Raw genomic sequence first — 278,021 nt, forward strand, 5'->3', positions numbered from 1 at the left:
CAGCAAAAGAAAAATCTTGCTTTGTTTTTCAAGCAAGTTGGTGACTGGACACTTGATTAGATGGACTGCCTGCTCTGGTCAAGTCAGACTATTTCTACAGTTTTGTCTTCCAGCAGAACATAAATCCAAGCTGAAATGCTACTTACAGAAAAGACAGGACCCTGAGACAGCCCAGGGAAACTAAACTGGAGTTCTGGATATAATGAATTATTTAAAAATCAGACTATATTACAATTTTTCAAGAAATAATCAAGTGAATGTTTTAAGATATTCTGCTATTTATTTTGGCTCAAAAGCTGACTTTCCCATGCTGGGCATAACTGCTTTTTGACCGGCAGCAAGCTCCGAAGCAAGAAGCTCTCTCCCTGGCTTTCCACCGCTCTGCTGAGGCTGCTCTCTCTCCTCTTCCTACCTGCTGCCACCCTCACTTGCTGGCCGGTGTCTCTGAGCAGTCACTCTGCTTCCTCTCTGCTGGGGTGAGAACATCCCTCACCAGGTTCAGGAGCTCCTTTATGGATGACTGCAATGCCAGTTCTCACCAGTGCTCATCCTGCCTCACAAAGGCAATTAGCCAGTCCTTCTCCCAGGCAGAGCAACTGACTGTGCTACCATGTCTCAGCTTCCCTGCGCATACCTCTTAGTAAAGAAGAAATAAAAAATTAAGGCATCAAGTGGTATCTAGAGTTTAAGAGGTCCAGATCCAGCTGAGGGGCATTGGTGGAAAGGGACCGCTACCTAAAACTGAACATGTTTCAAGCTCAGTTCTGAGCTCAGTGCCCTAGAAAGCACTCCTTTTTTTCAAAGATAATGTTGGACCAACTCTTTAGGAAAACAATTTTCGAAGAGTTTATTCTGCAACCCAGAGAACTTCCAGGGGAAGGTGAACAGCAGAGCTCTGAACAGGAACAGTGGTGAATGGGGTTAATTCTTCACACGCAGAAAGGGCTTCCAAGCGCAGCCCCACCCGGCAGAAAGCCAGGGCCTACCCGCAGGCACTGGGCCGGGTTCTTCCCCAAACAGGGTGGACCTAGAGGCTGCTGGCCTGGCTCCTGCTTGCAGTTACGCTGTCCTGCTGCCACCCTTCCGTTCCTGCCATCTGGCACCACCTGCAGCCATCTGAAAGCTCACATGAGACCCTGAGGTATTTGGCACTGCACCTCCACAGCCGGCACCACTCCCCTCCCACACTGAGCTGTGCTGCAGAGGCCTGTGGTATGAGTGGAGACAGACCCGTTATGTTTTGCGGTCCGTTACATGTCCACAAACACCCAACAATTGCATGCTAAGTAACTGTTTTTCAATACATGCTTCTAGGTACTGCTGCTACCTAAAACTTGTACGCATAAATCAACAGAACTAAAGCCTCCGTGCTGCTACCAAGGCAGAGCACAGATTTCCCTGCGGAGAACACACGATTTGAACAGTAAGTATTACCACGGTGAAGGCCAAGTTCTGGGAGACTACATGTGCCTTTCAGCCTGCTCTGCTTAAGGGGCAGGATGTGGCTGTGCCCTAGGAGCCAAGCAAAGACCCAGCACCGCTGTGGCTCTGCACCATGCATAGGCTGCCTACAGGCTGCTGTTCTGTCCCTGAGCGCACAGAAAGCCTCACCCTGCCCGACATGGGTGACTGGGTGCTCCAGGAAGCAGCTCCCACGTGCCTGGTTTCCACCTCACATGTTCAGAGGACAGCAGGCCTTCTCCTTTTCACATTCCTCTGCAGAGCCAGGCTTCACACAGCCACATGCTCACCCACAGGGGCCCAGGGGCCTTCTGCTGCCTGGGCGCCTGTGCCCACAGCACTGCTGGGTCAAGCACCGCAGGATTGTCAGGCCTCCCCACCGCTGCTCCTTCCTGGAACGCACCAACTTAGGAGATCCTGGACAACACTTGGCTCCTTTACCTAGGCTTGATCCAGGCATAGAATACCCATTATATCCCCTTAGAAAGGAAGTAGGCATGCTGTATGTCTCAACAGCAAATGATCCTGTCTTTCTGCCAAGGCTGTTTGGGATTTTATTCCTCTTCCATATTATTCCTTCTTCCTTTTATTACTCTTCCATATTACTCTTGCACTATGGAGCAGATATTTTTCACTCTAAACAAAACAAAACAAAAAATTCCTTTGAAGACTAACCACTGTTAAAAACAAAAGCACATCCTGGAAGCAACACTGCAAATTCCCATTCGAACCCTGAAACTTTCCTGGGTTTCTCCCCAAAATCCACAAGTTGTTTTCTAACAAGACAACCTGCTAAACTCCACAAAAAACTACCTGCCTGAGGGCAGAGAAGCACCCCTGAAACCCCCCCCAAGCTTTAACTGACAGGTTTCCCCCTGTGCCATATCCCCACTAGCGAGCTCAGCTCCCAGGCAGACAACTGCAACCACCTACACCTTAATTCATGGTGTACATACAGAAGTCAAAAATGACATACTGGAGCGTCTAAGTTTAGTAATTAACATCCATACCTTATTTAGCTATCTTTTAATTAAGTTGAACTTACAAAATTAAACTACCCATTCCAGAATGATTTCTGATTTCTTTATTCAGCTGTTACAAAGGAAGTTATGGTTTATAGGTTTGTTTAGATGTGTCTCTCTAAAACGCAGTAATTTCAGGAGTAGGTGACCTATATGACTAATCAGCTTCATAAAACTTAATATTTCGTATACCTTGCTGCACATATACAGGCAAATGCTGGACCATTGCTGGACCAAATGCTCCACCACTAAACAGTTTCAACTTGTATGTACTTTAATAAAGGCTATGTGGTTTCATTTTTTCTAGTGTTGATTTGGCTTTGCAGACCCATCTCCCAACACTGTGGCAGTACTCATTTCCTGCAAGACCCCTCTTTTGAAAGCTGCCACAGTGGTACATATGGGAGTCTATTAGAAGAAGAAAGGCTGTTTAACAGGACAAGGTCACCATCAGCAGCATTGTCCCCACCTCAAGTAGGAAGCAGTTTTATGGCTTCCAACTCAGAGTTCCTGCAAAATGACAAAGTGACTGCCAGCATTTGACATCCTTGGCAATGACCAATGTGGCTGATTCCACTGTGTTCAGACACTTTTATAAACCAAAGTGAGGATATTTGGCCAAATGAAAGCTTGCATCCAATACGATTGCTTTGGACTCCATTTCCAATTGGGTTTGACACACCGTCCCCAAGGTCTGAACCTGCCAGTCTTGCACAGGCGTGCAGGAGATGACAATCCCACTGAATGAGTTTTAACATCATCATCTTCCCTGTACTGTGTTTAGTGCAGTGCTGCAAGTGTGTGACAGAGGGGAGAAAAGACCTGGTGAGCACATCACCCTGGTAGTCATGTGGCTTTGGGCCAATGTCACCTGGGACAAGAAGCACAGAAGATGAAGTGGAAGGAAGATGGGGTAAGGTTGTCTACAAATACTGACATTGAACTGCACCCCTTTTCTGAATACTACCCACAGTTCTCAGAGGAGAGCATAAAGCTGTGCTTTCACTGCTAATAAATGGCAGCCAAATGCGACAGTCATCTCAGCATTTTTCTATGCAGAAAGGGCCATGCCTTCTGAGCAAAGCAGCATGCTGCCCTCAACAGAAAACCCTGTTTATCACTTGGAGATGCAATAAAAATAACGAATGCCCAGGGTAAACCTAATTCACTGTGCTACTTAGTATTTGAAATACATAAATATGTCAAGCAAAAGACCTCTAATAGACCCTTTTATCCTGGTAATAGGGTACATATAATTTTCCTCTCATTAGTACAAAAACTACCTAGGGAACTATCGGCCCATCCTTCATCCATTTAATCTGCATTAGTTTACTTTTACCTTGTGTTTAATCTGCTTTCCCTCAAGGTATTTTGAATAAATCAATAGGAATACATGATTGTTTAATGATTTTTAGAAGAGCTCCCTTCGACCACAGCTGCATGATTTAGAATGACTAATTCCACTTTTTACAATTGATCCCGCCACACACGGCCCATCCATTCTTGCCACGCCAGGCTGGGGGGACCAGCAGCTCTGCTCAGGGATGCCTCAAAGGGTCTTGGGCCACCAATGCACCCATCTGGCTGCAGGGGGCTGCTGGTGGAGCTGCACCACGCCACCCACGCACAGACAAGCACATGCCCATGGGCACTGCTCATCCCAGTGTGGCTTCTTTGCCCCTTCTCATCTGTTCCTCGTACCGGGGTTTTATAAGGAAGATGACACCCCTTAGAGGAATAACAAATGAGACTGACAGCTTTTGGTAGCTCCCTAATGCAGCCCAGCCCTTTACCCAACCACCCCTCATGTACTCATGGACTTGGGGCACACGGCAGTGCCTTGCTCTTTGAAGCACTCCAAGGTGGCAGCAGGTTTCACACGAGGCACTGTCTGGGTGCTGCAGGAGCGACTCCCAACACCAGGATCCTGGCTGCGGGTATGAGTGCATGTACTGAGCCTTGGTGTGCAACAAGAACTTGCCTGATGACAGACACAAAGCCCTCCTGTTTTCAGGTGCAAAGGTCCAGTCACTTCTCATTTCCATCTCTCGTTTACCTCAAAGTCATTTGCAGCAGTGTGAATAGACTGGTGAAGAAGAACTATCACTGCAAAGTGTTGTTAGAACCTATGTCACACAGCTGCTCAATGGCAGAAACGTGCAGAGCTGTCACCTCTCCGGTCCCCAGCGCTAGCTTTATACATGCAAGACCACACCTCCTTCGGAGAACTCACAGGATGCTCAAGCCCCCAGAGCCTCTCTATCTTGACCCTCTCTTTTACAATACCGGTGGGTTCCAGATCAGGCTGTACATAAAATTTATCTGTCCTCCTAACACTAAGTTCATCTTATTTCAATGTTAGTAAGCTGCATGAGATATGAACACATTGGCAAGCAGAGTAGCACTATATCAACACTCCAGACTGACAGTGCTACACTACTCGAGGAAAAAATATTGGCAGTTAGCTTCAATAAGTCAGAAATCTTCTTTGATCGGGATGCTGACAGTGATTGAGACAGGCTGTGTAAGACTCTTTACAAAGAGCCAAGGTACAGAAGACATTACATTTTATGGTGAATAATCTATTTCTCAAGGGTTTTTAAGTTGACTGCAGTCCAACAAAGACTGTCAAAGCTTGCTGCTGAGCACTGGCTAAGCATTTATTATTTATTCTATGCTCTGCTTGCTTAATCCATTCCCAAAGCTCTTTTCAAGACAATGAGGACTTTTGGAGACACAAAGAATTCTCATGTAAAGATCAGAAAGGGATAATGCTGGGGAAGCTGGCAATGCCCAGGGGTTCATGAAGAGCCACCAACAGTCTGCACGGAACGAGCCTGCTGCATGCACCCGAGGAGCATCCTTGGGGTATGGACACAGCAGGAGCACAAGTGCCTGCGCCTGGAACCCTGGGGCTGAGGCTGCCCAGAGCTGCTCGGTACAGTGGCCCCTGGGGTCAGCCACCCCTGTGCAAGATAACATGGATATTCTGAGCTGCCAGTATGTGCACTGAGCATCACGCCGCTGCTCTCGTGCACGCCCCACCATCCCGTCAGAAACAGCAGCTGCTGGGAAGGACAGAGGTATCGTAGGCCCCAAGACACACACTGCAAGTCATGAGCCTATGCAGGTGTCATTCACCATGAACTCGATGTCCACATGGCTCTGTTCAGCACACCCTTGCAATACAGCCGGGCCACCAGCAAGCTGTCGCCCTCTGGGCAGGCTGCTGAGCCTCAGGCTCCTCCCAGTTTTAGCAGGCCTCAAACCTCCACCAGACAAAGTCTGACCAACTTACATTCAGAAAGTTCATCTGATCAAGTCTGCAGTAAAATGCACGCCATATAAATGATTTCCCTGCTTCCCTCATCTAATGTTCACTGCCACTTCACCAGACTGTTTCCATGTTTCTTGTCTGCATTGTGAGATGACAGTTTCACAGGTTGCCTCATTACCACCGCAATTAATTAAACCTTTTTAATCCACATAAAATACCAGCCACTGTTTGCCAGCCAAGGAGGTCCTGCTTCCTTAGGAAGGACAGAAACACCAGACCAGAGCAGCGTGCACTGCCTTCAGAGCAGCAGGCTCTCCCCAGACACCTGACATGCACAGCACCGACACCTGCTTGCCATCAGCCATGAGCTCCCAGCATGGGTCACAGCTGTGCAGCCTCACACCTCCGAAGCTGCTCTTCAGCACTTTGTGGATCTGTCCCCAACACCGGTCCCTAAACAGAAGCTGCAAAGTTCTCCTGCAGATCTAGGCATTTAATCATACCTAGCAGGTGGATCCATCAAGCTTTTAGCGCAATACGCTTACATCCCTGAGTCAATAGCATGTCAGAGGGACTTTGACTCTGTCTCCAGGATTGCAAATGGTCACTAGTGGGGTCCCTCAAGGCTCCATTTTAGGGCCAGTCCTCTTCAATGTTTTTATAAATGATTTGGATGTAGGACCAATGATATAAATGATATAAATGATTTTGGATGTAGGATGTAGGTGTTCTGAGCAAATTTGCCAATGACACCAAACTTGGAGGAGTTGTGGGCTCGGATGAGGGTGGAAAGGCCTTGCAGAGAGATCTGGGCAGATTGGAGAGCTGGGCGATCACCAACCACATGAAGTTTAACAAAAGCAAGTGCCGGGTCCTGCACCTGGGACAGGGCAACCCTAACTATACATACAGACTGGGCTACAAGACACTGGAGAGCAGCCCTGCATAGAGGGATCTGGGGGTTGTGGTTGACAGCAAGTTGAATATGAGCCAGCCGTGTGCCCTGGCAGCCAGGAGGGCCAACAATATCCTGGGGTGCATCAAGCACAGCATTGCTAGTCGGTCGAGGGAAGTGATTGTCCCGCTCTACTCTGCACTGGTGCGGCCTCACCTCGAGTACTGTGTGCAGTTCTGGGCACCACAGTACAAAAAGGACATTAAACTGTTGGAGAGTGTCCAGAGGAGGGCGACGAAGATGGTGAAGGGCCTAGAGGGGAAGACGTATGAGGAGCGGCTGAGGTCACTGGGCCTGTTCAGCCTGGAGAAGAGGAGGCTGAGGGGGGACCTCATCGCAGTCTACAACTTCCTCGCAAGAGGGAGTGGAGAGGCAGATGACCTATTCTCTGTTATCACCAGTGACAGGACCCATGGGAATGGTGTGAAGCTGAGGCAGGGGAAGTTTAGGCTGGACATCAGGAAGAGGTTCTTCACCGAGAGGGTGGCTGCACACTGGAACAGGCTCCCCAGTGAAGTAGTCACTGCACCAAGCCTGTCTGAATTTAAGAAGAGATTGGACTGTGCACTTAGTCACATGGTCTAAACTTTTGGGCAGACCTGTGCGGTGCCAGGAGTTGGACTTGATGATCCTTATGGGTCCCTTCCAACTCGGGATATTCTATGATTCTGTGAAATCCCTAGGCTATATGTTTTCTCTTACTCTGCCAGCTCTTAGGAGCAGGGCTTATCATGGCTACGTGTGTGGGCAGTGAAGGCAGTACTGATGGCACAAAGACGCAAGCAAATATTAATACCTCCACAGATCAAGTCTGCATTCCCACAGGAGGGGCTCGAGATGTTTGTGCTGGAATTAACATGACTGATGCAGCATTCATGTCTTCCACTTAACATAACCTTGTGGCAAGCCCTAAGGAGCAGATCAATTAGTTTCTGTGCTCATTTACTGCATCATTGGTCACTTTTACTACTGAGTACAAGTGCCCCAAATATTGCCAGTTTAAAAGGCTCATGGTTAAGTCCTATAGTTTTTGAAGTGGTAAAGTGTGCCAGAAAACCGAGAAACAGAAGCCTGCACTTGTTATTTGCATTTGTGAGTGGTGAAACTAGCCTACAAGCATCACAATGGGTAGATGCAAGATCTCTTAGCTGACTTTAGAAATGATCCAACACAGATCAGGACCATTATTTATCTCCATGTATTTCTTTAATAGAGAAAACCTGGTGCAGAAATGCCTATGCTTGCACTGAGATGCTGTTTTGGGATGCCTAGCTGTATGGGCTAAACACCTCAGCCTGGCTAATCTGCCTTAGAGCAAGCTCAGCCCCTGATTAAGTATAAAGTTTAATGCTTTTACTAATATACCCTAATGCCTACACATCTACTGTCTACCAGAAGCATGCTTCCACCAGCAAACTTCTAAAAAATTTTGGGAACCTAGTTCTTGTCAAGTCTTCTACGATTTGCAAACATATGTTTTCAAAAAAATCCCACTGTGTTCTTACACATTTCTTTCTACATGGCTTTTGCAGAAGCTGGGCTGTGTGCAGGATGAGGCCCTCCTAGACCACTGTCACCTCCTGGCCTCTAGAACACTCAAGCCTCCACGAAGCTAGGATTATGTTTGACTGTGGCTCCCAAGTCTCCTGTGAGTAATTTCTGAACATGCAAAGACTGGAAAACAGCATTCATAAACAATTGCTTTAGAGCCCTTTTCAACTATGGGAACAGATTTTTTCCTACTCATCCTAAGAAACACAGGTAACCTTGTTCTTCACAGGATACCAGAAGCAACCCTTCTGACCTGACAGTAGGACAAAAGGAGTTATTCAGCTGTGATCTGGGCCAGCAAGACATTTCATGATATTCCAAACTGTTGCAAAAAAATACTAAGGGAGCCAGCACCCCAAGTCAATACCTTGCTTCAGGGTGACATGTCAATGGCATGCAAAATAAGGTGCTATACTCCTGGGCACTGCCTTCCCCATCCCAGGAACCATTATCCTATTAATTGCATATAAAAAGTCTGGTAGCAATCCTACAAATGAGTAAACACAGAGATAAAAGTGTAATCGTACTAGCACAGCAAATTGGATTCAGGTCCTCATTGAACAATCCTGTTTCATTTCAGCAATTTTATTATCACTGTTACTGGAACAAATTACTTTATTAAACAGAAAGGGCTTTTGTAAAAGAGTTTCTTCTTGTGGGCAATATCATGAAGCTCTGTAACACAAAACCTGCAATTACACTTGTCAGGGAATTTCTTTAAGCAGTTCAGCTAATGGCTTATGAACATTTTAAGTCTTACCCAGCATTCAGGCCTTCTCTCTGCTACATAGATACATTTTGTCAGCACACAAACGTGCTTCAAGTGAAATGAAAGCTTTGTGCAGCAGCTTGGTTGAAATTCTGCAAAAGGCAGGAAGACTTGGGGCAGGTTTACAGGTGGGATGAGGAGATGAGGCAGGACTCACTATTTGCATCAGGAACGTGTAAGGACACTTACACAGCAACAGAGACATATCTGGAGCAACCAAGACAAGCCCCACTGCAAGGGGGAGTGGCATAGGCAAGGTCACTGCTGCTGCACCCATCAAGCATTGAGCCAAGCAAGTCTCCAGCTCCTGATGGTTTCAGATCAAGATGGAAGGACAAGCCAGAGCTAGAAGATGTTTCAATCAAAGACAAGCTATCAGGCTCACTGCAGAAGCTGCTGGATGACACTCCATGGCCAGGTACTCTGAGAAGGCTTGTTTGGATGCAATTCTGTAAGCTACACCATTTATTACATGTAGTAGTTGGAAGTCTGTTGTCCTAACCAAGCATGCTTGGACAAAGGGCTGCAGGACCAATCAAAGAGAAGCATCCTATAAATCAAAATATCAAAATGCTATTTTAATAAAAGATGGAAAAAGAGCTTCAAGGACAGAGACAAGTTTCCAAGGAACACTGAAACTCAGAGGTGCTGCGGTCTACCTTTGCACAAGCTATGAGGAGGCTGCCACCTCTAAGAATTAAGGCTGGGGTGCCTCATTTGCACCGTGGCTTTGACAAGGTCAGGCAATCATGCTGTCAATTGTTTGTGGTGAGATATCGGGTGACATTTTCGATCTGTTCTGCAGTTACCCTCCTCCTCTCAGGTTCTTCCCCATGGTTCCGTGAAAGAGTTGGCCATGACTTAACTACTGCTATGCAGAACAGGTAAAGAACAGAAAAATTTAAATTCCAAGCTTAATATGACATCAAAAGTAACAAAACTAAGCCCAGCTTCAAGAGTCTCTTCTACCTGAGAGTTAAAGCAATGACATCAGTTCCCAGGTGGCTGGGACCAAGCGAGTGTGAAGCTATGTCAGACACCTATCCTTCATTGTGCTTGCATCTGGGTTTGTCTTTTGTGCACACTATGGAGTAAGAAGTTCAGGAGAGTTGATGTAAATCCTCACATTCTCATTCTCCACATACATAGGCTACTAGGAGTCAATAGCAGGGCCCGCCCAGACTCACAGGAACTTCAGCGTGGAGATCTGTGCACAGCTCCATTCAGGCCTGGCATCCCCTGCCTATTCTTAAGCTGTTTAATTCCCAAGGCAAACTGTTTTGGAGTCATCTCGGCCCCCACCTCCCTCCCTTACACACAAACAGCTTCAAAAAGGGAGGCCTGTGCTGGCCCTGTTTACTTAGAGCACAAACATATTCAAGGCAGCGATGTCAGATTAAAGGAAGAAAGGAGAGAGAAATCAAAGCCTCTAAACTGCACATAAAAGACAATCGCTGGCAACCAATCTGTTCTACTTCCAACTCTTTGCACTTCATGAATAAAGGTCAAGCTGGTACTGGCACCCAAATGTTAATGTTCTTATAAGGGATTCAGCTGTTAAAGCAGCTTAAAAAGCGAGAGCAATGCACAGGGCCACACCTTGTCATCCCCGCAGACAGAGCACTGCAGCGAGACCTGACCGCAGAGCGTTGCTTACCCACTGCACTAAGAACACTTGTGGATCAAGCACCCCTTATCCTTGTTTTCCATCAGCTCTGCCTGCTGACTGCTGTTACATGTTCATCCTTTTTGCTGTGCAGGGCTTGCCAGGCTCCTTTCGGGTTCTGTGGCCGTGGTCTGTAGGACATGAGCTGACACATCTGCTATTACACCCCAGCCTGGCAAGGACTCCTTTCACCTTTCCTCTTTTAAGAAAGATGCGCTTGTTTTTGATCACTTTTTTTGTCCTGCCATTTAAGGATAACATGGCACAACTACCTATTCCCCTGTTCTACAGCAAAAAGTTATGGGCTGAACAGAAGCCAGACCTTATCCCCGTTTTCTTTCACAGCCCAGGATCCAGCCCTCTGTAAACATACAAGTTAACCCAGCTCTCGCTTTTGTAGGCTTTCCCTAACTGTACTCCAAGTACCACCTCCCAAAAGGAGCTAGCTATTCAATTACCTCGCCTAACTCTCCAGGAGGCAGCAAAGACCCAACAATAGCCACATTTTCAAACAGCCAACACACTCAAAAAGCCCCAGACCGACTCAGAATACCAGCCGCCTGCACCAGGCACTGCACAAAAAAAAAAAGTTTTGCGTAAAAAAGGAAAAAAAGATTCAATATTTGGGACAGGTTTTCATAAAGTCAGGACAAGTGCACTGCACAATTAATTCATATCTGGCATTTACAAACAGTAACTTGATCTTTTAGCTGGTGCCCTTGCCAAGTTGAGCAGTTTTTAAAAATTAAATTTCTGTAAAGGTGAATTTAGTGCTAATGAAATTGAAAGACCAGTCGCAGTAGCTCGAGCAAGACAGTGGCCTGGCAGGCTCTGCAGGGCTCCCCATGGCTGCTGACATGGCCGCCCCGGGGAGCCTCCCAGGGCTATGCCCTGAAGGGTCCCAGAGCTCTGTCAGCCCACAGCCCTGCAGCACACTGACCCACTCAGGTGAGGGCAACATGGGACACGGTGCTGGTGGCACAGGACAGGCCTCTGCTGCCAGAGTGCCCCAGCCAGCACTGCCAATGGGCACCTTCAGTGCAGCCCCCAGCACCTCTTCATGGGGCTCGATTGGGTTCTGAGGCACCAGCCTTCCCTGAACACTTATGTTCCTGTTCTTCTTCCATCTGGATGCTTACAGTAACCCAACCCTCACCAAGGGTTCTCTCCTCCTGCCTCTTCCTTGCACAAACACAGACGAGTCTCCCAGCCACACTTTCTGCCTGTTGAACTTGTTTTCCACATCATTAAGTACAATTACCTACCTAGCAGGGGGATTAAAAAGCAAGCTCCAGTTCAGGCTCTCAGAAGGGCCAAGCGGAGCACAATTTCCATATCCTGGCTGCTTTTTCTCTGCAGACACAGCAGGGCAAACCCGCCAAGGAGCGCAATAAACAAAGAGCCAGCAGGAGCAAGGAGCAGCAGTGAAAAGCACACACATGGTTTGAGCCCAAATTCCTCCACGAACAGCCCGAGTTACCCAGCAGCGCCTGGCGGGCCCGGACCTAGGGCTCTGCTGTGTCCCCTCCCCCCGCCCCCCCCCCCCCCCCCCCCCCCCCGGGAGCAGGGGGAGCCGCATGCCCACCTCCTGCAGCCACACACGCGCCCTTGTCCCCACCCCCCACCCCCGAGCCCTGGCCCTTGAAATGCACATGGGGCCAGTCCCATCTTCTGTCAGCAAGCAAAAGAACGTCGCAATGCACTCTTGTCTTGTGGGGCTGGCTAAGAGCCTCTAGACCCCCAGCATTTACCAAATTAAACTAATTGAAGGAGCCTCCAAAGCCACATCTGTAGGCTGACGTCTGTCCCTGCCTTTCGCTTTAGGCTGGGGGAAATTGTTCTCCATCCCATTGATCCCCGAATAGTCACGCCTGTCAGGAAGCCACATCAACCATTATCATTCTAATTTTACTGCCTTTCTTGGTCCCTAATCTAATTTGCAATGATGCTTAAGCATTTCGCAAGGCCATAGCACTTTCTTCAGAATTTCAACAAGAGCATTAAACCCCCAATTTACATTAATGAAGTCCACATTTAATTAGGGGAGAGGGTAAATGGAGGGCTCTTCAAGAGCAGTTTACGTGATGCGACAGGCACTCGGAGAACAGAGATGTACCTGATAAAAGACTCTCTCTCCCAGGCCTGCCTCCCACCACTACCCCCTGTGCCCCAGCGCGGTGCTCACTGCCCCAGGACACCCGCAGGGCTGTAGGGAGCAGGGTGTGCCAGCAGGAGCACCCCAGTACCAGGGCAGGGGGCACCACCTCCTGTGTGCACCAGCTCTGGCATCAGGGAGGGAAGGGGAAATGAGCACTGCCTGATCCTGCACATACCTGGTACGGCAGCAAGTGAGATCCGCGCTCGGCAAACTCCGTGCTTTTATGCACAACCGTGTTCACAGCCATGGCCCCACACACCCACAAGGTTTGTGCAGAGCCCTCTGCTGGGGCTTTACCCTTGAGGGGCACCCAGGCACTCTCAGACCTCGGCTCCATTGGGCAGGGACTCTCTCTCTCCCAACATTTTCCCTATAACTGAAGCCAACCAGGCTCCACACCCAACATCAATACACACGTTACAAGGCTGTGTAGAAGAAACCACTCATGATGCAATACACTGCTACAAAACACTGCTGTGGGCAGCTTGAGCATGCCACCCCTCTGCATGCTCAGGACCCCTGTGAGCGGCACAGCATCCTAGCTCCCCTGTACAGTGAGGGCCATGCTACAGAGAGATAGAGGATGTGCCCTCTTCCCTTCCAGATGAAGGGGAGTCTCCTTTTCCACCCAGTTATGCTCATTGCAAAAAGTGCAGCTGGCAAAAGACGGAATGCTAAGATGCTGAAGTGCCAAGACTTACTCCTGTTACCTTCGCCTGCCATACAGCCCTACTGGTGGGAGTTACTCATGGGTTATACGGGTCCATTTAATGCACTTCTCGTTCCAATACCACTCCTAAGAGGAAATGGAAGGCACATTCCACTATTAGAGGGGACTTGGGTGAAAACATGCTTTGAAACAAGCAATGTTCTCTGAACAATTTATCAGGACTGCAAAACGTGACGAAGGGGAAGAAGAGCAAAGACAATGTTTAGACAACATAAAAGCACCATGCAAAACCTGCTACAAGAGATAACACAGAGGAGATCATGAAAAAATCCCCAAACTTCTGACAGAAATATTGTCAGGTGAACAGCAGGAGGAAAAAGGTAACACAAGAACACACAGAGAGAGATATGTTGCTTTACAAGGGGAAGAATCTGAGAAGTAAAATAAAGGAAGTGATTTAGCAATAAGTAACTGACAGAGTGGGAGCTGAGTGATTTCTAACAGCAGAGCAGCAGGAGGCAAGCCTTAAGAAGGCAAGGATGAGGGCGAGGGTGAAGAGATTAAGCAGCAGAGAATGAAGACATGAGAGAAATGTGAGAGCAATGCATTGCAATTATATGTGGGCTGTTATGTCAGCTGAGACACTTGGGGGAACTCAATGCTCACAGCCATCCCGACATAAACAAGTCTATCAGTGCTACAGACCACCATGTGGCATGAAGACCCTGGTCCCAGGGCTCACCTGGGGACAGTGGGGCAAAGCGGCACAGAGCTCTGTGCCCTCACCCCTGAGCTTGCAGAGGAGTCCATCAACCCCACTCCTCCACCCACAGCCACTCCAGCTCCTGCTCAGACAGCAAAAAGCAGGTTGTGCTGCACACAATAGGCACAAGCCATCAGAAGCTGGGCCAGAACAGCCCACATTCAACCAATTCTCACTCCGTTAGTGGTGCCACCCCCCATGCCCACCCCCACTTACAGTTTGTTATCTTGCTGGGAGAAGAAGAAAGCCGGAGCAGGGCCACCTCTATCAGAGGAGCCCCACCACAGCTGGAGACTCCAGCCCAGGTCCCCTGCAGGCCAGTCAGCCCCCCAAAGCTGGATTCCCAAAAGGAGCACAGGACTTGGAGGCCCTCACACCCTAAGGTCCTCACCATAACACCCAAACCCTGCTGAGGTGGGGAGCACTGCTGAAATAACCTCCTGGAGCAGCCAGGCAGACCAGGTACTCGTGATGAGCAGGTGGGCAGCACCTGCCCCCAGCTGCGGCCCCTTGCTGGTCCATTAGCTCATCACGAGCACCAGCTGGGTGGTTGCTGGCATGGAGGCCACTGCCCCACCTTTGCTTGCCCAAATGTCACCTGCAGGTCAAGTCACTGCTCTTCTGGAAGACAGAAGACAGGGCAGGGCAGGGCAGGGCAGGGCAGGGATGGGGAAGTGTCTGGGAGAACAGAGAAGACTGAATGCTGCAGTGAGCCTGCTGTGGGATGGTGATGCAGCACAGCAGTTTCTGGCTTACGTTGCCAGGGAAAATCTCACTTTTCAGGCCTGGGGGACACAGGTCTTCTGCTACAGGATCTTACGATTTAACACTTGGCCAGCAGATCTGGATTTGGTTCATGGACTACTGCTATTGCTTTTTAAATGTGAAAGCAACAATGGGTTCTCCTTTCCAAGAGTTTATCATAAGCCCAACTGTACAGTGAGGGCCATTTAACCAGGTCTCCTGGTTTGTTGACTTGTGTGTTTTCTGCTGCAAAAGGTAAGCCTTTTCCCAGTTAATAGGATAAAGCAAAATAGTTGCCTAAATTCTGATGCCCCTGTGCATGGAGGTGTTATAAAATCTAGAGGACATGTGACACAGACCAAGTGGATGTGGATAATGTAAATAAAACTGAGACCTCATGCTGCCATTGCCTTCTTTCTTGGAGTTGCTCTGCTTTCTCATCCCCAGCCATCGTCCGCCCCTCTGTGGGTGCTGGACAGAAGGTCTGGGTTTGGGCTGCATGGCCCGACAGCACTGCATGTGAGACCTCCCCAGGCACCCAACAGAATGCTCCTGCCTGACCCCTGGGGCAGCCAGAGCTGCGGGCAGCAGTGGCTGTACTCACCTCACCTCCTTTCTCACAGCTGGGACAAAAAGCAGGGCTAAACATTGCTGCTGCTAAGTATCACTGTCATTGCTGGTCCATGACCCAGAGGCAGACTGCTGTTCACAAGGCATGGCTGAGCACTTGGAGGCTGTCAGCATCCACCAGTGCAGTTCTGTATGGCATCAGCCGCCTCTCCTGGCACTGTATCTGCACCCGAGCAACCCCAAAACGCTGTCTGCTAGTGCCCGACTCTGCCAAGGTCTTTGTCACCTGCATTCCTACTGCTTGCCATTGGAAATCTGCCTCACTGGTGGTGGGATTTTGGTCCAGGAGCTGATGGAGTTTTTGCTTAACAAAGGACCGTGGTATCAGGCCACGCTGCCCTCCATCTGTGCACACACTGTGCTGTCTGGGACAAGGACAGAGTTTTCTCACTGCTGCACAGAAAAGATGCTTAAGTGGCTTTTTTTTCCCCCTTACTTTGATTTCATGGCACACAGATTGCTTTTTTCCAAAACTGCGAGCAAAAGATACAGTAATGTAAAAAATGTGGAACCTTTTTTCACTCCTTTTTTCCCCAAACAGTCTAGAGGGATTTTTTTTCAGTTCACAGGAGAGGAATTTGGCCCAATTTCCTTGTGAATAAAATGCTGGATTGAAGACATATTTGTATCTCCAGTCACAAGTAGCACATGAGCAGCAGGATCACAGGGTTGATGCAGTATGGAATCCCATTTCTAAACAGAAGAGTAGCATCCAGCAGAGTTGTTGAAGACTGGAGAAAAACAAACAAAGCATTAAGGTGGAATCAAGCAAGTTAACACAGAGCAAGAATACAAGAGCAATAACAAAAATAGTGAATTGCTTTATAAATGTCCAAACTTGGGAAACTGCTTAAACATCATTATTTCTTTTTAGTCGATCATTCACAGAAAGTGTTAACTGTTCTTTTTTGATGTCCATGTCAACTAGATCACATCTTAGAAGATAGCTGTGCTAATTCATCTGTGCCAGGAGCCTGTCTGCTGAGTTGATAGCAAGCTTCTTTCAAAATTTCTACAGCTAGTCTGTGTTAGTCTGCACAGGAACCTCACCAGAAGTCCTCCAAAAGGGAGAAGGAACTACCAGAGTTTTGTAGCCTTAAAAAAAGCCAACTGAAATCCCTACCAACTAACTTCAAACACTTAAGAATTCATGGAGTTATTTTCCACAATACGTTTACAAAGTCTCTGGATGTTATACTCACGTGAGTGTGCCCTCCCAGCACACCAGGACACTTTCTGAAGGCTTAAGATCCTTTTATAATTCTAATTGTCTCCAAAACACAATATCCACTTCATATAGGTTTGACCTTATTTTTTGACCACAGCATGTTTATTTAGTAGAGGACCACACACAATACATTTCAGATGGCTTTGCCTCCTTTTGGCAAATTAGTAGAAGGAGGAAGCATGCAAGTTATCCATAAGCTGCCAATTACAGAAAATTACCTGAAAACTACTGGGCTTTTAGAAATGCCTGCTTCCCACTGTCGGTAGGAGTGCAGGAGCTGCTGGCCTCTGGTAGTGTCTTTATAAACCTTGCAGATCTGAAACCCCTCCTATAAATTTACCTTGTGACCTGAGGTTAACCACACGCTTGAGACACCGTTTCAGGAATCTGATGGTCCTGTTTCAGTGGCCTCCAGAACAAGGTGGATTTCTGCAGATTAACGGAAGGCTGCTCAGGCTCTGCAGGGTGCCAAAATCAAAGTAATAATGAAATGGAGCATTTGCAGACTTCGTATTGCCGGGCATAATTCAAGTGCTAACCAGTCAGGGGGTAAATGAAAAGCACACTGATAGCATTTATGTTTTACTGCCAACTGAACCAGCGCCAAAAATAACTGCAGCCTAAAGACTGGAAGCGAAATAGCTGCAAGGCCCACAGTTGGGTACATGCGAAGTGACCCATCTTCTTAGCATCTTAATACTGTATACTGGGGAGCAAAAGTTGATATCTGAATTGTCTAGCTCTCATTTGCCCCTGCTAAGTCCCCCATTTCTCCCCACTGAATTTGCACTGATGTTGCTGAATCAGCCAACTGAGGATGAAGACCTCCCTGGGAGGGCAGACCAATGCTCTGCCCTGTGTGTCCACCAGCACTCCAGGCAGTGACGGTGACTTGGGCTGTGTCTGCCATGCTCACAAAGAGGCATCTGAATTTTTAGTGTGTTTTCCCAGTGGTGTGATATTGGGCCATGTTCTCTTTTGTGTATGTTGCACTGATGAAGAATCTCAGTTCTGTTGTATGGCCATCTCCCTTTCCACTTCTATAAAAGATAGCAGGACTAACACCTTTAAATGCTGTCCAGCATTAAAAATGTAGGCTATGAAAGGGAAAAGGAAGGATTGGTTTAGGTCTGGAAGCTTTGACGAGCCTTGAAGCAGATGCTTTTTCTATCTTCTGTCTCTAATACTGCTCCAAAACAACTGCATAGGAGAAAGCAGGTGCTAGTGAGAGCGGGACCATCCCATCTGTAGGAAATCTCAGTCTGTTTTATATCCAAACTGCAGATATTCATCAGATTTCCCATCGCTGCGTTGCCATTTACTTGCCCAGTGCTACGGAGGAGTGAACTCTAACGTGAATCTTTGCCTTGTAACACGGTGTAGGTGAATACAGCACCGTGTAGCTGTTAATGAGAGCACATGTGATACTGCCTGTCAGTGGGCTGCCTGTGGAAATGAGATGTGTGTAATCACCAGAGAGGCATTCTACACATTCAGTCATAAATAATTAAGACTAACCTGCCTTCTTCAGCCCACTGAAAGAAGATAATGTCATTTGGCTCAGGTTTGGGGAGGTTTCATTTCCCTTTGGTACAGCTTCAACAAGCCTTATAAATACACGGCACTGAAACAATCACCTGAGGATAACTGCAGCAAACAAACGGGTTCTTACTACCTGAGCCTCCCAGGCAGGGACTGCAATTAGTATCATGATCTGTGTGACAAAATATTATATACTAATTAATAGTGATTGCTCTCTGGGAAGGATGTGGATCAGAAGACAAAAGGAAAAGATGAATGAACTGAAATCTTTAACCGTTCAGAGAGGCAGTGGGAAGATAAGCACAGAAACACATTTAGGATGCACTCCTCCAGGGAGGGTGTAATGGGTTTGTTAGCAGGAATGCACTCCCCTACAGCGTGCTCCTGAAACCATACAAAACTGGGTGCAACAGCATCTTTCAGTGCACAATTGTCTCCTGCAGCCACAGCCTCCTGATACACAATTCACAGTTCTAGCATGTCAGGAAAACATTTCTGAGCACACACCAGCATTTTTGAGCACGCATCTGTTACACGCTCCTGAAGCGCTGGTATTCTTCTAACATAACACAAGCATTTGTGAACATTTTTCCACAGCACAAGTGGGAAACGTGACCTTTTTGGGTACACACACTCCACCGTGCTGCACCCAGTCACGAAATTCTAGCTATCCCAAGATATTACTGTAACAGTTTGAACTGTAGTATTTTGGTAGATAACTATTTTCCTTTGCTTTCTTGTCCATGCTTATTTGCATATGGTCAACTCTCAACAAATTTACTTTTTTTTTTTGCTTTTTCGAATCATCTGTTCACAGACATTTCTTGACTACAGTTTGTACAGCTTTATATGCATACAAGGCTATAAAGCATTCACCGTTAACCTTATGATGAAAGGCAATACTGAATATTTTATTGAAGATATTAATATAAAATTATTTGATTTTTGCCTTTTGGTAAACTACAAAACTTTGTCCTTGTGCAGGTGCTTGCCCAGACTAACATATAAAAGACAGATATGTGGATGTGTGGCCTTATCAATAGTTCACTACTGTGACTTGGAAGACTGGAGTGGAGCAAATGAAATGGCTGATGTTTACCTGGATTCCTGAGATGAAGACAACGCCTGGTTTGGCTGCACAGCTGCAGTTCACATGTTTATTTCTGCTTGTTTCCTCCTGCTTCCGCTTTTTGTTTTCCTTTCCTTCTCCTATTTTCTGTGTCTCTATGCTTCTCGTTTCAAGTCTTGTTTTGGGCAGGTGCTATATGTGAAGGAGAGACAGCTTAATAACAGGACTACATATTTGTCAATCACACACTCTTTCACTGAGCAGAACAACTGAAATATTAGAAACAAATTAATGATAACACTCACTGTTATATCTCAAAGCTGGGGCTGTAACTATTGTTTCGTTGACTGAAAACCTAAAAAGCAGTAAAGGACGGAGTGATTTGACATACACTTTATGCAGAGGATCAGTGGTAGAAATTTGAGTGCAGCGCTCAATGCATTGACAATTTTAGCTACCCTACAGCACCCTCTGACCCAAGACTGCTATTTAAAATTTAAATACTGTTTAAAACGTCTCCCAGAAGTGTCAGTTTTGATGTCGTCAGTTCTTTTCAGGTGCTAAGAATACACTCCCACAAAGATAACTTTTCCTTGCTATCTTGGTGACGGAAATTCAGCCTTGAGCTGCACCCATCAGCTACACTTCCTCTCAGTTATTCCTGCTTCCTCCTAACTCCACACACTGCCTTGCATGTGCTCTTTCAGGAGCTCATCTCTGGCACTTTCCTACTTTCCCTCGCCCCCTAGTATGTACAAATCTTGCTTATCCAAATATTCTTGTGTCTGCTTGTCCTGGTATTTTTGGTCTCTGCTAGCACAACCCCTTCCCTAGGGCTGATTTTTTCACAATCAAGCTGAGCCCCATTCTGTGCTGCGCAAATTGCAGCTACTTAAAGGATGAGAATGAAAAACACTTGTGCATGTGTTTTGAGGCTAAATTGCTGCAAAGTCCTCCAATAGCACTGTAGCAGCTGAGAATCCCCAGAAGAGATGGTACAGTCTAAAACCATGTGAAGTATTTACTCTTGAGGGGAGATCCACCACATACTAAGCAAATTTGGAAACAGTTTTCCTTTCTCTCTTTCTGGTTTCATCTTTTCTTTCCTTTACAGTTGTCTAACACCAGGATGCTGTTTCTTCATTAACAATGCAGAGCAAAATATATATATATATTAAATAAAAGGAAGAGAGTCTATGCTGAGTTTTCAAGCTTCTTCACCTCCTTGTCTGTTTGAAATGCCGGTCCTGGTGTGGGATAAGCTGCCTCCCAGAGCACCTGCTTGCTATCATTTACTGTTTCAGACTGGGCACTCCATCTGCAGGGAGCTCCACCACATCAACCCAAAGCAGATGAAATCCTAGCAAAGATTCAAATTGGACTCTTCTTGCAGCTTTTGTCAGTAACTAGCAGGACTCAAATCAAACAAAATCTGTTTTAATCCTTGCAAGGTATGACTTTTAACCAGACACCTCACTAGCAACAAGGGAAATACTTTTTTTCGTGAAATCTACACACACCCCCGCTTCCACAGCTTAGCGTAATCTGAAGCCAGTTCATTCATTCGCTTTTGTCCTCACAGCCTTAGTGTAAAAAGAAAATCAGTGCTCTATATGAAGATGAAGGAGGGTGTTAAGGGGAAAATGAAGCTCATGTGCTTTGTTCTGAAATAAAGAATTAGGAGTTTTCTGAAAACCCACTTATGAGAACAGTAGTAGCCTGAGAGCCAAGGGAGAGATCCTTTAAAGGGTGTCAGTCCACAGCCTAGAAATAATTTGTGATACAAAAATAATTTGCTATGAGATTATTTTAATTTTGCTAAGTGTTCATTATTGGATTAGCATATTTATCCACTTTTTATACACAGAAAAAGTGCCTGAAGGAGTTGTGGAGCTGCTGTTACAAGACCCCCCCCCCAAACAATCCAGAAACACTCTCCAAAACGAACCCTTTCTCCCCCTGTTCAGCCAAACACTGCTTAGTTTTAGGCTTCTCTATTCACTTTTTTTTTAATACCTAGGCTTTCATTGGAGATCACAGACTTGAATTTCAAATCTTGGATGCATCTGGGGAAGAGAAGAGAAAAAAAACGGCAAACACAGAGGGGCTGGCAGTTTGGGTGGTATTAAAAAAAAAAAAGTATTCAGGCAGAGTGTAGTGAGAATAGTGGTTTGAAAATACAGCCCTAAAGGAAGAGTCTCCAGAGAAACAATGGCAAAGGAATAAATAAAAAGAAAGTTATAAATTCATCTATTTGCTCTTCCCTGACCCTTGCTTTTACTCCTCTTCACAGCAACTACCCTGGGAAAGGCACAATGCCTTCCCCTGTCACAATATTGAGAAAAATTGAAATGGGGAAGAAAGACCACCAGATGCTTTATTGTCTTAGGCATTTCCACATAATTAGCTGGGAATAAAGGTCCTCTGCATGGTTTCATTGCGCTGAATGAACTTGGATATTGCTACACAGTAGTGTGTTTTATGATTCATGCTCTGTTATCCAGTGCCTTTTGAAAACTGCCAGCTACTTTATCACTGAAGGCCAAGCCCGGGCCTACAACTTAAAATGCAGCAATGCAAAGTTAACTGTGCATGACAGATGTCCATGAAATTGTTTAACACATGCACGCATGCACATACCACACACACACAAACACACACACACAAAGCTGTCTCTCACCCCCTGCTCTCTCTGCGGCTCTCGCTGCGGGGTCAATGTCGCTCCTAAATGCAAGTACAAGCGGTTACCGCAGAATAAACGATGGGTGCCCAGCGGAGAGGGCAGGCTCCCTTGCACTAGGCCTGTGCCACCCAGCCCCGGCAGCTTCGCTGGGCTTCCCTCCCTCCCATGGCATTCTTGCTGACAAAAAATGTGAGGGGAGGGCCCAGGATTTTGAAGTTGTCCTCAAATTTTCAGAGCCCGCACGGCTTTACCTTAGCAGCACTACTTCCACAGAAGAAATGCAAAGGGAATAAACTTCTCACTTAACACCTTACACCCATTTCCCACTGATTTCCTTGGCAGAGGTTCAGGCTGTGTTCCTCCTCCGAGGCCAGCCCTGGACCATGTCGGCATGGTTGTGCCGTGTATGAAGTGGCCCAGGAGAAGCAGGCCGAGGCAGGAGCAAGCTTTTGGCTGGGGGGAGCGTAGTGCTGCGGGTACAGGGTATTCCTCGTGGGAAGCACAGGTTTACCCCAGCTCCCCAACCCACTTGTCAAACACCGCGGCGCAAAGCAAGAGACGGGCAGGCATATCCCTCTCCTTTCTTGGCCTTCCATGAACAGCTCTATTGATTGCGATTGGGTTATTAGCATGGGAAGGTGGTACCCAATGTGAATGGAAGTGACAGCAGTGAGCCAAAAGAAAGGGAACGGTGAATTGGGTCCCCCCAGAAAGAGAGGGGAGAAGTCCCCTGACCCTGCTTGGACTTACTTTGTATTCTGGAACGGACAAGCCCCTTCCCCAAAGTCTCCTGGCTGCTCCAGCAGGCGGGCCGGAAACCCTGAGAAACCCTGCAAGTGCTCAGCAAATGGAGGGGAGACAACACAGAATCAATCTGTCAGATCACAAAAACCACCCATGACAAATGAAATGTGCAAAGAGAAATCCAGACCCAGGCACAAAACAGAGAGCCTTTTGCTGCCCATTTCCTTACACTGAGACAAACACAAAATTCACTTCTGTTAACTTCACGGTATTTTGCAAGGGAAGTAATAACACCTCTATGGGGGATACCAGGCCAACTTCTCAGCCTTTGAGCAGGTATGCTTCTGTTTTCACAGAGCTGGCCCAACTTATCCTTCTTAGAGATTTGGGTTTGTGCCTAACACTCGGTCTGCAGCAAACTAAATCCAAGCCCAAACTGAAGAGGATAGTCACAATTCCTAACAGACCTCAGGGTAACTTCTAGAAGACATTTCAGGGTGGAAATGAGGCTGCAGACAGGTGTCATTGATACAAATTTGCCCATGAGATTTATTTATTTTTTAACAGGTATTTTTCTCCCTTCTGACACCCACTCATATCTCAGATCTGTTTTTAATTCCATCTTGCATGCCTGGGGCCGAGCAGAGCTGCTGTGACACAAGAGCATAGAGGTGCCCCAGAGATGTCGAGAGAGTGCTGCGCTCTCGTGCTGTACCGGGGACCAAGCTGCACGACTCCTCACTGCGGCTCCCACTCCTTGGGGCAAGCAGCCGCAGCTCGGCGGAATGCCAAGTAAGTGCTGCGGGATGCTGTGTGTGTTGCCGTACGGCGGTGTGCCTGCCTGCCTGTGTGTGCATGTGGCCGGTGGGTGGCCTGCTCAACATTTCGGTGGATGTTTCATTCCCACCCCTTTTACTACGACCCTGGTCAGGCCACTTTTATGCCAGTGACAGCTTCATGAAGCACAAAACATGGAGCAATACATGGCATGAAATTGGCAACAAAGCCGAGCAAAAGAAGGAACAATTCTCTGGCAGGATGTGATCACAATATCGCTGATTGGATCTGGAAGCAGATGCCAGCAGTGGGTATTGTCCTGGTGACTGAAAAGACATGACCCCCGCGATACAGAAGACAACGAGGCCCTCCTTATGAACCACAGGGGGAGGGGAGAGGAGGTGAAACCAATGAATAAATCAGGCAATGGAATCAGGGGTGAAAAGAAAATGCTAAAGAGGACTTTTATGGGGAGCAGGGCAGCTCAATGCACTATAGCCCTACCTCCCCAGCTAGCTGAACACTTTCTCAGACAATGGCTTTTTAACAGATGGGAGTCCTGCTGAAAGGGGCCAAGTTTTGTGTGGTTGAGAATCCCTGTTTGTTTAGTCTGCTGCTCGCGCAGGTGTCTGCAGAAAGGCAATCCAGCAGGTTAAGTGTCTCAGTGGCCATTTAATACAGGCAAGCCAGCGTATCGAGGAGGACTGGTTTCACTGGCAAGGGATGGACCTCGCTAGACTGGTGCGTGAAGCCCTGGGGATAGAGAGGAAAAAAAAAAGACCTCTTTTTCCTTTTCTTTTAAGGACAGATTTTCTTGTGCTGAGGCAATTGGGCCCCAGCAATAAACCCTGATGGTAAGGCTGCTTCATTTCACAGACACCAACAGGGCATGAAACAGCACAGTTTGCCAGGTCACAACTCTGTGCTCCTACAGGCGTTCAGTCTTTCCCTCCTCTCCAACAACACATTTGAAAATCCAGCTGCTCACGCTGCAGTTTCCTGAATGGGCTTCCTTATCTATTTCTGAATTTACCAGAGGTCCTTGAAATTTGTCTCACATAGCTCCAGACCTCAGCAATGGGGAATTCTCCTCTGCCACAGAGATGCTGCTGTTCCAGTCAATTACAGACGACACCTCGCTGAAAGAGCTGGGGGTCTCACCAGCAGGGTTGATTTTTACTGGGGAGGTGTGTGGTGTGTGCATGGTGCCAAGAGAGACCACACTGCACGAGGCAGCCCGCAGCAGCAGGCGCGGCTTTTTCCTGCACGCTGAGAGGTGGAACTGGTGGCACAACACAGAGTTGTGCCCGCCACAGGCAGCAAGATAGCTCTCCTGGCCCACTGTCAGCCTCTGGTGATGCCAGCCCCCGAGACTTCCATGGAGGAAACTGCCCTCTTTGTGGAACCCCCATGTGTTCACTCAATGGCAGCCACAATGAGGCAATTTGCTTGCGTGATCCTACCCAGAACGGCCAGGTAATAACAAGATGGCCTGTTCGAGGAACATGAAGCAAGGGGAGTGGGAAAGGGAAGAAAAATGCAGGCAGCATCACTCTTTTCGCTCACATCGCTCATAAGACATTGCTCCCTTTCTAGCAGGGCAGCTCTCTGGAGGATAAACAGGTGTCACTAGTTTTAACGGCTGGATATAGCATCATGGAAGCATTGCTAACCCAGTGCCCTTCCACCCCAGGACCCCCTCTCCTACACCTCCAGGTCTGTTTTGAAAATGGTGGTGAAAGCTTCTTTCCTATACAGACTGCTTTGCTGCATGGCTACTGAGCCCACCCACAAGAGATGTGCCAGAACATTTCAAAGCAATACTCACTGTATGGAGAGCTTCGTCTCCTCCTTTCTACTTTCTTTTCAAAAAAAATCCAAACCTTTCTCCGTCTGGATTGGCTTAAACACTACAAAATACTAACCTCCGCAGACAGCTACATATGCAATTCAATCTTTGTTACCCATTTTCTGGCATCAAAAACTGGGGTCTTCAACTAGCAGCCTAGGCACAAAGGTCTTTCTAGTTAATTTCCAACCTGTAAAGCCCCTTATTTGAATATTTTTGATACAAAGTTAAACATTTTTCTTCAAAGCACCTAAGGACAATGCTAATGCTTTTTCCAAATTTTCTTCTTCCCATTTAGTTATCTTTGCACTATTCATTTTTAGAGGCTTAGAGTGGAGTTTATATGGCATTAGTATTCATAGGCACATGCTAATTTACTCTCATGTTTGGATATGTAAGTGGTTTTCTTCAGATTGAAACAGAGGGGATTAGATCTAGATCACTTGCTCTGAAGAAAAGTTGTAACACGCCTCAACTTTCTTTTCTTTGCAAGGCAGAATCAATTACTAAAACTAAACTTTGTATTCCCCCTGCCAAAAGGAAAATAAAATTAATCTGCCACAGTCTTGCAAAAAGAAAAACTGATGTATCCCAGCTGGAGAGAGTCATGTAGCCCACAACCTCTCCCTCTGCCTTCCTCCTCACTCTGCACGGAGCAGTGCCACCGCCAGCGGTCCCTTCCTCGGCCCTGTGTACCCACTCTGACCCCAGAGACCAGGGCAAAAGAGAGCCTTTGCCCAGCAGAGGGCAGGGACGTGCCTGCCCCAGGCAGCCCAGGCGGCCACAGCCAGGGTAGCAGAGGGTGCCAGAGGCTGGCACATCCCTTGCCTGGCTTTAGCAGACATAGAAATGTGCTTAAACCTACACACACAGCTGAGAGACACTCGTGCAAAAGCACTTTTGGAGTGTTCAAAAGCGTATTCACCATACGGTTGGAAAGCAGCCGTACTGTGGCTCTGACCCTGTTTTCACTTTATAACTCAGATTTTAAATGTTATTATTCTTAAATGTATTAACATCTCAAAGTCAGCTTGAATTCCCATTGCTTTTTCCTGTATTTTCTTTTTGGAAGCAGACCTACCTCCCCAAAATCCAGTTACAGGGTGAATTAGATTTGGAATATGTAACGCTGTGACACAGTAATGAAGTCAGACAGGGTACGAGCAGCCCTCGGTTGCGCTCTCAGGCCACGGAGACTATGAGCCCACCCCTTGGCAAACTCTGCACGCCTTCCGTCCTGTCCCGTCGCACCACGACAGCCCGCAGGCACGTCCCCACAGCATTAATCTTGTGTTTCTTTTTGATGCCCAGTACTGCTGCCAGCTCTGCTTTGCCGCAGTGGGAAGTGAGTGAAGTGTGCAGCCTGGCACTGCAATGCTACACGGGCAAGGCGCTCAGCCCCCAGGTGCATCTTGAGCACTGCCAGGGATGTGCCCTCCTGCCATCGGGAAAGGCATGGGGAGGAAAAGGCTTCCCTGCAGGCACCCTTTTATCCAGGGCAGTGCGGGCAACTGAGCACCAGTAGCAAAATGTCATTACTTTAAAAATGTAAACAGAAACTACTCACTTGCTTAGGGAATGTATAAAAGACATTCAGTAGTGTTCATTACCTGATGACGTACCTCGGGTCTAGTATGATTTTTAATGCGTATTTTATATTTTTCCCTAACTATGCCACTAACGAGCATTGACAGGAGCCAGACAAGTACACAGAAAGGACCTGGGTGTACTAATTTTGCACAAAATCAACCAAAGAAACTAACAGCTTCACTGAACGTGTGGGACAACCATGTCCCAAGCACCGAGGCCTGGCGCAGTCCGACATTGTGGCCACATCACAACCAGGGCACTAGGCGGAGGAAGGATATGGGCAAGCAGCTGTCCAGCCAAGCAAGCCACCACGGCTTTCCCCCAGCACCCTTCCGGCCCTCGCCGGCCAGCAGTGTCCCAAAAGACGCCCCGGCATGGCTCAGGAGGGTGAGCATACCTATCCTGGGATGGCTCGGAACAAGCCGGGCGCAGGCACCTCCCTGCCCTGCCAGCTGAGCGTATTCACAAGCCAAGCCGCAATCTGTCCCTCGCCACTGGCCTCTGTGCCTGTGAATGCTCCAGGGCATGTTTAATTGTGTCCTCTTGTATAACTCCGAGATTCACCCTCCCTTGGGAGGTGAAATTACAGCTGTTGCTCAGTGTCAAACTTTAAAACATTGCCCTGCTAGAACTTAAATGTTCCACAGCAGCTTGCTGTACAATCTACTGTGTAATCCACACAGAAGGGGATACAAAGTCTGTCGTTCCTGAGAGAGGGCAATGACAACCACCCACTCTTATGGTTTTCATCAGTTTGAAATATCTCTACTTGCTTTTTCCAGGTACTGAAATAGTTCTGATTCAGCCCTGTATACATCTGAAGTACTTTCCTGTTGACTTTGGCTGTAGAAATTACTGCATAGCGATACTATCATAAGCATTCCATTTTAAGAGTCCAGAAAGCAAAGAATAAGTAAGCACCTACCTGCGGTGCTTTTAATTGAGTCTCTGCACCAGGCAGAGGCAGCAGCCCTGTTGGAGGCAGGATGGCAACACAGCTCTCTGTGGCACCACTTCCCTGCACTACCTACAAGAGCACTGTAATGCCTTCTGCAGTCCTGTGCCTGGCCAATCTGTGTTTTTACTGTGTGTTTACCCTGGAGTCCTAATGAAATCTGATTTGTTATGGACTGTGTAAAATGTACTTTTCACTAGATCTGCTTAGGTTGGTGCTTCACACAGTATTTAGGCATCCGACACAGAAAAGCTGCCTTGGGGCAGACAAGAGCAGGTGAGTGCAGACAGGAACCTGGCCACAACGATGGACCTGCTCCTTCCCAGATTCCTCTCCAACAGCTTCATTTTCCTGCAGCCAGCAAAGCCCACTCACAGGAAAAAACTGGCTGACACAGCCACTCTTGTTTAGCTAAAAAAGGTCCTGGTTGGCCTAAAATAAAGCATACAGAAGGTCACACTGTGTAAAAGAAGAAAAAAACAAGTGCCATTTAGCGATAGTGCCATTGGAACCTGCAGTTCTGCCAGCTCTCAACACTTCACCCTGAACCTCACAAAATACGCCCATTTTCTTAAAGCTCTGCTCCTGCAGAGGCTAGATTGCTTGAATGCTTCTGGCTTTCAGTGGAAGAATAAAGCGGAGCATTGCAATCCTTTGTACAGCACAGGGATGCCCAAGATCACCCCAGCACAGTTACTGCTTCAAAACCAAAAAGCTGGGGAGTCCTCCCTCTACACATCCCCATTTGGGATTTCTGAAAAGCTTGCCATTTGCACAGCAGCTTCACACCACCTGGGTCTCCATTCATGCAAGGCTCAAGCTGCACATGTTACATACAGGCTAAAGCAGGGCTGACCTGTCTTGCCCCTCTGCATGGGACTCAGGTGGGCATCTCCACCTATGAAACCTCTCAGGAGCAGGGACCCGTGGGCACAGCATGCGCCTGGGGCTGACCTGCCCGGCTCTGGATGTTCTCCTCAGACACCTGGGGTGTGATGTGGCTGGGGGAGAAATGTTTGCTGAGGGCTGCTGAAAGCATGGAACAGACTGAACATGCTGGCCATTTGTAAACTGGCTTCCACAGGCAGAGCGCTTGACAGATTGGGGCTTCCAACGCTGCTTGTTTAGCAAGGAATGCTCTCTTAATTTCTTATTGTTGTGCATGAGATTTAGTGCAGATCCTTTAATTTAAATGTCAGAATGTGAGCGGTAATTTATTTCCATAAAATGAAAAGCAATAAAGTCAAATATATTAAGCTCTGGCTGTGAGAGCTGAGATTCTACAATTTATAATTGTAAAAATAAATAAATAAAAAAAAACACAAACGGCAAAAAACTACACCACAAAGGATGAGTTATTGTCACTCACTTAAGCATTTGATTCAGAGCTGGTGAAAGCAGCCACAAGAGAAAAAGAATAAAAGAGAAAGAAAAGAAAACAAGAAAAGCCAAAGCATGTGGGACACTGAGAGGTCCTCAGGGCAGCACCACCAGCTGACGTATCTGTGCCTCCCCGAGCACTCCGTTGCTACTCCCTGAGGCTTACTCTCACCTCTCATTTTCACACCCTGGGTCTGATTCTTGGTTACCCCCAGGCCCCTCCTCACAGCCCTGGCTTCTAGGAGCGAAGCCCTACAGGACACTTCGGTACAAAGCAATCCTTGCATAGGTGAGCACTGGTGAAGCACCCCTGCCACCCAGCAAACTGCAGGATTCAGACCTTTTCCATAATTGCTTCTTACCTTTCCAACTGCCACTAGTAATGAAGACCCCAAAAGCTCCTAATTTTGACAGTGCTTTCAAACGGACACTTGCGATGACTCACCTCATGCAGATGAGAGACACAGGTGAAGAAGCACTGTTGGGCCCAGGGCCCTGCAGCCACCGTCCCATGTGGGGAGCTGTGGTGCCCTCTGAACTCTGCATCACACAGCCTTGGGGTGTTAGAAAACAGAGTGACTACATTTAAAATCATGACAAAGGGACACATGCAATTACCTTGATTTCCACTGAGCCTGTAAGAAACAATGGAAAGGAAAACAATGTCCTTGTGCAGAGGTGGCATTATGCTGGGACTTGAGGGGACCAACTTAAGACTCAGCTTGTGTGGAGACACGTTGGATGATGCCTGACAAATTATCTAGACTTTTCCTGCCTTGCCCTTGTGTGAAGAAGAACAATTTCTTTCCTATTAATCCATAAATGCTGCTGGACCGGAGGTCTGCTTCTGTGTAAAGCAGCAGGTTCAAAACAAGACGAGAAGGAAGTTCCTCCCCCGGCACACTGAGTGCCTGCCGTGGGACATGGACGGCGCTATAAGCAGGTTCAACAGCACAGAAGTGTGGCAGGAAGATCCCCCCAGGCCCTTCAGTATGGTGACATCCCTTATATGGTAGGTCTCTGACCAGCAGGTAGCTGGCTGTGGGGCGAATACCACCAGGCACAGCACCAGCATGTAATGGAGTAAGACTGTCTTCTCAGTAGCAGTGACCACCTACAGTACCAGCGCCTGAGACAGCAGACCTGGTCCGCAGCGTACACCAGCAATGAAATAACTCTCCACCATGATGCGATAGAGGAATTCAAATGATGATCACCTGAGACAAATCACAAGGACTACATGTATAAGCACAACCACACCACAGAAACACGTTTCTGAAGGTAGCAGTGGTGCTTCAGCTGCCATCTGCGCCAGAATTCTGGGATTTGGAGCTTTAATCCCTGTTCTGTCAGCCTAAGTCATCCCTAATATGACCATCAAGTAACAGGGAATATCTAAATTATCCCGGCAAAACCTAGAATTTGGAGGAAGCATGTAGACATTGAAGAGCACATTCCAGTCCTGCTACTTGTCCCTTCAAATGCACTTCAAATCCTCACTACCAGCATTTAACTGACAGAGCAGAGCCAGAACTGAGGACAAAACTGCCATTAACACCATTCCAAAATTCTGCCGCATACCGCAGCAGTTTGAGCGATTGCAGACTAACAGCAGCCACTGAAGCTGAACTAAAGCAACAAACATCTGGTGGCAGTGCACCTTCTGCTGAGCCTCCCCAAGTTCGTGGCTGAGCGTCAATGCCCTGTGATGTAGAGAGGCTGAGGAGCAATGTGACCTCTGAGCCTCTTCTGGGGAGCAAAGCCCAGCCCCGCCTGGATCCTCATGGCTGCTAGGTCTGGTTTGTGCTGGTGCACATTATTATTGTTTGGTCCCTGGACACAGCAGAGGCTGCAAAAGCTGCAGTTGCAGCAGTAAGGTCACCTGCTTGCAGGAAGGGCTTCCTCAGCAGAAACCAGCTGCTGCACTGCTGGAGACCAGCAGGGCACGATCTGCTGCAGCCATAGCATGCCCAAGGACTCACAAGGACCAGGAGGACAGAGCGCTGCATTTTGGGACCTACGCGATTTCCCCGCTTTCTCCACCTCGAATAGGCTGGAGAGCCTTCACAGCGGCTCTTCCACCACCGCTTAATGTCATTGCTTGCTGGCTTCAGTGAAGCTTGAGGAAATAGTGATTAACAGTATTCACCCCGAACCAGGGCGTACACACACCCCTCCTTTTAGGTAACCTGTAATGTATTCATTGCCTTATTTTCATACATGCTGATTGAATAGCGATTTATTCCTCCAGTACTAGGCTGGTCCCCCCATACTAAATGTGAAATCTTTATTCGCACCAACGTCTAAATCATTGTTTTCTGGCGGTGTAGATCATGTGGCAGAGATTATTAATAGCTCTGGTCTCTACACCACTTGACACGGCGCTCCAGCTGTCATTCTGCTCCCTGGCTCGTATGATTCTTGCACTGGTGAAGTGCCAGGCCCGGGCCGAGCCCATCAGTCACTGTCACCCAGCACCCAGTGATGAATAGCCCCGCGAGCGCTGTGGCGGGGCCCCGGCTCCTGTTCACACGCGCCTGACTTTTACCAGCTCCAGCCCGCCAGCTGAGGCTGGTCCCAGCTGAGGTGGGCTGCAGCGACCTGGAAAGACCACCCCCCCGTGCCACAGATTAGTTAAAAATGAAACAAATCCTAATGCGATCATGTCACTAATTATGCATTTAATTCAGTTATAAGGAGCTAATGGCTCCCTCAGTGACAGCTTTCACTGCTAAAAGGCAATTCATTCCTGAAACTGAGAAATCTAATTACACAAAATGCTTCGTCCTAATCCTTTCAAAGAATAATCTTATTTGTAGACATTAACATCCCAGATGCTGCTGCTGTTTGTCCATTATGACAGTGTTTGTCCTGAATAATGTATAAATAGCTCTTTCTGGACAGTTGCATGTCACTAAATCAATACAATTTGCTGCCTTCTGTTACATTAAGTCAGCCTGGGCAAGCTGGAGAAAATTAACCTTTTGTTTCCCACTCAAAAGGGCCTTTGAAATTAGAAACAAGAAAGGGCTGGAGAGCCTATAGGAATCATGAGGTCTTTTTTTTTTTTTTTTTGAAACCTACAAAGTGTTCGGCAGAATTGCAGGCTGGTGATGGATATATCTTCAGGAATATTGGCGGCACATTTCCAGGCAGCAGGAGAAGCACAAAAGGAAAAATTGTATTCTCCTTTCTAATCTCCTCCTTAAACTTTTCAAGTTTCCTTTACCGAAGCAGCTTAATTACAGTAAATTCTCACCATAGCGTTTTGTTGTCAAGGGAACAGTGCTGCTGCTGAGATGGTCCTTGACAGTTGTAGCTCCCACCGTGAGTGACAGCAGAAGCATCCCCGCAGTGTTGCCCTCTACACAAAAAGCCCTTCCAGCAGATGGAAAACCCTAGAGAATAGAAAGTCTTTTTCTCATGTTGTGCGCAACTGAGAAGATGAGCTGAAGGCATGCAGCTTCACATAGAAGTACCACCAAGTGTAGAGCTTGGTTTCTCTTGTAGCCTGTTTATTGCATGCAGCAAGTAATAGCTGCCTTCACCTACTGCTGTGCAACAGCTCACACTTAGTTTTAGTAGCGGGGTTCCAAACTTCTGTGTCATGACCTAGCAGTATCCCAAGAGACAATCAGTGGATTTCTCAAAAGCCACTCACCTTTAGGAAAGCCTCCAAGATACTTGTTTCTAAGCCATAAACCCTGGCCCTACCGAAACCTCTGCTTTTGCCAGGCATCAAGAGGGCAGCTGAGCAGTGCTCAGGGTGGAGACCAGGGCTCTGGTTGAACAGGAACTCACAGCTGTTACCAAACTTGTACTTCAACTCACAGTAAGGATGAAGGGTACGTACTTAACGTTCCACCATAAAGTCATTAAGAAGTGAAGTTCCTGGAAAAAAAAAAATGGCACTAAGGAATTATGCCCAAGCTCCTTGCCAAGTAGAAGTGACACCTCCGGCTCTTATTTTTTCCCTGGACTTCTGTGTGTCCATGCAGGGAGCCTCAGAGCAATGTCGCTAATGCACTGCCTTCTGAAACACCACTGAGGGAACTCAGCAGGCAGAAGGACTGGGGGAAATTACTAAGTAATCTGCTACCCAAAGAGTGCAGAGTGCCAAGCAGAAAATGCCAAGGCTCCCAATTGTGATTTCACATTATGTTTGGGTTCCGACTTAGTAGGAAAGCTTTCAAAGGGCCGTCTTCAGGGCACAGAACAGATGAAAAAGGGAAACCAGAACAGAGAGAGCTTCACCAGCACAGATGCACGTGCCTGTTCCTCAGACACAGGCTTGCACAGAAGTGCAAAACCACACCCTTGCCAGCATGCAGCTCTAACAGACGCTAACGGCATAGGAAGAAATCAAAAGCTTGCTCTTGGAAACAAAAATCAAATAACAGTCTATTTACCCGGAGAACTAACAGTACAATAAAGCATTCACGTCTGCCATCCTGTGAAAGGATAAATGAGGGAGCTCCTCAAGGCTGTACATGCACTGCACAGCATTAGAAAGATTCCCTTGCATGGTGACAGCAGCCATTCTGATTCCCTTCCAGACAGATAAACCACATCTGATGGCAGTACCCATTCCATTTTACTGTGATTTTAGAAGGGTCCTCTCCCCATTTCCTTGTTTCACAGATTATTTTTTTCTCTTCCAAGCCCACATGAGTTGCTTCATTTTACATTCAAACACTTCTCAGGGCAAGTTTCTGCTATGAGGACTGCAATTCAGCTCCCCAGGATTTTTTGACATCTGTGGCTTCCCTGGCCAACTGATGGCAGCTGTTTGCTTAACCAAGTTTACCTTTGCTTCCTCATCCTACCAGCAGCACATCTGAAGTGCTACTGACACAGCTCCTTTTGCCGTCTTTCCACAGCTTTCCATGTGGTCGGATTTGCAGGGTCTCAGGCCATATCTCCTTGTGAGAGCAGGGAGTCACCTGCAAAATCGCAGTTTTTTTCTTGAGGTCCTAACTATTGCCTTCTTCCAGAAAAGAAAGGTGCCAAACACCCACCCTTCCTCCCAAACTAGGAGACTGCTATTTAAAATACCCTGGCCGCATGCCCCACCTGGGCTCGCATTAGAGGCAGAAGCGAAACACTACAGCTCTCCCATGGCTGCTGTTCCATGAACTGATGACCTCAGCCAAAGTAGGATGACTCCACAATCTCCATACGAACGCATATCTTTACTCTCTTCAAGTCAGATTCACAAGGCACTTACCAATTATAATGGTTTTGGTTGCCAAGCTGATTTAAGAATTTCTAGCTTTCTCTTATCCTAACTGCTTGGTCTGGCTCTGGCACCGGACTGAAGAAGGGGCCGGGAATGGAGCATGGTGATGTTTTTAAAACTGACTGCACCACCACAGAAAATATGAACCCCCTTCTTCAGACTCCCTGCTGTTACTGCTCTGTGGCTAGGAGGAGGAGATAGATAGGTAGTTATGTCAGGTCAGCACTTTCCACATGTACTAAATGTATTTAAAATATTCACTGTATCCATTTGAATATTTTTAGGGGGATTAATTGTTCAAATCTAAAAAGTTTATGCCACTCTAATGGACTACTAATGGAAGAAGCTTTTAAAAACGTCTCTGCATTGTTCTGAGACCAGACTGTGACCTAGCCACCAGGTATAATATGTACCAATATCTATCTTACCCTGTGAAATTTAGATTGCAAATCTGTTATGATAGAGTCTGTGTCTTTATGTATTGTGCACTGCTGAGCAAGCTCACAGAGCTCAATAAATAATAAGTGGTAGGAACTTGACCTTGAATATTAAATGTGATCTGAACCATTCTTCACCTAGATTTTCGGGTTCCTTTTTCCCCAGAAGCTGTATCGTGGGGACTGAAGGGCAGCTGTGACAGAAAAGAGAAGGGAACACTGCCTTCTTGTGGGGCTGGCTCTGATTTTGAGTCATGGCTGTTTTCCTTACTGATGAAGACAGGGGGACGGCACTGCCCACCTTCCCCACAGGGTTCCTGGCTACACGTGCGGACAGCAGAAGCCTTATGGAGGAGCTTACCTGGGGCAGGAAATGCAGCTTCCCACAGGATGGCTTTCAGGTCCCTATGCCAAACCCAATCCGACAGATTCTGGCAAGAAAACGTAATAAAGCTGTTTGGCAGCGTAAAGCCTGCGTCTCACCAGCTGCAAAAAGAAAAGGCCATGATTTTGTCACGTATTTCAAATAATCTTGGGAAGACCATTTTGCCTTGATCATCCCCAAAATAATTCCTGTACTGGTTAAAGGAAGACAAGGATAAAACACCCAAGCACCATCTACTGACCACAGTGGTTTGAGTGGGTGCCTGGAACCTCGTTTAGTTAACAGGATATCATCAGGTTACTAACTTATTGCTGTTAGTGAAGAGGCCATGTAGAAAGGGCTTTCTTACAGCTCTCATGATAAATAACAGTTCCCTTCTGCTTAGTCAGTAACTATTGCTTACCAGTGGGTTTAGTTTTCATTTAATTAAACAAATCAGACATAGCATCTGGTTACCTGTAAGAAAAGACCACAGAAACTGGCACATGCAGAGTAAGGAGTGTGAGGAAAGCAGTTTTTGATATATTTTTATTTCCAAAGGAGTCATGGTTCTTCAGAAAGTCCTTTTCACCCCACATGGCGTACACTGCCACTGATCTTTGCTGTGGAAAATTGCTGGAGAGAATAAAATACACATGCAAGAGACAAGGGCTGGGGAGCAGAGTGTGATGCAGACGATTTCTACTCCAGTGGAGATGAGAACGGTATAGTACTTTGGTTTGGAGCTTCCCCGTGCAGGGGCTGCCTTCTGCTGCTGAAATACTAAGGACTGCCGTGGCAAAGCTATGAGCTACAACACTGCCTGAAGAGCTGGCCCAGATGAGAAGAGAACCACTTCTGCTACAGGAGTAGGGGAATTAAGAGATCCAGAGCAGAGAGGAAGGCATGGATGTGTGAGTATTACATGGACAAATCTGTCTCCTGATTAAACAGTGCATAACAACCGCATCGATGGGCACAATAAGGGAATCCCTTTGAATCACCAAGTCTTTGGAGTTTCCAGGTGCACTTAGAGAGACCACACAGCCAAGGCAAAGAGCTGAGCCTGTCCTGTGAAAAGGAAAAGCATGGACTTTTATCATACCAGGGCGCACATGTGCCCAGGGATAGCCTCAGGAAAAAAACAGGGGGAAGGAAAGACAGGGAACAGTGAGTTCCTGACCTCTGGCTCAGGCTTGCTGTTCTCTCGTTTCCAAAGTGAGAGAGGGTGTACTCTGGGTTGTATCTAGTGTTATCATCACGCATATGAACCGAAAAATGAGTATTACAAAGCATATCCCAACTAAGTCCTCTCTTCACACTCTGGAATAGCTTCCAAAAGGAAAATCTATCACAATGTGATTAAGGAGGGAAATTATTAATGCATTTATCCCCCTCAAAATACTGCTGGAGAAATTGGCTGGACACTGGCTACAACACTATACTTTCCAACTGTACTTTCATGTTTTCTAGGTTTCTTCACTATTAGACCATTTTAACAGTCAGTGAGAAATAAGAAGGAAATGATCATGAGCATGACGTGCCTTATGAAGACGGAATGAACATCATCAGTTTCAGAACTATCAAAAAGCTATAGATGCATTTTACCTTAATATATATAGATGCAATTACCTTAAAATGTAAAATGAGTGTGATGTTACTGCTTATCCAATGATCAATGCAGCAACACTGTCATTCCAGCTGAAAACAGCAAGGTGATCCACGCACAGCACCAAAAGGCTTTGTCGCTTGGGAATGGCACATCAGGCACACCACTTGCACTGCGCACCCAAAATATTGAGGTCCCTTAGAGGTCATTGGAACAGCATCCAAAGAGTCAGATGCACAGGAAGAGCAGCGTCTGGCAGGCCACTGCTAGCTCTGCTCTGCCACACGGCTCACTGGCAAGTTAGTGTCTGCCTGAGCAGCCTGTGTGGTCAGGCAGAAAACACAGCTGCGCAGCAGGGCTTAGGCACCCCTCCATCACTGTCACTAAGTGAAATGGAGGGCCCTTACATCATTTCATTTACTATTTCAATGATTACATAGATCATTGCCTTCTCATTGTTTCAGTGATAGATTTAATTAACTTCCAATTAATCATGGAGGGTGATATTTAATGCTCAGACCTGCACCAAGCGCAGTGTCACAGACCAAAGAATATATTTTGAAGGCTTCAGTAATCAAGAGGTCATGGAAGATAGATGTTGCTCACCAAAAGAGAGAGAGAAAGAAGATAAATTTGTGTGTCCACTCTGCTCTGGCTAACTGTTTTAAGATAATTGTTTCACATCCAAATTATAAATTTCCAAAAGGCCCATCCATGCACAAAGCTAGATAAGAGGGAAGAAGAGGGGCAGGTTATAGGATCATCTTATAGACACTCCATAGGGCTGTAACTCTCATCTGCAGGCAGCAGCAGCGTTTGCAGCTGCAGTGGTTAAGGCCCTAACAAAAGGGCAGAATGAAAATTTCTGTAAAGATACTTCTGTTTGGATAGAATGACTTAAACAAACAAACCAACTCAAATCAACAACAAAAAGGGGAGCTTCATTACACGAAGGGGGATTACAAAGCACAAACCCCGAATCTCATCTGCCGCCTGTCTGGGGGCCAGGTGTCAATGTCAGGCCATATGCCAGTGGCCTTTCAGGAGGGGCTGAAAAGGCCTCCATTAGAAATAAGAAGCCCCATTATTTTAACTAGAAACATTTCATTAATGGCACTCTCCTCATGTATTCTGACGAAATACTTGATGTGCCTGTATCACTTCCGAGAAAATCAGATAGTAGACATTACAGATCTTTGGGGCATTAAAAGCAATTTACTTCTTTTTACTCTTTTGGCAGCATTCAGGTCAGGCTTGTGCCTAAGAGGATGCCCAAAGGCACTACTGCTTTCCACCTCTGTGCTGTGCTGCCTGTCTCAGTGCCACTCCTTCCGCTCAGAAAGGGTCACGGCAAAGGGGGAATGCTTTCAGACCCTCCTAACAAGCAGAGCACCTAAGCCCATCCTGTGTAGGGCAATTTCTTCTGCAGTATGTAGAGTGAAAGCCAAATCAGTGAGAAAGAAAGGAGCAAGTCTGTGCTTGCTGAGAAATCTTCCTGGAAGGCTTTCTCCCATGCAGGCAGTCCTGGCCAACCTGACACTGCGACAGTAAATTCAGCTATGTGCATGTGTGTGTATATGTGAGTGGGATGGAGGCAGAGCAGGAAACCTTCTAACAAATGCAGAGTATGATTCTTCCCTTTCCTTTCCTATGGCTAATCTCTGAGTGGAAAGTAATTATCTTTCCCATGACTTTAAATCTCTCTCTCTGGTATATTCTTGCCTGTCCAACATGACTTTACAACTCCTTCATCTGGCACACAGCTGGCATGCCTCACGGTAGATTCCTCTAGAGAGTGATTTAAAGTTGCTTTCCATCAGTGTAAAACTAATGAGCAAGAAACATCTTGACACATGGTAACTGTAAGCAACACACTTGGTCAGCTGCATACGAGCAAGACACCCTCACTTAAGGCTTTCCAACTGTTCTTGTACAAGCACTCACAAGGCTCAAAGCCCAGGATGCTTATTTATTGGGATCTTCGCTTACCCAGGTGTCTCTTTTCAGATAGACACTCCACACTTCTAATACAGCTTCCCATCTGGAAGTGCTGCTTCTCTCTCCCGCTGTTTCTAGAGATGCACTCTGGAATTGATCACAGTTTTATATCACAGGATATGCCCACTGCTTTCGATTAAAATAAATAAATAAAAAAATAATCAACCTGAAGCTTTTTTTGTAGCGCTGAGCACCACACTACCTCAGGACCATGTCACAACAGAATGAATATGGTCTGTTACTTTCCTCCATGATGCCAGACTTACCTCAGCTGAACTAAAAGCACTGTGAAATCATTTCAGATTTACAAAGCCACACATGAGAAGAGAGTATGACCCCATCTAATTTATCTTCACTTCTCCCCCGTGAAACAGAGAAGCCTGAACATAAACAACACCTTGGGCCAGCCTTTTCTAACACAAATACCTAAAGCTAGGCTCCAAGCAGATTCAGGCCTCTAAAGGTAAGCATCCTCATTCACTTCACCTTGATCTAAATAACTCTTGAGTGACAGGAGTTTCAGGGATTTGGCTCACTTGAGCGCTAGCTTTTTTATTTAGTACCTGGATGGGATTCTGTGGTCACTTTCAAAACCATGAACACAGCTGAGGTGATACTCACTCAGCATCTAACAGCTGAGCATTTACAACTCCGTGCTTCAGAAGCCACGTTTTTCATAGCCTAAATTTGAAACATGTCAGCCATAACATATCCTTAGCACAAACTCATCTGTGGAGAATGCCTTCTCCTCCCATGTGTGAGAGACCACTTAGTAAGCACTTGGGGAGCACTAAGACTCTCTAAGGCCCCTGGTGCTGTCTTACTTGAACATACATAAGGCGAGGCTTGCATGATCCCAACCAGATGCAGTTGTGGGAAGCAAAACAAACAAAACAGAAGAAAGCCTTTACTCACAACACATGGAAGGACAGATTGAACACACACTTTTGTGCCTGGAAGTCTGTGTGCTTTTTCCAAAACATAACAGTCTTCCAGGAAAGAGGTTCCCAAGCCTGGAAGACTAAACACGCCAAGCAGGCCAACATTACCAAACTAACACCAAATTCACAGGCATTTTCCTTTAAGTACTGTCACTTATAAGTCCTTAGTCTACTGTGTACTTTCTGCCTTCTCAGTGCCTCCTAAGCTGTAATTACCAACAAATGCTTTCTCCTCTGCTCTTTGTGACAAAAGCACTTCGAAAAGCCACCTACTTGTAAAAAAAAGACAATAAAGAAACCTGCAAGCTCTGTGGGCACCACAACTATTCCTCTCTGCATTGAGGCCGAGAAGGCAACACAAACGGGGTGCTGTAATGTGCACCAAAGTAAAATTAAATGGTACAACCAAATGGAAGTGTCAACACAGAGAGCAGCCAGAAGGGAGGTTTGTGCCTCAGAACGCCTTTCTGCTGCCCCACTGAGGAGGCAGGCCTCAGTGATCTGACCAACAGAAAGCCAGGGAAGATGCTACTAGCAACAGGGAAGAGGTTTCCATAGGACTTCTACTCGTGACAAAAATTAACTGGATTTGCCCCAGCTCTGCTGAAAACACTGGATTATGAAGCCTGAGCAGCCTCCCCCTAACACCCCTCTTGCAGATGACAGTACTTGGCGATTGCCTTCATTATACCAATGTGTGAGGAGCTCTGTAGCTAGAGGGGCTTTCTTCTTCCTGCTGCCCGAAGCCTAGTTCCCATTCCCAAATGCAGCTCCCCACCTCCTGGACAGGCACAGACCTCCAGCCAGAGGGGCACCCTCTGTGCTCCCCTTGCACCACGGGAACACGCTGGCTCCACCTCCTGTGAGGGCTGCAGAGCTGGCTGCAGAGCGCAGTGACGCACATTGATCTCCCCATCACATCTCAGTGCACTTGCAACTGTAGCACTCACTACAACACTGCCAAAGAAACACAAAGATCAGTCCCTTGCATATTCTAGCCTTCCTGCCCCATTACATGAGCACAGTATGAGCACTTCTTCAAAAGGAGCTCTGTTGGCACTGAGCAGACATGCAATATGGGGAGAGAGCAAGGACATGCACACGAGCGCGTGCATGGGCATGTACACATGCTGAACGTGCCACCCACAAGTGTGGCCCTGTCACTACATGACTGACAACGGGAGTGAGGTCTTGCAATGAGCCTGGTGTAGGAGTATCCTTCACTTGTATCTTCATTATTTAGCAGCCCCAGGCCACTTGGCCGCACTTGGGAATGCAGTGTGCCAGGGCCCTGGCACCTGTCCCTGCCCCGAGCGGGCCCCCACCTAAGCAAACGCATGCAGGGTAAGTGATGGGAGAGAGGCCCTACAGCAACGTGGCACTGCAAGATCCAGCCAGCTTGTCACCTGGCAAGCCCGTGGCCAGGCTGAACGTGATACCTAGGATATCCTGTGTGAATCCATTGTCCTGGCCACAATCCCTCTGAAACACTGCAGAATGAGAAGGAATTTCAGTTAGGACCCCAGAGTATCTTCTGCAAAGACACATCAAGATACTCTGAAAATGAATCAGCTACAAACCTATTTTCTAGAAAACAATGTCACTGCTTGCTGAAGGACATTACTTGTAGTTTGGATAAAAATAGCAGTACAGTGCTATTCCCCAGAGGCTGTATCCACAGTACCTTGCCACTCCCTTTCCAAACAGCACAGAAAGGAAGATCCTGATGGGTATGAATGTTGAGATGAGTTCCCATTTATTTACCAGGGGCAGACTGAGACCGCTGACTTATCCCAAGTCAATAAAGCAGCCTGCTGCCGGGGTCTTTCCAAGTCCCGTTCCAGAGTTTTCAGTTCCAGACCCTCCTGCTTCTTCTTTCCTTCCAGTGACAAGAACATGGAACAATCATGCAGGATTAACTTTGGATTTATTTTCAAGAGGCAGTACTGGATTTGGGATATGTCTCAGCTTTCAGTGAAGGCATACACAGGGATCTGAATGTAATGTAGTTCAAGAATACCACAGTGGGATCAGTTTTTTACAGGGAACTATCAAGACCTATGCTAAGCCTGAGTTAAATTGTGTTTCTTTGTCACTGCCTAGGATCCTCCTCTGATTCACTTTCATTTTCTCTGGCCAAGAGACCTGCACAGTGCATAGAGATAAATCCAGGTCATGCTCTCTGAAGGCGGATCGATAACTCCATCAAAAGCAGAGAAGATGCGCGTTTAACAGGTCTGTGCTCACTGATGGAGTTTGCAGATCAAGCAGGTATGCTCTCTTCCCCCCTAAGCTTGTGTAAGACGACATTTAGAAAAAAACTGCTGTCTGAATTTGTCGCCTGATGATAGTTCAGAGTCACACAGGTGGCCCTTCTGAAAAGTTAGGAACAGCAGGGGCAAAATCCTACTGCTTGCTGAAGTCGTGCTGCTTCCTTAAAAATATCTGGTGCTGGACACTGCAAATGCTGGAAAAGTTGAATTGCTGGTCTGATTTAAGGCAATTCTAAATCTTTCCAGCCGTCTACCTCTCCATTTACTTTCAGAGGTTATAAAACACCCAGGGACCGAGGAGGATGTTTATAGAGCTGAAGGCTCCTGGACATGCACACAGCGAGGAGACGTGACAGAAGTCCTGGGCAGCTGGATCCTGTTAACCTCAAGAGTTTAGGTTTAAATCTCTTTCTCTGCAGCTACTGGAATTCGCCTGTTCTTTGGGTCAGTGATGTAAAGGCTCAGAAAAGCTGTCAGGAAGAGAAGAAAGAGACAAGAAAAAAGGATTTGATCCTTTATGAAAAGACTAAACAATGCACATCTCCAGTGCTGGAACACTATTTTGGAAACATCCTTAGGCTGCCTAATTGCCTTCAACAAGGTGACTGCCAGACTCACTCCCTTTCTCAGCTCCTCCAAGGTGTTCCTTGTGTCCCTGCCCACGGGAGCCACGCAAAGCTGCTCCGTCACACTGACCCCCAGGCATTTGGTCACTCTAAGACAGATCTCCACTGTGCATGTGGGAGCACTGCGAAACCCACCATTCAGACATGCCCACAACACTGTCGGGTGCTGGTGTTTATCCCTTCTTTTTCTCAGACGGCCAAAACCCCAGCCTAAGATCACATCTCTTGGTACAGCACGTTGCTGTGCTGCATCTCCTTAAGTACTTGTTTATAGTGTGGTGTCCAGCTCTCATCTGGCTTTCACAGCCCAAATCACAGCTTTTCAGGTGCATTGATAGGTGGGAAGGAACCTCGGGCCGTCCGCTGGTCTGGACCTCCCTTGTAGCTCCCAAAAAAGCACTTGGAGTGTTTATTTCTGTATCCATGAGCACGTTATCACAGGCTTCTATGCTTCCAAGACAGAGCTTCTCAACATCTGAATCACCAATCACCTTAGTTTCCCAGTAGTCTTAACAAGGTGCTGTTTCACTTGACTGCACGCTTTAACTCTACTGACCTCTTACCTTGGTGCTCTTATTGTAACAAAAAAGCAAATATAATTCTGTATAACTACATGGCCAACCCCCCTAACAAATAACGAACAAGTTAAGGGGGCATCTGTCGACACACTGTCTTGATGGATTTCAATCTTGCAACCTCTGCGTCTCTTCCTCTGACTGCATCAGCTTATTTGGCCTAATTAATCTGAGTTTTCCTTGCTCGACAGAAATCATCCCCATGAAAAAGATGGAACTTGCAGATTCTGAGAAGGGTTTTTCTGTTTTGAAATATGAATGAGAACATGCTCCAGGCCATCTGGCACTGGCCTTAGTAAATTCCACAATGGATTTATTACAAATTAAAAAGGAATTTTGGAAGTCTATTTTTTTCAGATCATTCTAGCATTTACATATAGCTTGAGACTGCAGAAGTGTGGTGATGTGCAGTCAATACTTGAACAAAGGTTCCCCCCAAAATCATTCTTCACTTCTAGTGATTAACCCTAAGGTCTGGGGTATTGGTCTTTGTGTATAGGAGCAGATATTGCGGCTTCTCAAAGACAGAGTTGTTCTTGCAATAGAACAAATGTCATGGATAATTAATGTCTGGGAAGTGTTTGCCATGTTCCAGTGGGGGACGGGTGTACCCATGGAAGAAGTCAGCAGAACCAATGTGCACAACTCACCAGGCAAACAGGTGAAGTACCAGCATGCTGCCCACTTGCTGCCACTGCCTTTGGCTGAGGTGCTACCAGGCAATGTGCCGCAGAAGACACGGACCTCCTCTGCACTAGCCCAGGCAACTGCCAACCTAGAAGCAGCAAACCAAATGCATGCGATGCCTAAGCTCATGCGGTTGCTGTAAAGGCAGGAATGATTAAACTGAGCATTGCGAACATTAATGCAATTGCGCTGCTAACAAGACCTGAGCAAGAACCTCCATATGGTGCCATGCCAAACTGTTTGGGGAATTCAACAGGGCACATCACATCCCTTGTGTGATGCTCATAGGACATCAGTTTCCTATAGCTGTTTGGTGGAAATGTGCCCATTCCATGCAGGTCGGTGATACTAATCTGCCGGAGCAGCAGCAGGCACTGGGAGCTATCATCCAGCTCAGGAATGAGCGTGGGTTTGTTTCTCTGCTTGCCTGTTGTGAGACAGGAGCAGCATTTAGTCTTTTGAGCACAAAGGAGAGAAATAAAAATGGTGGGAGAGCAACCCTCAGGTACTCTGTTGCTGCAGGAGTAAGAGCTTTAAGCTGGCAATTTTAAAAGCACAGTTCTGTTAAATAAATAATCCAAGAAATTGGGAAAGCTGATTTTCTAGTCAAAGAACAAACTCATTTCTGAGTAGTTTCACTCACTTGGGAATAGTACACATTTAATAGGAAAGAAATACCTACCAAAGCCCAGAAGCAAGATTTACATTCAGCTGAATGAAAAAGGATACCAAAAAGAATTGCTACATTTTGGTGGAAATCTTTAGCTTTTAGCATTTGTGAATTTCGGAATACTTTCATTTAGAAGAGCTTTCACTGAAGCATGGCTATCCCTAAAAAAGAAAAAAGAAAAAGCAAACTTGCTGAAAAAATTAATTTCCAGTGGTTCAGTTATATTCCCCTAGGTCTTTAAAAATCTCAGATTGAAATGGATGAATATGCAAGTGCCACTTATTGACGGCCTCCCACAAGCAGTGAAATCCTTTGAAATCATTGTGGAGGTAATTGTAAAAGAAGTTATATGCATAAAATTACTTCTCTGGTGCAATACGGATCATAAATCAGTTCACAATCAATCCATCTGCAACTATTTCAATCTAGAAGGTTTAAAAATATGTATCTGTACGTAAAAACCCAAAGTGGAACGATCAGTAACAAAGGACCATGTGATTGAAAAATGTATTTCTCTCTTAATGTGATGCTGCACGCAGAAGCTACAGAATATTTTCATATTCATTGGATTTAGCCTGGCAACTTGCTGGCAGATGGGTTTTGTATTACCTAATAACAGTGAAAATGCTGGGACAACCCTGGCCACGGCAGTTACTGCACCAGGTAAAAGAAAACCGTAAGGCAAGTGAGAGACACCAAGATTCCTTGGGTTTTGTGCTCTTCTCTTCCCACCGCTCCGTTAAGGGTGCCCAGACCCAGACTTCTGCCTGCCCTCTGACAGGCATCAATGCCAATCACCACCCCAAACACCGGACTCCAAGCACAGCCCAAGTCCAGTCCAGGCTTTGAGTACTTGGTTTTGCTAATAGGGTTGGGATTACTTTTTTCCCCATCAAATGCTGCTTCTGTGTAAGATCAGAGGTGAATGGTTTGACTATATGTGTAGCATAATTTTATTTTTCCCTTAAACCTCTTGAAAGTTAAGAAGTCACCTGCACAGAAACACAAGGTCTCTCAGTGCTGCTGTACCTGGTCATTCCCTGTAACACTTTAATTGGTTTTAATGAACTGGCTTACAGGTGGGGAAGAAGGCACCAGCTGCAGATCAATCAGACCACTGGTGATGAGGGGAAAGCTGTGTTTTTCCAGAGAACCTGGCAGGCTAAGTATCACTAACAGCATTTGTGTGAGGTTCAAGCCAATTTGCAGCTAATCTTGTAAAAATACAAATCTCTGAAAACAAGGTGCTCTTTTTAACGGATCCTACACTTCAAAACACAACGATTTTTAAAGGTTCACAAGAAAGAATGGCAGGGTGGGCTGAGATGACATAGAGAGCAGGACCTCTAAGGTCCACACCCAAATTTTATTTCCTCCTAAGGAAAAACCTTACAGCAAGCTTGTAGATCAACTGCTTCATTTTGTAACTAGGAAAATATTTTAAAATGCTAAATAAATGCATTCAATGAACCTGGAGCTTTACAGGGGAAAAGACACTGCAAAAGGATATTTCCAAAGGACAACATGAGCAGATTCTGACTGTGTTCACATACTTACAATAACAGTAGGTGAAATACATTATTAGTGACTGTTGATGTTGACTTTTACATTTTCCAAGGGTAAGGTTTACAACTAATGAGTCCCATAGTAGCTCCATGTTACCAGAAATAACACCATTATAATATCAAAGCAGTAACCAGGGCACAGAGCAGACTGCAATACAAAGCTGGAGCGGAACCGTGCTTACGCTGTGAGTTTTGTCCCCTCTGCTTTAAAGAGATGAATTTTTAAATTAAAAAAAAAAAAAAAAAAGATGGTAGCTTTTCACCTCAGAAGTGATTTGGAAAATTACCTCTCACCTTCCTAAAGTTTCCCACCTCATGTGCTGTGGGGGCAGATGTCGCTTCCCTTTGTCTCGGGGCCTGCTGTGCAGCATCCCCTGCACTGTTGGGCAGACCCGTGCCATGCTGAGGGCCCAAGGCATGGAGCTGGGGCTCACGACTCTGCTCCACATCAGTGACAGGACTAAGGTTGCTGGGCTCTACTTGGAGTGCTGGATGCTGTCTTTCTGGGCAAAAGCAGATGGTCCTTGCTTCTGGCTTCTCAACCTATAGGATTTCAGCTTTTTACACAAGTCTGCTGGGAGGCGATGGCCTCTCGAAGCAGGCGTTAAGGAAACCTACCAGGTAGCCATGGGGTTGTGGGAACAGCCACTTGAGGCAAGCACCCGAAATACCTTCAGGAGCATCTCTACCCCAGAGAGATAAGGTTGAACACTGACATGATGTGCCCCCAACACAAACTGCTAGAAAGCAGGTACCCAACTGTCAGAATCATTTTATCATTCTGATCCAGAGTTCTTCGCTATGTATTTTTTTCTGATCTGCAAATTGTTCTTGAACATTTCCTTCTGCTGACTTTGAAGAACCAAGGCTACCCTGGGTCTTTCTCACCATTCATGCACATTTTTTTCTTCTTTTTTCCCCCCTCCCTCTTTAGATTTCTTTCTGTTTGTAAAAAAATTGTCTTGACATTGGAAAAGTTAGTGTGGATAAAAAAAAGAAAAGTAACTTGAATTCTATGGTCATGTTTTAAAAGCTGAAGTGGTTTTGAATGTTACATATGATATAGTCAAATCTGTTTAACAGAACTAGTTGAATGGAGAAGCCTTTTTCCATTCCACTACAATCAATGCTAAAAAGAGAGACAGGAAAAACCAAAGCCTGTTCAGCTGAAAGTTTTCATTGCCAAATTTTTCCCCTTTAAACAGAAAAAGCTTATCTAGTTGTACTGTAAAAAATAAATGTCTCATTTAAAGTAGTCAAAATGACATATTCCTGTGATATATACAACTTTTAAAACACTGTCCGTAAAAACTGAGTGTATAACATCACTGACACTGTGATAAAACACTCGCAGGAATGGTAAGATGCTCCTTTTATAGTTTTCTCACTACTATCAACAGACCTATGATATTCACACTGGAAAGCTGAGAAGGATCGTAATTAATTAGCTTTGAGCTCTGCCTACACATCTTGCTGATTTCACCAGGTCTGCTAGAAGTAAAAATCACGCTCCCAGTAGCTGCAACAGTAAATCACAGTCCCACAAGTGCCATTTAACAAAAATCTGTTCTTGCTGGTGTAACTTACTACCCACTCTTCACACGCCCCGTTGCAGGCATCAGAAGGCTTGCCACTTGCAGCTCTACCCAGTAAGACCAGGGTTGCAAGGAAGCAGCTGAGGCTCGCATGCAGAAGATTCCCATGAGGACAGAAGCACAGGTACCGCATGGTGTGCAAGTAGTGAGCATGAGGTGATGAACAAGGCAGCAGAGGCAGACAATGCTGAATACCAAGCTCAGTGCGACTTACCAACAAACTCCCTTATTTTACAACATGTTACAAACAGCGGTGTTTTCCTTTAGGGAAGCTGAAGTGGGCCATAATGTGCCACATGTTGCTACCTACAGAGAAGAGGATACTTGCCAGATAGGGGTTCAACTGCACTTTGTATCATCCTCTAAAATATTTGAAAAGCTGATCCAAAATATGGTATCATAAGAAAAACAAAAAGTGAGTTTTGAAGCACTGGCTGGAACAACCTGAAAGTTTCTATTCTGTATTCCATGGTCATAGCTTTTTGTTATGTCTTTTAGATAAAAGCAGTCCTGCTGGCTTCAGTGAGTTTAGGATTTAATACTTTTTCCACACACATTCCCATTTAAAAAAAAAAAAAACAACTTCTTGCACAAATATCCATGGTAATAAAATACACACGTACAATCACCTCTAACCCAACTAAATGCTTCCCAACACCTTTGCTCCACCACCTGAGCGATGCTCATTACTTTACATGGGCAGCTCCACAGAATGCAGCCTCCCCCTCCTTAGCTAACTTGACCATTGCTCAGCTGAATAAATAGTTTCAGGTAGCTATTTTTATCTTGGGTCCATATCCACTCCCAGAGACCCACCCACCCCTACTCCCCTGGCTACGATGCTTTCACAATGACTTTTTGCAGCAGGCCATAGGAGCAATGAATATCCTGTCCCATCCTTTCCCAGGGGCTGCCCTTCTTCCTTACTTCTCAGAGCTCTCAGAAACAGAGAAAGTCAAGAAAACACATACAGCTGATATGGGTTGTACTTCTTTTGCCCCATTTTTGCATTTTTTTCTTTTATTATTCCAAGTTTCCAAAATGATCATGACTTTCAGTTTAAAACGCTCCTTGAAGCGCACCAAAACATGACATTACTGCTTTGCATGATTTTCCTTTATTCCAACTCAGGAGCTACCTAATCAAGTCACAACTCTTCAGAAAGAAGCTGTAATTGCTGCTTAAATTGCTAGCATCCACAACAGGATCAGATCAGACATCTGTGACAAAGTCAATCAGTAACTGCTCCTGTGTAGCTTGTCTTCCTCAGAGCATTGTCTCCTTGGTATACGTTAAGAGGCCTTTACATACTCAAAAGCTCCAAAACTACATGATATTTGATTTTAAAATGCTGTAGTCTTAGCTATGAAAGTGATGAGAACAAGGACATCTCACTAGCTTTCTGCTTCTCATCAGCCACCACCTTCCCACACTGTCTCCTTCTTGCACAGAGGCACATGGGGTTTACTTGTGACAGCCCCGTGTGCACTACAAGAAGCATTTACCTGTTCTGGGGGAGGAAGCAGGGCATGGCCAAGCTTGTTTCATTACTGCAAAAAGAGCAGTCACTTCCAACAGCTGCAAATATTGAGAGCAAATTAACAAGACAAATTAACCGAAATACCAGGTGCGATACGCCTGCCATTTCACTTGACTGACATGCATATCTGCCCACTTACTATTACCTTAATGAAGATGCCATGAAATCCCCTAGTTACTTAAAAGGCAGTAATTAGTACAGTTTAAGCGTGCATAAACTGAGGAGTTGTCACACTATCCGCGCGGTTGGGTAGCTATTAGTGAAATGGGAGAGGGAACGCCCAGCATGCAAATCGCAGTCATTACCCTCTTGGGCGCAGCACGGCGGCTGTGCCAGGCGGCCTCCGGCCCCCGCCCGCTGCCGGCTGTTCCTCCCGCACCGTGCTGCACTGCACGGCCCCGTTTCCCGCTGCTGCCGGTGCAGGGCTGCGGGCAGGGGCTCTTCTGCTGCACGGGCCCTTGCACAGCTTGGGCTGCTGAGAGGGTTTGAGGCTTGAGGTTTTTATCGGTGACAATGTGCAAAATTCACCTGTTTTTCTTGACCGCTCACAATATTTGCAGACAAAACTTAGACAGAAGCATCTACCTGTAATCAGTGGGCATGGATCTTGCCAGGAGCACTGGGCTTACCGCAGGAACAGCCTTCGTCTCTCCTGAAGCTTTCAGTGAGAAACTGCATTTTCACCAGAAGAACTTTGGGGAGAGCAACCCCCTTCCAGCATGCCCAAAAAATCCCCAAATTCAAATTGTTCCTGGTCTTTTTCAGTGCAAAATTATTTTTCGCTAGTATAATGGAGACCTGCAAGGTAACCCCCTTGCTATGAACCCTGCCTTGCTGTGCCCTAGTGCAGTAACTGCACCGTGGGGATAGCAGGATGCAGAGGACAGAATCACACATTGTTAAGCTGTGTCGCAGTAGGAGCATCTTATCTCTTGTCTGTTGGGTTGAATTTTAGCTCATTAAACCAGACGGTGTTGTATTCATGTCATTTTAGTGCCACAGTCCTTTACTCCACCAGTTCGGTTTAAAAACCAAACACACACAAGATCTGTGACCACGACAAGCTTGAAATAGCAGATCTATGTGAAAACATCAGCTGATGTGAGTGGCTGCTTTAATGCATAACTTGCTGCAAATTTATATAAAAAATAAAATTTATATAAAAAATAAAATAAAATAATAAATTGCTGCAAATTCCACACAGCTGATCCAAAACAATGGTCAAAATTAAATCTCCGTATCAGAATAGTTCTGAACTTATGAAACACAGCTCATCATCTGAATTATTCAGCTGAGCTCATTCTCTTGGTCTTGTCCATAAAAGCTTCCAAGAATGTACTTTTTAAAACAGGTCAAAATGTAGTTCATTGCCAAGTCAGTGTATTTTTTTTGAGGGTTAGGGGGCTTTTTTTTTTTTTTTTACATGACTGATACAGAACCACAAAGATCTTGCAGAATAAACAAAACAAATGTTAGGTTTTTTTAAATAGAAATTTTCACAGTGATGATTAGTGGGCTGGGGAACTTTTACTTTACAAAGAGACATTAAAAAGGAAGTGGCTGTTTATCCAGTTCCTGGGAAAATAACTAAATGCTGGCTGGTATTTATTCAGCTGAATTATTAGAATAGCATTTGCTTCTATATTTAAAGTTGTGTCAGCATTTCCATTATGAAACTTAGCACTTAAGAAAATCAACCCAGAAGCAAATTGGTTAATAAATAAAAATAACCCCAATAAATCAAATTAGCATTTTATAAAGTTAAATTGCTTTTTAAATTCTGATGATTTAAAAAGATGTTGAAAAGAACAAAGAAAGCTTAGTAGCAAACTGTACCAAAAAGCCTTCAGGAGATGCTTTCATTCTGAGAACTATATAAAATGTCTGTAAGGTGAGATTTGAGAATCACTGAGTTTTTTCTCAGTACATATCAGAATAAAGACAAAATTGGGCATTATCTGCTGGACAATTTTGTCACTTTTAAGTTATTTTTCTATGGAAAGAAATGAACTCTTACTTTGAATTTCAGATAATTTCTGTGATATTTCTTATCATTTTATTAATGGTTTTGTTTATTAGAGGCTGCTTTCCCATTACAGAATTTCAGTGAACTGAATTTCTTAATAAGGATTTTGATTAATATAATTAAAAAGCCTTTTCTCAATAATTACTAAGTACTATTCCATTTGAAAGATATTGACACTCTCCTGAATATTTCAGGAATAATAATTTCCAGTGACTATAACAAATCACCATCTGCTTCTACTCAGGCAGTACGCATGTATCCACACTTGCAGTCCTATTAAATTGAAGCTACTCTGGTGTGCAAAGTTATGCACTTGAACAGGTTTTTGAAAAATCATCTATTCTTTTTTTCCACAAGCAACAGCTACAAATCCCAAGTACTGAAATTGCCAAACATGACTGTACGGAAGGGTCTCTGCCAGAACAACATGGGCGTTTTCCAGGTGCACACAGCCAAGAACGAAGCTAACCCAGACGTGGAAGGCTGCCATTTAGATGCTGTAGAGCTGGGTGCTGAGCAAGGCCCGTAGAGCCCAGCTGCTTCTTGGGACACCAGCTCACCCACCCTGGGACCACTGCCCCACCCCGCACCCTCCCTCCAGTGTCCCACCACCTTTTCCTCCTTAGTATCAGTCTGCGTTTTTGTCTCCAGTACTGGGAGAACCGACACCCCTCAGCAGGTGTCCCTGAGCGATGTTCCCCCTTGTATCTGTGCACACGCTCCCTTCGCTCCCTGTCGCCTGCCTGCCCACAGGACGAGAGGGACGACCATGGGTGTCTCCGCCTCAGCACTCCCCGCCGTTCGCTTGATGTCCAAGCCCTAACACCCTAACGCTTCTCGCTGCCAAAAGGTTCACCTGCAGGACAAACCCAGTGTGCTGGCACAATATGCGCCCTGTTGTTATTGATAACATTATTACAAGCTTAATCCACGGCTCTGCCTCTATTCATGGAACTGTGTTAACACAAACATTCCTAACATCGGTCCTGACATCCTTCAGATTACATTTAATGGGTGTGTGACCGAGGGTAACCCCCCCGATGCACAATCATGATGCTAAATGGTTTATTTATTTATTCTTCCTTATTTCAAATGGTTAAGATGATTAATGCAGCTACCTTTACTGCAGTGACCTCTGCTTTCTGGGGGCTGTCCTTGAAGGACATCCATTTAAAGAAAATGCTGATAAATCTAATCTCTCCTCCTCAGGCTATGCAAATGATGACTCTATTAGACCCTGTGAACACCTACTTCATAAATGTGAAAATCTGGTGGAAGAGACTTAGAAACTTCACTGGATGTGGCAATAATCCATACCAGAAAAAAAAAAAAGCTACTACAGCGAGTAGCGGTGGTGTAAAACATGACACTGCTGGAGAATGAGGCTGCACAGTTCAGATCGGCTGATGGAGAAGTAAAACACAGCCAGGCAACTGGAAATTTCCAGACGTTGTCTTTAAGACAAAGAAGGGATGGAAACTTTTCTGGTTACGCCGGCAAACTCCACAGTTTTACACAGGCGGTGTCTCCATATTTGATAGCTGTTACTACAAGTTCAAGAAGAGTATTTCATATTAACCAAATGAGAGTGATTTCTCCATTTCCTGCCTCCACCCTCTGATTTACAGGCAGATTATGATTTTCTTGGACGGTATTCATCTGTCAGAATGGTTCACCATGCAGTTCCTGCGAACAACCTTTTGCTCTAGAAAGTTTCTCAGGAGCATGGTTAGAGCTTGACTTGAAGACATCTCATTTAATCTCTGCTCTCCAACCCCTGCTCCAACATCTGAACACCCCCTGCAAAATCAACTGCAGATGCAAACGCACACCAATCTTTGCCAAAGATGCATTTGCTAAGTCATAATTTTGCTCTGAGTTAGATCATAGGATTGCTTTTTAAGAAGCTTTTCTAGTGATCTATTTCTTGTTTTCTATGCCTGCCCATACGGATGTGCTTACGGCAAAAGCACAGCAATGGCAGACTGTCACTTCTGGGTTGGAAAGGCTTTTCAAACAACGGAGTTCAGTATCACCTGCAAAGGACAGACAGACTAGGTGAATGTGGCCATATCTGGTAAACAGCAGCATTAGCTGAAGCTTTGGTAGTAGTCACAGTGGTCCAAGCATACAAATGAGGTGAAGTCAGCAAGATGTAGCATCTTTTCCAAGTCTCATTGAAATCTGTCATTTTATCCCCAAAATGTATCCATCAGTCATAGGAAAGAATCAAAAGAGAAGACCTTCTTCCCCCTGCAAGTCACACCTGGCCTACAGATGAGAATGATCCTTATACAGATAGGGCACAAAGTGCCTTTTCTCTTAACTTCTCTCAACAAAGAACAAGGGGAGTGCTGGAAAAGATGGTGGCAGAACCTAATTGCTCCTCGTTGACTTGGTCCTGGTTCCCTCTCATGTGTAATGGAGCTTAATACAGCATACCAGTTAGGATATGATATCTAAGAAGGAGCTAGAACTACCAGCCAAAATTTCTTCCAAACCAAACAAATTTAACGCTGGGTTGCATATTTTGTTGGCTAAATTATGTCTGTATTTAATTTGCACATGCCTGTGTATTTCTGAGTCAGCTGCACTACGAAGTGAGAAATTTTAAGAAAACTTGCTCTTGCGGTATTCCCAGCTGAGTCAGAAGTCAGAAGCATCCAGACCTCACAGAAAAGCCACTGGGCGAGCTTCCCTCCCGCTTTCTGGGCTGAGGAGGCTCCATGTTTGTAGACCCTTAGCTGAACACATCTGAGCCGGAGGGAGACAGCAGAGGTGAGCCCACGCTTCCCAGCCACTTGCCCAGCAGAGGGGAGCCGAGGGGAACCTGCCTGCGGTGCCGCCGGGCCAAGCTTCATCTGCCGGAGGGAGCCAGCTTGGCGGCTATGGTGCCCCCGTCGTGCGGGAGCCCTCTTCTGACCGAAGACGGGCACAGCTCTGGCACAAAAGATCCCTGCACAGGACTGAAGGTCACGCCCCGAGTCTTCTGTTGGGGTGGTGTAGTAGCCTCCAGGACAACTGCTTCGCCTCCCCCCATCTCGCCGATGCAGGTTCTCAGCAGCAGGCTTCATACTTCTGATGTTTTGCCTTGTTATTTCGAAGAATGAAATTACCTGTCAGGGACGTTTGCTGTGTAGTTTCACCATCACAGCAGAACTATTTTAAATACTACTAGATTATTAAAGTTCTCCTTTAGGAATACTTCAGAAATAATTTTGCTGCCCTCTAGCCTACTGCTGAAATCTCTCTAGCATGCCAGCATTATCCTTCATGAGCATTTCTGAAATAGCTTTACTCACTTTACTGTCCTTTTCATTACTATTGAAATCCTTCCAGAATGCTAAAGTTAACCTTCAGCTAGATGCTAGAATAACTTTCACATTCTGGAAGGGTTTCAATACTGATTTAAAGGATATCAAAATGCACTTTTATCTCTTTTTGTTTTAGAGGAGGGATTGTGGTGGTAAGATATGGATGTATGCACTTCACTGTGTCATGTTGTGTGTTTGCATCAACACGTATAACCACTCAGGTAGGAATAATAGTGGTCCTGGAGCCCAGAGGAAGTTATTTAGAAAAGAGCTTCTAAAATTTGCCAAAGCATGAACTGAGGTGGCAACAGGGAATGTAGTTTTCTTTGCTTAATGGACCTGTAAGTGAATTCTGCTGATCCTACTCTGACAATGGAATTTTTGAGAGCATGAGCCAACTTCTTTGATTAAAACGAGAAAGATCACCAACCTTTGCCCCAAACTCTGCCTGACCCCAAATTACATCTATTTTGAGGCGTGAAAAGTTCCTTCTGTTTTCTGTTGCTATGCACGCCTGGGTTCCACAGGGGAAAACACTGAAATATTGCAACAAAGACCACGCTCGTAACGCTCCCAGCTCCACAGAACAAGAAAGTCCCAAAGTCCCGGGATACGCTTCTAACGCACCCATCAACACCTGAGATTATTAGGGAGTCCAGTGTATCTGATGCAGACAGCACTTACTATTCTCATTAATTCCCTCAGTTCAGTCCTTTGTATTAAACCAGACAAAAGTATAAATCAGCCCCAGATTCCCACAGCTGACCTATGCATTCCTGATACTAGCTTGCTGCAAACACCAAAAAGGCTTCTACTTGTGGAGTGTGGAGCAAGCCAAAACCCCACCTCTTCTGTCAGTCGGAGTGCTCAGCAGACAAAGGAAACCCAGAGACCTTCTTTTCCAGCTCAGAGCCACCCTCAGAACTGTGGGGGGCACAAAGGCTCCCTGGCACCTCCTCCCAGCCGTACGCTGGCATCTGCTCAGCCGGCAGACCTTTCCCTGGCTCAGCCCCTTCCCCAGCCATCACAGGCAAGACGCTAGGTGCCTCGTGGAGGGCTGTGGGTACCGAAGGCAAAAGGCACTTCCACGCCCCTCCTGCATCCAGCCTAGTCAGTAGCAGAGCCCTTATTTAGGAAGGAATAATTGTGGTGGTTGCTAGCATTTTCAGGCTCTGGCACGCAATCCTGGCTCTGCTGAAGTCTAAAGCTCTGACCAGAATCAACAGGATAAAAATAAAGCGATGAATGCCTAAGCAGTCACTGACTGTTTCTTTGCCTGCTTCTCTTCAAAGAGGTTTTTGTCCATGAGTGATTTTTCCATTTTACTCTGCAATTGCATCCACAGCTTGTGGAGATCAGCTAGGACCATGGGGTCAACTGAATTTCCCAGAAAGAGCCCAAAGAGTTTTGATTTAAAACAGAATCTTCTGAAAAGACTTCCTATTGTGTCACTAAAAAGTCCTATTAAACTTTCGTAAGGTATCCAATGATGTGTTTAAAATGGTTTGTCATAATGGAAGCCTGTAGCTAAACCAATACACAAACACATTGATGTGATTTTTTGTGAACACCTTATACAAATATTTTTTAACAATAGTGCTATGGAGAAATACGAAGTTTGAAGAACCTGATCATATTTCATCTTTCTGTCTTAGTATAAAACCAAGACTGTGTGTTCTGTACAGGAGAGCTAATATGCTTATCCTGCTGTAAAAACCTATGGGCAACAAGGTTCTTTACCCCAGTACAGTGGTCACTCCATGCACGGGGTTCCCTGTTATACAGACAAGCTACCTTGAAAAAAAACATTGTCTCAAGACTGCTCTGAGGCAGCGAGCTCTTTTTAAGCACATTGCTCTGAGACCACACCTGCATACACACCAGAGAAGCACCTACGTTAGGGTCCACAAGCAGATGTTTCAGCACAGCTAGCGAGGTCCTGCTCCAGCACAACTCTTGAACACAATCTGAATGTTAAGCACATGAGTGAGCCCTGGGGATTAAAGGGATTATAGTCTCATTTTCACACAAGAGCTTTGCAGGATTAAGATCTATTCAAATGATACAAAGCAGTGACAGGTTCTCCTCTCCAGATCATGAAAACGTCACTTGGATTAAAAGAGTACTTGCAATTGTTTGTTTTAATTCATAGCAGCTTCATTTAGTTATTGGAGGCAAAAACATGTAACTTTTCCTGTTCAGTATGGCATCCCTGATTCTTTTACAGTGCTGCTGCTGGAAGAATTAGAGTACAGTGGTAAAAGCAGTCTTGATCATATTCCCTGCCCCATCACATATTTTTACTCTTTTCCAAGTTTCCACTTCTGAATACCAGCTATTCCTCATCACAAGGGGACCTTTACTACAACAAAATATTATTTTAAAGCCATTCTAACAGTAATTAGAGGCAATTGAGTTTTATCAACTAACACAAACTGTGGGATTTCAGACTTGGATTTCAGCTGGTATTTTAATGAAGTGTGCGCTAACAACACAAAATCTTCTGTCACTTCAGCAGCTGAGTTCATATACAGACCTTTGATAGGGAGACCATGTGTTAACACTCAGCTGCTTACAGCACGAGTGTACACACCAGCAGCCCGCAGATGACTTGGGTCAATTTGCTAACCCCCCTCCCCACCCCATCGAAGGATCTGATGTGGTGGGTATGAGCTCTTGTTCAAGCCCCAGGAAAGCCAACTGCAAGGAACAATCTGGCCCCGACGTCTGTGCTCCCAGTGTGGCACCCAGCACTTTCGCCGTGTGTCGGCGCACACTACAAATGCTGTTATGTCCTGCAGACTTTGCAGCTAGGGCTGATCCTCTGTCCACCACAGCAGAAGAACATTTTGCCACCAACTGAAGCAGGTGATGAGACCCTGTCCCCCTGGCACTGCACTGGGGAGGAGACTGAGCGCCAGATTCTTCAGCAGCCTGTGGCATCTTTCAGATCGCAAGCTGACTGGATCAAATCTGTCAACCAACCTGATTTTGGTGTCCTATGTAATGCTTCATAAGCTTTCTACTGGCTAGAAATATTTCACTGTGGGGGCTTCAGTGCAAACCCTTTGCAGCATGTAGCCATCCTGATGGAAAGCAGATACTCAAAGTATCTACAGGAAAGAGTCAGGAATGGACAAATCTCTTATTGGTACTTAGTAAGCTTTCTGCATGCAGATGAAAAGAAAATGTTCTGAGCTTAAGTGAAGGTTGTCTGTAATTTTGCACAAGCATTCGAAGGTATATATGTGATACTTTCTCCTTTCTCTTCAAGTTAACCACCTGATTTCATATCATACTTGACACATTCTCAACAAAATTTGAAGTATCCATGCTTATGTTATCTCTTTCACCTGTTGCTGTAACAACCACCAGGTAATAGATACATCAAGTCTGGAGAGAACAACATGAAAATTCTCTTGCACAAAAGCAAAAAGTTTTGAGTATTTCTTAAAGCCATCAGAAAGCACACAGACTTATTTAGAAGGGTCTGTTTCTTCACAGAGCAGAAACTCCAAAATTCAACTTGAATTTGTGTTAGTTTTTTCCCTCTAAATCTCATCTAGACACAAATCACAAAAACTAACTAGACTACAACTTTGATGAAGATAACACTTTCTTTTTTAAAAAGCTGGCCATAAAAGATCTTACGAACTTGATACTGAAGATGAACTACCAGGCTCATTGGTACAACAATTTGATTAACTTTGAATTCATCATCTGGAGTATTGCTATTTGAATAATTGCAAATTATGCCAGAGAAAAGCAGTATGACTTTGCTCAAGATAAAGCATTATTCTTTACAGATGTGAGACTGGTGCTGAAGATGAGCTACTCAATTGAATTATATTGCAATCTGATTAGTCTAGAACATCTATCTACTGTAGCAGCTTTCTGACTTAGGATAAACGAAGCAAGTGAAAACTCCCATTAATTTGTTCTGATGCCTAGTGACCCAGCCTATTTTCTGCTGAGACATCTTTCTCTTACCTTGACAAAGTTGCAAACATTTTTCCTAACATCCATTGCTGTTGATGCTAAAAATTAACTCCAGTCTTTGAACCCCTCTGCTGACTGGGCTGGCTGCAGAGAAGGTGACAGCCCAGCGATCAAAGAGGAGAATTTTGGAAAGGAGAAAAAAGATGCTCAATTTACATGCCCCAGCAATATGATAGTGGAGAACGGGTACACTTACAGAAGAGATGTTTCAGTTTGAGTCAGCTCTTGGTACAGTCATGCCTGTACGTACACTCAGGGCAGGTCACTGTTTGGGTTGGAAATACCAAAGATGCATGATTCTAGCCTTCAGAAGTCCATGGTTCTGGAGCAACGTTCCTGCAGGCAGAGTGGCAACTAAATTCTTCATTTTACATGTGAGCTTGATGAAGGTGTGACTAGGACTGCTGGGTGTAAAACCTGTGACAGCCAGGGCCCAGATGCAATGACACAGAAAGCACCAGGATGATGCTTCAGTTCTCACTACCGAAGACATATGATGACATGATTAATAACATTTTAAAAAGAGAAAAGTGTGGCCTAGGAGCTCAACAGAGAGAGATGATTTACAAACTACCCCAATAGATGGGCTTGAATTCAGAGGGTGATTCTTAGGTGCACTTTCATGACAGAGACAAGTAACCAAACAGAGACAAACCACTACAGAGTAACATCTAAGTTTGCTTAGGGTTAAAGTTCTCCTGTCCCTGACACAAGAAATCTTGAGAGTATTTCAGATACCAGCTTGTATGAATCGTGATCAAAGGCATTTTGAACCTTCGTTACTACAGTGTCTGTATGGCAGGAAAATATTACTGAAACCCATGTCATTCCACTGCTTTCCTTCCCAAGATACGTAGAAGAAGGAGGTTATTCTCATGCAAATGCAAACACGCGCACATCATGCTGGATGCCTGCTGTCTTACCAGAAGAATTTGGCAGATCAAAGAATTCAGATCCATTTTTCCCAGGAAGAAGGAGATGTTCAAAGTTAAGTGGGTGGACAGAAAAATGTGAGGAAGCCTGAATTTGTGCTTAGAAAGTGTAACAATTGATGGACTGCTGGAGAGATGGACATGCAAGCAGACCGATGAGAACAAGTATTCAGTGCAAACAAGCATTTCTGGCTGCAGGCCAGACGAGATGATCATAATACTCTCTTTCTGCATCCTAATCTGCAAGCCATTTATATACATGCAAAGAGAGGATTGCATGTATAAAGATGGCCATGTGAGTACACAAACCAGACTCTGTAATGGTGCACAGTTTAGCACACCTAATTCTGGTAAGCTGATTTCTAACATTTTTGTTTCCCATGTGGTATTCACAAAAATACCACAAAAATACAACGTGTGCAGCTAATTCTTTCAAATACAGTCAGAGGAAATTGCCTTAGGACTGTATATTATTATTTATATTATCTGCTATCCCACCAACCAGGAACCATTCAGTACCAGTTCTAAATGTCCACATAGGAAAATTAAATATTAATCTAGTACTTCTCAAAACTGCTCATTTACATTTCTCAACAACCTTTTACACTCAAACCACTCTTGCCAGATTAAGGAGGACTAACGCAAGTTCTTTGCTGACATGGAAAACACATGTGAACAAGGACACTGAAGGCTTCAGCTCCCACATTCGTGCCCATGCTTAACGTGTCATGCTGGAAGGACGGCCGGGTTGGTGCAGCCAGCCCCTGCGCCCTGCTCTGAAAAGCCAGGAGGCCCGAGGGTGCCAAAGGGAAGCCCCTTGGCAGAGCCTTCGCAGGGGCCAGCAGGAGTCCCGGGTCCCAGCAGCCCATGTCAGCAGCCACCCCACCACCAAGGCCCAGCTGGCGAGCCCCAATTCCCCCCAGCCATGCAGGAAGGCTGTGCTGATCCAAGTTACAGGGCCAGCCTTCCTTCCCTTTCCTTTACCTCAACTGCAGTAATGCTTTGTCTCAACCATTTGTACAGCGCCAGAGATGTCTATCACAACAACTGAACTAGCAAGGATTGCATAATGCAGGCACTTTAAATATTAATTTAAAATGCAATGTGATGAAGAAAAACATACTTAATAGATGCATTAAACGGTGATACCATAAGCTGTATATACTCACAGCCATTTCTCTTTTTCTTTTACCGAGGCAGGTACAACACACAGTAACTGACTTTCTGGACATCAGGACACTGAATGTTCTGCAAGTCTCACCTGTCAAGGACTTGCTAACCTACACTAGCAAGCACTAAAAAGAGCACTGTAGTATATTTTGTTCCCGAGAATTTGATTTCGGTTTGATTTTGGCCTCAATAAGTTATCTAAATGGACACTCTAAGACATTGTGGAAATGAACACAGGAGTAATTAAACTTCTGCTTAAACTTCTCCACCACCAAAGCTCAAAAGGAACTGAAGAGGGAAGCTATTTGCTGCAACCTGTGTGTACCACTGCAGATGAATATAATGCAGCAATATGATTATAACATATGTAAACTAGGATAGACACATTTCAGAGACTCTCCTGCAAGAATTATATGTCAAAATAAGGTGCTAACAAAAACTAATTTTAAATTACAAGCTCCCTGTTTTATTTCACAGGACAGAGCTTTACATTGCACAGCTTTCTACATACCAGCATCAGAAGCATGTGACTGCTGGCAGCTGCATGATGTGCTTGTTGGTGGTCTTCAGGAATGCCTTTCAAATAATGAACAAAGATGCCTCTCTGTGGCTTTGAAAGCTCTCCCTCTCTCTTTTACAAAATCGAGCTATTCACTGATCACTTGGTGGTATTATTTATGGGAGGACCTGAGTACCTGGATACAGGTGACAGATTTCTCAAAGGGACATTTTAAAAGAAGGGCAAGAAGAAATACCACAATGACTAGTGTCTTTCTAACTAACTAGGAAGGTAATATCCCCCTTTCTTTCTAAAATGCATTACGACATGGACTCAGCTCGTCAAACAACTCAGTTGTCCAACAAAAACTTGAAGCAGAGACAGAAAAAAGAAACAGGGAGCAGCGCTGTAAGTATACATGCTCAGCTCTTTCCCATAAGGACTTAGGAACCTTTATGTCAGTGAGAGTATCAAATCTCTATTATCTTACTGGAGGTTAAATGATAATAAAGGTACAATAACAGAAAATATATCCATTTAAAGAATTACAGAACTGAAAGAGTAAAATTCTTTTGTAAAAACAAATAATCTCATGGTAACAGAGGAACTTAAAGAAATTAAAATAAAAAATGGTGCTGAAATAAATGCAAAAGCATCATAGGAGTGAATATATTACAGAACAGCCATGAAATGACTGTGATTGGTAGCCAATATGCTTATGACAAAGTCATTTTTTTCGTTAGCAGAAGAAAATACTCATTAATGAAGAATAATGCCCTGAAAATGTGATCTAAGTGCAGAAAAGTGGTGTTTATCTTTGGCTTGTGATGCTGACATCAACAATAGAGCTCTCTTATTAACCCACTGCCCTTAAAAATAAACAGAAGTGCACTTTAATCTTGGCATTTTTACTTTTAACTGAGATTAGTCCCTCTACTTTGTTGCACTACAATTAAACTGGGAGAAAACATGTGGAAATTAAGCAAAAATCATGAGTACTTTTTAGAGCACAGGAATCTGATTAAATCCTAGTTCAGGCTCTTATGTCAAAACATTTCTAAGATGCATGAAGCTCTGCACCCTTCCAGCTTCATGGCAACAATCATTTGTGTAAAACGTTTTTAAAAGTATTTATGTTCCTTGCGTTAAATATTAGTCCTTGTAAACACAGCCCTCAACGTTTGCCCCTCTGCAGTCCCCGTACCGCTGTGTTCGAAGTTTCCAAGTGGGGGAGCCCCCAGAAGTGTTGACTTCTTCAGGCCCCCATCCAGCACTCCAGAATCTGTTGCAAGTGACGCCTTTGATTTGAACTGGAAACGAATCAAGACCAAAGTTTGGTGATTAAACAAGCACTCAGTTTTCGGAAAGCTCTCCTTCGGAGTGGAATTCCGGCAGGGCACAGGGTGAGAGGAGGCAGTGGTGCAGGTCTGGCATCATCTTTCCCAACAGCAGGTCTGGGGAGGGGTTCCCGCTGCCCCAGCCGAACAGGTTTGCAGTGCCCGTATTCTCCACCTCTCCCTGGTGGTATCGAGCTGTTCCCGACATTGACAGCTAAAGCTCTTTTTTTTCCATGGCTCCCTTTGCCCAGCACCAACCTGCTTCCCTGTTAGAATCAATGTCCCAGTTTCTTTGGCCGTAAAGAACAAGAGGAAGCCAAGGAGAGAGCAGATGGAGACTGAGATGACTCTGAGCAGGGGAATTAATGGAAACAAAAAAGCAGCAATGCATGCAGTGCACCACAACAGCCAAGCAACACAAACTCCTGCACTGTCCTTCTTTCAACTACAGGTCTAGATGGAGTGATTTGCTTGTCTGCTTGTGCTCCTCCTTGGTGCCATGTTTAGTGTCTCCGATGTTCTTGTAATGAAGATTTGCCCTGCCTACCTGACTGGAGTGTGCTTTCCACTCAGCAGCAGCAGGTAAAAATGCGTGCTGAAATGTCGCTGTGAATCTGTTACTTTAGAAAGTTATGATTACTGCACTGAGAAGAAAGTGTTAGGGAACAAAGGCCCATTTTCTGTGCTGAGCTGCTCTAGCATCAAACATGTTACACAAAGTGCTAAAACACAAACAAGCTGGAGTGAGATTGACCTTATTACGCAAGGATCACAATGTAGTGGAAAGTTTGAGCCCAAAATCTCCAGTTAACACATTCTAACATATGAAAATGCTCCACTGGTATCACTACCCCCAGAAATGTGAAAACACAGGAGAACAAAATTAAAGAATGACTTTTTCAGTTTCTCTGAACAAAGAATAAAGCAACAGCCTTTTTGATCCAAATCAAGGAATCCAAGAAACATCTGTTTCAGTTAACAAAACCACTCTTTTATCCGTTTCTAGCTTTCACCACTTTTGGACTACTCTAAGCACAGCCTTTTCAGGCAGCTTGCTCCTCTCTGCATCCAATGCGCATTCAAGTGCGCAAGGTACCCCTCAGTACATCCAGTCTTTTGTGCAAGAGAGAGTTTAAAGAGCAGACCACCCAATTGTATCCTGCCAGATTGGAACTACTGAAAACAGCACCTTACTGTGTATTTTATTTTTAAGTTATTCATGGCCCATAACACTTTTGTCTTTAAATCACTCTTCATTTTACCAACACACAAATGCCAAAACTTGGTGTGACTGCTGTACCTAGGAATTTCAGAGCTGAGAGAACAGTGAGCTAAACACTGGTTTGAAAACACATGCTGATTGTCCTTTAGAGGAGCAGCGTGACAGACAATGCAGAGACAGAAGTTCCAGCCTACAGCACATGTGTGTCCTATGCACAAGCACCTTTCTGGTGCGTTCTGCCTTCACGCTGCTCCATCCACAGCTGAGATGAGAAGAGAGTCAAGGACCAGCTAAGAACAGCGCGCACTCATCACATTAACACTGCTGGTGAGACAGAAATCAGTTCAAATAATAAACAAGATGACAAATGCACACAATCATTTTAAGCCACCTGTTGGAAGGAAGGAAGGCAGAGAAGGAAAATAGAGGAAAAAAAAATCTCCGTTCCCAGGTGCAGAGTGTTTTCTCAAGGGAAAAGCCCAAAGGGAGAGACTTGCTCTGTATCTGACCTTTTTCAGGACAATCAGAGCCAAGTGCTGTGATCCTGTAAATTCAAACAATTTTTTTGAGGATGGCATTAACCCTACACTTGTGATGTTGGCACACACACAGTACCAAGAGCATTTTGGCAAAATCTTCATGTGGGGGCAAGGCTCACTTACAACAAGCCTGGAGGTGGGGATGTACAGCGACAGCAGTGAAGAGCATCCTCCATCCTCTCCTCATCTGCAAGAAGGAGCACTGCAGCATGCCACACTGTGCACATCTGGCGTGGGGCTTTTGCAATGTGTGGCATGCAAGTTGCAACCTCTGCAAGCCTCCCACAGTCTGAGGAGCCGCAAGCTGCCTGTGCTGCAGGAAGCCAGCGGCAGCCCCAGAACCGCTCCAGCCACGGTTCTGACCTACTGTCCGCCCATTGGCCTTCATCGGCAGACACTGGAAAGCAGGGCCTGGCTCTGGCAAGGAGCACATCCCACAACACTCCTCGCTGGATGTGTCAGGAACCTTTCTTCACTGCGGGGCCACCGCCTCCTGCCAGGCCCCAGCGTCACCCCCTTGTGCTTGGTTTACTCACACAGCATCAGCCCACGGGGCCTTCACAAAGACACATTATTCCCCAGATAGCCTGGTTCTCAGTACATGCCGATTTTTTGGTCTTTTCCCATTTGCTCTTCACATTCATCAGGAAACAGGTGAGATGGAGGGCACCCTGACTTTTTCCATAAGCCCCAAAAATTCTTTGAAGATGAAAATATGGCAGACCAAAGATGTTTCATCTCCCATCAGCTACAGCAGGAGGTATACGGCTCACTGGAACTCTTCTTCCTGCATGCGCAAGCGTCTCCTGAGCATTCAGAAAGCTGTGCATGAATATGTAGGTATGCACAAGGCAAGCAAAGCAGATGTTGCAGGGATCTCTGCTGGAGCATCTTAGATCACAGAAGCTAACCTACGACATCTTTCCCAGCTGCCAATTTGTGCATTCCTCCTCCCCTCGAAAACGCAGAGATCTCCCCTGCTGCCAGAATGAGCAGCTTGAGCTAAAGGAGACAGCCATGCTGACAGGGCTGTGACTGTGGCTTGCTGTTTTTCCTTGCAAGGGCCTCAGGACATGTAGCTCTACACTGCCAGCTGGCTGCAGCCACCACCAGAGCACCCGCACCTCCGGGGGTGAGGACACACACACAATCCTGTGTCGTGCACCAGGTCTACATCGACTGCAACACTTAATTCTGCCTACAGAGCACAGGGGAATCACACGCTGACAACACCCTCTAAATTCACGTCTTGGTAGAACTGCAAGACTTGCAATTTCCCACAAGCCCCACCTGTCTCCCCCCACCAAGTTGGTGGGGTTTCATGAAATAGAGCATTTCCCATGCAGTTTTGCTGGTGGGGGCAGCGGGCAGCTTCCCCCCTTGTCCTAGGCAGGGCATGGCCTCAGCAGGCACTAGGAAGGAAAGGAATGGGCTCCTCTCATTGCTCTGCTCTGCTGGCATGCTCTCTACCTTGCTGCCACTGCCAGATGTGGGGCATAGGCATTGGAGTTCCCACAGAGGCAGGTGAAGATGTCCAACAGCAGGAGCTGGAACTGTTTTATGGGCACGCCCTGGCAGCTCAGGAGGATCCCGCTGTGTTGTGCCTGGTACAGAGCTGGGGGAGCGGGTGGGATGAACTGCTTTCAGAAGACTCCGTCAGCTTGTTAGGACCTTTGAAAATGCAGCTTAAGGGAGGAAGAATTAAGGTTGCAGGTTACAGAAGAGTCAGCCTATGTCCCTGTCAGCTCCCACACTTACTACCCATTTACCTATAAAAGTGTCTGCATGACCATCAGAGCCCAGAAACCATCATGGTTTTTGGGAGAACGGTTTCTCACAGCATACAATACATCACTCCAGACCTTTCCTATCTACATACCTGTTAAAAAAAGCAAATGTATTGTTAAACAAACCAAAGTGCATGCCAATGCTTCACATCAGAAAGCAGCAGTGAGCTTGCACTGGGAATGCAATGAGGATGAAGCCTGATGATGTACTCTCACATTAAGGATGTCAGATGAGAAGCACAACTCTGTCACTTTGCTCCACATGATGCACGGACAGACAGCATTTTTGATGGCTCAGTGAAGGAAAAGGATTCATTCTTCTCTAACGGAGACATACGAGAAACGTGACAGCAGATAGCAGCTTGTACAAACGGTTCTCTGGCTGCTGACACTGGCCAATGATAATTGTACAACTTAAGCAAGAAGGATCAAATGACTCAAGATGTAGAAACAAATAAAAACAAAATTGAACTGACGTCAGGAGAGACTTCTGGAGATCTGAACGTTCAGGTAGACTATCTCCACTACACAGCAAGAGCGAGCTCATTAAAGAAAGCATGAGGAGTCAGACCTGGAAGAGGCATGGACCGAAGTGCAATTCCCTCTTGCTCAGAGATGAGTGCTCAGCCCCCATCTGCTCCTCAGAAAATCTCAGTGTCCTTTCAGGCATGTGCTGGGTCATTGTTCCATTTTACCACCATTACTACTGAGATCTGGTTTTAGGTTTAAGCTTCAGTTTTACAAAAAGAAAAAAAAAAAAAAAAGGCTAAATGGAGAATGATACTGTCTCTTTTTAGCAGAGGATACTGAACAAATTCATAGTTTCCTCTGCATGCATGTTCCTTCAGGAGCATTTCTGCAGCAGAGATGACTAACCACACACAGCTATGCCAGCCATTTGGGTTTGTGTTCCCTTCTGTGTCTGGATCACGTACGGGATCTCAAGGCAACAGCTGTTGACAAGCTAAGAGAAGCAACAGGGCAGCTCAAGCTGGGAGACTTCAGTTTCCAGGTTCAGAAGTCCCAGGTCATTTCCAAAGAGTGACCATCCTTATGTCTCCGTGAGATCAGCCGCCATCACAGTACCAGCAGTGACTCCTGATGTTTCCCTCTGCTGTACCTGCACAGCCTTCTCAGCTTCTGCCTGGTGGCATCTTGTGTGTTTCCTCCAGGGTGACTTGGACTGTGAGGCTTGCTAGCTCCATTCTGCACACCTTGATCCTGGGGCTACTTTCCAGGGGAAACCCCATGGCTACCTCCAGCTCCAGCTGGTTCTGTCCTGCAGGCACTGTTGCTGGGATTCGCTCATCAACTCCACCCGCCTCCCACTATGTGTGTGGGGCGGGAAAAGTCCCTCCACTCTATGTTCCGATCATAAAAGTCACTGCCAGTGCAATGAGGAGGGAGCACCCCAATGATTTTAGTGCAGCAAAGGAAAAGAACATAAAAACAATTGCTCAGATGATTTTGTCTCATTTTAAAGAAGAGAGCAAGACCCACAAGGCTGGGCTTCTTCAGACAAAGAAAACCACAAGGGCTATCTCCAAAATGTCTGTTTAAATCTGGAATGTTTCTTTTGTATCCAGAGTGTCCACTGAAAGTAACAAATAGATGATGCTTGTTTTCCCACTCTGGCTAAGTCAGAGAAGCTAATAATTCGAGGAGCTGGCATTCTGTTACTCACTTAGCTCAACTGAGGCAGGCATAAACTGTGTCCTAATGCAGATGTTTGAAGGGGGAAAAAGCTGTATTTTCCCTGGGAAAGAACGAGGAAGTGACAGACGTTGAGATTTAAATGACAGCATGTGACATTAGGATCCACAATTAAAAGTCATTATGGGCTCCGCGGTAACAAATTATCATTGTATGCTACTCCTTCAGGAAAACAGCAACAAATTAATAGATAGACCACTGCCTTCAGTCAGGAGGGAAAAAAGACCAGGAAAAAAACGCCCTTGGAGCTAAACTGACTTGAGAAGAAGGGAAAGAAGAAGCCCAGATGGCTGAGAAGTATTACCTGGGCACTGCCCATGCACCCAGCCCGGGCAAGAGAGCTGCACGCTGAGGAGGGGGCACGTGGATCTGACATGCAGTGTCTGTGTTAAGGCCAACTCACAGTTTATTATGGGAGTGTTTGGAGAAGCTGCCTTTTTGTTCCCTTCCCCATCAGTTCAAAAAAATGTGACTCCTCCTCTGCATCTACTAAAACTTCAGTAAAGCTTCCTCTGCCTGGTCCACAGTTATGGAGAATTCTTCCCCCAAATCTGCTCTGAAAGCATTCACACCACAGAACTGAACAGGTCTGGGAGAGTCTCGAGCTCCTTCACCAGTTTTTGCAGACACAATCTTCATGTAAGGGTTTTCCAGAAAACACTGTATGGCTCTGGCCAGGGTAAGCAGCGAGGGATAGGCTGCAGCCTGTCAGAGATGCAGTTCTGGACATACCAATAGCTGTTTGATAAAGCTTATACAATAATAATATAATTTAGCTAAGTGCTGTTCTTTCCTGTTTTGTTATTTCCAGGTCTGGAAGCATGTCACTTCAAAGATGAAAGTCCCATTCCTTTACATCTGTCCAACTATTTGACACAATATATAAAAATAATAACAACGATCACCAAAACTCTTGATAGTTTACTAATAAGAATCATATTGGCTGCATTTCCTTGGATGGTTCCTAAAGGTGACCATGGGTTGTTTTTACTGTCTGAAATTCACCTTCAGTGAATAAGCATAAAGGTTATTTCCCTGCAATGTTGGAGAGAGAAATTGAGAGCGTATGGATGGCCGACAACAGGCTGTCAATCAATGCTATGTCACTGATCTGAAAGCTTACGCCTGCAAGTTACTTTCGTTGCTGGCTGAGCTGTGTGGGTCCCTAAATCCAGAGGGGAACAGCTTGGCAGCTTGGGTTTGCTGAGTACTCATCTCAGCTCTAAATCTCTGAACTAAACTGAAACGAAAAATAAATACAATTAAATTAAATTAAAATAGAAATAAAATAAAAAGAAATAAAAAGCAATAAAATAAAAAGCAATAAAAAGCAACAAAAAGCAATAAAAAGCAATAAAATAAAATAAAATACAAACTGAGAAGGCCTAGAGGCTGAGTGTCCTGAAGAGCAGGGTCACATCCTCTACATGGCAGAGCAGAGGTCTCCCTCAGATATGGGAACAAACATCTCTTGCCTGCAGAGCCAAGTGCTGTTTCAGTAGGAAATGGCAGAGCAGGACAGCAGATGCAGCTTCTCGCTAGCAGTTGGTACCCAACCTTTTCTGTCAGTTGTCAATGTTTTTTCTCCCTCACTGATCCCTCTGAGTTACAACGCTGATAAAACAAACACTGCTATGGCAGAACCCAACATACTAACTCTTTGTATACTGTAAGCCCGTCCTGCACACAAAGCAAGATCTTTATTTGTAAACAAACACAAGTATGAATTTTTTTATTTCAAAAAATAGAGATGTAATTATTGTTTTATATACCTGATCAGCACCTAGCAGCTCTGTAAGAAACTGGAGCCCTACAGTGACAGGTGAGGTAGGATTCTTTTGCTTAAATCTGAAATTACTACAAGTTAGGTGTACTAATGAGAGCTAATCACTGTAGGTTGCCTTTCTGTTCAGCATAGGAATTTCTAAGCATCAAGTTTATTTCCTCACAGAATAGGATATCTGAGATAGGTCAGATGAAATTTATCTGGGAAAGCCCAATTCCTTCTGTACACTGACTACTAACAGGACCCAGACAGCAACACCAGGTGCAAACACCTGTGCAGCAGGTATGAGAAAGCTGCCCGTCCCTTCAGTCACAGAAGGCAGTCCCACCCAGGAGCTAATCTTCTGCACACACATGCCCACAATGACAAAAAGGAGCATGGTACTTTGTTCTGCTCATAGCAAACATGCCTGATATGACCCTCCAGGCCAGGCACCATGCCTCAGATCATGCCTTTTAACCCATCCACCTGCCATTGGCTTGTCTGCCAGCAGGTCACAGCACTGCAAAACTTCTGTAGGAGGAAAAAAAACCTACTAGTCAAGAAGCTCAGGAGTGGACCACCCTTCAGCTTCGTGGAGAACAAGGGAATTTTCATCGCTTTCTGAATGGATGCTCATAGGGTTTCAAAGAAAAACAAGAACTTAAGCACTCCTCAATCCTTTACAAGCGCACCACCGCAGTCCATTCAAACAGGCACGTGCAAAAATGGCAACATACTGTTATGAGAGGCTCCTAGTTTCTCTTCCACTTTTTCATGGAGTTTGGCTGTGGTATTATTTCTGTTTTTCTAAAAATAATCCTTCTATCACAAATCTCTTCCATAGAGCCAGCAGTTTCACCCTTTACATTCTTTAATTAAAACCGACAAATGCAAGAATAATATATAGGTCTATTACAGTACTTGTATCATATCTGTGATATCCCAGTTGTAACGAAAAAGTTATTAGCATATATTGAAAAGCCTGAAGAAAAACAGTATGACCTTAGAGCCAGATGAGAGCAGCTGATACAACCAGAAACAGTTAGAACCTGATTGTATGATTACAAAAAGATCATAACATCTCCTAAAACCTAACGATGGGTGTTTCAACAGCAAAAGACCCATATTGATGAAAACTCAGTTACATCATCATGAAGTGGAACAGTGAAATGATTAATCAAATTAAAATCTCTAGCTCTGTAAATGAGAACACCTTTGCACATTACAGAGATGCATTTTGTTTCACTTACCTTTTTTTTCCCAATACCGTGACTTTTTCTACCTTGCTGTATTTATTGTGATGCAGAACAGTTCGCTCATTTTCTGAGGGCTGATTTGCTTCTACAGAAGCAGTCATATCTCTGCACTGAAGCACATACGTGTTTATACCAGTGACAGACTCACCTTTAGCTATCTTGCCTTCACTAGTGAAAGATGGCGTGTGAGGAGGCCAACTATAGCCTTGCAAGACACCCAGAAGGCTAAATGAGCAGGGCAAAATGTGCATGAAGCTGGCAAATAATACTTCATGATTTGCTCAGCTCTACTGCTGGATTTGCTATCTGTGGGGACCAGAAAGGCTTCCCCTTGTTAACTCACATTTGGATGCCCGGTTAGCAGAAATTCTCCTGGGCCACCAGAGCACCTGTGCCATTGTTTGCTGGGAGAAGCTCTCTTGCTCTCCTGTCCCAGGCAGCCCACAGAGCACTGCAGTAACGTACAGCTTGCAGACCAGGGGCAATCTTCTGGCACATGAACATCTGTGGGGTGAAAAAAAATACTTCCTCAAAAGTTGATCTGCTCAGAAGACTGAGCATACCAAAAACCTCTCCTTGTCCCCTCCCCGCTCCTCCCCCTAGCTCCCATCACTCACACCCAACGTATTTATTCTTGCATCAGATCAGAGAGCAGCATTTGGATTATTTATAACAGCCAATGTTAACCATACAGACAGAACCTGCAGCTTTTATGACGTGGGTCTGCACTCAGCTGTAAAACACTTCTGCAGGCTCCAGCATGAGCAATAGGCTGAATGAAAGGATGACTATCAAAGCCTGGGCCAGTGTCACAGAGGTGGCTGCTCAGCCTGAGACTCCTACCTCCTCTCCTTTTTATTTTTGTTGCAAACAGAGGTGCAGAGACAGAAACATCTCTTGAGCCATTCAACCCATCTTCAATCACTTGATGGGATGTCAGTAAATACCAAATACATTTTCCTACTATTCACATGAATCATTACACTGTAATATACCAAATACAGTTGTGTAACTATGAGGCTACCTTTTGTGTGCTGCATGTTTGCTGTAAATTGAGAGCTTCAGTAGGGGCATTCCCCTTGTCAGTTCAAGATAGCTTGTCATTACAGAGTTATTCACGTACACCATGCTCCGCTATAGAAACCTCTCTCCCCCTTTCTTGCTTCCCTGTTTCTAAAATAAAGGTTATGTGGAGTGAAAGAACATTTGTTTTCCAAAGGAAAAACATAAAACTTAAACTGAAACCATGCTCCTAGAAACTTCTCCCTAACATGGAGCCATTCATTTGCTCTCTGCAATAGTCATATCACTATATCTCCCTGTCTTTCAAGCTGCTTTTCATTGTGAGTGGCTGTCATTCAGGAGCCAGCTCCAGAGCACCAGGTGGTATAATATAATATTTATGGGTTTCAACCTTTTCACTAGCTACTCCTCTGTATGAAACTATATATAATATATACAAGTTTGTTCAGGAAAGCAAATTGAATCTTTAAACAAATGTGGCCTACATTATGCAGGGGGTCAGAGAAGGTGTGCATAATAGTCCCTTCTGGCCTGAAAATCTAGGAATCCATGAATTTAGAAATAACTGCATAAAATACTGTACTCACACCCTAAATTTTACACTAAATCTTTTCAAATATTAATGAGAAGCTGTGCAGCTGAGAGAGGATGATGCCCTTGGATCCTTGGCTAAGGAATGTTTGCCAAGCCCTCCTGAAAAAACTTTTAGCTTCTGAATGAATGAAAGCAATAGCCTTACAGGCTGGACCAGTGAGTAACGAGCATATCGGCTCATTAAAAAATCATCATCACCATCCACACCACCACCACAAAACAGCCCAAAGACATTACCAGCCAAACTAGCTGCAAAGAAATTAATTAAAAAGCTTAAGTGACACCTCCAGGTCATTGCCAAGGCTCTGCTGCCCCAGTGCCTTTCCAGTGGAGGACTGGCAGCTTGAATTTCTCCAGACTCCCTGTGTAGCATAGGCCCCCCCAAGGCCCGGGCTTTGACAGCAGCCAGCAGGGACAGCAGAAGACCTCTGGCACAGACTGACACAAGTGCAGGCAGGATGATCCCATTAACTCCAGCGCATTCCCCTTGCATGGCCTGGAGGTGGGATGGTGAGCCCATGAGGACTGCAGCAGCACTCACCCCCTCCTCTCTGGCGTGTGCTGCTGGCCAAAGAAGCTACTGCTTCTCCAGGCTGTTATCCCTGCTTCCTGCAGGAGGTTATTGGTCCCAAGAGGTGCCACCCCAACAGCTCTACACCCCGTGCCAGCTACTGTGAAAGGCTTTAAGTAACCGTTGTTTGCTGCCTGGGGTGAAGGCAACCAGCAGACTTTTAGGTGAGGAACAGACACACCTCAGGATGCAGCGGGAGGCGGGCAGGGATTAGATAAGATGATAGCAGAAGCCTCCTCCAGCAGGACAGCTGCAGATGATGTACACAGGTCTTGCACAAGGCCAACTTTGCAGAGGCAGCCAGGCTGCTTTGTTCTGTTCTGGCTCTGAAGTCGCACAGCCCAGAATCCATGGTAACTGTCACCCTGTAAGCAGAAACACGGGTCCCCATATCCTGTGAGTCAGGTAAGGAGACAGCATCCTCTGGTTTTGCTAACACTGCTCTCCTTTCTGTGTGTTCCCAGGTATGCTCTTTACTGCTACAGATGTTTTCCTGTCTCTACCCATGCAGATACATACAGCACAGAGCTTCCATACAGCTGGACACAGGAGCTGCTGTGAGCTGCTCGACAGGTTGGGTTTTGGCATGCAATGTGTTTCAGAGAAATTAAATCATGTCTCTCTGAGAGGCACTGAAATCTATTTCCCTTTTGCCTCCTAATACTGCTTGAACTTGAAATGTGAGGAAAACCTCCCAGGCTTGCATGGGCATATAGCTCAGGCTGTTCCCACTTGTCAGAGGAGATGCGGGATCCTTTTGGAAATTCATTTTCACGTCCAGTCTCAGCGACGAGGCCTTGTTCTATCACAGGGGACAATACAAAGCCCTTCCCTGTCAGTCATCAGGATCATAATGCTGGTGTTGAATCCTGAAGACTATTTGAAGAACTAGCCAGGAAAAACTGTGTGGTCTTAATCCTAGCCTAATTCAGGACACCACGTGGTTTAAAACATCTTTGGGAGCCAAAGAATGCATCAGTGTGTTAGGGGCAGTAGCTACTTGCCTTCTGGCTAGGAGGAGGGGAAGACAGCGAGGGCTGGAAGGAGCTGCTCTTCTTTCCGAGACCACAGGACTCCGTCAGACCACAGGTGAGGATGGGCACGACTCTGAGCAGGTGGACTGACATGCACGCAACTCTTTGAAAGTACTGCTGCAAATCAGAGCTGTTGGCTTTACTGAGCTGTCTGGATCTGGACTAGGCTGTTGTCCAGTTCCATGGCTGAATCAGCATTTCACAGGTGACAGATGCAATCATCTACACGTCCCCTTCGAAATATTCTGGGATGGTTTGTCCTCATACGTCTGGTGTCAGGGCAGATAAAATCTGCTGAGCTGAATTCTGCCTCTGCACTTTCCAGAGAGATGCCATGGAGACCTGACACACAGGGATTTGCCGAGGCTCTTTGTTCTTGGAGGGAAGGATTGCTTTAGAAGTTGAGTATAAACTAACCAAAATTACAACAACAGAAGCTGCAGCCACCTAAAAGTTCCTTAAAGTTTGGCTTGACCACATCTGAGGTAAGACAACACGGAACAAAGTTTTCCAAGACAAACCACCAGAAAAGCAATCCAGCCCAAAGACGTTTACTTGGCGGCTTTTTGGGCAGCTCTGCCAATGGGAGGGGGGGAGGACTCCTAAAGCAGCCCGACCACCTCTGATAATCCCCACCAGTTTATTCAGGGCTGGGCCAGAAAATCCCCTTCCCCCAAGACATAAAGGGAGGGCTCCCAGCCAGGGAACACCCAAGTCCAACAAGCCAAGATCCTCCCTGCCTCCCCTGGACATTTGTGTTACAGCCATATATGTGACAAGGTGAGCTGTCAGATGGCTGGAGTAGGGTTGCTATTACAATGTCTTTAAAAGGGATAGCCAAGAAGCACAGAAATGTTATTTAAATAACGATTACAATAAAGGCCTCCTTCTTCAATTTTGGCTAACACTGCAGCAGGAAAAAATGCACACCACATTTCTTAGCTAACAGTTCTTAGTAACATAAAATCCTTCAGTGAACAATGCCCTCCCCCTTTCCCCAAATAATGGGGCACAATGGTGAGATTTACATTTCTGAAGGCAGCGTGTGAGTGAAAGGAGAGCAGTCCTTTAAAGAACTTTAAAACAAGGGGGGAGTGATATCCCCTCACAGCAAGGATAAAATTGTCTTTCCACCATGAAGAATGAAAACTCTCCTTTCCACAGATGCATCTCCACAGCTTGATTGTTCATCCCCCTGTCTGTCCTGTTTGGGCAGGGTGCCACACACAGACAAACTGCCGTGTCATCCATGACAAAGCTGATAGTGCAGCCCTGCACTGAGGGGAAGTTTGGAAAACTGTGCGGACAGGGATGCAAGCAGATTTGAATATTCCCTGGGATTTTTGAAGAAGTAGACATCTAGGTGAATGTTTGCAATAGCTGCTTTCAAAACTGACCTTCTCAGTGCACCCAGTGCGAAAAAAAGTACGATTAAATGGTGCTGTAGATAGACTACTATCTGCGAATCACACATTCGTGTTCAAGTTGTGAGCAGAAGCAGCAGCAATAAGGCAGGGAAATCAACATTTTACTACAGCTTTAGCAAAAATTGGAGAAAACATTTTTTCCCTCCTACATGAAGAAATCATGTTATTTTTATTGTATTCAACTCATGTGTCTTTTCTTCAGCACCATTTAGAAATATCAAGTGAAGTCCCAGCTAACAACAGTGACAAAGATGTTCCTGCTTTCACTTAACTGAGGATTTTATTTATACTCCTGGCAAACCACCATGACAGCGCTGCCCACGCCATTCTAACTCTGTTGGTGCCCGTGTGTTGCCTCCATTTCTGAAAAGAAAGGAAGCAATAAAAAGGGGAGTATAAGGTGGTATGTTGTGGCCTTAGAAAACAGATAGACAGTACGGAGTATGGCTATTAGTCTCTTCCTCCTCTTTTGGAAATCACTGAAATGACACAAAACTACTACAAGAGCTGGTCCGGACAGGGTGCAAACAAGGAGCATTCACTGCAATAAAGAAGTTTTCTGAAGAAGGGGGCACTGGGCAATACTGACTGTGTCCCCACACAACACCTCGGGCATCCTGTATCAAGTCCAAGCACCCTGTATTAAGTCACACCTCCATCATGCACCTACCTGCAGGGATGGCTCGGTCTAAAATAACCATGCTGTAACTACGCCTTCACAGACTAGCAGCTTGTATACACAAAGTCTGAGGGCTTCCCAGGTCTGTAGGAAATTTACCTGCATGAAATGCCACTAGCACTTCCTTTCTTAAATGCCTCCAAATGTGCTGGGAAAGTCATTATTAGTGCGTTGCTTTTAAAATTGTGCAGGAAATAATTTGGAAACAGGAAGCCTCTAAAGGGATATATGAGATGCACAACCAGGGATGATATGACTGTCACAGACCCTCAGGTACTAGAAAACGTGTGTGCCAAGCCATGGAAAAGCCCACAGTGATTGCTTATGCATTGAGGAACAAAGGATCCTAATCTTAGAACTTCAAAACAAAACAGAGAGAGGGGGATTTGCACCTTTGTTCCCAAATGTATTTAAAAAATCAAACCGATGACTTTTTATGCAGTTGCAGTGCACCTGCACTTATTTCGTGCAGCACCCTAGGACCTAAATCGCCCACCATTCACATGCTTGCTGCAAAAGTAGACTTTATGGATGCAGGGGAAGGAAATCTGTTTGGACTTTGTATGTCTATACGTCTCGCTCTCTCTGACTCTTGTTTTAAACAGATGAACACAAACAGTATGCACATGCATGAAAATACATGCTGATACAATATCTTCCAATTGCACGAGCTGGGGATAACTGCTTTAGCTACAGCAGGGAGTTTTCTCTCCCTCCACCACCCCAAAAAACATTAACATGTCACAGGGAAACAGTGGGGGAGGTGAAAAATGCATGAGAGAAGGAAGAAAGGCTGAAGGTGACAGGAGGTGGGTCACACATTTCCCCACCCTCCACAAAGGACACAGCACTGGCTCTGTGTTACCCAGCAATGTCCCCCTGGATGAAAATAAATAAATAAATAAATAAAAAGAGGCACACGTAGTATACGCAAATTTGAATGTACCCTACAGCCCTGTGCGATGGATTCTCCATAACATGACTAGCTGCACACACCGCTAATTGCAGAGGCTGCTAATCCATCCAAGGAGGTAAATTACATTAGCGTTCAACAGGATTTACATATATCCAGTCTTATTTCTGCATCAGCCAGCAATTACAGCTTAAACTGTTGAACATGCAGCTTGCTGTGGGCCTAAGTAACGTTTAATAGCATTAACGACGCGCTTGCCAGTAAGCCTCCCCATCTCTTTCTGGGCACATCGATGAACACAGGAACACTGCAGCGCAGCACCGCAGCATGGCCTCCCCCGAGGCCTCTGCTCCTGCCAGCTATGGCTGGGTGAGCTGAGGAGCACCCAGGGGCCACGCACATCCCTCAGGGATGCCCCTTGCCTGTGGCTGGCTCCTCGGCACGCGGCACCTCAGCTACTCGCAGAAGCCAACAAGGTGGGGATCAGAGTGCCATCTGCACTGCACGTATTGCACAAACCATACCTGCTCTCAAGAAGACCTGTGGCAAAGCTTTCGTTTTCTTGATGGAGATCCGAAGTTGACGTGACAAATGTAAGTGTAAAATCAAGCAAAAACACAGGTGCTTTTCTGAAGCAGTGCCAAAACCCATGCAAAGTATTTAACAAGTACAAAAGTTTTTTTTTTTTTTTTATGAGTACCTCTGTAAATTGTGTTACTGCAAACTTTCCTGCCTGTAAACCCTTCTGCTAGCATTTTCTTCAAAATGGAGCAAAAAAGGTGATGTGTTTGTTCACAGGGAGGCCGTCCGAGGTAGACAAATCAGATGACTGTGAATGACCATCTGTAAGTCCTTGTGCAGTATGCACTCTGATGTGTCAAATAGTTATTACTATTACCAGAAGGATTTAACACAGTTGCTCCACAGTAATATTGTCATCCATTACTAAATCATTCCCACTTCATTTTGATTGTCTTGGTAGCAGCAAACAGACCTTTAAAACAAAACAACACAAAACAACACAACATATATTTATACTTTCCTGTCTTAGTATTTAAGATATTAAGGGAGACTGAAAAGCCATCTGTAATACAAGGCTGTCAGCAATGCTGTGCCTTGCTCTTCTCCCTCTGTGATGTACTCAATTGACAGCAAGTAAAACAAAGTGAATCCTATTCAAGATGAGTGATCTCTTAGGGAGGCAGATGACTCTGTAAGGCAGATGACTCTGTATATGCACACATCCGGGTAAATATGGAGATATGGAGTAGCGCTTAGAAAATTACAGTACCATTCAGTGTGAAACAACTTTGGCATCCTCTTTCCTTCTGAGCAAAACTGGGCTCCCTTAGTTTTCCTCACTACTACTTTGTGAGTAGAAAGGTACAGAGTGATTTTTGATAGCACTTAAAGTATTTCAGGGAGATCACTCAAAGAGACCAAATGGTGTAACCAGATGAAAATGCAACTGCTATTTCAGTGGTCAGAATAAATGAACTGGGTTTATCTGATCATGACAGCAGATCAGAGTTAGTATGTACCCTTTTAAAAGTATCAGTGGATCTGCAGGAGCCATAAGCAGACAAGACCCAGGACATTTCATAACCAGTCTCACAACTGCTGCCTCTCACCATCCTGCAAAGCAAACTAATTTATTAGTGCCAGCTTAGAGCACCTCGCTGACAGAGCCCCAGCTTCACTCAGTGCAGCAGGGAAGATATGCCCTACCACTCACGATAGGGAAGCCCAACAACAAACATGATCAGTTCCCTGCTACCACTGTAAGACTACAAGGCCTCCATCCCTAACATCTGTCTGATTGTTCTCAGGTCCCATGACCAAGGAAAATAGAACCTGGATGAGAACTTGGTACAGGGCTTGCTGCAGCTTATGGCAGGCAAGGGGCCAGCTCTCTTTTTGCCATATGCACCTGTATAGGAGCAGATGTATGTTTGTTTCAGTGCAGTAAAAGATAGACACGGGATGACCTCAATATTTCAGGAAAATAAAAAGCAGATGAATGGCTTTCCCAGCACTTCTTGGATGCACTTAGTCAGGCCAGCAACAGAAGAAACTTGTCACTTTTATACAAAGATCACTTGAACTGATCTGCACTTTACTGCAGCCTCAAAGTCACTCCACTTTTAGGGATGTCCAAACAGATTAAATACAAAAACAAACTACAAAGGGTAGCCTAGTGAGCAGGGGCTTATGTCAGGTTTCAAGAGAGGGTTTACAGATAGCCTTTGGATTCACCTGAAGACACAACATGGGGAGGGAGTAAGAAAAACAAAACCTCATTAATGTTTTTAGCAAGTATGAGTGATGAGAGACAAATATTCTTCTGCAACAGAAAGACAATGGGCTGTACCTTAACACAAAACATCCCTACAACAGTACCATGTCTTTAAGGAAAGCTGTGTGCATTTAATAGAGGCAAAAATGTCAATAATGAACAGAAGAGGAGAAGGTTGGAAAGCTCTAAGAAAGTGACAGACTTGTAATTTTCAGAGGCAGACATGAAGTCAAGGGTTATAAGATGTGGGTACATAAAATAAAATTATATACATGTGAGTGAATAAGGCAACAAAGGCATCCAATTACACCATCATCTAGCCCTGCAAATCTGTACTGGTGCCAGTAGCTGCATCACTCTGTTTCAGAGGTGGTTTTATCACAGCTGCATTTGCACTTGGAGCTTTTTGCCTCTTCAGGACTTGTACCTTCGGCTCAGGAGACAACCCGAGCACTACCAGTGTAACTGACATGGTCATTACCATACAGCACACATGCACGGTAACTTGCACCAAAGGGCTTGGCATCACAAGGCAGCAGAAGCTCTGGGCCAGACAGTGCTGAAGCAGCACTTATCATTGTGCTTCTCCTCTCCCCTGGGCAGCGAATCCTGCATGCCAGGTCAGCTGCTGCCTGGGCCAGACTCCCTGGTGGCACACACTGCCGCGGCATTGCACACCACCCCCGCGGCTCCCTGGTGTGTGCTGGCTCCCTCTTGGCAAGGGGATCTTGCCTGAGTCCAGCCTGGCTGCTTCCCCGTGCGCGTACGAACAATGAAGGCACCTGAAGATCGCCACCTGCTGTCTCCTACCTGGCCACCAAGGCCACGGCCGATGCAGACGCTCCACCTAACGTGCACCGTATTAAATGCATGTCAGGAACAGGCTGGACCGGGGCAGGTCAACAGAGCTCTGCAGTATAAAGGAGCTATAAATAAGGAAGCAGGGCTCCAAAAATCCCTGAGTGGCTGCTAGCTTCAACAGCAAGAGCTTTTGGTTGCTCAGATTTTTTTATTTTTTTTTAAATAACAGGCACCCCCTGGTGAAATATGTGCTAGGTGTTTAGGAAATCCATCCATTCTATGTTAAGTATCCTGAAATCCAACCAGTAAATCCCCCAAATCTGACCCTGTTCTGATTTAAAATGGTGGGCTTGATGGGAACAGGTTCACTCATTAAAACCTCCCTGGTAGGGAAAGATATGATATGACTGAAGGTATCCATAGCAATCAGTAACTTCTCCAAGCTGTAGTTAAGTCTGCTTTTTATACACTCAGTTAGTAAAATTTAAATGGAAGTCATTTTGTAGCAAACATTCTATATACTCTGAGTGCAGTACCGTGAGAATTTAGAGCTACCTGTCTTTTTCTACAGACGCATCCATTTATATGAACAGAAACCTACCTGGAGAGCTGGTGCTCTGTCTCAGATCGTTTGGGTCAGGCAGAGAAGGCCTCCACGAACTTTCCTAAAAAACATACGCTATTTGAGGTGCTACACTATTAAACATGTATCCTCCGCAGACCATGCAGCTCCAGTCTGGCAAGGCTTTCTTTCTAGTATCATCCCTGTAATATACAGAAGATTCACACAAACTCTGGCATATACTGTGGGGCAGGAGGTCAACACATTTGGCATAGGATGAAAACATTCTCCATCACAGGTCAGAGGAAATCCACCCAGTGATTTTAATGGCTCTGGCTAAGGTCCTGTATAGACTGCCAGATGCACACAGGTCACACTTACTTCGAAGCAGGTCTTCCATCCTGCACAAAACAAATCTTGTGAAAAAAACACCCCGCTTAAAAACCACAGACTGGAAAAGCTGACTCTCATTCATCTGATGGTAATCCTAGCAAATAATTCATACATCAGAAACTAAGACCGATGCTGATTTGCCTTTAAAAGCACGATGTAGAACCCATGCTGAAATAAATACTCTGAATGAAGCTTAGAATTTATGCAGTGAGAGCATGATTGTTTCTAATTAAATGATGAGCACTAAAGCAATCCATGGCAGAACCCACCTGATTTAATGCTGGTGGGATAAAAAAAAAAAAAAAAATGATTCACATTATTCAGCATACCTTCCTCTGGTACTTGCTGCAAAATTTCTCCAATGCTTTGTGCTGAGTTTATGTAACAGGATGTGCTGGAGACTGTACAGCAGATTTGGCTTGGGAAGGAGGAGAGCTGCTTTTCTGAGAAAGCCATCCCGGGTCATCTGCCTTCTGGAGCTGTAAACCTTCCTAACTGTCTGTTGACGTAGATGCTGAACTGCTCCAGCAAGGTGACTGAATTCAGGGCTGCTGTGAGGCTCGTGAAAGCACAGAAACCCATCAAGGGAATCCAGGGCTGCCTTTCACTTGGCAGCAGTTCAGTTACTTTGTCATCATTTGACTGGGCACCTGTCTCATCTGATTCATTTTCTGGTTTTGCACAACACCAACTCTCTATTTTCATCTGTGAAATTTGAAGAAGTTTCCGTGGTGTACACTGCCTGCTGCTCAATGCCTCTGACATCTGCCTGTGACCTCTGGCAAGGCTGCTGTATATGCCACAGCAGCTGACGTGGTGCAAGAGGCTTCCACAAGACGGTGGTGTATTGAAGTCTTTTGCTCCATCTGGACAGAGCTCTCTACAGACTTCGGGGCCACATGCTGCTTTATGCCAAAGCCCAGGAATAATTCACGGCTATGGAAAGGCCACCTCCAGAGAGCTAGAAAACAAAAAAGGACAGGCGGCACGATTTTCTGTTATTTAAATTCAGTCATTCAAGCAAAATTGCATGTCATCTGTCTCACATTTCTCATTGTAATGGTCACTTCATTTTCACCCCTTTCTTTTGGAGCATTGGTGTCAGCGAGCTGAGCTTCGCCCAAAGCCATGTTATATTGGAAGCATGTTTGAGATGATTGGAGCTGCTGTTCCCTCCAGATAACATTGTCAGAGCTGAACATTTTCGGCCCTAAAGATGAATGACAAAGCTTTTGTAATGACGTATTTTTACAACTGTAAATGATCCCAAGTAATTTAGAGAACATGGGCAAATGCCTGCCTTTAAAATCAACGGGGTGAATTGCAAGCAGCTGAACTATGCCAGCTCCTCGCCCAGCATCAGAGTTTTCCTGCAGCTGCACAGCAGACATGCTGAGGGTGGGCCAGCCCAGGGGACCAATTTGCATCTAGCATTTGCAGATTTTGCTCTGTCCTCCTATCATCAATTAATAAAAAAATCCAGAAAGGCCTTGATTGCCACTCCTTTGGGAACTATATCAAAACAAAACAAAACAACAACAGCAAAAAAACCCACCACCTTATATGAATTATTTTTGTATTTTTCAATTTGGATGAAACCATGTATTCAAGATGACCCTGATGAGGAAATGATGCGGGTACGAGAACCTCCTGCCACTTGCTGGGTTTCGGTGCTGATGACAGCTGTCCTGCTCTGAATTTCTTGTTCCCTGAAGAGAGGTAAAACCAGAAAGCTTGCTTTCCTCTGCTATTATTTTCCCTAGAGAAAATGGCTTGCTATGTCCAAGGTCAAAAGGATGTCAACAAGTCCAAAGATGAAACACTTCAACAGCAGTAACAAAAGCAAATGAAAAAAAAAGTCCAAGCTGTTAAATGTTGGGGGACCACAGCAATACTCTCTGATGTCTGTGGACAGCCTAACAGATCACACTGTAACTTCTAACAATCCAATCTTCATTGCTGCTGACGTGCAAGCTGGAAGTAACACAGTTTGACTTTCAGCTTCTGGGGAGACTGTCCACTGCTGACAGTTTGGAAAACCATCAGACTACATGTAGCTAAGCACCTTTGATATCAAATTGCCGGAAAAAGTGCAACAGCTTTTTGTGGCCCTCAGTTTTATAGCTGTTTGTCAGTTAGACCCACACCACCAAATACACTGCATTTGGCTTTTCCTGTCTCCAGAGTTACAGAAATCTAGAGCTTTTGTGTTTTTAGCCTCCAATAAAATGAGCCCCTTTTCTTGCTGTCAGGTGGAGCAGCTAACTGATATACTTGTACTATCACCAGCGAGCTGCAAAAATGTCCTTTTGTAATTACAGTCGGAGAGTTTGCCATATCAAACAACCGTGAAGAGCATAATCAAAGCTCTTACTTCCTACCTGCCTCTCTGTCAGGCCCTTCTCCACTCAAAGGCTTTAGATTGTTTCTGTTACCATCCAACTCTTTCCCTGTATATGCTTGAATTGTTTGGTAGGATGCATGACATAGATATTAAACTCATACCAAGCAGATAGCGTGTACATCCAATTAAGCATAAAATGGACACTTTTCTATATAGGAGCTCATTGCTTATGCTTGTCTGGTATATTGAAACATGCATTTCTGGGAAGCTGATATAAAGTTTCGTAAAACATACTTCATCACAGTGATAAAAATAAAGTTACATCTGCACTGAAATATGATATTAAGTAATAAGGCAGAGATTATTTTGTCTGGTGGAATAACCAAGGAAGCTCAAACAGAATGTTTACTCTGAGTATTTGAATAGCATTTAAGAAAAGACTTAGCTCCAAATTCTTCTTGCAAGACAAGAACCATTTTGGCAGAAATATTTTTACTTTTTCTCTCTTGTGCCCTTCAGCACAGAGAAAAATGCAAACACGCTTGTAGCTGTATAGCCTTTTTGGAGTGAAGCCCATAAGGCCTTGGCCAATTGAAAGGTACATCCTAGTCCATTACTGTATATCATACCTTCAAAAATACATAAAACCAACCTCTTGTAGGCCTTGTCACCTTGTCTCCCATGTCCACAGACACAGGCAGGGACAGATCTTAGCCACAAACACACAATTGCATATTCACCTAGCACAGCGTGAAGTCTGGCTGCCTGGAAAAACTGTTAATCATTGTGGAGCAGTTAGAAAGGGGGCTGAGGACTGGAACAACATGGTCATAACACCAATTACCAGCCACGATGTGAACCTCTGGGAAGATTCAGGTCTGACACTGGTTTTACATCATTCTAACTGTGCTGGAGGTAGGGAAAGCTCTATTCCACACTTCCAGCAGGACTGTGGAATCTGTCTCTGATTCTCCAATGATGTATCTGCCAGCTTCAGTTTCCTGTCATTATTACCTGGTGCTGTATACCACCTGCTGAGCCTTACATCAGATCTGCCTCTCAGGAAGGAAAGACAGGTTTAACTGATACTAGATCCAGTTTATTTCTGTCTGCCCCAGCCTAGAAAAGCTTCTTTCTTCTCTGTGCATCAGCCAGATACTGACTTGGTTCTCTGGGGCGGCTGCTACATGAGGCACACTGAGCCCACTCCTGATGCTACACAAAAGCAGACAGCACAGCTCTCATACAGCTCTTCTACATATATACAGTGGCATTCCCTGCTCCTCTTAGCAGAGGTGTGTCACCTTATGGTACAGCCAGTAAGACTTGCCTCCATTTTGCCTTTCTTAGCTGTTTTCAGTTTTCTTTTCTTTTGAAACCTGGTGCTCTGCAGTGCTCCATCACATTTCAATGCCAGGCTGAGATCTATGCTTCACAGCTGCTTGTTGTTCTTGCAGGTCTCATTTCTGGATACACACACTTTCTGGTAAATGATAAGCACAAATATTCCATCAGGTAGCTAACTCTAGTAAGTATTTAAATTATTTTCCTTAAATCAGCTGACATGGCTGGTAAAAAGGTAAAATACTAGGATGATGAGCAGGATATCAAACTAACTTCATACAGCTTTAGCAATGTTATGATTACTCTGACTGGAGAAATGACAAAACTGTAGCATTACTCTATTAACCTAAGCTTTCCACATTATTGTTTTAAGTCAGAAACATAGTCTTACTACTTGTGTCCACTACCCTGGTAGAGTTGGAGATGTTGAGGAAAAAATTACCTTTTAAAATGAGCTCTTGGATCTAGGTTCTGACTGGGTCACCACAAAGATCTAAGATGAGGTTGAATGAATAGTGAGGTGGAACATTTCTCATTACTTGTCAGATGCTTTAAGTTCTGCATTTTCCTTTGAACGGCAGTCCTCAAACTGCAGGATACAGGCAGTAATAAGGTGATATATTTGAGGCATCAGAATAAGTGTCCATTATAATAATACCGACAAAAGTTACAGCCATGCTTTACCAAGTCTGTTGGAGTTTGATTTGCAGTACCTCAGAGGATTGCAAATTCTTGCTTGGAAGACACTGCCTGTAAATATGCTTTCTTAACTTTAACAGTGCTATTGCAGTTAGCTTTCAAAAAAATATTCAAAGTGGTAAATGCTTATTTGTGTCTTTGTGGTTTATTTACATATGAACATATAAAATCCACAGCTAGGAACCTGAGGAATTACTCCAAATGTTTATAGATGCCAGTAAACTTAAAATTAAAAAAAAATTACTTCTGTCAATAAAAGTTCCCTTTTTGCTATGTTGATAATGATCCTTTTAAAACTCTTTATTACTCTAGAAAGTCAAAATTGTGTCTGCTGACTCCTGAAACCATCGTTTATGCAAAAGCCTACTAAATTAAGAGACCAATATAAAATACCCTTGAAGACAGCTTTAGTAACTTCAAACCAAAACTGTCCTCCAGATCTGACACAGGACGCTTGTAAGAGGCCTTTAAATTACCATGCGAGTAGGATGTCAAGGCACTACACTACAGCCAGATGTAAACTCACCATGCCTGTGTCCCAAGAATATATGTGCTCATTTGACCGGCACTTCAAGGCAACTAAGGCAGAGTGGCCATATACATTATTAGCTGGATGCATTTGCTAAAAATGTGTGTCTGTGTGTGTTTAGATCAATATCAAACTAGGAGGGCCACTTGTGCTGCTTCATGCCCAGCCAGGCTGTGACCCAGAACAGCAAGCTCAGTTCTGCACCCGCTGTACCACACGAGTGCAGCCCTGGGGCAGGACCCCTGTAGAATGAGGAGAGTACCGATAGCCAAATGGCTCCCAGCAGCACACACCTGCAGTTAGCTGTGCACTCTATTTCTCCTGGAAATCAAGTATCTTTTGGGTTCTTTGCGTCTAAAATGGGCAGATTAATGACTTCTGTGGTACCTGCTTGAATCCAGTTCTGGACTTTATTTTTTTTTTTTTTTGATCATTCCAGTGATCCAGAGGAGATGGTTATGAAACGTGTAGTTATTTCCAGAGGCTATCCCTCCTGCTTTCAAAAGCCAGTCTTCATCACAGTTTCTGGAGAGCCTTCTCATCACAGCATCCCCCAGATAAACACACCTGGTTTACAGGTTCATAGCAATTAATGGATCTTTCAAACAGATGCTGTTGGAACACACAATGTGTCAATTCCCAGTCACCCCCTCCTGCAGAAAGATGGCTCTTGGATTTCGATGGAGAGATGGAGACCAAGCAGCCAACTGCAAACACGAGGAACTCCCCCATACAGTTGCCAGGGGATGCCACTGTGACATTTCAGATTAATAGCCACATTTTGTTTTCCTTATCCAAATATTGCAGATTGTGGTTTCTTCTTCCCCTGACACAGAAGTCTCCTTCTCCAAGTAGGAAGACGGGAAGGGAAATATTTTACTACAACTCTACATGGAACAGTTTCCTTCCCAGCACTGCTATCCAGACTGGATGGTTTATTGTATGTATTTCCTCTAGTATTTTCTGGATGTTGTAAATTTGTCTCAGTCTCTATGGTAAGGAAAGTGTAGAAGTGGGTTCTCAACCATTTTGCTTACTTTTTTTTTTTTTCCCTTCAGCAGAGTATTTTTTAGCTCACTTTATTATTTACAGTTAAGCTGGTGCCTTCCTGCCACTGAACAGAAAGAATGAGCACCCGACAGCGTGAATGCCATGCTGCTTATGAGGACTGTTTTCATTGGACAGCAGTTTGGAGCAACAATTTATAATAATTAACACATTAACATTCCAATAAAAGGTAGTCTTCTCTGTACTGTCAGAGTACACCGCAATAACACTATCATCATAATAGTTAAAACATTACCTTAGCCTGCCAGAATCACTTGCTCGCAATCTGCAATGCTGAATTAAGATGCCCCTTCTATTCCCATACACTTTACAGGTTATTTATTCTCAATTTAGCCTTGGATTCAGAAACCATAACCACACCAGTGCTAGGCCCACCTTTCCTCCCTTCTCCTTACAGGTCTGTACTCATCACCCCCACATTACTGGCTCTCCACCTGGACCACAGTTGCCCTTCAAACATCTTCCGTGCTGCCACAGCCACAGGTCAGGGGAGCAGCCATCCCCTGCACCCCCACCCTACTGCAGAGGGTTGCAGACTTCAGCTCTCACCACTCCTAGCAGGCACTTGCTGGTGTAGAAAATATCACAGAAAAGAGACCAAGTCAGGGTATTCTTAGTGTTAAATCTGAAAGATGTTATTCCATTCTTTCATTTACTCATCAAAAAAAATGACAGGCGTAATTACTGCACCTCATTCTGCAGCCTTGGGCAGATGATTTGCACTGCCCCAACACAGCAAGTGAATCTCAACCACAGCGTGCCTTCTGAATCCACACACGAAGTACCAGGGAGGTGCCCCGGCACCAAGAAGAGGCAGGAGAGGGAAAGGGACCACTGGCAGTCAGAGCCCAGCTTCTGACTCTGCTCCATGTCCTACCTATTGCTGGGTGGATGGCGAGGGCCAGCACCCCGCCCTTTGCACACAGAGGCCCGGTTTTCCTGTTTAGACAGAAAGCCTCCAACACTGTCATGGCAATATGTGCGGCCCCTCCTGCAAAAGGGACTTTGATCTTTTGATCCAAACGAGACTCTGATCTTAGCCTGGGGCTCGTAGGTGAAAGTGCTGAAGAAATAATAACAGATGGAATATCACAGTGATATATTAATTACCATACAGAACCATATAAAGCTAACTGGGGAACGTTTCTGGGCAAAGATCTCATAAATAAACTGAATGCGAATGCATAAATAAGTAGAACGCAAAAACATAGGGCCATTATAACAGCGTATGTGTGAAACTTATTTTTGTCTCTATGTTAAGCAGTCCTTGACATCTCTTTTAAAATTTATATATTTATACTGGCAAAAGAACAATCCTGTCCACCTAAACTACAGAGAGAAACCAAAAATATGCTGGATAGCTTTACCAGCAAGATCTATTTTGTCTTTCAAATGTATTCCAATTCCTTCTAATGCCTACCTGCCCATCACATTTCTCAAGAACTACGTACTGCCACCTGAGGAAGGTATTTGAAGTTACATCCATGCTCTAATGGTCAAAATCATAAACTAAGCAATGCCTTCGAGGAAGAAGGCATAGTAAGAACTACCTAGTGAATAATTCAGATCTGGCAAATCTTGGTCCCTAAAAGGTACTGGGCTTTCTAATGCTTGCTCCGAAGAAGCCAACTGCTGCCTGGAGGTGTCCAGCCACGGCCCCCAGCACCGGGCTATCCGTGCTGCTGAGTCCCCTGCACAGCACATCTCAGTCACCTTCTTCCTGCTCCCCCTTCACCTGTGAGCTGGTTTCACGCTCCCTCGCACTCTGCCACGGCTCCACCAGGGAAGTGACAGTACCAATCTGAACATTCAACATTTCTTCTAAAACTGGCCAATACTGATAGCCACACAAACACTGGGTCTAGGGATAGCATTGACTTAACTAATGTGTACTGCACAAGGCAGGATTTTCTCCAATATTCTGGAGCATTAAGCTCCTTTGATGAATTGCAAAGTGTATTTTATGATTTTTCTTAAAAATATTTCCTTTAAACTGTTCAATACAGCAATCAGGATACTAATGTTTTTTTTCAGCCTTGGCAAAGGTTTTCTATTATAATTCCTTGTCCTCTGTTGCTTGTAATTTTCCGTAAGTTTCACCTCTCAGGCTGAGATTTTCCAGCCCTGAGGTCTGCCCAAAACCAGAGTTTTTTGGAAAGCTGAAGAAACTTTCCCTTCAGTTCAGCAGTGCAAGTTTAACAAGGGTCCCTTAGACCAGCGCAGTAAAACTCTCCTCTTTGAAACCAAAACCAACACACTTTCTGGTACCTATTGCTACAATCAGGATGCAGAAACAGGACAAAAGAATTATTCAGGCTAAATAAGACTGTTAGATACACTAGACTAAATTCTTCCATGGTGTCAGCTACGGTGAGCTCCCCACAGCCAATGGGATTACACTGCTTTACACCCAGGCTGAGCCAAGCCTGCTCTCTTCCTGTGAGTGCGCAGCTCAGGCTCTCCCTCGTCGTTCCATACTGTTCCAAGAGCTGGCAGGCTGTCCCTTTGAAGTATTTAATCCACAGCGAGATCCCCCGCTGCAAGTTCAGGACGTTTCAGTGCCACACAGGCTGCTGCTGCTCCAGACAGGGCTCGGTGAACACCCCCCAGCCCTGGCGCTGCATCCCTGCCGAGGCACCCTCGCTCCTCTCTTCCCACTGCCACACAACCCCAAGACAAGTGGCTAGCAGGTGGGATGCAGGAAGGAGAGGTGCTCTCAAAACTGCTGCTAACAGTGGCATTGTTCGTGTGAAACAGACCTGCTGTGCAGAGGCAGGCTGTGCATGGAAGGCACCACTTCCGCTCAGGCTCAGGAGGGTGAGCCCTCCCGACTGGAAAGTCTCCAGATATCTGTGTCTTCCCCCTTCCCTTGCGCGTGCTGGAAGGGAGCCACGTTGCATGAGGAGCAGCCCCTGCACCCTCACACATCTCTGAGGTCTTTGTTTGCGCTGCTGGAGGCAGTCAGGCTCCCGCAGCACCAGGCACCCAGCCCACACAGGTCCTTCTCCAGCTCCAGCAGCCAGTTCTGCTTCCCTCTCCCCAGGGCTACAGGATCACCTTCTGGTGACATCTGGCCACCGCTTCTGCAGGTTCTTTTGCCTCGGGTAAAGAGATCAAGAGCCGCTGGTGCCAGCCGCAAGTCTGCCAAACATGGTGAGCAGGCACCCAGTGCTCACACATCCCCGGCCTGCTCCCACCCTTCTGCTCCCTGCTCCCAGATTGGACCTCTCCCCCATCTCTCCAAAGACATGCACAAAGAGACGGATAAAAGTACCTACAAATGGTAAGAGGAAGAACCCTTTTGGCTCTGAAACAGACTCCAGGCCTTAAATTCCTTAGCAGATTTTTTTTTCTTTTAAAGAGAAGTTCTCCTGTTAGCACTTATTCAAGTGAAAATCACCACCACCTTGCTATGTTTAGAGAAATGGGCTCTTTACAGCTAATTAATTATCTGCCCATTAAACCCAAGCATTCACCCAAACATGTGTTTGCCCTGTGGGAAAAGTGTGCCTTTTTCACACCTCTCATTATAAACCAGGCAGAAACACAGGCTGACAACATATGAAGGTGAAAACCACCTGCTCTTATTCAACAAGATCTATCACCACAGCATCCCCTTCTAACAAACCTGTTGATTAACTAGAAAAAAAGGATCCTATGGAGTTCTTTATTGCAATTAGAGAAAGCACAAAGAACACACGAAACAACAAACAAAAGCTACTGGGAAACATCCCAAGATTCATAAAATGGACTACTTGCTTTCTCAGCATATATGATCCATGCTTCTGAACAAAAATCTTTGTCTTGTCACATGGAGAAAATGGTTCCCTTGCTTATACATACGGTATAATGATCCCACTTGACACCTTGAAAGGAAACTACACAATTGCTGACACTGCTCAGCAATTTGCTTAGCTTTGAATTTTGATCTGAACTCTCCCTGGTTTGGGATGAAGATCAGTTTGAACACTGTTACAAGTACTTACCTTGTTGACTCTGAGCAGTTTAACTTGCTCACAGATCAATTGCAAAGAAGAGGACGTTAATGGCAGCCAGGAAAGTTTCCCACGCTTTAGATCTGATTTGCACTTCAAACTACCAAGAGGAATTATGTGAAAACAGCAGGAGAGATCTCAAAATTTAATTTTTATGCCTGTTCCTTCTCCTTCCCCCTGCAAGTCTCTGGGTATTTGGCCCACAGAAAGATCGCAGTGTCAGCTTTCATAACCAGAACTGGAAAAAGGTAACGAGTGATCAAAGCATCCCGTCCCTGTCCTTAGTGCACATCCCGGGAGACTGCTGCTGAGCTCTCAGGAGCAGGCAATGCTTTGGGCTGGAGAAGGGGTCAGCAGCCACCAGCTGACACAAGAAGGGAACTGCAGCAACAGGAATGCTCACGGAGAAGAGAAGCCAACTCCATCACTCTGGAGGTCTCATTTGTTTTTTCTTAAATAAACGATGGATATATAGGATTGAGTGCATAAACGAAGCTGCTGAGCTATCAGTGCCCTTATGAGAGAGAGCATGTGTGCTGGAGAAACTGGTCCAAACCCCCAAATCCCCTAGGGTGCAATGAAACTGCATTAGTACTAACAGACTGCACAAGTCTGCTCTCTGTTTGTAAATGAGGACCCTGGTGCGGGTCTGTCACCAACAGGTGAGCTGAAAGAAGACACAGCTACGCAGAGCAGCTCCATCTCCCTCTATTAGAAGATCAAACCCCGGTCCCATTGTCAAACTTCTCCAAGTACCATTTGTTCTTGGATTTCTTCCCACCACCAGGGACAACCTTGCCATATTTAAGAACAAATCATTCAGGACTGTTACGATTCCTAGATATGCTTGAAAAAACTTGAGTGCCGTATCTATGCTGCCCTTACATTTCAGCTACTAGCACCAGCAGTCTCTTAGGGCACTCTTCCACATGAGCTGTGCAAGCATGTCGTCCACAAGTCACAGCTCTGGAACAGAGATCAACTATCGACCAAAATGATTCTCCATTTTCCTTTTTATTGGTTTGCCATAATGATTCTCATGCTGCTGTTCGAGGTACCAGTTATGTTCCCAGGGATACTATCTGTGGAGTCAGATGCTGGGCTCAAGGGCCCAGGGCTTGTAAATTTCTGTCTTAACTCTGACTAGACTACAAATCTTCCTTTCTCCCATCCTTTTAAGCATCAGAGTCCATAACAAAGATCGTCCCTTAGAGGACTATACAGAAAAGGGGACACAATATACTTTTTTTTTTTTTAAACCCTAAAGAGTGGAAGAAACAGAGAACCACCAATGATCTCCCCTCTCCCCTTGCCGCCTCAGAAACATGCTGTATGCAACATTAACTTGTGAGTAACATAGACAGATGACTTGCTTAAACAGGATCTCTTGATCCTGAACCCAGGAACATCTGAGTTAATGGGAAGTAGTTAGCACAGAGGCTTGATGAAGTGCTTATGGCAGTTTATGCTGCCAGTATAAAAGAAGTTCATGCCATCTCCAATACAGCTAACGCTGCTATCAGGTGGAATAACACATTTAGGCTCAGACTGTTCACATTGCTTGAATGGAAGCAAAGAAGTTTTCATTACACCCACAGTAAAAACAGCAAAAAGTTTAAACAACTTGTTATTAGCTGCAGCATCTCCCCTTGATTGAAGCTGGTGCTTTGTTTAACCATTCACAGTCAGCTGAAACACCTGTGCACAAGCACGGCGCTTTGGCAGCAGCATGAGGTCTCTTGAGTCAGGTCTGATCTCCTGATCTCCTCCTCCTAAAAACAACACTGACCTGAGTAGCTTTCTGCAAGTCTCGGAGACTTCATGTACCTCATCTGTCAGTCTTTAAGACAAATAACACCAGGCTGAATTCAGGGAATCTCATGGGGCTTGAGAGTAGTTTGTAAAAGAGCAATGGGACAGACCTAAATAAAATTTGCAGCTGCAGAAGAATTTTGGCAATTCATCAAGGCCATCTAGTACACCATAAAATGCAGAAGTGATTGCTACTGTTGTTTTTTCCATTTAAAATGCAGGGCATAAAGTGATATGTCTAAACATGCTAGTGAAGACAGGGTAAAGAAGTGACAATTGAATTCATTTTATGAAGAAAGTGGAAGATGCATTGCCACTGAAAGACTTAAGATCAAATAACTGTATGCCTGCTAAATGGAGTGGCTGAAATTTTGCACCACAGCACAACACAATTGATTTAAAATAATTTGGTCCAAGTGCTGCAAGAACTGCTAAACAGGCAGGGAATATAGCATTGGCTCTGAAAAACACAGTTTCAGCAGAGGAGTTTTCAGAGATGCACTGTTACCTATCAACAATACACAAAAAAAGGAAAAAAGACACAGCCTTTATAGAGTTGATGTGAAAAACAAAGTCCAGAAATTCAGCACAGTATTGAAATTTCAGGAGATTAAAAGCCCCCTGGTAGTCAATAAACGACAACTAGATACATTCCTTCTCAAGGAGTTTCCCTGAACAGAAAATAAAAGCATTTCCAAAGTGAGTGTTCACTGGACACAGTACATTTTCTCCCAGCTGTATGAGCAAGGCAGGACAATTTTGCAAACACTTTGCAACTTGCATGGCAAATAGAGACAATTTGTTTCCAAGGAACTGTGAGGAAAGACAGATGGGCAACTGCCCTTCCTGGTTCTCTTCCCTCAGGAAATGTAAGGCGATTTCTAAGGAGTCTTAAAAAATAAAATAAGGTGCCCACTACATTGTGTACAACAGCTTATATATGTTGCTGGTTTATTCTTTACAAATAATCACTATGGGTTGGTAGGGGACCAAAGGACTATGAATCTCAGTTAGAATTCAGCAGTCACCATCTAGAGGGCCAAAGATCATTTCGTTGGATTCCTGATCCAGGAAGAAAGTAGCCAACGACATGGTTAACAGCATAAAATGAATTCCCTCTCTCCTCTTCCCCTCAATATATGAAGCTCTACCCACCTTTTCGGCTGCTTACAAGTGGCAGCATCTGCCGCTTCACACTGTTCGTTGCATGTCCATTGTTTTCTTTCGATACCTGTTATACAGTGAAAGGAGGCAAAAAGAATGGAAAGGGGATTGAGAAACTCTGTGGCAACCCTGTTGTCTCCCAGTTCCCTTCCAACACAAACCAGCTGCTCTCAGCATGCTAAATGTCAGCTTCCTAGCAAAGCATTAAACCAAATACACCGAACTCAGAAGACTAAATTGCTGCCTGGATTAGGGCTGATAGACTGCAAAAGTTCATGTGGTCCCTCCAGTTTCTGAAAAGAGGCTGGAATATGAAGCAGTCCATACAATGTTCCTTTCTTACACAGAAGACAATGACAACAAAATATGGAAGGCCATTTCCTTGAGCATTAACCTAATCATTTTGCCGATTCTGAGCATACAACATGCTCTGTCACTCCTGTGATTAAAGTCTGTCTGCAGTATAGGTAGTTCATCTTCAGGTAGTTTTATTTTTCCCAACGTTCAGTTTATGATACCACCAAATGCCTTTCTTGCATAAAGTGCTTCTCATGACTTGGAACACAATTGTTTTTTATTGACACAGGAAAGGTCAACGCTTTATATCTGCACCTTGTCATCAGTGGTAGGCATAGAGAATGTCCTTTCTGTAGATAAAGGAATGGTTCAATAGCTATTTACATCCATAAAACCTTCATGAACTTTTCTAGGCTGAAGAATGGGACAATCATGTGGGAAGGGCTGCATCATCATCTCAAAGGAGTCTCCAGAAAGCTGGTCGCCAGCTCAACTTCGGGTGTGAAAGACGATGTCATTCACAAAGTGGCACTTGACCCAAAAGATGTGGGGAAGTCTGCAATACGCACAGTTCATTTAGACTTGTAGCGTGAATTAAGTAACAGCTGACATATCCAGAGGACAGCGGTTAGTATGTGCAACCAGTCCTCACTACCTAATCCAACCTGAAATGTAATTCAATTGATTTCTTCTCCCCCAAAATGACTCACTCCCAAAGTCAGCTCTCAGAAAACTTCACTGATGCAATTTGTTGGCTCTCCCAGGAAGCAAATATGCTTCTGCTGCTTGTCACTAGCACTGATTTTTCTCAGTGACAAAGTACTGTCTTCCAGCTTGGGTGAGTTATAACTTCATCAGGTTCAAGTTAACAGAGAACTCAATTCTTCAGGACCTAGCATCCTATTCCTGATCATCCTTTCCACTTCTCCACTTATTTCCAAGTCTAAAAGGATCAACACTCACTCTCAAGAGCTTGTAAGCACGACCCTCTCCCCATCAGAAACTAATATTCCCCTCCTCCTTGCTTGCAGAGCCCTCATCATGAATGCTCTGCAAACTAGACATTTAAAAATAACCTGTTCAAGGTCCTCCACAAGCAGGAAAAGATACATCCACTGAATTGAATTCACGTAATCTTAACTACCTAAGACAAAACTGGGCAAGACATGCACTGGAATCAAAACCGTAGTATGGGCAGAGAGCTATTTACAGAAAAGAGCAAGCCACAAACACTTTGCAGAAGAGCTGGGTTTAGCAAACAGACTTGAAGAGGTACACCAATGCAAAGAAAGCTCTCCTCCAACTTCCAGTGCAAGTTTTTGTACTCTTTAAAAACTGGAAGGTGCATATATGTGACATGGCTTGACAGCACTATCAGGCCAGTCATTATTCAGCTAGAGCCCCGTAAGCACGCATAGAGACTGGAAGCAGCTAAAAGCAAGAATGGTAAAGAATTGAGACAAAAAATTAAATGAGAGCAGTTGAAGCAGTAAGATTATTCCTGACTTGGAAGATGAAGATCTGGCAGGGGAATACGGCTTTGTTAAGGCTCATGAAGCCAGAAGAAGGATTCAAACAGAAAAAAGTCAATTATCCTGTGCTGTGTGAAAGGAAGTCCATTTTGGCAACCATGTTTTGGCAGATGGCAAGGGACAATGTGACACACAATAGAGGTAGAGAGATGATTTTAGTCTGCTAGTCAAGATCTTGGCATGGACACAAGGTTTAACAGTGAATGATTAGAAGGCCACAGGATGTATTAGCCTTAATTTTTGAGACTGCTCCTGAAGAGACATGTGCCAGCCTATGGCTTGTTCCTGCACTTTAGTTTGTCAGAGCCTAAGGGAAACACAGAAAAGCACTTATCCGTTGCCTTGGGTCTGTGATTCCATGCAACTGCTTTGCGGTACACACCAAGCTGTCACTGTCCATAGCTCTGAACACAACTCTCAGCGGGAGGTCCCCAGAAAAGAGCTTAGACTCACACAGCACAGTATAGATTGTAACAACAGGGCTCGTCTACATCTGCAGTCTGAGGCAAGGCTCATGTGTGCTTCTACTGAAGCACTGTGCCCAGCCAGATTTTCTGTATGAAACAAGGACTATAAGGATGTTGCGAGGCTGTGCAGGGACAAAATTAGAAAGGCCAAAACTCATCTGGAGCTCAATCTGGCTACCGCCGTTAAAGACAACAAAAAGTGTTTTTACAAATACATCAACACCAAAAGGAGGACTAAGGAGAATCTCCATCCTTTACTGGATGCGGGGGGAAACTTAGTTACAAGGGATGAGGAAAAAGCTGAGGTGCTTAATGCCTTCTTTGCCTCAGTCTTTAGCGGCAAAACCAGTTGTTCTCTGGATACCCTGAGCTGTTCTCTGTTCTCAGGATACCCTGAGCTGGTGGAAGGGGATGGGGAGCAGGATGTGGCCCTCACTATCCATGAGGAAATGGTTGGCGACCTGCTACAGCACTTGGATGTACGCAAGTCGATGGGGCCGGATGGGATCCACCTGAGGGTACTGAGAGAACTGGCAGAAGAGCTGGCCAAGCTGCTTTCCATCATTTATCGGCAGTCCTGGCTATCAGGGGAGGTCCCAGTCGACTGGCGGATAGCAAACATGACGCCCATCTACAAGAAGGGCCGGAGGATAGACCCGGGGAACTACAGGCCTGTTAGTTTGACCTCAGTGCCAGGAAAGCTCATGGAGCAGATTATCTTGAGAGTCATCATGCAGCACTTACAGGGCAACCAGGCGATCAGGCCCAGTCAGCATGGGTTTATGAAAGGCAGGTCCTGCTTGACGAACCTGATCTCCTGCTATGACAAAGTGATGTGCTTAGTGGATGAAGGAAACGCTGTGGATGTGGTCTACCTTGACTTCAGTAAGGCTTTTGACACTGTTTCCCACAGCATTCTCCTCAAAAAACTGGCTGCTTGTGGCTTGGACTGGCGTACGCTTCGTTGGGTTAAAAACTGGCTGGATAGCTGGGCCCAAAGAGTTGTGGTGAATGGAGTCAAATCCAGTTGGAGGCCGGTCACTAGTGGAGTCCCCCAGGGCTCAGTACTAGGGCCAGTTCTCTTTAATATCGTTATTGATGATCTGGATGAGGGGATTGAGTGCACCCCCAGTAAGTATGCAGATGACACCAAGTTAGGTGCGTGTGTCGATCTGCTCGAGGGTAGGAAGGCTCTGCAGGAGGATCTGGATAGGCTGGACCCATGGGCTGAGGCCAACTGTATGAAGTTCAACAAGGCCAAGTGCCGGGTCCTGCACCTGGGGCACAACAACCCCAAGCAGAGCTACAGGCTGGGAGATGAGTGGCTCAAAAGCTGCCTGGCAGAGAAGGACCTGGGAGTACTGGTTGATAGTCGGCTGAATATGAGCCAGCAGTGTGCTCAGGTGGCCAAGAAGGCCAGCAGCATCCTGGCTTGTATAAGAAGCAGTGTGGCCAGCAGGGCTGGGGAAGTGATTGTCCCCCTGTACTCGGCTCTGGTGAGGCCGCACCTCGAGTACTGTGTTCAGTTTTGGGCCCCTCGCTACAAGAAGGACAAGGAGGTGCTGTAGAGACTCCAGAGAAGGGCGATGAAGCTGGTGAGGGGTCTGGAGAACAAGTCTTACAAGGAGAGGCTGAGAGAGCTGGGATTGTTCAGCCTGGAGAAGAGGAGGCTCTGGGGCAACCTTATTGCTCTCTACAGGTACCTTAAAGGAGGCTGTAGCGAGGTGGGGGTTGGTCTATTCTCCCACGTGCCTGGTGACAGGACAAGGGGGAATGGGCTAAAGTTGCACCAGGGGAGGTTTAGGTTGGATATTAGGAAGAACTTCTTTACTGAAAGGGTTGTTAGGCATTGGAATGGGCTACCCAGGGAAGTGGTTGAGTCACCATCCCTGGAGGTCTTTAAAAGGCGTTTAGATTTAGAGTTTAGTGATATGGTTTAGTGGAGGACTTGTTAGTGTTAGGTCAGAGGTTGGACTAGGTGATCTTGGAGGTCTCTTCCAACCTAGACGGTTCTGTGATTCTGTAATTCCCAGCACCCATCTGTGACCTTGCTGAGAAGCAGCACAGAAACGGATCCACGGTTCCCAGGGTGTCTGACAAAGAACCTCAGCGAGAGCAGAAGGCCAAACTCACCACACAAAGTATATTCATTGCACAGTTTGGTACCATGCAGATGAGAGGAGGAATATTGCCCAGGAACACTCAAGTTCAGTGAAGGTGTTGAGAATGCCCACTGCTTTCACAGGACATCTTATTTTCACCGAGTTACCAATTTATCACATGCTGTACTTCCAACCACCAAATTAAAGACTTTTCTAATGCAAGGTAGATGGTGGAAGAAGGGAACAGCTAATAAGACATCTTGGGACTGCAGATTCTCTCATCAAACTTTTGTTACCTCCTGCTTCAAGGCAGCATATCAATACCAAAAGCAAATAATTTCTCGGAGCTTAAATTTGGTTCTCCCAGGTTTAACCTAATCTAATCTAATCCCATCCTAATACTAAGGCTCTGTGAGCAGAGGTTATTATAAAGAAGGCTCAATCAAGTATGTAATTCACCCATGGCTTTTGAAACAAATCCAAGAGCTGCCTCTCAGTCGGAAAGTCCGTTTGGCGTGAAGGCTTTCAAAAAGTGCATTTTCTGAACACATGGAAACAAAGATCAGAAGAATACTTTAATGCTGTTACAGGCAGTTGAGCAAGCCAGAAAAACAGAAAATGAAACTAAATCAACAGGGGAGCTGATGCCACACAGGCTATGCTCTGTGCAGGCTGCAAGCCTCCTCACTCACACACACCGAAAAGAAGCCAATTATACCAAGACTTAACAGGCATTAAAAACATCAAGTGTATCAACAGTACTGCTAATCCTGAATTAGAGGTAGCACATCTTACTCTTGTCTACCTCGTGGAAAGAAAGCTTGGAACATCATCACATCTTTCCTCGTAACATTCTTGCCTGAGATGCATGTATGTAGCCCCACTGCTGCCAGCAGCAATTTGTGACTGAACTTTGGACCGCCATCACCCTTCCCTCAGAACAAGGAAAACATCTCCATGCTGCTGCTTGAGCCAGAAACAAGCAGCAAAATACTCTCCTCCCATATTTCCAAGACAGGTGTTATAGATATTTTCTACTCTTAGAAGCCTATCTCTAATACTTCAACAGCACATGCTATGGAAACATACAGGTGCTGCAATAAGTTCATCTCAGCTCCCGGTAGTGACTGGCAAACCCAACCACTGCCAAGTTCCTGATAATACTGAAAGAGGGCGAAGCCTATGAAGGCTGCACAGCAGGAATCAAACCTCTCCTTCGCGCGCATGCTATAAAATGTCCCAGGTCTCTTACAGTCCACACACCAAGCTTCCCTTCTGTGGACACCAGAGGTAGGAGACACAGCATATGTGTGGCCTCTTCCCACATGGCACTTCTCCTTGGTCCAACACTGCAGGCGCAGCCAGAGCCATCTGTCTGAGGTCAAACTGCAAACCTGAGGCCACTTGCAGACCCAGCCTGAGGTCATGCTCTCCTGCTCCAACCACTGGGTAGTGAATCCTCCAGTACTGCCACATAAGCTTGCAGCACACATCTACTTCTACCCAAGTGTGCCAAGTGTAATGCACATTAGAAGCTGTGTGGCTTAAATGTGGTGGTGGTGTTTTTTCTTTTTTTTCCTTTCTTCTGTGCAGAGACTCTGCTTGTTAAACACCTCCTGCACTATTAAAACAGCTGCACACTGTGCAGCTTTGAGCGCAGAGGTCCCTGATTCATTTTTCTGTCACAGCTAAAGCCACGATGGTCATCGCTGGTTTGCAATAGCATGTTTTGAAAAATCACTTGCCATGAAAATACTCAGTTGAGAGCAGCACTTTTTTCCAGTCATCTTTCACCTCTGCTTCTTCCCTCTTTTTTTATACAAGCATCAAAGGAGACTCAACACAGGATTTCCATCAAAAGCACTGTATGTCTAAAAACTGAATCCAAAATACTTTAAAACCTTAATTCAAATACACCGGACATGCATATTGCACTTTTTTTTTCCCCAACAGCAATATCCAGTCATAGAAATTTATCCATAAACATGAGAACACGACATTCTACTGGAAAGCTACACAGACTTTTAGAATTGCCTCAGCTTGGTCTAGTTCACTCATTTAGTTTCTCTGCTTCCTGTTGTATTTACATAACTTCGTTAATATTTTCCCCATGCTATGTTTGTTTAAAAATTAGAAACTGCAAGACAGTTAAGCTCTAATGTATTAGTAAAAAAAAGTGAAGATTATGTAAAATCAAACAGGTTGCATAGTTCTTCTGAGTGTTTTAGGCATACATTCCTCAAGACAAACAGAGGATGCCTCATTCCCCTTCCCTAGAAAGGCGTCTAAAAAAAGTGTTCTTGCTGAATTTTCAAAGCATCTGAACCTACCTGTGGGGTACACTGCATGGTATTTCACAGCCCCTGGGAAGGTTTAAACCCTGTGTATGCCTTTTTGCAGCCCATACCTTTCTGCGTGGCAAGGATCAGGTCTGGAGGCAGTTGCAAGCACCATCTCTGCTCTGGAGTTGCTGCTACAAGAGCTGGTTGACGTGGTGTATTCAAAGGACTCCTCACCCTGGTGCACAGTGCCATCCCGAATCACTTCCAGTGTCAGCACACTTAAGCCACCTTCAGCATCATCACAAACCTAGACATTAAATCCAAAAACACATTAAAGGGTTCAACCTGCCTTTCTACATTGCTTTATGTTCCCTTACATCCTCACCAGCACTCACTTACTGGAAAAGAAAGGTTGGGAGGGAAAGCCTCTAGGAAGGGAAGATAACAGACAGCACCCAAACCAAAATAACCATTTAACAGCAAACCGCAATGTCCTACTGCCACCAGAGTCATGAGTGCTGTAACAAGTCCAGAAGGAAGACCCAGCAAGGACTGAGTCTGCCCTTCAGCAGTGTCCCAAAGGGAACCTTGGCCCTGGTGGTGATGGAGATGCAGCCAGCAACTGTGGTATCATGCTATTGACAACTGGCTGCTCTGAGTGTCTGGGGAGAGCAGATGATGAAAAATGGACATGTTAAAAAAGGGGGGGGGGGGGGGGGGGGGCTGACATCTCCCCCCCACATTTTATCTCTATATTGCACATTAAGATGTCAGACAAAATGTGGGAGAGCAGACTTAGAAGACAACCTGGGAGAAGACAAGGCTTAGAGGCAGGGGGATCTTATCCACGTGTTTAAGTCCCTGAATGGAAGGTGCAGCAGACGGAGCCAGGCCCTTTTCAGTGATGCCCAGGGACAGGGCAAGATGCAAAGGGCACATACAGGAGCACAGGAGGTTCACTCTGACCATCAGGGAATAGTTTTGACTGTGCAGGTGACAGAGAGCTGGCAGAGGCTGCCAGGGAGGTTGCGAGTCCCTCTCCCTTGAGATTTACAAGCACTGCCCAGACGTGGCCCTGTGTGGCCCTGCTGGAGGGGCTGGGACCAGAGGGACCCAGGGGTGCCTCCAGCCTCAGCACGTCTGGGATTGTGCCATGCCAAATGACTTCCCACTGAACATGCTGCTTCTGCACGGACATACCGGGACTTTGCAGCCTGGGTTGTCAAAGTGCAGTGCTTGCAGCATTAATTGCCAGGTAAGATGCACGGGGCAGTTCAAGGCTTGCACTGCAGTTTACAAATTCTCAGTTGTTATAGAAGAAAGGAAAACTAAATCACCCTAGGATCGCTCAAGAGCTAGAGAAAACATGTAAAACAAAAGGAAGCAGTTGAATGTATTTTTAAAAGCCTAAGACGAAGGTAGAGGCAAGGTGAGAATAAGTCTGGCTTTTGGAGATTTCTTAATGGGGCAGCAGGTTATCTGTGATTCCCAGAACACTACAAAGAAAAACAACATTTGTATTTAAGTTTGACTTGTGGGCATGCAGGGGAAAACATCAGCAGAAATGTCTCTGCCCTGCTTGTCAATGGAAAACAAGAGACAGCATAAGTGGCCAGTTCGGTGTCAGCTGCAGGTGCTGCAGTACATTTCGCAGTGAAACAAATACTCGTCCCCCTTCCAATAATTCCTGTCTCAGTAGCATGATAGTAGCACCGCAGGGGCGAGGTGTGGACTGTCAGTAACTGACCCAGAAGGCTTCTGAGCAGGTACAACACCATAAAGCTGCAGCATTAAAGTTCATGTTCTACTGTCAGCCCCGAGGCTGCCAAAAGCACGAGTTCAACAGTGAAATCGTCAGTCGCTGCAGAGGCTAGGGCAGCCAGGCTTTCTGCACAGCCCAAGGTGCCAGCCATGCTCTGTAATGTGATCTAATCTCATCGGGCTTTACAGAGAGTTCAGTTTACAATTCCCCCAGTCTATTCCATTCATCACCGAGTGAATTCACCTAAAAAGAATCCAAAAAAAAACACACCCAGCCTGTATTTTGGTGTAGTTTTCTTCCCTTAATTTTTTCTCTCCTAGAAATTGCCGCCCAAAGTGAATACTTGCACTGTTTCTGTTCCATAAACAGCTTCACGCTTAGCAGCGGGCAGCAGCCAGGTTCAGTTCTCTCTCTGATCTTGTGTTTACACGGAGCTGGAGGTGGACTTAGACCATCTTCCATATTTGGGATCTACTCAGAGCTGAGTGACCTAAGGGCAATCTACCAATGCTCCATCCATCTCCTAGGGCTGCAGAGGGGCCCTCGGAGCAAGCGGAACACAGACAGAATATGCTCCGCTGCCTCTCCCCCTGGCAGGGGCTGCCCAGGCCGGGGGCTCCTGTCCTGCCTGCGCACAGCATCTCTGCCCCACGCCCGCACAGAGCCACAAGCACCATGACTGTAACAGCCCCAGGAAAACAGCAAGTGCAGGGCTGCACAGCCTGGAGCAATGCAAGCCTCCCTGGAGGCCCATGGACTCGAGGCATCTGTGGGGCCATCGGGATGCAGCAGGTCTGGAAGGGGCACCAGCCTGCCAAAGTGTGCACCATGGTGGGTGCGTTGAGCACAGAGGGGCTGTGGGTCAGGCAGCCCCACGGAAACTGGCTGATGTGCCTCATGAGGACAGCACTACTGAAATCATACATCATGAAAATCTGCCTTAGTGAACGCTGAAATGGGAACAACAGGAAGAAAGCAAGAAGAGCCCAATGAGGCACCAAAAGCTGTTAATAAAGACAGAAGGAATTTCTGGTTAATCAACATCGAGGTCACAGTCTTGTGGAATAAATTTCATATACAGTGAATAACTCACACAGGGCGATGGCATGTTTAGCATCAACTCTTGCCAAAGATTTGTTTGCTTAATGACTTTTCTCTTCTTTTTCAGGCCAGCCACCTCTGACAGCAGAGAGCTTGTTAAAAGAGCTAAATGCCATTGAAAATGTGCTGTTAATCCTACTCATCAACAAATGCTAACCACGAAGTGATAATAAAGAGAAGAAAGAAAAGATGTAGCTCCAATCAGGATTATGCCTGGTAAATGCAGAGACCCCCATCACTCTCTGACAAGCAGCTCTCATACTGTTTCTCCAAATATATGTCACCATGCCTGATTTTGCAAAAGTGCTTTGATGTTCGTTTGCAGATGGATATGCTGCACTTTTCCTTTGGCTTGTACAAACAAAGACAGGCATTTTAGTTTTCTCGGCAAATACTGTCAGATGTTTTATGTGCAGCAATGAAAATTAAGTAAATCTTTGATATTACAAGTCTTCCTCACTTGAAACAAGCTTGGCTCAGCTACTGGTGAATGTGAGGAAAAATATATAATTTTGTTCTAGACAAATAAGTTTACACATGTTCATAATGTTTTGAATAACTCAGTGCTCACCGACTTTAATGATCTCTGCAGAATCTGTTGGGAAGCAGTAGTTGTGGAAATAAGCACATCAAACTGGCCTTGAGCTCTTCCCAGATTCTGACCTTTTCTGCACACACACCCTCTCACTCTACATCATCTCATGGATCAATGTAATTCCATCACGTTGCAGGCAACTATTCCACTCTCATTTGAAGCTTGCAGCTTAAAATTCACGTTGAGGGAGCATGCTAGCCTTCAAAAGCTTGCCTGTTCCTCCAAACAGACTGCTTTCAATGAAAAGAACAAAAATTCACGTCTACAAAAAGTCACCGCTCCTCCATCAATGCTCACCTCCCTCTGGGTGTGCCGTTCCATTTTCTTTCCAAGGAAAGCACTTTGCCACCTCCCCTCTACTCCTTTCAAGACCAACCAGTAACACTCTCAGGATGCCTGAGCAAATTCTGACTCGCAGTCAACTTCTCCAAGCAGTTGTGCATTTTGTTAAGTGCCATTTCTGAGCCTTCAAATGAGTCACTTATAAATGGCTAGGCCACTAGTAATATTATAGGGTTCAGCTAAATTTGTTCTTTATTACTACTGCTAGAAGCTACTATAAAGTAAGCCTTAGGGTCAGGGTTTGATCAAAAGCAGCACTGAAAGGCTCTCTATTTCACATGGAGGTAAGTGGAGCTAAAGGAGGAAAATAGCTCCTTCACGGAACATTGCCTGCTTATGTGATATTGTGTCTTAAAACATCTTTGCTGACATATTCAAGTAGTTAAATGGTTATCTGCAACACAGTAATGTCCTTCTCTAAAATATGAGTTTTTCAGTTAATAATGATTTTGCTCTAGAAAAGCAAGTTTAAGATATGCTTTTTATTTCTGCTTATCAGACAATATAGGTGTAAAATAACTTGGCAGTTCTTGGTATAGTACAGATATACCTATATAAAAGATAAGTAGGTATAAAAAAAATCCTTCCCCTGAATGTCTTTAGTATCTGAAAACCATTCAGAGTCCTGCTGTACTTCTGTAACATTTATGTTAGAAGTGCTTCTAAGTGCTTTTTCTTGGCCATTTCGGTTATGTTTTCCTTCAGCATTGAGTAACCCTGTTTCACAGTGTTATGGAATGCGAAGTGAGAGAGTATAGCTACCTATCTATGTCTGCATAAGCATTTCTGTTTTGTCTTTTTCTTTTTTAAATCGGGGCCGAAGTTATTTTTGAGGTATCTTCATATATCCACTAACATTTTGCTTTGCTTTTTTTTTATATATACATAGTTGCTGCTGCTCACTGCTGCAGTTAACAGTGAAGCAAATGCAGCATTTTTATTTTTTTTCCTAGAAGACAGCACTAACATCTCATGTGTTCAAGCTTCCAAATATCAGGAAGAAGCACGTGGAAGCCTTGTGAACCTCAGTGTTAATGCAAGGTATGAAGGTCCAGTTCACTTACACCAGGCTCCCTCTTTCAGAAGCTGTCAGGTCTGCCACTGCTCCTCAGTTTCACAAGCCTACCATATAGCTGATGATTTTACAACCAGCCCACAGATTAACAGGCTCTCTAAACCACAACTCTGAAGATATTACTTTTGATTTCATGAAAGTGTAAACATACTGCTGTTTTTTGTTTTTTTTTAAACATCACATTTGTTGTTCAAATATTTATCAAGCAGGAATTTTATGTGGGTGCCTCTAGGTGTTTGTTTCTGACCACTTCTCACAAGCATCCAGAATAAATATAAGCACAACTAACACTACTTGAAATGAATTACAGCTCGGACTCCAGCACTACAATCCGGAAAGCCTGCAAGTCATGGCATTTACAGAAACAGTACTTGAAATGGATACAAATACAACAGCTAGCAGCTCTGCTCTTTGCACTGGTTCCCACCAAAACACCAGTCCAGCCTGCAGTGCCCTTCGACTTCGCAGCACCAACAGGTGGTGCCGTCTCTCTGAGATGTGTTGCGCCGCCACAATCTGAATGCAGTCACCATGACACTGCCAACGTGAGCTCTGCCAGCACCTTGGGTGCAAACTGAGTGATTCCCTCGGAAACAGGACCTAACTTCTTTCCAAATAATGCAAGTCTGCACCGTTTTCAATAATAAATGCAAAACTTTTCCTGAATGGTGACAACCTTCCATAAATTAGACAGAAATACAAAGTCTTGAGGGAATAAGTTGATCTACTACTCCAGTTGGCCAGGAGGAAATGAAGGCAGAGAGAATTACTGCTACTTGGAAATTCCAAGCAAGTGCTCAGTTGCTCAGGGCAGCAGAAGCAGTGAGCATCATCACAGAAATCCCAACGTCCAAGGTGCACGACAGGAATCAACTGGGTTTCCATTTTTCCATTCCTATAAAGGCTGACTCCAAGGGAAAAGAGAATCCCTATTACGATGAAGTTTAGTTTCACACTATTGATAAAAACAGTTAGGACACCCCTAACTGTTAAAGCCAGGCGTTATCGGCCGCAGTAACTTCTATCTGCAATGAACAAGAAAGAGTAGGAGACCCCCAGCAAAGGGCTATACACATTCCGCTTCAAAAGAACATCACGCCCTTCACATAATTTTCAACAATTCTGTATATTCTAAGGTAGGTCCTTACAATTTCTTCTTCATGCAAAGATTAACAACTACTGAAAGAATAATTCACCATCTCACTTATCACCAGTGTCCTCTATCTTCTCTCATTTAGTTAGAGCTATGTCTATGCATATACCCTCCCTAAACACATTCCCACGTGTGAGCACACACTCAACCATATTGCTTTACATTTAAATAGATATTGCTTTTAAAATTTTAATGTAGATGTGACTGAAAGATCTCTGGTAGCAGAGAAATTAGATTGTGAAGTCGAGTGAGAAAGACAGAAAACACAAAAATATTAAAATACCATTTTCTATGCAAGGGGCCAGAGTTTGATCTCCTCTTTCCCTGTATAATCTCACATCAACTTTTACTGAGGCTGGAGGGGTTTAAAAATGCAAAAAGTAGGACAGCATGCTTACCCTTGCTAGAAAGCAAGAGGAGACAAAATTTGAAAGCACAAGAGTCTCTTTTTCTGCAGTTGTAAGGATCTGAAGTCCTCTCAAATCCAGACAGATGCCCTAAGTCATGAGTATCATGAAAAAGATGTGTAAAGTAGGCTGAAACTTCCTTTCCTAAAGTGGAGATTTCGTAAGTACTCCTGGGTGCTGCAGAAACCTGCATCAGCTGCAGGGCAGTCATCACTTGGCTTCTATATTCAGGCACCTGTTCAGGGTGGTTCCCCACTTCCTGTTCTAACTTCTTATTCTTCCTGACAGACACCAACTAGAAAAACAACGTTCAAAAGGAGGACATCACATTAGTTGCCCTTACAAAAAAGGGCAAAGCCGTTAGATAAAAAGGGCACAGTTGCCTTTCTATGGAAGGAGATAGGATCCACACAGATCTTTCAAGTGTTTTCCACGTGTAGGAAACTGCTGAACCAAAATACCCAGTTGCATTTCTGTATACATCACAAAGAAATGAAAGTGAGGGGAAGATGAAAAACTGCCCTGAGCTCTTTTCATATACAATTAAGGACTCAACCGGACGTTTCAATTCTTGATTTAGAGTCCTCCCCACCTCGGCAAAAGAAGCAGAGGAGCACTGCCCTTCCTAAGCCTGAACTTCTGAATTCACCCCACGTGGACAGAGCATGCTTTACCACCATAAGCTCTTCCGCAGGGATCAAGTAGATCGCTCTCCCTGTTCCCCTCACCAGCTACTGGTTCCAAGACACACTTCTAGGGGGAACAGCTAAGATGCAAACGGGACCTGAGCTCCAAGCATGGAATTATGCAAACTCTGTTTTGTGTTCTACCAGACTGAGTTATTCCTATGGTACAGAAACCTAAATGCCGACAAATCTTAAAGGTATTTTGTTACTCAGGCCTTTCAAGCTGTTGCCAGTGTTAGCAGAACGGCCCCCAAAGCACTGCACAAACTCAAGAGAATTAGTGAGCAAACGAACATTTGATAGAAGGGAGTGGTAGGCATTATTTGGGAAGGCCGGTCACTCCACGTTAGAGCTAGTAAATAGTTCGCACTCTAGGCATCCACTACAACACGAAGACTCAGAGGGCTTTGCTCTCCTGCTCTCACCACCCTTTGTATCATTAAATCAAACATTCACATAAGGTATTTAGGACCTGCTTGCCAGATTGCAAAGGTAGATGTTGCTTTTGACTCTCCCAACAGAGCCAAGCCCTGAAATGAAGCCAAGACCTTCAATCATTTGCCTTGGTTGAAACAAAAATAAACACACACCATACCATATGCACTTCTGAGGTAATTACTGCCATTAGATCACAGCCTGGAAACGAATTTTAAAATATGCAATGAGACTGAGTACAAAAACCTATGTTAAAACCGTGTTAAATGCCTGATTATACCATGCCAAAGTGAGGAGCGTGCCACTGAAAGAAGGAACTAGAACTCCAGCCCACCTCATTGAGCCCAGCCACTGTGACCTACAGGATTAAGCCAACCATCTCTTGGTAGGGGATGACCTGCAGGCTCAGCATGAACAGGCCAGTTACCACAGCTGAGGTAATTCTGCCTCTAGAAAAATAGAGGCTGTGCTCCTACAACCCTGCCTGAAGCACACATTGTGTCTACTGTGTGTTCCCTGCTCCCTGTTCTTCGATTTCAGTTTCTAGCTGTGCATCTCCGCTACTGCAAAAGGGCATACCAGCTGAGCACCACGCAGCCAACACTCATTCTGTCCAGCCAGCTGCCCCCTGAACTCTACAGCCTGACACTAAGACCTCCATCTCCTTGCATGGAGTGCTGGAAAGGGACACAAGACATAGAGAGCACAAGCCAATTTCAAGTTCCGGACCAGCTTCATAGCTCAGCAAAACAGCTTTCTCGTAACATCGTAGTGTGAAACCATTTCAATCCAGTTTTAAGTGATTTACCTGTGTTAAGTCAGATCTTACCTAACAACATCCCCAGTTGCTGCACTCATTATCATCAATGGTTTCAAATGCTGTATTGTATGCTAGAGAGAAGACTGAGGACTGCAACGCATCTACAACTGAGATGAAACACTTTCTGGAAAGTGTAAATGGAAAAAAAAGAAACTAGTCTGTACTGGTACATGGGAGAAACAGCAGAGCACCAGTGAAGTTGTCGACTTGCATCGTGGCTGCCACAAGCATACTCCTTAGCCGTAGGGTGACACTGGTAGCCCTGTCTGCCCTTCCCCTGACCTTGCTATTACTTTCAAGACATCAGAGACTGCTCCTCACTGTGGCTACAAGGTCCTTTGTTAAAATTACTGCTGCTGACCCAGTGACAACACCACCAGATCTTTAGCTTCTGACTCAGAAAACAGTCATTCAAATGAAGGATACACTGACAGCCCATTAACTACAGCAAAGATTGTTGTTGCGGCTACAGTTTGAGAGAGACCTATTTAAAAATAGATTAGGGTTTTGGAAAGCACTCAGCTTATTCTGCCTTTTTCCCTCTTCCCTGTGAGACAAGTTACCAAACCAAATTGGGCATTTGCTTCCCCCTGATCTAGTTACAACTTCATTATGGCAATACTGGCCAGCAGAAAGTAACTTATTAAATAAATGCCATTTAAGTGCTTCTACCTGGGCAGTTGTTTCAGAGAAGGGAGATGGGGCAAAGAGATGGGCTGGACAGCCCTGCCCCCTGCTGCCCTCTCTTGCACAGCTGGGTGGCCCTGCCCAGCAGGAAGCCAGTGCTGCAGTAAGAGGCCAATTGAGACAGCCCATGCCAGGCCTCGCAAGCTGCTTACAAGCACCACAAGAAGATCCTCATTCCCATTACACAATCTCAGACCTGTGCACTTGGACAGCTGTAGCCAGTGCTCCTGCAAGGTGTCTTTGTTGAGGGTTTCTTGTACCTTCTCGAGACCAACAGCCCCCAAGGAGCTGCCATGCCACAGGCCCAGCAGGGACCACGTCGCACCAGCAGGGCAGGCGACTTGTCCCAGGAAGCTCTTCCCCATTGTAGTGGGTTTATGTGGCAAGGTTTTGGTAGCAGGGGGCCATAGCGGTGGCTTCTGTGAGAAGGATCTAGAAGCTGCCCCATGTTTGGTAAGGGCCCCACTGCTGACCAGAGCGGAGCCAATAAGTGATGTTGTTTTGCGCCTCTGTGAGAGCATATTTAAGACAGGGAAAAAAAATGCTGCACCTCACAGCAGCTGGGGGAGTGAGAGGAGTGAGGAACAGCCTTGCAGGTGCCAAGGTCAGTGAAGAAGGAGGGGGAGAGGTGCTCCAGGCGCCGGAGCAGAAGTCCCCTGCGGCCTGTGGTGAGGACCATGGTGAAGCAGGTTGTCCCCCTGCAGCCCATGGAGTACCACAGTGGAGCAGGGTTCCATGCTGCAGCCCATGGAGGAGACCACGGTGGAGCAGGTGGACCTGTACCGACGGAGACTGCGGCCTGTGGAAGACCCCTGCCGGAGCAGATTCCAGGCCGGACCTGTAGCCCGTGGAGAGGAGACCACGCAGGAGCAGGTGACCTGGCAGGAGCTGCTGCCCGTGGGGGATCCAGGTAGGAGCAGTTCGCTCCTGAGGGATGGACCCCGTGGTACAGACCCATATCTGGAGCAGTTCTTGAAGAGCTGCTGCCTGTGGGCAGCCCACGCTGGATCAGTTCAGTAAGGACTGCATCCCGTGGGAGGGACCCCACAGCACAGGGGATGAGAGTGACCGAGAAGGAGTGGCGGAGAAGAAGTGCTATAGACTGACCATAACCCCCATTCCCCCGTTCCCCTGCACCACTTGGGGGGAGGAGGTGGAAGAGGGTGGATGGGGGGGGGAAGGTGCTTTTGGTTTCTTTCCTTTGTTTCTCGCTTCTCTAGCTTGTTAGTAATAAGCAATAAATCTTACTATCTCCCTATGCTGAGTCTGTTTTGCCCATCACGATAATTACTGCGTGATCTCCTCGTACTTATCTCAACCCTTGAGCCCTTTTCATCATATTTTCTCCCCGTTCCTCTTTGACGAAGGGGAGTGAGAGAGCGGTTGTGGTGAAGCTTGGCCGCCCACCTGAGTAAAACCACCACACCCATGTACATGTTGCGCTGCAAAGCCCTAGTGTGCTGTGTTCCACCCTAGAGACAAGCACAGGTATTTCTACCAGCCACTGCCAACAAATTAACTTCTCAAGGACATGTTCGACCTCAGGCATTTACAGCAAGCAAGACCAGCCCAAACCACAATACTGCAGACTTTTGGGGAAGGCCTGCTTAACATCACCTGTTGATGCGCATCCAACACCACATGCAGAGTACCTGAAGATATCATCAATGTGCAAAAGGCTAATTAAGACCTTCATCTGTTCATAGTGTTCATAGCATGTGCTCAGACCATCACTCACAAGTCAAATACTCCCACCACCCCCTGCCACGGCACTCAACCCCAGTTGAAGGACTGGACACAAATAATGGCTACAGAACATGGGGCACTTCTTGGTCATTTCACTGCGGTGGCTGGTCATTTCACTGCGGTGGCCAGAGATGACTGTGCTAGCCTTGATTTATGGTTTAGGTTTTTTTTTGGACATCAAAGGGTAGATAAGCTTTAGGAAGGCATTTGAAAGAAAACAGTAATGGCACCAAGAAAATCCAACCCAGCATCAGTGTACGTATATAAACTAGCCTATTTATGTGTGCGTACACACAATTCCTCCAATATTGTTGGCAATCAACAGATAATTGAAATCTGCCAGATCGGAGCAGAACAAGAAGAATGCTCAAAGTTCATGAAACACATCTTAAGCTACCAACTTTCCGGGACGATAGGGTTCATAAAGTTCACAGGCAAGATCAGTTAGCATGCCAGTCCAGAAGATCCCATCTTGGTTTCGTCTAAGTATTCAATTCTCTGTCCGAGACCACAAGCCTTAACCACACAGAAATGAGGGCACTTACAACCACTGCCACATCTGCCAGACCTGATATTTGTTCAGTGTGATTCATCACCCACACTCCCCTTCTCTTTGCTACACAATTTCAAAAGTACAATTAAACAACTTGAGAATTTTTTTATTTTGAAAGGATCATTTGAGATGGTCTCACATTAGCTTTGATTTATGTCCCCCTTTAATGACATAATCCTCAACATCCATTTCCTGACCATTTTGCAAAGATAGCTGTATTATTAGAAGAATGTTTACTTGCCATCTAACCTCACTTTAAACCAAATGTACAGTGAGTTTTCCCCTCTACAAAGAGAAACTGTTAAACAATCTTTTCCACAGGCCTATAATCAACCCTTTAAATCACACTTGAATAACAGACTTTCATTTATCAATTGATCCACTGTTTCCCCTCACCCCTTACTTCTTTGGGTGCAGCAGATAAAGACCCGGCTGTACCAGTACAACCCATTGCTTTGTAACCAAACTCTGCATGAGAGAAACATTCCCCTCTTTTCTTTTTGTGGTGGGGAGAGAGGGAACAGAGAGAGAATAAGAGTTTTGTTTCCTCATTTCTGCCTTCTCTGAGTAAGCTTTTTTTCCCCTTGTTCTTTTGCTTTGTTTTGAGGCTCTGGGAGGAGGGTAATGGTGGTGGCTTCTGTTCCTCTCAAATCCTCAAAAGCCATTGTGTAGGCAGGTCAAAGAGAAACCAAATTAAAAACTAACAACTTTTGAATTTTGGCAGCCAAAGTTAATGTTGACTAAGAACCAAAAAGAAGGGGGAGGAGGGAGGAAAAAGTGGCCCTACGGAAAGCAAGGGCCGGCGGAGAGATCTGGAGGACGGCAGGTTTAGAAGGGGCAAAGCTGCTCCTTTTGATGTGGGAGGTCTGCAAGTAACCTACTGGGACACTCCCTGGGCTATCTCATTAACCATGTCACCAAAGCCCCCCAAGGTCCAGAGAATCATAACATTATCTCTGACATTACCACACAGATACAAGGTTCCTCAGGCAGTCTATAAACATGCCTGTAGTAACCAATTCATCGTGCCTTGACACCCCTGCAAGGGCTGGATGCCCTTTAGTGAGCCGCATGAATTGCCCCAGTCATTCATCAAAGTTTCTCAGAGTGCATTTCACACAGCATTAAATTTAATTAAAGCAACATTGACTGCATTGTAATCCTCTAGAGGCTCTTCGTCAGAAGAAGCTGGAACACTTTCTACTTAAATATCTATTGTTTAGGTGGGATTTTTTTTCCCTTTCATTGTCTCAACCCAAGTGATTTGCTGCCTCTCCCTGTTTCCTATTTGAAAACTTATATCTCATGAAAAAGTTGTGCAATGACAAGAGGAATCCCAGCCCGGGAAACAATTCAGCTCTGATGCACGTGCCTGTAAATGCTCTAAAGAACGGAAGATGGTTTAAATAAATATGCAAAACAACAAGACACTCGACGCACACAAAAGATGATTAATAGCAGAAAGGAAGCTGGCAGTAAAAGCTGCTTATTTGTCTGTGGGCATCTGTCCATGTCTTCCCACTGAGGTGCCTCAGACATGGGCCAGCATCGCTTCTTGTTGCTGCTGTGATGAGCGTGGCTCCAGATCCACACAGTGCTGCCCAGTCCGGGGAGTCCCTACCAGCACGCACAGTTATAGCTCAGCCCCACATCCATGCAGGGCAACAGCAGCTAGCATTATCCTGGTGGAGGACAGACCACTGAGGTCTCTTGCTAGCTGTTGATCCATGCTGGAATCCCATCGGTTTCCCTTACCTTGTATTTTGTTGTTCCCTCCTAGAGCAGCGCCAGAAGACGAGTTGTCTCAGGGTCCCTTCTAGCAGCTGCCAGCAGTCTACCAACTCTGCTCTTACTTGGTGGGGGGATTTGCCTGGGAGAAGACATGGAAAACAGACCACGTAATTTTCAAAATGAAAAACATTCCAACACTGCATTGCAGTTAACATGGATGGAAACATAGTTTTGCACAAATGGGGACAGCTGCTGTGACCGCTTTTCCTTCTCTTGACCAAGTGGAGGGTTTGAGACCCATCTTTCTGTGCGCAGCAGGCCAGGGAGTGAGACCTCATCTCTTTTCACAAGCTATGCAACACAAAAGCCACAAAGGTCCCTCGCTGTTGTAAAAGTGAACTGCAGAATAGAATAACAAAATTGGCAGTACTACATGATCTAGACTAAGATTTGCTGGTTAAACCACTGAATTTTTATCCTACCATCTCCACCCCCCTAAATAATGGATTTTGTTTCTGTTGTGCCAGTAATGTTTTGTTGTTCCTGTTACCAAATAACTTTAGATGACCTGTTCTCAATCTGTCTTCAACAGCCACAGTAACAGTAGCACCCTCCTTGTTTTATTCCTCCAAGCAACCCTACTGAAAAATTCGACCTCATCATTACTGTTCCGGGAGCCTGACAGTTTCTGTTCTTTCTATTTTAACGTGGTTTAAAAAAGGAGAGTATAATATGAAGAGCACTCATCTTGCCATCATTCATAGTTATCAGTGAATGACAAAGAAAATGTCAAGCAGTTTTGCATTTCTCCAAGTAAAAGCAACTAGGCCATTCTGACCAGAATGGGACCTGCTTAGGAACTGCAGTTTCAAAGGGCCTGACAGAGGGGACTTGGGAGAAATTCTGTGTTATGTTCTGCCAAGATCAATGTTATTGTTTATCTGAGAGGAGAGTTTATTTCAAGTTCTCAGTACTTCTTATAGCTCCTCATGTGAGACCCTCTGCTGCCATGCTGTCATGGAAATGGTTCTGCAAAATCACAGGAGGCCAAACACTTCCTTTACTTCCTTCACCAGATGCACCCGTTACCACCAACACATCAACTACAGTGCAACACAGTGCACACTACTTTGACACCTAGCCTCGTTGCCTAATGTCTGCCAGGTCTAAGATGTAAGAGGAGACTGAAAGAGATCAGCAAAGCTTCCTCCGGGTCCTGAGCCTCATGGCACACCCTTCCCCAGGTAAAAGTCCAGATGCAATCAGGCAGAAGTAATATTAATTCCAACACCAAATTGCTATTTCACAGCTGTGGACTCAAAGCTATCTTTCAGAAGTCTTCAGCTGATGTCAAGTGAAAAATGCTCTACAGAAGGTGTAGAATAGCAGGAACCAGCAGCTGGGGAAGAAATGGCCTCTGCTCCTCATCTCCCAGCAACTTTCTCTGCGTCAGAAGGAATGAGCGCAGCTTGCGTAGACATAGCCCACAGTAATCCTGGCAACACAACTCTACCAGGGTGCAGGCCCCACTTCTCCATTACCCATAAATGCATTCCCCCCAGAAAAATGTTTCTTTAAATAAACATTTCTGCTTTCAAGACACTCAGATGACTCAAGGAATAGCCTCAGTTTTTCTTGCATTGCCATGAGTTCTGCTTTGTGCTGCTGGAGTGTGACTCTGCTCGATATGGAGCTGAAATAAGGCACAAGTCCACTATGTCTTACCCACAAGCCCACCAGACAGCAGAACCAGTGCAGCAGTTGTGGGCTACCTGTAAGTGCTGGATTACTGCTGCACAGCACACAGATCTTACTACTGTAATGGTGCAGTCACACCCCCTCGGACAATCTCAGTACTAAAACTTGAGCACGTTATACTTCACATGACCTCCTGCTGCTTTAGAAAACAAAACTCTAACTTTACTCCATTCTCCCTTGGTATTTACTTCAGTTTCCTTTTCAAGTTTCTCAAACACACAATAAGCTTTTGATTATCAGGATTTTAAGTGCTCCACTAGACACCCAGTGTGTATTTATGAATGGAATTAAGAAAGAAGCAATCTGACTCCATCAAGGGAGCATTTGCAGCTACTCTTAAGTGTTACCCAGTGACATAAGTGGAAATTCAAAAGACCTAAAGGTTTCTGGCCTTCATTTTTTACATTTATTTAGTCACACCCAGTAGAAGCCATAGGAGTTCACGTTTGTCATTTCGTGACTTCTGTACAACCAGTTCATTTACTGAACTGAAAATTATTTGGATTGCTTGTGTATGCACCTTCTAAACTATAAAACTGCTTGCCTTGCAAAGGAATGTTAATAATCCCACTGCTATTTAGGACAAAGTATTTGGGTTGAGGTTTTTTTCCTCCACAGATTTTGAAGTCACATTTTCACCTTCCTGTTGCAATTCTCTGTGAATTCTCATAGAAGTACATGAAACATGGATTGCAGATTCATTATTAACATAGGATGAGCCCAAGTGAGTTGCCCCCAAAAGAAAACAAGAAAGGGGTATCTGTAAGGGGTGGTATATAAGGTCTGCGTGTCTGTTAAGCCCTGCCAGTCCACAACCAGTCCTTAACTTTATGTCCAACCTTAGCATTAAGTATTAAACGCACTTGAGAATTCTTTTTACCATCAATAGGTGTGTTTATAAATGAGCCTACAAGCTAGCAAGTTTCTTTGCAAGACACTGCCTACCCTTCAAACATGAGCAGCCTGCCCTCTACAGAGAATTTTTTTGATGCACCAAGTATCAGGAGAAAGAGAGAAACAAAGGGAGGTGAGTGGCACTTCAGATACAACAGGGATCATAGACCAGTTCCAATATCTCCATAAACTGCCATCAGGAAGCAAGATTTCCAACACACCACGAGGAAGAGTGTGTGAGCCCTCCAAGGACACCCAGACGTGCTGTGCTCTCACCTAAGGTCTTTGTGCAGGCTCACAAGCTTTCCCCAGTGTGCTCAGTCACTGACATTTTTGGTAAGAATCATTTCTCATCACCTCCCTTGATTCCAGAAAAGGTCAAGTCTGAAAGGCTCGTTACAGCACCCTGCACCTGGTGCTCACTACAACCCAGTGATTTCTGGTGCAGCTCGTGCCTTGGCCACTACCTTTAAAACGAAACTACAGATGAAATAGCAGGAAGACAAGAAAGCCATTTCCCTCTCTTATAATACAAAAGGCATCACAGCCTGAAGGGGGGCTTCAATGAGCACCCACAATATCATCCCCAAAAGAGGGAGATGTCTGGCTGCCAAACTGCTGCTACACCAAAATGTGGCAGCTGCCTCCATGTGCCAGTGGCCAGGGCACATGGACCAGGCCAGGGCTGCCAGTGCCATAGCGCCCACCCACACGTAGCAGGACACAAGGCACGGAAGTTTGGCAAAGCTTCAGCTCTCGTTGCCACAAGGCCAGACTTCCACAGGTGGTAGCAAAAGTGCAGTTTTTTTCTCTTAATGAGTCATTGCACATATTGAGGACAATGTCTACAAAAATTAAGAAGTGGATTAAGAAAAGCATCTGTCAGTGTCCAGGCACCCCAATCTCTTCAGGCATCCAGGCGTAGAAGTTCAGTGTTCCTTGGCATTAATTCCAGTCTCCAAGGCAAGGAAATACATTGGAAGTGCGGAGGAACTTCTGCCATACAGGAAGGAAGTCCAGGCTGCCCCCTGACTGTTCCATCTAGGCAGGTCCCACACCCTCTGTTACACCTGCCTCACCCAAACCCATGACGCATATCCAGCAAGCCCATCCTCTGTGCCAGAGCTGCGGTGCAAAATGCTCTCCCCACCAGAGCCCCGAGCTGCGCAGTGCCAGCGATGCTGCTGCCTCCTGACTCGTTGTAAAGGCCCTGACTAGGCAAACAGGAAGACGGATGGTTATTTGGGCAAAGTTGGGCCACCATGATGGGAAAGGTGCAGAGGGAAAACATTATGAGCAGAGCTCCTTTGAAACAACCTGACAGTTGATTGATGAGGATCCATAAAATGACAAAGGCTCCCTCTGTAAAGCCCCTTGCTACCAATGTCTTCTCCCTGGGAAACTAATTACCCTGTACTGTCACTGAAAATATTATTTTTCACGTAATTATTTTCCCTTTTCAGTGAAAAAGTGACCATGCTAAGTCTCCCCAGGTCTTTTTTTTTTTTTCTTATTGTCAAAAACTTGAGCTGAAAACACTACTCAATGCTGTTCGTGTGATTTTAGCTAACGAGAAGGGGGGGGGGTGCATCTTGGTGATGCTGACTTCCCCTGGCTGGCTCACAAATTCCAAAACCTAGTCCTCAGAACATTCTTACATTCCTTAGCAGCAGAAGAAAACAAGCTCTTACTTCCCAGAAGAAAACATGTTGTTTGATCACTCATTATTATTTGCCTAACTGATGTACCACAGCACCTGATGATTTTGAGGTTATCACAAGAAAAATGGGTTGATAGTAATCCAGCAGCTAGATATGAATACAGAGGGTCTAAAGTTTCCTAATCTGCATTCCAAATCCATTACGCATTAGCTCTCCTGACAAAGACACAAAGAAGAGAAATAAGCTGTCCCTCAAAGTGAGGAGCAAGATTACATTCGGCTGCAGAACCACTCACTCACAGCTGTTCTTAGAAATGAAGCTGTCCCAGCTCAGTCAGCACGTCATCGCGAGGAGCCTGATGCTGCTGCCCTTACTTTAGTGAGGCTGCCACCTCCTGGGCCGCCTGGCAGGCCTCCATCCTGCAGCGCTGGGCATGGGTATGGAAGGCTGCGTTCTGAGGAAGAGCTTCTGGAGGGAAGCAGCATCCTTTGTGAGACTTGCTGACACAGTTGCTGTGGCCACAGCAATGCAAGAATGCATCATAAACTGTACTGCTCCAACTAAATAGTGACAATCCTGCTCTGCAAATCCTGCTTTCAGATAAAGCTGCACCAGCACACATGCACACAGAGGACTGTTGGAAGAAGTGTGCTCATTCACCACCGACAACAAAGTTACCAGCATCAGCCAACAGCAAATCCTGGTTAGAAACAGCCAAGGCCAGAGGGAGCCTTCTGATGACTGAACTGCAATTCAGAAGGCCAAGAGCTCTCTCCAGCAACATGACCAAAGCTTCCCTGTTGCCAGCATGTGACAGATCAGGCTCTCCTGCATGCTGCATTTCCTGTGGGAGCTGTTGTCAACTTCCCCCAGCTAACACCACCAACTCCAGTAAATGTTGTCACATAATCTACTAATGACAGAAGCCTCTGGTTAAGTTATTCTATACTGTAGGGCACATTGAAAAATCACCTTTGTTACCACCTCTAATAAAACCTTTATTTCTTACCAAAGCTTTATTCGGAGGTGAACAGATAGAGAGCTTCTCTGTCACCTTTTCAACAGTCAGGACACAAAATAACTGAAATGGTAAATGCCTGACAACTGCATACCACAGTGCCAAACAGGTGAAATAGGCAGCACTGATATTATTTGGACAGACTTATTGTTAGAGGAGGAAATGTCTGCTGTTCAGGCTTCTTACAAAATGTTATTACTGAACTATAAGCATCCAGTCTGTGCTGATCCCGAAAAAGCTAAAAAGGCACCCGCCGGCCTGTTTTCTCTGTCACAAACAACTCCCATGCTTTCCTGCCAGTCATTTTCAGTTTAGGCTTTCAATGAACATGAAAGCCATCTGCAATTCCTCACCCCTACAAGTCAACCTGGAACAAAGACACAGGTTACTTACACAGGTATGCAACATGCTATCTATAAAACGCCTGTCCCTAGAAAGAGAATCTGTCTAAATAGCCAAATAAAAACCATATATTTAAGTCAAATATTATTATTTTTTTCCTTCTTCAGTTACAGGCTCTGCTTAGGAGGAAAGCTAGACATTTCTAATCCTGTGCCACAGTCCTATGTCACAAAGACCTTGTGTCTTGGATGTGCCAATGCATTCTGTTATCTCATCGCTTGTTAAGTCTCCTGGATCTGATGGCACATGCCTTACTTCAGCACAGTTGTACGAGTCAGCTGATGGACACTGCCAGGGGAAAATTTACTAGAAGTGAAATACCCTCTTACCAGCCATGTTCTTCTTTATTTAAGTACCAACCCACTACAGCATGGGTGAGTGGCACAGACTTACTTGCAAGTATTATACTTGCAAGTGCAGTTTTGGTCTTTGATGCCAATGCAAATTAGTAAAAAGAAAGTCCAGTGAACAAAGAAACGTCCTCCTTTAAGGAGCATTGCTTCGAGTTGTTGGTTAATAAGTTTTCCTATCATGCTTCACTGTCATACATAGGAGGATGGATCACTGCACACAGAGACAATGCCATCTATGGAACATATTGTTTATCAGAATTATCAGGGGATGAAAATGTCTCCAAAATACAGATGAGCTGCTCTCACACAATTTTTTTATTTTATTTTTTTTAAATCCTGTCTGCAAACATAGTAGGGAATAGGAGAAAACACTGCACCAATTTCAGCACTGGTCAGTAAATTTCGCCACCACTACTCTGAACTCTTAAAGCCTGGCCCAATGGTCACAGCGAAACAGTCAAAATAATGTCACTAAGCAACATGCAAATTTACCCACTTCTCTATCAATTCCAACAGTACTGGAGGTACCATTTATTACAACAAACTTCTTAAGGAGTAAAAGACAGTCAACGTGAGAGCAACACAAGGTTTAATGCTCTCTTATTTTAATAGTCAAGCAAGACATCACCTACAGGTAAGTTACGAAAAGTCACTGTTTCGTCACCAGAAAGCTTAACTGAGTCAACATACAAGTCCTGTTTGCAGTAAATGTATTTAAAATGTACAGCTATAAAGAATGCAGTGACTGGAAAAAGACCACTACCTTCTTTTTTTTTTTTTCCCCCCATCATGAAAAAAAGAAGCTCACATATCACATTATTCATGAAAATGCAATGGGAAATGTAAATGGACAGATTCATTTACCAGACTGGAAATTGAACAATTGGTCAGTGTAGTTCTATGACAGGCCATGATCTCAAGATAACCAGCAAACTAACTTACTTGGTCAATGGCCAAGGAAAATAACTTTCATCCTTTGGAACTTGATAATCTGATCTACACCAACAAGGTCCAAATTCACATATAAAGTTTCCACAACTCTAGCTACATGGACCATTATCCTAGCACAAGAGGGAACAACAAAGCCCTGACCCACAGCCCAAAGCTCAAGGTTTAAATATGCCTTCGATGCACATCTAGGAGATGGAATCTGTTCCAAGAACAAGCGACCTTCTCTTGGGGAGAAAAAAGGAAAATCAATCTCCAAGCCTGGGCAAAAGTAATGCATGTATTTCTGAAAGGTGCCACAGCAAGGTTTGGAAACTCTTGGAAACATTTTAAATACCATCTGTGACCCAGAAACCTGCCTCTGCAAAGCAGGTGGTTCTCCGTAGTCCTCGTGCAATAAATAACAGGTAAAACTTTATTAGGCTACTCCTTAGATTAAAATTTGCATTCTAAACCAAAAGAAGACAAAGTACAGAAAGTTTGTCAAATGAAATATGAGTCAACCTTCGTTCTTAAATTTAACTAACATCAACAAAATGAATTGGATGAAACTTACAGATTGTAATTTAGAGAGAGCAAGTGACTCCATGTAGCATACCTGAAATGCTTGGGCTGACTCTGCACTGCTAAGCAGTAGCTTGCATGCATAACTACTGGGTATGCAAACTGCCCCAAATACTGGTGAGGGAGAGGGGCTAATCTGACGTGCATGGAACTGAACCCTCATGGAACTCCTGTAGAGAGGGATTTTAACACTCAGCCTCCCCAGACCACCTCTGCTTCACTCCCAAGACCTCATCCAACCTTTGGGTACCCAGGCAACCCTGGTCGCCTGGAACAGGGATGGCAGAAGGCACGTGACTAGACACTCGGCCTGCTGGCCCTTATAGAAGTCACATTTCAGAGAGAACAAACATAAACACACAACATCAGTTGGCAGTGGTCACGAAGAAGCTATTTCCATATGCCTTGCTATTGTAAGCTCAAAAAGCAACCAGTAGAGTTTCCATCATCTGTGAATTGGATACTTCTGCAATCATAGCTGCCATAGTCCCCACAGAGCAACACAAAGATTATATTACAAAGGGCAATGAACTATTGTAGTAATTGCTATTACAAGCTCCACAGAGAAGTCAGAGTGCATAATGTTGCTGAACTACTGCCCTCCTGAAGTCAGGCTCTTAATTCCCATATTATTTAGTAAACGTTAATTATTTCCAAATGGTGGATTTCCAATGGTGCAAATCTCCATTTCAATGCAAATCATTTCATCATAGCAACTACTTAAGACCTCAACTGTATAGTCTCTAGCCTTTCCGCCATAAAACACATTTCCATAGATTTCTAACACTGTTAACAAATCGGTCATCAGCTTCCTCTTCCTTTATGTACATGGCCCACGTTCCATATTTTGCCTCTGATGCAGTGAAAGATATTGCATCTACCCAAAGCAGTGAGGGCTGCCGAGGTCAATGCTCAGGGTATCACTGGCTGTCAGGATACCCACATGGGACCCCTCAAAGCAACTGCTGGCACAGGCAAGGAACTTGATAGACATTTTCAAATACCATCCCTTCAATGGCGCAACAGAAATGTTTTTGGTTACGCACTAAACATGTTTGTCTGTCTTTATTCATTAATGGCACATTCCCCAGAAGTAGCTCAGCGTTTACTGAAGATTTATTCATTCTGTCCCTGCAGTAGCCAGCAGCATATGCCCTGGGAAGGTCCACAGCACGTAATCCACCCTATCAAAACTCTCCAAGCAAAATGTATTCCTGCAGTATATTCTTTTTAGCTTATGTACCTGAGAATCACCACACAGTGTGAGGTGTTTGACACAAACATCAAGAAAAAAAGTACACACAGAGCACAACGGATGGAACAAACAGTGTCTGTCAGTAACGTAAGTAATTTATGAACACCGGTTTCCATTTCCTTCTATGCTCTTCATATACATGTATATTTATACATATTTATGTAGGTAAATGGGACAAAGGCACAGGATCATTTTTCACATAAGCATCTTAAAGACTCTGTGGATCCCCACACCCAACACACATTCTTTTCCCCAGCTTTCTGTGGTGGCATTAGTGGCAAAGGCCCTTTGGTGCACAAGTGAGATGTGCCAGCACAAACACTGACACAAGAGGACTGGGCACACCTTGACTGGAACCCTAAAATTCAACCACTGTGGATTAAACACACTTAAATCTTGTAAGCATCTGACCCTACATCTAGAAAGCCTATTTCAGGTACCTAGGTGCAAGCCGTTTTCATGATCGTAACACCCAATAACCCATCATTTTACAACATCTACACCAGTTCTCATGTGATCTGCAGAATCCTTTACTCTACCACTTGAGCATCTTAATTGTCCATCTTAACCATCAGCAGAAGATGCAAGACAGCATCCTTTAGACTTACTGCTGCCTTGTTTGTAACTGACATTTGAATTTCTTACAAATCAAACTCAGTAAGCAAACATCCCATCACTGCCACTTAACCGATGCCAGAATTGCAGTTTTAACTCAGTTCACTGTCTCTACGCACACATGAACTTCTGCCCAGCTGATTACACGAACGGATATCCTCCACCAGACCCCATGTCTCATTCATTCCAGTTCCCCGCTTCAGTGGCCAACAGCAAAAGGTTAGGAGAAGCATACAGAATTATGGAATCATATCCCTTCTCAACCCCTGCAGACAGCTGTGTCCTAACCATTTCCTAAGCTAGACATTACTATACTGTACTTAAAAGCTACAAGTAGCCTTACAGATATTTTGTCAAAACCCCTTCCTCTTTCAATTCATTCATAGTTTTTACACCAATAGAATTCAATAGACATGACTTCAACGGGATCAGTGTGTACCATATTTCCCCCCCACCCTTTTTTTTTTTTTAAAATCCACTAAAAAGGAACACACAAAATCTTGCTATCAGTTCACTTCCTTGGGTTACTCCATTTCAGCTAACACGAAAAGTGGCAACCAGCCGTTCTCTTCACCTTCTTCATGCTGTCCCTAAGTGTACACCTCTGTCTGTCTGATAAACCCTACTGAATAACTTGGTCAAAAAAGGGTGTTTTTTTATTTACAAGGAGGAAAAAGAAAAACCTGTCCTTGGCCTAACTGATTCGCTCCCTGTACACTATCCTCTGAGGATCATTTTTCTGATCATTTAAACAGATTCAGCTGTGGGGCAAGGATCCGGATCACTGCCACATTGTGGGGTTTTGTTTTGTTTTAGAAATAGGTAAATAGAAACAGAAGAAGGGAGGCAACAATTAAGAGAGCTGAGAAAGAAAATCCTTAGGTATTAAGCAATTTGTCTCAGGTTGTCCGTCATCATTTTCCCTCTCCGAGCCTCACCAGGAAAAAAGAAAAAAAGGCATCTCGCAGTGAAAGAGACACGCTGGTGGATGTCAGACATTTAGAGGAGAAGATCACAGGCTGCAGTGGAGATGGCAGGCCTGTGAGCAGTGCCAAGAGCAAGTGATGCATAAAATCATTAAATGTGAAGGGCTGGGCAACAGTGCCTAGACTTATCTGGAAGTTTAATCAGAGAGAAGAATTGCACAAGAAAAGAATAGAGACGGCTGAAAGCTGCAAAGTTATGTGTTTGACCTTTTTATAACAAACTCCCCCTTCTTCCCCCGGCCAGAAAGAGCGAAAAAAGAAAAAGGAAAGAAAGCCCAGGTAATCGCAGTGCATTATTGTGGCTATTACCAAATGAGTATACACTTATTTCTCTCTCTGGCTGTCTCAGGAATGCAGATGCGGCCCAAGGACCTGACAGTTGTTAAGTCAACACAAGCTCCACTAAAGGAGAGCCTCTTCCCATTCGTAGCTTGCAGAGAACGCAGATGGCTTGCTATAAATGCCTGGTCTGAGTGACGCTGATCTGAAGGCAGCCAGCATCTACAGGCGGGCTTCACATATTTACAAGTTCTGCAGAAAAACTGAATGATTTCACACCAGAGGAGCTCACTAATTCTCTGAAAGGAAGACCCTTTCTGCCCAGTCTGCAGCCACAGGTGACATTCAGCAAATGCTCCATAGGAATACAGAAAACTCTCAACAGCCACAAAGCAGGGAGGAGACAAGACTATCCCTGAGGCCAAAAGGTGTCAACAGCTACTCCTATAGAGAGCTCCCTGTGGATATGATGGGGTAAAAGAGAGAAATGAGCCTGATCATTCTCATAATTGAATGGCACCTTCAAGAGAGCCAGTCCCATTCAAAAAAGAGACCTGGAGGCTCACGGGGGAAAGCAGGACACAGCTTAGCACAAAAACTTACCTGCTTTTCTCCATATGGAGGACCTGGCCCTAAGATCAAGTGCCAAGTGGTTATTTGGCTTAAAATGATTGCTGTTGAAACTTGTAAGAGTACTCTGAGTTACAGCTATAATGCTATTATCCCACCTGCATCGCTGTGATCAGGTTTCTGAGGGAACAGTAAGCTGTGGTCCAGATCAGTGTTTAGCATGTACTTGACAAACCCATTTCTACTTACAGAGAAAGGCAACACCTCACATGATAAATACAAAATACTCTGTAACAGCAGTCATTTAGCCTGGTATTGCATTTGAATTTCAACATCATCTCATAGCCTTTGACAATCTACAAGCAGCAAGGTGCCCCCCGCCAGGTACAGGGCTGCAAGGGGCAGCCTCGGAAGCATTCAGCAGAGCCAAACGTGGCATGGGCACTCCTGACATAGCTGTTCACGCTCGGCCCTAGGTGCTGAAGCGATGGCTGGCTAACAAGCCAGGACTGCCTGTGTAAAACACCTCCCTCCCCAAAGGGAAGCAGTGAATCAGTGACTCTTTACAGCCATACAATAAAGAACGCCAGCTGCTCATATAGCTCTTTAGCAAATCACAAAAAGGGCAGAAGAAATACAAACGTGTGTGCGCAGCAGTCAGTCTCATTTCCTGACTCTGCTCCAAGCAACACAAGGTACTACTAACATGATGGACGATTTTCCCCATATTGGATTTAAGTGGACAGCTTTTCAAGAAAGCTTAGCTCCTGAGAGCTCTCCTTTTTCTCCATGCAAACCACCGGGGAGCCAAGTGCTTTCAAAACTGACTCATGAAGGTGGTTAAGTGTGAACCGACCTACCCAGAAAACCTGTCCTGCTGCCCCTTCTGCACTGCATCAAGCCTTTATTGTTTTAATTCCATTAGACACAGCCAACTCCACAGACATTGGACTTCATCTTGATCTTTTCCTGTTGGCACAAACCAGCTTCATAAATTCGCAAGCAACATGCTTATGCAGCTGTGCTATAAAGTGTTTTTTTTTAAAAAAAGTCTCCTGCAGGTCACCTCATGGTGAACCACAGCCTTCCTGAACATTAACAGTGGTACAAGAGAAGAGCTGACAAGCTGGAATTAAATTCTCCAATGCAGGATGTCTAAATAGCCTTTCACATGCTAGTATCTATCCAGACAGCCCGCTTCCCCTGAACTGTTAGCTATGAGTATTACTGCAAGTGACACTGAAATAGCATGGTGTGTATTTAACTCCCAGCCACAGGAGTGCCACCAATGCAATGAGCCAGAGGAAGGAGAGCAGTGCTCTCTCAGGCTTCATCACCACACTGGGTACCCAAAACCAAGTGCTTGGGAAAGCAAAGACAGCCCTTACCTTGAGGATTCTGTGAAGAGCTTCCACAACTGAATTTAAAGACTCTTCAGACTCTTGCAACAGACAAGTCTGATGCAACAGAAAAAGAAACCATTCTGAATTCCTCCAACACAGAAACATCCAAGTACGACACTACATTAATGAATCACAGTACTAAATTAAGTTGGACAACATGCCCTACTTGTATGGGAGTTTGCAGTAGTAAGTTCCTCCTCATCTTTCACAGAAATGTGTGGGGATACCCAAATTGTGGACAGGCTGAGAATTACATGAGCTCTTTCTTCATCAAGTGGTATTTTCATATCAATGACCTTTGATAGGCCTTCTGCAAAAACGGGGATAAACAGGAGGGACTTAATTTCTCTTCCTGACCCCAGCATTTACACGAGGGGTTGATGATTTGATACACAGCCTCAGTATTTCGAAGAGACTTCATCTTCAGTGACAGAAAAGTTCAAATTCAGAGCCTCACAAAACAGATAATTATCAACTAAGGCTTCTAAGATTAACACCAAGGACCTACCTACACATTTTTGATAATTCCATATTTGTGGATCTTTCACTACTATCACCTTAAGGGTAGTTGTATACAAGTATACAAACATATTTTCTGAACAGCCAGGTAAAAAGCTAGAGTATTGACTCACTGCCATTTTATTTTTTTTGAGCAATGTAATACTATGTGTTGTCTCTTCATGGTAAATGTTTAACCTGCTTATTCTTTTGGGGAGCATGCAGCAAGTCCAGTATGTCAGAGGAACTGCACAGTGCTATGGACAGCACTGGGTTAAAAAGCCTGAAGCACAGGAGAAGAAAAAAAGGAAAAAGCATGAAGGGACTCAAGGCATGCTTCTTTTCTGCCTTTCACCGGCCAACTGCCGAGGTGGCGCACAGCTCCCGGGGGCTGTGGCCATCGTTGCCATCAGCCCGGGCACAAAGGCAACGCGGAAGCAGCCGTAAGCTCTTCTGCAGGTGCTGCCCCCAGGCTCACTTCACGGCCCAGCTCCCAGCACAGCGTGCAGTGGGCTCTTTTTGGCCACTGGCTCTCCCCGCAGCTGTTGCGATTGCTCAGCGGGGAACATGTCTGTTCTCACAAAGAATTTAACAAATTAACTACGAACAAAGTAGCCTGGAAATGACACAGATTAACACACGCTGTGCCATGCCAAGAAGAAGCTTGTCAACTTGTTTTCACTAACCTGAAAGGAAAATTCCCAAGACCCATTAAGTATATGGAGATGTTTCCATGTTTAGATATGTTAGAAAAGAACACAATCATTGCTGAGGGAAAATAGGAAACAGTGTACATAAAAGGCTGCATAACAACCCTCCTAGGAAGCATCTGCAGCACAAATAAGGTGGAATGGAGGTGGGGGGGAGAAGCCATCTTTGTGTAAACTCTACAGCCAAAGGAGATGCTAAGGACAGATTTGGGCAACGTCAACTACGTATTTTCTGTTTACAGGCATTAAAAAAAAAAAAAAAAGCTCAGGGTTCATGGATGTTTAGCCCCCTCTTTGCTCCTATACGTGAGTAACTCGCCAACCATTTGAAGTACCCTCCCAGAGAAAACCTAAGCTGGTTGCCTGCATTAGCTTGCAGTGTGCCTTTAGCCAGTACACATCTTGACAGTTCAGAACAGAATAACCTAAATCTCCTCAAAGGAAAACTAAAAGATCAACTCGGAACCAGCTTGGCATAATCTGAAATATGGTAGTTAACAAGACATAATTTAACAACAGCTAACTTAAAGCATTAATTAAAAAATGTTAGTGAGCACAATAAAACAAAAATAGTATTTAAGTAGGGCAGTGATCAGAAAAACACAAGGTTTACCACTTCCCTCGTACAATACAGGAGCTGTGCGAAGCACTTGCAATGTGATACATGAATATTATAGAGTTGAACAACAAAGACATTTTATAAGTGTTCTGATAAATGTGTAAGAGTTGTTACATTCTGGACATTAGTGAACTTCAGCCTGAAAAGTTTTAAAGCTAACTGGTCAGTCTACTCCTGCTCCCAATCTCAAGCTGAGTATGCCCTTCATTTCACTGCATTTTAAGATAAGCTAACACCCTGGGTTTCTCTCACACGGGACCTGTTTTCCCCTTTTTCTTACCATACATAGGATACTGGACCACACTGTGCAAGTGCTACTGCAGCAGTAATTACAAGACATGAGAACAGCCAGGGCCTCACTGTACATACAGCCCATGGTCCTTGGTCAGGAACCAAGCACTGTGCCAAAACCTTGTGCTCTCCACCAGGGAATGGCAACAGGCCCAGTAAACAGCTCAAGTGACATGATGTCATGTATTGCAACTTCCATGAAGGATGTCACGCATTTCTTTCATTTGACAACTGTATCACCAAATTAGAGAAATAGCATCTCAAGAAAACTGTTGCAAGGTGGAATTGAAGCTAGTTGGTCAGCTATAGCTGTACCATAAAAACCAGGAGCCCACTCCTAACACGGGAGGACCTATATTCCGTGGCTTTGCGAGGGTCTGGTGTTGCTAGATACTAACTATTGAAAAACCCAGACACCCAGCTTCCATTTGCAACTTAGCCTGGAGTGTCTGCAGCAGTAACAGGGAGCACATGTTCCAGGACAGTGCAACATTTCCAAGTAACCCAGGTGACTGGAGAAAGAAGCTGACATTCAAAGAGGATGTTAGTGCAGGGGATACACAAACCCAGACGGGAAGAGCTGGTTAGGCACTGACTGCCTCTTCATATGGGTAAGGAAGCATCAGTAATATGAACATCATGCTGTTGTCAAAGCTGAACTACTGTTGTGAGAAACACTCTGTAGCCAATAACTTAGGCTCAGGCGAGGATCTCAGTGAAGTAGTAATTTATTCGCGATTGCAATGGCGGGCATCCCACAAGCAGGAGCGTACCTACTAGTCACATAGTACAGTGTATATACTTTCTTTCTTGACGACCGGGACCCTCCCCTGTTTCCCCATTGACTGGGTAATCCAGGTTCACAACCTATCTGATGCTTCACAGACAATACATGGCCTTCAGTTGCTGGCCTGTTAAATTTCAAATTTCTTTTGACTTTTTTACTGTTTGAAGTGGTAATGTTTCTTCACTTATCTGACTTGACACCGTGATTTTCACCTAATTGCTCTAAGGAGTCCGGTTGTCTGCATTTTACAAGGTTGTCTGTTAAGCTTTCTTATCATTGCAACCATATCTCAATACCACATTCCGTATCTTTAAACAATGTAACTCTGCAGAAACAACATTTTTATTCCCACACTGTGCAGGGATGTCTTACTGTCCTTTACAGGAGCCCATGAGGGCTGTCCTTATATCCCATATCACACTAACAATACTTCCATAAGAACACAGTGACCCACTTCAGGAACATGAAGAGAAACATGAAAAAAACAACAGAAACATACTAACAGTAACTAGGATGCTGCAGATCTAGAGAACACAACCATTAAGATTAAAGTAATTGGATCATTTTAACCAAATACACTACAGGAAAGGGAGAGACTAACAGAAAAATACTTGTGCAAAGGCAAAAGGAATAACCTGCTCCAGCTGTCATCACTAATGGGATCAGACCCAGGAGGGCTGGGCCACAGGAAGGCTGAATCCCGTGGGCTGTGAGGAAAGACTTTCTGAGAGGAATCAGCGACGGCCACCGCCACACCGCTATCTGAACGCTCCATCCTCAGAAGCAACCCCAGCGTGGGCAGGCCCCTCCTCTCCCTCAGGGCTGCACCGCCACAGCAGGCTGGGGGATGGCAATGCACCACCCTCAGCCAGCACCTCACAGCCACCACAGGACAAGAACAGGCAGAAAGGGCCAGAACGTTCCAGAAACTTTGGGGAGGTGCCAGAAAGGACCTGCCCCCAAGGAAGCCCCGCCCATAGCAGAGACCCCACCTGCTAGCAGAGGCCCCGTCCCACACCCTCCCCTCTTCTCAGAGCCAGCAGGTGCCTGCAGGAGCCCTTTAGGCAAGCAGGAAACCCACGAGTGTTACTTCTCCTTCAGGAATGACAAAGCCAAAACCACCCAGGGGCATGCTTTGTATACATCTCCTCCCTGCCTATTTGCTTTCATTAAGCAAAAGGTGAGGTGCAGGAAACACAACAGCTGCGGGAAGGTGCGATGCTTGCTGCAATAACAACTCCCAGCCCTGCTTTTTGGGGTAGCAATTGTTACAGATTAATCTTTCCTTGTCAAATCCGGACCATATTTTATTTCACAGAATCAGGAGCAATATTTCAGTGCACTTACTGGAGGCCGAGGTCTTCTGCATTTGAAGGCAGTGGGGCAATTTCACAGAACGTTTCAATCCCACCACACATTTGGACTACTCATGTAGAAGTTAATGAAAGCAAGGCCTAAAAAATAGGAAGCAGCAGTGAGTCAGCAGTTTAGGTATTCTTAGGTTGAATAATTTATTGTTTTCATTAGCGTGTTGCCAGAGGAAAACACGCTATGGTACCCTTTAGAGAACAAATACATTTTTCTCAGAAAATGGGCATCTACAGCATTCTGGTGTGGAGAAAACTCAAAGGTAACCATTTGGAAAGGACAAGAGGAAAGTAAATTAAAATTTCATCAATTGGATGCTGAGTTCCATCTGACAGCTGTAGCTGGTATTCATCTGTATTTGAATTCACCTTTTGAGCCAACAGAGAAGGGCACAGGAACTGCCAGTAAAAGCCACTGGAAGCGAGGAACTCTTCTTTGTATACTGTGCATCATCGTCAGCTGATGCACAGTATGCAAAGAAGAGCTCCGTGCTCAGTACTGTGCATACTGAGCGCGGAGCTCTTCTTTGCATACTGTGCATCAGCTGACAGTGCTTTCTAAAAAAAATGTTTCTGTAGCTATCAGTTTGATTATTTGGCCAGTTTTCAGACAGTTTGGAAACACACTGAAAGCTTGAAAATGTAGATATGTGAGGTTTATTTTTTTTACAGCTAGCCAAACCTTTCTGTCTCTCAGTAGGAGCCATTTAAGAAACCATCCGTTAGTGCCCACTGGAGATAAACCTGAATAAGCAGCTCTCATCTTCTCTTGTAGTGCCACACAAAGACACAAGAAGGAAAAGACTACATCACTTCCCACCCTGCCTACACTAAGACTAAATTAACAAGACAAAAAATTAACCAGACCAAAGACAGGGAAAGCCCATGGCAGTAATGGAGCAGGCAAGGGATACATGAAAACAGCAATAAGAATCATAAAGATATACCCTTCTGTCTCCCAATGTCTTGATACTGGTCATAGCACTCAACATAACACCACAGCACCAAACCCATGTCATTCTGTAAAGGGCAGTAACTTTGTGGCAAAGCCACATCTCTTCACCTGCTTGCAGCTTCCCATGCCACCTCTGCAGCGCTCCACCAGCTCCTCTTGACCAGCTCAGGCCTTCCACAGCTCTCATGTGCCACAGGTTCAGCTGGCCTCCCTGAAGAGGTATTGAACCAAGACTCCATTAACCACGAGTATAATGGCTTTTAAAGTGAGGGACCAAGCCTGAAAAATTAATTTCACATAGAATAATGAAATGATTAACAAGGAGAGTGCACTCACCACCATCTTGATTTGGGGAGAACGGTCCACACTGTGACATGAACTGCTATACTGAGTGAGATCAAGGATCTGTGTGCTTCAGCACTGTGTCTTTGTCAGTAGTCTGTGTTAGCCACCTCAGATGATACTGAAACCTAGCCAAGGAAGAAAAATTTCCTAGGAAAAGTTTCCTCTAAAACTCCAACATGTAGTTTAAATCTACAGATTAAACATGCAGATTTTGATCCATGTCCAACAATCTTACTCAGTTTATGACTAGTCTCATCAACAGGACTACAGAACGGCTTTTAATAACTTCCAGTGACATCTGAGAAGAAAGAAACCGTGTTCCTGAAGTAGCTGCTGACTGCACAGCCCACAGTCCAGGGCTTCTCTCAGACCACACACTGCTATTTCAGACAGAACATACCTACCTTCACTTTTTGAAGTGTATTCGGATACAAACTGTGAGAGGCCAGGCTCTCCACTGCCTGTTTGAGAATCACTTTAGGACTGGGACTCATGCTATCTTGATAAACACAGTACTGATTTTTTTTTAATTAACTTGTGCAAATTGGCTTAATTTTTATTAGAAAGAAATATAGCAATTTATCCAAGATGTGCATCTGGCCCTCTTTCTAATCTTGGAGATTTTGCATCTCTGCCATGTCAAAATAAATATCACAGCATGGCGTGCCTTTTTCCTTTTGTTTACTGCATGTCCTAGCAATGCAGGTAGATTTCAAGAGATGCTGAAAGCATGACTAGTAGGTGTCAGTTTTTATTAGCTATACACAAGATAATCTTAGTTTTTGCAAAAAGATAGGTGGCACATGTTCATCTAAGTGTATTTGGAATGGGTTATATTAGAGCCTTTTTCTTCTAGCCCTGGATAGGCTTTGAAATACAAATAACAAAGCAGAAAGAAAAGGAACAAAAGAATGCCTGAAGGAATGATTAAGTGCTTCTGAATTTACACAGTGAAATATGGACAGTTTAAATGTCCCAGCTATTTGCTTCTCTTCAGCTGGTGAGCAGTTCGAACACTGCATGGTGCTGTAAGATTAATCGAGTTCTGCATGCTTTCAGCCTGCTTAGGGTACCAAGGAGAGAGAATTGCCACAGGATCTCTATTTGCCAAAGCAAAGAGAATATCTCAATAATGTATGATTAATAGCCATTTGTGAAGCAATTAATTAGTCATTTTGACCATCAATTTAACCAATACACATGCCTTTGCCAGACACATGCCTTTGCTTTAAAAATAGTAGAAAAGAAAAAAGAAAACGGTTCCCCGTTCTCATATCCGACCCTCCAACAAGGAAGGGAAAAAAAAAAAAAAAAAAAAGGCTTTGCATATTCTGGTCTTGTCTGAATTCATCTGGTGTGTCTTTAAGAACAACATCGCCAGAATGGAAACTCTCTAACATGATTGATGGCTTCTCCTTCTATCTGCAAGTTGAAAATTCAGAAAACGGGTATTTTTTCATTGGCCTCACTGCTTATTGGTATAAGAGTTATTTCCACTTTGCTGCAGAATTGATTTGCAACACCAGCATATGAGTTTGTATATTTTTCTCACCAGCCCATCATGAAGTATCACTCAGCAAGTCTTCAGTGGCATGATGGATTGTGGAAATGAGAGCCTCACGACTCCGTTTGCCGTCGAAGACTGGGATAATTGTCATTAACTTTCGCAAGTAGTGCAGCATCTGCATCCTTGCTCTGGATATCTGCATTTTTGCAAAGCATATTACCCAACAGATGTACACAGCACATACCGCCATGCTAATTTAATTTCTTTCTAACCAGGAGGCTAGACTTCTTCCTTCAGAACAAGCTGTCTTACTCCTAGAGCAAGAGAAATGAAAAGCAGGCTTCTGGGTTGCACACCAAGTTTTTCTTATTCACCAGGCAACCTATGGTCAGCTGCTGACCTTTCCTATACCCTAATTACTCCTCTGTAAAACGGGCACTCATCAGCCCCGCAACAGATTTTTTTTAACAACCCATTATAGAGAATTTAGCAATTTTAGACAGGCATTATTACTGGAACCAGTACAATACTACAAACAATACAAGCTCTCCGTTTTTCATCTGTATTGACAATTTGTTGTTCATCTTACTCAAATGTCTGCAGCATCATCAGCCGTTACAGAAATGAACTTGAACACAAGATTAACTTGGAGCATGGATTTATGCATCAAAAAAGTGAATGGGATGTAACCCATGCCTTAAGTGAAGATGACATCAAGTTTCTTCATTGCACAGGGGGATGGGCTGTTTAATGTGAAAGCTTACTGCTTCAGAACAAGCAATGGTGTTTCTGATGCATCCCAGATGAGTCTGAGTCATTCAAAGTAGGGCATAAAAATGACAATTTGCCCGCTTCAGAGGAACGTTGCATTTGTAAATAAATAAATAAACAAATAAACAAATAAATAAATGAAATCGGGGACAGACTGGGATGCATGCCAATAATCAGAGAAGCTGATGAAGCCTGTGCCCTGTATATAGAGTCAGCGTTTTATTCCTCTTTTGTTTTCTTCTCCTCCCTACCTTGGGATGTGCTTGAATATGTAAAGATAGGTTCCCTTACAAATTTCTCATTCTTGTACTATTTTAAAGCAGTAGCTTCTCTCTGCAGCAAACCTGCCTGATGACTGACTGGACGTAGTTCAAAAGCTCCTACCCTCAAATGAATCTCTAAGAAACCACACAGCATGACAAAAATATTTGAAGTGCTAAAATGATATCCAGTAACATTGATTACAGAGAGCTATCAGGCCTATCACTAATATTTTATAAACTGTCTGTTCTTGAAACAGCACCTCATAAGTCAAGATCTCGTTCAATTCTACTTCCTTCATTCATGCCAACCCTTATCAAAAATATTGATTTCAAAAGGGTTTTTTGATTTTTAAGTGCCAGTATCAGAAAGATGATTTTTCATCTTTTTTTTTTTTTTTTTTTTTTTTAAACTAAGGAAGAGTTCACATGAATATTTATCTGTTGCAGTGGACATGGCTCTCCAGCAGGAATGCTGGCATTTTTTGCAGCGGAGGGAGAAGCCCAGGATTCAGTAGAGGAAAACCACGTGAGCCCATCACCTTTAGTAACAATTCTTTCAGGTTAAGTGTGAAAACATTCAAAGCCCATTTAACGCTTCATGTGCCTTTCCGATGCTTTCAGTGGGATCTGGGCTGTCAAAGAAGAAAGGATTTTTAGGGAGCCTTACTCATACTCACATTTTCATCTTTTCTGTGTGAATAACAGAGATCCTCAGAGCCATGAGACCATTAGCCTGGCACCTTTGACCAGCAGCACATAAATTTTAAGTATGCACATACACACATTAGTTCCATCAGCCCAAGCGATGAGAAACTTTTTCTTCTATCACCAGTACTGGTGCCCTAGGCTAAAAGATTCCTTTCCTCTCACAAACTGACCTAGCAAGTGAAAACAGCCAACCCTCACAACACAAGTGGCAAATGACACTTCTGGGCAGAAAACTGGGGGCAGGAGAGGAAGCCCATTTGCCACCTTGAGCCTTGTTGCAGGGCTTTAGGGGATTTCATAGTAACGGAAGGAGGAGAAGGCTGTAACAGTGAACTGTCAAGGGAGCATGAGAGGTTATCTGTGATCCCAGAGCACACGGAGATGTTTGAGATAGGACTCAAGACCTGGGCTAATATAGAGACATCTGAACCTGAACTCCCGTGAGCTGTCTGATTACTTCTGCAGTAACTCGTTGGTTTTATTTAGGAATCTCTCTAGCTGGGAATGGAGTCTCTTATATCCTTCAAGTGCTAGTACTATATAAATGGAATAACATTATAAAGAACAGACAGATATCTGCACCTTTGCATATTAATGATGTGTTAACATTCTGGAGTGGCCCAGAATTCATAATGAGCATGTTTGCTTGTGCTCAAGCACACGGCAGCATAGCTACATAAATAAATACATTGAAAAGCAACCAGAACCTGCTTACTCATGTCCAGTGTAATGAAGTCAATCCACGAACATGGGGCCAAAATATTTCATTGTTCATTTAATTGTTTGCTATCTGTGAAGTTCCCATTTCTCTGTCTCTCCCCCCCCCCCTTCCCCCAATAACATGCAGCAAAACTGTCTGCAATGACTGCAAATTAACCACTGTGGATAGGGCAGATCAAGAGCTGCATCCTCCATTTGTGTTCATTGCTGTGTCTTTACTCCAGCAAAACTATCCAAATTTGCAGCAGCTGAGAACCTGTCCCAGTATCACTGCTCCCTGTGGTGCACGAGGTCAGCAAATGGACCGAGCTTCCTTGGAGTCCTGCACCTCCTGCACCAGCCCCAGCAGCTAACGAACGCTGTGGCACTGCAGAGAACACATGCCTGGCCTGGCCCTCCCACAGGCAGCAGCCTGGGCACTAGGAACACCGGCAGATTCAGCTCAGATTTCCACCACACTTACCTGTTTCCCTTTCATACCAGATGACACGAGCAGCAGTGCAGCAGCAGGTCCCCTGTGCTCCCCACAAAAAGAGCTACACCCTCCCTGGGTGCTGAGCTTAGCTGCTGCCACTGGAGCCCTTGCAGATTCCTGACCCAGAAATCCCACCTGGTCTATGGAAATGTGTGCTCACGCTGTCTGAAGTAGCAAATGCATTACAGCTCCTCCTGAGCCACTAAAATCAAAGGAGAAAGCTTTCACTGCGGAGCCTCAGCTCAACATGCCTCGAGCACAAAAGGTTGGACATGTCCAGATGGAATTTCGGGAGGGTTGTTTGCATCCTAGGTTACAGGAAAACTTCAGGACAGATAACGCGCTGGTCCTCCTGCTGCCCATCTGGGTTTGACTAGGAAAAACAACCAAGACCAGCTGCTAAGTCAGCAGTGCAGGCATCGAGCAGCTCTGGGAGGCATGGTGCAGTTGGTATATGGTGCTCCCCACTGGACCAGATGAAGACAGGACCCCCAGCTGATCTGAAAAAAGAGAGCACACCAAGGCAGAAGGAGGAAGAAGCTGAGCACCTGTATCAAGGACACAAATCTAAGAACAGGTCCACTTGACGTTTTTAGAAAATACCTCTGACAGGAACAGAGCCCTGCAGACTCCTGTACCCTTCTGTGTGGGCCTGTTCTCATGAATTCCCCATGAAATTTTGAGGGACTTTTTCCCAGCAGCAGCCACTAAATACGGAGAGTGATAAATAACCACAGGCACAGAAACATGGTAGCCTGAGAGAAAATAAACAAGGACAATGAAGAGTACAGAAAGGTTCAGCACTGCCCCTCTCTGTATCAGTCCAATTTTGGGGAGTGATTTCTGTTGACCCTGACCTTGGCACTGACCCTCCTGTTTGAAGTGTGTCAGTACCAAGCCGTAATCGCAGCTACAGATAGGCAGTATCACAGCTCAGCATATTGACTATCATTAAGCAGGTTAAGTAGTCTCCTACTGAAGCTAACCCAGTCACACACACCTATTAGGCCACTGCTGAATCAGGAAACAAGTTGCCACTTAATTACAAGCTTCAGAGGAATCCAGAAAAAATGTTTGCACCTGCATAACATTAGGTATTGGAAAACAGAAACAACTCTTCAACCCTGCTGACTTTGCTTCAAGTTACCCCTTTAGGAGAAGGTTTTCTTACTGGAAAAACAAATCCGGATGCTTGCAACCTTTTGGGTTTCCACATTACCTTAGCTTGGAATATTAACTCATCACGCTTGTTCTTTTCTCTCTCAGACATGGAGACTTCAGGAAGATAGCTGGATGCTCTCTGTAAACGTTATCCCAGAACAACAAAAAAGCATCCAGTATGAAAATGATTGAAGAGAAATGCAGACAGAGTGCACATGTGGCAGGGGGGTGTGAAGAAATAATTGCTACTACTCTGCAAGAAAAGCCTGTGCCACTCCCTTGAAGCTGAAAGCTTGACAGGGCACAAAAAGCAAACATCTTTTGTAGAGATGATCCCTACTATTACATTAGCTAGGGTAGGAGTTCACAGTTCTCTCTGCAGTGATGCATTCCCACTTTCATTGGCACATAACCAATTAGAACACTAATGGAAGCCCTGGAAAACTCAGCTCTGGCTATGCTAACGCATTGGGCTTCACACCATCTCTTCCTCTGAAGTACCTGTACCTGTACTAACAGGTACAGATTTCATGGCCAGCACTGCAATCACTTTCTTCCTACTGCTTCTTTTTCCTCTGCCCCAACACACCCAGGATTCTGCTTTCAGCCCCAAAGCCCTTTTAACATGCGCTGTGACTTCAGGAAACATTGAACTGGCAATAAATACACGTGCACTATAATCTAAAACTAGTTGTGGACTTCACTGTCTATGCAACATGTGAAATCCAACTTTGCACAGTCTTAACATGAAGCTCATACATGACTCAAGCACTCAAAGATCAAAGAGATGTTAAAGTTTGAAGGCATTCCCTCTGTCACCTGATGTGGACAAATTGTTACCAAAAAGCAGATCAGCCAGACAAACAGCTCTGGATATCGCTTGAGATATATTGTAGACAATAACAATACAATATAAGATAAAATATTCTATGAAATATACATTACCTATGAAATAATGTGAAGGTTTTCACCTACATTTAGAGTAACAAGCAGACAGATCAATGCTCTGGATGCAACTGACCTTTTCAGATATTTAAACATGTACTTCTATAAGCATTTGTATACCAATCGTTTGTGTAAAAGGAAAAAATATTTCTTATTTAAGCAAAAACAATCACAGAACTTCTGCATCTTTCTCTAATGCTGTTCCTGTTACCTTCTGCAGAAGTTCAAGTCCTCTTCCAGGCTCATTAGAAGATCATCACCCCTAACCAACACCCTTTGACAAAGCCCAAGCCCCTCTCACAGTGTTGATAGCTGCTCTCCAGTGCAGGAATCCCACCCAGCTGACAAATACTGGGGATGGGGCACTCCTGGGGCACTTTAACCCACACAGAAGCAGAGCTCAGCCTGGGGCACAGGGAGGAGAATGAAGCTGAGCAGAGCCTGCTCATCAGGGAGGCTCAGCACTGAAAGAAAGGTGTGACAAGAACAGGTCATGGGGCAAACTGCAGGCTCTGATACAGAGCCTGTGTTTTCTTCATCAGGACCAAGTGCCATGTAAGCCACCGCAAAAGTCCTGAGGCATCCACCAAAGCTGACAGCTTTCTTTTTGGCTGTAGCCTCTGTACTGTGCAACTTCACAGACTGACACTTTGCTCTTTAAAGAAAGCTTGTTCCCTGCCCACATCAGGACCTTGTTTAGAGCACAGTTAAAGCACTTGCAAGTCCAAGTATAGAAACATCTTACTAACCGTATTTTAGCTGTGTCCTCAGCCCATCGTAAAACTCTGTCTGTGCCCAGTGAACTTCTCAATAGAAGCCAAAGAAAACCCCCATAGACAGGAATAAAAACCTGGCAACCTTAGACTGCAGGCATCATCACAGCACCAGTGACAGCTGCCTCACTCAGATGCCGGACAGTAAATCTTGCAGGGCTGCAGCACTCACATCATAAGCCTGGGAGGAAGCAGGAAGCACAGAGACTGCATGAAAAATGAGATGTTGACCAGCTGAAAGTTACTGTCCACCTAAGAGAGCTTCAGTCATGTAACAACTGCTTTCTTTTTTGAGTAATTTATTAAAGCTTGAGTGACTCAGCCAGCATTAGCCACTCCATTTGTGCTCAGACCTGTCAATGACTGCAACAGCCCCAACCATACAGCATGTTCATTCTCAGTAAGCTTAAGGAACAATTTCTACACCAACAAGAGCAGAAAATGATTAACATATGTCAGACTATGTCAGAAAGTTTTCTGCAGGTGCTTTTATTTGAAAATATTTTAAAGAACATTTTATTTAAGGCGAATTTACATCCTTTTATACCCCAAAATCTGGAACAAGACCATGCTCCGCCTGAGATGATCAACTGAACAGGCTTTGCACAGGGAATTTTCATATTTTATCCTCTCCTGCTGTAGCTGCTTTATAAGGGTTGAGGTCAAACACAGCATCCAGTGGCAGAGCAGGAGCAAACACAGGCAGAGGCACCATTCTGGTATTTCACATGTGACGGATCCATGAGATGGTGTGTATTTCTAGGTGTAAATAATTCTGTATCTAGTGAAATATCAAGTCAAAAAGTTCTCTCTTTTAAGAACTATGACAGCAGCAGTACTGCTGTCTTTCCTGTTGAAGCTGTCCCCAGCAGGCATCGTACCAGCACCCTCACCACTTCCGAAGCGGCCCCCTTCCTGTCCACACACACCATCCCCGGTATGTAGCGCTTTGCCCAGACAGGCTTATGAATGGGGTACGACTGTTACCTGTGATAGGCACAAGGACACCTTGTACTTCTGATAATATTTTGCATATGCATTATATTTCCTTGCAGATTGAGTTATTTCTGCAAATGAGAAATGCAGATAGAGGCATGTTTGGGAACTCTGAGCAGCAGAGAGTGAAGCTAAAGTATAAGACCCAGATGAAGAAGAGCTGGCCAACTGCTCATGGTGTACGTTCACATTTCCAAAGGGCCCTGATGCTAAAGCTGGTCAGAATGCATCATCAGTGGAAAACACAAAATATCAGGAACCCCTAATATCCCTGCATGGTACAGCCTGACACACATTTCTTAACATTTGCATATTTTTGGATAACTAATTAATTGCTTTGGGAGGAACTCCCCAGTCCTTGCAAGGCACACATGTTCAGACCACTGGAGACCAATCCCAAAACAAAACCATGCCAATTATTCCCAGAATAAATCCTACTGACAATCTGAAGCTCTCCAAGTGGCATGTAAACAATGATATGCCATTTTTCCTCCTAAATGCTGGATGTGAGAAGAAAACCTACAGACATCTTCCCCTAGATTAGCAAAAGGCTTGTGTCCTGTAGTTCCACAAAGACAAAACTTCAGTTCTACCATCCTTTCGCATGTTCATGTGCCTATTTGCTGTGCATTATTCCAGTGACATACGTCCTTCCAGATGTTAATGTTTTATCATGCCCTTTCTTGCAGTTTTTATCAGGTCCATTTACACAAAATGTACTATAAATCCTCCCTCACTTCATATACTATATCATGTAAGACACCCTGATAAACATAAAGATACAGATATATGAAGGCTAGTAAACATAACAGGAAATTTAGCATGCTACTTGTACAGATATGCTATTATTCTTAATCGTGTGATTAATATGGACTGGCACTACTGTAGGGATTTATTGTTGACCATATGCTCTTTAATTGTCGTTGCTTCCTCCCGTTTACCCCCTTGCACATCTGCAGCATGTATGGGCTGATGTGCTCTCCTTTTGCCTCAGCAAGATCTGAGAACAAATTCTCAGCTGGACGCCACAACGAAGAGAAAATTCCAGCAACATCTCCAAAGAGCGATTAAATTTTTTTTTTTTTCTTTTTTGGAACTGAGCAAACAGAGGGTAGGGAGGAGGGTAGGGAGAAAACTCACTGTCGTTGATGTTCTTCATCTGCGTGAGCCCAGATTAGCTGGAATATTGTTTAATTGTGAACTGCTAATGTGCTGCCTCAAAAAGACAGCTGTTGCTGGAGCAAATGGACCCAGGGAAAAAAAGACTTTCCAGTCCAAGAGCAGATGAGCTTGCAAGGAATGTGAAAACACTGCCAGAGCGCTCTCTGTGACAGGTCTTACTGATTTAAGATCCTTTTGACTGTAAAACTTGGCCGAGACATAATTCAGCAAAGACTTTGATTCATTTTGAAAAGATTTACACTACAGTTTTAAATGAAGCCCAAGTTAATTAAGTGTCTTCCTACATTACCACCGAACAGGTCCTCTAAGCTATTTTTTCCCTTGTGAACTTTACTACTTCAGTTAAATAATCTTTTTCCTCTGTTCTGAATTATACATAAGCAAACAAAACACACATCAGTGAAAGGATTTGGAAGCAATTGCCAGATTATTGCAATAGGTAGAATTTTTGAAGATTTTTTTCCATCTCAATGCTTTAAAAAAAAAAGTATTGAGTATTGAAAAGTACTGAAAAGTGAAGATATTAAAAAAAAACCCTTATGTATTTTTTTCTTTGCTGTTTAGTTATAATATTTATAAAACCTTCTTTAAATGAGACATCTCAGTGACAATAAGTGCCATAACTTTACATGCAAATCGTATTAAATTAATTAACTAAATAAATTTGCCTGCATATAAATGAGAAACCAGTCAATTTATATGCCTAATAATGGCTTTAAACTTCTTCTGTGTGTAGACTTTGCTAGGAATATTTTTCTTGTGGACAGATTTACCAAAAAAAAAAAAAGTGCGAGTTTAAAAAAAAAAAAAAGCTTTTTATATCTCCTATTAAAGTGTTTATGAACTTAATTTTCAAAGGGCCATCTTTTTATATGGTGCCTAATTGTTACGGGAGGGAAGCCAAGCCCAAGTCAGCGCTGTACATGCCCCTGCACTGCGGTACGGCGCCTACGCGGGATCACATCCCTCAGCCCGCTCGGGGACCAGAAACCAAAAGCTGTCGGGGTGCTGCAGCTACACGGACGCTGCCTGCAGGCGGCATCAGCCAGCCTGCGCCTGGTCGCAGGGCTCACTTTCTCCATCCTAGAGGAGTTCTATACAGCTGTAGGAAAATGTAGATGAAGAGGAGGACACCAACTTCCTTACCTGTGTAAGAAACACTTTACACTGAATAGGACCACGGTTATTTTTATGTCCAGAAATACTTCCAGTATCTGCAACGAGACATAGCTTATTTCTGAATAGCAAACTGATTTCTGATTTTCTGATTTTCTGATTCTGATTTTCTGATTTCTGAAAGCAAACTGTGTTATTCCCTACAAGCACTTGCCATCAAACTATCTATCTGTCCTTTCTCTGCCCTGTGCCACCTTCAAGAAGAATACATCATGCCCCAACACTAACAAACCAAACAACAGAAAAAAGCAAACGAAATAGTTGGAAGGGCAATAGAGCAGCAAGCAGGACCTCTGCCATCCCTGTCTGCTTCCAAGTGCCCATCAAAAGGCACCTGGAACTTGGCCTGCCTGACACTCACCCCTGCAGACAGGGAAGCATGCCCTTGCCATGGGTAGGCGAACACTCACTGGGGTTGCACTGCAGACCTCCACAGGAAGGTAAATCCACACACCGCCACTGAGCCCCTTGCTTCTCTACTACGACTCCCGGGCTGCTCCCACATTGGAGGAACCTTTGAGTAAGCTGTCAGGAGGCAACAGCAAACACTGCAAGCGTTGCCTTCGGGCTGTGCCACGCCACCCGTGCGAGGCAAGAGAAGGCCGTCTGCCCCTTTCTGCACCAACCTGGGAGAAACATCTACAGGCAGAGCCTGTGGGTTGGGGTTCTCCGAGAGCCCCCCCTTCTGGAGTTGGGGGCAGAACCGGCCAGGCTCTGCCTTCTGCCTGGTGAACATCCCCGCTGGAAGGTGTCCAAACTGCAGGAGAACCATTTGGCACATGTCTTTGAAATAGCAGATGAATGGATTAATGGCCTGCCCCCTCCCCTGCCCCTGCCTCATTGCTTTAATATCCTGTCCTTTATGAGTGACTTTCAGAGTCACTTTGTGTTATGTTATCTTCCCAGGCAAGCATTTCTTGTTTTAACATTATTTTTGCACTTAAACAGTAATACACCTTTTTTTTTTTTTTTTTTTTTTTTTTTTTTTTTAACAATGGGTTGTTGCTGTCTAGGAAATGGAAGACTGCATCCATACCCCTCCAGAAGCTAAGACAGGCACCATGCACTGCACAAGGGTCATTCCCCCTCACACTCACATCCTCCCTCACTGCCCTAGGACTTCTGCTTTTCCAGGCACTGCAGATGAGGCGATTCGCCATATGAAGCATGTTGTGCAGAAGCACCCAAAGATTCAAGCACTTACCTGGACATGAGGAAGTCTTTCACCCAAGCAAGTGGCTTTGAAATACATTAGCCCAGGACTTCACATGCTTGGCTGATTTATTTTTTTGTAAAGCAAGGAAATTAAACAAATTTCTAACCATATTTGGCAGGTTCATCAACACCATGTAACACACAAAATAGGAAAGGCAGGTAGGCTGAATTTATTTTTCTACAAATCTTGACTGAAGTCCAGGAAAGCTGACTTAAAAGTATTTAATAGCTATTGTGCATCTGCCTCCAAATTTTCAACAGAATAGAGGACTCTTCACCTCCCTTTACAAAAACCACAGACTTCTGAGGCTCTGTTCCACTCACCCTTATTCTCAGTAAGATGCTACTCAACATGATTACGGGGCAAAATCTGTGCAGGTGCAGTACACTCCCCAGTGCCAGTGACTGGGCTGAGGTTGCTGACCCAGGTCTTAGCTTCAAGGCTCAGTTAGACATCAGTTAACTTCGCACAACTTCCATGTTAGCATCAATGACAGCTCATGAACTCTGCCAGGAAAAACAGAAGCAACACCTGTGCTGGGGGCAGACAATTGGTGCCCCTAGTTCAACCAAGTATCCTGCTGCTTATTTAACAGTGTACGCTGGGATAAATACACAGCAAGCCTAAGTGAGGGGAAAAGCTTGTTGTGCTTTTAAACTTGCATTTTTCTCAGTATCAAGCGGTTACAGTCAGACACAAATGACAGAAGCATCTCTGATGTTTTGATGCTACCGGATTATTTGCTCCTGTCCCTTTGCTGTTTTAAACATTAATAAAAATGAGCTGATGGCAATATTCACAGCATGCAGACAGCCAGGCTGTGTGATAGAAGAAGCACAGATATATCCCCCATTATGGGATAATGAATGATGGAGGGGCATGGACAGTTAGGCACACAGTGGACAGTGACAGAAAGCATACTTGATTATTTTAATTTCCTAAACAATGTGAGATCTGAAAGGTTATTTAAACTTCATACTCTCTAGCATTTGTCTGAAGCTATTATCTTACCCAAAGCTCTCACCTCCGTGCAACCCAAAGAGACTTCAATACCAAAACAGTGAGATCTAATCAGAGTTTATTGCTACTGATATAAGCACTGCCACATTTTTTATCTTTTTTATTAAATTTACCAACTTGAACACCCGTATTTGGGACCAAAGGTGATTCCTGCACCCTGCCTCAGAGAGGTAGGCTATATTTCTCATACAATAAAAAACCTTTTCTTCTAATTTGTTGGAAAAATAGGTGACTTTTCATTACCAAAGCAGGGCAAGACAACTTTTCTTCAGATTATATCCAGAGTTGATAATCTCTTTAGATAGCAGGGGGCGAGTTCCTACACCTGGACCTCTACCAGAGCTTCCCTGCGATTGTACAGAATAATCCCATCACTCGCAGAGGACCACATTAGAATTGCCTATGCAGGAGAAAAACGAGTTTTGGGGAATCTTCCTTGGAAGCACTAAATCAGACCTGCCTCGTACTGCTTGATATGCTTCGAGGCACCCAAATGCCACTGACACTTCACCACTGTGCCACTAGCACCTTGCGTTTCTCTAAAACCACTCATCTTCTGCTGCCTGGTCTGCCTCACCACCGCCCTGTACAAGCCTCTCAGGGGTCCTTCTGGAAGCACAGACTGTAGTCACCACTTGGACATACCTGTTATGGGTGACCCAGTCTTTCTTTGCTTCATTTACCTGACTGCAGACTTCTGGGGTTTGTATGTTACGTTTTAGCCAGGGTATTCTACACCTTGTAGCAAAATAAACTTTTAGTTTTCTGGTTGCTTAGATTTTGTCTTTACATCTTCAGACTTTTTAAAAAAATGACATTTCTAGAGGCTAAAAACTGATTAAAAACCATTCAAGAAATATTACATAAAAATGGAGGGAAAGCAGATGATAAAGGTGTTGAACTCCTCGGGGTCAGAAAACAACAAAAGGAAAGGAAGGGGGATTATATTAAAACCATATCAATGCAATTTATATCTGCACGTAGAAGACATACTTCTGTGAGATGGCTAGATTTGTAGAATGTCTAAGTTTGGTTTTCACAAATGTTGGCTATTTTTACATGCAAGTTTTGTGCTAGGGCTAAGAGAAATACAAATTAATTCTTTTGCAACTGGAGGACACAGGAGTATCCAGCTCTGACATGACGTTAAGGAGCCCCAAGCTCTTCTTAGTGCTTTTTCTGAATGTTTCACCAAATCTTAGCATATTAAATCACACACGGTTCTCACTAAGTCAAAAATAATACAGCTTAGGCAAAGAGCAGTAATTTTGCCTCATTTCTGAGGGTTTAGTCTGACTTCTATCAGCAAATTGTCCCTTTTCAGGCTTTTCGCTTTAATGAGAAAAATCTGTATTGCTGCCCTATTCCTGCATTGTACAGTCAATGCTCATTTACACACACTGAACAAATTATCCACATATCGATGCTAATAGCAACAACAGTCATAAGAATAACTCACACAGCCACCTATTGAACTTGGGGGATTGACCTGCCAGGATGACACCCATGCAAAATATTTTCATAAGCCCTGCATTCCTGAAATCTATTTATTCAAACAAAGGAGTTCGCAACAGCATCAAAACAAAATGGAAACTGAAATCAGATATTTTTTGCAGATAGCAAAGGTTTACAGAAAATCACAAACCCAATGAGTCAGCAGTGATATATGAAGCTGAAATCATGACGGAATATTGTTATGTTGCCACCTGGTGACAGCAATACAGCTTTTTTAAGCAGGCCGATGGCATCACCTTGGCTCCTGCGATACGCACACGGCTCACCCGGCAGGCCAAAGAGAAATCCAAGCTCCTCAGCACAGAGGAGAGGCATGCGTTGAGCTGGGGTGATAACACGGTTCAGGTTTGTCCAATGTGGCTGTCATTCCCTAACACAGCTTTAGACAAGTAGTCAAAGCCCACGTGCATTGTGGGATGATAAAACTCACCTTGGAGGGACTTAATGCTTAATTAAAAGGATGAACAGTGCAGTAAATGCTCTAATGAGATAAAATCTCAGTAATTCCTAAATCTTATGGAGCCAAAGTGTCGGGCTGAGTTTTAATTAATAGAGTTCTCTATGGGTTCCTCAGAAATAATAAGAAAACCTTAAAGGAGTAAATCATGCCCCAGATCCGTCACAAACTTATTCTAAATCCTGCGACCTTTTCTTCAGGATTCCACAGCCTGCTCATCTCCCAAGGGTGTCCCTTTAAAGGCGTGATATTACGTCACCACGATGCTTTGCTTTTAGATTGTCTCCTTGTCTCACTGTTGGTTACCGGCACCCTTTGCAGGCATGCTCCCCAGCACTTCCCTTTCCCCCTCCAGTTCTTTCCGTGGGCTCCGTCAGTGCTCGGCACTTGAGCTCTACTCTACACATGACTGAATCGGAGACATTTCTCCCGCAGGTTTTCCCCATTCATCTTCACCAACTAAGACCCCATCCCCGCTGAACGAGTCTGGCAGCATGATGGGAACCTCAGCACCAGACTGAGACACAAAACCTTCCTCTGGGCGTTTAATGGAAAATCTTGGGGTGAGCACAGGAGGGCAGCCAAGGGCGCCAGCTGAGGAGACCACCTAAACCCTGTGGGCACTCTCCATGCTGGTGGGGCTGGACCCCTTCATCCTCCCTGGAGCAGGCCAAGGGTGCCAGATCCTGATGCTCAGGGCAGTGTGTCACCTCCGATGTCCTAGCGTAAGGCTCTGTCACCCTCTAGTGGGTGATGCACGGTGCTTTGCCATCCCACCTGCCCTGCGCAGCATGCCTGGAGAGCAGGCATGGGCCCAGGCTTCAGTGTCAGGAGGTTACCAGTTTCTCTTCCCAGGGACAGCCCAGACTCTTGGCACTTGCACATCTTCTCCATTTTCCTCTCCTACTTGCTCGACATCCAATTGTTTATCGAGCAGCAATGACAAAACACTAAAAAATCCCACTTGGTGGGAGGTACAAGAATATGCCCACATTAAACTTTTATGTATGTATTTATGTATTACACATGTACAAGTCAGCAAATCTATATTAATTTGCAGAAGACATAAATTAATATTAATATACTCATTGCACATGTTAAGCAGATTATGACCCATTTTTTGCCTATTAGTACACAAAATGTGCAGCACTGCACATTATTTTATGCCCTGAAATACATTACAACAGGGCCAGGACTCTAAGGCAACTTGAAGGGGAATGCAAACAAGACTTTCACTCCTGACAAAGGCACCTGCAGCTTTTTCTCACTTATTTTCCAATTGTTAAAATGCTTTGTAATTCTGACCTACTGTTAGGTTAACACTGTAAATCTTAAAATAGACCAAGTCTGCTTTGGGTGCCAACCCCCTTTTGGAGTGTCTCAGCATGACTAGGAAGCTTTTTGTCTTTCACATCTCTAGCTTGCAAGGCCCGATATTACAAGGACAGGTACTTTGGGTAGGAATATCTTGCTGAAACATCCCCGGCTATCACATGGACAATCTTCTCTGACCATCTTACTTCTGCTGCATGACCTGCAAGGGACAGACCTGGCACGAGGGTTACTGGGTTGCACAGGTCCTTGCAGTACCATTTCCTCAAGCCAGTATTAATGCGAACTGCCAACAGAATGTGCGATAAAAACACTCAGTGTTTTTATCTTGGAAAAGTAAATTTAAGAATAAAATTCTTAATAAAAATAAATAAAAATATTAATAAAAAGAATAAAAAGACAAGGGGTAGGACCTATTAGTGTAATTCCAAAATTAGCATATGAACCAAAGCCAGCAGCCTTTCTCCTTAAAACCTTCTTCCAAGTCCCCAAATCACTGCAGCCGATTTTCCCGTCCTGCTTTGTGTTATCAGGTAATTACATTAATGTGGCAAATGGAAGCACCACATAGGGATCATGTCTACAAGCTGCCAAGACAAAATAACCATCCCTGTCCTGATGATGAAGGCCCTGCAACCCAACTACATGTGATGAGACCTTCGTTACCCACTCCTCTTTCAAGGTGACAGGGGCAGAGAATTACCCCATGAGAGCGGAGGAATTCAGTGTTTTTTCCCTGCTGCCCTGCTCCAGCTGTCATGGCGAGGCAGATGTTCACACTGTTTGACTTTATTACAGCACAGCCAAATCAAATGCACGGCCACTGCTTCCTCAGATGTCTATATTTCATTTAAACTGGGATAAAGCAAAGAAACTGGAATATTGTCTCATCGTGCATTCTAAATCAGCCAGGGTAGAAAATAATGGGGAGTTAATCAGATCACTGAAACTCTAATTCACTTGGTATTGATCGGGCAGATTCCTAATGGGACGGCAGACCAATTTCAAATTACAGTAAGCTGACTTATCCTGGAATACCAATGAGCAGCTCCCACGAGGAGCCTGGGCAGACCATGGGCTCTCCTCTTGTTATGGCACACGCTCGACCGAATGCATGAATGTATAATAGGATGCGGCATTTAGCTAATTAATAGGAGATTGATGAAAGGTGCAGTTTTGAAAGCAGAAATCTCACTTGAATAAACGTGGGATGAAAGCCCCAGCAGGAATTAGGGACGCAGAGCCTTAGAAACAATTATAAGAAAGAGGAGGTGAGCTAATGGAAGGTAATGCAATTAAACTAGGCTTTTCATTATATTAATCAGAGGCTTCATCGCCGAGATCTAATATATGCAGCATTTAATTCTGCACTGCCGTTATTTATTATTTATTTACAAAATGCTTTACATTTTGACCATGATGTCACGGAGCATCTGTACCAAGCAGGATGCCTGGGAGCAGGGGGTGGCAGGGACAGGTGACTTGCACACAGCCACGCTCCCAGGTCAGCGCTCCTTCCTTGGGGAGCCATCCTCCAGCAAATCCCACAGTCCTCAGGCAGCAGTGGTGTTCAGGGGCAGCTGCGGTGGTGTTTTTTTGTTTCCTTTCCTGAGCTACTGGATGGAAATGGTTACCTTGGCTGGTATGCTCTTCAGAGCAGGGGAGGTCTTTGTCCCACTGGGGATGCTACTACAGGAGGCTGACTGCTAGAAGACATTTCTTGCACTTGCTTTCTCTCAAAAAAGTGTTTCCCTCTCAAACAGTGTTTGTATACTGAAGATCATATACCACTCATCTACACCTCTGACTAGTGCTCGCTGCCCGTTTTTCATATTGTAAGTCAAAGCTACATCAGCACTTTCGTTTCGAACACACATGCAAAGACCTTGTTGCTCACTAATGCCTGTGCAGAAGAACAGCAATACCTGCTGAAGGAACTGCTGCAGTAGTGGGCACTGACTTTTGCCCCAAGATGCAGGGTTTAGCATGGCTTGTCTTGCTCAAGGAACTCATTGCAGGTAACAAACGTGCCTTGGCTCTGCGTAGCGTGCTCACTTACGTTCTCACAGCAGTCAATGCTGAGCATGTGCAGCTGACCAGGCAGCTTTCTGAAAAGGGGGCCCGTTCTGAAGGCACACCGACAGTCCCAGGGTGTCATGGGAATGGAAACTAACGGCTGGACTTGCTCTGCTGAACACATACAGCTTTCACTGTCAGGGATACGCAGACGTAGCCCTCCCCATGGAGGTGCATTACAGAAGCTGAGAACAAGCTCATGAAGTGCTACGTGGGCAGGGCTCACCGTTTGGAGGCACTGCTATGTACTGAGAGCCACAGCGCTGCAGGGACAATGCAGACTTGATGATGAGAGCAAATATTTTTGCCTGTAATAATGTAAATTATTATGACAAAGGAATATAGTGTTCATTTTCAATTACTGCCTCATCTGCCTAGAACACTAATCCTGATTCCTGAAAATATCCATTATTCAGATTAATATTTTCAAGTACTTATAAACAACCGATGTTTAAGCTATGAGTACTTCACAAAACGTTCACTTACAAATGCAGTCATCAAGCTGTGTGATGGGTTCCCTGAGTCACGGTGTGATTTCTACTCTCTGATTGAAGGCTTACAAGGATTTTCAGCCAAATGCTGTACCTGGGTAGTGATTTTTCAAGCACATTCACACAAGAATTCATTAAACTGTGTGGAGATGCCTAGCAGCCATCCAAATCTGGCATGTCATAGCCTACCTCCTGTCATGTACTGCACGAGGCCCATGTCACCCCTTGTGTGAACAGCACCGCTTCCCAGAGGGGAACACGTCCCTCCGTCCCCATGCGACAGGACAGTAGATGGGAGCAATACAAAGCTGCAGCTGCACCAGGGCTCCAGCAGAGAGGATGGTCCAGACAGATCATATCCCTTTTGGAAGTGGATTTAGTTTGCTGGTCTCCTCTGGGCCCACAAAAGATACTGTAAATATGAAATAAATATATGCATACGCAGTACTGAAGACATATATCAGCACAACATGCGGTAGTCCTTTGTGGTAAACTTAATGGTCACAATTAATTTCCTGTTTTAATCCTATATTTTCACCTGCTGGGAGTTGCCTGTTGAGCCCAGTCACACCGAACCATTTTATGGTTTGCCCTCAGACTGGTGCATCAAAGTACATCATTCAAGGCTTCTCTAACACTCAGGCCTTTAGCTGAAGCAAAGGAAAAAAACAAAAAAAGCTCCCCATTTTTGGAGGCACTTTTGCACCCTCCTTTGGCATGTTGGGTGGAAGTACTATACCAGGACAAAAGCATTCATTTCAAAAAACAAACAAACAAACAAACAACAACAACAACAACAAAAAAAAAAACAGGAACATCATTGTTGAGCTAACATTCAGCTTAACATGGAGGGTTCCTCAGGGCTTTCCCCAGGCTGGTTTGACTCTGGCCAGCAAGCTTTCATTTAGATTTCAGGGCTGAAAGCAGCCTGCTTTTTAGCAGGTATTAAAGTTGTTAGATTTGGATTATTCTCATTAGTTGAAGAAGGCATTTACTCATTCCCACAGTATTATTCAAGCTTATTTAGTATTTCCTCCTCTCCTTCCACCCTCTTATCATTTGCTGAACATTGCAAGGAGTTTATGAATATACATGAACACATATGCATTTGGTGACAGTTTTTCAATAAAACATTAGAGAACACCATCCCAAACCGCTGGGCAATAGCTAAAGCATTCCTCCTTGGGGTCAAAGCAGCAGGGTGAATGGAGCTAAGCCAATGGTGCCTGTTTTTGAGCTAACTGACCATTAATGGAATAGACGTTTCCAACCAGCTCTGCTCTGCAGCCACCAACACCCTCACTACTGCTGCAAAGCTGCAAAATATCCATGGCTCAACAGAAAGGATTCAGAGATGGAAGAGCAAGAAGCCCGGAACAGCAAGTAGGATTTTTCTCAGGATCCCTTGGCAAGGTTTGCTGTAAAGGAACAGCTCCTGCCAAAACAAACACCCTCCCCCCTGCAGTGCAGGAAAAGAAGAAAATCTTTACTGAGGACAGACTTTTCCTACAGCAAGACTGACCTTTTAGTCTGTAATTGATGGGCTAAGAGAAAGGTTGGAGAGAATGCCACTGCATTTACAGGGTTTCACGGCATCCTCATAAACTTAACTGAGGGTATTGATTGCTCTACTCCAGGAAGCCCTGGTGGAGATGCATTGCTAGGCTTCAGCTGATGCTGTTTTTTGTAAAGCTATATATCAGCTAGAAATTGTTATTGATAGATGTTTTAGAAAGGCAGCCATGTTTTCTGAATTGCGCAACCAGGTACACATAATCTGAGCTATTGCTGATTATTGCTGTTAGGATAAACCTAACTGTTGCTGATGGGCATCTGCTCATACTCATGACTGAAAACCAGCATGGAATAAAGGGAATAAACCTTTCAGCCCAGGAAGTGGCATTCTTTTTTTCCATAACACAAATGTGCAGAAGGGGAGCATTTAATGCTTCATGTTGCCGTCCAATTACGGGGTTTAGGAACAGCTCATCAGGTGGAAGAGCAGGTGCTTCTCTGGGCAAAGCCCAGTGCTGTTTCATACAGCCAATGTATGAAATTTCAATTTCAAACAGTTTCAAATACAGTCCAAGGGGTCACACATCATCCACAGACCATCTTTACTGTTATTGTGATTTGAACCAGCAATATTCAAATTCCTTATTCTACATGTGAGACAAGAGGGGATAAAAGGAGTGATACCATACTTCCAAAGCATGAGCTTGTTTGGGGAAGGGGCACAGTTTTTGGAGAACCGATCTTGCACATTGCTAGGACAGCAGCAGTGGGAGGAGACCCAAGCTCATGCTCTTCTCTTTTTTGGGTGCTTTGGGAGGCCCTCTGATTTGCAATATCTCACATTGCTTCCTCTGGAACAAGAAATGCACCAGAGCCCACCACTTTATCTCTGCCTGAGCAGTCACCAGCTAATTAGTTGATCCTATCTTAAATGTCATCCCCTGTTTACCTGTTACATCTTACCAGAAGGTATTTGAAGCTACTCCAGGAGGTATTCCAGAAGCTATTCCAGAAGTTGGACTCGATGATCCTTATGGGTCCCTTCCAACTTGGGATATTCTATGATTTGGGTAGCCTGATGACCTTGCTTTCAAACTTCTCTAAGGTCTAATGCAAGAGGTATTTTTACTGCAGCATGTGACCTCAATACCCAGATTTAGGTCTTTTTGTTCTGTTTGTTTGTGTTTTTGTTGTTTTTTTTTGTTTTTAAATCCCAGTATTTTTGTGTATTTGTTTTTAGACATGTAGCTCTTTGTGTCTTCCGCTGACATTACAGCTCCCACACTCAAGTGGTTAGCTAAAATGCTCAGCTGAAACTGGGGCATGTTCAAAGTGAACTACAGACCTCCTAAGAGGTGGAAAAAACAGAAGAGAAATAAAAGCCACATTCATTTTCAAACAGTTTCACCTGAATTTCCTCAGCATTTGTGTTGTCCCCTCCCATTTTAAGACATTTTAAGGCATCGCTCATCTTGATACAACTAGTACTTACACTTGCAACTGAATAGTACAGCAGGATTGTTTTTCTGGCTTTGCTACACACATGAATTTACCTATGCTTCTTGGATCCTTGTATGCATCAAAGGACAGATGAAACACAGCTCTGTCCCCTCCTAAGCTGAGTGCTTTCTACTGCCACAACTGAGTTCTGTGCATGCCAGATCTTCATGTCAGAGCAAAGATGCACTGCAACATCAATTGCCACTGCCTCCCACTACCTGCATCCACGCACACTTACATCCAAGTATTGATTTCCAGAATTTCTCCAAGGAATGCCAAAAATAATAAACAAAAAATAAATCAAAAGCAAAAGCCTCTTTCCATTATGTATTAAATATCCTTCCATGAAGTTAGAACAAATAGGAGATGTATATAGAGTACAATGGAGACATAAATCTAGTGTCATAGTAATCGATTTCTGCCTTGTTCTTTTATTTCCAGTAAATAATGATCTTCAGATTTTTCATGGTGGCACTACAGTAAAGTCTGCTAAGGGAACACAGGCAGCGTTTCATCTTTGCTGCAGCCAACAATAATGCCACTCTAAAATCATTACAGTCACTTATTTCCTGTAGCACTCTGGTAACAACATTTAGCAGGATCAAAGGAAATTTACAGAAGGTATCCCCCCTTCACTAACCTTCATACAATCATGTAAATGATCAATAACGCATTTTGTATTGTTCAGCAGCGTTAGGAAAGCACAGTTTTCTGCAGAAAATCATTCAGCCATACATTTTTTCTGGGCCTTCAGCTTTCTAAAGAATCCCCCTGGAAACTATAAGCACTATTCAGGCCTGGTTGAATCAGTCATATTCAGAGATACTTTTTGTATGTTAATTAAAGAAACTTCCGTAAACAACCATATTTCCACAAGAACATTCACACTTATTTATTGCTAGTGCTGTGCAGAGCCTTGGCGTTGTTTTCTGTATTCAGACTCTGAAGTAGGTTTTTCACTTTGTGCATCATCAAATGAGGCTATCAAGCCATAAAATGCCAATAAATTAATTAAATAGCAACCACGGGTTCATATTTACATCCTTCAAAACAACGAAAATCAGGAATCTCAATGTACCAAATAAGTAAATTACTTGCAAGTCATTGGATGATTAATACAGACATTATTTCTCTACTGTGTAACAATGGGTAGCAAAACATCATCCTCACACACCAACAAGTTGACACAACTAAATAAAAGAAAAGCCCTGCACTATTCATGCCCAATGCAACCAAATGCACTCCAGGATAGCTGCTCATCACTTCAGTCACCATAAAGAGCAAGTAGAATTCATCTCATTTAGGTTGGCATGGCAAAACCAGAAACATTTTTAATGTTTCTGGCCTGCTTCCACGTTTAGTGTGGACAACTGGGCAAGAGAAGCTTTTGTGTGGAATAATAATTTTCATTAGACTGATGTATTTTGAAGAAGGCGTATGACTTTACGATACTCTTCCCGACTTCACATTCTGATCTGATCTGAGGAAAAAGCACATTTTCTCTGATTGCTGTGATTTTTCCCACTTATAATTGTTCATTGATTAAAGATAATATTTCCAGTTAGAAGACTCCTTCTTTTGTACCCAGAAATATACTTGGGGGATTACAACGTAGGCATCCAACTCTGGACAGTGAATCTTTAGGTGGACTTATCCCCTAAGCAGGGGAAGCGCACGGCATGTAGCACCTACTCCACCCAGTCTTCTACTGCTGTGGTTTTGCTCTTGTCCTTTTGAGCACACTGTAGTAGTGAAACAATGGAAGCAGTTTAATTTACAAACTACCCAGCCCACACACTATGGAGCGAACAGCTTTGCATACATAGGAGACAAGCTGCACTGAAATGCAGTAGTCTGTTTGGGGGCTATTGATCTCAGAGACAGGATCCACCCTTTAATACAACAAAGGATGCACAGACTACGCACAGAGCCACGCTGAAATGAAGGCACCAGATCAGGGCCGAGCAGCTGATAGCCAAGTTGTCTGCCTGACGTTTTAGCCACGCTCTCACCTGTTTTATTTGATCACTACAACCATTTAGATTCCAGTACAGTTTCTCAAAGCAGACCCATTTCACCCTCTTACAGTGTCCTTTTCTTGAAGGTCTTTGTCCAGGGAACAGCTGTATTAGATCAGATGAATGGGAAGGTGACGGCTGGGTTTGCTCCCCCACCAGTAAGCACAAGTAAGGAACAGCCACCGGTGGCGATGCACGCCTTGGGAGCTCTTAGTGAAGAGACAGAAGCTCTCTGAACAGGTTAGCATTGCAGAAACAGGAACCACTAAACACCTAAGAGTGCCATGTTAGCTCCTCATTGGTTTGACAATAATTGTCACAAACAGAATTTGTTTATAGATGTTGGAGGTTTCTCCTGAAACAAAGGAGAACTCAAGATGCTGAGCAGTCCCAAACTAAAAGGATTTAAACATTTAATCTTAAAGAGATGCTCCTGAGTTTCAGGCTAAAACAGTTTATAAAGGTCATGAAAAATTAACTTATCTTGCTGACTGAAGCTTTTTTAATGCACTCCAAGTTACAAAGGAATCACAGCTGGAGCCTTTAGGCCAATGGTGTACTATATTTTTCTCCCATTAGCAAGGACAGCAAATATCCTCCACATTTGGATTTTACCACTGCATTCATTCCCAATTCATTAGTCTTCGTGTCTGAATAAAAAAAAAAAAAGAAAAGGCATGGAGCTAGCTGGGGAGATGTATTTTGTACCTGTTTCACTGAATACCCTTGCAGTTGTTTGCCACAATAATTTAATATGAAAACTTCTGAGGGAAAAAATGATTCCTTAGCCCAAGGCAAGTTCTTTCTCAGCTCTAGAAACCAGTCTTTGGTTTGGCATGCTAAAGACCACCTCAAAAAAAAGCTAGACAGATGATGCTCTGTCTGCAGTAAGAAGTTTGGTTACGGGGACACAGATCAACCAGCTGCACCAGCACGTGCCCGTACATGCATCGCTGAGATGCTGCATGCGGAAGCTCGGGGGCCTAGGGGCCCACATTGGGATGTTTTCTGTTTTCAAGGTTCCCAGCTTAGAGCCAACTTATTAGAAATGACATCCCTAAACTATATCGTCTTTCATACAGAAAATTCAAAAGCAAGTCAGACCTTCCAAGGATGTTATTAAGGTTGTTCTTTGAAGTAAATTGAATTCTCCCCATTTGTATTAAGAGCGAGAGCCTTTGCTGCTTTATATTACATTAGCAGGTAGTGGATAAAACTGGAGGTTTTTTTTCTATGTTACCTTTTTAAGCTGCATTTTTCCCATACCTTGATTAAAATACATTCCCACCATCGGCATTATTTATTACATATTCAATCAAGACAAGGGTCACCACTCACATCCTCCCTTAACCACGATGATGACAAACAGAAATCTGACACAGTGCTGATCTCTAATTGCATTACAAGATCCTAGATCAAGCTTCCTTTTCCTCTGAACCAGAACTTTTACTCTTGCGGAGGAAGGGTTATTGTGTGGGCCCTTACCAAAGGGTGCTCTTGTCAAAGCCCAGATGCCAAACTCTTACCTTTTAAAACCATAACAAACAAAGAAAAAAAAAAAAAAGGAGAAAAGAGAGGCGAGCTAACAAAGGAACCTGGAAGTGCATAGACATGGCCTGCCTCTCCAACACCTTCAAAATGTTTGACAGGTTGAATTTCAAAACTGACCGTTCCAGAGGCTTTACACACAGCTGTCTCAGACACCTCACCATACAAGCCATGGGTTGTGTGACGCCCCTTGGATAAAAGACTGGAGAATGGGTAGGTGCTGCAATGATCTCTGAAAGCACATTGAAGAGTCAGGGATGTCCAGGTATCCCAGTTATGAACTAGATGGTATATTCAAACTATCCTAAAGCAACATAACTTTTATTTACTCCTAAAAGGCTCTATTAACAATAAAACTTTGGATGTTTGTGAATAATACTTTCTATAAAATACAAAACCACACTTTAAGGTAGGTCTTTCAAGATGACAGCATTATCTTAAAGGGCAGCCAAATGACAATCATAAGGTTTTTAATTAAATTGGGCCATACCCAATTAGACCAGATGTTCATCTAAACCTGTGCCTGACAATGGCCGGCAGAGATATTTATGGGAAAATGGATAAGTCGGGATGAACGTATGCTGTATCAGGACAATGGACTGAGTGCAAATGCACCATTTCCAAATTGTGCATCATCCCCAGTGCAAGAGCAATGAAGTTTTACTGGCAGCAAAAGCCCAAGCCCTGCTTAGAACTAACTCTGCTAATCCACGTTCTCTGTAACAGCCCTCAAAGAATTTGGCAACATGTTCCAAATCTACCTTACTGGGACTTACGGACAGGTAGAAAGTAAAAAATGTTCGAATACTGATTTTCATAAAAATTGGCAGCCTGTTTTTCCACAAATGGTATTATCCATAGTACAAACTGTAAAAATTAAGAGCTCCAATTGATTTCAAGATCTACTCTTTGGTGCATTATAAAGTTGGAAAAGCCTGATGCAAAACACTTTTCTCATTTTATAATGCTGGGTATGTGACATACTCTGGGCTGGATTTTATTTCTTCTTACTCAATTAAGGCTAGTAAAAGTATTTTAAAATTATGCATTTTTTTTTTTACCCATAACTCAGCCCTTATTTCAAAGGAAACAGACCACAAAGTCAGTCCCAGTTGGATGGTGAGGGTGACGATCCTTTTTTACTGGTGACTTAAAATTCCTTTCTCCAGCAGATCTCTTCATTTCTACAATGGACCTCATCAGTCATAATTAGCAACACATTCCAGGCCCCCTAGTGAAATCCAGTGTTATGCTTCCCCTCGACACAGGTGTTGTTACATGTTCTGCTTCACCAGTGCTTTCAAGCAGGCATAGGCCCTCATACAGTGTGCTTTATCCAATGCTCAGTTTTCAGATCAAAAGGCAAGATCTACCTGCAATAAACAAACTGGCTCTTTGTTCTCATGAAGCATCCTTTGAAGAACACACTGATACCAGCAGATTAAAACCTTTAACAATGTAGGCAAAGATTTTGCATCACACTGACAGAAGGAAGGGTGATTCTGGGTATATGGGAGTATCATATGGAATACTTAAGGCTGGGAAGAGTTGCCCAAGGTTTCTAGAGCCCATTGTGGGCACAGAGCACAGCATCCAGACCTCAGCGTGGCTGGTCTGGGACAGGTACGTAATTTCTCTTCCCTGGTACCATTAGCCATTAACAAATGTACCCACAGCTAAGGTGTACAGAGCCCCAAGATTTGATATCAAGTACCAAACACAAAAGGTCAATAGTGCAAGCAATGCTAAGAGCAGAAAGTGTTTTTCAGCAGTCAGAAGGACACTTAATTCACAGGATGCACAGAAAGACCATTTCTGATCCAACATATAGCTGACAGATCCTTGTTTTTATTTTTCCTATCCCATCTGTCCCATAAATTTGTCCATGCCCAGTTAATAGCCCATAATCCAGTCCTCTCCCACAGGTTGTATTTCCCTCCCTGAGCCTGTCCTACAACCCTACCTTGCCAAAGACTAAGGCCAAGGCAGCATCAGACGCCTCAGTCTTTTCCATAGTCTTCTTCACTTGTTGCCCACCTGACTCAGCTGGGAGCCCATGTTTTAGTTTTATCTCTTCACATCCCACACCAGTTTAAAATCCAATAGAGCCTTTGCATTACTAACTTTGCCCTGATAATTTTATTCTAGTTATCCTTTAGTAATTTTATGGGTGATGTCTTCCAGTAGCTCATCCTTATTTGTACCTCCCAAAGGCCTTTTTCTCCTCCCTCCTTTTAGTTTAAACAGGATTGCCCTGTTTAACCCTGCTGGCTGGCTGCCTTCCTCGCCTGCAGATTTTTGTGCACATGTGGATGAAAGGTTACTGTGCTTAGGGAAGACTGTCCTTGAAGATGGTTTCTCCTGGACACATTTACCCTACGGAGCAGCCTCCCATGGGATGCTGCCATGCAGATCCTTGGACAGTCAAAGTTTCCTGCCCCACAGTTGAGGCTTACCCTGCTCTTAGCCTGCCTTGCCCTACTGCGGGTCTTAACTCCACCACTTCTTGTCCCTGAGGCCAGCACTGCCATTGACTGCCACGTTCCCGGCCAGTTCCAGGTTGCTGCTGAGAAGATGGCCTCCTTCAGAAAAGAGAAGTTGGAAAAAATGGAGTTTTGATTTCCTGCTAGTTACTGATTGATCAAAGAAAACTGCGCTCTGCTTCTTGGGAACCAAATGGCAAAATTAAACCATATAATAAGCTGCTGAGAACTGTATGCCTTCTGCTAAAAATAAAAAAAAAATATATTAGGCATCCAGTATTATGTTATAAAATGAGGACAGTGTTTTTTCCAAGGTAATGTTATTGCATAAGTCTGAGTAAATAAAAGGAGGCCTCATTTCTGAAACTAAATGAAAGCAGGTTTACTAAAGTATTACCCATGCAGCCACTTACTGTAAAATCCTGTTTGGAGGAGAGGACATCATTCAATTGTAATCAAGACTGATAATATTAGATTGCTGATCTATTGATCAGTGAACTAATTGTAGATTTTCTTTTGATCTTAAGAGCTATTGCCGTCATGCTCTGTAATGTAACCTTGAGACCGGTAGATCTCAGAGGCAAATCCTCACCAATATACAGATAAAATGAATTCCTGTAGGGTACCACTTTGCAGCACCTACCGAGAAAGACAGATGAGCTCTTACACTTAACTGAGGTGGCAAAGAGGAGGATGCTTGAGAACCTGATGTATTTAGGTGAACAGAGAAGCCCCATCCCAATACAGCAAACACACAAGTACTATAAAAAAACCTTACTGGGTAGACAGAAACTCAGCATCTCAAACATTAGCCTCAAAGGTGATCTGCATTTCAGCTGAGTTTGTGAGGAGCAGTATTTACAGCTCCCTGGAGTAAAACAATAATCGCCACTATTAAGAAATCACGAACATGCATCTGTAATAAATAAATGGCAGTGCAGCACTGAATGGCCTGGCTGCATGAGGAAGTCCAGCAGATGGATCTGCACCGTGTTGAATGCAAATACATTTGCATGTTGAAGCCGAATACATTTGTTGCCTCCGAGTCACTTAACTTTGCTGACCCAGTCCATGCCCCCAAACACGCACATGGAAGGCAGCCTCTTTCCAAACAGGTTAAAAAGCCACCTAATCTTTTTCTTTCCATTTGCATATTTATTCCACGATCATCTTTGCTTTGCCCTGGTTTATTAGCCCTAGATCCTGCTACCCTCACCGCTCATCTAGGAGAAAAGTAAAAACAAAAAGCCTCCAACAATTCCATCTCAGCTCCTCGCAGACAACAGTGTATAAACAGCACTGGTGAATACTGGTTTGCCAAAATACAAGAAGGTCAGAAAAAACATTTTCTTTTGAAATGAAAAAAAGGAAGTAAAAGCTAAGAATTGTAATAACAGCCTTGACATGAGACCAACATAATACCAGCCTGAATTACACTTGGTACCAGACTCTCATTGGAAACCCTAGATTACTTTGTTCCTGTCCCTGACATAATATTCAAGACTGGGTTTATATTTGCACAGAATGGGGCTGTTCAGTAGAGTCCATGCAAATCAAACACTTGATTTATGCATCATTCCACTGGAGGGTGTAACATTAAATTTAATTTTGTAAGAAAAGCCTGAGGTGCCTCTATGCCTGGGGCTGACATTGTGAACTAGGGAGAAAGGTGCACAAGAATTCATTACTGTTTCCAATATGCGAAATGCAGCATTTGAATGAAACATTTGTCTCTTGTCAAAAGGGAGTAATGTCTGCTCTTTGTAAAAAATATTTCTCCCCCCACTTTGATTTTATCGCCAATTCAGCATATTGGGAGCTGAGGTTATAAGCATAGTTCAAACTTGTGATGATGGTGGGATGAATTACACAATGAAATGGAGGAACATTGGTTGAGCTGTAATGTGGCTGCAGAGCATAGATATCAATGGATAAACATTAATGCCTCTTGGTAGCAGCACTCATCAGAACAATTAACAAAACTGCTCTTTTTTTCTGACCTTACACACCAGATCCGTGGAGAAGCCTCCTGTCTGCTTGACAGACTCTTTACAGTTGCCTACACCTACTTTTACACATTAGTTCAAAAAACAAGCTTGGAAATATCAGGAAAAATTTTCCCAGGGAGCTCCACTCTGATGCCTAATCAAGTTAAATTGCCTGAACACTGCTGAAGAATTTTGACTGTCTTTCATCCTAGGCAGCATCTGAGAAGCTCCAGTTACAAGACTTTCCATCTCTTTTAGTTTACCTCTTAAAAGGTTCTCTGAAAAACTTTCCACATTTCAGATCTGGATAAATACAATATAGAGACAAAGATCTAAAAGCAGGGCAGGAACTAAGCATGGTCAGGATGCCAGCTAATCGTACACTGTAGCCTGGTGGTGTTGATACCCATCAATAAGAGGAATAGTAATCCTTCCTCTCAACCCCTTCTGTTTCCTCCCCATGCTTCCCTTGAGCAAGCTTGCACAACCTAGAGAGAGGGCAGGAGTTCTGCTGTTACTCGAGCATACCAGAGAAACTGAATTCAAGTATCCACTGGGCACTAGCAGTACGGTAATAGAAGTAATAGGCCACCCTGTTTTCCTTCCTAAAACACCATGCCAGCTAAACAATTTCTCATCAGACTTCTGGTACAGTCCACATCAAATGGTACTAGACCAAGCAACAGAGCCCTCTATAGCATTGTGCTCCAGACCAGAACCAGAAGTGAAAGGAAAGTTAGACAAGGCTCTTTGCCAGTACTGAAGGATGCTGGAATTTAGTTCTACTTGATTAAAGATGTACAGAGAAATGCAGTTATTTCATTTGCACACCCTGCTAAACCTGACACTCAGAGCAAGCATCTCTTGTTCCCTATTCCTCACCGTACACCACCAGCTATTCTACAGCTGAAGGTCTACACAAGGAAGAGCCAGGCATGATCTGACGAGCTGGATGCTGCTCCTTCACTAGGACATATTCAAGCAATCTAGCTCTCACTCAATTTTCCTGCAGCAAGCTGTAAGCATCTGTGTAGAATTAGAACTGAAAATCCAAATATAAGTCCTCACCAAGTAAAGCACCATATTTGCAAAGCATTTTGATGTGCATCTGGTTTGGGCAGAGATCTTTTTTTCTCCTTCAAAACGATTGGAGCAAAGGCTTTTGAGTGGTTTGCTTTCCAGGCCAAAACAATGCTTTGCTCCACAATCATCAGTATTTAAAGATAACCAAAACAAAATATTTTAGGGTCAACAGCAAGGTTTAGCATTTCCCACAGTTCACTGTAGGTTGGTATTCTGTTTCTGTAAGGACATTCGTATGCTGGGCCAACCCCAGAGAACTGCCCTGCTTTCACTGTCCAGGTGAGGAAGCCACCAAGCCCCTCCACTTCCCCACAGCCCTACTGCCATGACACACCTGCCCACACAGTCCTGCAAAATCACACTTTCAAGGTCACGCCGGAGCACTCCTGTCCCATGAGGCCACGCTTCTGCGTAAGTTGTATAGCTTGCCAAGCCTTGATAGACTCTTGATCTGAAATCTTGAAGCTATTTTCTTTGTTCAGCTAATGAACAGTATGGTGATGAATACACATAAGGCAAAATTGATCCACTTAATTCATCATTTGTAGATATGTATGGATTTAAGCCCTTTTAAATGGATTCTGGGATTAAACACCTATAGCTACATTTGCTAGCCATTCAAAAATACCTAAGGGCATTTTGGCAAGTTTGTCCCTTAATTTCTGAGATTCAAGGACTGGCCCCAGGTTTAGCATCTGCAGCTTTTTAAAGTGAGTTGTTTTGCTGGCTAGTTCAGTAGTGCTCGTTCATGCCAGCTGCGTCACTGTTTCCTGGGTAGCTCCAGCAGGTCCATCCCTGGAGGCTGCACCCAACTTAGAACTGCTCTGCAAACAACTTTGTGGGAGGAGATAAAAAAAATACAGAAAATCAACACCGCAACCCCAAACTTTAGAAGACAGGCAAGACAGTGTTAGCTAAGAACATAAGCCAAAAGACTGAGAACTAAGAAGTAGGACAACAGTCATTGGGGGTACAAATGTCATCACTAGCTTTGGATCCTATTAGCTCCGGTTATCTTTCAGTCCCCAATATCATGCCTTCAAGTGCCTTTCAGGTACCACTGAAACCTTGCTCAAAAACAGCAATGCAAGTCAATCTTACACAAAAGCTTATATCTATCTAGGAAATGTAATTCAAGAGCAAACACCACGCCTGTTATCTTGGGTATCTTGGGTAACTTTCTTTTTTATGTTTAGATGATTTGGTTGCCACCAAATCGCTGGTCCCCTGGTGATCTTCTATTTTCTTTGGTTTTTCACACTTGGAGTGTTTCCCTCTGTCCCTACCCTTTTCGATTTGCAGAAGCCTGCATAAGGAATTTAAACTTACCAACAGACTTAGCTTCCAAGTTGCTTTTTGCTTCTGTAAGTAGCTCTGCGGAGCACAGCTTGGAATCAACTACCTAAGTCCCAGCCAGGCTTCTGTGTGAGATCCATTCTGTCAGGTGCCTCCTTTGACACCAGTAAATGATTTTTGTATTGCCATACAGCACCAGGTCAGGCAAACTTCCTGATTACATTAAAATCAGTCATGATTTTCAACATTTGCTACTCACAAGCTGACATTAATACGTTAGGAATTGCTGTACTTGTCTTTATTAATTCAGTCACTTCAGTAAACTTTTCCCTTGCTAACTACTACCGTTACAAAAAAGGTTTAAAGCCATTTTTCCTCCAAATCTCTAACATTTATTGTCATGCAAGGCAAAAGCTTGTGATGCCTACCCTGCCCCTGGGAAGCCTAACAGCTACTGGGTTAAGAGCAGGTAAACAGCAGCCCTTGAAGTTAGCTTCTCAGACACGGGATATTCAAGCATCTATAGGAGATGCACATGGGAGGCTCAAGCACAGCCCATGTCAGATAAATTCAGATAAATTATTTTTTATATGTTCCACAAAAGCAGCAGACATGACCATCTGAAGCATGCCTAATTGAGGAAAACAGCTTGATTTCTAGCAGCATGCGTAAACAAAATAACCAGCTTGGATACATTGCTACTAGAGTTATTTCCTCTTGTTTGACTTGCTCAGATCCACACAGGGACTTTCTTCCCCTGTGGCCCCGATCCCAGACTCTGCAGCATTATTTGCCATTGCTCTATCCTCCCTGAAACCTTCTGGTTTGTGCTTCCTGCCTAGTCTTGAACAGTGTTAATTACCTTGGAGCCACAGATCCTGCTGGGCACTCACTCACTCCTCAGCAGCCAGCAGCTCCTCAGAAATACCTTCCCAGGCTTCTCCTACCAGTGTTTCAAACCATACCAAGCACTGTGCTGGCTTTGCATCATCCTACTTTCTTCATTCTAAGTCACATGCAAACAGCAAACACCAGTCTCACTGCAGTGTATCTTTCAACAGCGTCATCAAATGGATCTACAGTCAGCCCCCGTGAAGCTCTTGAAAAGAGCATTAGCAAGGCATTTTAAGGGCCCAACCCTTAAAAAGATAGCTGTGAGTTTGTGCTGACAGTAGTCTCTCCTTCAGAGATTTATTCTCCTGATAGAGTCATAAGAAAACAATAATATCACCTCTGAATATTGCTAGGCTAAGCAAGTCACGCTCTTCCAGTCCTCCCTGGGTTGAGAGTCAGATCAGTTCTTTAATCATCCCAAGCTCTCCTTTTTTGCACTTACTGCAAGTTCATCCTTTTTGCACTTCATGGTGAGGACAGCCTTCTGTTCTGTGCGAGCCCTCCCACGTACCTGATGCGACGGGACAGGGAGGGTACGTGCTGGCAAGATCACTGATGGCAACTGAGTGAGAGCCACCGACGAGCAATCCCTGGTGGGGAAAAGCCAGGCTGCCTTTCTCCAGTAGCACCACAACCACTTGCTTGGCCACCATGCACCTCTGCCATCCCATTCTCCTTTCTTCTCTGATTACTTCCCCTGTAGGAAACATGCTGTGCTTTGACAAATCAGTGACCAGCTACTGAGGACAGGTGCTGGGTTAGTTTGTTGATTTGGTTTTAGAACAAGAATATCCCTTTTGATTCCATTCAGCATCTTTCTTCCCATCTTCAGCTAGTTCTAGGTGAACAGCTTAGCCTGATGTAATGGAAACCACCGAAATCAAAGCTACCTGCTCTGAAGCAGCAAATAAAGACATTAAAGCTATGGTTATCCAATCACGCAGTACTTAGGCAAGGCACCAAAACAATCAAGTCCCCTATACCTAATGCACTACTCTCAGTCAGGATACAGTCAGATGTGTCTTTGCACCACCCTGAATGAATTCTGACAACTTTGCACCTATGTATATTTAGGAATAGCTTGAATATTGTTTCACTGCATCGTTATCTCACCGTACAAGGTAACCAATAATGTTATTCCTACTGTAACCTCTCATATAGAACGGGGCTTAATAGGTGCTGCTAATTTTGTTCCTGAGTGCGGTTTTTGGGTATACCAACTACATATATATGGCCTACAGATGGAGATACCTCTATTATCTACCTCCTAATGGAAACCCACGCGTTAGAAGCATGCTGGAATATTTCTGCATTGAACCACTTGGCAGTGAAAATATCCCCAGTTGTGACAAAGGAGGAAGTCAGAGGCACAACACAAGACATGGATCTTCTGATTCCTCACTGATCCTTTCACTTGTTTAACTTAGAAATGCATAATGATAATCACAAAACTATTTAGGAACCATGCTATTCAACCTATACATGGATTTAAGGTTAAGAGCAATCAGCAGCAGCGTAAGACAGGATGAAGGAATAATACCATCACTTAATAAGAGAACAGACAGTTTGCAGGTAGTTTTTTAGTTTTTATCAAAAACAAATATATATATATATATAGTTACCAGAAACTGAAGCTAGATAAACTCATGATACTGATGAACTGTACATTCTTAGTGAGGGGGCCAAACAACCACTAAAACCACTGCCTTTGAGAAGTAGATGGTATTCATGTCATACTCTTAAATGAGAGTTAGATGGTCATAAGCAGACCAGCAGCAGCGGTAGTCACGACCAACCATACCATCCAAGGATTTACTCTGTTTTGTGCCATGCAGAATTTGTAAAATAACTATTGCTTCGATATACTTTATTGCTTATTGCAAAGTGATTGCATAAACAAAGATCCTGTCTCATACCTAGAAATGTCTATGTAATCAAGGTCAAAATTAAGTATACCAAAGCACCCTCTGCCCTACTAGAAGTCTTTCAAGAGCCCGTATTTCATGCAGGTTTAAGATAAATCCCTAAATTTCCATTACCAGAGTGTTCCTTGTCCCCCACAAGATTTCACTGCATTTACATGGGTCAGAAATGCTTCAGACCTCATTATATGAATATTGATTTCAATAAGGAAATCAATAGGCATGAAGTAGCAGCATTTTCAAAACGTTTTTAAAAGGACTATAATTGAAACTTGCTCTTGAATCTTGCACGGGGAGTGCTGATACACAAATTGCTGCATACAAATACCATCACGCATTCTGACGCTTTGTATGGCTTTTTTGGGAGGGCTGGACCTGACTGTGTTCACAACTCAGACACAGATGAGATGCCCAGCATTAGCCTCTTGCATCTTGCAGTGTTTCAATGCAGTGTTTTTTTTTGGTGGAAGAGGGAAATATTTTCTTCATGGAATAGAGCTAGGTGAAAGGGGAAATTTCCCAGAGTAAAAGGAGTTTGACAACTGGAGCCTTCTTGAGGGATTGTGAAGAGTTAATTTTCATTTGCATATGAAATGTTCATATGGCTATTTGAGTCCTTCCTCACTGAAGTGAGGAGATGCTCTCTGCATTAACTTAGGGTTGGTGCAAAGCTTGATATTGGTTTAGAAACACAGCTCATGTAAATTGGATCCTTTTAAAATCAATGAAGCTGCAGATTTAACTCAGCTGCATCTCCAAAGCTTAAACATGTTGTCATCAACATGTCCTGTGGGGAAAAAAATAAAGAGCAGGAGTTTCCTAAAAAGTTCTGCATTATGCTATCATATCCTTATTCTGAGCTAGAAGATATCTATCTGAGACTTAACAGCCACATTCTCATTAAAGGTATTATGATTATGATATGACAAAAGCTAGATCCCCTTTCTATACCTTGACTGCATTAGAGGCACTTGTACTTCACATTTTATCACCACGCACATGTCATTCAACCTGGGGTTAAGCAGAAGGAGGCAGTTAATGTCTGTGCAGAATTAGACTTTGTTAAAAATGCAATTCCCTTATATGTTGGAACTCTGAAACACTGCAATTCCTTAACAAATGAAGGATCTCTGTGCAAAAAAGGAAGCAGTGCACACACTCATTAAAGCTCCTCACAGCCTTTCCCAGGCAATACGATCCAGGCCTTATCTGTGAAAGCACCCAATGAAGAGATCATTGATGACAACAAAAGCTCTTTGCTACACAGAGCCTCCACGCTCTTCCTTCTGAGAAAACTGTATGGGCAACGAGGGCACTATGTATTTTGCTGGATCAAAGCTCTGCTCTTAAAGTACTCAGCTCTTGGGATGCTCGAATAACCTGCAGATGTTCCTTTGAGCAGTAACAAACGGTGGCAAAGGCATTGCCATCAACTTCTTAAGGGGCAGCTCTTGGATTTTTTGTTTACTCCCTTTTGATGAACATGCAGGGCATTTCCCAAGGGCTGTTCAATGTAACAAGGATGTGACATTCGAGGATTACCTGTGTTGGACCAGCACTGCTCCAGTGAGGATGAAACTAGGAGGCATATGTTACAGAATAACTGCTCCACCACTTATTGTATTTACCGTCTGATGACCACTGACAGGATGAGTCCTTGGGAGTTATTCTTTTCGAATTTTCTTATTCAAGATCATTATTCAAACTGATCTAACACAAAGGACTTAAGAGGAAAGGCTGAGAACCCACCTGCTCCTCAGCACACTGAGCTAGATCACTACCTGGTTTCACACCTGGACCAAGGTGGGTTGGGCAAACTAACCTGGAACTGCACTTTTTTTTTCTTTTTTCTTTTAATTACAAGCAATGTTTAAAATGTGCATGTCACAGATGTGCTCAGGAGGACAAGAACGTAGCAGAGACTACTACACAAATCTGACACCGCCTGACGAGCAAAATGACCAAATCCCAACAGAATCCCTGTCACTCACTGGGCTGCACTGTTCTAATATTCCAGCTACTTCATTTCAGCTGTGGACATAGCTTCACTGAGTAAAGCACATTTACAAATGAGATGAGCTTCTTCACTACTGCACAACTGACAAGCAGCCTGAAACTTGTCCAGGAATGGAATCCAGGGCAACATTAACAGCCTCACTGGCTCCTTCCTCTGTAAAAACACTGGAATGTTACTGCAAAAACAGCCATTTCGTCTACTGAACTCTTACCCTCGGACCAAATTATAATGAAAACACAGGCATTATGCCCATGGACTCAGACAGTAAACAATAAGAGCATTAAGCTATTTCTTTCAGATTTATGACAGACCTATCTGCCTTCTACACACATTTTATAAGCATTTGCAATAAATTAACTAGTGGAGGCCAGCTCAGTGGCACAACGATAGCATCACGCATGAACAAGTAGTGGAACCAGGTATTTTGCAAGGCCGGTCATCACTCCCTGAAATAAGGACTGCAGCTTCAACTGCAAAACTTGCAGGAAGCCTCACGTCACACAGCAACAATGGGAGCCATGTGTTCACCAACTGCTCTAATAATGTTATGGGAGATGCTGCATCATTAGCGGCCTTGGGAAATAAAGGTGAGGGGCAGCAGTAAAATCCTTTATGAAGCATTCCTCTAAAGGTAGTTTGGTACAGGTCAGAATCCATGACTCAGTTTAGAGCTGGAATTTTTTGTTCCCGCTGTGTTTATTTCGGGGGGGGGGGGGGGGGGGGGGGGGCAAAGTAATAATCACTTACACTAAGGGATAATAAATAGTCGGTTCAGAAGAAGGAAAGACTGTTGGCTTGAGTCACACTGCAGCATGAGATGGGTTGTCCTTTTGAGCACAATCTGAAAAAAGAGCTCATAGCAAATCCTGAATTGTTACCACAAAAATCCCAACAAAAATAAAAATTTTGGCCAGGTGTCTACAGTGACAGGAATCAATCCACTTCTCTTTTGTGTCTATTTCACCTGTAATCATGTAATTGCTCACAGTTGATGTTATTTCTGTTTTACAAGCACAGCTAAGGTTACTGCCCTTATCCCAAAGATGGACAGCTCTGCCTCAACCTCCTGGGCCAGCAGCAGTCTCAGGGGACGAAGGACTGCTAGGACGGGGTTCAGAAACAGAAGCCATTTCGTGCAGTAGTACTGTTTCCTTCACTGTGTAACAACTGTCCTCAGAACCTGTTTTTACAATGGGCAGTTGCACTTCATGCAAACCTTCTGTTTTCAGTCTTTCTGCTTTCCCTCATTCCTCCAAACCATTTTTTTTTTTAATCCCCTTGCATTGGCCTCCAGAGCCTGTTTGGAGCAATATTGTGAAGCAAATGAGCAGACATAATGACTTTCCAAGGTCCTTGTGATTCGTTATTAACATTCGGTTAGCATAAGTCCTGACTTTATTATTGACTACATTGAATACACAATACACTGACCTCTGCCATCTGCGACTAAATCTCTTCCTGCAGATCTATCACAGTGATTTCATACACAGAGGAAGTGGAAGACAACAAAGAAGTAGCTGCTTAGTTTTTGTTTGTTCGTTTGTTTGTTTTTTTCTTGTCTTGAGCAACTTTAACACTCTGTGGGAAAGGCTGCTTTACCCTTGGGGTGTTTTGCCACCACTGGTATTGCAGCTATTTATTGCTGCTGTCAAAAATACAGTGCACAGAGGAAGTACCATACCAAACCTTCCTTTTTAATCATGAAATCTTGCTAAAATCCAAGTAGAATCATAGAATCATAGTACTGACTGAGAACCCCAATGAGACTTCTTTTTACAGACCTCCCTTAAAAATTGCTGGTGGAAATACAGGATTAAGTTGCTGAAATGTAGCTTCTTCAGGTACTGACGATGTCAGTATGTTGGCCACAGGAAAGGGCGGGAGAACAAGTAACATCTGTGTCACAAAGATACAGGGAAATGATTATCCACTTTTAACGTTCATGAGTTATCTTTGTATTCCTAAAGGCCAGTTGTTGCACACAGAAGAATGGTGCTGTAAGGAGAAGATGGGGTCATCCCTGTGGAAAACTCAGGGGCAAGCTACAGGAGCTGGATTTCACCCATGTTGAGCAACTTGGTAGGAATCGCAGGTAAGCAATTCACAGCCCTAAACACAGAAACACCATCAGCCTGAGCAACTGAGAAGAAGAAGCAGAAGACAACAGCCAAGAACCAGAAGAGCATGCTCAGGAAGCTTGCTAGTGCAGAGCTAGTGAGAGTGCTTTGTTGACACAGTTTCATGCCAGGAGGACACAGATTTAGGCAATATTTGGGGGAAAATATACTTTCCCCTGTCCACTAATCTGAAGGGTTAATCCTCTATTCTGAGCACAGGAGGGAGAACACAACTGCCTCTGCCTGCTCAGTTCAAGAGCATCCCCTTCCAAGAGCCCTAATGTCAGGTACAGTGCATGTCCAGCCCTTGCCACTCCTGTCACAGGTGAACCCACTCTTTGAAGGCTCGTATTCAGGTAAAGCTTTATCTTGCCTCCAGCCTATTTCGGCCTCAGTTCACACTTGCTATGGACTGCTGTCCAACTGCCTCCTATATCATGTGTGCACTCATCACACCACAAATCACAGCAGGAGGAGTGATCAAGGGAGCCATCAAGGTCAGCAGGCTTAAACCCAAGCCTCTGTTCATCGCCTTGGCACACAACCACGGCTCTTGGTCTATTGCCTGTTTGGCTTCGTGTGCACCTGCTGCCTACTGACACAGCCACTTTGCTCAGAGCATGTGACTCACGCTAAGGGCAAGGAGGCTGACAAACAAATTTCAGAGTCTAGGAAACCAAAAAATCATTAGCCTAAATGTCTGTGAAAGATACTGCTTGCTGTCGGACTCCCTAGAACGATGGGGAGGTGACTGAGGCTGGGGCTGAGCCACTAGCGTGGCTGTGGGCTGGGGCACAGACAGTCACCAGGCTGCAAAAGGCACCCTGGAGCTCACAGAGATCTTGGCCTGAGTCACTGCCTTTCCCCAGGCCAGCTCAGGCACTCTCCACACCTCCAAGATGTCCTCTGCTCCTACTGTGGTGACAAATCACCTGCCCAGACCGAGTTGTGGAGCATCCTGGCAAGAACACGGTTGTCTTACACAAGGCTCAGGTTCACTCATAGCACATTAAAGTGTAGAGATTAAACCAGCCATCTGTATCCCAAACTCAACACTAAGAAAAATCCCTTCCTCCTGCTCCTCCTCCCAGCAGTGATCAGCATGTGCTGCTGTGCTCCGTCCCTGCACGCATGTGGACTTCGAGCTCTGTCCCTCTGCAGTCAGATGTCCCGCAAGCAACAGCAGGGATTGTATTTACAAGACACTGGCAAGTAGAAATGAGAAGTTCCAACAAATGCTGTTAGCTTTTGTCTTTCTTATCCTTCCCATACCATAGAATCATAGAATCATAAAATATCCTGAGTTGGAAGGGACCCATAAGGATCATCAAGTCCAACTCCTGGCACCACACAGATCTACCCAAAATTTTAAACCATGTGACTAAGCGCATAGTCTAAACACTTCTTAAATTCTGACCACCATCTTGCTGATGAAGAAATGAGCATGTGAACTCACACATGATTCTCTGGAATTAGCTCCCATTCTCCTCTTGGAAACTTAACAAAATAAAAAATCCGTTACAAATCTCCATTGACTATCCTAGAGGGGGAACTTGTATTTCATTGACTGTAGTTTATGCAAATAGGTTCAGAGGAATTAACATATTGGAAGGAGCTGACATTTGTCCTGATATATTGAATCGTTAGCATGACAGAATCACTTAAGCTGGATCCACTAACATCAGGTTTCCTCTCATTATTGACCCCTGCAGAGTAGGCCTGACAAGTGGAACTGCTGCAAAGTTCATTAATAATGTGAAATAAATCAATTGTTCGGGAAATACTGAAAACGGATGACACTGAACTCAGGCTTTCTGCAAATTCAGCACATATCAGTTTCCATCAAGGACACTGGTTATAACAACGTCCTTTTCTGACCTATATTCAGGAGCTACGCTTCACTCCGAGGCAAGCTCACAGGGATACCGGGAATGCTGCCATCACTGGAATAACACCCTTCACTGTGAAATGAAAAGCAATGTTATGTTGCATACACTGACATATGTACCTACCGACGTTTTAGCCTACTGATTGACACCCTCCGTGTGAATTATGGGCAGGATGTGCTACCAGTAGCCAGGCTTTGTTTTCGTCCCAGAGAAGCAGGACTTCTCATGGACTGGCCAGGCTGCCTTTCCCAACACGGACACATGAAGGCAGAGCTTTACTAGAGGTACACATAACATGCACCGTTCTGACACACTCCAGCAAGTTGCATGTGGACACCTATAGTCACCCCCATGCAAGTACAGCAAAGTACCTGCCGAGCTAGCCTCTGAAAGGCACAACCCTTTTTCAGTTGGAAAACGAGTCATTCAGCAGTAAGCCACTTGCTCAAGGTCACACAAAGAGCTGACAGCAACACAAGCCAGGACAAACCTGTGGTCTGTAATCCCCACGTATAAAAGCCTTCTCCCCCCACACCCTGAAGTTCTTTGGCATATAATCAGTATTTGAAGGAGTCTGCAAACAGAACTAAGATGGCATTACAGATGCTGATTATGTGGGAAACTAAATAGTAGACAGAGCATTTTGTGCAGAACAGTTACTGCTCTTGGCCTCTTCTTTTATAACCTTACACTTTCCAAGGTTTAAATTATTGATCCTATTATTTCTGGGCTAGCACTTTAATTTACCATCTCCAAAAATTATAATTATGATACCGTCATGACTGTTGTGGTCTCCATGGTGGCCTTTCAGTCACATCCTTTTCATTGGTTCATCATTCTTTACTCTATTGATTACTTTTGTCAACATCCTCCCCCCAGCTCGTGCAGACCTGCTGAGGACAGGTAGAGCAAACACTGCAATGCCGAGTCAGCAGTTTGCTTGCTGATTTGAAAGGCAAAGCGTTCCAGGAAGCATGGCGAGCACTCGGCCAAGTGCAGAAGCTTTGTCAGGGTATGATATAGTGAGCATCGAACTAGCTTTCCTCCTTTATGGTGAACATGACAGGAAGGGGTGGCTAAAACTCCTCATTTATTGTCCTCCTGGTATTCTGATATCGTATATTCAGTCATTTAAGGTTTTGTGCCTTCTTGTCACACACTTACTGAACTGGTTAATTTTGGGAAAACTTGGACGACCATTCAGTGTTCCTGGGTCATGATGACCACACTTAATTGGGAAGGTAAGGCACCCAAGAAGGCTGAACCGGCCCCTTTGCACCTCCCTCCTCTGCCACCTTGTGCTGTATAAGCAAGGTCCAGGTCTGTCTCACTTATTTCTTCTCCATTTAGCCACCACGGAGTCATAGGATCCATTAATTCAGGCACTTTTCCTAGGTGCCTGGCTCTCCATCAATGCCCGAGTCCAACTGAACCATACCTACAGTTATGTTATGTTTACAGGGTCACACTGCTGACCTATTACCAAATTATTCCCTCATCTCCAGCTAGGCTGTCCTCGTGCCATACCAAAGGCCAGACTAAATATTCAAGTGTTCTTTAATTAAAGCTCGAAAGTAAGAATTGCAGAAATGATCTACATATGCAGTCTTCAGTATCGTATCCTCTTTTTCTTTTTTTTTTTTAATCCAGCAAAGCATCACTGCCATTAATTCCCTTGGTAATAAATTTAGGAGGTGGCTTTTGTCTTGCACCTGCTGCGAAACACATGCAGGTGAAGCGCTCTCTCCAGCAAATCCATCTTCCTTTACTGCAGAAACACTGCCAGACTGTGCCAGCAACTTGCCCTTCCAGAAGCAGAGGGATTTGCTCCACTGCAATGCCCCAAACACCCGAGTAGCAGGCTGCAGCTGGTACAATGTGCTGCTGCTGGGATCCTGCCTGGCACCAGATGGAGCAAGTGCGCAGTCCCCCTCCCGTCTCCATCAGCCACTGGTTGCCAGTCAAATTTCACATTAGCTTCAAGGTGCTCTCCTTGACCTATAAAGCCCTTCAAAATCTTCAATCGTGTTTTCTGCACTGATGTGATTGTCTTACATCGTTTCCTGCCGGTCTCCTGCATTTCAGAGGTAGATAGCTGTTCAGACACTGCAGAGGTGGGCGTGATATAAACATGTGAATAAAATACAGCTGCACAACAGCTGATGAAAATGTTTACCTTCTGATTAAATGATCTTAAAAGATGATGTGAAAAGCATTTCTTTAAAAAACAAGAAGCAATACAAATGGTTGCAGACCTCAGGAAATACTATTTACCTATGTTAAATAAATAAATAAACTTGCATTGTCAATATTTGTAAAAATGAAGTAAGCTCTGGACTGTAATTTGATTTGATATGGATTATTTCTTTTAAATTGTTGAGGTATTTGCATCAAAAAGTCAAACCACACTGTGCAGCACCACAGAACTACCAAACTACACTTCCACCGTTAGTCCCTGGCTGCACACTTGAGGGATGCTGCTTGACTTGTACCAATGCAGGAGATTTGTCCTTCACTTCCAAATCACCACCCTGAATTTATCACCTGGATCATTAGTGGAGGAGGAGAAAATCCCAGGCATCTCAAAACCAGGCCTTACCTGGAGAACCGTGTCCTCTTCTGGGCTCCCTGGTACAAAAAAGACAGGGATCTCCTGGAAAGAGTCCAGAGGAGAGTGCATCTGGGGTGCATCAAGCACGGCATTGCTAGTTGGTCGAGGGAAGTGATTGTCCTGCTCTACTCTGCGCTGGTGCGGCCTCACCTCGAGTACTGTGTGCAGTTCTGGGCACCACAGTACAAGAAGGACATTAAACTGTTGGAGAGTGTCCAGAGGAGGGCGACGAAGATGGTGAAGGGCCTAGAGGGTAAAACGTATGAGGAGCGGCTGAGGTCACTGGGCCTGTTCAGCCTGGAGAAGAGGAGGCTGAGGGGGGACCTCATCGCAGTCTACAACTTCCTCGCGAGAGGGAGTGGAGAGGCAGATGACCTATTCTCTGTTATCACCAGTGACAGGACCCATGGGAACGGTGTGAAGCTGAGGCAGGGGAAGTTTAGGCTGGACATCAGGAAGAGGTTCTTCACCGAGAGGGTGGTTGCACACTGGAACAGGCTCCCCAGTGAAGTAGTCACTGCACCAAGCCTGTCTGAATTTAAGAAGAGATTGGACTGTGTACTTAGTCACATGGTCTAAACTTTTGGGCAGACCTGTGCGGTGCCAAGAGTTGGACTTGATGATCCTTATGGGTCCCTTCCAACTCGGGATATTCTATGATTCTATGAGAGCCACAAAGATGATACGGGGCCTGGAGCATCTTCCCTATGAGGAAAGGCTGAGAGACCTGGGTCTGTTCAGCCTTGAGAAAAGAAGACTGAGGGGAGATCTTATTAATGTTTACAAATACCTTAAGTGTGGGAGACAGAGGGATTTGGCCAACCTCTTTTCAGTGGTTTGTGGGGACAGGACAGGGGGCAATGGCCTCAAAATGGATCACCGGAAGTCCCACACCAACATGCAAAAGACCTTCTTCACGGTGAGGGTGACGGAGCACTGGAACAGACTGCCCAGGGTGGTTGTGGAGTCTCCTTCTCTGGAGATACTCAAGGCCCGTCTGGACGCCTACCTGGGCAACCTGCTCTAGGGAACCTGCTTTGGCAGGGGGGTTGGACCCGGTGTTCTCTTGAGGTCCCTTCCAACCCCTACAATTCTGTGATTATGTGAGTCTTTGAATCCCTTTCCAGCACGTGTGCAACAGCAGCATCAGGCAAGGAGAAAGCAGAAGACGGGGAATGAATAAGGGAAGCACAAAGCTATTGAGACTTCATTTTGACTGAAAAGCTCTCGTCTTGCCACATCTCCATATTCCTTGCTAAAGTAGCTACCTATTAGCTATTTTGTTAGCTTATTTAGCCCAGTAAATTCCAGGTGTAATCATCCTCCTTCAGGTTTGCAGCCTCAGGCTGCAGACCTGAGGACCAGACAAGGTTGCACAATGGATTAGCAGTACCAGGGCAAACTCAAAGCTTTCAATCTGAAGCTACTGCTTAACTGAGTAGACCGTGTTGGCTTCCTCACCACTTCCAAGTATTTGATGGGCGTGCAATTAAAAGGGGCTAGTGCTGAACCAAAGCTACTTCAGCCAAGAGAGAAGAGGGGCAAGACAGCCAGGCAAAGCTCCTGCTGGCTTCCTGTAACTTACCATGCATTCTTAGAGGCCCGAGTTGGCTTGAGCATGCACAGATGAAGAAGCAGCTCAGTTAAGCAGAGCTGAAGGCAGCCTGATAAAAGGCTTTTCAGGGTTTTTGCAGACTTCCCTACAGCTACAGATTACAAACTGAGCCAGTTTTTTGAAACAATCCCATAAACCCCGCTCCACCTCAGAGGGAATTTGTGCTCAGTTATGAATCTGAGAAATGGGCCTGAGCTGAGTTTGGGTTTGTTGGTTTGTTTCTGATGTACTGAAGCAAGAACGGTGTTATAGCAGTAACGGAAGGTGGCTCAGTGCCACCCAGACCAGTGACCCACGGCTGCTGTCCACTCCTTACACCGCTTTGCTCTCTGCGGTAATTAGCGGCAGCCACTCCTCATCCGCTGACTAACCTGATGCAGCCCTCACCCAGCTCAAACCACCAACCTCATCCTGCATTCACCTATCACTCGCTGAAGGACCCCTTCAAAGCGGGCAAAGTAAATGCTCCTTCTCTCTTATTGTTCATTTCCTTACACAGCTGTTTTTAAACACTGCAGGTCATGGTGCTGCACCCTCCGACAGAGCTGATCCATGCACCAGGCAGTGGAGTTGCTCAGTTTGTTCCCAGTACATTTCTAGGTGACACTTGCCCCTGAAGGATGCTTGCAGTATAGCCAGTCAGGAAAAAAACAAGTTCTGAAATAGCCCCAGAAGCTCAGAGGCAGCATGAGGCAGGGGACAACCCTGACTTTTCAAGGAGCACAGCCACCAGTGCATCATGTTATGTATACACAGGGAGAGCAGGACTTTAGAGGTCAAGCATTCCCCTCAATCATCTGGGGAACATTTCCAAACTATGGAGCAATTATTTCAAATTTATGTCCATGTTAAGGTGTGTTCTAGTAGTCTCAAGGCTACAAACACAGAAATGGAGAAGGTAAGGTTGAGGAATGAATCTCGCAAATCCCATTGGAAATTGTTGCACAAAAATAAGCAGGCTGTGCACTGGAGAGCATAAGGCTGCACACTGAGAAGCAGGCGTCTGAGCCTCCAAGAAAACGGTCTTCACTTTATCCCCAGATAAATGTGTCACCTGTACGTATAGGCAACATCACCCACAAGAGTTGTGCTGAGGATGAGCAGCTTTTTAACATCATGGGGCTAACCAAAGCAACCATGACAGAACGTGCCAGTATGCTTCCCAACCTCTCTGCAGCTGTGAGCCCTTCCACCACCTGCCCACATGCCTCCCTCATCCTCTGCCTTTATTGTGTCTTCACTCTGCTGTTTATGGCAGTGCCGTCGTTTAACCTTCCTTGAGGCAAGTTGGCTGTTCACACACAGGTGGCTCTCTGCCTATCTTTTTCCAGCAGACTTTATTATCAGCAAAACCCAAAAAGACAAATTTATCCTTCGTGCTGATGCAATTGACTTGTCACCCTACTTTTACAGCTAATTAGCTCTTTAGTAGATTATGCTGGATGTCAGAGGTCATCTGATAGCTGATCCTGCTAAACTGACCGTAAATATTTCTTTCCAATCGTATGCAATTGCCTCCTACTGCCACAGTCCTCTCAAATTAACATTGCACATTTAACCTATTTATTCAGAAGGGAAAGTATTAAGTCCGGATTTAAAAAATGACACCTTCATATGGCACAAGCACTCAGAAACAAATCTTTCACCAAAGACCTAACCTAGTAGGTGAAGATGTCAAAGACCTCTAACTAGAGCCTGATAACAGTGCTTTTGGTCCACAATTTCTATTGACATTCACTGCTTTCAATAACAATACCTATAGACTATGTATTGTGTATTACAGATACTGTATACTGAGCTAATTGAAAAATTTAAGTCCTCACCTCCACAAAACATTTTCAAAACAATTACCCAGGCAGAAGTTTAGTGGAAACAACTAACAAGCAGCAGTGGGAAGCCATCACTGCAGGGCAGTTTGTGAAAAAAGGGGCTGAAAACCTTCCTGTTGAATTGAAGGATTTTCTACATTCATTTTGCCCCCACATAAATAAAAGTCGAAGATGCACAAGCTCTGGCCACCAGTCCTCGTTCAGCCCTCTAAAGACTCACTCATCAGAGAAATCAACAGATACACCAGTCATCTCGTATTTGGGGTTTGACTGACAAGGTTTGTCTTCAGATGCATTTTGATGGCAAAAGCCACACACACACTGCCTGAAATCTCAGCAGACAATGCAGTTTAACTCCTTGTAGGACCACTTCTACTGCAATCAGAAAGCATCTTTAGACCTGGAATTACTGAAGGACAAAGTTTAGTTCCCTTTTAAGAAAATAAAAGTTGTTCTCCTGATGAGAACACCTGTGGTTTCACTGATGTGAAGCAAAGGCATGCCTCTGGCTGCTGGGAAAGTGGTGCCCGCCTGCAGCAGGGGAACCAGGGTCCCCCTGAGCACCTCAAGGGGACAAGGCTCTCCAGGAGCCTCCTGAGGGCAAGCCCCATCCCGACTGAAGCCAGAAAGCTATGAGAGACCCTACTGAGTGGGAGCCACCTGCACCAAGAGCCAGCGATGGCACTGCAGCTCCATGGCCTGTGCTGAGCAGCAGCTTTCATTTAATCAGCTGATGTTATCAGCATCTCCAGGAGCCATGACTGCAGCTGAGGACTGTAGGAAACGCAGCTTCTACTGGGAGCACTTTGCCCACGTTCTATGCTTCAGTGAGGAGATCAGTATCTGCCTGGGTCAGGTGCCAACAGCTTGTTGCTGCACCCAAAATCTCGGCCAGCAGCAAGCCTCATGGTGGGGTGGAAGGAGTGGCAGTAGGCAAGACACGCACCTCTCCAAAGTCACCTCACGCTCCTCACCTAAACCTGTCCTGCTCCTGCTATATGAGTAGTTCTGTTCTCGGAACCAAATAGAATAGAGGATGGAAGAAAAGAAAAACCACAGTCTTACAGGCCAAGGATGGAGAAGGGGACACCAATTTGACACACAGCATCAGCTACGGGCTGCTACTGTCTCCACTCTGAGGCCCTGGTTTGAGTCCTTAGATGATACCGACACAGAAAATCCAAAACTGCAACACCCTTTCAAGCCTTTGACATTAAACATTAGTTATATTTCTTGTTTATTATTGATTATCAATCTTGTTTCTATGGCACTTGGTAAGAAGCATCTTATTTTTTACAAATGCAGAATAAAAAAGTTGATGTGTTTTTATATTGTGTAGAACTTCAGAAAATACTCCATCTCTGAACAAAATGTCTGCCAGGACTCCTACAGAAGAGTAAAACAATATCAAAGATTTCTTTACATTTTCAAGAGCTAACAGTTTTCACCCCTTGAAGGTTGTAATCAAAACAAGCTCTTCTTCAGTGAAAGGCGCACTTTACACTGCCAGCACCCTGAGTGGCCTGAGGCAATCCAAAAGCTCCTCCAAGCCGTGCGACTGGGGTACGAGCTGGGGTGCTGACAGCCTGTTTTCACATTCAGCTTCACATTGTGAGTGCTCAAGTCCAAGGACTACTCCTCACAACTGGCCTGGCAAATGGGGTTATGCTACTTAGCCGCCTCATTTTGAGGTGCATTTAAACTGAAGAAACTACTGATTTTTCTCATTTACTGGGGGGGTTACAGCCTGTCTTGTACAAAGCTGCCATATCTGTCAGATGCAGTCGAAGAAGTAGTTAGGCAAAATATTCAATAATCACAGATCAATTTTCCCTTAATTTCATGGGCCAGCTGTGGAGGAATGCACAGATGTGACCAAAAAAAGGATGACTAATTTCTCTAGAACATTTTGCAAACATATTTAGGAAATCACACTAGCAAAGTATTGCTGGTTCACAGATCACAGGCTAAGTGAAACTGCTTGGAAAAAAACAGTGATTATGAAAGAAAGACTGCCAACAAGCATTTAAGAATAGGAGCAGTGCTTCTGTCTCTTTCTAGGAGAACAGTCTTGAGCAAAAGATACCTTTACCTTCAAACATCAGGCAGCCGGAATCCCCAGTGTTTAAGAGAAGCACCTCTTCAATATTCGAAATTCCTGGCATTCAGAACTGCCTTCAGCAGCAATTGCTTGAAATTCATTTTGCTATTCTTTCTGTATTAAGAAATCAATGCCCCTTTTTTTTTTTTTTTTATCATTTATCTACCCAAAACTCCTCCTAATTTATTATCAGTTCATTAATGTACTACCTACTACCTTTCAAGATCATTAAAGAAGTTAAATAATATCTTAAACCTTCTTCCTCAGCATTTTGTCCTTTAGAGCTGTATTGTATATACATGATTAAATTCGCCTTACTGTTTCAAGTCTGATCACCCCTCACTTCTCCTAATTATTATTATTATTTTTTTTTTTTAAGGGGACATGATTCCAGTTTCCATCCTTGTAATTTTAAGGTGTAACGACTCATTTCTGGAGGTAAAACTTCCTCTATCTATCAGGCCGTAGGCCTTCTCCTCCCTTCAAGCAGGAAGAGGCCATAATGTATTTGTAAGGCTCTGGCAGGACACCAGAGCCTCTCCAACCCAAGGCTCCCCAGTTACTTTGGGTTCTGCTTCAGGAGCAATCTGGGTGAACCAAAGCTGGGCCCATCAGTAGGGTCACCTCTTCCCCATCACTGCCCGATCCCATCCAGCTCCATGTGGTATGTGTTCTTCTGTCCCCAGCCCGACGCGCTGCCTCAGTGCTGCTCCTGTGCGCTGCTTCCTCCACCAGCCAAGCAAGGGGATTTTTTTTTTTCTACCTCAGCAGTTCAGCGGGGTGATCTGCATGTGATGGACTGGCCTTGGCTCGCATGTTTTTGTGCTGGTACTGTGTAATTATTGCTTCTAATGCTGAGGGATTTATTTTTATTTTTTTACATCGCTGTGGCACAGCATACTGATCCTCAGCCACGGGGACACCCAAGGCACCTCTGCTTATTTTGCACTCCTGATGCTGCCTTTTGAAGCCATTTGTCATCTACGACCAGGCCTTCTTCTACATGCAACCCTACATCCAGACGGCATCTCACTTCACATCAGTGAGACTTTCATTTGGTAAGGCGTAGAAAACTTTGCCCTAAATTAGTGATGACTTTAATGAGGAGTGATATGCCCATTCAGTCAGCAATAGACAGATAGGGAGTGATATGCCCATTCAGTCAGCATAGACAGCCCATTAATACACTAACAAACTGCAGCAGCATAAACGACTGTCACACCTGATTACAAGGTTTCATCTGACTTCATTTACACACGGTGCCTACCTGCCTCGTTCTCCCTCCATCTTCATCCCCATGGTTGCAACCCTTTCAAGCCCCCTGGGCACAGCCATCCCAGCTCACCCGCAGACTGCCCTGTCACGCAGCAGCCTATTCTTTGCCATGTCCCCAATTAAAGCTGCAGCCTAATGCCAAGCACAAGATTAAATGCTTAGCTCTAAGAATCATGTTTGGTCAGTGTTCAAAGGAGTGTGCTTTAGTGAATGAGATAGAGGGAAGCCAAAGAACACCTTCTGAGGAGCTGGCTGCTGCCAAGACGGTGTGCCAGCTTGCTGAACACCACAGATGCCCCGTTCCCTTTTCCACCTTACAGCACAGTCTGTCTCTACCACTTCTCCCTGTCTGGCAGGCCAGGCAGCAGGAAAAACTACTGAGTTTTGTTCTGAAAAATAATCCCCTGTTCTAACCTGCAGGCTTGTCTGACATGCAGTCTGTAGCGCAGACTCACACCTCTGCTTGTTCCTCACTTCTGAGCAAGGATCAGCTTGCACTATGACTTACCAGTCCCTAGCACTAAGCACCCCCATTTTCCCTAACGTGCGTGTATCCATCATCACCTCTTTGCATGGAGCATAATCCCCAGAACTGCAAAAAAAAATGAACTGGTCAGCTGTTTGCCTGAGCCACTTCTCAGAATGCTGTGTCTCACAGCATTAAGGCCTTTATTAGGCCTTAATAAGCCGAGTGTCAAGCCACACAAGCACGCTGTAAACAGCAGTGGCAGAAGACTCTGGCTTTTCAAGTAGATATTACAAATGTCATTTAGCAGCTAAGAGAAATAGTGTATTTAAGATCAGTTACTGCTGTAATTAAATGAGGTCAAGGATCATGCATTTTCAGTCAAGATGCCAAAATATGTCACTTCCTTTAGTGCTCTCCAACTTAAAAAAATAAAAATAAATACTTGGCTAGACAGGACTGTATCATTAACTAATTGGTATGATGTATTCCCTTACCACTGAAACTTCTGTCCTTGACAGGATATTCATAATATCAAAAAACTGTTATGACAAGAGTAACTTTGATCTAAATATAATTTAGAGATTTGTAACTGGATCAAAGGACTTACCAATGGATTTGTGAGCTGTGCTGTGATTCTGAAGATAGGCAAGCATCATTATTATGTTTCTGTTGCATTCATCATCCACGCAGACTTAAATTGTACCCCTTCACACAAACCAAGGACTCCAGTGGGGGCCTCTCTCCTCATCAGACACTGAAGACCACCAAGCACCTTCTTCTGCGAGGAGTTGTCCATGGAAGAAGCTGCGACTCAGCCATCACAAAGGTCTCACTTGTTCCAGAAGTCACCTGCAGCCCAGCCTCCCAGATGCAAACCCACCTCTCCTCACCTTGCAGAGATGACGGCTGGCTCCAGCAGCCTGTACAGCAGCAGCCCGTGCCCATGCAGTTCACCTTTTCCCTTCAGGGAGTGCAGACTGCTCCTCAGGTTAAGGAGGAGGCACCAACCTTCTGTGCAGTCTTGGACCAGCCATCAGAGGCCTTTTCCAGCACCAGGTGGAGGTTTTCAAGCCAGCCTTGTCCTTTTTCCCATGAACTGCCCAAGAACTGCTCATCCAGGTACATATGGCCCATTCTGTTTCATGGGCAGCAGCTTTGCTCTGGGAAGGCTGCTACAGGCAGATCCACCATCATCTGCAGAAACACTCAGCTCACTGATGCCTGGTGTCAAACTTGAAATCCTGGCCTGCTTGCTCCACATCTGCTGTGCATCTATTTGAAAAGCCAGGGACGGCACAGGCTATAATGGCAGGAGAGCTGCTACCAGCAATAGCTTGTTTTTGCTACTGTGTGTCCAAACACACATGGGAACTAACCCAGTGCAATTTCACTGAAATCCTGGGCAGTGTTGCTGGAACGTTGGTTTATAGAAATAGCAGACAGGACAGCTCACTGTTTTTAATGTTTCCAGACAGTGATGGGTGTAAGGAAAATCCTAGAGCAGTTTGTTTAGTGCTCACCTAGCTGTTTCTCCATAGTATCCTAATAGGTCTATTTTGGCCAGTACCAAACCAGCACCATACAAGCCTCTGCTATTGAGGTGCCGTGCTGCCTAGGTGTTGCTAGTAAGCCTCTTTTATTTGTTTTGCTTTTTGCTGTTTTCCTAAGCGTTGTAGTAGAACGAGTTATGCTTTCTTCATGTCACAGGCCTCCTGGGCTGATTTTGTACACAGAGAAAAAGAAGCTTCTGGCATTTTTCACATTTCAACCAGCAGTGGCTTGGCTGCATTATCAAAGCAGGCCTGGCAGAAACACACAACAGAGCATCCAAGACCCACCACAGACACTGCCTGCACAAATGAACTAATCGCACAGATACCGCTGGGCCACAGCAAGGAGGCCAGGGGAAAAATAAAAGCCCATGGAGACAGGGCTAGGCCATGGCTATAAAGAATCCGCTTTTCTTAGCAGGTGCTTCAAGTTCCAACATCTGCTGGCCATATAAATCAAAGCAGCTTCTACAAGCATTTACGCAAGTGAATGACGTGAATGTATAAATACACTGTAAGGCTTCTTCCCTGTTACTATTCTTGGCATTGAACCCACATAGAAGGTTCACCAATTTTCTTGTCTGAGAAAACAGTAGGCTTACGGTAATAAAAATATCTAAGACTTGTGTAGTGCATTGGATTTTTAAAGGTATCCTTGCACAAAGTATGTAGAGTACACATAGCATTTTAGAGCTGGAAGCCTTCCTACTTTTAGCTGTATTGTATATTCAACTACCACAACTGAGTCCTGATTTTATTTAACTCAAAAGGAATTTCAAAAACTTGATCAAAAAGGGTATTTCCCTTCTATTGATCACATGGCTCCTGAAAGCAAGCAAAGCTGTCAAAACAATCAGAACTCCCAGCTGAACATCAGTGGCTATCCAGGGTGCTATTGTTTGCCACCTAATTATGTGATAAAGTATCCAAACAAAAGTTTATACAGCACAGGACAATGAAATGCAACACAGGAACAAAAACTAGGTGCTGACCAATGGCAGTTACAGGCAAGGCTGGGCCACAGGTATCACATTCATTTCGGTTTGGGCACAGAAAACTGCAACATGAATCATCTACCAGCAAGAACATCTGGCTGGTTGCACCAGATCAAGTACAAGAAAAACGAGAAAACAAAATACTAACTTCAAAATTGAGAGCATCTATCTGGCCTTTGTCCCCACCAAAGCTGGCTTTCCTTCAATTAACTTCCCACTCCCTCCAAGCAGTTTATTTTAAAACTGATTTTCTGTTGTACAGCTACCCACTGATCACCTCTGCTAAGGGGGGCAAGCTCCTCACCCCTTGACCTGCCCCTCTTTGTGCACCCTCACAGAGCACACCCTTCTCATTCAGAAGGTCTCCCACCCTAATCCGGTCCACAGGTATCTGCTGAACTCCTGTGCGCTTCTACAAGGAAAAGCATTTAGATTTCACTTGCAGGGATTTGGTTGTGTGAAACCCATAACGGTGCTAAGAAGGTGTCAGTTTGTTTGTACGCACTGATCAGTGACTACCTTACAGCCTTCTCGTCCTTCTTGCCCAGGTGTTTTGGAGTGGCAGTTGTTGAGGTAGCTGGTGTTCACATGCCCTGAGGCAGAGTGCTTCCAGCCAGCTTTGCAACAGCATGCTGGACCGGCTACCTCGTTCCTGGCACAGGACGTGTCTTCCCCCATCTGATGTTTACAAAGCCGCAGTATGAACTCTCTTTCTCACTGGGCTTGTATCTCTCAAACAGCAGGCTCTGTAGACATTGTGCCCCAAGCTCCACGTGCAGAACCACCAGCTCCACCAGCTCGCAGGAGTGCCTGCTGGTCGCCCACATGTGGCTCCCTCCAGCAGGGCCCTGTCCAAGGCAGAAAGCCCCAGACAGCCGCATCTGCTGCTCCAGCCTTGGAGGATGCTTAGCCAACAGGCAGTCCCAGCTCGGTCCCCGTGACTCCATTGCACTGGGGGGCTCCCACCATTTCAGCAGCCCCACAGTTTAGCCTTACATTTGGTAATTTTCCAAGTGCATCCCCAGTCTAGTACCAGAAATACAGAAGTTGGGTATCTGAAGTCTGAGGACTGTATGTGAAGGCTGCTGTCTTATAGCACTGTCATAAGAACAAGGACCACATGCTTTTTAACTGTGATGCCATAACGCTTTCTGACCCTCAAAGAAGCTTTCTGAAAATGTGGAAAGCTAGCCATTGCAGAGTGTTACTGGTGCCCAGCTTCTGCTGTCTATGGCCATTACCCCCACTTAGAGAAAGGTTCAGCCAGACAGATTCCAGCTACAGCAGCTACATCACCCATCTTCCCATGCAGGTGTTTGCAGTGCACGAGACCTGGTTAACAGTCACCGACTGCCTGCTGTCATCAGATAGGAGGCCAAGATAGATGCCTATGGCTTACCACCAGGTGCCCCTGCCTGAGTGGCAAATAGCACATCTGAGAGGCAGGCTCTGGGGCTCCAGATCCGATGATATTTCCTGGCCTGTTTTCCACAGTGTCACATGCTAAGTGCCATCTTCATGTTTTTAAACTAGTGTGTAATATCTTGGAGCAAAGGGTTAAACTAGAAGTGCTGAATGATTCCTTGCTGTACCTGGTCACTGACAAGATCTCGCTTGTACAGCCACTTGGACTGGGAGAGAAACCTCTGCAGAAAATGCACTCAAATATGCTGTCAAGAACAGGCACTGGCCATTTTTAATATCAAGATTAGTGACTTTTGAACATTCTCAGCTTGGGCCTGTATTTCTCCAGCCCTCAAAAGACACTTGTCACTTTAATAAATCTTAGCAAGTGAGTCTAGAATGCACTCTAGTGATTCATTTGAGCAAAAAGCAGAATAAGAGGAAAGGAGAAAACTGAACCACCTAAAAGCATTAAGGACATGATACAGAAAATACACCATAACAGAAAAACATTATCAGGCTTGATTTGCTTTCCCACCTTGGAGCTCTTCTACACAACATGTTTTCCCTCTTGCCCTATTTACTCATTCTAATACTGCAAGTGATCTGAAAAAAAAAATAATCAATGTGAGCATTCCAAGAATAAGCAAATAATGAAAAAATAATGACGTCCATCCCTAAAAGACAAATTCTTATGTCAGACTGCACTGAAATACCATTGCAGAAAAAGATCGAAGAAAAAAATTATAATAATGATTGATATTGAATCATTGTTGCCCTGGATTTAACATAGACTATTTTGCCATATATCAGAGCAAAAAGTACTGTAAAAAGACTGTAGAACAGCGGTAAGTATTTAAATGGTACGTGATAGCTTTATAAAACAAGCGATGGGTCTGGGAAAAAAAGTAAATCCTTGCAGAAAGTAACAAGCTCCTGTCTGCACAGCGGAGTTCACAAAATGGCAATACTGTGTCATTAGGCTGGCATGACAGCTGAATCTCTAATACACCATTGGCAAAGCATGTGCAGAATGAAAGCCCTGAAGTCACCGACTCCTGCTGTGTGCCTTGGCACACTGGCCTGGTCGCAGCCTTCGCCGCACACTCACTGGGACACACTCCAGCTAACAAAGCACGTGGTGAGACTGGCTCATGCACCAGAAGCAGGTCCAGGTGTGTGCTCCACCTTCCGAGCTTCTCTGCACCTCCACCACAAAGCAGGCAACAGGTGCTGTGCGACTTCAGGAGGGGGATGCCTTCAGGGCAGGGACAAAACCAACCGCCCGTGTACCAAAGAGACGAGCTCCCCTCCACCCAGACACACTGGCGGTGCTCAGATCCTTGACAGGACCCTGTTTGCACAGAGGAGGGGGCGAGAACCTCTGCTGGCACTGGAGCTCCACACCTGGAGCTTCTCTCCAACTACTGCACTACCTTCTTTTACCAGCAGCTGTCTTCAAGCTCTCCCAGCATCTAGTTTTCTGACTGAACTGACTCTCCCTGCCCATTCTGGGACAGGGCAGTGCCTCCTCTAGCTGCTCCTCCAACCACAGCACAAAGTCCACACCAAGTGCTGCATGTCTTTCCAGATCCACCTGTGCCCTGCTGTGCTGCGTGAGCACCACCAGCCAAGACAACTGCTCCTGAACTGCCAAAACAACACATGGTTCTCATGCAGATCTGCCACCTGAGCCAAAGCAACAGCAAGACTATAGCTGTGTGTTGCGTAGGCTGCCGTACAGGAGTAATGTGCTTCAGGCCTTTGTCTGATGTAATCAAAACCCAAATATTACCAAAACAAATACTTGACAAGAGCAAAGTGCCTGTATTGTCAGAGTACTGAGCAAACAACGGTTAATAAAGACACCTCCTCCAAATCAAACAAGGTCAGATTAAATATTGAAAGGTTACAACACAAAGGTACCCTCCAGCAATTTTGAGGGTAAACTGATTAGAAATACCAACATGTAGAAAAGCCTCTAGTCTGGAGGAGGAACTTCTTTGTGAATAAAACAACTGCAACCATAAGTCTGAAGAGAACTATCTGTCTCAGAGCAGAAACAAATGAATAATGATAATAATCGTTCCAAAAATAATTACAGATGGAAATACACATGCCAAGCAACCTTCTGCTAGTATAAAACAGCAGAAGACAAGCTAAAATTAGTACACATTTGTCTAGCTGGAATTGAGTTATACTTTCCCTCCCCTAAACAAGCTAGCTAGCATGGCCAGCTAGGATGTCATTCCTGGCTACAGAAGAAGTCTGCAGCAGATCAGCCAACTGGGACCTCTTCCCAGCAGTTCAGGTTCAGATGCAGAATACATAGTCATCTCCATCCTGCAAGAGTTGATAAAAAATTATGACAAGGCTCTAGAGGCAGATGCAGCCTGTAAGACACATGACTAAAAGTAACTTGAGCCCATTTTCTACTGTGGTTAATACAAAACTTGTTGGCAAAATTAATACCCCATTTTAAACAGACATTTGAAGCATTATAGTTAGTTTGGTAAAGAAAAGGAGAATCCCTCAACTATTAACTATACAGAGCAGGCAACAGTTGTTTCAGATGGTATTCATGGATTTTTGAGCATACACTAAAGCATTGCTGAAAATCTTTCTGTACATACAACCTAGCATCATACTTGGTCTAACATTTCATAACCGGCAGGACTACAACTGCTCAACATTATGTGCTGATTTCTGTAGATCACCTGCTTAAATTTTCAAGTTCCCTCCAATTATATTTACAAACACAAACCATATTTACAGACAGAAAGGTGGGAGGATAAAATACCTTTGAAAAAATTAAAATGGACAGAAAAAAATCAAAATAAGCTGCCTGAGCAGGGTTTGTTTAGTTAAAAGCTACCAAAGCCATGGTATTAGCTACAGCTCTCTACTACAGCCTGAAATCAGGTTGTTTCACCATCAGTTTCCTGTTCCTGCAACTTTCTGCTTGTCTGACCTTGGTCAAGTCACTTAATACCTGTTCACTAGCTTCCTATCCTTAGATTGAGGACATTGGCCTTCTCCCCTAACTACCAGACATTTCAGCATGAATGCAGCGCTTGTAGAGCAGAAAGCACCTCTGAGCAGGTGTGCAATGAGTCCTACGTTTGGCTTGCTTTGCTCATTTTATGTAATTTAATATTGCCTCAGCAACATGACCAAGAACTAATATAGGTCTCTTCGCCACTCACATCCCACTAAAAACATACAGCTCAGCACAGCTGAATTCCAGGATTAAAAAAGGAATTACCCCCATGTTTAAGTTCTGCTTAGAAAGACCAGGCAGAAGAAGGAGATTTGGGTGGCTTAAGAAAGAATCCTGAAATCTAAAAGGATACATAAAAAAAAAAAAAAAAAAAAAACACAGGATAAATTACAAGGTTTCCATTTTCTCAGGTAAAAAGAAGTCTCTGTAGGGGAAAAGTGAATGCATTTCTTTCTCCTCGATTCTTGGATGGATTAAAGGGGCATACAGGGCAATGAAGGGTGGAGACTGGTCTGGCCACTATGAGTATTGTCTACACAATCCTCAGGCTGTGGATCCCAGAGAGATTCTGCCACGTTTATGAAGACCTGGGGTGCCTACTTGACTGCTAGTGCCCTTGGAAAAATTCTACCCATTTCCCAACTTTGAACCCACATCTCTCTCCCCCCACTCTGGGGCCTGCAAGGGAGCACGTCTGGGAGTTCACAGCTACAGTCCTTTGAAGTGCCATTGATATTCAAAGCTTGTGGAGCCTTCTGAATTGTAATGGCACCCTCAAACGCGACTCAGGCCGCACTACAAATAAACTTGCTCTGGTGAACCTGCTAGCCGCTTCACTGTGCTAACGTCAGCCTACCTCTGAGAAAAGGGATCTGCAGCATAAGCATTGCAAAGGAAAATAAAATCCTCAGCATGGAGCCCTGGAGAAGAAAAACAGTGAGATATTTAAACCTAACCATTTCTTTTTAAATACTTGGGTGTTCTTTATAGAGGGAATTTCCCCCTCCTCTGCTCCCCACCAGAAGCGTCCAAAGCATTACTCACTTTATTTACAGAGCTTTGATGTGAGCCTCCAAATTTTTAGTTCAGCTTTTAGGAATGTGAGGGTCAACTGATTTTCTCCTTCTGGGGAAATCAGGCTGAATTTCATACTGCTATTTACTCCAAACATGGAAATACACGGAGGAATCCTACTTTAATTCGCAACAGTCAGAAGTTAAAATCTCCATCACCAGACAGTTTAGGCAGCCTACACTGAAAACACATGCAATTTTACAGTGTGTTTAGCCACTGTGAATTAGCAGCATTGCAAGATCCATTTACTCTCAACAGTCCAAAATAAAGTGATATCCTTCATGGCCACACATTGGGATCATCACTTTCCACCTGTGCAAAAAATGGCAAGTGAAGTAGTAAAGGACTTGGGTCCTTTAGAAAGAGTCAAGCCCGGCTTTCAAGTTGCATCCCCAGAGGCAATGCCTCTTGCAGAGGCTGTTGCTGGACCCACAGGATCCAGGCAGGCTTTCCACCCACAGGTAGGAGTGCTGATCCATTATAGATTCCCCCTTTCTCAGGTAACAGAAAGGGCCCTGAACTTCATGAAGTGCATACTCATAGCCCCTGGCATTTCCATTTTGTCTTCTGACTTCCTTGATTGGTGCACCAGACACTTTTCCCTTTGGTAACAACAACCTCCCAGATATATTGCCTTGTCTGCTGGGATGTGACTGAACCACCATCTCAGATCCCAGAGTCTGACAAGGCACTGAAATATGGCTCCAAATCTAGGAACTGACTCTGCAGAACATTGCGGGTTTCAAATACTCCTTCCTGTAGGAAAGGGTTTGAAATGGTAAGGCTTAGTGGGCTTTGTAGGCAGTGCTCAGGGCATGTCTTCTACAACAGCTATTTATTCCCTTATTTATTTCATGTCCTTGGACCCTTACTTGAAACACATTCCTCTGCAGAGTGTCTGTATTTCTGTAGTGGACCACAGGCAAACACACATGCAGCAACGCTATGTACTGTAAGCGTAGTTATAACATGTATATCTACAATCAACTATTCCTGAATTCAAAAAGGGAAAGAAGAAACTACTCCCTTCTCTGCTGGCTTCATCTGAAAAAAAAGCAGTGCCTTGAAGATGAAGTGGTTTGGGTGTTATCAGCCACGTAATCAGTTATGCAGAGTCCACCTTCCTTTCTATTTTCTGGCTGTTTCCCATCAAACAGCACAGAAAACAGCCATCGGATTAGTTCCAGCTCTATGCTTTGAAGGGGTACACACTGAGCAGGTCACTAGGAGATGCACTATACCTAACAGTCCCTTGTGCCTTACAAGCAGCTTGCTGCATTAAACTAATCACAGATTAAAAACTAAACTAATCTCACCTTCAATATTTGGGTTACCTTTGCATAATAAAGGAGCAATCAGGTAACATCAAAGGATGGCCATGCAGGGGCAAAGCAATTCTTGTTTATAATATTAGAGCATTTTCCTACTTAACTCCCTCGACAGAAAAACAATATTTACTTCAAGCTGTGAAAGAGACATCAAGCTGATCCCTGCCCTAGCAAACGTGTTCTAGCAGTATTAAAATAATCAAATAATACAGTTCTAACTATGTCTTGGTTTCAGTGCCTTTGGTATCCCACTGGTTAAGACTGAAGTTTTAACAACATGAGCTAATATTTTCAGATGTCTTCATCTACACTTCAGTAAAGAATGCAAGTGAGCTCACTCACAAAGGGCCTGAGGTCACTCTGCATTGGTTCTAGATACACAGTAAAATGCATTTAGATGCTCAGATTAAACACAACAGCTTCAAGTCACATCTCTGCCTTTCTTATTCTCACTTGGCAGTGAGGGGATGGAATTCCTTCAACTAGTATATGAATATCCGTCTGGTTCTCAAAGTCCCAACTGTGAAATGCATATGAAGTGCAATATTCTATATCTGATACATTTTGATAATTACATAGTTACTAAAACACGCATATTTTGCACATGCAAAATTCTTCCACATAAAACCACTATGAGGCATTGATAAGTTTTGAAAACTAAGCCCTTGGACTACAGCACTTGACAGTATGCATTTCTAGCAATGCCAGTAGTTATCTCTCTCATCTCTGTTCCCTAAGAAAGGAAATCTGGCATTAAAACCTGCAAAACCCTTGGTGCACGTTTGGCAAGCCACTGAATGGGCTGCACACTCACTAGGGGGGCTTCCTGTGAAGGCGAGTCAAGAGTTATTGACTGCTCATTACTATAGATGGGAACATCTAGAAATACAATATGGTTGATGTGGAGAGGTAAACAGTTCATGTGCTTTGAAGTATATTTGTATTTTATCTTCTTATGCCTAACAAGAAGCATTACCTCCTGTAACAAACCATGGCATTTTCCAGAGCCAGTACAGCACTTGGTACAAGGAAATCTCAATGATCCCTTGGTTTTGGATGCTATTATAACACAAGCCTTCAACTGAATATCTTGACATTCTCTGAAAGTTTGAAAAGACGGTGTATGATGTAAAGTACTTAGCCTTCCCGTGTTTAGATATACTCGCAGACTCTTAGCTTAAACATTTGACTTGGTTCAAAAGCTCAAATAGTCTACTCAAGCTCTACAGATCTATTTCTTCAATTCCTTTGAAGCCCGCCGATGCCAGTGTTTCTGAGTATCTTAAATAGCAAGCTACAGTTTCCTTCAGCTGTTAGACGGGATTTTACATTAACCAAAAAGGCTCAGGATCCCACTACCTTATACAGCTTGAAATGTGCAGGACCTACTCCTTGCGAAATAATTAAGCAAGCTCTAAATAAATTCTGGGAAAGACTGAGTTTATTACAAGGGCTGGGCAAATAATTAACATGATGTTGCTTATGGTGGTAGTTTCTGTAAAAATTGCAAAGACCTTAAAAAAGGTCATCTTGTTTGTTCTCTCTTGAGGCATACATTAAGCTGGGCATTCTATGTAAGATGAGAAAATGAAGTAAACGCATACATTCTTCAGAACTACCAGGGAACTTCTTACCAGGTGACAAAAGGCACAAGGCTTTCCTGCAGGGACCTCGCAGGAGGCAGACAGCTTTCGTCCTTATATCACTGTCCAGGATCTTCCTGGAGACACTGCTGTACATATGGGAGTATTGCCATGGACATCAATAAAACAGGATATCCTTGCTACAAAAGCAAGGCCCTTTGAAGTTACATTTCACGTAAGAGAGCAGACAATCCTAACATAAGCTCTGCATGCTGCAAAAAAGACAGACAAAAACCAACGCAAGCCACAGCTCAACAAGGAATGACAAGCACAGCTCTAGTTACCGATGTGCATGTACAATGTCTGCGCACCTACACATTTTCTCCACGTGCTCTTCGGGACACACTAGTAAACTTCTTAGTACCAGGAAGTCAAACCGATGTTATTTACTGATTATTTTCATTTTTGAATTGCAGCTATTGCAGGAAGGGCATTTGAAGCCCTCATCTGGCAGAGGTTTAAGCAAGTGCTTAAGTGTAAGCACTTGAACATTCTCACTGACTTCTGTGAATTATATTCAATGACGTAAGCATGTTAGTTCGCCGTTTCACAGGAAAGTAATAAAGACAGATTCATTACTATTTGTCTGCAGCAGTGATGGTTGCCACAAAGAATAGCACCAGGAAATTATTAAATGCATATTCATTGCAGAGTTTACACGAGCCCCGACATTGAGCCATCACTGCAGAAAGAAATATTGAGGAGCTGTTTCGCACTTTTGCATGGTTCATGCTGTGTGCTGAAGCCGGTGCTATCTGGAAAAAACAAGCATGCTTTTATATCACTGAAGTCCGTAATAAAATGTGCATGTGCACACACACCAAATACGTGACTTTGAAGGATAGGTTATCTTAAATATGCTATTTTGCAACTTCTGTGAGCTTGACTTTGAACCTTGCAGTATCGTTTTGATTAAAAGACTTTGGGGTTTGATTGCTTTTTCCCCCTCTGCTGTCTAATAGGTTATGCATTTACCACTGTAAAGATAGTGTATATGCAGTAAACCATCTGCAGTTACTGAAGTCTTCAACCTTGCTTCAGCATTAAATCAACCACAAAAGCAATTTATTGCTTCATATATTCCAACACCATGAACAATATCCATTAAATCTCCATCTCACAGAGTGACCACACAGCTTTATGCTTGGATTGCTGTCCTGCATTACAGCCTTGCTGAGATCGTGGATTACCTTCAACTTTGCCACGTGAGAATCATTTCAGCATCCTACTGCACCCAGATTCCTAAGACGTGCTGAGTATTTCCACCTGTGAAAAAGTAGTCCCTAGCATCAGCATTCCTCCATCACAACGCATAAACACCGAGCCCACGTCAGCACCTGTCCTGGGAACAGAGGAACTGCCGAAAATGCTTCTTCAAGAATCACAAGGTAAGAGCCTCGGAAGGTGCAGTAACACCTCCGCGCTAAATCCCGTATGGGACATGAAAGTCTCATAAATGTACCACATAAAATCAATTACAATGTCACAAGCATTTAGCTTGTTTTTTCCCTGAGCCTGTACATCTTGTTGAAATAAGAGCCTTTCAGTCCACTTTTAGCTAAATCTGAGTCTAATGGATATTGCTTTTTAAGACACTAAAATCACTTTTATTTCTTCCTTTGATGGTGTAGAGCAGGCTCTCATTAATGTACCATGATTATTTTTTTAGACTTTCTTCCTCCACAGCCGTTGGAAACACCAATTCAGCAGTTCCAGGCTTTGGTGGCTACATCTCAGAAAGGATTTACAATAAGGAATCACTATTCCATCTCAATGAGATAATTTTTGGCCAGTGTTTAGAAAAAAATCTGTCAAGCAATCCACTACCAGTGGCTTAAAAAGGCTAGTGCAACTAGTTTCTATTTCTGCAGTGGCTTCCAAGAAATTTATTGCACCTTTTTACATAAGAGTCTGAAACTCAGATGCAGACAGGCCAAAGAAACTAGGAAAAGAGCCATCGTGCAACAGGTATCATGAGGACTTTGTTTGCAAATGCAAAAAGTTGTGACAGTGTGTCCCACCCTCCCAAAAAGAGGTGATCAGTCTTAGCTTAGGTGACTACCATGTTGGGCATTTCAGGCAGCTTTTTCAACCTTGGAGGTTTAGGCAACCTGCCAGTAATGAAGATGTATTAATGCTTAATGCAGCTTAACGTAATAGGTGTCATGTTCATAATTTACAGAAGCTCTTTCTAAAGCATTAAATTCATTTATACTCCTTAAAAGCTACTCAATCCTCAGGGCTAAGTTAGTTTGGTTGGTGGGAGGGGGCTTTTTTTTAGGATCAAATGATATATAAATTGTTAACATATCCAAACTCATCCATTAGTGCGTGTGAAAGCAATAAATGTGCCAAAGTAGCAATAACACGATCGAGGAAAGTCATTGTGGTCATTAGGGCTGAAAGGGTTTCATTTATGGCCCCAAAGAGAATGAAGGCTATAAAATAAACCTTAGTAGTTCTGATGACCAGAAGGTTTGCCATACTATGATAAAATAAAAAATAGAACACATTTTTAGTTTCATAAATGGCCACATATCGCACCACCCATTTCACTGCCTCTTCTGTCACCACACCCTCCTCTGGGGTGCCATGTCAGACATAGGAAGGAATACAAAGCATGATACAGACATACTGGTGCACCCAGGGACAACACTCATCACCTGCATCTTGCCACAGTAACTCAGAGGCACCCTGCAAGGTTGGGAGTCACCTGTAAGGGCCAAGAAAGACCAAGAATTTGAGACCTTGCAAGCTCTGGATTGCATCGTCTTGGCAGCAGAGCTTGTGCTGATGTAAGAAAAGGTCTGTGCTGCCTCCTCACCAAGGGGACACAGCATATTTCTGTCCCAGGACCTTCTCTGTTATACTTCATACCTTGCAGTCTCCTTCCTCCAAGGCATGAAACTGTAGCTGTGAAGGGCATGTAGCACCCAAGAGCACAGAGGAGCAAGAAGGCTTTATTTCCTTTTACATCCAGTAACACAAGGCCAGCCCTAGTGGTGGAGATGTCCACGAGCTGCTGACAATGACACAGACTCAATGGTTATCAGAACAAGCCAAATGCCAAAGCCCATAGTTCAGTAAATCTTTCCTTCATGACAGTGGTGGGTTAGTCCAATTCTGAATCAGGCAAAGGCTTTGGGAACCCATGATTTTACACTTTAGATCACTGAAGAGCTGTCAGATCCATACTTGCACAACTGTATTTACAGTCTCCGCATTGTCAGAAATGTCAAAAACTTCCCATATCCTAAAATACAGCACTATCTTTGTCCTGATACAACCATAGGCCATTTTGGAACCCCAGAGTTTAGTTAACATTGTAAATTAAAAGCTTATTTTAGCCTATTCCCATTTTGTTTTCAAAATGTTCTCAGAAACAAAGTACCAAACTCCCTTCCTGGTAGTCTACAAGCGTCCACCAGCTAGGGTCAGTCAAGCAGACCTTCAGCGCTGCTGAGAGCAAAGCCTGACCTGAGGCGCACACGCTGAGAGAAGGACTCTGCAGAAGTCTCTGCTACCTGCTCCTTGTCCACCATGTCCTAAAGGAAAGGCGGGTGTCCCCTAAGGAAGGGCTGAGCACCAGGCAGGTGAGAACTCAAAGATGCCACCAGGTTCCAGAGCACCGGCCTTGCTCCTCTGTTGCCTGCCTGGTTTTTGGTGAGTGTTTTCCCACTGCCACAGAGACCTGCCCGCAGCTGTCAGGCATCCACATCCACCCCCAGGCCAAACCTGTTGGTACAGGGGTGCCTGCGTATGCCCACGCCACAGGTACGGAGCTGAAGCTGCACCTCCGTGTGCACCGCCACGGGATCAGGGAGTAAGTGTGTCTAACAACCCGTAATTAAGTCATGTCATGTAGCCAGATTCAACTTGGAGAAAAATGCCTACAGTAATTGCATTTAGTTCATCTTGTAGCATGGTCCCAGTCATAACTGTTAATTCAATTGTACGTTCATTCTGCCAGCTCACTGCCATTAAGCACACATTTAATTACTTCAATAAAGGATTAATATGCAGCACACAAAAGTAAGGACATCACACTGTGCCAAAGCACACAGCTGCCCCATCATTTAGTGAGGAGATAAAGAAAGAATATCATTGGGTAGTATAATCCTGTTACGAATACATCATTATTAGATGAACATTCGGGACTTTTATTTTCGTGCTTGTTATTCACCACTCAGCATATGTCTATTTCCTTGGCACCAGAAAGAGTCATAATGCGCAAGTGACAGCTCTGCCATTGTTGTCCCAGCACTGGCACCGCTGGCCTCCCTCCCCGCTCCCCCCAGTGCTTGTAAGGTTGCTCTTATCTCGTCACCAGGCGAGGGCTTACAGCAGCTACATTGCAACATCCTGAGATAAGGGGCCCCGCTTGACATTATTCCTGTCTGTGCTGCAAACAACTGACAAGCATGGCAAGTATAAAAAAGGAGCGAGAACAACAAAGACTGCTGCTCCCCCGAGCTTCCCCCTCCACCCTCAGAAGACAGATCATCAATTCTCCAGGATGTACACAATCATTATTGTAGGGGAAACAAAGACCAGTGTCAATTGTGCAGTGTTATAAAGCAGTCCCTCAAATTAAAACCATGTACCTAACTGCATCTGATGGCAGAAGCTATTTAGCAGTGATATTTAACGCAAAGGCAATGAAAAGCAATAACTGCTTTATTTAATGTATCTGTTCAATCCAGCTGCCTTGGATGGGCCTTAATAGAAGCTGTCGATCAACGTCACAGCCTTTGAAATAACTGCAGCAGATTGCAATAAACATGAAGGGAAGATAACTAAAGCTACTGATCAGCTTCTTGTTACCTTCCTGCACCCAGAGATTTGTCATTTGTTTGTGCTGGTTATAATAGCCAGGGTTGATGATTATCACGCGAGCATCAGGCTGGCCAAGTGCAAGGAAGGGGAGGAACGAAGCCAATTGGGGAGCAGTGCCGACGGAAGAAAGTTCACCTGGGACACCAGGAATTCAGAGGCCGAACCTCTGGAAGATAAAGGCCTGCCCTCCTGCTGTTTCAGTTCAGGACAGCTACTTCCTCGCTGCTCTCTGGTCTGCAGAGGAATTTAAAACCAGTGTTTGGGGCAGCCCATCTTACTCACCCTGGCTGCTACTCCTCAGCAGCAACAGCTCTTTTATGTAGAGGATGCCTTGCCATACTGAAAGGGAAGACTGAGTTACCTGTTCACACAGATGCTGAAGGTGGTGATGTAGAAGCTGGTGGTGCACAAGCAGCTGCCCTTTATGGGATAAGCCTATCCCAGTCAAACCAAGCAGCTACCTTTGAGAGAAGCAGCAAAGCCTGCTTGCCCAACTTGTGGGACTCAGGAAAGCAATTCATGATGCACCCCTCTGCTGTGCCAAGCATTTTGTCCTGGGCCTTGCATTGCAGCTGCTCCTGCAAGAAGATCGGACAGCCTGAAACCCACAAATGTTTCCACAAAACAGCTTTTGATGGCAACAGCAGGGAGCCGAGCAGTCCCCAGTGCTCCAAGCACTTAAGAGGCTCACACAACTGGTCACGCAGTTAAGGCACAGCTTTGGAAAGGGCTATACAACTGAATAATTCAACAAAGAAACGGAGAGAGCTATTGGCCTTCAGCTGATCTGGTTGACCCATTCACCACGGGTTTGAATGAATCTTTAAAGCAAGTTTTGATTATCTAGTTTGCTAGGCAATATTTTAAAGCTTCCTGTTGGCAGCTTTCACAGCAACAAAACTTGTGTTCAATTTAGCTCTCGAGTTTCAATAGGCTGCTCTTTATTTGTTTTGCTTCAAGGAGGCCAGGGAAAACTCAGCAGGGATCTATAAAAAACTGCAGGAAAAACCTGAAAGGTCTTCTCACTTTTTGCAGTCCATATATTTTACTGAAAGATTAAAACCTATTTCTTCTTTTTTTTAATCTTACCTAAAACCTGATTTGGCAGAAATTTTTTGAGAAAGGTGTCAGTTATCTCACACCCTCCATGGATATAATAGGTTACAGAAAATAAATTCCTCGTCATTTTACATCATTTTTTTACTCAGGTAGATGACAGTAGCAACTGACTACACAGTTTGCTTCAAGGTGTACCACTTGTCAGATAAGATTTTTGTAAAAGGCTCTGGAAACAAATATTGTGTATTTCAGATTTTTTCCCCTCAGTTTTTAGTTGTTGCTAGCATTATGCAGACTTAAGGTTTATCTCTATGCATGCATAGAATCATAGAATATCCTGAGTTGGAAGGGACCCATAAGGATCATCGAGTCCAACTCCTGGCACCGCACAGGTCTGCCCAAAAGTTTAGACCATGTGACTAAGTGCACAGTCTTCTTGCTTCTTGAACTCCGACAGGCTTGGTGCAGTGACTACTTCCCTGGGGAGCCTGTTCCAGTGTGCAACCACCCTCTCGGTGAAGAACCTATTCCTGATGTCTAGCCTAAACTTCCCCTGCCTCAGCTTTACACCATTCCCACAAGTCCTGTCACTGGTGATTAAGGAGAACAGGTCAGTGCCTGCCCCTCCACTTCCCCTCGCGAGGAAGCTGCGGGCTGCAATGAGGTCTCCCCTCAGCCTCCTCTTTTCCAGGCTGAACAGGCCAAGCGACCTCAGCCAATCCTCATACATCTTCCCCTCTAGTCCCTTCACCATCTTCATTGCCCTCTTCTGGACACTCTCCAACAGTTTTACATCCTTTTTGTACTGTGATGCCCAGAACTGCACACAGTACTTGAGACGAGTCTGCACCAACGCAGAGTAGAGCAGGACAATCACTTCCCTCGAACAACTAGCGATGCTGTGCTTGATGCATCCCAGAATACAGTTGGCCCTCCTGGCTGCCAGGGCACACTGCTGGCTCATATTCAACTTGCTGTCAACCACAACCCCCAGATCCCTCTCTGTAGGGCTGCTCTCCAGTGTCTCGTCACCCAGTCTGTACGTATAGCCAGGGTTGGCCCATCCCAGGTGCAGGACCCGGCACTTGCTTTTGTTAAACCTCATGTGGTTGGTGATCTCCCAGCTCTCCAATCTGCCCAGACCTCTCTGCAAGGCCTTTCCACCTTTAGCCGAGTCCACAACTCCTCCATGTTTGGTGTCGTCGTCAAATTTGCTCAAAACACCTTCTAGTCCTATATCCAAATCATTTATAAAAACTCTGAAGAGGGCTGGCCCTAAAATGGAGCCTTGAGGGACCCCACTAGTGACCATCCGCCAGCCTGATGTGGCCCCATTTACCATAACCCTTTGAGCCCTGCCCATCAGCCAATTGCTCACCCATGGTATGATGTTTTTATTTAGCTGTGTTCTGGACATTTTGTCCAGTAGGATCCTATAGGAAACTGTGTCAAAAGCTTTGCAGAAGTCCAAAAAGATCACATCAGCTGGTTTCCCTTGATTGACTAGATGGGTGTTATCGTAAAAGGAAATCAAATTTGTTAAGCAGGACCTACCCCTCGTGAACCAATGTTGGCTGGGACCAATGACTGCATTGTCCCCCAGGTGCACTTCAATAACTTCAAGGATTATCTTCTCCATAATTTTACCAGGCACTGACATGAGACTGACAGGCCTGTAATTGCTAGGGTCTTTTTTCTTGTCCTTCTTGAAAATTGGTACAACATTTGCCAGCTTCCAGTTTACTGGGACCTCTCCAGATTCCCAAAACAGTTGAAAAATAATTGAGAGGGGTCCTGCGATGACGTCATCCAGCTCTTTAAGCACCCTGTGATGAATCCCATCCGGACCCATGGACTTGTATGGATCCAGGTAGAGCAGCAAATCCCACACACGTTCAGGGTTGGTTGGGAGTTTAGCATTCCCACCATCACGGTCCTCCAGCTCAGGGCACCCTGGGTCCCAAAGCCCATCATCAGCACTGAAGAAGGAGGCAAAGAAGGCATTAAATGTCTCTGCTTTGCCTATGACCTTGTCTGTGAGGTGACCTTCCCCATCAAGTAGCAGACCTATGTTTTCTTTGGTCCTCCTTTTTCTGTTCACATATCTAAAAAAACCCTTTTTATTGCCTCCTACAGACTTGGCCAGCTTCAACTCTAATTGGGCTTTGGCCACACGAATTTTCTCCCTACAAACACGAACAGCATCCCTGTATTCCTTCCATGTTGCCTGACCCTCCTTCCAGCAGCTGTACATTTTCTTTTTTCGCCTAAGCTCCAGTAGAAGATCCCTGGTCAGCCAGGCCAGCCTTCTGCCCCACCTGCTTGACTTCCAATATTTTGGAATTGCCTGATCCTGTGCTTTTAGGAGGCAGTGCTTAAAGACTGACCAGCACTGATGGACGCCAATGCCTTCAAAAGCAGTTTCCCAGGGGACCTTGCTAACTAGTTCCCTGAACAGCCTGAAGTCTGCTTTCCCCGTATCCAGGGCTGAGGTTTAGGTGGCAGTTTTCCTTCTGTCACCAAAAATTTTAAACTCAACCACTTCATGGACACTATGGCTGAGACGGCCGCCAATTGCCATGTCCCCCACAAGACCCTCTCTGTTCTCCAGCAACAGATCTAGGAGGGCACCTTTCCTAGTTGGCTCCCTTAGCACCTGCACCAAGAAGTTATCATCTAGGTGCTTTATGAACCTCCTGGACTTGCTCATGTCAGCTGTGTGGTAATCCCAGTTGACGTCTGGCAAGTTGAAGTCCCCCATAAGGACAATGGGAGTTGATCTCAAGGCATCTCTTAGTTCCACAAAGAATAATTCATTGGCATTGTCGTCCTGGCCGGGTGGTCTATAATAGACTCCCACAATGACATCCCCTTTATTTGTTCGTCCCTTAATCCTTACCCAGAGGCTCTCAACTTTGCCATCACCAACTTGAAGTTCCACACAGGCCAGCCCCTGCTTCACGTTCAGCGCCACCCCGCCACCTCGCCTACCCTGCCTGTCCCTGCTGAAGAGCCTGTAACCATCTATTGCAACACACCAGCCACAGGACTCATCCCACCAGGTTTCGCTTATGCCGATGATGTCGTAGCTGTGGGACTGGGCCAAGACTTCTACCTCATCCATTTTATTCCTCATACTGCGTGCGTTTGTGTAGTAGCACTTCAATTGCGCCTCCCTGCACGCAGCACCTTGTGGAGCAGACCAAAGGACCTCACTAGCACACAGTCCCTCTGATTCTAGCGCACCATTCCTTAGCTTATCACCAGTGTACCTGGTTTTATCCCTTTCCCCCTTCGACTCTAGTTTAAAGCCCTATCTATCAGCCCTGCTAACTCCTAGGCAAAAATCCTTTTCCCCCTCTGAGAGAGGTGCAATCTTAAGCCCTTCAGAGGCAATAGCTAATTTAGACTAAGGTGTCAGTTACCCTGACATAAAAATACACCCTTTAAGGATCTCGACTCCTACTTTGTATGCAATTCCTTCTGGCCTTGGGTTTGTATGGGCTCGCCACAGAGAGCTATTAAAAGGAGGTTTCTCCTTTTCTCTCTGGTGTCCAAATACTATTAGAACAGAGTCTAAACTGAACTGCCATTAATGACAGGTGCAGTTGTAAAGGCTTGCTTTTGGATCAGCATCCAAGCACGAATACACAAATTCTCTTTGGGAGTTTCCTAACTTCCTAGACCATAGATCCATTTTTCATCTCATCCCTTAACCACATGTCCCACACCTATGCAAGTGAGTTCTGGGTGCAGGAAAGCAGGATGAAATACACGCTACCACTTCTGCTCTGCATGTATGGAACATAGCCCAGCAGGTAAGCTGACTCACCCAAGGGCACTGAAGAGCTGCCCAGTCCTTACCTCCCAAGTCTTTTCTCGTCACTGCCCACACCATAATACTGTTCCTCACAGCAGGCAAGGCTCATCTCCTGCATTCAAGCTGATACACCCTGCCCGGGACTGGCCCTTCCAGAAGCACTTACCAACCTGGCGCCCAGCTCACACCCCCGAGCGCTGAATTGCAACAGTCTCTTGGAGAGATTGTGGCCTTCACATGTGGATGGCTTACTGCATGCTGCCGGGAGCGGCACCGGCAGCATTGGACACGGAGCGGCACCTCCACAAAGTTCACGGCTGAACACAATTTGCAGGAGAATACAGCAAGGGCAAAGTTCTGCTGACAAGTTCAGAGACAACATGCATTGAAATGCCTCTTCACTCACTGGTCACATCTGTGACAGACCCTTACTAACTCTCGCAGCTGAATGCCCATTCCTTTCAGCTCAGGGATGTTACTTCCACATCCATATTTTTTCATAGCATAGTCCTCATTTGTAATATAGCACTTCACAACTTTTAAAAGAATATCTTTTCCTTACTCTTGGCTCTACATACATAAAAAAAGAAATAAATGTGTAGTGAGAAGAGAGATGCAGGCTCCTATCTATCCCAGTTGTCTAAATGAAAGCCTGCTTTGAGTTTGAGCACCAAACTGTCCTTAGTAGCCCTGCCCCTCTTCCATGCAAAACCCCCTTTCCTGAAAAAGCCTGAAGGGCCTCAGGACTAGACATGGCAATTCCTGTCCAGCTCAGTTTTAATGTACTAATTCAAGCCACTTCATGCTTCCAACACTTACAATAAAACTATCTGAAAATTGTATTAGAAAAGATTGCAAGAAAAACATACTGTGGGGCTTAAATGAATGCCCTGGACAAGTCCTGGCCATTAAACCACTACAGCTTTAAGCAGAAAGCATCTGACCAGCATCTGCTTTCAAGGTGCAGGGGTTGCATTGCCATGGCTCCCTCAAACGGCTTCGTGTGTGAACAGCACATGTGCTGGGACGGCACAAAGCGCCATGCAGCATCCAGCATGGGTCTGCCCAGCCCACGTCTTGTCTCCTAAGGCAGTCCACAGCAGATGTCTAGGGAATACCGTGACGAGTAACCAAAAGGGGAGTTCTCCTTGGGAAAGTCTCTCAGCTTCTAGTAATATTTGGTTTAGCCATGCCCTGGACTGGGAGTGGTGACTGTGTTTCATAGGACAGACTATCAGGGAGTAAAGTTTGTACCCTTCAAGTAAGCATCTTACATGAACACTTACTGGAAGTCATTTGCCAGCCAACCAGTCTCATGGCCCTCATGAACTAGCATTCAGGAAATTAGTTTCTGTTATTCCAGTATATAGGACAGAAGTCTTGAGAAGTGGTCTTTTCTGCTCAGGATTAGAGATCAGTGCTTTTTATCCTATTTTGGCCACTGAAAATCCGTCAGATATCACCAACAGAAGTTTGTTAGAATTATACCAATCCCTTCCACTCACTGTTTTCTGTTGGATAGTCTCTCCAGCTTAGAGACATGATGCTTCTCATTTGTGCAATGTAATGGATTAAGCTAAGAGAAACTCGAAAACTACTTTTAAGCCCATGCTTACAGATAAGTGTATTGCTTCCTAAGGCCAACAGCAAGATGAGTCAGTGTCAGCTGCCAATACATGGAATGATAGCCTGCGCTTGAATATATCCCAATACCAAAGGGGGGAGGAGAGAAAAGAGGAGCAGAAGGAATCAATGTCCTTCCACACTTTGCCAGCCTAGCAGGGCTTTGAGCATCCAGGAGGAACAGACAGCATGCCCTCGCAGCACAGCAACTGCCCCAGCTCCAAGATCTCCGGCACTTCTCTGAGAGGAGTGGGATGAGTCACAGCTCACATTTCCAGACCCACAATCTGCATACCATCCTCATCAGGATGGAGAAGTATCAACCAACCACATCACACCCTCCAATGAAGCTAATAACCTCAAGTGCTGTCAGGTTGCCAAGCCAGGGCTTGGGATCACTGATCACACAGGTGGCTAGTGCCACAAGAGGAGCAGTGCACACCCGCTGTGGTAACACTCCCCAAATAAGCTGCAGGCACTTAACTGTTTAACAGAGGGGATCCAGTCTTTGCTCTACACTCAGAGCTAATCACTGTTATCAGTCCAAAAGAAAATGGGAGTATTACAGACTTTGAGGGGGAAAAGAAAACTGTTACAAATTAATGGTGTGCAATACACTGCAGGAAAACTACTTTGAGACTAATCTTTACCTCCCACCTACGGCCCAGCCAGCTGCAGGCCAGCTGCGTGTTGCAATTGTGCCCATGGAGACGGCCCTTGGAGAGTTTGCAACGTGACTACAGTGCCCAACTGTGGGCTGAACTGTGGAGCTAAAAATCCCAAGACCATTAGCAGAAAAACATGCACAGCCTCCACATGCTGTCCTACCCTCTCCTGCTGCTGGGCTGCCCACTGTGCTTGCACTTCAATCCTCATTCGGGAGGAATTAAAAGGGCAGGAAGTACGCAATTTAACACAGCGGCAAACACATTTTCAAAGCGCCGTGGCTCTTTAACCTGGGAGGACAACTTGTTTCTAAGGTTTTGCAAAGTAGCTAACAAAGATAAAGGCCCCAGAACAGATGCAGTAGCAGTGGGTGGGTTTTGAGGCAAGGTGCAAGAAACAATTCCTCTAGCTAAATGAATCAATGTGTGAATTTAAAGCTCAGATATGGAGCAGATGACAGCCAGAGACATTTAAACAGCTTTAGCTCTACACAACATTGACCTCCTTATCCCACCTCCCCATTCATTTCCAACTTTGCACTTGTTCACTTTCAAACCAAGAGCAAAAGAGCCAATATTTCCATTACGTTGCCCTAACTTCAAGTTAAGTAAGAAAATAAATATAGGATTTTGAGCCAGTTATTAACACCTAACCTTAACTAAGCTACCTGCTACTTCTAACCTGAATGGGCAGTTGCTAGAATGCAGAAGTACAGTGTTTATTCTCCATCATCAACAACAAGCTCCTTTATTGCCCATAAACTAAAGGCTGTCACCTGGTGATTTTCTGATCTGACCCTTCTCTCTTTTTTTGCAACATTTATACCCCTCGACTTCCTCTCCTTAAAATCAAAGCTATTTTTTGTTCTCTTACCTCTCACTACGGTAGTCTTTTCTTTTGGCTGCCCTTCTCACACTGAAAGAAATCACCATTAAAATAACGTCCCACATCTCCCACAACACTGCATGAAAACTTGATTTTACACCTTAGTTCACCCCTTTTGTGCAGCTCCGCCAGATGTAACATCAGTCTCACTCAGTGTGTTTTGGAGCAACACCTCCACCACAACGAGGTGGCATTGTCCCAACATTACAGCTCCCCCTTGCTGGTACAGTCCGAGTGCTGAGGCAGCCCCAGCTCCCCAGCCGCCCCAAAAACACTGCTGGCGGTCCCCTGCATCACACAAGGACTTTTAATGTAGACAAATGTTCGCTGGAGATTAGCCCGAGCTCAGTAATCTCATTTCCACTTGTGACCCAAACCCAAACTGATCCTACTGTCTCCAGGGGTGAAAGGTTAGTGTACTGCATTAACCCAAAGAAATGGAGGTGTTTTTCCCATTGTCTCTTTGCCTGTTCAAGTCTCTCCACTTAGCATTCAGCCTCTGTCCCACATGTTGGCACAAGCATCACGTAAATCGGTTTTGTTTCCCTGTTTTTCAGAGGTTGGTAGCTCAGACTTTGCCAGGTTCCCCAGCACTGACACTTCTCACATGCCTTGGAGTGCTACAGGACCGTAACTGGAAGACAAGGTCTTTATGCTCAGTCCGTCAAACATTGCATGTTACAACCAATACACAATACCCTGTACCACCTTTTAATTCTCTATGGCCAAAATACAGTGATGAAGAATGGCAAGAACTGTTTCCACACCACAGGTAGAGCAGAACACATGTGCTCTTTGAGGAACTGAGTCCCTGGGTATCCTGCACAGATGCTGTCTCTGTCTCAGCCTTCGTGGACTTTCCTCCCTTTTAAAGGCTGGACAGCCAAGTCACAATGGCCTGCCACTTAATCAGGAACTGGCAAGAATCAAGGCGGTGTGCGCTTCTGCTCTTAGATAAAAAGAACCCGTAAAGAAAATACTCAACTAACTTTGTTAAAGAGTTCTCAAGCACAAATATTCTTCACTGAACTGGACAAGTACAAGAAGAAACAAAGCTGTTACCAGAAAAGGTTACGTGCTGCTCAGTACAGTTTCTAGTTTTCTAAAACTAGAGAGTAAACTGTGGCTCCAGAAAGTATCTATGCACAGACTAACAACAGCCAAAAAAGTTGACAGCACTGACACAGCTTTGTAAGACAAAAATCAAAACACTTCGCTACTCAGGATAAGTCAGGGACATGTGTTCACATATATACCACCTCAGCCTCCCTGTATTACCTTAGTAACAGGCATCCTTAGAATTGTGGTTTTACAAAGATACTGTCCTGGTTTCAGTTAGGACAGAGTTAATTTTCCTCCTAGTAGCTGGTAGGGTGCTATGTTTTGGATTAGGATGAGAAGAGTGCTGATAACATGCTGATGTTTTAACTGTTGCAGAGCAGTGCTTACACCAAGCCAAGGACTTTTCAGCTTCTCGCTCTGTCCTGCCAGTGGGCAGGCTAGGGGTGCAGCAGGATCTGGGAGGGGACAGACCCAGGACAGCTGACCCAAACTGGCCAAAGGGGTATTCCGTACCATCTGACGTCATGCTAAACAATATATAGGGGTGGCTAGCCAGGGGGGGGTGGGCCGGCTGCTTGGGAATAGGCTGGGCTTCAGTCAGTGGGTGGTGAGCAATTGCATTGTGCATCACTTGTTTCATACACATTATTAGTAGTAGTACTATTATTATGACTATTATTATTATTTTCCTGTCTTACTAAACTGTCTTTATCTCAACTCACAGGCTTTACTTTCCCGTTTCTCTCCCCCATCCCAGAGAGGGAGTGGGGAGGGGTGAGCAAACGGCTGTGTGGTGTTTAGCTGCTGACCAGGTAAAACCACAACAGATACTTACAGTATGACTCCCACAAGTAAAGTATCTAAATAGCTACAGAGTTTGTGGGACATTCTAGGACTATGTCGAGCAACCCAGTATACCCCACCGCATTTTTCATTAAAACCAGTCATTTCTGTCAGTTTGAGCACATGGAAACAAAGATGACCACTGTCCATAATAGACAACATTATTAGTGTTGCATTATTGTTATTACAACAAGTATTAGATATGTTAAAGAATACTTCAGCTGGAAGGGAGCTACAAAGATTGTCAAGTCCAACTGCCTGACCACTTCTGGGCTAACCAGGAGTTAAGGCCTATTTTACACAGTCACCTCCACGTTAAGCAGCGTGTAAGGCTTCGGGAGCATTTGCCCTGCAGAGGGCTGGAAAATAAAACACTGCACAGTTCACTGACAGACAGAAGTCCTGGTGCACCTCTGCACATCTGCCAGCCTGTATACAGCTTAGCTGACTTTTCTCTTATGCAAGGGGATACATATCTGCAATTTCATTTTCACTGCTTTTGGGGTTTTCCTCCCAAATCTTATATGTGCCCGATATTACTCTGTGCAAAGAAGCTCTGCATTTAAACTTAACTGTGCATGTGTTAAAGAAAAACCAACAAATCAAGAATATTAGACAAGAAATGATAATATAAATTTACCAGTACCTGTGGAGATGTAAGTAGAGTAGTCCCAAGGGGTGAACTAAGAATAGCATCAAAGAGCTTGGCTAGGGTTATTGTCTTTAATGGACAAAATTGCATTGACCGCATAGTGTCTGTAGTTAATGGCAAAAGTAAATTAATTTACAGCAAATGACACCACAGTATGGTCAAAAATTGGTGTGATCGGTTACTAACAAGTCAAAGACAGGTATCGAGCAAGTCCTGCAGGATAGCAGCAATACAGGGTGGAAGCAGATCCATCTTCAGGGTAAACAGCAATATCCCGAGCTGCCCACCCACCAACTTCAGACATATTTTGCTAGAAGCTTACCTACATAACAAGACATTGTCTTTCAAAAAATATCTTAATTAGAGCTCTGTTCTATTTTTATCGCATTGTACCATGCAGAGTTTTCAGAAACCTTTTTTGTATTTCTTTAAAGGAGAGGTACACAAACCCATCAATAAGCTACATAAGCTTCTGTTCCTCCAATTGAGAAACAGCGCGTGATCAGTTGTAATTCATGTAGGCAGCAAACAGCAGCACGATGGTTGCATTTAAGTTGCCTGGCGAGGTTCATGCAGAGTTTTGAACTCTGAGGGACTCGTTGACACTCTAAGGGGCTGTACGTGAAATCTGCGGTCGGCTGAAATGGCAGAAGCCAGGAGTTACTCTTTTTTGAGTAAAATAACTTCAATGCTGATGGTCTCTTAAAGGTTCAGTGTCTCATCACACATCTCTAAACCTTTTTGTTGAAATACAGTGAACCTAGACTCATCCTGAGACCTGTGCACTCCCATCAGTTTCCTATTGTTTCCATGCTCCAAACCCTTGCCAGACAAAGCCTATAAAACTCTTTCTTTCAAGGAAAGCATGTCCTGTGATGTGCAGCAGCCTGTTCTGCTGCTACAGCCTCTCTGATGGACAGGAGAGCATGACATATAGGCATGGGGAAGCTGAGGTGGTCTCCCTGTTCTACACAAGATTCAAGCTCCACACCTAAAACAGCTGCCAGCTTTTACTAACCTCTATATAAGCTGCCTGCATCTCCAGGCCATGCTACCTGGAACACAGGAGCTGTTATCTCTTGAGATCATGTCAGCAGAGCAAAACAGAATAAAGCCAGAACAGCTGCGAACCTGCAGCCCTTGCTGCATCGTTACTTAGTGGATCACCTTGGAAAGCCACTTAGGGCATCCAGGGAAGTTGAAGCACCGTTCTAGCTGTAATCTCTAATACCGTGTTCCAGCCACTACAACCTCTGAGGAATGCAGCTGGTGTCAAAGATTTAATGCTTTTTCACATTAGTGATGTCAGTGCAAAATGGCCATCTTCTCTGAATAATTTATCTCCCCGCTGCATAATTTTCTTACCTCTTTTATTTTTTTCTTTTCCTTTTGGCTTTTTACTGTAGATGGGAAGGCAATGGGCTCTTAGTCCTCGAAAAAACCTATGGAGCATCCTTCCCATCAATCAATTAAAAAACACTTACCTTACACTCAACATGATTTATTTCTTGTTAATACTATTGTCTCACTATATCCTTCTATTATTATACCCTTAATTCCATTAGCCATTCACTTAATGCTCTCTTTAAAGCTGACCCTAGTCTGGGGAGAAGAGAAAGAAAAGTTCGTCTAATAGTGGCAATGCCAATAAAATTTTGAAGCTCTTCTCTTAAAATCCTGTAGGTCACTGGAAAGACAAGTTCAGAACATATCCTTCTTGCTCTACAGGAGAATATTTATTTTTCATTCGTTTTCAACTAAATGACTTGTTGGCTCCAAGCTATTTTTATTTTCATATTTCACTACCTGTCATACTGTTCTGATGTTTTGGCAGACTTTGGCGGAGAAGGGAACCCTTTACTCGTGTCTGCTGCTCCAGCGAAGGCAGTACCAGCTTGCAGAAAGGTGAGGATGTCCGACCACCTCACTCGCTGCAGCTCTCATGGCAGAGCACCTGCTTGTGTACTTCTCAGTGAGCCAGCACTCCCATTAAAGCCTTCACAGTCTCTAGCTGAGAAGCACCTGGCAATTGGTCAGGCGGGCTAGGAGCTGTCGCCCTCCTTCTCAGCAGGCAGGGGTTATTAAGGCAGCACACGGGCAGCAGGGAGGGTGCTCTGGCACAGCGCCTTGCTGCAGAGCTCCTGGGACATGAAGCCTTCCCCAGCAAGCTGCTCACCGCACTGACAGTGTCCTCTGCTAGACGATGGCCAAAGCGCTCCGAGAGGCACACAGCAATCAGTTCTAGGCTGCAGATGAGTCAGCTGGTGCCTCAGCAATGGAAGAAAACTCCATTGGTGGGAGAATGCTGCTTGCCTTTTCTGACAGCTCCCTGCAGCTGTTTTCTACATATAGGCAGGGGCTCTGCTCAGCCTCCCTGAGCACCAAGAAAGCTCAGCAAAGACAACGGCTCAGCCCTGAAGGCTGCTCGTGCTGCAGCACCGACTTTCCCTACTGAATTTTCTTCCCTTTTGGAGACCAGATATGTTGTTTCCTATTATCCCAGATGTGTTTGAGCTCATGCCATTCATACAGTTATGAAAGCACTTAGCCTAAAAGGCTAACACAGGTAACAACACTGCATAACTAGTGAGACTCACCAACTGATGTGTGTATATGTGCACAATCTGAACTCAATGGTGTGCCACTGCCACAGACATTTACACCAAACAGCTCCATCTAGCTAGTAATGTGGATGCCTCCACCCAGCTTCACTGACAGACAACCAGGCACAGCAATGACATCTGTCACAGCTTTGCATCCCAAGCAACGTGCTCTAGAAGCAGAAGGCAGACTGCTGCTCCTCACTTTGAGTTGTCACCTGAGCTGTGGCCACACGCAGAGTAACGGGCCCCTCCCCAAGCAGCTTGGTGCAACAAAACGTTGTTCTGAGCAGCTTAGAGTTCTTACTGGCAGACTCAAAGCAGAAAACTCACAATTACGGTGTGCTGCCTTCCACCTGAGTGCCAGTGGTAGGCATGACCAAAGGTTGAAGGACCTTTAGGGAAAATTTAAATTTAAGAGAGTAATTCCTGTAGATTGTTTTAGGATCATTATGCTCGCTTAACAGCTTCCAGGCAATTAGTCTTCCCTGGACACTTCCCTCCCTTTTGTTTTCAAATTAGAGTAATACTTTAATTACACTGACTATGAAGTATTTTCTGCCTCCCTCAGTAGACACTCAGAGACATGGATCTGAGCCAGGGGAATGGTGTTTGGATATTACTCTGGAAGAGGTAGAGATCAGGATCTCAGACTTTGGCCCAGTCCCTTCAGGCAGTAGCCCAACAACAGGTTTCGGCCGCTGAATCTTCCCAAAGCCAGTTGAGCACGAGACCTTCCTTCATAGCACTGCTACAACAACCCAAGCAGTTTCCAAGCCGCACATAGTATAGCCTTATTGTCTTTTCCTTTTTTTCTGTATGTAACAAGGGGTGTTATTTCTTATGATTCCCAAGCCCAGCATGCATCCCATGAGCCCAGCTCCACAGGAAGGGATTGTGCTCCCATCTCCAGGGGAGCCACAGTGTCAACTTTGTCTGCCTCATGCAGACACTGTGCAAAACTGAAGGAGCAAAATGAAAAAGAAGTCTCCGTGCTTCCCTGAGGACATCAATATGAATCCCCCAGAAAAAAAGAAAAAAAAATATAATAATTCACGGACTAGCAGAGGACATCACGTGCCCAACCAGAGGTTCAGCTTCTCCATTCAGACACAGACACAGACACAGATTTCTAGGTTGGAAGAGACCTCAAGATCATCGAGTCCAACCTCCGACCTAACACTAAGCACTCCACTAAACCATATCGCTAAGCTCTACATCTAAACGTCTTTTAAAGACCTCCAGGGATGGTGACTCCACCACCTCCCTGGGCAGCCCGTTCCAATGCTTAATAACCGTTTCGGTAAAGAAGTACTTCCTAACATCCAACCTAAAACTCCCCTGTCGCAACTTTCGCCCATTCCCCCTCGTCCTGTCACCAGGCACGTGGGAGAACAGACCAATCCCCACCTCACTACAGCCTCCTTTAAGGTAACTGTAGAGAGCGATAAGGTCGCCCCTGAGCCTCCTCTTCTCCAGGCTGAACAAGCCCAGCTCCCTCAGCCGCTCCTCGTAAGACTTGTTCTCCAGACCCCTCACCAGCTTGGTCGCCCTTCTCTGGACTCGCTCGAGCACGTCCATGTCCTTCCTGTAGCGAGGGGCCCAAAACTGAACACAGTACTCGAGGTGCGGCCTCACCAGAGCCGAGTACAGGGGGACGATCACTTCCCTAGACCTGCTGGCCACACTGCTTCTTATACAGGCCAGGATGCTGTTGGCCTTCTTGGCCACCTGAGCACACTGCTGGCTCATATTCAGCCGACTATCAACCAATACTCCCAGGTCCTTCTCGGCCAGGCAGCTTTCCAACCACTCATCTCCCAGCCTGTAACTCTGCTTGGGGTTGTTATGCCCCAGGTGCAGGACCCGGCACTTGGCCTTGTTGAACTTCATACAGTTGACCTCAGCCCATCGCTCCAGCCTATCCAGATCCTCCTGCAGAGCCTTCCTGCCCTCGAGCAGATCGACACACGCACTTAGCTTGGTGTCATCTGCAAACTTACTGAGGGTGCACTGGACGCCCTCATCCAGATCATCGATAAAGATATTAAAGAGGACCGGCCCCAGTACCGAGCCCTTCAGTTTCAGTTTCTTTGTTCCACCTGTATCACCAGATATTTAGCTGGTGTTTCAAGTAAAAATACATAGGTTTCAGTTACTGGTGTCAGATTTTAGGGTGTGATTTTTATTACTATCATGATCACTGTCAGCAATTCAAGAGTGAAAGGCCCACCTTCTCTTGGTTTGGGGCAGTGCTCCGCATATTTAGCAGTTTTCAAAAAAAAATAAAGCTATGAAAAGTGAAGGTCTTTCCCAACACATGCAAAAGCTTCATAGCATTTACAACAGAACTGCTCAGCAGGCCACATGATACACTGATAGCTTATCCCAGCACTCGCATTACCTTTGGCATCAGTTGGCTGACCTCTACACCCTGCAATGGACTTTCTTTACCTTGCACGTTTCCTCCTCATCCTCCTAAAAATTCCTCACTATAACACATCCTATTTCATGAAAGCTACAACCAGTAGAAATTGAGCGTGCGTTGTACCTGGTACGTGTAACGGTCCTGGAGGTACATGCTGTTGGTATGTTAGGCAGTTAAAGTCGCCACAAATTAAATGGAATTCCAACTTATTACTGATTTTCTTTCAAAACTAGCAAAGGGCCCTAGAGTTGTCAATTACTAAACTTGTGTCCAAATTAAAACCCGATACTTCATAAACATCAAAGCTATATCTACCTGTTCTATTTTCCCTGGTATTTATAAACATGTACCTTTAACACTGAATCTTCTGTTACGAAATGTCATTGCAGTGATACCCAGATGTTTGATTTTAACCATGGGCCTTCCCTGCTCTGACTAACTCAAACAAACATACTTCTTACTGTAGGCCCCACACAAACAACCCTGTACCACACACATTCCTATCAGAACTCGAAGTTAATGAAATGGAAGACCGGGAAAAAATCAATCCCACAGGTAAGCAGATCGGTCTGCTGGCCTCTGGCACAAACGAAGGCTGTGCCAGCCAGAGCAGCACACCTGCAGAGTAAGGGAAATGATTGGCTCCACCACTAAGGAGGCGACTTCCCATCTAAAAGATCATACAGGGGGGTTTTGTTCTAGGTAAGCAACTCGCATCTCCCCTTGTCCTTTTAGACTCATCATTTCTCAAAGTACACGCAGCAGGGCTTCCTCGTCCTAGATGTTTTTAACACATCTTTGTCTATTTAAATGTTCGGCCACATCCCCCTCCATGACCAGTGATGCCTGTAGTTAGCTTTAGCTTGGTTTGAGTCCCAGCTCAAAAGCAGACTTCTTTCTGCTCTTTTGAGTTACCTGAGCAGAAAAGATGAAGGTTTAAGCTTGACATCTCAGTACATCAATTAGAGCACACAGACCCCTGATGGCTGCATGAGAAAGTTGCGTTTGTCCGTGTTTTGCTGGGAGGTAGAGTTCTGCTGGCTCCCCTCCTTCCTCAGCAGGCAGAGACGGTCTTGTGGCCATCGTTACGAGTCTCACAAGCTAATAAACACGGAAGTGGGACTGAGCTTTGCACAGCCTGCCCACGGTGCTTCATTGTTTAGACTGAATTGCTTTAACAGTAGAGTTCAGATGTGTGCTGAAGAGGAAAGGGTATGGAAAAAAATGGTGGTTTCTTTCCACAGACATGAGACTTTCCTGTACTATCAGAGTGAAATGAAAAGGTATTTCTTCTGCCCTGATCAGTCATAACATTTAAACCACAGAGCTAGCCACAAAATCTTACGCATCATTTAGATCTTTGATGTTGAAATGACTACACAGTAAAAATGCGTTGACAGGGCTAAAGCTCCTGCTGTCAAAAGGAAACACCAATTTATTTTTTTGAAGAGTTCTTCTCTTTCACTTTCATGAAGCTGCATTATGATAATCTCCAAGTTATAGCTCTGATGAGTAATTACTCCTGCAGTGTGATTAGAGAACTGCTACTCAAAATCCTCATTAAAACCCTTATGTACTTCTTCCGCATTTCCCTTCCAGCTATTACCAACTACAAAGATGTGCGTATAAATATATACTTTCCTCCTTGATGATTATGGCTATTTCTCCTGCCTGATTCATTCAGTAAGGCCACAGTTCAGTGCTTTCGAGGCCACAAGGGCCACTATGGGAATTAAGGCTGATGTCAGAAATACTGAGTTGTGGCTTCAGTGAATGAGTTAGATGGGAAAATCATGCTGAATACCATTGAGAGACCTCCTACTCACACAGCCAGTGGCAACCTACGTAATATGAAATAAAGACCTCACTTTAAGGAGAATCAGTAAAATTAATTTACCACTGGGGACATGTTCTTCTGCTAAGAAGCAGAAACAGAGCACAGTTGTATAGAGACAATATACATACATATAAATATGTTTATACAGTGGGATCTTCTGTCCAGTGGGAGAAACTATTAGCTTTTGTTCACTTCTCCTGCCGCCTGAGAGGTCAAGGCCAATACACTCCCAGGAGACCCTCTTTTTCTTTCTGAAAGTAAATAAATTCCCAGATGATGCAGCTGGTCATTTTAAAGAAAATTATCGATGAACAACAGGTTCATTTCCAATGGTCTTTAACAAAAAATAAGATTTTTGGAATGAGAGCAGGTCCTAGATTTGTTGCCACAGTTAAAATCTTCTTACCAAGAGAAGGCTGGGAGAAAAACACCAGTGTTACCACCTGCTTTGGAAAGCTATGCCTCTATTAATACATCTTCGAGGGTAGAAACATTAGGAGTAAAGCTCATTCAGGTCTTCTCTACCTGAGGCGGTGGCAATGGAAAAGCATACTGATGAGGGAAGAGAAGGAGAACAATCCAGCACAAACCTTTGGCAACTCTCTGACAAAGTCAAACTCTTAGAAGCAACCTGTCTGTAAATCTAAGCAGCTTGTTCATATGCTAGCTTTAGGTAATGTATACAACATCTGAAGAGCAGCCTTGACCCTCCCACCCTCTCTGGGGCAGAGGTAAGGGCTTGCATTATTAGGTCCTGCTACCTTCTAATTTCCCCTGTGTCCCAGAAGAGAGGATAAGACCTCTTTTCATGACAGAGCATTAGAGGTGTCTGACAGAAGACCTGCACTGTTGGCAATATTTCCTTGCTTCTGTGTAAAAATGAGGACTTGGGTATTTTTAATCATCAACAAACTCAGTGTCTCAGCTGCCCGAGAAAGTTGTCTAAATAGGGCGGCAATTTATAGAACAAAACATGATGGGTTTAAAATGCTCCAGACACTGAGACAACATTTAAAATCCATTCCCAACCCAAATGGGCTGGGAAACCCAGCTTGGAGAACTGCGTTTGGAGACAAAACACCAGCTGGAAAGGTCCTCTCCACTTCCACTAATGCTACAAAGCAGCCCGATAACATACACAATGAAACGATGCCCCTCTGAGGCTTGTAAGAAAACATGTATCTAATGATTCTCTATGTAGTGCATATGTTGTCATCACAAAACAGACTAGAAAAAATCCTCCACTAAGTGATCCTCCTTCGCAATGGCTGTCAGTTTAGGCAACAGCTCTCAGCAGGGGAAATAGCTGCAGGGCTAATGAAACACCACAGAGTAGCAGAATCAGGTGATTTTTCACTTGGAGAACATCAGTCAAATTGTGAGGATAAGACACAAACCTTGAAGTTAAATGGAACTCAGTAAATACAAATTATTCAGTGTCTTCATAATAAATATGGCGCCAGTCAGGGAACCCTGGCTTAGGGCACTACTCTGGTGATGAAGAGTGGAAAGGGTTCAGCTTAGCAGTAATGAATCTTTACTTCACCAATGCTAATCTAGAATCCAGATATGCCATATCCAGGGGACAGAGTTGGAAGGGACAGTTAAGAACAATAAAGCACAAGAGAACACATGTGGCAACAGAGGGCTTCCACAAATCCCTCAGCTTCTGCATCTTCTGTGCTAGAACGGTGTATCTCCCCACAGAGAGTTATCATCCCACCAGTGAGTTAAGTTATTCTCCTGGGAAGGCTTGCTAAATTGCCCCAATATCGTATTGCATGGTCAGCGACAAAGTTCAGTTTGGTACTATTGCCTAAAATGACTCTGCACTAAATATTTAAACTGTCTTAGAAAGTTAGTAAACATTAAAAACACCCTTGGATAGTCAGATACCTTTTCTTATACACTGTAGACTGAGAGCCTTATAGACAGACATTAGAACATCACCTCATTGTCAGGGCAGAGCAGGTTTGATACCCACAGAACAAACCAACACAACTTGCATGAGTGTAAAAACAGCAAAAGATGCAAAATGCTTCATGGCAACAACGTGCTCCTGGCACTGAGTAGCAGGAGGGAAATTTATGACACTCTGCAAATGTAGTTGCTCCCTGTGATAGTTCACGTGTGCACAATCATTTTTATTTTTTGTTAAGAAGCGAGGTAGATGCCACAGCCGTTGTATTTACAAACACAGACAGTCACTTCTGTAACACAGCGTTTGAGAAGTTTCTTTCCTACTTTCTCCAAAAGCTGTACAAGTCTGAGGCTCTTATATACCAATTAAAGGGTCTAAAATGTGCATGCAGAAAGAGCAAAACTAACAGGTCACAGCTCACTCAGTAAATGTGTTTCAGCACCGTAAGTTTATTGACAAACATCGCTACACAAGCAGAAGTTAGCCAAGAAAACAAGCACTGAATGTCAAGGGCAGGTAGGCTGCGCAGTAAAACTAATGCATGAGCCTTTCCACTGGAGATAATCCATTTGACCCCCAGCAAGGCAGTCAAAGATGAGAGATAATAATTCAGCCTGATTGCTCAGTATTACTAAGCTACAACATTCAAAAACCAGACAACTATTCAAAAAGAACCATGGGGGGTTGAAACAGTAAAAAAAAAAAAAAGCAGTTAACTTCCCTCCCCAGAAAAAAATAATAATAATAAAAAAAAAATACATAACTTTATGTCTTTTCCTCAAAAACCACAAGGTTATCACTTTTTAAAAGGTGAAATATGAGTTTAAGACTGCTCTTTAAATCTACACTTTTACTTCAGTGTCACGGAACACAACCACTGCTAGAAAATTTGCAACAAGACACCAACACTTAGCAACACAGGGACTTGAAAAAAATCAAACACATTTTCAAGATCAGATCCAAAGCTGTAACTGACCTATAAATGGACCCTGCCTCAGTACTCTATTAAATTCATCCAAAGCAACCAGCAGCATAAGCACCAAAGCAGCAGACCCAGCTTCTGCATAACACACTTCCTGCCCAAGCAAGGTTCTTCCATGCCTGATGACTTCTGATCTTCCCTAAGCAGGAGAGAAAAGTCACAGCTACAAGGGTAGGAACTCTCTGCATTTTCCTAACATAGAGGTCATGTATTTAATAGTTTGTGTGCTGTAATACTGAAGCTGGCGGGTGTTTCAGTAGCTTCAAGAGCCTTCGTGGCCAAGAAGGCTAACATGCAGGACTAATTGCCTGTGTGCATCACACTGTCTGTATCCCAGTTTTGGGGCAGAAATACAGAAAATATCAAGCCTCATCTACATATATGAAAGCTCTCAAAAGGAGATGAAAAACTGTTGAAAAAACTGTTTCTGCTCACTTGCCTCAAACAAAATGAGCATGCTTATCTTTTTATGCATCTGTAACAAGGCTTTAGGAAAACCCCTTAAGTCCCAGGACACCAGCTCTACTTGCTCTCCCAGTATGTTAAGATGCTCCTTTTTTTCAGCCAGAAACTCTGCCAAAAGAATAACCTCTAGTTACTAACATGTGAGGAAGGCCATATTATTTGCAGCACTGAAACTCAGACAAAGCAACAGACATCTAGAAGTCACAAACTCAACTGAAAATTAAAGGCAGCGAAAACACCCAATCCCAGCATCTCCAGGCTAGCCTTTGGGAGAGCTGGAGCTTCCCGGGAGACGGCACACTGTCTGAGCAAAAAACATCCCTTACAGCTCTTGTGTGGGACCCGAAGGCTATGTGCTTACATCGCAAAATGCGCCGGCTCTAGTGGCTCACACGGAGTTTAGGCAGCAGCACGGCCTTCAGTTACGCCACTCAGCAGCTCTGTGACTTTCATGATAAAGCCATATACAAACTCTTCAAAGGTAGTACATAGACAGAAACATCACTCTACTGATAAACACATGGTGGCTGTATCGCCCTCTGCAGCTCTCTCAGCAGTTCCAACAGAGGAAAAGACAGAATGTAAAGGGTGTTGATAACCCAAAGCAACTTAACAGGAGGATGACTGTCCCAGCACTGCTCTGCAGGACTGAAAAAGCTCACACTCCAGACTGCACAACCACAGCATTACAAAAGGAGAAGAAAAGTAGCATTAATGATTTACAGGTTACCACAGAAATCTCGTTATGAGGACAGGTGAGCCTGCTCTGGGCAGTTAAGGTTCCAGGTGCCCTCAGGGCTTGCTCAGACACAAGCATTAACTCAAGTTCCCACTACCACCCACTGGTGCAGGCAAACTGAAGCCAGCCACTTAAAACACTTCACACTAATCTAGAAGCATCATTTTGTCACCTCTAAAAGGCACCTGCCAGCAGGCAGATGTGTGCACATCTATGGTGCAGGTGTCCAAACGCCACAATGGTGAATCCCTCCCGAAGGTCCACATGCTATAGTGTCCTGCTCTAGGCAGAAGACACAGCTGGAACCTGAACTATCTGTAAACCCATTTGTTCCTTACATTCATGTAAGTTTTTAAAAGCATTTTCCTTCTTAACGAAGTTGCTGTGTCCATAGGCCCTGTACAGTGCCATAACGGAAACCATGCAGTATTGTTTCTGACAATAAACAACACATTTAAATTTTTATCCCAAGACCTTCAATTTCTGCAAACACACAAAATGGCCAGGCTGAGAGCCATTCCTCAGCACAGGGGCTTTTAGCAAGAAATGGCTCCACAATGTATTTTCCTGTTACTATGTCACGACTTCAAATATACCATGCGGTTCATTCATGCCTGGGAAGTGCTTATTTTGGACTGAGGAAAACTGGGGTTGTTTAAGAGCAAGAGATAGCCATAAATTTGGATCACCTAAATGGGAGTATCATTTAATAAAATACTTTTTATGTGGACCCTTTTTCACAATCTGGTTAGGTAAGTTGTTATAGCCACTGTATATTTTCAGCAGTTGTACCTCTAACTTAGAAATAATGGTGCTGAATTGACCACAAGATAACCCTTCTTCATTATGAGTAACATCAGAGGATATATCTTTCATACGTTTTTGCTTTATTCAACAGTTTTTGCTGTGCCTGACCTTATTCTATTAATGTTAAGCAGAATTAATTAAAGCCGAGTTCTTTTTTTTCCTACTGCAACACATTTTGCTTAAAAAAAAAAAAAAAAAAAAAGGATCTCTCCCTGATTAATTTTTCATAACTTAAATTACTACCTTTTTCCATGGTTGTCATTGTTCCATGTTTTTTTTATGAGCCACTATTTTTTTAAAGTATAAATCTAAACCTGCTTTGCTAACGTGAACAGCTGTTACACTTACACGGCCCAGGCAGGGCTCCCAAGCAGCCTGGAGCTGAAAGTTTGGCACCATGACCAAAAGACTGGCTTCATAGCAAGATCATTCTGCAGTTTAATGTGTGTTTGGGGGTGGAGGGGGACGGTTAGAGCCTGCTGGGCCAAGAAACCAGCATTTCGGTGATGTTTGCAGCTCGTCAGGTTCACATATCAAGAAGGAGCTATTTTAAGACACACAGAACAAAATAAGCCATTTATACACAGCAGCTGGTGCTGACACTGGCTGTCCAAGTTTGAAAGCCCTCATCCATTTGAAGCCACAGCTGACAGATCCTTTTTGGCCCTGGTTTTCCTGCCACCAGGGAGAAAAATTGTTACCGCTCTGTGGTATTTTTGTTTATCCCATACACATACCTGTGCTGTACCTACCTCATAGCAGAGTCACTCACAAGCTGGCAGCTCATGTCCTCATGCAAACCAGTGCCTTACACCCCCCTTCTCATACCTGCACAGTACTGGTATTACAACATTATTGTAACCATGCTGGTCTAGGAGAACAAGCGACAGAGGAGTCACAGTTGTTATCCACCCCATATTTAAACAGGGGTAGGGAGATGAGAGTCCAAGCACTCAACGTACTCTTCAGCTCCTCTGGCCCCAAGACTATTCAGGCTGCAAAGCAGCTCAGATTGCACGTGTCTGATCTCATTTCTATATGGACACATCTGCCTCAGGTTGCAACACACCATTTTTTCACATGCCATTTTGTTGTAGGGGATCGATTCAATTTGTGAAACCCAGGTATGCCACAGACTTCTGGGGCAAGTGGAAACCACACATAGATGTTGTGCAAATGGTTTCTGTCTCATTTCATCACTTCCCTAGAAAGGCTTGGTTTGTGCCTGCGTCACACATTTGCACAGTTTAGACAGCTGCAGTGAGGTAGGGAAAGACTTTCCATGACTCTCCTGGTGAGTCTGTGTATGTGAGTACTGGAAAAATGGGATTTGTATCTGTGACTCTGCTTACTATGGTCAAGGAAAATCTGTTGCTTCCTAGCACTCAGAGAATACCTCTCTGAATTCGTGGGTCACATGTGGAATCCCTTCCTTGTAATATAGTACATCAATTCTCTATAGTTTTATGTTCAACAAAGTTTTAGATTCAACAAAGTAAGAAAACTATGTGTCAAGAAATTATGGAGGACAACACCAGTTCCTGGACCACACTACATGAAACTGAGATGGCACTTGTTTCATGAAACCTTAAGGGAAAAGCATTTCCCTGATCCTAAAATCCTTGTGAAGTACCCGCACTGGCTTTAACCTCACACTATTCCCTATTAGCTCTTGGCTATGATGTGGATATGCTTGTTGCATGGCTTCATCCAGAAACTAAATCTTTGCCTGTCAGTAAAACTTGCACCCACTTCTGCAGCGTACTGAACAGGTTTCAGTCTATCCAACCTCCATGGGACAGCCGCATCTTCTGGACACTGTAAGTGTTAAATATATTCGACTAAGATGGAAAAATGCAGTCTTGAGCAATCTGTTCCTGAGGTTATGCTTTACTTCTACTTGACAGCACTACCTTAATTTCTTCACTGTTGACATTTGTTGCCATTCCCCAACAATTCGTGTACAGCAGCAGACAAATTAACAAAGCTAGAAGGCTCATCTGTGCAATACTGGAAAAAGTATTTAAAACCTGCTTGTTTTTTCTCAGGTTTCCTGGCAGGCTTGGACTCCTTGAAGAGTCCTCCATGAGTTCTTCCCCTGATTACTTGCCACATGCCTAATGTGTTTGAAATTAAAATGCAGGGAGAGAAGGAGAGCACGGTGGTTGATTTTTATAAGCAGAAAGGTCTGGAGTCAGAAGTGAAGCAGTTAAAGTAGCAGCAGCATGTTTACTAAGCCATTTGAAGTTGATAGCCCACACGGCCTGGCTTTTTTCTCTATCTTCGTAAACCGCAGTGAATTGATGGAATGACCTGGACTTGATCTTCAGGGCAATATGTCTGATGGCACTGCTGGATTGATAAATTGATTCAAAACTATTACCATGGTGAAAAAGCAATAAGGTCATAAAAATTGCATCAGCTGGCTAAGTAAATCCTGGCATTTCATGACAAGTAATGCAGAAGAATCGCAAGAGGATCTGGGCATGAGGCTGAATGAGTGAGCGAGAAATGACTTTGAAGAGCTCATCATCTCCAATCTATTCTTCCTGCCAGCGATTCATGCCTTCGCATAGTGCCACTTCATTATGGGGAAATAACTGTACACTTCTAGCATATTCCTGGCCGTCCCTGGCGGCCCCTGGAGGACCCTTAGCTGGTTAATACCTCATCATGGGCTTCATTGAACACTTTAATCTGCACTTGTGTGATCAATAGAATCCTGGTGTAAATTAAAAGGACAATTTCATGTAATCAAGCCTGTTAATGCTCATTTTGAAAACCATTATTTGTGGAAGGCATTTAGAGGAAAATTACAAAGCGACAGGCTGATGCACTCGGAGCCAATTCAAAAGGTGGTCTTTTTTGGGACTCTGCACGTGGACAGTGGGGGCCATCAGCAAAGGTATCGCTGTGCTGGGGGAAGGGGGCACGAAGAGACAGAGGGGAGGTAAGAGAAGCAGTCCAGCAGCAATGTGCGCCTGCCCGCTTGCCTTCACGCAGGCAAGAAAATGAAATTTTCCAGTGTTCTATTTCTGTGGCAAATTCAATTACTGTGGGGACTTGTTCAAAGCGGTGCAACTTCCAAGAGGCAGAAATTGAAAACCTGGCAGCTAATGAAATGGCAAATCACTACTAAGTTCAGACAGGGGCTGTCAGTCAGATCAAACACCTAGAGAAAAATAGCCCCTTCCTTCCAGTTTTCAACAGGCAGCCTTCCTCCTCCCCGCGCCCCTTTAAAAAGCAAAACAAAACTTTCTAGGGCACCTCAGATGGTCTTTTGCTGAACCTGAAATAATCCTCAGTGTATCAGATGTATCACATGCTGTTTATTCCAAAGCATGCATAAGCCTGATCCACCCAGGAAGGCACATCCTGCTCTGACCACATATCTGGCTCACCTTTACACTGCTGAGTGAGGATGAGACTTGCCTGAAGCATTAAGTGGGACGTTCAGTGGGGTGGTTCCACCCTGCATGCCTGTGTCTGCAGCACTGCAACCTCCTGTTTCCTGCTGGTCAGACACCAAGAATTTTGAACCTCTGGGAAACAGAGACCGGGAACCCACAGAACGCTTTTCAACTGTTTCAAAACACACTGCGTGACTTCAGCTGACCAGTGCTGCCTAAGGATGGATGTCATTTGTCTGGTCTCTGTTGAATACGTTGGCCTGCAACTTGGCCATCCCTACTGCAAGTGTATGGGCCCACGTGAGACCAATTCACATTTGGAAGATGAAGTTCCACGTAGGGACACAGCATACACCCCATTAAGGTCTAATGCTTCTCATTTGTGTCCCCTGTACACAGGATCGTATCCATTACTAAGATCTATATCCTTCTGTAAAATCTTGTCTCTCTTCATTTTTCTGTCTCTTCTGGTACAGACTAGACTTTGTTGGGTTGTCCTCTTCATCAAGATGAGCTTCCAGGCTGATATCTTACGGACTGCAGCCTAAACTTAATTCCAAAACTGCAACTGGTTCACAAGCACTAGAAAGTAACCAACCTTCCAGGATGTCCTTCTGTGCAGTCCTTTCAGAAACCACTCCTTACTGGTGTACTCAACACAACAAGTATTCATCTCCAGTTATCCACACTCTGCTCTCCATGAATTACCATTCAGTAATCACACAGTCTCTTAAGTAAAACACTGAACCGAATGTGACGCAGTTGACTATTAAGATCAGACAGCCACTCACATACCTATCAAAAGGCAACAGGCAGTCTAAATTCAAGCTAACAAGAACACAGCACATTAAGACTTTCAAGTACAAGGAGCTCAACTTTTTACCTTCAGGGCAGGATTTATACCAGTTTATATGAAAAAAATACTCAACTGAATTTAATTGTAATTGCAGCCACTACTCCCCACACTGCCTCCCTGAAAATTCCATGGGAAAGAAAAACATAGCAGGCCAAGCTCATCTTACAGTAGCTGTTGCCATTTTCAGCCTTATGCAAGTAAGGAGCCGTCATTCTCCATGAGTGCACGCCTGCCCTAAGTCCTTGCATCAGGGCTGTTCCCTCCCTTTCCCATATGGTAAAGGCCATATGCACTCCAGCTTTCTGCTTCTGGTACGGACTGGTCTTAGCACCTAGATAGGACTGAGCACCATCCCAGTCCCTTGTTAGCTGTCGACAGTAAATGACTGGGTCCTTCCACAGCAAAGGTGCTTGTAAGCACAATAGCCACATCTCATATGCAGTTGTTGCATGTCTTTATGCCGCTGTTTCTATTAACGAAGTCATCTAAACTTCAGCTGGCCCCTTCATTGCCATCCAACCTATTTGGTTCAATTGCCCTGACTTCAGTTCTCTTTTGGAAGGGGCCAACATAAACACTAAGAGCTGGATGAAAAACATGTGCGTGTGCATGTGTGTGTGTGTGGAAGGGTTTATTTAAATATAAAGTATGGAAATATATTTATTTCTCTACAGCCAGATTTCTCAGAGGCCTGTAACAGGTTGGTTGCACACAAAAGTAGACAGTGAATGGTGTATAGAAGCCTTACTTTATTCATGTTTTCTTTTTCTTCCTGACCCAGCCTAGACATCCATGGAAAGCAAGGCTAAGTGGTCAAAAAAAAACAACAAAAAACAAACAAACAAAAAACCTCTGAGGGAGAGAAATCCATGAGGAAGGACACTAATAATGTAGTGCTTCTGCTACTTATTTTCATCTCATTGTCTGTTTTGGAATGAAGATTTTTTCACTCTTCCAAAACTAAGAATGAAAGAGGACAAAATGCTGGTTAATGAGGCTAATCACCAGGAGATGTCCTGTGAACCTGACAGAAGTCTTTCATTGTCTCTGAAAATTTGTGCTGGCTGTGCAGACAGGAGTTCAAGTTCAGCATATTTATTTTGAGAAGGACTACAGAAAGCGAAAGGAAGTGAGAACAACATGAGTGAAGAAAGCAGAGCTTGACCTTACATATTTAGAGAAATAAATTCCTCCAAGTGAATTGCAAGTAGCAAATATGTCTTGTCCCTAACGACAATTCAGATTTAATCTTCAGAAGTTTTACCAAGTTTCCCAAGAAAGTAATATAAACCTGATTTTCCATTGTCCTGTATGGCTGTAAAAGCCAATAAAAGAAAAAACAACTAGGTATACAATAGTACCCAGAGAGCATGCATTTGGCTTGAATGGTAATAAGCTCCACATTCCCTACCCCAACAAGTCAATTAACCTTCACAGCAAACTTAATGAGTAAGAACTCATCCTGGGCCTAAGAATGACAGGACTGCATCCTGCTGCTGAGATACAAAATCTTCTGTAGCATTACTAAAGGAGAACTTATCCTGTACTTATGAGTAAGTATATCCAATCTGAAGTCAGTGCACAAATCCCAGAACAGAAAAGGAGACGTGGATGATATTCTTGTTTTACATTCTACTACATTACATTTTTAAATATTACAGTAATTAAAAAGGCTTTTTAAGGGTGACTACCACGAGTAATTTTCAGTGTGATTCTTCCTTATATTAAAGCTTGCGCTAGACATGTTTTTTCACTTTGCTTTTCACTAGCTTTGTTTACAGCTGTCAATTTACTCGGTCTCCCTAAAGAAACAAAACTTGCAGTCATGCTACCCGTCTGTGTTTCTGTCCCTCCAACAGCTTTTCAACCCATGAAAAGATTCTGACCAAGGCTGATGAACAAACAGAGATCTTGAAGACAAAGAATTCCCACCACCTTCTGAAGACGGGTGGCCAAGCAGATGGGACAGGGAGGGAGAAAGCCCCTGTCAGGGCCCCAGGAGAGATCAAAGCTGTGACATACGCTCACCAGCAGGGACGCAAATGCTCTTGGACTCCTTTCAGAGAGTCCACACAGAAGCACATTCCTGAGACAGACACACGCAGAGCCGGACTTTATCGGCTCCCCTGGTAAAGGCACTGCTTGACCCACCCCTGCAGTTCCTATAGCAGTAACCCTAAGTGACTTCCACAGCCGAAGAACGCTAGTAACAGTAACAGGCAAGGAGGAATGGAGCCACTTTCACTTGGGAGATACATATTGCTAGGGCAGTTTCCTCTGCACCAGTGGTGAGCCCATTTGCATTACAAGGTGCTCTCACATTGTGGTTATGTCAAGGAGCTGAAAAGATGAGAACTAGAAAAAGCCAGCATGTGCGTTCTGGCTTTCCTGGCCGTGTTCGAGCAGGTGCAGAAGCAAACAGAGCACATCGATGCCATCACCTTCCACCCACTTCCTCCTCAATGGCAAGCAGAGGGCCACCAGGTTCAGCACACAACTGCTTTGGTCCAAGGTAGCATAGCACAGGCCCATTTCAGTATGCATTACACTGCACAAAACTTACGGTATGCAAACAAATGCTTTCTTCTTTTATCCTACGGGCACAGGCCAGGTTTTGAAACTGGCTCCACCCAGGCAGACAATGCGTCCCCAGCAGAGCTTTGCTGCAATCAGCAGAGCTCTGCAGAAAGATGGCAGCTGGGCTTGGCCTGCAAGACTGGCACTGAGACTCTTGTAAAGGAACAGAGAAAAACGGTGCCTGTTTTAAAACATGATTAAGTCTAAGCATTTACTGGATAATAAATTATTTGCTAAAACTCCAAGACGAACTGGAGCCTTATCATGATTTTACTGTTAATTCAATCATTCTGGAGTTCTTGATGTTAGGTTAATTAATTGTTGTTGGCATAATTATAAAATATATTCAGTTTTATAATGGACATAAAGTTCTGAAATATAAATTGAAGATATCTCACATTTTTAATACTTGTTCCTTAACCTTTAAGGTATTTAGTTTTGTGGGGTCAATGAAGTCAATGTGAGTTTTTTTTCTTTTACATATAGGACATTATCTGAGATATCATTGATCAGGCGAGGGGAGAGTGGTGTTTCCATTCTCCCTTTTCTCTGTTTGTCCCACTGTGATGCTCCCATCCTTCACATACCGCTATCATAGCACTTCCCACTCTGACACCCAGTAGATCTACCAGTTAGGGTCTCGTTTTATTCTGTTTTGCCTGTTTTCACTTTACTTATCAGTCACCCTTGACAAAAGAGCAGGACAGTTGCCATGCAGTGGTCTAGGAGATGTCGTCATCTCATTCCAAGCATGTTCCACAACTTTGTCTGCAAAGGCTATGGCAAACTGACAGAGACGAGATAAACACCTGCACACTTGAGGAATCATGCTAGAACAGAACAGGATAACGATGCTGTTGATCTTTGTGCCTAGACCGTTACAGTAGTGCCTTACTGGATAGCACCCTGATTTGTTTCCCAACGATTACCAGGTTTTGGTGACAGCTCAGTACTGGTTAGACAGCCTTAAATGTGTATCTCTGAGAGCTTGTTTTGCAATACCACTTTTTAGCAACTTGATTCTTGCAGTGGTTGCACAAATACTTGGAGAATATCCTCAAAAACCCACTGTTACAGATGGGTCTCCCAAAAAAACAACTCAAGTCTATAGAGTGCAATGACCATACTGGGGTTCACAGGCTTTCTTCCCACTCTCCTTCCACAAACAATGTTCCAGTAATTAATTCCTTCCAGCTCCACTGAGGGGCACCATACAACTATTTGGGGATCCAACCTTGCTCTGGAAATCACCACCGTGTTGCCCCACATCCCTGAAGGAACTGCTCCTCATGGAGGGTGGGAAGCTGAAAGGTTTCTATGAACCATGAAATGATACAAGGTACTAAAAAACCTGAAGGTAATAGTAGACATAAAGTAATGAGATTGCAAATTCTAAGAAATACAGACTTTTTCAGGGTAAGTAAGACATGATAACAATCAGCGATTCCTGCTTCTCTGCTTCTCTTGTTCCTATCAGTCACCAAAATGTCAGTAAAACTAATTCTCACAGCCCTCCAGAAGTGGAATCCCTTCAAGATGATAAATCCCCATCCTTGGGATCCTTTCCCAAAATGTATACTGTCTAGGGGATAAAATCTCCCCAGTATGGTCCCTAAGAGTTAAATTCAGAGCTTGCCTTCCTCCTCATGGTTCCCTGTAATCCATAAGCTTGCTGCTTAATTGAAAAGTAATGAAGATATTCACACTCAGCATTTCCCCCAAGACTGTTGACTGCTACAGTCAAGCTCTTTCCTAGACATGTAAAGAATGCTTAAAGTGTTCATGTCCCTCAGGTGTTTCCAGGCGGCTTTGTTTACTGGCTGTCTGGGAAATAACTCCATCAGTCAGAGGTGCCTGCAGAATCCGAAGACCAGCGTGGTACTTAACTTGACTATTAAAAAATATTATTTATCCAATCTTCCTTCAGACCAGCAGGGAAGGATTTAGGTCTCAGCTCAGCATATGAGATAAAAAGTCACATTTTATACAATCATATAAAAAAGAGCAATGAACAGAGCTTGTTACTAGTTTTTGACACGGCTCAGTATGTCAGCAACAGAATCAATGCAAGAATTATAACATTTTGGAGTGCAAGACACCCAAACCTGTCAGGATCAGGTTGAAGGGCAGTGTGCTATCAAGGAACACAAAGAATCAACTCCCTCTGAGAAGCTACAAGGTAAAAACCACCTTGTAAATAGGTCCTAGTAGCATCATCTCCAGAGCAGGAAGTGAACTTCAGAGGGACCATGTCCCCACACTTTTTCCCCAGGACTTACTAGCGAAGGATGGCCTTAGACAGGTTTTGGCTATGCACTCCAGGCTGTCTCCTGAAACCATTTTCTTCTCATGCATCAAGAAAACACAGCTTATTTTATAAATCTGATCCCCTCCCACCCCTCGGTACCCATATTCAAGGCAACTGCATTGCACCTATGACTGTCACCAGACATCACACACCCGTACAAAGCACCCCGCTGTTGTTTCTTTGGTTGCTTTGAATAACTTTCAAACAAGTGAGAGCTGCCAGCAGTGGCACCATTCGTAAACTGCAGTTCCTTACATACTGATTTGATTTGAAGTGGACTGCCTTTTTAGGACTGACACTGTTTTCTGTCACTGCCAGGGCAGGAAATAATCCATTGTACGTCAGTAATAAAAGAAAAAAGTACAGATTTCCATGAAATGTTTTTCCTGCAACCACAGAGTATACAATATCACAACTAGTAATAACAGTAAGATCTGAGGCATTTTCCTTTTGCCCATGCACACTCCATCTCCTGTCCAGGAGAACACAGCCACAAGCTTCCATTAGCTGAAGATAGCAGCATCTTGATGAGGCTGTGGGAAGCGCTGTCATTTTTGCAAGTTGGCGAGACTTGCTTTTCTGACTATGGGGAGAGACGTACTCTATCCTCTGCACGCTTAAACATCATTAGAAGTGCATGAAAAATACCATTAAAGCAACTTCATCTTTGCAGAAAGGAGTATCACATGGATGAATCAATATGCCTCAAAATATACATTCGGAGATGATGTAGAGGAAACCATCAGCTGCTCGAATTGATTTTTTTTCAGCTTGAGGAGGTGAAGCTGGATGTGTGACAGAACAGTCGTAAGATACATAAAAAATTTGCTGCAAACAGGAAAGGAACAAATTGTTCTCTGCATTCACAATGGATAAGCCAAGAAGGAAAGGCTGTAAAGTACAGGCAGAGAAAACAAGTTTAAACATCAAAAAAGCTTTCTAATGGGAAGGACAACGAAAGCCCTCCAACAGACTGCCTGGGCAGCAAGGAACATCTTCAACCATGTGTTGGACAGACATCTGTCAGGAAGGACAGAAGTATCACTGAGCCTGCTTGGGGAAGAGAGGTGCCCAAGACAGCTTTGCAACATCCCTTCCAGCCTATTTTTCTACAGATCCTCCAGCCGGATCAGGAATGCAGCTAGGGTAAAAATCACAGCAGTCAGAGGGAGAAATCCTCTGCCTTTGGTAGTGAAGAGTTCTCCGGGTGCACATGTGTCCCAGCACAGTGCTTGTTTATGGGCAGAGGAATGACACTAAGAATAAAGTCTAGCAAGACCTAACAATAGTAATACTAACGCCTTACAGTTGAGCAAGTGAGTTCTTCAAATTCAGATGCCAGGTGCTCCCCTTAGTTTTTATTTCAACTAGTCTACTGGAAACTACACAGCTATTTAGTGCAAAGACAATTTGTGCTTACACCTATGCAGAATAACTCAAATGGGAAACAGATGCCCATAAGAAGGAATGGATATATCTGGGCACAAGGAGAACTAGGTGAAAGCCCAGATTTCAGTTCAGCAGACCACATTCAAAAGAAGTATTTAACCTCTGTTTTACCACCTGTTCTGTGCACGGAGTGTACAGTGAGCACTGTGCAGTGCCTTGTGATGCAGCTTCCTTGCCAGCAGCACTACAGCAGCTTCACTGTTTTCGTTGGGCAGTTTGCTTTGCATTCATCATCCCAAGGCAGTTAGCTCTTGCAAGTGCCAACAGTGCAAAGGTAAGGTTACCTTTGATGTGCTGGCCTTTATAGTTTGTCAGACAATCGTGGCACAGCCATTTGCTCAGGTGTACGCACACTTCCCGGGTTGTAAATAGCTCAGTGAAAGGACTGTCTCTAACTGTCCCTAGCCTTCTATTTTTACGTCACCTAGCACAACACTGCTGACCATTCTGAGACCAAGGTAAACTGCAGCAGAAGTGTTAACTACCACACTAAGTAAAGAGGCAAGCATTTAAAGAAAGCATGTGTGACTGCCAGAAGCATTCACTTGGTAGAGTATACATTTAATGGTCTATACATTTAATTGCATTTAAAAGTCAACATTTCCTGAAGGAAGATACTGGCGGACAACTACTGGGGACCCATATGAAACCCTTTTTAGAGAAACAAGTCAGGCAAAAAAGATCTCCTCTAAAGGAAATGTTTATTAAAACCTCTTTGGGGAGATTGGAGGGCCCAGTTTATGAGGCTCCCAGTCCAAGGTTCAGAAGAGAAGCAAATGTTTAAAACGCTAAGTAGGCAGAGCTGTCCATTTGACTATTTGGTTCAAAAAAGTTCAGAGGTTGCGCTTGTGAGGCACCAGGTTGAGGCTATCATGAAAATCATGATAAATGTGTTTTCCAATGCAGTGACCTGGATGTTAGCACATTTTTTTGCTGAACATTATATGGATACTTTGCCTACTACATAATTGATTTTCCAGTAAAGCTTAGCCTCCTTTCTGATTCCAGCAAGAATCTGCAAAACATTTTCTTTAATTATCCAGCACTGGAGTAGGAAAGGGGACAGATTATGAAAGTGTAGCAGTGTTGTGCAGTACTAGAGAACAGTAGCTCTGAGTACAATCTGTTGAATTGTGAGCATGTGTGTGTGCATGCAGGTGTTCACATAAAGTTCACATAAAGTAGGACTGCAAAGCCCAACAGGTCTTTGAAAACACAGTAATAGTTAAGCAAATGGATGCACCCCCGGAACATATTCAAGTATTCAGAAATGTTGGAATGAAACAGTATTAAAATACATGGCTGATGTGGGGTTTTTTTTTGTTGTTTTTAAGTTTGTGGGTATTTCCCCTCATCCTCGTACTTTCGGTACAAATATATTTTTTTAATTTGCACAGTCCATCTGCACAAAACTTTTATTATTACTATTCCCGGAATTTTCTCTAATTTGAAGAGAAACTACAGAACCTCCTAACAGTGAAGAATCAATAACGTGTAGTATATTTATTTGCTTTTGAAACACATGAAAGATGTTATTTGGAAAAAGACCTCGGGTCACAGGGTAGATGAAGACAGTTTGTGCTGTCCAGTCTGTGTAACAAGCGCTACATAAGAAACAGAGCACATCACCTGCCACAAGGAAAAGATTCCTTTGTAAGATATCCCATAACTTACGTCATATTGACAGCAAACACTATCTCTTCTCCTACTTGATACATTCAGGCTGTAGAATTTGTTTCTGTTTAAGAGTGCTCTGGCCCAAGGCACTAATATACATATTCTTCCTGCTGCCATTTCGCCACACCTGCCTCTTCCAGGCTTAACAGGCATTTAGAGAGAATGAACGTAAAAAGGGAAGGTGCTAGGTGTCATGTCAGCCTGCAAGATGTTGGATTTCTCTGCAAAGCATCAAGAGCCAACTGGCTGCATCCTGTTTTCACATACACATTCCTGTAGTCACATGAGCCCACACTATCATTTGACAGCTTCTAAATATGTAAGACTGCCCCCTTCAGTGAAGAGAGACAGTACTGGAAAAACAAATGTCCGTTAAGTGCTCTGCAGAGGCTTGCTTGGCACTGCCAGCAGTGCGCCGTTGGCAAGTGATGGGAGCATAGCACCAAAATGCAAGTATTTTACATTGTTATTCCTCTGAGAGTGGGTCCAAGTACTACAGCGTTTGAAACACAACTGGCAGGAAGAAAACAACAGCCACTAGCACCAAGACCACTAGAAGGGTACAGGGTAAGAACTCAAGATACCTTACCCTTTTAGTAAAGGTAGAGAGAGCTCTCAAAGCTCTCAGTAGGCTCTGAGAGAGCTCAGCTCTCAGGCTGAGCCACCCATGCTAACCCTTGCTATTCTACAGAATACTCTGAATCAAAACTATCCTCCAATGTAAAAGCCCACAACCATTTTGTTTCCTTCTCCCTCTGAAATAATCTGCTTGGCAATCCTGCTTTCCTCCAAAAGACCACCACAAACAGAGGGAAAAACGAGTGCATGAACAGCAAGAATGTGTGGAGAAGGCAGCAAGAAGGGCCCAAGTGCATCCATGCATCTACATGCTTGCCAGAGCCCTGTTTCAAAAAAGGTTCATCATATTCCAGCAGCGATGGCTTTGACTGCTTTAATTCAGAGGTATGTGTCCAAGGGCTAAGGCCTTCTTGTCATTGATACACTTGACTGGCAGGCATGGATCTTCCCTGTCAAAATATCCAAGTGTTTAAGTAATGACTAGTGCCACTTGAGTGGAAAAAACTAGGAGAGCTGTCAATACAACGGGTGTCAGAAGCACATTGTTACTCATCCTAATCACAATAATTGTACACAGGGAGAGGCAGGGAAGAAAAGGAAATGAATGCCTATCTGTTGGCAACAATGCAACTTCATTTAACCTTAACAGACCAGGCATTGATATCATTTCTTCCTGGCACTCTCTGCGATCCTGATGTCAAAACAGCTTCTCATTTGCAATGTATGACAATTTCCTCACATCTGAAAAGACACTGCTGCAAGTCAATAGACTATAAATTGCACTTGGAAATGGGATCATCTTAACTAAAGCTTGCCTGCTTTCCCCAGGAGGCCCCAGCCTGCTCCCCCTCCTTTTAATAATTTGTATGTTTAGGTGTTCGGTCAATTTACTCTACACTTGTAATGTCTTATAGCCAAGACCATCAATCAGATTCGGTGTGACAAAAATATCCTGCTACAATATTACAGGTTATTAAAGGGATGATGGGAGAAGGCTGCATGCATTTACTGGGCCCCTTTTTTCTCATCTCGGGAAAGCTGTCACAGACCTGAGCTGGTGATTCATCTTTTCTTTGCTACCAACAGGTAGCAGCCAGGAGAGGACTTGGATAAGCTTCTCGCACTGCTCTTGCCTCCCTACTCCCTTTCCCCCTCTAGCTGCACTCCTGCACCCCATTTTTCCCCCTCCTAGGAGAATGCACAGTCCATTTGCCAACGCAGAGGCTAAATGAATTGTTAGCTCATAGCTTTCAAAAAACGCTAGCGAAGAGTCCCCGAAAAGTGTGGTTTCCATTAAATGGCTGTAAGGAAAGGCCCATCACAGCCTGTGGCAATGCACTTTTTGAGGAAGTCAGATTCACCCTGCAAATATTTTGCATAAAGCTCTCAACCAAATGTTGATGAAATGTTCCCATTCAGATATTCTTCTCAAAGGCTTTTAAAGAAATACTCAGTTAGATTATATGTAATATTCATATATGTAAGAAATACACACATATTTTTAATTATTAGGACTTACACCATTTTTCCTGAGTTTCAAATCCTCGGGCAGAGTGGGGAGGAGTGGAAGGACAGCAGCTCACTCCCCAGTTTCACAGGCTATGAACTGCCTGCACTCAGGGTGTCTATTTATGACACTGCACATCACCACCAGAGCCACATGTCAATCCCAAAATTGAAAAAGAAAGGACTGAAATAAAGTAATAAGCACAAAGAACAATGGGAGGCATGCATGCTACCCTGGGACTTCTACAAGTGACAGCCCAGGTCAGGAAAGGTCTGAAAGGATGGAGCAAGCAGCATGCAGACACTGCAAAGGGATAGGTGATCTTCCTTCCTGTGCTTTCTTCAGTGGGAGTGGTCACCCTGACTGCTTGTGATATTCCACCAGTCTTAATATTTTAAACCAATGGTCTGACTCAAAGATTGTAATATTTCCTATCGTCCTTTGCAACACAGGTAATATGTATGCCTGACCCAGAACTGTAGCACATCAACCCCATGCTGGCAGATCAGACACACAGAAAATCTTTGGGACTAACAGGTATTTATTTTCTGGACCCTGTCTGTAGAGTGATCACGAGTGGGGACAGTGTTGCTCCAACAATGAAATATATGACTGCATTGGCGAGCTCTGCTAAAGAAAAAAAAAAAGATAGTCACAGCCCAACTTACCTGCACACCGTGGGCTGAAAAATGATATGTACATGCAGAAATAACCTAAGTGACAGACACAGATCCACCACCTTACCTCATGCTGTGCCATGTTCTGTTCCTCTTTATTACCCACAGGCTCTGATCAGCTGGTGTCAGTGGAAAGCTCCCTGATAGTAAGTTACAACAGGCTGTGTGCAGTGAGTGACCAGCAGTGAATTGTGGAAATCCATGTGTTTGTGGTACTCACCACCAGCCTTGCTCAGGACCAAGTCTTCAGTAGGACACTTCATTTAGAAAGCTTCTGTCATTCACATGATAACTTCTTGCTTCATACCTAGAAAACAGACAGGGGAATCAGAGACTGAAGTTCTTTTGGGCCTTTCCGGACACAGTATTTATGAGGTGGTTGCTGATTTCTGTGAGGGAGTGGACACAGTGATCACTAAAATCCTACATCCCATTTTTGCAAGAGACAGGTGCCTACCAATAGCAGTGAAATGAATGTAAGAAAATCATGGAGCCCATTTCCAGTGTCATTTCACTACTGAATCCTGAGTCTCCAATGACTGTTCTACTACATGCCCATTATTCAGATTCCTCCACAGATGGTTTTGTTTGCATAAGGAACAGGGAACTGGACTAAAACTTGTTGAAGATGCATTTCACATTGCCTGCCCTCCTGCCCACTGTGCAGTGCTGCTCATGCTAGTCACCCTAACTGAATTCAGCTTCCCCCCGTAAAAGCAAAAGAAACATTTTTCCTGGGTGAAGCCCTGCTGGGAGGATTTCCCATGATCTGACAAAGACTAATACAATGATCACATCATTAGACAAAGATGTTAAGAGTTTATATTCAAAGAGATGGGGAATAATCAGTTCCAGAAGGCCATTTAACAATTAATATGAGTGTACAAGCTGCACCTAAAGCTTTCTGTGGAATGAGTGAGGAAGGACGGACTGCGGAAAAAAGCATCCCTTGTGCTGGAAAGACCACAGGGCTCTCCTGATGGCATTCAGAAGGAGGTGGTTGTGCAATCTTACCTTCAAGAAGGTATGTTGGTTGCAGGACACCAGCTGCATCCTATGCTGTGAGCTGGCCCTACAGGCAGCCCCTGCGACATTTCCATGGCTGGTACACAGCACAAAGAACCTCCAAACCACCAGCTCGTGTTTGTTTTGTTGCTTGTTATTGATAACTAATATAAGCAATGTTGTTGGTTTTTTTGTTTGTTTGTTTGTTTGTTTATGTGCAATTTCAAGCTTGGCTGGTTTCCGTATACTGTTTCTTAGCAGAAAAGGTCACAGCCGTTTTGCTTTGTAAGCCATTAAGGAGGATATTCATAAGGCTCAAATCCTCAGCACAAATTAATACAGCCCTCAAAAGCAACCCTGAGCTCCGCAGTTGGCTCCTCTGTAATTCAGGCAGCCCCACAAGGGGGCTGCAGGGCAACAATATTATCTTGAAGGCTGAAAGTGATGGGTACAAAATTAGTGTGTTTTTTTTTTTGTAGTGGCAATTGTGCAGAGCGAAACAGCACTCCCAAAATTACAGGCAGTCTCACTAATTTACTGTTATCTTGTGTAGCAGAATTTTGACAGCAGCAGCCATGGTGCGAGTTACAGCAAGGCGTGCTGTAAGATGCTGTGATCTTTGCACAGCCAGCTCATTTTTTTATATTGAACTTTGAACACACTGTAGCATCTGTGCCTGTGGAGAGATGGCCCAGGAAACAGCTAGAATATTAAGTACCTCGATATATGTCTCCCAAAGGAGGCTGCTGCTAATATTATACATTGCAACAACATTGCCTGAATGGTTTATTAATGGTAGCAAAACAGAGTGAATACAACATACAATGATAATAACAATAAATGTTACTTATATGGTGCCTATCTGCGACAGTGCTCTAGAGGCCTCACAAAAATACACTTAAAATGCTAGTATTGCAGTATTAAAATGTGCCCAAGGCTTCAGCGAATAAAAGGGATTTGATGTTTAAAATGTGATTTACTTATATGCTGTGCCCTTAGCAGCTAATGTATGTTTTAGATGGACAGATACACATTTTTAACAAAAAACTGATGATTTTTTTTTTTTTTTTTTGCCTACACGTTTGGAAGCCACCTTAAAGCAATATGAAAACCTTTTGAGCACAAGCCATTCGTAGTCAGGTTCCTTTTAGGGCTCAGAAGAGATTCCAGGGAAAAAGAAGCTCCTGAAGCAGCCTGTTACTCTGCATCATGTATGTATGCAAGTATAACTGCAAGGTAAATATCAATGAACTGGCAGTCTTTGTTCCTCCTTGTATATTGTTGGAGAAATAGTGGTGCATATTTGACAGTTCTCTATTTTCTGTGTGTTTCCAGCCTGGGCACACCAGTCAGGAACTAGGGGAACTAGACTTTAAGTTAAGCTAGTAAGTTTTAGGTTATTCAGTGACTATAGTTGGGTTAACTGACAACTTCAAACCTGACTCCTTTGTCATAACCACCACATCTGATCAAATAGGCAGACTGCACATGCCAGCATGGTGCCAGATGGATGAATGCCAGGCAATTGCAGAGCCATTTTCGAGTTCTGCTTTGTAAAACCAAGTGTGGCAAAACCCAGGGATGCCTGACCTGTTTGAAAGGTTTATTAAGAAACAGTAACAATACTTTGACCAATGGTGTATTTATATGCTCAGATCCTTTCCACATACACTTCTGATGGCATCACAGCAAAGCTAAGGGGAGCATGAGGTCATCTTTCTGCCTGAAGATTTCTCCCATTGAACACTGTTACTCAGCAAGACACCCCTCGTTCCCTCGTCTCATCTTCCCATACAAAATATGTTTAAATTGGAAAACACTGAGCACACAGGGAGTGTGGGTAGTATAACTGAGACTGTCACTGTGCTCATCATATCCTGTTTTACAACAGTGTGCGTGTGTATATTCATACTAACATTTTCAAAAACAACTATTGTAATACCATAGATGCTTGACTGCAAGGAAAATACACTAGACTGAACTCAATGTCACCTTTGATAAATAAAGATTAATAGCATTTTGTTGTGGATTAACCCGGGTAGGCAGCTAAGCCCTACACAGCTGGTCGCTTTCTCCCCCCAGTGGTATGGAGCAAAGTAAGAAAACCCGTGGGCTGAGTTACACAGCTTTACCGGTATGGAATGCTCCTTGGACCAGCTGGGGGCCGCTGTCCCACCTGTGTCCCCTCCCAGCTCCTTGTGCATCCCCAGCCTCCTCACTGGCGGGGCAGCCCGAGAAGCAGGGAATGTCCAGAGTCTGTGCGAGCACTGCTCAGCACCAGCTAAAACCTTGGGCTCTTATCAATGTTGCTCTGGTCACAAATCCAGAACACAGCACCCTAAGGGCTGCTATGAAAAAAACTGACTCTATCCCAGCCCAAACCAGTACACTTTTATATACTTTCAATGCACTTATGTGAGCTTTTTGACTTTTCTGGAAACAATAAAAATCTGAAGTCACTTGCAAGGAAAAGGTCTCAAGACTCCATTGGAGAGAATCTGGCAAACCGGCATGACCTAAGAGTTGAAAAAATAAAAAAATCAGTAAAGTACCAGGAGCACTGTGAAATTTTGGCCCAATTTCTCTGTAGAAGGTATATAAAATCATTACAGTAAAACCATCTCTAATCCCAGGGATTCTCTGTAACACGTAAAAATCTCCTGCCATTCCTCTCCATGCACTAAGCATGGCATTTTTCTTTGACTGTGAACAATGACAATTTCTCCTTTATCAAAGAGCCCAGGGGAGAAAAATCATCTTGTCTTTGCATAAAACACCACTCGTTTTTATGCTTTATATAAAATAATAATGAATGTGGAAGGATCACTAAGTTCCAAATCAATCACAGTCTTTTGATGTTATTATTAACTGCACATACTCCATTCTTGTGGTTTATGGTATCATCAGAACCCCTCAATTGATTTATACCCTGGTGATCTAGTTGTCTCTATTCATTATCCCATATTTAATTAATATATCCCTCAGAAGGAGTTGTCAAAAGACAAAGTTAATTATAGCAGCAAAAAAATCTAGTTGAAATCGCGTCATATTTTAGTTTAGCGACAGCTCCCACAAAAGAACATTTAAACTACTTTTGTATTTTTTTCCTGCTTCTCCGAATAAATACTATTGTATTTTTCCACCCAAGTAATACAGAAGACTAGTCTCTGCTATTTACAAGGCACTTTAGACTGGAAACATTATTAACATTTTACTATATATTTGCAATCTTTGAGCTACGTTTAAAGACCTGTTCCTGAAGAATGGAGAAGTTGGCAACAAGTAATTAACCTTATTCATCAGGTTCAAGTAGCACCCTTTATGAGGGAAAAGTGAGTATTATACCTGTATATAAAACCATCAGAATTTTATTCAAAATTATTCCAGCTGTACAGGCAACCTTTTCTGAGACACCTTCACCGTGTTCAAACAAATGACTCCTTCTGGAGGAATGTTTGCAGAAACAGTACATTTTAAGTTCACATTGGAAAATATCGATATAAAATGAACATTTTAAGTCTTAAGTATAAATATCACTGTGGGAACAGGATTCAAAGAGTTACACTCACCCAGAGATGTGGGGCTTGCACATCCAAAGAAAGCTGTCTGGCTGATATCTGTCAAAGAACACTGACGAATAATCTGCACTTTATGACATATTTTTCAGAATTTTAGTGAATGATTTTGCATTATGAATATATTGAGCCAATCCTATCTGTTTCCAGGTATAACTTCAGGAAAGAAAAATCGGTCCTTGAACTGCACACAACGAGTAAGCTGGGGATGAATGCCACTACGTATGTAGCACTTGTACTTTTTGTCACATGTTATGTCACACAAGAAATCTATTAAACCAATATTTTTAATACCTTTTGGTTATGGTTCTTTTCTCATATTCCTCTCTTCGTATGGCCACAAACCTTTGCTACTCTAGCTCTAACAGTAAAATCAGTAAAACAGTAAAAGACTGATGTCAAAGTTAAAATATATAAAACATCAAAAAATTATCTAAAAGTGTCCCACTGATGAAAATCCATCTTACATGTACTCAGTTGTACACAGTTTCTTACTGTGCACCCAGATGCCTTCACAGAAACCCCTTCACAAAACTTCACCAGACAACCGGTATCTCATAACTACAAAGATTCCCACATATTTTGGAGTAACAATCACTGCCACCTTCCAAATTTTCTCCACTGCCAGCACTGCTGCTTAGAAAGCAGTGATTACATAGATGTTAGTCCAGTTTATAGGTCTGCAGACCGGCCATAGACCACTTATTCTGACCCCATGAACCACAGGCTATGATTTGGGAACCAGGGCTTTGAGACTCAGCTTCCCTACTGTTCACCAACTGCACAACAGAAACATTCATCCCAGAATGGCATTGCTGCAAAGCCATTGAGGACACCCACATGAAGAGGCAGGACTCTGCTCTTGAGCACACCACCATACATATAAAAGCAGTATGTAAACATGTATTTTATTTCCTGAAATCTTTCTTTTGTTGCCATCAGCAGACTTCTAAATACAAAGGGGGATTTCATGCTTCAATTTTTCCCATCAGATTTGACTGGCTGCCATTGTGCAGCACTGTCACTCCAGGGTAACCCACACCTTCCATTCGAGTCCCAGAATTTACGAAAGCTTTTGAATGCTGTTTCTGATGTGGGACATATAACATTAGCATCCATGACAGCCATACTGTGATGAAATGTGAAACTGAAATATATCTCTATCTGTGGGCAATAATAACAATTAGCCCATCAAAAGGGAAAACATGCTCCAGCACCCTCCTGCAGAAGATTAACACTGCTTCATAAGCTGACCAGACAACAGTAGCTTTTACAGCCCAAGCAGGAACATGGCAAGTATAGTTCCCTTCCGATCTGCTCTAGAAAACAGCATTTTGAACGCCAACCTGCAAGAGCCAGATGTTGATGATTGTTTTCAATGCTTTGATAAATTTCCAAAAGCTGATCTAAGGATGCCACTGCAGAAGGTGCCCAGGCGCATCCCAAAAGGGGATACAATTCCTGGAGGCAATACGAATTTATAATAGAGCTGGTCAGCTTATTCTTTCTATGTTATTCAGACAATTTAGTGATATAATTTCAGTTTATTAAGGATTTCTGAGCAGACTTCAGTTTCTTGCCCATTCATTTACTGTTTGTAATCATCTTACACCCAGCTAACCCAAGCAGGTAGTAGCAAACAGTGAAAACACCTAAGGCCACAGCTTATTTAGGTATCTTCAATGTGTGACCTAAACTATTTAAATTAATGAACATAAATGAACATAAGAACCAAATGAAGAACAAATATGGATAAACATATTATATAAATCAAAATTATAAAATAAACACAAGCATTATACACAAATAATATATTCATTATTATACTTAAATATTATTATACATTAATATAAGCAAAGAACATAGGAGTAAAAAAATAAAGAACATAACAATCAAGCTAGTCTGTCCAAGTGTCCAAAAGGAAGCTCAGCATGAAATAGTCATTCCAAAGGGGAATATACTTTTGTAACATGTGACTAGTTATGATTGCTAAGAGTGAGACTGCGACCACAGACCAGCAGAGTTTATGACCACCCAATTTACATAAATTTACTTGTTGACTTCAAAAATCTCTCTTGAATATTCATCCTCATTCATGAGTTTTTCCCCTTCGTACGCATGCAGTCACAGGTTTGAGATTTTTATAACACAGCTATTTAGCCTGGCTTTTTGGTGTATACCACCGAATAAAGCATGGTCCCCTTTTAATTTCAGCTCGGCTGAGATGGTATAGTGACCAGAATTATGAAGCTTTCTTTTTTTGGGGGGGAGCAAACATCTCCCATGACTCTAACACACTCCCTGCTCCAAGCACTATGTATTTAAGGATAAAGTATGGCTCCTTTGCAGTGCTCCTTTCGAGTAACATGCAGACTCTTGCTGGCACTCCAATACAGTGATAATGGATATAGGCTGAGGAAAAAAGGACAACAAAACTGTATAGGATGGAGAGTATCAATAGTCTTTCATCAATACAAGGACATTAGAAACACATTTAAAAAAACCTTCATCAGACCATCTGTGTGCATCCCTGCCACAAACAACCAATGTTCTCATGAATTTACTGAGAAACCCAGTAAGTAAATACTTCTTCACTCGTATAGCAAAAATGGAAGGGGAAAAAAAGGTTGTGAAGTGTCTGCCAGGGAGTATATACAAACTAAATCAAAGGTATTGTTCAAAATTTACAGCAGGTCATCTCTTCTTTTTTCCTATTTCTTTTCAATATCGAATGAAGGGCTGACCAACAAGGTCAAACTTTCCTTATTAATGAGGCATTGCTAGAGCTTTGTCTCATTAGGGCACTCAGAACTATGCATTTACTGCAATTTGCAGCACTTAATAGAGAAAGGTCAGAGCGGGTTACGTTCAATTTCCACTTGGCAGAGGGAGGAAAAATGGAAGCAATTCATTTGCACAAATTTGAATAATTCTTCTCAGTCTCCTTTTCTTTATGTATGTCTAGATAATTCCTGCATCTTAGCCTACTCACAATCATCCCAAACCTGCCAACAGTCAGCTTTCTATGAAGGCTGTAACGGAGCTGACAGCTTCTATGAATCCAGGTGTCAAAATAAAGCCATTCACTCCCCCCCTCCCCTCACTCACAACAGGGAATAGAGGAGCTGCCTCTAGCGAGCTCTTAAACTTATCATAAATGTATCAAGATTGCTGTGGGCCATGAAACAGCTGTAGACAATTAATCTTTCCACAATTCTTCGGCATAAGAATTGCTTTCCCTGCGAAGTAACATCTGCCATGCTGAGGTGATTATTCATGGGCAATGGGTGCCACCATAGTTTTATGCATAGAGCCATCAGTGGCAATGAAGCAAAATTTATAGTTTTCCCTGGTTCAGTAAAAATAACATTTCGGCTGCATTAAAATGTCATCCATCAGCATTGTCCCAGAACACAGGGCCCCATCTCATCCAGAGAAATTAAAAAGTATTCATTTTAATGCTAACTTGTGAAGCTTGCAGTGACATTGCTTTTTTTTTTTTTTTCCCCTCCTTTTTTTGTAAGCAATATTGAGGAGGAGGAGGAGAACTGAGGGAAAAGGTTACGTGGTGCAGCGAAGCTGAGGATTAAATGTGCTACTAGGGAGTAATGATATACCAATTACTGGGCTGCTGGTTCTTATTTATTCATAACCCCTGAACGCTTAATCAAAAATCCTTGAATCAAATTGAACAACTAAAGAAGGAAAGTTATTTCACAGAGCTAATGTAATTCTTCAGCTTAGAAAAAAAAAGCAAGGGAGTGCCAAATGGATATAAAGGCAAGATATGGCTCTTGCCAGGGTAGTAGGGTTAGTCTTTTAAAACATTAGCTTAAAGGAGTAGGGAAATTTAAGCTGGAAATGTAATGGTTGTAATTTACAAGCGAGTTTCTATTCTAATTCCTAGAGTAAAGCTGATTAATGCCTGCTTTGGCAGCATGCTCGAGGGAGAGAAGTGTGCAAAAACTTATGGTGTGAATTAAAAGTGCTCTGCATTGCTAATGTGTCATGGCTAGATCACAGCTACCATGCTGCCTGCACAGTATCTTGCTCGGGCAAACAGTGACAAGGATAAGATTGCTGTCTTTGGAGATGTCACTGGCGTTAGTAAAGACAACACACCTCAGATTAATTTTGGGGCAAATTAAGCTAAAGTAATTTCTGCAGTTTGTTCAAGAGAGGTAGTAGTCTGCACATGCAACCTCTTTTAGGACGAGAATTTATACTTATCATCCTCATCTTTAAGGACAGGATTGTTTATAAAAGCTCTGCCCTGAGATTGCAGGTGAAGCACAGCACCAAAAGAAGAGCTTCCCCACAAAAGCAGCCTTCACTCTAGGCAGCTTGGAGCAAACACAGGGCAAATTTTGTCTTCACCTACTGGGCTTAACTCAGCATGTCCGCAGACAGGTTTCACCCATCAGTTTTACAGTCTCGTTTTTGCCCCCTAAGCTTTTTCTTTCCACAGTATTTCCATGCAGACAAGCTTTCCCTGAGGGTTCAAACCCTATTTGTTTTGTGTTTCTGTCTTATGATCAACCTCCTTAAAACATGATTACCCAAAAAGAGAAATTCAGGCTTGGACCCAAAATGAGATCTCAAATCCTTCAGAAACTTAAGTGATACCAGAACAGCTGTTGTTTTATTAAAATAATTGTAGCAGGTAGATGTACTACTATTACACTAACTAATCCTCAAAGTACAGCTCGCTCAAACAAAAATACCACCTTCTCTCTTCTGAGAGTCTCAAAACCATGAGAAATGCATGGTAACAGACACTTCCCAGTCCAGCGCTTGTATCTGAGGAGTCAATTAATTATGGCCTGAAAAATAAACTACATGCTCATAAGTGAGAGGCAACAGTCAGGAGCTGAGTGGTGGTGAGCAACTCCAATGAGGAACAGACAGGCTTGTGACAAAATGTTACCTATCTGGTTTGTTAATTAGCTTCTTTCTTCTGCTTCTTGTATGGTAAGAGGACTGGCTCAAGGCCCATGTCTGGAATGAAGGAGGCTGAGCTGGTCTCTAGTGCATTCTCCATTTTTTACTGATTGCTGCAGACAAGAAAAAAAAAGAAAAAGAAACAACAACATGAGATGCAAAAAGACCTATCGGCAGCACAAGAACAAACAAAATCATTGTGATGGTTTGCACAAATTCTTTCAATCACACTGCTGATTCATTGGACAGGACAGGTTCAGCTCTCGGGTCCTGCCTGACCTCACTTGAATTATGAGGTGCCTTGCATAGAAGAAATATTACTGTTGGCAAGATCAGAAAAAAGTAACAGTGCCTGCCAGGCTCTCTTGAGACTCCAGTGTATCAGCCAAAGTGGCACGCTGAAGGACATAAGACCCAAGCGCGAGGGAAATACTGAAGGAGAATCACAAGTAACATTCCGGTATGGATTCAGAGAGAGAATGAAACAGCTAGTGAGAAATTATTTAAGAAATGGATTTGACAAGAGAATATACAGATCAACTCATTAGGGTGGAAGGGGAAACTCATTAGGGTGGAAGGGAAAAGACATTTCATGTTTACTAGACTGTTTTGTTGAGTGGAGAGAACGATGAAGTGCAAGAAGGCAAAAGAAATGGCTATGAGAGGGAGCTAGAGAATGAAAGCAGTGGAAAAAGCACTAGAAAAGTTCGGAATGGAAAATATAAAGTTAGGAAAAAAATCCAGATGAAGGATAATGACAAAAAGAGGAGTAGAAACACAGGCAGCTGATACAGTTAATTTTCAGCCGTCTAAAGGCTCCACCATTTGCAACCTTACACTTAGTTGTGAAATTCCATCTAGGGAACATGGATCAGATCCCTCCTCATTTCCACAGGCCATCTGAACTTTCCTGGATTCAGTCTACATGCAGAAATAAAAACCTTTCAGTCACCCCAGCTGAGAAAGCACAGTAATCCAGAGAAAGTACAGACTTTGCATTTTCATGGAGATTTTTACTTTCACCTGATCTTGGCACACATTCCTTAATCTCAAAAAAATATGTTTTTTTGGCTTAAGAATGCGAAGCTCTTCATGAACAGAAGTAGTCCGCAGGCTGTGGCTAACCAGCTTTTCAAAGAAAAAGAACAAAGAAGAAAAAACACAAACGGTTCCAATTTTCTTTCTTTTTTCAAGTCAGAGAGGCAAGGATAAAACAGAAACTTGAATAAACAAGAAAGTCTGCTAAATTTCATATACCTAACTCTAGGAGTCAAAATAACACAACCTTTACTTCGTGTGCTGTGGAGCTGCCTGGATGCTTGTATTTAGGCTAGACATCAGGAAGAGGTTCTTCACCGAGAGGGTGGTTGCACACTGGAACAGGCTCCCCAGTGAAGTAGTCACTGCACCAAGCCTGTCTGAATTTAAGAAGCGTTTGGACTGTGCACTTAGTCACATGGTTTAAAATTTTGGGTAGACCTGTGTGGTGCCAGGAGTTGGACTTGATGATCCTTATGGGTCCTTTCCAACTTGGGATATTCTATGATTCTATGATTTTATGAAACTGTTTTAGGGACTAGTTAAGAATGGGGTTATCACAAGCACATAAGAATGGATTTGAGATCCATTTGGTACCACACCTATCTCTGACAGCTTCAAGGAGCAGACTCCCAAGCAAACAGCATGAGACCAAGACAGAACATTTTTTCTCCTGGATGTTAATGCCAGTTTCCAGCTATGATGGTTTCAGGGATCTCCTGAGCCAAAGGCTGCCTCTACAGCATCTCTTGTAATATCCAGTCCACCTTAACAGCACTACTGTGCTTTTGATAAAGCAACGGTATCAGGCAGTTCTTAAGACCTGCCCTTAGCTCAGTGCTATCCCCTCCCCACTACCACCTGTCTCTGAAGAAGGGCAGTAGGAGATACACACTTGACGGGACTACTAGCAATGGTGCCTGGCAGAAGAGCGTGGTGTAAATGGCACACAGAGATCAGCTTTCCTTGGCAATAACCAACCCTCTGACAGCAGACATGAGAGCACACGGCCTGAGCTCTCCAGATTTTCCCAGCAGCTCTCAGGATATTTGCCAGCTTGGGGAGCCAGGCTTCTTGTGCGTTCAGCGGAGCAACAGAGCTACACCAGGTGACTCCTTTGTCTCTGTGGAGGGGAAACTGGCTGAGATGATCAAGCAAGTGAACTTTTTTCTGGACATTAGTTATAGAAGCATGTTCTGATTTTCCATCTAAAAATGTTTCAACTCAAATGGTATGCCACAACGCTTTTAAAGTTTGGATCTTTTTTAAGCTGTACAATTACCCTTCCCAAGAAATGTTAGGACAAGACTATTAACCATGTTACTGATTTTCTAAAATAACAGTCTTCCTGTGACTTCATTGGAAAATCTGCTGATGCCAGGCCATAACTACACTCAGTGGTCACACCAAGCCACCCTGTCCGACCAGGAAGGTCTCTCTCACCTTGAAGATGCCTGGCTTTCACCATGGTACATTTCCCCTTTACGAGATTTGCAGAGAGCTTTTAATTATCATTTATAATATGAAGTCTGGAAACCCCACTGCTCACAGTATCTATCTGCACAATGTTTTCCCACATCCCACTGCAAATTTCCTCTAACATAGTACGAAGGTTCAGTGAAGAGCCAGTCTTACAGGCTGCAGCACACTCTAGCAGCCTGGATACATTCCCAGTGTCTCCAGGGAACTTGGAGATGACATTTACAGCCAGCATGCAGCCAAACATCTCTGTCCTCCCAATCCAGGTCTATCATGCATAGGATTTTAGCTCACCTGGCTTCACAAAGCAGTACAACCATACTTGCCCTTTGCTGGGCAAAAGCACCAGCACAACTGGGAACAGCACGACAACTCCAGCCAAAGGAGTTTCCCATAGGCAAAGGAGAAGAGGCCAACCCTGGCAGGGAAGTACTCTGCTAGCCACTGGTCAGGTGAGGGGATGAGGAGATCACAAGTGACCTGCTAAGAGTCATGTGAGACTGCAACCAACCTGGGAACTGTCCACTGATCCTCAATCACACTCTTCCATCAAGCGCTCCTTCATGCTTATCTTTCTTCTTGGTACATAGAGAGACATGCTCCTCTCCAGCAATTTCTCAGCAGCAAGACCTGCGCGTGATGCAAGAAGCCAGTTTTGGAGAGCTGAGTATCTTCTGTTAATTTTAACAAATCACCATTTTTTATTTCCTACGACACTCACAACAAAGAGAGAATTCCCACTGAGAAGAAATGACATGCTTCTGCAACCTCAACTCCCAGCCAACAGCACCCCTTTGTTCACTTTCTACCAGTAACAAAAAATATGTGGTGCTCACATCTGCAGCCAAGCAAAGAGCAAATAACATCCTTTCTCATATTCTTCACATAGGGCTGAACACCTTTTTTTTATATGGTTATTTACTCTAACTTTACTTCATTAGTGTTAAAGACTTTATTTCATGTTAAATGTTGGGGGTCTTTTAAAATAGGAGACACTGGGAAAAAACAGAGGGCTGCTTTATCAAACACATTAAACTCTTATCTCTACTTGATTTTAAAAAATTGTGAAGCACAAATTATCCAGAGCTTAGCACTCAGAGTCTCTTCCTTGGCCTATAAAGTCAACAGTTATGGTGTTAAAGTTTAATCAATCCCATAAAATGTTACTCAGAAAGTGACCCTGGTGTTATGGCTGAAGTACATCTCCTACATTAAAAAGCACTTTTGTGGAAGCCAGAGCAGTGTTACTGAAAGAGCGAGCTAATAGGTATCTAGATGAGGTTAAGAGAGGGAGGTAGAAGGAAAGGAGAGCATTCTGAAAGGCAGTAAAGGGAGGAAAACAGGAGAGGGAGGGGAAATCAGCTTCTTTCAAATGGTTCCCTATGGACCTAAACATGAATAGATGAATGATCATATTGGAAGGATAAAAAGCTCTTTAGACACTTGCCCAGAAGCTAAGTTCTTCATGAATTTCATAGTGAAGATGGATGCAGTTTTCACATTCAGTACAGGAAGATCACAGCAAACACCACCAATGGTTATTCCACTGTAGAGAGACGACAGGGCATGGCCAACTCCTGCAAAAAAATAGGTTTCAGGATACCGTTAAGATGACATTAATCAAGCTACAACTTTATCAGAACATTGTAGCTGTTGGCAAAAGAAAAACTAAAGCCAAAAGATCACTAATTACAGTCTGTGAACATTCTTCTTTAACTCTATCATCATGACTACCTGAGAACCTTCATTTCTCACATCCAGCTACCTTCCACCCAAACACAGGAGCCCGAGGCAAGATGAATATCAGGCCTTACCACATATTCTAATAGATTTCTGTTTTGGATTAAAACACCCAGCATCCTTCAATAGTTTGTAATGGTCAAATATCTTTGGGTCTTATCATCAGTAAAGAACATAAAAGGCCACAAACACTTCTGAGGGAGGCGGTATGGCTTAAAATCAGAATGGTTAAGCCTCCCAAAGAATTCAAACTGCACAGCATGCGACCAGATCTCTGCATTTCACAGAAATTTGGGCTCTCTCACTCACCAACAAGTTATGAAGTCTGCCAGATTTTAGGTCAAGATTATAAACTGTGCTAAACCCTTGGTCCAATATATCATGTCTTTCAGACCCATATCTAAACATATGCAATCCACACAGATCATTATTCGGAAAAAAATAAGGTTAGTATCGTACCAGAAATAGTCCCCTATGTCAGATGCTATGCAATAAGGACTAGAGGCAGAGTCTGTGGTTAACTCAGACTTCAGAAGCAGCTGAACAAAAATTATTTAAAGATTGTAAAAGGAAAAATTCCTCTTTCAAAGGCCTCAGTCTCAGAATTATCTGCTGGTGATTAGCAAGATATTCCAAAATCCTAAATACGCCAAAGAAAAAAAATAATTCATTTGCTTACTACCTATAAGGAAGTTTCTAGCGACTTTTTTCCCTCAGGCCATTCTGTAAAGATGATTCCAAGTTAGTTATACACTGAAGTGGCAATCTCATCTGCAGCATCATAACATAATAAGAAACTAGTTTCTCAGCATATTTTAACTGACAAAGATAACCACAGAATCATAAAATGGTTTAAGTCTTTTATTAAAAGATTATCCTAGCCTGATCCGGGGTGTGTTCCAGTACTGCTGTTCCAGAGAGTCTCTTAATGCAATACGGATTTGTTGCAGCTGTGCAGAGTCGTATCTCTTCCACTTAAAACAAGGAAAGTTCTCAAATTAAGGGAAGAAAAAAAATTGTTCAAGTCAAAGTTGCAAATTTCACCTGGAAAAGAACGCTGGACAGCTCCCTGAGCCCATGGGGCTCTCAGGCTGGCTGCTCAGCAGCGAGCCCTCCTCAGCTCTTCTCAAAAATCTGCCAGCATCTGAAAGGAAACATTCTCGCAGCTAGTTGGAGTTACTTCTCAAATAACTGTATGTTCCCTCTCACATGGATAACACACAATGCAATAGGTACCTGCAATGATTCCAACAGAAGACAGGTATTGACTCTGAGAGCTTTGCAGGTCAGACTGAATGTCAAGAACAAGACAACAACTTGAGGAATAAATTATGGAAAGCTCTTCACATTTCCTACATGTTTGCAGTTTTGCACAAGTTAATCTGCAAATGCTAGAACCCAGATGAAGCAATTTGAATGCACAAAGGCAGCAGAACATATCATCCAGGTTCACACCTAATGATATTAATATGAAGTTCACTTTGAACATCTCAATTCACATCATAATTTGGAATTCCTCCAATTTTTGGTAGTGTTCAGGACTGAGGTTTTGACAAGTAATCTTGTAATGTATGGAAATGCAAGAAATATTTTAATGCATGTAATATTTTAACCAAATGGCAAATCATAGTACAAATTCAATTGTTACCTCTGAGAAGTTTTCACAGCTGAAACACTGCAGCATTCTGTACAGTGTTTATACCTAACTATAGCAACAATTTTCTTTGACTTACCTATGCTGAGTACCGGGCCAAGATACTGAGTAAAATGATGAGAACAACCACCTTATTAACCTGAGGGCCTTAAATTGTTCAGGTGAATTTGCAAACATGCACATGTTGACTTCAGCAGATCAACTTCTAAGGTCTTCAGTACACTAATGGACCCAGGTCTCCAGAATGACCAAGCTGCAAAGCTACAGACTGATTAACTTACTGTATCCATCACCAAGTCCACTGGAGCAGTTGATCTGCTTCCCGCGACCCCCCACCCCGTCCCCAGGCTACCTTTACACAGCTTTAACCACAGGTTTTCATCCCTGCTGAGCGACTACTACAAAGCCATGACTGCCACCTCCAAAGCTTTCCTTCACTATTTAACCTAAACATTTTGCCCTCCTTTTCATCTCACTTTTCAAAGTCTGTATTTCGTATATACAACAAACAATTCCTTCTTTTTTTTTTTTTTTTCTCCCAGAGAAGGAGTATTTGTAGACCATGATTTCTTGCTCAAAACGGTGATGTTTATATGGCAAACAATAAATCACCCGTCTCCCTGCTGTGCCTCAGAATGCCAAAAATCAAAGTGAAGTTCTCTTTAAGTAATCTCACACCAAAACAAGGCCCTTTATCATCATCTTGATTGGGAACATATCGCTAGTGAACACAGACAAGTTCCAATGAGAATAAGGGATAGCATTTAGCAGGGATGCAATTAATTACAAAAATATCTAAGTATGCTTTCAGTATAAAATTTAGATACAGATTAGTGTTCAAACCCACCAGCGCAGAGGGAGGATCGCTATTTCAGTGTTCTTCTGACCAGTCTATTCAAATTATGAGCTAAAAAGGGCTTTTTTGTTGTTGTTGTTGTTGTTCCCTTAAGTAACTTCTTATTTAAAAGGATGTGAATTAACTTAGAATGAATGTTCAATTCATATAGTTGAATTGCCATCATCATTATTACAGGAAGCTCTAATCATTATGCAGCCACTAATATCAGACACTCTGCTAGCTTGCCTTTAATGAACGTGACTCACATTTCACTTTGATGATTCCTACACCCATGTCTCCTCTGTGCCTTCTGCTTCTACCCAACCATGGGGGAAGGGTGGCCTATGTAGCTTTCTAAAGATGAAAGGCCACCTTTTAAGAAAGGAATCACTCCCAATGCCTGTTTTATAGGTGCTCATGCTGCAAAAGCCTTAGAGATATCCGGAGAGTCCAGAAATTACTCACAGCCATCTTATTTCAAGGAGTCCCAAACTGTGACACCTTTGGTGGCATACCAAAGGAGTGCTTTCCTGAAGAGGGCTGAAGTGCCTGTGGCATTTCCTCCAGAAGAGTCACCTTCCCATCCTGCTCACTTTACTCACCACTACAAGAGAATGTAGTAGCTGATGCGGAGCAGGGCTGGCAAGGAAGAGGCTTGCAGAGGTGACAACAGAAAGATGCAAGTGCACTGTACTAAGGACAGGAAACCAAAGGGCCCATGGGAATATTCCTCACAGACCTTACACCCTCCTTTCTCACCCAAATCTAAATTCAGGGCAAAAATCAGCCATTAAGATACTGCAGCTTGAGATAGCTCAAACAGTCTGCATGGTTCACTTAACTCTATTTCCTAGGGTCTTAAATATATTCACAGTACAGACCATTTTTCAAAAAATCCACCTCGATCACATAGCAGTCAGAAAAAAGCCTGTGGCACCCACGAACAACTGCTTGAGAAGCATTACCAATAACAGCTGAGGACAGGCACAAAGTTTGCACTTTACATGTCAGCTACAACAAAACAACACACAACCACAGTCACAGAAATATGGATTAAAAACTGCTACTTTGCACAGGACTTGCATTGAATTTCTTAAACTTTTGTTGCCACTAATTACACCATTGAATTGCAGAATTAATTTCATTACAGACCCTGTCATTTAAACAGAATCTTACTTCTATTAAGCTCACTGCTCGAGCCAATCCAATGCCGTGTGTTAACACTGCCTTCCCAAAGGATAAGACCTTAACAGTTCAAGACTGACAGGTAGTGGTTTTATGGGTGGTGGTTACAGGTGCAAATAATTTACTTCTCTACACAACAAGAAATCCTCTATTGCACTCATCACTTAAATTAGACTAAAATATTTTACAGCATTCCTGCTAAACAGATAAAGGAAAAGCTGAGAAGACTTTCACAGAAGTGCCTCCAAATCCATCCCAGGTGTGATGTCTGACAACCACAAAGCACTTTGCCACCTGAGGCCATGGATGAACAACACTACAGGCCCTTAAAACACTTGCAGTAGTCTAGGGAGGAAGGATGTCATTTCCAAAACTCATTGACAAGTTTAACATTACAGTTGGCTTCCCATTATTTTGTAGTCTTCAGGTTTTTCCTAAGCTTCATTAAGACACACAAATTCCTTTCTTTCCCTTATTAGCATTTGAGAGGCTGGTAAAGTGCCACCACACTTTCTTAAATGAATTCAATTGTTCAGAACCTGTTTGGTGTCCACTCTTGCATGTAGCATTGCATAGGAAGGAGGTTTGGTCTGCTCCTGACTTCAAGTAAGTGCTGGTGGGTATAATAACCCATGTTTATGCAGCACTTAAAAGACAACCAATTCAGCATATATGCCATTATATATATATACATATACACTACCACAGTTTCTATGCTGCAAGCCCTTGACAGGTCTGCCTGAGACATTTACATCTTTAATGGGATGGCTTATGCTATTTCAAGATCAATTTGCATGAGATATCTGTTGAGGGATAAGGAAAACAGCATTTTTTTTTGTCCATTGCTGCTTCACACACAATCTGAGGAGTTCTCACTCGTCTCAATCAGGTCCAGCTAGAGATCATCACCACAAGTTATCTTAGAAACACGTTAGTGATGCACACTGTACAGGGAGAAGGCAGGAAAAATTTGAAAGTTTCCAGACTACCAAACATGTTAAACATGTGAGTTTAACACTCACATATGCTAAAAATAAAGGAACACAGTACCTCTTGTTGCTTGCAGATAGAGGCTGACAATAGATGGGGCTGCATCCTTCCTGCAGTCCTGCCTGTAAACCATGGAATGACGTTTTGGGAGCAAGGCCTCACCCTGCAATCACTCTTCTTTAGCAGGATGGAGCTTTCCTCACTCAGTGTGCCAAGAAAAAGCTTGTTTAAGCATAAGGAAACAGGGATGAGAGTCAAGCTCACTCAGGCAATCCTACGCGCCTTCCCAGTGATTCCATGGGTACAGAGTGCCCACGGCAGGCCTGAGCCCATCACTGCTCTGGAGCAGGCCAGGATGTATTTCTGAGCTCAACACTTTGCACCCCAGAACCTTGGTGTGATAGTTGTGTGGCCGCCACATGGGGAAGGCTGGGGGCAAGTGAGCAAACTGACAGTCAAATTTAAGAGGATGCTCCTGAGAAGGGACAAGGATGGGGCACAGTGTGTACCTCCCCTGCCAAAGAGCTTTACTGCAAGGAGGGGTAACAGAACATCTTAAGAACAGCACAGGGAATAAAAGCGGTCTCTGATCCTGCACTACCTAAAGCAACATGGAGCAGACAGCAAGGGACCCCGTCCTAATTACCAGAGGAAGACAAGAGACTACCCTTTACCTACAATCTTTGGTAACCAGTTATACGTGACATTTACGCCGATGTTTAGCTCCCCAGTTGCATTTACTATTAGTTTACAGTACATGCCCAGTGCTTTTAAGAGACGCAGGACTTCCTTCCATTTTTGTTTGGGGGGACCACAGCTATTATTTTATGCACCCAGTTCCTTCTGCGATTGCTCCCCATTACCTCTGAAACGACACAACAGCCTTTTTTAGTTCTTTGGTCTACAGTACACAAGGATTTGTTGGGTCACAGCTGAACTATTCCTGGAAATGCTAAACATTTCATGCCCAAATTTCATTTGTAGTGCAGCTCAGCAGCTCAACCGGCCATCACTGATGTTAGCCTAACATGTTCAAATAGTTTTGGAACAGGAATGAAAGAACCAAGTCAGCTAAAATAACATCTCTGGTATGAAAGGTTGGTCAAAGCTCTTAGTGATCCCAGAACAAAGTGTTTTCCTTTGTTTTAGATGAAAACAAAATGAATATCCCCAGTACTCACTCACTGCTGTCATCCTGCTTCACATCTATTACAACCAAGAAAAGAAGCAGAACTGCTGACTACCAATGGGAAGACTGTGTTTTTTAGATTGACCTGCAGAAGGAAAGAGCAGCTAACAAAGGAAAAGCTGTATGAGTTCAGAAGCCTGTGAAACCATCCTGAGGCACCCAGGCATCACCCACACAAATTCGTTGCCCAGAGTCCCCCGAGTCTTTGGGGCCAAATTCTGACATTTCAGCTAATGCTGAAAAGCATCTTCCACAAGTAGCTGCACAACAAGTGAGTGTGAGCCACCAAGTTACACTTTAACCCTCACAGGCTCGTTCAAGTTTGCAATTATCCCAAACTATATTCTTGTCAACAACATACAACTTTCAATACATCACTTGCTTTCCAAGTCAAATTAGCACTTCACAGTCAGACTGTGCTTCCTAGACAACTCTGTCCTAATTGAGACTTTCATGATTTTATTTCAAGAGAGCAAGAGCTTTCATTTGTGATTTCAGCTGCAGTGACAGATAGATAATGAACTGTGTAAGTTTCTCCAAACAAAATATCACATCCCCTAGATGCAGCTACCTGACAAAAGACATTAGAGTACAGGAGCCAGGGCTGTGCTTAAGCTCAGACATGTATTGTTAAATGTGACATGCTCAATTTATCATTAGTTATGAAGTGAAAACGGATGAATACACATTCAATTTAGTTCAGCTGCTTTCTTCATTTATCACACTCTTTCATCATCCATCATTCTTCCCTACCACCCTTTTGATTTGAACAAATATCACACTTTCATAAGTTTAATCTAATTAATCATAATTGTAAGGTAATGTTCCCTTAATGAAGCGTATATTGGGCTTTATAAAGTTTGTTGCAATTTTAATAAAATCTGTTCCAGATAGAATCTACAAATGTTTTCAATGGAGCCAGAACCAGCCCTATCTCTCTGTCCCATTCATTACTAAGGTTGATGATGATGTATCAGTACAAAGAGCTGCTCAAGCATATTGCTCTTTTATAGAACAACTGTTTCAATAAATTGAAAGCGTTCATCATTTTATGAGACAAGACATGCAGTTAAAAAAACTTAATTGAAGTAGAAACAAATTAGGAAACCAGCCTTAAAGATTTGTCATACATTATTTCTACGAAATATACAATTCTTGCTATCTTCTGAGGGCATCTTGCATGCCAAAAATGGAGAAAGAAGAAATTGCTCTTTAGCATCATAAGTGGTGGGCAGAGCTAGGAAGTTTTGCTGCAGTTCTCCAGCTGCAGTTAACCCAGAAGGGCCCCACTGCCTAGCAATACCAATGAATCAAAAACTCAGTGCAGAAGACCGAGTCACAACATTTCAGTTCTGCTCAGGGCTACTGGAAAACTTCTGGCCAACACAGTCAAGCCATACCAAATTTCATTCTTCTCTCCACTGTCTGTGGTGGACAACATGCCTTACCTTGTCTTGTTTTGGTTTTCCAAGATTCATAAAGCAATTTGGAGCATCTGGGCAGAAAGTGCTGTAGACAGTCAATATGACTTATGACCATTATTAATGTGCAATTTTATTTGATCATTATTAACACACAGAGACTCTCCATACCAAGATTAACATAGCCTCCATTTGCTAACATCACAGCACACTCATTTGTATCTGTGTCAACTCTTATATTGGCAGTTATTTCAAAGTTGCAAAACCAGAAACAGGACATTATAGAATTGACAGTATTCCCACTGGCAGGCTTTCACATCTGCAGTCCACTAAAGACAGATGCCTGTCCTTTTCAAAATTGGGCTGAATATCTGGTTAAAAGCTGTACTTTACTCCGGGGGGTTCTGCATGTGTCGGCAACCCAGTCGTAAAGATTGCTGCAGAAGTACTGGAAAGTTAATACTCTGCCTATCCAACCATACATCCATGATGTTATTTCCCTATTTTCATTTCTCAAGTGCAGTTCAACTACCTTTACTTGAGCTTTGTTCTGAACTTTTGAGAAATTTCAGCAAAAGGAACAATTTTAACCATTGTGTGCTACTACCACCACCTCCATCTCAGTGAAGATTCACCTGCCAAGGTGACAGATGAACAACCCAAAAACCATCTATTCCAGTATGTGATCCTGACACGAGTCATTATAGGATCCTTTCATTACAGAAAAGAAACGTAGTTCTACAGCTGGTTCTCTGGTTTATATTGCAGAGTTCAAGAGCTTTTCCCTTCCATTTTGTGAAAGAAATGTTTGATGATTTCTGGCAGACCATTAGACCAAATTTGCTTGTGATGTTCTCTTGTTGCATACAGCATTAGAGCTGCACAGCCGCCTGTACTCCCTTCAGACCTAGCAACTTATTTTATATACCTCACCACCAGCAGTGGCAAACAGGGATTTACTTGTTGCGTACAAAGACAGAGCCAACAGCAATTGGAAGTAACTTCATGTCTAATGTGGACTTCCTGAGGCCAATCACCTCCTAACAGCCACTGATTTCTGTAACTCGCCCTTTGAACCACAGAAGTCCAGGGCTTAATCATCTGCCAAGTCCTCAGAACACCTATGCAGCAGTGCCGGGAGAAGGAAATACTGCAACAGCAATAAGAACCCTTGTAGCTGGAACTTGTTGCCATAAGTTCATTTGCAAAGGAGCAATGGCAGAGATGCCCAGGTCAGTCTCTTTACAGAGACTGATGTGGTAGTATTATGCGAAAGACAGACTTCAGACATTTCACCTAGTTCTGCATCCTTCTGAAAAAAAGAAAAAATGAGGGCTCAGCTTGTGAGGGAGAAGGACGCAATGCAAGCTTTTCTCTGCATACAGGGGGCATTTCCACATCATCTCAGCTGTGACCATTCCTGCTGTACCCCCCTTTCCCAGCTCTCTGCTCCACTCCCATTTTACCCACAACAATTACATAGGCCAATGAGGAAGCTTATTGGTGGCGCTTTCTGTTCCTTGTCCTATGCCCCTTGACTTTTTTTTTCTTCCCCTCCTCCCAGAGCACATCTTCTAAGCCTAAGCTGCTACAACAACCAGTGTGGCCAAAGCACTGCTACCAATTAAGGTAAGTACAAAGCATGAGATCAGTTAATCATTCGTTATCTTTACAATGCAGTAGCTGAAGCTCCAGGGTAGGCAGTCCAATAATCTGTACAGCCCCCAAGGTGCTCATCTTCTCCTAAGCTGCTCATTCATTATCCAGAGCATATCAGCATACGAAATTCTTCGTTGTTAAAGGCAACCCATCTCACACAAGTGTCAAGACTTTGAAGCTCTGGTCCATCTCAGACCCATGAAGTTTAAGATGCCTGTAAAACGCATGTTAAATCTTAAGCAGATTTAAGGCCTGATCCTGCTTTCAGTGAAAGCCAAGGGAAACCTCTTCTCGAGTTCTTGGAATTCAGATTTAACTGTTCACAACACTGACCAAAACAGGCAACCTTTACAAATGCACTGTTCTGCCGTAAGCACTACCTCCGTCCCAAGGCAGAAATATGTGAGTACAATCCAAGGGGTACACACATGCAGTAAAAACTGCCTTCCATAAATGGAATGGAGGCAAAAAGTGCCATCAAGTTGCTGGTCAGCCAACGAACGCTATAAAGCATAGATGCAAAATATCCCCGTTCCTATCTTCCTTGCTCTGAAATGACTGTGACCTCTCATGCAGAGAGAATAGTAAGATGGGGATGCAAATGACGCAGAAGACACACAAGTTAACTCTCTACAAAAAAACACTCCAACAGAAAGCAATGCTCACCACCTCTTGTCAAGGTTTTTGAGTAGTTACCACCACCATGATCTTGAGGAAAACTTGATTTTGAAAAAAACTTGATTTTTTTTCATCTTGATTTTGAAAAAACTTGGACGTACAGCCATCAGACCACACAGCTGGCTCCTGACGCCCTTTCCCCCCAGAAACCTCCCTTCTTTCAGGCCACAGCCTCCCACATCACCTTGTATCCCACTCGAAGCACGGTTCCCAGCAGATAAGTTGCTGCACTACCACCAAACCATGCACTGGAACCCTTCATGCTGGAGCATGAAGACATTATGGGGCAGACAGTCAATTTTCCACACAAGGAGTGAAAAGAAATCACTTCTCCATGGGCAGGGACAGGTCTGGCTGCTGGGTGACAGCACAGGCCCGGGACACTCAGCCAAAGCACAGACCTGCAGGCATTAACAATGCAGGCACGTTTGTCGTGTCGGCCATTAGCATCAACCGCACTCAAGGACGAGTTATCTGAAAAAGGGTTTGCCATCAAGGAAAGGAGGGCGTTTTCATTGCTGGGGCACACAGACAGCTCATGAAGCTGCTGGGGTGTGGACATGTTGGAGTTGCACACAACTAAGCAAAGCTGGCTGTCTCCCCATGCAGCGATTACCGAGTTGTGAGTTTGTCATGATGGTGTGCCACGTCCACTCAGATATCAATTGTAAGATCTTGTGTTCAGTCCTTTCCCTCCCTCTGTTGGAGCTCCTTCCATACAATAGGGTTAAAAAAGTTTGCTCACAACTGAGCGATATGAATTCCCCACTTAAATGCTAAAGAAATCTGATCCAACTTTTTAAAGTAAGGGAATACTCCTGAAAAGAAAGCTTTTCATTTTTCCAGAATTAAATAATGATAATAATAATAATAATAATAATAATAATAATAATAATAATAATAATAATAATAAAATAAATCTCACAACCAAACTTCAAAATCTACTTCCCTTCTATCTTTTCAGATTTTTTTCCACAGAAACTGGTGAGGGGGAAGAAATTTTTTTTTTTTTTTTATACTGAAATGTTTTGCTGCCTGCTTTTTCTTGGAAATGCAAGGGAAAGAAAGGAGTAACTTTAATGTGGTAGATTTCTAGTATGGCCATTCTGGTAAGATGCTTCCAAGTTAAATTCTGTCATTTCTGAGAAGCACAGAAGAACAGCAAGTTTGCAGTTTTTTGTCCCAGTTTCTACAAGATTTCCACCACCACAATGCATTCCTGGCACAAACTGCAGCCCTCTGAACACATCCAGTGCTGCACCCCTTCCAGTACAGCGGGTGGAGAAGGGGCATGAGTTAGCCCAGGGCACTTCAACTTCACCTCCCCAGCAAAAGCCAGAGCTGCTGGACAGATGCACAGAGGGAGGCGATCTCCCTCAGAGCTATACAGGGCCCTTTACTGACAGCCAGCAGCCAAGAGCATCTGAACCACTATTATTTTTCCAGTAGTCTTTTCTTTTGTTTTTCCTGCCCCTACAACATACACGTGTGAAGGACTTGAGGCCCCTCCAGGGTTGCATCCTACTCACTATTGGCAACCGTGTCTGCTTCAGAGTGCTCACTGAGGCTTCGTCCATTGAAGACACTGGATAAGCCTTTTATTTAAGAACTAATTTGTTACAAAGAATGATCTCTTACATTTGGTTGTTGTTTGTCCAGGGAGTTCCTTTGTCATTTACTTGCTTGGTGCAAGGTATTTACTGAGCTCTGCTTTCCTGGCAGCAGAACAGAAAGTGCTTGGACTCAATTCATCAGCGTTTAATGTCACACGCGTAGTAAGATCCACCACTTTACAAGAACTAACAAATGTTGTCACCATACCATGCTGCAAGCAAAAGATAAGAAGAAGAGGAAAATGTACTAATTATCATCTTTGTTAGATACCTGCCAATGCTAATTTCGCTGTATATGGCCATTATAACCTTCCTTTCAACTCTACTAGCACAGCTCATAAAATCTGCCTCTGCCATACTTCACTGTCTGCTCAGAGGCACATCCCGAAGGTTTAAAAAGATGGATTCTTCCTAAGAACAGCACAAGGTAAGAAACAACTACCCCTCCAGCTTCAGCAAAACCGCAACAGCACACACCCACTGTTTCATCTTCACAAGCATGTAACAGCACATAATCAACACCCCCCACTCCTGATCTAAGCAGGTGTATTTGTTGCACACCCATGCCCAACACAAGACAGCATTTCATCTGGGCAAGAGTTTGCATTAGTATCAGAAAAATCTTAAGCGCATATTACTATTCAATTTTTCCAAAGAAAACAACTATCTTCCAATGTTTTACAGCTTCTGGTTAAGAAGGTGTTTTCTTGGAACAGTTTTAAAAATGAATTGCCAGGAATGGAGCTATCAATTAACATCAGGAAAGAACTGCATGCATTTGGGTAAGTGTGGAGGAAGTGAAGGGAAAAAAAGAAGTGGTAATAAAGGGGTAGACAAGATAATGAGCGTTGTTTCCTGTGAACTGCCTTATGTATGTTGGCACCTTTTCCCAGCTTTTAAAAGGAGAGACAGTCTAGAGACAAAATTCAGCAGTACAGACTTGAATGGTAAGAGCAAACTTAGACCCTGGCAATTACTAAATAAGAACATAATTAATTATTTCTTCAACTGAATAGTCCTGAATCCTACCACAAATCAATCAGCTCTTCTTGCCTAAGAAGCTGTGACTCTATTTTAGCTCAATAAAAACAAAATCAATGAAGGCCAATTATAGCCCATCTCCTTAGAGTACGCAAATAGTGCGCCATATAGATGGGCCGCTATTGCTTAGGGCACTGCCGAGAAAGATGCTCGGCAGGGAAAACGCAAACCTGAGCTAGTGCTGACCCCTAGCTGTGTGTGCTGTAAAACGCCAGCTTTTCTCCCACTTAATGAAGGGTATGCAAAAACAGCAGACAGTATGTGCCCCCCAGCAGTTGTTCATCAGCTTACCACTCAGTATTTTAAGATGCAGAAAGCCCACAAATGCGTCTCAGATCACAGATTCCCGGTTAGTTACAAGAAACGATGCATGAGTGAATTACAGAAATGTGACTGGGCGTACTTTCTTTCCATCATCTGAGACTATGAGGAAAAGGTGCTTTAAGAATACATAAATGTATCACAACAAAAGGATTTCATCACACTGCCACGTAAATCAATTAAACATCTCACCCTCTCAAATGGGAATGGAGAACTCTGTGTGCCCGGAACAGATTTCTGGCTACAAACACAGGCAGTTGTAGAACTCTACCACACTACCATGCTAATCTGAGCCTGCTTTCCCTCCCACAACACACCAGGTGACAAACTAACCAAACCTAAATCCATGGCCCTTCAGAAAGATTTCTCCTCTTCCCTCTGAAAATTGTGAAGGAAAAGTTTATCAAAATTTTCACACGTGTACCATACGACTCTACAGCTGTCTGGAGACAAGAGGCTACTGCAAGATGAACTGAGGAGCTGAAGCCTTTTTCCTGCCAGTGCTCCACTGCTGTGCACAGCCCCTCCACCTGGGAGAACTGACTGCAACCACACAAACGTCCGTGCGGTATGCACGTAGTGGACAAATGTCTGCCATTCCCCAGGATCCAAATTCCCCAAAAATCTGGTCTGCCTGGCTCACTGTGCAATAGTTTCCTCACAACAGACAATTATTCCAGCTCAGAAATCACCTGCAGGGCCTGAGTCTGCTTCCCCATTCTCTGGCTGCTGTCCAAGCACACTTTTGGCCAAAAGCCTGCTGCATGCTGGCTTTCTGCCCCTGTAGTGAGACTCTGAGCTTAGCTTTATGGACTATTTTGATTGGCAGCTTAGCATGTCTTGATTGCTTATCTAAAAATGAGCATTTTTGCACTGTGGCCCATATAAAACAAAATTTTATCTTCCTATTTAAATGCTGTGACATCTCTAACTTCAAGAACCATAAAAGTCTGAAACTCTGAAAGTAAAAGAAGTAAAACATTAATTTATAAGCCACTATACACAATATAAAGCACCCTCTTCACACAGCTTTGAAAGTAACATGATGCTCAATAGCATAATAATCTTCTTGAAATAGTATCCTGAGCAGTTTATTTTACCTCTCTGCTAAGTGTGGAATAACCACTCTCATTTCAGAACATGCACGCACGTATTTGGCTTAAGTGGCAAGGGTTTTGTGATGGCGGGCTGCAGGGGTGGCCGCTGTGAGAAGAGCCCAAAAGCGGCCCCATGTTGGACAAGAGCCAGCTCCAGCTGCTCCAAAAAGGAGCTGCTGCTGGGCAGAGCTGAGCCAGTGAGCAGCGCTGGTAAAGCCTCTGTGAGAGCAGATTAAAGAAAGGGGGGAAAAATTGACCCATGTTGGAGCAGTTCTTGAAGAGCTGCTGCCTGGGGGCAGCCCCCGCTAGACCAGTTTGGGAAAGACAGCATCCCGTGGGAGGGACCTCACATGGAGCAGGGACAGAGAGAGAGCAACATGGAGCAGCAGAAGGTGAAGTCCTCTGGACTGACTGCAGCCCCCTTGCACCGCTCGGGCAGATGAGATGGGAGAGGATGGACAGAGAAGAAGGTGTTATCTGCTTTCAGTTTCTCAGTGTTCTAGTCTGCTAGTAATGATCGTACTAACCTTCCTATGGTAAGTCTGTTTTGTCCCTGATGGCAGTTTGTGAGCCCTGCTCCTGTCCTACTCTCAACCCATGAGCCGTTTTCTATTCCATTTTCCCTTACTGTTCTTTTGAGGATGGAGTGAGAGTGGCATGGTGGAGCTCAGCTGCCCATCAGGGTGAAACCACAGCATGCACACCATGAGAAAGCTGTTTGAGATGCTGGAGTAAGGGAATTGTGTAAGCCGTAATGAGGTGTGCTGGAATCGTCATCACATGCCCATGAAAAAATTTTCAGGGCTATCACAGGCATTCTCAAGACAGCACTTGTGCTGTCACATCCTGGGATGTATTTCCTCTGTTTTCTCTCTCGGTTACAACCAATTCAAATAGCAATTTTCTTAGTGGCTGAGAGTTTTACACACTACAGAGTCCATCTTCTTGAGGAACCACAGAGACGTATCTAAGCAACGTTATTCTTTATCTAGTTACTCAGATAGCTCCCTGCCCCCAAACCCTACAGGAAAAGAGGCTCCACAACAGAGAGCTACAAGCCTGGCAGGAGTAACAGAACTTGCTATGAGTGCAGCAACCTGTAAATCGGGCTAAAACGTAATACAGTGTAAGCACCAACAGCAACCCCATTTGTACAGTTTCAATGCTTGCTCAACTTTATTTCAGCAGGTGATGTGGCAAGATGTGCTAGCTGAAAGATGAACGCAGCTTAAGGTCCCAAACTGTTAAGCCACCTCAACTTTGCAAAGTTAGCCAGTAGGGATTCAAATAAGTAATTTTATCTTTTTGACAATAAGCTTGCACTTGGCTGGCTTCTATTATTTCTATAATCAAGTTTACTATGATTTAACCAGCTCAAGCTCAAACTGTTTGCTAAATTGGTGCATGTTTCCACCAGGAGGAGGTAAAGCATCTTATTTGCTCCTATATAATAAAGCAAGAGCAGCAGTACTCCTGCAGCAGCGCAGCTGCCAGCCCCTGGTGCTACCGGCAAGGAGGGCTGGGAAACACCTACCCCAGACCTCTATGAAGAGGAGCCTGTCAGAGGAGCATTAACCTTAGAGAAATCATGAAAATCCCCATCTCCCTACTATGCTGAGCCACGAAGTTTTTAAGGTATCCGTGCACACAATGGTGCTTTTTTCAATTCATTTATTTATTTTTAACTGTAAAGCTTCCAGAGGTTCAAGCACAAGCTAAGAACATGTGTTTTGGTATAAACCTGCAGCCACCTGCATCTGTATTTATTAAGTAACATAACCACATTTTTATTCTTTTTCAGAAATAATTATAGCTTATCCTGGCTGCAAAACTTCTGTTTATCCAAAGACCTTGAAGAAGGGGTAACGGACACCAATGTGACTTGGAAATAGTCGTCATCTAGAAGTATCCATCATCTAGGGAGTGCTCTGAGAATAGAAGATAACCCCACTTTCAAAGAGTTTTTTGCGAAGCAGTGAGAGATGCGAAAAACGAGGCCGGTCATTTCATACCAGGAACATGACAGTAGCGTATACCTAAGGCTTATTTGTTTTTCATTAACCACAAAGGAATTTCAAAGCAGTGAAAATGATCTTTTACTTTGCTGGCGAAGATTTTGCCAATGAATTCTACAGTGTTTTGGGTTCTCAAGCATTCTAGGCTGTGTCAAAGACACCAATAAGCTGCATCTGAAAACAAAACTGTCTGCGTATTTTTATTATTTTGCTCAGTAGTCGAGGCCGGCCGTCTCGGAGCCGCCGCAGCCGCAGCCGCAGCGCCCGACCACGCGTTACGACGGCACCTCGGGCCCTTGCTCCGCCAGGGGCCGCGCGTGCCAGCAGCGCGACCAGGCCGTACCCGCCGGCTCTCGCGAGAGGCTGACAGGGTGCGGGCGTTGCCAGGGCAACGGCGGCTGCGCCCCCGCCCTCTGCCTAGAAAAAGCTCTTTCTAGGGCTCCCCAGGAGGGCGGCGCCGCGCGGTGCCCGCCAGGCACGGGGAGGGGCGCCCAGCGCGTTATAACCGCCTGCAGCGTGCTGCAGGGGTGGGTGTGGGAGTCTGTGCGGCGGGACACAGGGGTTCTGCCCCTCCGGCCTTTCGAGTCAACCCTATCTGCTGGTAGTGTCTGTGACCGCAGTTTTTGCCATGGTCTCCACCAGGCAGAGAGCTTGGCCCAGAAAAGCTGTGGCGACCCAAAGGGAGGGCTTGTCCAGTATCACAGAGTCACAGAATCATCTAGGTTGGAAGAGACCTCCAAGATCACCTAGTCCAACCTCTGACCTAACACTAACAAGTCCTCCACTAAACCATATCACTAAACTCTAAATCTAAACGTCTTTTAAAGACCTCCAGGGATGGTGACTCAACCACTTCCCTGGGCAGCCCATTCAACAGCAGCCTAACAACCCTTTCAGTAAAGAAGTTCTTCCTAATATCCAACCTAAACCTCCCCTGGCACAACTTTAGCCCATTCCCCCTTGTCCTGTCACCAGGAACGTGGGAGAATAGACCAACTCCCACCTCGCTACAGCCTCCTTTAAGGTACCTGTAGAGAGCGATAAAGTCGCCCCTGAGCCTCCTCTTCTCCAGGCTGAACAATCCCAGCTCCTTCAGCCGCTCCTTGTAAGACTTGTTCTCCAGACCACTCACCAGCCTTGTCGCCCTTCTCTGGACTCTCTCAAGCACCTCGATGTCCTTCTTGTAGCAAGGGGCCCAAAACTTAACACAGTACTTGAGGTGCGGCCTCACCAGAGCCGAGTACAGGGGGACAATCACTTCCCCAGCCCTGCTGGCCACACTGCTTCTTATACAAGCCAGGATGCTGTTGGCCTTCTTGGCCACCTGAGCACACTGCTGGCTCATATTCAGCCGACTATCAACCAGTACTCCCAGGTCCTTCTCTGCCAGGCAGCTTTCCAACCACTCATCTCCCAGCCTGTAGCGCTGCTTGGGGTTGTTATGCCCCAGGTGCAGGACCCGGCACTTGGCCTTGTTGAACTTCATACAGTTGACCTCAGCCCATCGCTCCAGCCTATCCAGATCCTCCTGCAGAGCCTTCCTACCCTCGAGCAGATCGACACACGCACCTAACTTGGTGTCTTCTGCAAACTTACTGAGGGTGCACTCAATCCCCTCATCCAGATCATCGATAAAGATATTGAAGAGAACTGGCTCCAGTACTGAGCCCTGGGGGACTCCACTAGTGACCGGCCTCCAACTGGATTTGACTCCATTCACCACAACTCTTTGGGCCCGGCTATCCAGCCAGGTTTTAACCCAACGAAGCATACGCCAGTCTAAGACACGAGCAGCCAGTTTTTTGAGGAGAATGTTGTGGGAAATGGTGTCAAAAGCTTTACTGAAGTCAAGGTAGACCACATCCACAGCCTTTCCCTCATCCACTAAGCGTGTCACTTTGTCATAGGAGATCAGGTTCGTCAAGCAGGACCTGCCCTTTATAAACCCATGCTGACTGGGCCTGATCGCCTGGTTGCCCTGTAAGTGTCGCGTGATGACACTCAAGATAATCTGCTCCATGAGCTTTCCTGGCACTGAGGTCAAACTAACAGGCCTATAGTTCCCCGGGTCTACCCTCCGACCCTTCTTGTAGATGGGCGTCACATTTGCTATCCGCCAGTCGACTGGGACCTCCCCTGATAGCCAGGACTGCCGATAAATGATGGAAAGCAGCTTGGCCAGCTCTTCTGCCAGTTCTCTCAGTACCCTCAGGTGGATCCCATCCGGCCCCATCGACTTGCGTACATCCAAGTGCTGTAGCAGGTCGCCAACCATTTCCTCGTGGATAGTGAGGGCCACATTCTGCTCCCCATCCCCTTCCACCAGCTCAGGGTACTGGGTATCCAGAGAACAACTGGTTTTGCCGCTAAAGACTGAGGCAAAGAAGGCATTAAGCACCTCAGCTTTTTCCTCATCCCTTGTAACTAAGTTTCCCCCCGCATCCGCTAAAGGATGGAGATTCTCCTTAGTCCTCCTTTTGGTGTTGATGTATTTGTAAAAACATTTTTTGTTATCTTTAACAGCAGTAGCCAGATTGAGCTCCAGATGAGCTTTGGCCCTTCTAATTTTGTCCCTGCACAGCCTCGCAACAGCCTTATAGTCCTCGTGACTGGCCCGCCCTCTTTTCCAAAGATTATAAACCCTCTTTTTTCTCCTAAGCTCGAACCACAACTCTTTGTTCAGCCAGGCCGGTCTTCTTCCACTCCAGCGTGTCTTTGGGCACGTGGGAACAGACCGCTCCTGAGCCTTTAAGATTTCCTTCTTGAAGAGTGCCCAGCCTTCCTGGACTCCTCTGCCCTTCAGAACCACCTCCCAAGGGACTCTGCCAACCAGCGTCCTGAACAGCTCAAAGTCAGCCCTCCGGAAGTCTAAGACAGCGGTTTTACTGGTCCCCTTCCTGGCTTCGCCAAGAATAGAGAATTCTACCATTTCGTGGTCACTCTGCCCAAGACAGTCTCCAGCTTTCACATCTCCCACCAGTCCGTCACTGTTTGTGAAAAGAAGGTCTAGTGGGGCACCTCCCCTGGTAGGCTCTCTAACCAGCTGCGTCAGGAAGCTATCTTCCACGCTCTCCAGAAACCTCCTAGACTGCTTTCTCTGGGCTGTGTTGTGCTTCCAGGATATGTCTGGGAAGTTGAAGTCCACCACGAGAACTGTGGCCGTACCAGTCTCTGGCTGCAGGGAGTGCCAGAGCCTACTGCTGCCGGGGGAGGGCGGCAGATATTGCACCTGTGTGAGGTGCGAGCAGGTGGAAGGTCTGCTCAGCATGGTGGCAGAGCTGAGAGACCAGGTTGAGAGACTGAGGGCCATCAGGGACTGTGAGCAGATCAGCTGGTGGAGTAGCTCCCTGGCTTGCCAGAGGGAAAGGTGCCATGGAGATACCCCACAATTGGCGGTGGATGCCCTGCCTGTCCCTGTAGAATGGGGGGGGGGGGGGTGACCTGAGGGATGGGGAGGGTTGGGAGAGGGTCCCTGCTCAGTACAGCGGGCAAACCCCCCTTCTGCTTCCCTTGCGTCCCCAGGTCCCCCTAAGCAATTGGTTTCTAGCACTGGACATTGAAGGGGAGGTAAGTGAGGAGGCATGGGAAGGTTCCCCTAAGAGGTTACCAAGGACGAGGCAGTTTACTCCACGCATTCACACTGCCTCTGCCAGGAAAGAAAGGGCAGTTGTAGTAGGCGACTCCCTTCTCAGAGGAACGGAGGGCCCCATTTGCAGACCAGACCTGAGCCGTAGGGAAGTGTGCTGCCTACCTGGGACCAGGGTCAGGGACATAACTAGAAAACTCCCGGAGCTAGTTCACCCCACTGATTACTACACATTACTCACAGTTCAGGTGGGCAGTGATGAAATCGCTCATAGAAGCCTTAAAACTATGAAAAGAGATTTTAGGTGTTTAGGGCGAATAGTTCAAGGAACAGGAGTGCAAGTCTTGTTTTGTTCTATTCCTTCTAGGGAGGTGAAGTACATGGAGCAGGCTAGAAAAACACAGGTAATGAGTAAAAGGCTGAGAGGCTGGTGTCGAGACAGGACTTTGGGTTCTTTGACCATGGAGCAGTTTACTCGACCTGTTGTCAACGGATGGAACTCACCTGTCTCAAAGGGGGAAACGAATCCTAGCACAGGAGCTAGCAGGACTTGCGGAGAGAGCTTTAAACTAGCTATGGTTGGGGAAGGGGGTAAAACAGGGCTCACCAGAGAAGTGCCTCGGGGAACAATGCTGAAGCTAGGGGTGAGGTAGATGTCTCATCTGAACTGCATCTACACCAGTGCATGCACCATGGGCAACAAACAGGAGGAGCCAGAAGCAATTGTGCGACAGGCTAACTACAACCTAGTTGCAATAACTTAAATATGGTGACTGGAGTACTGTGATGGGTGGCTACAAGCTCTTCAGAAGGGATAGACAAGATAGGAAGGGTGGTGGTGTGGCTCTTTATATGAAAGTGTTTTGATGTTGAAGAGCTTGCAGTTGGGAATGATAAAGTTGAGTGTCTATGGATAAGGATCAGGGGAAGGCCTGTAGGGATGACATCTTGGTGGGGGTCTGTTATAGACCACCTAATCAGGATGAAGAGTTGGATGAGGCATTCAATGAGCAGCTTGTAAAAGTTAAACGATCACCAGCACTCGTTCTCATGGGAGACTTCAACTTCCCTGATATATGCTGAAAGTATAATACTGCGCAGAGGAAGCAGTCCAGGAGGTTTCTAGAGTGTGTGGAAGATGGCTTCTTGACACAGCTGGTTCAAGAGCCTACCAGGGGAGGTGCCCCGCTAGACCTACTCTTCACTAACAGAGAAGGACTGGTGGGAGATGTGAAATCTGGAGACTGTCTTGGGCAGAGTGACCATGAAATTGTAGAGTTTTCTATCCTTGGTGATGTCAGAAGGGTAACTAGCAAAACTGCTGTCTTGAACTTCCAGAGGGCAGACTTGACCTATTCAGGACACTTGTTGCAGGGGTCCCTTGGGAGTCACTCCTGAAGGACAAAGGGGTCCAGGAAGCCTGGACGCTCTTCAAGACGGAAATGTTAAGGACACAGGAGCAGGCTGTTCCTGTGTCCTGTAAGGTGAGCCGGAGGAGAAGACCACTGGCATAGATGAACTGGGAACTTTTATTGAGACTCTGGGAGAAAAAGAGAGTCTACCTCTGCTGGAAGAAAGGACAGGCTACTTGGGGTGACTACAAGGAAGTTGCTAAGATATGCAACAAGAGGAAGTTAGAAAGGCAAAAGCCCGGCTTGAATTCAGATTGGCCACTGCAGTAAAAGAGAACAAGAAATCCTTTTACAAATATATTAACAACAAGAGAAGAATCAAGGAAAATTTCCATCCTTTATTTGATGCAGCAGGGAATGTGATCATTGAGGATAAGGATAAGGCTGAGGTTCTCAACACCTTTACATCTGTCTTTAATAGTCAATCAGTTATCCTCAGGGTACTTTATGCCCTGACCTGGACATCCCCTGTGATTCAGGTAGAGAATCGCCCTCTGTGATCCAGGAAGAGACAGTTAGAGACCTGCTTCTCCATCTGGAATGTCACAAGTCCATGGGACCAGATGAGCTCCACCCTAGGGTGCTGAGGGAGCTGGCGGAGGTAATTGCCAAGCTGCTTTCCACCATCTATCAGCATTCCTGGTTATCTGGAAAGGTCCCAGAGGATTGGAGGCTTGCCTATGTGACTCCCATCTACAAGAAGGGCCGTAAGGAGGACCCAGGGAACTACAGGCCTGTCAGCCTCACCTCAGTTCCAGGGAAAGTTATGGAGCAAATTATCTTGGGTGAGATCACACAGCACTTGCGTGGCATCCAGGGGATCAGGCCCAGCCAGCACGGGTTCATGAAAGGCAGGTCGTGCTTGTCCATCCTCATCTCCTTCTACAATTGTGTGACCAGACTGGTAGATGAGGGAACGGCTGTTGATGTAGTCTAGTTAGACTTCAGCAAAGCCTTTGACACGGTCTCCCACAGTATTCTCGTGGGGAAACTGGCTGCCTGTGGCCTGGACAGGTACACTCTTCTCTGGCTAAAGAACTGGCTGGATGGCCATGCCCAGCAAGTAGTGGTTAATGGAGTTAAGTCCAGCTGGTGTCTCACTACAAGTGCTGTTGCCCAGGGGTCAGTACTGGGGCCTACCTTGTTTAGTATCTTTCTTGATGACCTAGATGAGGGGATTGAGTGTACCCTCAGTAAGTTTGCAGGTGACACCAAGTTGGGAGGTAATGTCAATCTGCCCGAGGGTAGGGTGGCCCTTCAGAAGGATCTGGATAGGCTGGACTGCTGGGCTGAAACAAACGGGATGACGTTTAACAAGGCCAAGTGCCGGGCCCTGCACTTTGGCCACAGTAACCTCATGCAATGCTATAGGCTTGGGGCAGAGTGGCTAGAAGACTGTGAAGAGGAAAGGAGTCTGGGAGGGTTGATCAATGCTCAGCTGAACATGAGCTGGTAGTGTGTCCAGGTGGCCAAGAAGGCCAATGGCATCCTGGCTTGTATCAGGAATAACAGCCAGTACAAGCAGGGAGGTGATTGTCCCCCTGTACTCTGCTCTGGTGAGGATGCACCTCCAGTACTGTGTTCAGTTTTGGGCCCCTCAGTACAAGAAGGACATTGAGACCCTGGAGCATGTCCAGAGAAGGGCAACAAAACTGGTGAGGGGTCTAGAGAACAAGTCTTACGAGGAGTGGCTGAGGGAGCTCGGATATAGTCTGGAGAAGAGGAGGCTCAGGGGAGACCTCATCGCACTCTACAACTTCCTGAAGGGAGGTTGTGATGAGGAGGGGGTCAGCCTCTTCTCTCAGATAACTAATGATAGGACTCAAGGAAATGGCCACAAGTTGCGCCTGGGGAGATTTAGATTAGATATCAGGAAAAACTTTTTCTCTCAAAGAGTGGTCAGGTACTGGAATGGCCTGCCCAGGGAGCTGGAGTCACCGTCCCTCGCTGTGTTCAAGAAGCGCTTGGACAAGGTGCTACGAGATATGATTTAGTAGCTTAGTGGGTAGTATTGGTGATAGGACGACGGTTGGACTAGATGATCCTGTCAGTCCTTTCCAACCTTGTGTTTCTACGATTATACATGAAAGAATGCTAGATACTCATTGCCTATGTCATGTGGGAACACACAGTATCTCAAAAGGACCCAAAATGAGGAATATATCAAACAGAAAAGGATGTGAAACTCATTTCACAGAAGTATAGTTATTTCAGAGGCCAATTACTGTGTAAAACAATAATAATGCGAAGAAAGTAACAGCATGCGTTAGTTTTGGCAACTGGAGACAGCATCTTCAGGGCCAATTAAGTAAGCAGGCTGTTGGTTAGTACTCACTAATGAGTGCGCACACATCAAACCTTGAAGTTCTCTATACAGCTACACGTCATTCTCAGCTCTGAGTCTTAGTCCTTAGCACACCTTCTGCCAAACTACTCCAGCCCTCTCAGTGACATCACTCTTCAGTGACAAAGCTTGTGCCTTTCTCTTGAAAAAAAAAAATTGCAGAGTGCTTCTTCAAAAAAAAAAAATTAGCAACTAGATTATAAAACATGATGAGAAAACAAGGAAAGGCGTCAAGTCCTGAGAGGCACAGCACACAAAAACCTGCTGCTGTTAAAGGCTCTGACTCTTGTTTACTCCAGAGTCACAAAGTGCTTTGGCACATCCAGCGTCACACCAACACAAGGCTCCAATCGGTAGGTGGCAGTGCTGTGGTAAAAAGCAGACAGCAACATCTACTTTCCCTGCTAACCCCAATAGCAGCGAGCAATTCTTGCAAGTCACTCCATCCCATCCTAGCTTAGCCCCAGTTCATTAGAAAAAAAAAGTATCACTTGAGACAGCATCTCCACTGTTCTGTAAAGACAGTTTAAGTCACCTGCCAGCCAGTTTATTGCAAATTCAAAAAAAAAAAATAAAGAAGCCAATCATCTTTTATGCAGTCATCAAAACAAATGCAGCACTGCTTTGCAAAGAGCTCCAAGTCCATCTCCTGCAAAGTACTGAAGTATTTCCCTGCATTAAGGTGACTGCCTTAAGGTTCTAAGGAAGATTGCTCTTCCATTTCTATGCAACTTGCTTTTGCATGAGAAATCTATGGACTTAGTACTTAACATCTTGATAAAGTCCTGATAAGATAGGACATAAGGTTCAAGGCACAGCCAAGTATCACACTCCTCAGATCCATTCTTGTTTTAAATTGACACAACTGCAGTAAGGCCAACAACTTCCAGCTGTGGAATAGCAGCATGAAGACATCACACAGAGCAATTTCCAGAATTTTAAGGTTAAGCACCTCGCCCTCTCTGAAATTAAAATCCCAATCAACTCAGGTCTTTTGGCATATGCTATGCACACAGAACCTCTGGTGCTTGAAAATGAACTGGACAGAGTGCCACCTGTGGATTTTACAATAGCGTGGGGCCTAAGGACAGAGTCACTGTCCCAGATACGAGCCCTAGCAGTGTCCTGCAACCTGGCAGGGTGAGGGTTAGACCAGGTGACCCTTCCTACCTGACAAAGATGCAGAAAAAACAACCTAGAAAGCAAAGGAAGCTTGCTGCCCCGTGCCATGCCTGGCCCACAGAGTGGAGAGGGAGGGCCCAAGGGAATTTCTCTAGGCCTCTTAACCCTGCCACAGGGGCAGCTCCACTGAAGCTCAGGCCCCAGTAACTCCATACCCACCTGCCCAACGGTGGGGCCTTATCAAGGGTCTATAACATGGGCAACTGACCCAAGCACTCATCCATCCCATGCATGCTAAATAAGTGGCAGTCTTATCCAAGCAACTGTACCACACTGCATGTCTCTCTAGTATTTAAAAACAAAAACAGTATCATTTTTCTCAATAGCCAAAGGATAAGAAGAGGTCGCACACCATTACAGAGCCTAAAAGCCAGATATTAATTTTCAAGGACTGTAATAACTTTGTGATCTGTGCAAAAACTAAAATAAAAAAAATAAATACACATCACCATTCTAGATGTCTTACATGCACTGGCTTCTCTGTAAAATGAATTTACCTTTTCATTATTATTTAGTGACTGTGCTGGTATTTCATTTGTATAGATATTGTGCAGCAAATAAGAGGGGAAAACAGCCTCAGAAAATCTAATAAGGAGATAGAGACAGTGAACAATCATTGGAGTCTGTACCTTCACTCCAGAGGTCACATTTCTGTCTTTATTACGTTCATTTCAGGGCAAGAAAAAAATTCTGGATGGCAACAAACCAGAGCTGGTAACAGCAAGGACACATTCATCAGGAGCAGCACTGACAAAAAGCACAGCTGTGATGAAATCAAGAGCTCACCCTCACTGTCAGGCTTGAACAACTATTTTATCACCCAAATAAATACTCAAAACCAAAGATTTCTTAGCAGTGTCCTGCTCTAAGAGCAGCCATGCCTGAGCATATGAGTCGATACACGTACTTTGATTACAAACAAAGAGCAGGAATACATCACCACATTTGCCACCTTAGTGCTATCATCACCACCGGCGTCGACATCGCCACTGGCATCGACATCTACATCATCTATATCATAGTGTACTGGACAGGGACATTAAAAAGCACCTTAAATATCAGGATAAAACAATTTTGATTTTAGCCTGGGAGTTTCCAGAATGAACACTGAGTTATTTGTAATAGATTTCCAAGGACTCTTGATTTGAGGATTTTCATTAGTCTCCTTCCAGTCCAGACTAAGTTTTCTGCAATGAGAGCCTGCATGTATTTCATGTTTCTGTTCCATATAATGAAAGAAAAAACAGGTAGAGGCAGAGCATGATACATTCAATAGAACCGTTCACCATGCCTACTATGCTCACAGTAAAAAAAATTAACAGGAGAATTTGAAGAACAGGAAAAAAAGAAATTGTAGGAAAGTGATTGTCCCCCTCTACTTAGCTCTGGTGAGGCTGCACCTCGCGTACGGTGTTCAGTTTTGGGCCCCTCACTACAAGAAGGACATGGAGGTGCTCAAGCAAGTCCAGAGAAGAGCAACGAGGCTGGTGAGGGGTCTGAAGAACAAGTCTTACAAGGAGAGGCTGAGGGAACTGGGATTGTTCAGCCTGGAGGAGGCTCAGGGGCGACCTTATCGCTCTCTACAGGTACCTTAAAGGAGGCTGTAGCGAGGTAGGGGTTGGTCTATTCTCCCACGTTCCTGGTGACAGGACAAGGGGGAATGGGCTAAAGTTGTGCCAGGGGAGGTTTAGGTTGGATATTAGGAAGAACTTCTTTACTGAAAGGGTTGTTAGGCTGCTGTTGAATGGGCTGCCCAGGGAAGTGGTTGAATCACCATCCCTGGAGGTCTTTAAAAGACATTTAGATGTTGAGCTTAGTGATATGGTTTAGTGGAGGACTTGTTAGTGTTAGGTCAGAGGTTGGACTAGATGATCTTGAAGGTCTCTTCCAACCTAGATGATTCTGTGATTCTGTTTAAAAACAGCTACTTGCCCCAAAGCCAGTGAAGAACATCCCCATTGTTTAAGAATTTAAAAGGAGACTCCTATTTCCTTTAAAGGGTCCTCCTCCAAGTGTTAAAAAAATAGGTCCATAAATAGTAACCAATGCCCTTAGTTCCCAGTGCTAGGATGTCTCAGTCTTCAAGGGACACCTGGATTTCTTGGGCTCTCCCTACTGATACAAAGACATTTCCCAGACCTCTTAGGGAAAATAATTAATTGTACAAAAAACCTTCCGAAGGCGGGGGACACATGAATAGTTATCTTGAGCACTGGGGCAAGTGACATTTGCTGTTCTTTGTCCCACTGCTATTATCCACTAGGGTTTACATTGCTGCCCTATAAAAATACTACCCTCAAGATAATGGACTTTTTGAAACCATTCCAAAAATGTGAATCTCAGGTCTAATGAATTAAGGATATAGTCCAGAACCATCTATTTGAAGCTACTACTGTTTTTCAGACATAGCCTGCCTGCATGCTGGAGGATGGATGAACCAAGCAATGCTCCATCTCATAGCCATGCAGACACTCTACTCATTCAGACCTTCTTGTAAGGTTTACTACTAATCTGAGCATTTTCTTGTGTTCTCCAAAGAGTAAAGATTTAACCATCAGTTCAGTAGCAGCTCCTTACAACTCTGAAACTCAGCTTTAAAACAAGACAGACTTATTTGCCTTGCTAGATCTAACTTAACTTGCCTGTCATTGCACTACTTATGCAAGGCTCAGCAGATTTTTTTTTGCTTTAAAACAGTTTTACCCTAAGCAGGAACCAAACCAGTCTCTGCTGCTTCTTCCAAATCTCAGAATCCTGTTGCTGAAAGCACTTCAACATATGAGGCCATCTCAGTGAGCAAAGTGAGATTTTATCATCCAATGCACTTTAACTACTGGCAATCTACTCCAAAAGCATGACGTAAAAGGATATCAGGCCATAAATTGACTACAAACATTGTCTTAGGCATTCTGTATTTACACCCTAACCTTAACACTAGTTGTTTTATCTGTAGTTGAATATCCCACTGTATACATGAGAAGTTCCCTATGTGCACACTTTTATAAATAGTTTTTTCGTGCACACTTGTGCATGCATACACATGCATTTTTAAATAATTTCTTACAGAAGTCTTCCTATGGACAAAACAAGCCAGCAAAGCTCCAGCTCAGAGCAAGTATCCAAAAGTTACAACTACCACGTTCATTAGCCCAAATCTTGCACAACTAGTTCATCTTAATAGGACTGCAGCAGCAGGTCAAAATCAAATTACATTCAAACAAGGCAAAAACCTCTGCTGCATCTCACTTGTCTCAACTCCCTAACCCTCCCTCTTCAACAGAAGCACTTTTGCTCTTATAGAGGTCTGTCATGCTGAAGCTGAAAGTGTTATGGGCTGGTTC

General features: G+C 44.3%; 2 long non-coding RNA genes across 9 annotated transcripts; both read right to left on the minus strand.

Moving 5' to 3' along the window:
* Positions 1–30,783: 30,783 nt before the first annotated feature.
* On the minus strand, positions 30,784–37,858 carry LOC121069196. 2 transcript variants are annotated; one of them, XR_005819328.1, is made up of 4 exons: positions 36,001–37,858; positions 35,521–35,590; positions 34,291–34,426; positions 30,784–32,881 (listed from the first exon to the last, which is right to left on the minus strand). It is a non-coding gene; the product is annotated as an uncharacterized LOC121069196 (long non-coding RNA). The 2 variants fall into 2 exon arrangements; XR_005819329.1 differs by lacking the exon at positions 30,784–32,881 and adding an exon at positions 33,062–33,374.
* Positions 37,859–38,976: 1,118 nt separating this feature from the next.
* On the minus strand, positions 38,977–166,192 carry LOC121069194. 7 transcript variants are annotated; one of them, XR_005819327.1, is made up of 10 exons: positions 166,084–166,192; positions 132,201–132,397; positions 131,144–131,250; positions 114,210–114,324; positions 101,218–101,399; positions 99,270–99,351; positions 94,404–94,479; positions 73,323–78,399; positions 71,508–71,668; positions 38,977–42,814 (listed from the first exon to the last, which is right to left on the minus strand). It is a non-coding gene; the product is annotated as an uncharacterized LOC121069194 (long non-coding RNA). The 7 variants fall into 7 exon arrangements; XR_005819326.1 differs by lacking the exon at positions 166,084–166,192 and having other exon boundaries at positions 132,201–133,804; XR_005819323.1 differs by lacking the exons at positions 131,144–131,250; positions 132,201–132,397; positions 166,084–166,192 and adding an exon at positions 130,432–130,726 and having other exon boundaries at positions 38,977–41,561; positions 41,652–42,814.
* Positions 166,193–278,021: the final 111,829 nt, after the last annotated feature.

Source organism: Cygnus olor, chromosome 4 (assembly GCF_009769625.2).
Source record: "Cygnus olor isolate bCygOlo1 chromosome 4, bCygOlo1.pri.v2, whole genome shotgun sequence".
Lineage (NCBI taxonomy): Eukaryota > Metazoa > Chordata > Aves > Anseriformes > Anatidae > Cygnus > Cygnus olor.